The sequence below is a fragment of the Chlamydotis macqueenii genome, chromosome 4, assembly GCF_036417535.1.
Source record: "Chlamydotis macqueenii isolate bChlMac1 chromosome 4, bChlMac1.mat, whole genome shotgun sequence".
Classification (NCBI taxonomy): Eukaryota; Metazoa; Chordata; class Aves; order Otidiformes; family Otididae; genus Chlamydotis; species Chlamydotis macqueenii.
The window spans coordinates 59,443,188-59,731,545 of NC_141559.1; the positions used below are offsets into that span (position 1 = coordinate 59,443,188).

Consider the following 288,358-nt stretch of genomic DNA (forward strand, 5'->3'; position numbering starts at 1 on the left):
ATCTGCTCTTTTAAAGATATGTAACTATTTTGTCCTCTCTGAACTGCTGGGTCTTAAAAGCCAAGACCTCAAAACTACTCAACTGTAAAAAGAGATTCCGACTTCTGACTAAGAAAGTTTCTCAAGTTCCTTTTCCTTTCACACTACTTGCACAGATTTTCTATAATTTGGGTGTAAGACAGAACCCACAACTTTGTTTCACTGCTTGCTATCATGACTTTTTCCCTCCCACATCATCAGCTAAACACCAACATCTGGTGTCCACCAAACGCTCAGCAGGCTTACTCAAGTCTTTGCCAAAGGTCCTCCATCCCTTCTTTTGGGTGAACATGAGGCATTCTTCCCATTGAATTTGCATTTTACTGACAAAAAGTGTAAAATTACGAGCAACACATGCCACAACTACAAAGAACATCCAACAATTATGTTTGATTTTGAAAACAATTTAATACAATCTGTAATAAACCAACGATAAAGTAAATCATTATGGGAGTGCAGGCAGGCTCCAGCTCTTCACGCTCTCTCTGTACACTAGAAACTAGAACCCCCTGAGGGGTTTGAGCAGGAAACTTTCATTTTGGCCCAAGCATTTAACCATTGCCCGAGGAGGGTTGCCCGCACCCCTCTCTGCTGCCGGGGCCAGCACTAAGGCACGGCAACACGACCGCAGACCTCACAGAGGAGGCAGGAAACCCGACGGCAGCCGGGAACGGCTCCAAGGCGACGCGGCGGCCCTGGCAACTGCCGCGGGAAGAACCCGCCTGGCCGGAGCCCGAGCCTCCCGCGGCTGCGGCTCCCCTGTCCGCGGCTGCGGCTCCCGCTTCCTGGAGGCCGGCAGGAGCGGGTGGTTCCCGCCGCGCCTCCCTCCCCTCTCCAGGCCGCGAGCACCACCCGCGGCGGGCCCCGCTCGACGCCCCCGACCCGGATGGCGCAGCGCGGAGCGGGAACAACAACCACAGCCCCGCCCGCCACCGCCCCGCGGCCGCGGCTCCCCGGCGGTTGCCGCCTTCACCGCCCCCTCCCGCCCGCGCGTACGGCGGCCGACGGGACTCACCTTCATCGCGCCCACCACTCGCTGCGCAGCGCCCCACTGCGCGTGCGCCCCTCCTCCCCGGCCGATCAGCGAGCCAGACCCCGCCCGCCCACGGCGTCGCTGTCACCCCGGAGACGGAGGAAGGCCGGAGCCCGCGCCGCTGGAGAGCGAGGCCCCGCCCCGCGTCCAATGGGGAGGCGCCAAGCCCACAGGCCCCTCCCTCCGGCGGCGGGGCGGGCCGGAGCCTGCGCAGGGGGGGGTCCCCCAGCGGGACAGCTGCGTGGGGCCGCGGGGTCCAGTCCCGAAAGGACGGGGAGGCTTTTCTCAAACCCGAAGTCCGGCACGAGGAGCAGGTACAATCACATTTCTTGCCGAGACTCGTGAAGGCGCGGCTGCAGGCACGCAAAACGGAACGTAAGCAAGAGAAAAGAGGTGCTAACCAAACAAGGCTGCGTTTATGGTTAGCTGTATTCCATTGCAAACAGCGCAGGCTTCATCACAAAGTTTCACGGCTTAGTAATTTATTTTAAAACAATAAATAGTTCACTGAGAGCGTTAACACATTTAAAATTACAAAGTACAAAGACTTTGGGTATCGGACGCTTCAAACTTTTGAAAAACATTGACAGAGCTCACATCTTTCCGTTTTCCCGTACAAACACACAGTATTACCTACGGTCTTGAAGACATAAGGAACAAGGCACAGAAAAGCAAATTCAAAAGACTTTGAGAACATTCAGACCATTCAAAGCAATTCTGTGTAACAGCAAAGGGCTCAAAAAAGGCAAATTATAAAGTATCTCAAAAAAATTAGAGAACTGTTAAATAAGGTAACTAATTTGAAATAACCCTGTGAGGCACACACAGCTCTCCTGTAAGATGCTGAACATGCTCAAACGGTGGCAGTTCAGCATCTTGCAGGATCGGGCCCTTTACATTTGGAAGTAACCTTCCTGGAAAGACGGACAATTGTTTCCTTTCATCTTATAAAATTATACTTTTCAAATTAGTGCAAAGCCTCGTGTAAAATGTAATTAGTCTACATGTAATGGAATGCTTCAAAAATTCCAAAGTGCAAATATTAAACTTAAATTGGTTAACTTTTAATCACACTTTAGAATTCTTCCAATAACTCATGCTTACAGATGTTTCCTTAGAAACAGCAAGTAAATATAAGAACCAAAGTAGAGAAAAAAAGGTATGATGTTCTGCATCATACGTAAAAACTTTGAAAATCCAAAAAGTACACTGGATGTCAAAAATCTCCAGCAGAAATTATTAAATAGCAGACTTCCGTTAGCATAATAAGACAATATTTAAAATAAGGCTTTGGTTAAATAAAAAGTTTGCTAAACTAGGAATGATGATAAAAGTGCAAAAGATTCACCAAATACATCACTTCATTTCCAAGGCAGGCATTACACCTGCCATTTACAATGGTTTGCATTGGTTTGTCAACCTGCATTGTAATAGCTCACATACCTATAGCAAAACCAGTTTATTATAGGCAAATTAAACATAGGGGGTCCAATCCTGCAACTTGTTTCCCCCAGAGACAGACTCAGTTATATCAGTGGAAGTACATCTATTTATACTATCATTCCTCTGCATGTTTGGGGGGATCAAGGCCTTGGATCTGTAACATTTGAGTATTATAGTGAGATCACTAGTACGTTCACTCATTTCTTAGCACTTCCTAAACAAAAGTCCTCTGCTGGCAACTAGCTGGTTGCAGCTGATTTTCTTACAAACAGAGTTCTTGTAACATATGGGTAACAAAGATGATTTTTTAAAAAGTGCTTAATATTCGTCCGTAAGAACAACATGTAGATGCTAACTTGAGACCAAACACTTTGCCATTGTAGATCTCCTGCACCTCGTGTTTACTGGTGCACTGGTAGTTTGCTTGAGGAAAAAAGAAATCATCTGAGTCTATGGAGGAGAATGTCGCCTTCATAGCAAAAATCATTTACAGTTTCACAGTCACAACACATGCTCCAGCTCTTCCTAAGCACAATGGTGCGACCTGTAAACAAACAAACAAATAAAACAAAAAACCATCCATGAGATAAATGCGGTCAGCTTTAAGTATTTCTGGTTTTTATCTCCTACAACTGAGTGTTTAGTTAATGCTTGTAGTAATGGTTGTATTGCTGCAGCAGTGGCAGTATCACCCACACTTTGTTAACGTGACTCTAAAAAAAATAGCAAATTGGCCCAAACCTTTGACAAAAACCCACAGAAAAGGTGAAGATATTTTATGCGGTAGAGCAAAGTACCTTGAAAGCAATAGCAAACCCCAAGAATATGGAAAAAATCTTACTGATAATTTCAATTACTTGGTATTACAGGAAAAAGAATCCTTTGTTATGGTAGAAACTGGACACCTGAGGTAGACGGTCTGACAACTGAGTAACAGCTGGCAAAATGATGCATTTTTCTCTTAAACAAAAAATGCCAAACATGACAGAGCAACCTCTCCTTTTTACTTGAATATTTGATAAAATCCTCTTTAGAGTTTTTGAAATCAGAATAATTTCCCAGGCTTCATTCTTTTTTTCTGTAAACAGAGGTTACTTCTGGCAAGAGACTTTTCCGCTGAGATTCTGTTGGACTTGAAAAGAGGAAAGTAGTTTCTAACACTCATCTTACTTCCGCTTTTAAACTTCATAGTATTGGGAGAGTGTGTGAATAGCACACTAAGTGCTATAGACATTATTGTGAAGACAAAAAAGAGTGTTTATGACAAGATACCTATTTGTTTTTTTTTTCCTATGAACAACAGACTTTTGTTGTGGCTCTGACAAACTTCAGTTGAGAAAATTCCACTACACTCCTTTGAATTGTGTGTGGATGAAGTGCTGTCAGACTGCTGACATAACAAGAGAGAAGGTACACAGACACTTCCAAATCCTTCTAGGAAGGGTTCAGAACTATCCTGTATACTGGGATCACAGGATTCAGTGAGATATAGAGGGTCAAGCCTAAGGATATAACGGTACATACAGATGGTCACCACCTAGTCATCAAGCGAGATTCATTTAGATGCAACAGTGAGAAGCATTGTTTTTCTCCTCTGGTACACATTTTTTTTCTTTAGCAGGACAAGTAATGCCATGGATTATCATCACCAGTACTGCCACTGAAGGCCCCAAGCTCTGATGAGCCTCCTAGAGAACTTAATGTTTTAAGATCTTGCAGTAGTATCAAGTGGAGGGAAATGGACAGCTCAGTTTTCTGTGTTACAAAGATTCTGACAGAGAGTAGTTCAGTTCTCTCTGAATTAGCAATCTGAGGCTATTACTGGAACAGCATATTCAGGAGGTCAGAATTCAGCTGCCTAAATACTAATGCTATTCTAGATGACCTTGCACATTCATCCTGGCCTGCAACTGGACTCCAGAAGGGCCTTGGTCTCCCACAGATTCTGTGCTCTATCTGCCAGCCTTCTGTGGATGTAGATGGTTTATGGTATCTCAAATGGCAGTAGATACCAAAGGACAGCCTGCCCAGGATGTCCTTACGTGTGCACTTCCCACAGAGAGGCACATTCCTGGAACTATAAAAAAGTAAAAGTAACCAAGCTTTGAACTGACAGCAATGGTTTCTGACAATAAATTGAAGAGGGTTTTTTTGTTGTTGTTGTTGTTTTTTTTTCTTCCCAGCTGGGTGAAGACCAACAGGAAAAGGTTTCCTGAAAGTTGCACACATCAGGAAGGGATTATTTATGAATAAATAATAATGACCAAAAATGATGACCAAAAACCTTGAAGAAACTTATAAACTTGCTGAGAGACACATCAGAGCTAAAACTAATCTACCTTTATCATTTATCTTCAGAACAGGAAGTCATATAAACAGAACGGTTTATGACAGTTTGGGGAACATGTCAATACATTTTATTAACAGTAGTTGAAATTGTCAAAGAAAATAGCTATACTCTTGCCAGAGAAAGAAGGGCAGTTTAGCAGAAGTTAACAACTGTCTGTTCAAGATAAACGATCTTGAGATGGTAGACAAAGACAAAAAAAAAAAAAAAAAAAAAAAAAAGAGAGAGACTTCCAACAGATCAGTAAGAAAGTGCTTCATAGAGAAGGAGTATTTGAATTCTCCTTGTAAAATAGGCAGACGTGAAATTACAAGATAAATAGTAGTGTATGGTCTGATCAGAAATTATACCTGTGTCCATTCATTTGTCTGGGGATCATAAGACTCCACTGTATTAAGGTATGTTTGACCATCATATCCTCCAACAGCATACAACTTGTCACCAAGAAGACATACTCCCACTGCATCTCTGCTAATGCTCATAGAGGCCACAGCAGTCCACATATCTGTTTTTGGATCATACCTGGAAGATAATTTGTGTTATGCTCTAAAACTGTTGCCAAAATTCAACTGAAAAAACATATTGGAATTGATGCTCTCCAGGCAGTAGAAAACAGGTATTATTAGGACAGCACAGATTTGGGTGTCAATTTCAAAGGACTTTTTCCTCCAAATACTCTCTTTGAAAATGTTTCTTTACTCACCTGGTAACACAGTCAATACTGGCTACATATCTACTTTGTGCTTCTTTCCATATAGTAATACATACACATACATACAGCTGCTTTTACTACATCTTATTTATGTCTAAACATACATTCTGCTGCTACACTGTAGTAGAGCAAGTGCTTATTCTAAATGATAGCTACTACGTATCAAAGCATAGGCTGTTGAAGTTGAGTGTGGTACTAAATAGAGTTACTTGCCATGAAAGATTATCATTAAAAAAAAAAACCCCCACAAAAACCCAAAATAACAGTTTGAGAAAATTCTGGGGGAATGCAAAACTCTTAAGACATTAAGACTCTTCAGCATTTCTTTAATCATAGCTCCATATCATCAGAAGCATCAGCACAGTAAAAGACAGATGGTTTAATGAAAAATACTAACTGTGATTCTAGAATATCAACATTCTTCACAAGTCAAACTGAGAAATACATAGGAGAGTTCATGCTATGAATAATCAGTGTGAATGCTGGAGATAATAGGAAAGAAGAGAAGTTTTACAATTCAGAGGGGGGAAAAATATAATTAAAGCTTATTTCAGAAATACTTGAAATGCCAGCGAAGACTGTCAAGTATTTACATTATGAAGTACTTACTGTCATTTTTAATTATTTTATGGATCATGTGCTTCTGCCATTTGTAATACAGTTATTCATTAATAACTTTATGTGAAGACATACCAACTTTGGAATGACGGAATTACATGCTAGTTTCCCAGTGTCATCAGGGTATACAAAGAAAAACGGGATATTTAAGGATTCACAAACCCTGACTGTGACCTCCTTTAAAAGTTATAATACAAACTGATACAGACTTCTTATATAAAAGAAGTTCTGCTCCAGTTTAAAAAGCATTCAATTTCAATTTGTTGTTGGTAATCAATCATAATTAATTCAATGAAATTGTTAGGAAAAAAAAAATTCAAGATGAAATGCATTATGGAGAATTCAGTTTAAATAATGGGTCTTGGCAACATTTTGAATCATATTATGATGACACAGTATGTTTTTATACATAAGTCTCCTCTGATTATGCTAAAAATAATATGGCTATTTTATTTGGTTTCTACTTACAGCTCTTTCCACAAATCATTCTATAGACCAGCACTATGAGAATTACTAGCAGATACGCCTTCATCAAGACATTACCTTTCTACGCAGTCTGACAGCCTGGATGTTAAGTTCGATGCTGGGGCATCGTGGCCACCTATTGCATACAAGAACCCATTCCAGGTGGTTACACCTACACCACCTCTTCTTTTTGACATCTGAGCACAGAGGGTCCATTTGTTTGTATGAGGATCAAAACATTCTACTGATTTAAGACAGGAACTTCCATCTCGACCACCAACTGCATAAAGCCTACAAAGTAAAAAAAAAAAAAATTAAAAAAAGTAACTAACTATTGTCTGAACAAGACAAAGTTTCCAGTGATGTATGAAGAACTTTCAAGTTTGTTGAAAAGGGAAGTTTAGAAGGAGACTTTCAACTTTCAGTACAAAGTTTGGTTGCGAAAACTCACATCAGATTTTGCTCCAATCTTTTCCTATTGTCATGATCAACATATAGCAACAATAATTTTCAGAAAATTGATTATAACACAGCATTTATGTTCCAACATAACTAACATTTTCAAAATTACTTATGTGACTTGACAGACAAAGGCCCACTTCTAGCAGGGTCAGAGGGACAAATTCAGTAGTGGATCTGTGCATGCAACAACTGCCCTGCCTCATCTTAGGCATTCAAGTATTTTTCTGGACCTGGGCTTTAGTTTATGACTGACAGCGCTACGTTAATCCCTCACACCCACTAGGTGGCCTAGTTTGCTCAGTTCTAACACAAAGGTTTCTAGCATTTGGTATTAACAAAGAATTTCAACTTTTGGAAAATAAGGATAGAAGGAAAAGATTGGTTTTAGGAGCACTGCAGCACTGATGAATCTTTAAAACTAATCAAATAATCAAACTTGATAAAGAGTTTATGCACAGAGTTTATGAGCAATCTATGCTTAGAACCAGAAATGCCCAACACTATTATTTAGAAAAGTAGGAACTCAGAAGCCATTCTAAAAAGGAAACAATGCATCAGAAGTAAAGTCCAGTTTGAGAGACACCTGAAATATCATAAATGAAATATTTTCATAGCTTAAGGCACATTATAGTATAGTTAAATAATCAAATGAACATTAGATACTGTATATGATGATAGTGTGAACAATCTACAACAGTTACTATGAAGCACTATTCAAGATGTCCTCAGTTTTGGAAACATCATCGTTTGTTAGTTTAAATATACTGACCAACAAACTTAATACAAACATCTTGTAAATATGGTTGACCTAGTAGTTCTCAGTAATAATTTTAATACTCTTAAAAAAAAATACACTTCCATGGAAGTTCCCATGTTTAATAACACAACTTGTTTAAGGTAAGGAATGTACAGAAGGACACTGAAGAAATCAAGTTACAGTTCCAAAAAGTCCATGACTAAAAATCAATCCTATATGAAACACAGCATTTAAATGAAGCCTCCTACTTTACCTCCTCCAAAACATGACAGATTTTTGATCACTTATGTAGTGATTTCACATTTAGGACATGGAGAAAGATACTTTAATTTCTCTATATGAAGGTTTTGAGCAAATCATCTGAAATATATCAAGTTACGGATAGGTATTACTAGAAAGTGCAGAAGTTACTTCTCCCTCAGCTGAAATGCAATGAATTTGCATGTTCTTTTAAGCTTTTCAGCTATAGGTATCTAGTGTTACTGCCTACATAAAGTGTCTAGGCAATGTTCTATAATAATAGAGAAATGTGAGGCTCTCATTCTGGTGCCTTTCACCACACCCAGGACCCTCTGCTGAATATACAGGAAGCTTCAGACCTAACTTAAGCATCTGAGATCACAGTTCCAAGACAGCCCAAGGCACTCTGCTTGCTGGTTGGTCAAGTTCTTCCCTCCTTCCTGCACCCACTGAGTGTTTCCACTCATTCCTGGCCTTGTTCCAGATCTCACAAGATCTTTTTGCAGGTGCATTTCAGCTGTATTAATTTAGTAGGAGACTAACCTTCCAAAATAAAAAAAGAAAACTGAAAAGCTTTCTGCTACCTTACAAAAATAAAAAACAGCTCAAGGGAGATACATCAGATGGTACATAAGTAAGAAAGGGAAAATTTGTGTTCGAGAGAGTGTAAATATTCTGCCACAACCACAATACTGCTCAGCAAATCAGGTTAGCTTTGCCTACTACGGTACTCCTGCAGCTACCCTGGCAAAATGTGGTTTGGATAAGCTCACTACAAGGCTGGTGGAAAACTGGAAGGACTACTGGGCTCAAAGGGCTGTGATCAGCAATTTGAAGTCCAGCTGGCAGCTGGTTGCTAGTGCTGTTCCTCCAAGGCTGATACTGTGGCTGATACTACTCGATTTCTTTATTAATTATCTGAAAGATGTAACAGAAATAAGCTTTAGCAATTTTACCGATAATATCAAATTAAGGGGAGTTGCTGATATGCTGGAGGGCTTGGTTACTATTCAGAGAGATCTGGACAGGCTGGAAAAATGGGCTGACTGTAGTCTCACAGAGTTCAGCAAAGGCAAGTACAAGTCCTGTACCTGGGATGGCATATTCCCATGCAATAGTACAAGCTGGGAGCTGACACGAGAGGAGAACGCTTAGCAAAAATAGACTTGGAAGTCCTGGCAGACAAAGAGTCAGCAGTATGCCCTTAAAATAATGACAGCTGATCCCCTTTATTGAGTACATGTAAGACTGCTTCTGGATACCGTGTCCTGGTTTGGGCTCTCAGTAGAAGAAAGATCTTGCCATACTGGAGCAAGTCCAGCTGATGGTCACTACGATAATGAGGAAGTAGAACACATGACATAGGAGGAGAGGCTGAGAGCTGCCTTTGTACAGTCTTAAGAATTCTTGAGACAGCTAAGGAGGCATCTTCCTGCTGTCTTCAACCACCTAATGGGAGGTTATATAGAAGACAGATCATTCTCAGAGGTACAATGCAGTGAAAGGAGGAAGAACAAAAGACAAGTTGAAATATGGGAAATTTCAATTGGATAGTAGAAGAAAAATGTTCAGTACAACAGTGGTAAAACATCAGAACAGGTTGCTCAAAGAGGCTGTTGAATTTCTGTCCTTGGAGATATTAGACGTGACCTGACCTACCTCAGTTAACTCTGAAACTAGATCCAACTCTAAGGCTGTCCCTGCTCTGAGCTGGTGTTGGATCAGATGACTCCAGAGGTCTCTTCCAATCAAAATTATTCTATGATTCTGTGATTCCAACTGAATCTGATAACTTATCTTTATTTTTCTAATAGCGTGATTCAAGTACCACTTGTATTTTGGGGTGCTATAGAACAATGAAACTTCATCCAAAGAAAACAATGAAAATCAATCAAAGTCTAGGAATCACAGCCTACAAGTAACGACTAAAGAAGCTGGAGTTATTCAGTCCTCATGACAGAATACTGAGGGAATATGTGTTGTTAAATACAAAAGATTGTTGCAAATAGAAAAGAAAAGATGCATTTTCTGTGCTTACTTTGGATAAATAATATAAATCAGCAGAATGTATTTAAGACTTGACATGAGGAGAACTTCACAGATGTATTAATAGTTAAGCAGATTGCTTAGGGAAGTTATAGAAACTTTGCCACTGGAGGTTAAGAACAAGATCACGCTAGCTATGAGTGTTTCAGATATAATGGAGTCAGCTTTGGGATAGCAGAATGGATTAGGAACTCTTTGAGGTCCCTTTCAGCCATTTCCTGTGACTACAACATAAAACGACCTAGTTGTCTGAATATGCTTTGTATTAGAAATTAACACATTTTCACTGGAAAACAGCTGTAGAAATTTCAGATACCACTCCAGATGAGATTAATTCTGCCAGAATTTACTGTTCTGAGTTAATGCAATATATAACACGAGTACTCCTCCACGACTTTATGGTAATTTTGGAAGTTGATTGTTCAAGCTATCACAGTGATTTCACAGAGGAAATCACTGGAGTCTCAGTGAATGAGAACAACCATTTGCTCCTTTTTTTATTAAACAGATGGTAACTACTTAGTTGCCCATAGAAATAGTGTCTCATAAGCAATACTGAGGGGCATTGTGAGGCGTGCTTGACCCAATACATTATCTTTTCTGTGAACGAAGAAACTTGGCTCTTAATGCTATGAACAGGTAGCTATCAAGAGAAATAATAGTCATTTAGGATGGTCCTCTAAATTACATTAAAATTATGAGACAGAAAACGGAAGTTGCCTTCACATACTTTCCATTTAATATTGCTACACCAACAGTGCTCCTTGGAGTTGACATACTAGCTACAAAGTTCCACTGACGAGCCTGTGGATCCCATCTTTCTACTGTATTCAGGTAGCTCCAGCCATCATGTCCTCCTACAGCATACATGGGACCTTCCAATACAGCTACTCCTAAAAAAACAGATATGAAAAACAATCGCTTCTGGATAAGGGAAAAAAGATCACATTTTCCTAGTGACAGTCCACTGTGCACCAAAAAATATTTAAAAACAAATAAAAAGAAATTTCCTTTTGGTAGCCAATGCTGGATATAATCTGAAGGAGAAAAAATGTTCAATAAGCAGTTGGCATTAAAACAAAGCTTCCACCCTCCTGAACTTAATTTCTGAATGGTTTTTGACCAATCCTAAACCAGATAACCTTTTAAAAATATGCATTCAGTCTTTCCAGAACTCTACATACCAAGACCATGACGATGAGTGGACATAGGTGGCATTACACTCCAAGTTTTTGTTCTAGGGTTGTAGCACTCCACAGTATTCAATGTTTTCAGGCCATCTCTGCCACCAACAACATACAATTTATCATCTAAGACTGCAACTCCAAACTGTAATCTTCGTCCATTCATGTTTGCAACAGGAGTCCACATATTGGTACGAAGTTCATACTTTTCGATACTTGTAGCTCCTGAATGACAACATATGCAAGTTCTGAATTACTGGGATAGTTTTATTTCAGCAATATGCTGATCCTACAAGTCAGCATAACATCCTGCAGCATGTTCTTAATTCTCTGTATACAACTAAATCTTTTTTCACTTCCTCAGGAATTAACTGCACCATTATAAAGGAGGACTTTCTCAGTGCTTTTCAAGACAAAAAGCAGAATTTTAACTCCTTTGCAGAATCAAGCCTTTAGAAATACAAATATTAGGGATATAAAACAACCCTTGTGAAATGCAATTATATATTGAAATCAACTGTTTTGCAATATTATAAAAAATCAGAAGCTGTATGACATGAAGTACTAAAAGCGTTAACTTTAAAACAAGTGAAAGAAAACACTTTCTCTAACGTAACTTTTCTGACTTGCCACATTCCTTCTAACTACCATTAAATTGTATGAAGTGTCCATAAAAAAAGAAAATCCAAGCAGCTCTGACAGAACCATTTACCAGTTAGTCAAAAAGCTTTTTTTGTTGTTGTTTTTTTTTTATGCATGTACAGATCATCTGTGTGCCCTTTGTGTCATTTTCTTCCTTTTCCAAATTACTTCCCACTCAACCAAATAAAGATTACTTTTCACTCAATTCAACATTTTGCTACTCAGAAATCAGATATTCCCTTGATAATTTCAAATCAGTCGTAACTCTAGCTTCCAGAATGTTTTCAGTATTATCAAAGCTACTGTGGTGGGTTGACCCTGGCTGGATGCCAGGTGCCCACCCAAGCCGCTCTATCATTTGCCCTTCTCAAATGGACAGAGGAGAGAAAATGTAACAAAAGGCTCGCGGATCAAGAGAAGGACAGGGAGAGATAACTCACCATTTACTGTCATGGGCAAAACAGACTCCACTTCAGGAAACTAATTTAACTTATTACCAATCAGATCAGAGTAGGAAAATGTGAAATAAAATCAAATCTTAAAAATACCTTCCCCTCACCCATCCCTTCTTCCCAGGCTTAACTTTACTCCAGATTTTCTCTACCTCCTCGCTCTCAGCGGTGCAGGAGGACAGGAAATGGGAGTTGTGGTCAGTTAATCACATGTTGTTTCTGCTGCTCCTTCCTCCTCAGTGGTAGGACTCCTTGCTCTCTCGCCCTGCTCCAGTGTAGAGTCTCTCCCACAGGAGACAGTCCTCCATGAACTTCTCCAATGTGAGTCCTTCCCATGGGCTGCAGTTCTGCACAAACTGCTCCAGTATGGGTCCCTTCCACGGGGTGCAGTCCTTCAGGAACAGATTGCTCCAGAGCGGGTCTCCCACGGGCTCAAAAGTTTTGCCAGCAAACCTGCTCCAGTGTGGGTTCCTCCATCCATGGGTCCACAGGTTCTGCCAGGAGCCTGCTCCAGTGCAGGCCTCCCACGGGGTCAAAACCTCCTTTGGGCATCCACCTGCTCCAGTGTGGGGTCCTCCACCGGCTGCAGGTGTATCTCTCCTCCTTCATAGGCCTCCATGGGCTGCAGCGAGACAGCCTGCTTCACCATGGTCTGCACCACTGGCTGGAGGGGAATCTCTGCTCCAGTACCTGCGGCACCTCCTCTTCCTCCTCCTTCACGAACATTGGTGTCTGCAGAGTTGTTTCTTTCACATATTCTCACTCCTCTCTGTCTGCAGTTTCTCTTGTGCAGGTTTTTCCCCTCTTAAATATGTCATCGCAGAGGTGCTACCACTGTCGCTGATTGACTTGGCCTTGGACAACAGTGGGTCCATCTTGGAACCAGCTGGCATTGGCTCCATTGGACATGGAGGAAGCTTCCAGCAGCTTCTCACAGAAGCTGCCTCTGTACCCCTCTGCTACCAAAACCTTGCCACACAAACCCAATACAGCTAGGTTTTTTTTTAACCTAATAAACAGTGTATATTTAATATGTTTCATGTTCTACACTGCAGAATTTTTGAATTTTAGAATTAACATGTTGTAAAAGTATCTATCAAATATTTCTTTTAAAAAGAACAAAACCAGCTCATTGACTAATCATTATATAAGCCAGTACCTTTTGTTGCATCCATTCCTCCAACTGCAAACAACACACCTACTGTAGATTTTCTAGGTTTAGTGCGAGGACTTTGCAACATAGGTCGTCTCTCTGGCAACAGATGGTACTTCATTGCTTCCATAATCAGTTTTTGACATTCAATGTCATCCCTAAACAGTGCATTATTTTCCATATCTGCCAGAAACTGTGAAAAAGAAAGAAAATTAAAGAAGCTGTATTGCTATAAACCACAGGAAGAATAAAAACAAGATTACAAGAAAACATTTTATCCAAAGACTTCTACTGCTTGGTTTAAAATCTATGTATTTTCAAAATGGTCATATATAAAAAAAAAAGACTAGGGTAAAGATAAACTTGTAATAAACAGAACATTCACATTTTAAGATAAGCCATTAAGTCCAAAAAAAAAAGGAAGGCTATCCTAATGGATGATTTAAACTTAATAGTCCCAAGGAAGAAACAAAAATCTCCTCATGTTCCAGTGCCACTCCAGATATGTTCAAGGAAACAGAATCAGGCTCCGCATATGTAAGCCAGTTTAATGTCATGCTCTTACTCCCAAATCCACCCAATCCAGAGGTGTGGAAAAGCTGAGTATTTTAATTTATGTTCTATTCCTCAGTCTGACAGTGACCCAGATCACAGTATATCAATTAACACAAGCCTTTGTGAAAAATTTTAAGACCATGGATGCAAGGAATTTGACAAGTGCTAAATTTTAAATCTGACTTAAATAAAATTCAAGTTAAATAATGACTACTAATAAAAATTATTAAGTTTAAAGATCCTAGAGTCTTTTGTACTCCATGTTTGTCAGGCTGCAGGAAAAATATATTAGTAGGTTGAGTGTCCCAACTGTAATTAACAGAAGTCTAGACAACCAGCATTTTTTCTGAGCTGCAGGACATGGCCTGAGTAACAGAGAAAAGAAAGTGAAGTGCCCTGCTGGGACTTGGACAGTTGTCAGAACAATGAGAAAAAGGCAAATGCCTCTGAACTGCCATCACAAAATCCAAACACTTGGTGAATATTAGAAGTATAAGTCCACAAACCAGAACGAGATGTCATCATTGAGCTGTTGACAGTCAAGCAATAACAGGTACAAAACTGTTATGAAATTAGTAATCAGGAGTACTAAGGGGACTCGTTATGAAACAGTTGTGCATAATACGGTGTGTATATTCCTAGCTTAAAGCTGCCTTAGGACAGCAAAGTGGCAAATACGACATCTGCGGTTCCAGAAGAGATACAGATAAGTACAGACTCCTAAGCCTGAACATGTCTGTATCAGGCAAATAAACCAAAACTATGACAGAAAATATAATTAATATATGCAGAAAGTAAAAAAAAAAAAAAAAAAAACTTTCAAAGCCCTTCACGAGTAACTGAGCCTGACTTTTGCAGCATTTCTCTAATTGGCTCATGTTCTGATTCTATTTAAAATGGCAAATTAAAATGTTTTCATGTAAATTAGCAGAGGGAACTTAATTTTCATTCTTTACTTTCAGTACTTCCCATTGTTTCTTCTCTTGATCCAAAGCACTACTTACCACTTGTATCACTTCACAAGGACACTTTGTGATTATAAAATAGTAAACTAGAAGTGGTCTTTTAACTGCCAGCATGCAATGCTATAAAGTTACACGATTTAAAAAAAAAAAAACAAACAAAAAACAAACAATGAATTACTGTTGTCCTAAATCAGACATTGTCATGCATGCATGGAAACTAAGGCTTGTACACAACATGACCAATTCAGACTGCCAATACATGTTTCTGATAGATAAGCACCATTTAATATTTAAAATAACACCATGTGTGCATATATGAGTTTTGCCACAACAAGATGCAACCTACATTTTCTCCAGTTTCTCACCCCTCCAATCTATAAAGACGTTTTCTCATAGCACAGAGTCTCAATCTCTGAAAGCAACTTCATCTCAGTCAAAAAGAAATGCAAGCTAGGATTGTTTTGGTACTCAAAAAATTGGCATGCTCTTGAAACGAAACTTATTTTATTACCATTTTCTGTAAATATTCTTCACTCAAAGAACTTGGAATGGACCTACTTAAAAGAAAGTCACTGTTTTCCGAGTTTTAGTATTTACATAGTTCACTGTACTAAAAGCATTTATAACTAAGCAGTTACAAATTATATGTTAGCGTGAAATGACAGTCATTGGAAACCTCATTAAGAGAAAGGTAGTGCAGATACTTAAGTACTAAGAATTTTTGTCTAAAGGGAAGGTGAACTCATCTTGTAACTCAGAAATTGCTTCATCATATTTTTTATTAATTTATCAGAGATGGAATACTCGCCACCTTACAACTTAAGAAGTTGACATATATTTACCTTTAGCCTTTGTAAGAGCAAAAAGAGACTTACAAATATTTAGGACACTGCTTGCATTAACTGAAGAGATGACAGAATGCTATGTACAAAGAGATGCATAAATACACAACCAGTAAAACCAACAATCATTTCATTTTTTTTTGCTTCCAGTGCTACATTTTCACAGTATTTCCCCAAGTTGTTTTTTTTCTTAAGTGTATGAATCTAATATTCTTAGCATCTCTGCTTGCAATGTTATTGATTTCAGCAAGTTGTTCAATTTTCTAATTTAATTTCTTTCAAATAGCTTTAACCCTTCAACCGTAAAATTGGAAACCTTTTCATTACGTTATGTTTGCTGTCAGATTGCCTAATGTCATGTGATCATGAAGCAAAACATGATTGTGAAAACATTAAGACTGTTTTGGGCCATTCAAACCAATTTACTCCATGCACTAATTGTTGCCATATTAAAATAACAATTTGTTAAAGAAAGTAATAAATAAAAAAGTAACAGAAAAATACTCTATTAGAAATATAAGTTTATATTTGGCGAAGATACAAAAAACAAAAGATAACATAAGAAGTAAAATATTATACTGCTTTTGTGTTTCATTCTGCTATTTTCCTAATCAGTTACCGAGCTGACATAATTTGATTTCAGTACATATTTCTGGGATAAATTCTGTACTTTCAGTTTCTAAAGATGTTTCAATTACAGTGAATTAATTAAAAGGAATACAACAGCAGTTACTTTGTTATCAGTTAATTAAATGCTCAACAAAAGAATTATTTCCTCCAGGTCAACTGGCTTATGCTATGTTATGTTCCTAGAAAAAAAAGAATTACAAAGTCAAAGCCACAACTGAGAAAATCCTCTCATTGCATATGTAATAATCAGTATGGAAATATTAATACTAAAACACTTGCTAATGAGTCTCACTATCCAGCAAGAGAATACCAGATCAGAGGTAGTACACAGAATGTTGTGTATGCAATTTATCACTATGAATGAATCAAATTCAGTTTTTGTTGTGTTAATGAATTCTACTCATTATTCAGGTTCCGTTAAAATTTTATTTTCTTCATTTAATAGAGATAATTCTAAACAAACTAAACAAACTGAAACCTATAAATCAAAATCCTTTGACTGTAGAGTAACTCTTAAGTATTACTAATGAAGGTCCAGCAAGGAAGGCTAGCACAAGAGAAAAAAGGAAAAAAAAAAAACCCCAAACAACCAACTAGTTTACATGCATGCTATCAGATAACAAATTCAATGCTACGTGTGATACTAAGAAGAGCAGTCATTCCCACAGGACTAGGAAAATTGTAATTCACAACTATTTAAACAAATTGAGCTCAAGTCTTCCTCAACATTGTGTGTAAATGTCCAAGAAGGAGAAAAAGTATTGATTGGGAAGAACAAAAAGTACCTAAAGACAGTTTATCAAAAGTTAATGGAAGAAAAATCACGCCAAAGAATATATTCAGATTGTATTTCCTAAATCTCAAGGACAGCTATAATTATATGAAGGAAATGTAATGATCCAAATAAACTGTGCAAGTTCCATAAAGAAGAAAAAAGGACACACCGTCTAGTGAGAAACATATCCTTGATAAGTATTTTTCTGGGCAAAAGAAGCCATTTTTTCCTAGCAGTTTCACCCCTTCTTGTGTCCCGACTGATCTCAGACTGGGATCAGAATATACTGCAGTTCATAGACAGACACATGCCTACACAACATGCTAAGTCCTCATATGCAGCACTAAGAACCCAAATCATTAAGAATCCTGAAGCTTTTATGATTTGTCACTATCAATATATTGATGCTGTAGACATTATGCTCTATATAAGCATGGTATAAACTAGAGAGAAACTGAACAATTTACTTGTGGAGCAAGCAGAGGCAGTCTAATGTAAGCCAGGAGTTTACTAAGATCTTTCCTTCTTTGTTCCAAATCATGTCGGACCCATGTAAGCAGTGCATTCAGTATAGTTTCTTCATTAGGAATATTCATGTCATCACTTGCTAAAAGCTTTGCAATTTCAGTGGCTGGCAGTAATAGAAATTCCTGGTTTCTAATTACTTCCATGAAGTTTTCCTGAAAAAGAAAAATATTTTTAATACAAGTGGCATCATACTTTGAAAGCATTTTATGGAACTCCTACTATATCTTCCCCTCTTTTCCCTCCCTTCACGTCATCTCTCACTTCTGCCAGCAAACACCACTGGACAACTGACCTGGGAGAAAGAAAAAAAAAAAAAAAAAAAAAGTACTGAGTTATTTTGGCTCCTGATCATTTCCCCAACTGTATAATTCAGTCCCACAGACAGATGTGCTGAAACAACTGAAGGTGAAGTGTATGGACAGAAACGAGCAATGTTGTGGGAGTTACCATCTTGGCATTGCAAACTGAAGAAATATTTTCTGAAGTATAGTTATTTTGTTTTGTTTTTTTAAAGTGCAGTTTGTTCCTGTTGACAATGCAGAATACAATGTAAGATGCTTTGTCAAGCAAAGCACACAACATGCTACAACTACTGGGCACACCTGTAACTGTCCTCATTATTGCTAAATTAAATTACGATGTTAAGTTTTCAGAGGAAATAAACAACATTAAGAATTTTATTGTTGATTTTAAATGGATTGTTTTAAGTTTATTTTATTATTTTGTACATTTACACAGCTGATCTGATTGACTGGGGAGCAAAACATAAAAGGAACCCACAATATTGTACACACCTTGCTTTATTAACAATATTTACTTTGATAGTATTCAATTTTCTAATTTCCATTCTGTCATTTCCAGCAACAAATCCTTATTCCAAAATAGTAAAGACACAATAGGTAACATTTCTGACATTGATATACTATTACTTCAAAATACTAGGGACTTAGGCAGAAATAGCAGAAAAGTATGTAGAAATCCAATCAGCACTATGAACAGTGAGAAACCTGAATATAAAAGAAAAGAGTGAGATCGTGTCTATCCTCCTTCCCCACACACCTTTACAAGGCAGAAAAGCAAAGGAAAGTAAAAGCAGTCTATGAATCACAACATGTTATTGTATTTCGGTAGCTCAAAACCCAGTTAACCTCGTACTCTGAACTGAGAATAACTCACTGACAATAAAACAGTACTACAATCAATTTAGTAAATGCCCCATTGATTGCTAGATAGCTAGCCAACAGGATGCTGGTGTTGCTCTGCCATCACATGTACCTCCAAAACACCTGGAGGATAAAGCACATTAGATCCACAGACATGGAAGTTTAACAGGGCCTAAAATCAAAATTAGCTTTATTAGTATCTTGTTCAATGATTTAAAAAGAAAAAATTGCACACTAATGAAAAAACTCTGGATTAGAAGCACATGCACATTTGAAATTTTTAGGTCAAAAAAACGGGGAGAAACTTGGGAGCAGAAGCAGGATCTGCACTGCAAAACAGGTATGAGTTCAGCATATGAAATGGCAACAAAAACATACAGTACAGTTTGGCATTGCATATGCAAAGGACGTAATGACAACAAAGCGAAAAAGGTAACACTTCATTCTTTTTATTGCTTAGTCTAATAATTTCAAAGCTATTCCTCAGTACTCCAAAAATATTAACTAATTAAAGAATGCTGAGCAAAGAGGAAAAAAAACTAATACGGAGTAAACCAGTCTGCCTGACATGAAAGCCATACATAATAAGATGGCTACAAGATGTCTAAGGAGAAAGATCAAAGTAGCTCCCCTCCACAGGTAACTGGAGTTGAAATTAGGAAAAGAATTGAAAGTGTTATCTGTGCACATAACAACTGTATTCCTGGACAGAATTTGGAAAGGATAATTTTACATTTAATATCTAAAAAGCTTTCCTACTAGAGAGATCCAATTGGCTACACAAAAATAGTGCTTCCAAGTGAAAACTGTAATAGGTTAGAAGGGAGGTAGAACTGTCTTTTCGTCTTTAATTTGTTTAACTCTCTGTATTACAAAATTAAAGTTAAGAAAATTAGCAAGTACAGGAATTAAAAACACCGAAAGGAGCATACCAATATTCAGTACCACTACATTTGCACTTCTATTTATTTTACTCTCATATTGAATGTTTGGGAGTAAAATTGAAGCTGAAAACCGATCAAAATTACTTCCGGAGTTTAAACATGCAGTTTACAGAAATTCAGATTTCACTGAGTTCATTTTCTCCACTGTTGTTTTTTTGTTGTTTCTCTGTCCTAGAGAGTATGCAAGCTGCAGTTATGCTTTAGTTTTGCTGAATAAACAGGCAGTGAGCACTGACAAACACAAAAGCCAACACTTACTACCTTAAACTCTCCATAGTGTATCTGGAGCACAGGAAGAGGAAAGGGAAAGCACCTACATGGAAAGTTTCCTTTGTCTCTGAAGGCAGTGACAGGCTGATCTTGCATAAGTCAGTCAGGGATTCTCTTTGGAAAGCTTTTTTACAACCGCATTTCATCACTTCAACAGCTGTTGTGTGTAAAAAGCCTGATTTTCCTTCTTGTTGCTTGCAGACAACTGCTTTCTGATGGGAACAAGTTCAACTTCCTCTTGCTCCCATTCTATTTTTAAAGCAGAGACCTTTTAGAGCATAGTATGAAAGTATTCCAGTGGGAATACAGCCACTCCTTGGCCTACGTCTGGGTTTTTTTATAATCAGAATCTGACAATTCCTCTTCCTGTACAGACAGAGTTTCTGAAGACAAAAAGGAGGAGCCAGTGTATCTCCTAGCATTCTTAACCTCCTCATTAGCCTTTTCTTTCCTTCTTCTTATGGGAACTCTCTGTGGAAGAACAGGATATTTCAGAGAACACATGGTGTGCAGTTTCAGTGCCTTGCTTTTTGGTCCTGAAAGTTGAAAAAAAAAAAAAAAAGAGTTTCCCACTCCCAAAATTAGCTCCTCAAAGAGCTTGGAAACTTTATCAAATGAGTAGCCTGAGGTTTATGAACCAGCTACAGCAGGGACACATAGTCCCCATGCTCAGTGCTGTGCATTGCTCATTCACATAATAATATTAAATTCACCCTTCAGCAACTGCAGAGTGAGTAATACTGATATTCTTAACCACAGGTCTGCCTTGGACTTGATACAAAGCAAAAAAATATTAGCAGTACCTAAAAGATAAGACGTCAGGATGCTTATTTCTAAGTGGCACTCAATCCCCACCATGGGATCTAGTGAGATGGTTAGTCTCCCTGTACACTGTGTCAGAAGGGTTAGAACCTCAGAGAGCATGCATCAGAACATCTGCAGGCTGAGAAGGATGGTGCACTGAGGTGGCCCAACAGGCAGCTCTGACCACAAGGCTCTGCTTAAGCTCTGAACCTGGGCAGCTGAAAAGCAAGAGGTGCTTGACTCTCAGGATCTAAAAGAGAACAAAAAGGGAATGTAATTTTGTCTACTGGCTGCTTTGGTCAGCTGGTCAACTGAGGCATGAATTCGCTAAGAATTGATCTATCTGACCTCCTGGTAAACTAATAGTCAGATGGATGTCAGATAGCAGCTACTTTACTTTTAGTCAGCTGTGACTGCTGTGCTAAGTGATAAACCAACCTAACGTTTTTGTTGTGCCCAGGGTTTGTTTAGAGTACTATTGTAGTCTGACTCCTCTCTGCATAGTTTTTGGATTCCAGAACAGGCTGGTCAGCATGCAGAAACCTATTTAGTCTTCCCAAGGCAGTACGGATCTATTGTGCTAGGCAGAACTTATGGAGCTCGAAAGACAGAAATATCTCGGAATTTCACAGGTGAAAAGAAGCAAATGAGTGTTTTCAAAGTCAGGTGATCATGGACCAGGGTATTTTGGACTACAATTTCAGATATAAGAACATAAAATCCCTGTTTTAGGCACTAACAGAATCTTTGGGTCTGGCCCTTTGTGGACCAAAAAAAAAAAAAAAAATCCCCTTTTTATGCTCGCCCCTACCAAAAGAACAAGGCATCCTGGCTGTTGCAAGAAAAAAAGGCAAATTTTACCTCACTGCTTCCTCCTCCCAAATCATAAACTCCATACTGCAGTGATTTTTTGTTACCCAGCTCCTGCCTTACAAAAGAAAGCAAGTCTTAAGTGTCTCACACTTAAAGACAGTTCTGCAAAATTCCTGGCTTCTATACTTGGCCTCAATCTGTTACTCTGTCCTCTCTCCAAGTTTTTCTTCTTATACACAGCCACTGACTGCACTCAGAAATCATGCAAACTCCAAAATTAAATTTATCTGAATCTTGTAACGTTTGATTACAGCTCACATACTTTTGAAGACTGATGAAAATCCGCATGACTTTTCACTCTGCTTTCAGAGTGGAAAACTGAGCAACAAAGTTTACAAAGCTGTCTACATAGGGACTGACTCAGGCACTATCACACATAATGTTTAGAATGTATGCTTTTTTTTTGGTTGTAATTAATAAAGTTAAAATCTGGCTACTGAAGAAGCTACTGACACTTATCTAAGAACACCTCAGTACTCACCATATATATTTAATGTTCAGGAAATAACAAAGGCTAGCCTTTTCTCCATTTCCCTTTGGTTTACTTTTTTTTTGTGAAAGAGAAGCTATTTGTTTTAATTCAAGGTACACTATCAACTGCTTCAAACAAATATGATGACAAAAGGAGTGCTTCTTTTGACTTTGTGAAGACAGCAAGAAAAATACACAGAAGGTATTTTCTGCGAAAAGGCTTTATGGATTAAAGTAAACAGACACACTACTGGCCACCCTCATAAAATTCCTAAATTTATAACCATATGATCCCAATACTATATATATAACTACAGCAAAACAGGATAACCTTTGTAGAAAAGATACCTTTACCCTGATACATCTCATGATTCTGTCAACTGTATTTTAAATCCCTGATTACAAGATTAAATCCTGATTAAACTGATCACTTCAATTGATTTCATGTTTCACTTAATGCACTCTGAGGATTTTTCAAGCTTTGGTTTGCAGTGTGAAAAAATTGACCTGTTTTGATAATAACCTTAATTATTCTCCTCTGAAAAAACAACTTATCAACTGTCAACACAGTAAGCAATAAAGTAATGCAACACTTAAGTCCTTTTAGCATAACATACATCTACATCTTTAATATGAAGAAGTGCAGCATTCAAATCCTTCTTATTCATTTATTTTTTTAATTGCACTGTATTATGTGATTAAAATCATGCTATAAAATCACGCTAATGCTTTCCAGTGACACTAATGAACATTATTCAGACAGAGCAAGTCTATTAACAGAGGCAGGCCTACTGGGATAACTCACTGATTGGTCCTTCATTTTAACCAAATGCTCATTTCATTTGAATGAATGTAAAGAATTATTTTAATTAAGCAGGTAAGGTGTTTATCAAATTATAGCATGCGTCATAAAAACCTTTAAAACTGAGAAGTTGTTTTAATTGCAGAAAAACAGTTATATGGTAATCTGTTTTCGTCTGTCAAAGGAAAAGAAAAATTCATAAAAAATAATGTATATAAATTAAAATTTAAGTGGTTTATATTATTCATTACCTTCTCCTTCAAGTGCTTTAAAAGAACCAAAACTACATGGAAAAAACAGAAGTACATACTCTATGCAGTATAATCCCCCATTGTTCTATGCTGCCTACTGCAGCATAAAAATAATTTATTGTTTTAGCAAACAATTTATTGTTTAGGTACTACAGGTGTGCTTAACCCTTATGCTCTAATACTTCTTAATGGAAAGAGCATCAAGTTGCTAGCACTTACTACTGTTGAACATTTTCTTTCAAACAGCTTTTAAACAAATGAAATTACTTGGGGATTTATTTTAATCGAAGATTCAATTGGACTATACATTTCTATGCAGTTTCCATAGCAACATTCATTTCAGACGAAAGAAGCCACTTCTCTATTACTCATTATTACTAAAATTCAATTTCATGTCTCTGTTGGAACTAAACAACATTAAGAGAGGCCTTGGGAAGAATCCATCTAGCACAACTAATTAGTTTTGAAAACAGCTTTTTAAAATCCACCTCATTTAAATTTCATCCACGTCAAAGCCTTAAAAGCAACAATTTTGCTACTGAAGTAAACAACGGCCAAAAAACATACGACTATTTTCCTGTGGTCTGAATAAAAGAAAGAAAGGTGCTGTAAAAGAATGGCTTTTAGAAAGCGCACAGCCCCTTTCTGCCACAGTGAGGAATTGCCAGTCAAAACAGTAAGACTATAATCCCTAACATTCATCTTTAAAGATGCCTTAGTTTAACATTTATTACTGTTCTGATCTTAGCAGTCCACTTGTAAGGGACACGACAACAGCACAGACCAAAATATACACTTATTCTGAAAAAGAACAAATAGGTCAGAGGAGGGAGGTTCTCTTTTTGCATACTTTTTGTATTGCTGTCTCGTGCAACATTAATTCTAATATTCCTCAAAGGAATAAAACACATTTATCTTTACTGTTTCATCTGTCTACCTAATTGCGGTCTCCTTATTTTTGTATGTGCGATAATGAATACCAAGAATAGAAACAGGTAACTTCCAATCTGCACACTATTTACTGACCTGTTTTGGTAAATTTCAGTGTGTACAACGATTTAAATAATCAGAGATCCGCTCACTGAGGAAGAACATTAAGGCATATAAAAAAAAAGAACTATTTAAAACTGTTATACACACTAAACTAAGTTATTTCAAGCCAAGAAGAAATTATAATAATAAAGTTTTTAAACCAGCAAAAACTAGGGTGAAAAGAGGGAAAGCCATGGATTTCTAATAGTAATTACAAGACAGAAATTACAGCTCTTGGATCTAAGCCAACAGCTTAACAGCAACGCTATGCCATGCCACACAAGCACGTTAAGTACTATCTCCATTCCCACATCTCTAATGCAGTATCTACACGCCCTCATTCAGGTCCCAAGAGCTTACACAAGCGAAATTTCATCAAGAGAGAAAAATGCCTCACAAAACTGCAAAGAACAGATGAACTTGCCTCAGAGTTAATTCTCCTGCCTTCTTCTGCTGATAACATTACTAAAATATGCTTGAGAGAAGCAAAAGCTGAACATTTTAGATCAAAATAAAAGGATGACTATTAAGAAGATGAAGTTTAATGAAGTTGGCAAGTCTTTCTGTAAATTAACTCTCAAAATATCCTTAGCAAATTTGTAGCTAGCCACATATTGCCTAGCCTGAGATAAAATTGTTTGATGTCATCCTGATATCCCATTACTAAGAAATTAAAGAGCATGCAGAATGTATACTGACGAATGCCCACATTCATACTCTAGGTGTAACTTAGAACCTGATTTATCCAGCTCATTACAAAACAAGAATTCTACACTTTCATTTAGTAATGTGTTATTTTGGACTAGATGATGGCAGCTTGCCCACTGTTAAGTTTGTAGTTTTTGACTGATAGAAATAAGAACAAGCTTTTGAATTATTTTATTGAATGTGTATCACAAAATCCCATTACTGTTACGGGGAACCATTAAAGCTTGCCTATTTCCATCCAACTCTAAATCAGCAACTTTATAGTTATTTTGTCATTTCTCATCAGGGGAACATATGTGCATTCTTGCTTGGAAAATGATCAAGGCTTTCTGGGTGAAAAACATTAGTATTTTATTCGGGTAAACATTCTGTATTTTCCTTACTAAAAAAAGCAGATGAGACTTCAAATAACAACATACCATAGTGTAATTGTGAGCCACCTTGTGCAAGTCAGTGCAACCCTGTGCATCAGCAAAAGATCGGATTCCAAGGCAATTGGATGGATGAAGCTGCTTCATTAGGAATTTACAGCATGCTTCTACAACCTGAGACAGCTGAAGAAGGCAAGCTGTAGACAACAGGCACTCAATGTTATCTTCTTTTAACTCAAGGCGACCTAGTAACATTAAAAAGCAGATCACATAATTTTGCTCTTATGTGTTAAATTCCCTAAAACTCAGAGGGAACAGCATTATTTACAGATTACATGACAGAATATAAGGCTTAGCAAACATCACCTTCAGCATCAGATAATCAGCTTTTCAAAATTAGTACCTATAATGATGTAAGGAAAGGGAATCTTAATAAGATTCCTTTTTTGTCAATCATGATACATTTAAAATATTCATGTAATTTGTTAACTAATAGAACATAGTATTATCAGAGAAACTATATCCTACCAAGTTGCCTCAGGTAACAGCAATGATGATTTCTTTTTATTTATTTGTAAGGAATTAAATAATGTGAATAATTTCTAAAAAGCACTTGAAATCTAGTGATGGAATATATAATGCTCATAGGAGGACACTTCATTAGATGAAATTCCCATTTGCATTCTAATTACCTGTATATGCATATTGAACCAGAGCCCACAATGCATTTGGCTCCACACCTTCCATCTTGATTTCTTCCTGTCTTGCTTCCCTTACGTCATTAGTGAACATTGCCGCAAAGTAGTCCGAAACAGAGGACAGAACCAATCTGAGTTCATTGTGCAGGAGAAAAGGAGAGAGACAAAGAGAGGAAAAGAAAATTTAGTCAGCCTGATGTTTGTTAATTTATGATTCACTACTTTGCCCTTTGAAGAAACACTGGGAAAAACATTTTAAAATTGACAAACTGCTCCATGCTCTAGTTCCCCTCTATGAATAATGAAGTACTGGTACTGAATCTACATTTGCTGCTGAAGTAAATGAATTACCCTTTCAAAGCTCAATGACTTTTAATAGCCAATACAGAAACAACCCACAAAAACACATAAATTGGAAATGGAATATAAATACACATTATAGAAATAGAAAAAAATCAAATTTACTTCCATTTATATTATGTCAGTTACTTTTTTAAAAGTGGAAGAATGACTCACTATTTTTTCAAAGTGCTATAAAATGCTTTTACTCTTGGTGGATACATGCATTAATTTACTAATACTGATAACAGAACTAGGCACAGTAAACATGGAGATGGTACATACAGAGTAATCTCTTTTGTGGGTATGTATTTAGCCTTTTGTTAACAATTCTGATTATTTTAAGATACTGAGTAAGGAAAGATGTTACAGAGCAACAGACATTTCTTTGGAGAATTTTGATGTCTCAGTATGTGTTCACAGGACTAGGGTGAAAGAGAAAGGAAATAATGTGGAGTAGGAGTATTCAACCCATAGTTCTGTTGTATGAAACCTACCATAACTATTCACGAGGTCTGCTGGTATCTTCCCTAAGACACTTCCAGGAACAGCCTTATGGTTGTCATGCTCCGATTTTGGATGAGAGGAAGGCCCCCTTGCGTTCCAGCTGACCTCAGATGAGTCTGGGAGGCTAGGGGCGGTTAGACCAACCTCTCACACACCGGACCATGGTTTTGCTCGTATTCTTGGGAACGGAATTAAGACTCAAAATGGAGTCAAGCGCCAGGTAACTTTATTAACCCGACAAGAAGTTTGTAAATGCAAGAGAAAAGAGAGAAAGAAAGGAAAGAGGGAAAAGAATTTCAGTTGCAATAGCTACCACCACGGAGCTGCGGCGTCCCGACAGTGCAGTTCACTCTGTGGGGGAATGATCCGTCCAATGTTGATCGTTTTGATGTTGATTCTGTCGGTGTTGATTCCGTCGATGTGTATTCCCTTTTTATGTTCGTGTACTCATTGTATTCCAAGAGCTGGTTTTCCTAGCCACAGCCCTCACCTGGCGGTGATATGTATGCCCATTACTGTCCCTGGGTGCATGCCGGGGGCGGGGGGGGGAGGTTGGGGGCGGATAGGGCTAAATTTCTCAGAATCAACTCTGCATTCAGGTTCTTGCAAGATAACGGGAAGACTCTAGTCCTATGGTGTAACTGAAGTTCCATTGTTTGGGTGGCGGTTTGATGTTTCGACAATGCTGAGACAAATATTTGACACAGTCTTTTACAATGGTTTGGATCAATTTTTGTGCTGCAGCAGTTCACTGTTGCCTTGCTCACAGGGAATTAAAATATAAATACACTTGCATATGTACTGAGCTATACAAACAGCAAGCCCAAGAATCAACCCTACTGCAAAAACACTACACAGTCTATCCGCATACATTCAATGAATTTAATACTTCACAAAACATCAGCTTATTTTGTGCTGAATCATTGTATTGCCTTCTTAAGGTGACAGAGGTCAGGAACCACAAAACAGAGTAAAATTAATTGAAAATGTGAGCACTAGTGCTTAGGAGTAAGTCTAAACATGTATTAACGGGGAGGATTTGCAGGTACATACACAAGTCAAACTATAGAGAACTGTCTCTTAGTTAATTAACTGCAAAGGAATAAATTGTTGAGTAATTTCAACTACTTATTTCTTGCTGATTTTCTGACCACTGACCATTTGGTCAGGTCTACAGCAGGGTAATCCTTTTTTTTTTTGTAGTTGCTGAGGCAACAGAGATGTATAGAATTATAAAATCATAGAATGGTTAGAGTTGGAAGGTACCATCAAAGGTCAGCTAGTCCAACCCCCCTGCAAGGAGCAGGGACATCCCCAACTAGATCAGGTTGCTCAGAGCCTCATCCAGCCTGACCTTGAATGTTTCCAGGGATGGGGCTTCCACCACCTCTCTGGGCAACCTGTGCCAGTGTTCTACAACCCTCATTGTAAAAAATTTTTTCCTAATATCCAATCTAAATCTACCTCTCTCTATTTTAAAACCATTACCCCTCGTCCTATCACAACAGGCCCTACTGAACAGCCTCTCCCCATCTTTCCTGTAGGCCCCCTTGAGGTACTGGAAGACTGCTATAAGGTCTCCCCAGAGCCTCCTCTTCTCCAGGCTGAACAGCCCCAACTCTCTCAGCCTGTCCTCATAGGAAAGGTGCTCCAGCCCTCTGATCATCTTTGTGGCTCTCCTCTGGACCCTCTCCAACAGGTCCATGTCCTTCTTGTGTTGGGGACTCCAGAACTGGACGCAGTACTCCAGGTGGGGTCTCACCAGGGCAGAGTAGAGGGGGAGAATGACCTCCCTCGACCTGCTGGCCACACTCCTCTTGATGCAGTCCAGGATGTGTTTGGCCTTCTGGGCCGCAAGGGCACATTGCCAGCTCATGTTGAGCTTCTCGTCCACCAGCACTCCCAAGTCCTTCTCCTCACGGCTGCTCTCAATCCATTCTCTGCCCAGCCTGTATTTGTGCCTGGGATTGCCATGACCCAGGTGCAGGACCTTGCACTTGGCCTGGTTGGACTTCATGAGATTGGCACAGGCCCACCTCTCCAGCCTGTCAAGGTCCCTCTGGATGGCATCCCTCCCTTCCAGCGTGTCGACGGCACCACACAACTTGGTGTCATCAGTGAACTTGCTGAGGGTGCACTCTATCCCACTGTCCATGTCACCGACAAAGATGTTGAACAGGGCTGGGCCCAACACGGACCCCTGAGGAATGCCACTCGTGACTGGTCTCCACTTGGACATCGAGCCGTTGACCACCGCTCTCTGAGTGCGGCCATCCAGTCAACTCCTTATCCACCGAGTGGTCCGTCCATCAAACCCATGTCTCTCTAGTTTAGAGAGAAGGATGTCATGTGGGACAGTGTGAAAAGCTTTGCACAAGTCCAGGTAGATGATATCTGTTGCTCATCCCTTGTCCACCGATGCTGTCACCCCGTCATAGAAGGCCACCAAATTGGTCAGGCACGATCTGCCCTTGGTGAAGCCATGCTGGCTGTCACCAACCACCTCCTTGCTCTCCATGTGCCTTAGCGTGGTTTCCAGGAGAACCTGCTCCATGACCGTGCCAGGCACAGAGGTGAGGCTGACCGGCCTGTAGTTGCTCGGGTCCTCCTTGTTCCCCTTTTTAAAAATAGGGGTTATGTTCCCTCTCTTCCAGTCATCGGGGACCTCACCAGACTGCCACAACTTCTCAAATACAATGGTCAGTGGCTTGGCAACTTCATCCACCAGTTCCCTGAGGACCCGCAGATGGATCTCATGAGGTCCCATGGACTTGTGCACCTTCAAGTTCCTCAGATGTTCCCAAACCTGCTCTTTGAGTACAGTGGGCGGTTCTTCATCCTCACAGTCCCTGCTTGTGCCTTCCACAGCTTGGGTGGTGAGACAAGAGCCCTTATCGGTGAAGGCTGAGGCAAAAAAGTCATTGAGTACCTCAGCCTTCTCTGTGCCCCGGGTAACCAGGACACCGGTTTTCTTCCAGAGGGGGCCTACATTCTCCTTGGACTTTCTTTTGTCCCCTTCATACCTGTAGAAGCTTTTCTTGTTGCTTTTTATATCCCTGGCCAGATTCAATTCCGTCAGGGCTTTAGCCTTCCTCACCCGATCCCTGGCCACTTGCACAGCCTTTTTGTAGACCTCCCAGGCTACCTGTCTCCATTTCCACCCTCTATAGGTTTTCCTCTTCACTTTCAGTTGGTCCAGGAGCTCCTTGCTCATCCACGCGGGCCTCCTGGCCTTTTTGCCGGACTTGTTCTTCGTCATGATGCACCTCTGCTGAGCTTGGAGGAGGTGCTCCTTGAATGTGGACCAACTTTCCTGGGCCCCTCTTCCCTCCAGGGCTCCCTCCCATGGCACTTTGCCCATCAGGTCCCTGAAGAGGCTGAAGTCTGCCTTCTTGAAGTCTAGGGCTGAGAGCTTGCTGTGTAGTTTCCTTGCTGCCCCGTGGATCTTGAACTCCACTGTGTCGTGGTCGCTGCAGCCAAGGCTGTTTCACATCCTGTTGGTGAGCTCAAGGTCGAGCATGGCACCCCTCCTTGTCGGCTCCTCTATCGCCTGCAGGAGGAAGTTATTGTCCATGTGTTCCAGGAGCCTCCTGGAGTGCCTGTGCCCTGCCGTGTTGTCTCTCCAACAGACGTCAGGGTGGTTGAAGTCCCCCAAGAGGACCGGGGCTTGTGACCGTGAGGCTGCTCCTATCTGGCTACAGAGCGCCTGGTCTGCTCTGTCCTCTTGGCCAGGCGGTGTTAAGAGCATACAGGGAAAAGATTAATTTTATTTTAACATGTTATATGACTGAAGTGAAGTTTTGTAATGAGTTCTGTTCTTTTAATAACATACTGTTCTTGAAATATGAGATTAATTCTGTGGCTGACTTGCTGAGAAAAATTAGAACATTCTGCCAGGGTAGTGCCCAGGCATCACTTCTAGGCATTTTAATCTCAGGTTTAACAATACCTGCAGTTGAATGAAAATACTACCTTCTAGAGATCTGTAGAAGTTTAGTGAAATTAGAGGGTACATTCATATAAGTATCAAGGGAGAGTATCTGCAACTGCTTTTGATGCTAGAAGGAGATTACAAAATCAGATTTACATGTACAAAACAGGGGTTTCTCATTGGAAAGGAAAGTGTGTAGATTGACAGATTTGAATAACCCAAGTATCTCTGCAGGTCCAATTCAGAATTTAAAAAAAAAAAAAAGCAAAACAATCAACTTAAAATATTCACCTCTGTCAATACTGACTTGAATTTCTACACATAATAGAATTTGAAAAAGAAAGGTTTCTGCAATAGGAAACAGAACCTAAAACCTAATCTTAAGACAGTTTTGAGGTGGGGTTTTTTTTGCTGTTCTTTCTTTTTTCTTCCCCTTAACAGTGTAACTAGCTTAGTTAGCTGTACTATTATTTAGAAAATGGTCAGACTGTACATATCTTAGCAACAACTGTTGAAGAAATGCCAGATAACCACCCAAGGCTCCAGACAAACACTTTCTACCAGCTGTATGATACCAGCAAATGTCTCCCTGTAATTTCCAGTCTCAAAGTCCTCCAAAATAAATTATTAGAAATCAAAAATGCAATCCATTTACTATTTTTGCAAACTTGTGTTCAGATTCGTGAGAAGTGCTTCACAGTGTTAAGTGCTTTCCAGAGGGTGACTTACATGGGCTGAAACAGGATGTGCAGCCCAGGAGCAAATTAATACAAGTAATAACCCAACACATAAATTATACTTATAAGAATTTTATGATAATTGTAGCCAAGAAGTACATGCACAATGAAAAATCTTAGAGTGGGTATCCACACTTCTCTCAATTAAACTAGTTTAGGAAAAAAGTTCTTTCCAAGAAAGAAAGGAGATTAAAAGATAGAGTGACAATTCACCAAGGTGACACTGAGCTAGCATAAAAGAAAACAAAGGCAGACTTCCAGCCAGCTGGCCTTTTCTTGTCCTATGTTTTTCCCAGTAGTCAGTAAAAATCCACTACTTTACTCGTGCCATTTGACACCCACTTGTTCATTGATCTTTTGATCTCATAGCTACTAACCGATTTTTCTTTCAACCTTTTTTTTTGGATTGTCTGAATTTAAACTGCATTCCTACATACAGATTATACAACGTGAAGCAGCTAATATCTTCAGATAACTGAAAAATCCACAGAACACTTCCCCCATCTATATTCGACCTTCTTGCTAAAAAAAAAAAAGGCCTAAAAGAGCTAAGTAACAAGTATGATCTTTCAAAGGAAAATTTGTCCAATGACTACAAAAACTACACTTATATTCACAATCTCCTTGTTAAATAGGGCCATCATGCCTGTGTTCGTATTTAACATAAAGAAAATCTGTGTTATTTATTAATCATTAAAATTAACATATTAATCCATATCAAGAGTTCACTGGGAACTACTGATGCTACAAAATCCTGCCTTTGCTTGGTTTAGAAACCGAAGCAAGCTATGGTTTTTGTATTTTGGGTTTGTAGTCTTTTTTTTCCTAAAAGTGATACTTCTTTCATAATTGGGCCAACTAAAACGCCTACAAAATCAGTAAATATTGACATTAGAGAGGCCTCTTAAGAGTAAAAAAAAAAATTCCTTAATACAATTAGCATTGTATTTTTTTGACTGTGAATGTTGAACATATTTTACCTTTACTCTCCTTTTTCCTTAATTACCAGCTACTGCCAAATACTCAATTCAGCATAGATAAGATTACAAGAATTTGGCTACTGAATTATATGCAGTAGGTTGGCTGCTTTTTTCAGTGCACAGGAAAAACGTAAAGGAAAAAAGAACACACGAATACCAAAACTTCTCATCTGGGAGATCATAAGATGTCTGAAGAATTAATTTATCTGGAAAAACACTCAACAGCTATGGGCTAAATACTGACAAAATCCGTGTTTTTCAGTATGTCTCCCTGTTCTTACAGGAGCTTCCAATGCTATTGATGTCTTTAATTTCTGTGGTTTGCACTGAACCAAAAATAGCAGGATCCACCATGACAGCTTAACTTATTTTTGATGAGTTTTCTTAATGTCACTGTTATTTACTGAGAGTCAGTAAAATATGTGTAAGCAGGGTGGCATGCCGGAATTAAAATTGTACTTCTTGCTGGAACTGCCACAAGCTGCAACATCTAGACAGTTTTCAAGGTCTTCAAAGCAATTATTACGTTAAATGATGATAGCTGTCAAATGTGGCAATTTACAGATTTAGTATCTCCCAACCTGATTTACCTGACACAATGAAGTGAAGTTTCTTAAAGATAAAAAGGACATTTCCTAGGTAACTCCTTGACTGGGCTGTGTAACAGCTGAAAATAGTCCTAGGGAACTCAACAACACACTCAGAGCATTCACTGAAGTTGTAAGGTGACATTGAATAGTTCATGCATTCTGGTATGAAGCACCTCATACACTGGTGGCTTCAGCTAGTTTCTATTCTTGATAACAAAGTATGTCAGTAATACAAAGAATATATGAAAGTGGTACTATCCCACACTACTAATATATCTGTATTTATTTACATTAAATTTGTTTAAAAGCAAGCAATACCTAAAAATACATGCAGTACGTTTATGTTAAAATGATTCCCAATCATAGCTCTCTTTCAGGGAAATCAAACTTTTCAAAGTTTGTTTGCTGCTTCTTACACTGAAATGATGATTACAATAAACCCTTTAGTAATTTTTTTCTCAACAACCACACTGTTGGTAGCAATAGTACCTTTTTAATATAAAGCTATCACAGAAATAGTTTTTTATATACTTTGACTTTCCAGAAAGACACTCTGTGTTAAACTTTTATAAACCTGTAGCTAAAACAAAAAAAGCCTGCAGTGAAGAATTTACAATCTAAGGCAACACAGACTTTGAAAGGAAATATTATTGAGCCATATGAAAAGAAGTGCAAAGATAAATAAGCCTTAAGATAAAAAATGTCTGCAAAGCAGGATTTGTGCTCTTCCAAACAAACTTCCTAACCCCTAGAATACATAAGCTTCCATTTGCCTTCTTTCCTTCAGTCTCATGTCTTTTGTATTTCCATCCTTTAGTTTCAACATGAAGAAAGTAAATAGCCCTGCACAGATCTTCACACTGCTGGTTAGAGGATGCAGAGGAGGTTTTAAATCCCCTCTGGCCATGAATTTACACAGACCTCCCTTTTCTTAAATGAATGCTCTGACCAGCAGGTTATCACAAAACAAACCAAACTTTTATTATAGATACAGCAGTTCACTGAATGTAATAAATTACTTAGGCATCTGAAATTGCAGTGGACACATAAAAAGCACCTGATCTGAAAAAAATTAATTAAATTCATTACATTACATTTAATTAAAAGTCTGGCAAAATTTCTTCATGGAACTGCAGGCTAAAGGAGTGGGAATATAATGCATTTTTTTCTTGTGGAGAACTGTCCCCTCTCCTACTTGCTTTTTGATCTCCTAAATAAGTTCGTATCTATAATTTCAGCACAGAATGAGAAGATAAACAGTCTTAGAATAATAGAGGATGTGATATTCAGAAAAATGACTACATGTGATACCCTTATTTATAGTAGACTCATAGCCTGAATTCTTTTAATAGATACAAACCAAAACGATTCGGAATTTTACAGTAATGCATTTCCTGTGCTTATTACTATTGCAGACACCAAACTCACTGCTCTTGTCTCTAAAAGGATACATCATACACCTCAGAACATTCAAGTATAATCAAAAGTAGAAACTGAGAATTAAGAAAAAAATACAAGAATTATTAAAAATATCAAGTTCAAAACAGAAAATGTGAAAACTCCTCTCTACACGACAGTAATTAATAATTAATAATAATGAAAAATGTTCCTTCTTACCAATTCTATGTGATCAGGTATTAAGAAAAACCCCTTTCATCTTTGTTAAGGGGAAAAAAAAAGGCAAAAAAGCTGTTCAGTGTAAGAGAACTTTATTTTCTTACACATCTTAGAATGCCATGCTATTAAGCTAGTATCTTTTTAATACATCTTTTGTTGCTTATTAAGTCTTAAGATAAAATAATCACTAATGTTCTGAAATATACTGACTGCTCCAGCCTGCAGACAATACTAAAGTAGTCAGAACTTCGATGCAGGCAGTAAAAAACCTTACAGAATTTTTCTTATTACATAGGCTACTACAAGTATATAAAGCCAGTCTTCTTACTGAATTTCTATAAAATTCTGAACAAAACTTAAGATTTCCATCTTTGTCTTTCCCACTATGGAAAGGTTCAATTTTTAGTGAGGTACTTTGGATGTACTGAGATGAAGACTGTAGTTATTTCTGTGTTTCTCTGTGAAAACGAAACAGTAAGATAAAGAACTTACTGTGCAAAAGGCAAAGCTTCTTTCTAAGTTGCTCTAACACTATAAAGTGAACTAAGGATAATCATAAGCTTCCCATCTCCTGCTATAAGCACAAGGTGTGCTTCTTGGCCTTAACTTACATGCATATTTAAAACATAATATACCAATTTCAGCAAGATGTTTCTCCTCCTAAGAAGAGAAGACTAGAGCAAATAACAGGTGGTATTTCTGCACTACAGAAATAGATAAGAGTAGCAGAAACTGGAGGAGCAAAGTCAGTTCTCTAAATAAATGAGATACAGTTAGGAACCACACTAAAGAACTTTTTAGCATACAGAATGTTGTATTTCTGTTTATCTTGCTGAAAAAAAAAAATTCCAGTCTTTACAAGATATTTGCAGCTGTCGTACGCACCATTTCTACACTTTTTAACCTTTAAATAAACCGTATATATAACTGCAGAACTGTATACTGCGAAGGTGCTACCATGGCCACAAAAGGAAGTAAAATGATTTCCTTATTATAATCACTAGTTTTTTTTTGCTTACAGGACTCCAAAGCTCTTTAACTTCTAAATTACATCACAGTGTGCAAATCCACTAGGGCTGTGCGCATTCCCTGTTTTCATCTGGTTCACTATATCCACAGGGACAATGCAGTTTTGCAGTTAATTTGAACAAACTTAAGACTGCTCTTAAGCAACTCTGTAGCTACAGGGAAAGCCTAATCATCTTGCTTATCCCATTGTCTCTCCAAAAAGGATTCATTATCATCCACAACTACATGGCTATAAGTGTTTACAAAGGAATTCAGGTCAGGGGTTGGGTGGAGAGCAGGACCACCCATTTTGGCAGTAACCGCAATAAGATTTGCTCAAATCAGCTTGGAAAAAATCAAGGATAGTCTTGACTGTTTAAAAACAGTTCCATAAAATGAAGTCTCTGAGAGCAACTGCCTCCCTGCTCCTCAAGTCAGTTCACATCCCCAGGCTGTCATTCCCTCAGTTGTGTCAGCACAATAGTGTGGATGATATCAAAATAAAAACAGAGATCTGGCTTTTTAAGAAAAATAACAAATGCAAAAACCAGCAACCTCTCCCCATCTTTTTATTACTATTCCAGTATTAAGCTGCAGTTTCACTGTGAGGGTAAGAACGAGCAATGGAAAAACAGGAATGCTTTAGGTTGCTATTTCTGTTGTAGATCTAATCTTATGTAACCACAGCTTAATTATACCTAGGTTTCTATTTGAACTATTAATACTGTGCATTAAATACTGTAACATGCTTCAGTTATTCATACTTTTGTTTCACAATCTTAAGTATTTTCCTAGCTTGTTAGTGTCATGCTATATGATCTGTTAATTACACAGATGACAGATAGGGTAATGTTTGATCTAATTTAGCCCTGTAACACTTACTGTCACTTAGCAGACAGTAGTCTGCTATCAAAGGACTCTTCTTACTATGGGAGCAAAAAAACTTTATGTGGACAGAAGACTGCCCTTACTGCTATGACTCCAACAACTTAATTGTTAGTACAAAGAAAAAAATTAAATCTAATAAAAATTTTTACTTCATTCTACAGTACAGAAATCACTACTACTTATAATATTCTGAGGGTGCATTTGGGACTTTCGGGGTTTTTATTTTGTTATGCAAGTATCTGTATGCCTGAAGACAAAAAGCAGAACGTGAAAACATCACAATTATTTCTGATGCTATATCGTATACAGACAGAAATTAACTGTTAAACATAAGCGTGTTTAAAGTATTCTAGATTGTGTAGGATGTTCTGACCTTTTTTAACAAAACACAGGGCACATTCTGAAGGTGTATTTTTAACCGAATATGAAGTTAGAAATTATAATAAACTTACCTGTGAGCTGGAATTCTACGATCACCAGCAACTAACACCACATCACATAGCTGTTTGTGTCTCAGATAATTCTCCATCTTTTTAAAAGTTTGTTCAGCGTGGTTGAGAGCCTGAAAAAATTCATCTGAGGTACAGGTCTCCATAGTTTGACAAGATGATAAGGTATGACTGCTGTTGGAGGTTCTGCTGAAGACAATGACAGAAATCTTAGATTACACAACATTAAGGTGCAGCAATTTTATGTACAGATGGTAAAATAAAAATGTGATTTTAAAATTTATGTACATGGATTTGTTTTAATATATATTCCCTTGCTATTTCTCTTCATATTCATACCTTCTCTCTTCCTCCAAACCCAATCTAAACCCTTGTGAAAAAGGTATGATCATTTAGTGTTGTACTCTTCAACTAACAGACACACAAAGATCAGTTCAGTAATTATAGATATAGTGTTGTCAGATGGTTAAGGAAGAACAGACATCTACCAAGACCGTGCAAACCAGAAAAGTGATGGAAGGATGCGATAGGGAATCAAACCTCTTTCTGCCACATACGTTAAAGTCTTGCTTAACACTTAGCCTAAGGTGGCTAGAACAAAACTTAGCATATACAGAGCTAGTAAAAGAGTGTGGGCATGCAGGGGAAAAAAACATCAAGGAACACATCAATATATCACCACTCCCACTGGATGAAGCCTTATGTGTCTGAAATGAGATCTAGCACAGTAGAAGCCAATACAGAGGAAAAACACAGGTGGATAGAGAGAAAAATTATTCCTGTCTATACACATAGCAGCTTGGGAGAAAAGAGGAACAGAGAAAATGTAAAAGGAATGCACGGGCCTAAGACACAAAGGAGAGGAATGCTTATTATGTACACTGAGGGAAGCATCTTTTCTTGCTCACAGCTCTTTAATTGACTACTACTTACTTTTCCACAATGCAGGCAACTTATAAAATATTCTGGACCTACCATAATATCTGGAAGGACACAGATTCACACGATCTGCATCCAGACCCCTGCTTTCACAAAGATGTCGTGAACTCAGGCAGCATGTTCAGGACTAAATCCACTGAGAGACAGCTCAGTCCTTAGCCCAAGATATTCATTTCAAGACAGAGCTCCTCAAAAACAAAGTCTAAATTTGCAGTGGAAAATGTTCTGTAAAGGTTTTGTTTTGTTTTTTTTTTTTTTTTAAATGGATTTGGGGTTTTTTTGTTGTTGTTGGTTTTGGGTTGATTTTTTTTTTTTGCATATGCCCAGACAGCTAAAAAGGCCAAGCAATTCAGCACTTAATTCAAACCTGAATCTAATAATAGATCAGAAATGAGATACCTGCCTACCTACTTCCTTTGGAGGACTTTATTTTAAATGTACTTTCTGAAGCTGTGGTTAGCCATTTATTTAAGCTGTCTCAACTTCTTCTCACTGACTGTGAGTTACTTATTCTGCTCCACCCACTGACCCTCTGACAAGTTGGAACAAGTATTCTTTGTGGCAATGTGGACTGGATCAAGGAACTCATATATATGAAAAATATAACCATGTAATGATAAAAAACATTATGCTGGCAAAACTGTGTGCCATTCTCACAGTGAATGAGCAAGACCAACTCAGAGAAAGCAAATTTTAAACCAGCAACCCTGCAAAAGAAGCAGAATTGGAAAGAATAGGGTGCTGCTCAACAAGAAAATGCTTAGGAAATTCTTGTTCTCTATCACAATTTATCACCTCAATTTGGAGAGGGTCCAGAGGAGGGCCACGAAGATGATCAGAGGGCTGGAGCACCTCTCCTATGAGGACAGGCTGAGAGAGTTGGGGCTGTTCAGCCTGGAGAAGAGGAGGCTCTGGGGAAACCTTATAGCAGTCTTCCAGTACCTCAAGGGGGCCTACAGGAAAGACAGGGAGAGACTGTTCATTAGGGCCTGTTGTGACAGGACTAGGGGTAACGGTTTTAAAATAGAGGGAGATAGATTTAGATTAGATATTAGGAATAATTTTTTTTTACAATGAGGGTGGTGGAACACTGGAACAGGTTGCCCAGAGAGGTGGTAGATGCCCCATCCCTGGAAACATTCAAGGCCAGGTTGGATGGGGCTCTGAGCAACCTGATCTAGTTGGGGATGTCCCTGCTCCTTGCAGGGGGTTGGACTAGATGACCTTTGAAGGTCCCTTCCAACCCAAACCATTTTATGATTCTAAGTTGGTTTTTTTTTTGCATTAAACCATATTTTAACCCATATTTTAACCATATTTTAATTCATCAAATTAACTCAATTAATAATTATTTTTTAAATTACGTGATATCAGGAACTTGATTTATATTACAACCTCACAAGGAGTTGTGTAGCTATAACTGAAGAAGTAACAAACTAGTATGGAGAAGGAAAAAGCATTCTAAGCCAGCACTGTGCTGGACCACACCCTCACTAGATCTACTGCCAGGCCCAAGAGTGCACACATGTACATTCTGCACAGAACTCAGTGGCAGTCACCACTCTTGCTCAATAATTGCAGTAGTGTCTGTTTTCCACTAGCCACAATAAAGCACTTATTCAGGACACAACAGAGCCAAGCTTAGTTCTTCCCCTCACCTGAAGAAATTCAATCCTACATCCGTCCTCTTGCCAGTCGCTTAAAAAATATTTTCCATAAGGAAGGAAAAGGAGAAGGAAAGAAAGATTAAGCTTCAGTGGTCCATAAAGAGAACATGAAAGATACAGTCTTAATAGTTGAGGTACTTGCAAAAAAAGGGAAAGATATAGCTTCAAGGGCTATTTTTGCCTATTATTCAATGACTGATTATGAAAAATTCAAATCTCCCTCCTTCCCCAAACTGTTCTACGTATCTGCTTCCCAGTTCAGTTTGCCACAGCCACAACAGCTTGGGAGAATAAACAAGCAAGGAAAGAACAGAGGAAGGGAAGGACCTGCTTTTCTCTCTCCCAGCAGTAGTATTGAAATGCGTTCCAGACCTACATCCCTTCCACCTAGAGAGAGCAAACCTGGGTATCTTAACACTGATCTGTGAATCCCATGCTCAGAGCAAACACCCAGCCACGACGTCCTGCAGCTCTGAATATCAAGGTGTCTCTGCTCCTTTTGGATTTAGCTCTTGACTCAAATTTATCTTTAAGTATAGCATGGACTTCCCCTCCCACAGACCAGAGGTATTCGCCACTTCTGCACACCTCACACATGCTACTAAGAAAATCCCATTAAAGACTGAGGCTGTCAGTGTATGAGATAAGTGCATCAAAGAACTCTTCCTGCATTCTCCTTTAAGATTAAGACTCAAGATAGTATTTTTAACACATTAAGTGGAAATATTATTATGAGTATCTTAGAATGTTAAGTCAGTAGGGTTTTCTTTTTGTATTCTTAAACTTCAATCACACTTTACTTGGTCTTTCTTTTCCTTTCCTATTTATTTCAAAAAGATCCTATCTAGCACTGACCTGTTTTTATTAAATATGATAGAACTTCAGGATGATTGTAAAAACACAGGTTTCTTTAAGGACAAGGTCTTTCCCATGCTAGCTACACGTTGCTACCCCAGTGACAAACATTCATATACTAACACACCAGCTTTCTTCAACTTCTCTGTCTAATAAAGAATGTATATAAGAGTATGCCTTTTGAAATAAAAATTATGTACAAGCCATGCTATAAACCCATTCTTTTTTCACAGATTTTATATCTTGAAATAGGATGTTTAGAATAAGGAGCTCTGCCCAATGCAAAGCAATGAAGCAATTAACTGGGCTAGTAAAGTGGTGATGAGTTTCAAAATTAAAGCATATCCAATGATGATGACTGGAGAGCTGAATTCACACCTCTCCTTCTTCTGTTGCTTCAGGCTTCAGTGCTGTAGCTTAAACAAAGCGACAGCACAGTTTTCAATATAAAACCAAACTAAACCGTAACATATACAAGCCTTCTTTCCTCCCAGTTTTACTAAACTGTCTCTCAGAAGAGATGCACCAGTGTTTTTAAAATTTTACGGGGGAGAAGCACAATCTGTTCCTATTAACAGAATTTGTTATTTTAAAGTACTGAGATTTATTTTAAAGGAGGAGTTACAATGGTTATTTTACAGCAGTCACACATATTAGTTAATAACCTATGAATTTCAATAAGTATTAACCTTGGCTATAACAAAGGTTGCAAAACTGTTTTTTTCAAGCATTTTATTTTATGCATTTTAAATTATTTTAGGAAGGTATCTTTTAGGTCAAATGTCTCCATGTTTGTCTTTGAAATAAAAATGAAGCAAGAAGGACTTAATTATGACTAAGAAAAAAATCAAATACACATTTCAAACTATTCATTTTGGAACACAGACGAACAAAATCTGAAGTTAGTTTTAATTTTTTTTCTGAAAAATTGTGTAAAATTCTGTCTTGAAAAAATAATCTCTGAAAATTATGTGTAAATTCACTCATATTTAAGACTGTTCTGTTGTCACAATCAGTTCACCTAAATCAGCTGTAACCTCATCTGTACTTCTAAAGAAGGTCAACTTCTTCACAAGATAATATGAAATCCTAAGAATCTGCAAAAATGTAGTTTTACTGCAAGATAAGAGTGACACAGTTAGATCAACTGTATATAGCACAGATGCTGACCTTACCACCTTGTCTCTCCTAACCTTTTGCACCAAATAACAGCTTATTTCCTTGCATTAAGAAGTCACATTTCTCTTGACAGAAGCAACACGTTGAAACGCAGTTTGTTACTAGAGCCTTGACTGGACAAAGCAGTCAGGCAGCATTACAGTGGGATTTCTATCTACAAAATCTTGATGGAGAAAATATTCCAAATATACTGCTACTGTGTCTACTCAACTGGCTGGTTCACAGAATCAACAAATTATATCTTTTTCAAAAGATCTGCACGCTCTATCTCCTTTTCCCACTCCATCCACCACCACAAGTCTACTCTTCTCCCTTCCCCTCAATTCCTTAAGGTATTGCCTCACTAGGCAAGAGACAGCAAATAACATGACTAATGGGAAGCTGTGCTGTGCAGCCAGCTTTGCAGCAGATGAATTCTGCCCTTTTTCAGTGAAGGCATTAATCTGGGTTTCTCTCCATTAACTAGCTCCATTTGCGAGGAGGGACATTATCTTTGAGACTTCTGCCTACCCTCACATTAAGATGAAAACAGCCCACGGGTTTTAAAGCTACCAGGGAAACGGCAGAGGCGATGCAGAACACAGTTGCATAAACTTGGTCCCTTTAGGAAACCACACTAAAAGCAAATACTCTATGCTACTGAAATTTGCAGACAGCACTATACCCAAATGGCTTTCATAGATACAATGAAAACAGTGTAAAATGGGAATGGGAGCAAGAATTGGCTTACATTCTGTTTTACATATGTTTCTCTAACACAATTTGGGTGTAGATGAAATCATTAGAAGTAGTAAACACTAGCAAAACTGTAGTAATAGGAAAAAAATACATGCTTTTCTCCTCATTACTGTGTTTCCAGTGAACACTACTTTGTTTCTCAGAAAATGAAGTGACCACTATCAACATTTTAAATCTGAATTAATACATAAACAATATTACCTTTATAAAAGTGACATGTAAATAAACAGAAAATCAACAAACCAAAACGGACATCTCAACATAGACAGGTATTAAAAAAAAATTAAGTATCATGACATTTCAAAGAAGAAAAACAGTAAAAATACTACTTTTATTCGCACCTCAAGAAGGTTCAAAATAAGGTTCAAAATAATAAAATATGTTTAGAGATAAGTGATGAAAATGTAGTGTATGTGCAGGAAAATGAGTGTGACTGCCTTGTGTTTACAGAAGGCAAAAAAAAAAAGGAAGAAAAAGAATGAATAATACCTCTGAATATAAATCACTATAAAATACATTAACCCAAGAATAATGTCAATTAAATCAAAAGCCAATGTTTGACTGATCAAAGCAGAACTCCAGAATCATAGATGAAGTGTATGGAATTTACTTTAGTGATATTATAAGCTCTAAGTTTCACTACTATTCAAAACCAGTGAAGGTATTTATTCTGTTACTAGAACAGACAAACTTCCAGTAGCTAGATTTCCTAACTTAAAAAATCAATCCTATGCAGCCAAAAAGTAAGCGAATTGTCTACTTTGAGACACGACATCAGATTTGCTATACTGCATAACAGACCCATGATCTCAAGGTATTTTTGGGTAATAACATAACTAGAAGCTCTGTCGCAATTTCAAGTCATCTTTAGTCTGGAATAGTCAATTGTTTAGGTCATACACATTAGAAAAGATAGAGTATGTCTCCCCTTGGACAAATTAAGATACATATTAAGATACATCTTTTGCATTTTTAAACAAGTCTTAATTTTGCAACTTTCTTGCTGCATTAAGACGGCTTCCTACACTGCAGTTTTTGCATACAGTGTTTCAAAATAGTTTTTAAAACACTTTTTCAGCAATTTGGTTGCTTACACTGCTGTCTCCAAGCTAGCTGACATTTTTTTTTTGTATACAGTGACCAGAACACAACTTACTAAAACAATAATATGCCAGCTTTTATGCTAGCTTCCATGATTTTATATTATACTTTGTAAGGATTAAAGTATTTCCTTCTTCAAAGTCAGCAAGAAGAGAACCTCAGGTGCAGAGAATGGAGTTAGTTGAGCAGAAGGATGCTGAAACGACTCTTGGAAAAAGCAAGCAATGGTAAAAATCAGGACACTCTTCCAAAGGCTGGGAAGAGTATAAATAAAAGGAGGAAGCCATAGATGGTAACAATAAAGACTGCTAAAAAGTCATAGCGTATCATAATTTAAGACAAGACAACTGAAAGAGCACAAAAGTGACTCTGGAGAGACTAAAGAGGCCGTTAGGCTATACAGGAATGGGAACTTGAGGGACAGTGAATTACTCTATGTTAGAGAGGAATTGTAACAATATCCAGAAGTACAATCTTGCAGTCAAAAGGCACAGGTTCAAACACACACAAATATATCTGCATTAACCTTAATCTAAGTGGCATGAATAACAACAGACACGAGAAGTTGGAGCACAGACTCCCATGTTACCTATGCTAGCCCAACAAAGACATGTATACACGGCCTGCTAAGCCAATACTACTGCATCTTTATTTGTTTCTAATTTTGATAAGAAATAATGTAGTCATGCTTCACTGCACCTAGACCATTGATTATAGCACTGATGTGTCCCATCTTACTTTGAAGAGATGTCTTAGATTTAGTGCAATGAATGTGTATACCCACACAAATGTCACCAGAAACATGCCTTCTGTCTGGAAAACATAACTACTTTGACTACCTCATGATACACATACATTGCAGTGTGATTGAGAAGTGCAGTAGTACAAAAACGTACCTGATCAAGCTTTGACATAGTCAAAGCATGTGACAATCACTACAAAAATACGATAGTATTGTATGACAGTCCACTCCATACAAATAAATAGCTGGAATCCCCTCTGGCTTTGCGAAGTCCATGCTGAAGCCTCTTGTTACTTTACTGTCATCACAACATCTACCGTTCAAGCTTACTAGATTAAATCTGCCTCAATGCTACATAATTGTCCTGCACTAACTCTTTTCAAATATGCATAGACATAACCCAAGTGAAGATGTAATAAGCACAGAGGAAAATGAAAGAATTTCAACAGTAGCATAGAAGAAAAGAAATCCTTATTTGACAGTTTGCATTATTTTGTGATAGGAGACATACAGAAATACACAGCACAATTGGGGTCCTAAAGACCTTACAGCCTCAAAGGTCAGTATGACTGAAGTGAGAGAAAAGACATATCAAGGGTTTCTGTGGATTGAAAACTGTTGGGGGGGGGCAGACTTAGACTGGAATTTACAAGGTACTAACTCCAAGACTGCTCATACAGAGCAATACTGCAGAATAGCCATCACCTGATACATTCAGATCTTGTCTTAAAATCAACTACAGACATCTTCCTAAAAATTCAGATGAATTCTGAAATACTCCTTGTACTTAATGTTCAAATTTAAATATATAATTGTTAATATTATATTTGAATACATTTCCATACTTAAATCTACAGTAAAGTAATTCCAATATTTAAATATGTGCCTGGGTGAAATGAACCAGATACAACACTGCATACCAGGTACGCTCTAGGTACTTCCAGCCTGACATCCACTGTGCCACCAAGGTCCGTGGACTGCTCCTAAGGCATCCACAAAAAGTTAAGAAAAGCAGATCTATTGCTAACGGGCTTAAATCTGCTATACAAAAACCTGCACAGCTGTTGGAAAATTTTAAAAAGTGTACAAATCCAGAATTATGACCATCACCTCAGGAATGTTGGAGCATTAACAAACAGCAACAATAGAGGAAATCTAGGAGACAAAAAAAAATAAAAGAATTCAAACCTCACTGGCCAGTAGACAAGCGTTCAAGCTAATGCTGGTTGCAAACAGCACATAGGAGTATGATGTGAATGATGCTATAGCCAACTAGCTCTGATCCCTGAATCCAAATGATCGGTTTCCAACTCAGATGCAGCCTTTCTCAAAGACCTGGTACTAAACTTGGAATTTGCTTATCCCTTATGCCACCAAGCTGTATAGTAATAACAAATGAATTCTACAGTGGCTCTGAATTCTACATTCCTCTAAATGAATCACGTGATGATCTAAAGCTTTCATAATGACAAAGACCTGATCTAAATGCTTTTCTGCCCTGCGCTATATGACATGGCAATGAGGAAGGATGGTTGGTACACACAAAGCAGTAAAGCTGCTTCTGTCACTTCATACTTTTAGGGCTTGTAACTGGGCAATAAGCTGCAGAGGAGCAAAGAAGTAAGATAACTCCATAGCTTCTACAAAGTTTTTTAAAAGGTTTTTTTTTTTCATATATAGAATTTATTGCTAGTACAGATAACAGTTTTCATATGGGAAAAAGGTCTTTGAAAACTACATTGATGAAAGTGGCTTTATTTTTTTTTCTCAAGCCAATAGATAAGAAGCCATATTTTAGACTAATGAAAAAGACCATTTAAGTTCTTAACATCAGAAAAATTCCAGCTGTTACACAGACTTATGTAGTCTGTCCAACAGCTTATCCATTCTTAATAAAGGGAGTGAATAAAACATGGTTTAAGTACAGTCTCCTCATGAGAATATACAGATAACAATAGGAAGCAAGCTCTTACATTACCATTTGTTACATATTAAATTGTACCAACACTGAACTCAAAATCTAAAATATTTAAAGCATGAAAGCAAAACAGTAACAAGAATGACAAGACAATAAAGGCACTACAAATAATTCTAGATGCTGTAGATGATTAAGCATATAATTAAAAAGACACCTCAAATTTACTAAGTTGAAATCTTATGTACATGTCCTGTACTATACAATCCATCTGAAAAAAAAAACAAAAACCAAACCCAAAATACAACCTCCACAATGCTATACAGACTTCTCACATCCCCTAAATAAGTATCTGCAGTTCTCCAGTTCTACAAAGTAAAAAATTAGTTTTGTCATACATAAATACTTCCCCTACAATTAAGAACAAATTTGTAGCAATTTCAATCTACAAATTTATCTCTTAAAATTACATGTTTTTTCTACACTGATTGCCTTGCACTGGTGAGAACATTCTATTTGGGGTAGTGCTGTACATAAAAATTTCACATCACAAGTAGATGTTGCTGAAATGGAAGGTGATATTACACCTACATCACATACATTATCCAGTGACAGAGCTATTTAAAAATTCATACCTAAATATCACTTAAAATGGGACCTCTTCAGAGATACGTTATTTATAGCTATATAGTTGTTGCAGCATAAGACTGCTGTTGTGAAGCATCAGTATGCAGGATTTCCTTTCCCTGTAATTCTAGTACTTTTGCTATTCAGTGATAAAGCTAAATACACGGTGCTGACTCCTAAGCATTTCTATCCTCTCTCCTTTCCTTGAATCTTTAAAGGTTATATAAACCATAAATAGTGTTTATATTATGGACTATTTGCCCTTGCACTAAATGAATTATTTTCCTAGGGAATGCAAAACACTAACACTGCTATAACTAGATTCATCTCTCCTTAACAGGCTTTATTAATCGGTGTACCCTTTTAAATAGCCATACTTACTGAAATGCCACATCATCACAAAGTTATCTTAAAAGCAAGAAAACAAACATCATAAAACGTACTCGAAATGGTAAGCTATTATGCACCATGTGCACTATAAAACAGGAAAAATACTTTTAGTGAAGAATGGCTGACTTCCACAGTAACAGGAAATAAAATAATTAAACTGATCCTTAACAAGTAAGATTATTAACTTGCCTAATTTACAACAACTGTTAAACACATTTCATTTAAGAACAAATTTTCCAGTTTCATATTTAGTAGTAATAAGTATTTTTTACAGTTTCATCTCTGTCATCTATAGAAACATCATGTAAGAGTCACAAGAAGCTTACATTTTCATGGTTTTCTCTTAACCAGCATAAGGACTAATTCTCAGCATAACTAAACAAGCAGTGTCACTTCAAAATAATTCAGAAAGCATCCAGCAACATTACCATGTAATGGACAGTGCCTTGTTTATAGCAGCATGTACTTGGTATACTATTTAAAACACAAGTGAGTGCGTTCATGTCTGCACTTTATTTATCCACATTGACTAAAAGTTGCCTTTTAAAACGGCCCTAGTGAATACACAGCACCCTGATCATAAATCACTTTCTGTTTCTGATGCACAGCAGCTGCTAGGATTCTGAAGCATTTTAATCTAGAATAAAGGCTAGCCTGTACGTGCATGCTTTCTGTAAACACGAAGTGAAAACACATTTCTCACAATAGGAAAGTAATAATTAACCTGCATGAACTGCTGTCCGAGTCATTTTCTTCTTCACTTGCTCTATCATCTGTTTCTTGTCTGTCAAGCCAACGTGCACCTCCACAGTCTTCCGCTGAGAATTCAAATGTAGGGATGTCTGAGCTGGATGCCATTGGCCAAGGACAGGAGGAATTCTGGAAATCCTGTTGGCTGGACCTTCTGTAACCAACTGATGTTAAAGGTAGGTTACCTGAATCTAAAAACTTTGTGCCACCAGTTGTAACATTTTGTCCTCTATTCCAGAAGTCTCCCTGGTGGTTTTCAATTGCGGAATTAGGGGCTGACGCCTGATGACCAAACCACCTCCATCGGATTTTTAAAATCTGCTTCACGTCAAAGTCTTTACGAGAACCAGACATCCTTAGTGAAAGCCAGTGATCGTCTAGGCAACAGGGTAAGAAGCAGCACACATAAAAGAAGATTTGTGCACCCAACCAAGACAAGGGAAACACATGCTCTGCCTGTCTGAGGCAAGCAGATTTTCTACAGGAGGGGAGAAAGCATTGCATTCACATAAAAAGGGCTTCTTTAATGGTATGTCATTTGAATAGAAACAAAAGACAACAGACAATGAAAAAATCCTGAGATTAAAAAGAGGTGAAACAATCACCTAAACTAGGAAAAATGCTGATTGGTTTACCCTAAAATCTCCAAGGTTGTTTTCTGTTGCTCTCCTCTGACCATTAGCTTTCAAAAACCACCAAACAGCATTCATTAAAGCCCTTTCAAGAGCTGAATACCACCCCCTTTTCTTAAACCACAAATGACAAGGAACGTAATTCCTGCACTGCATCTTAGAATCTGCTTCTTATTCTGTTAACTCTTGCTATTACAGAGGGGAAAAAAACCTGCAAAAATCAAATTAAATTCTTCCTGCACTGCTAAAGAATAAATTTACAGAAAAGATTTAAAACCAATCCAAAGATAACTGATCATGCTGGGGAGAAACTGAACTGTAAATAATTCTTTTTCCCATTAGACGACATGCACTAACTTAAAAATGACAAGAACAGACTGGAAGGCTCAAGGGACTAGTACTGGGTTATAGAGCCTTTCATCTTGATATGCTTTGATTAAAATCTAGGTCTGCAGTAACTGAAAATTCTGAAATGAGCTAATGGTTTCCGTTCACTTACACATCACTAAAAGCAAAAGCAAGGAAAAGCTAACTAGTTGCTGCCCAAGACACCAGAAACACTCCCTGTAAAATAGACAACAGAAGACTTCTTCTCAAAATGCTTCTTTCTCATCATATACAATCAGCTGTTTTAGACCAGGTTAAAGCTACTGTGACGGAATAGTGAAAAAGATACACGTATACTTTTGAGACAGAATGCCCTCTACATAAGTAATTTATGTAATGTATTAAAATATCCAACAAAAGTTTTTACTTGAATGAGGAAAAGATAAAGTCAAAAGGACAAAATACAACAATGATCAATTTACACTTCCTATGAAAAACAGCCAATTTCCTCTAAGACATACAGAAATAGTCAGGTCTAAAATACCGAGACTCATTCCAATCACATGTAAATAGTAGTAACAATTTTAGAACAACAAGGAGATTTTATCAGTCCTTGATAAACATTTCTACATTTTCAATCTTTGCAGTTCAGTTAGTCTGTTCAACTCTCCAGGATACATACACAACAAATGTATAAGAAGTGCTTCTTTTTTACCTAAAATTTTCATCAAAAGGGAAAGTCACCATCTCTCAGATGAACATTATGAGCTACAGAACATGTGAACTTGTAATTAGGATACCTGCAGTGTTCTTTAGAATAGGTTATATGCAGAGTCCATATGAAAACTTAAACAGTGACCAATTTTACCATCCAAAAAACAAACACTCCATTTCATAATGCCAGGAGTAAATCATGCTATTTTCTTGGGAATCACAATGCTGAAAGGGATGGTTTTAACTGGAAAGCTCACTCATCATTGCTCAGAACAGAGTTATTTATGGAAGAACTTCTCACAAATGCTAGCAAAGCTTATTTCTATAGAAACAGCATTCCAGGTGTTCTCTACAAAAAGAAGCTGCATTTCAGAATGTGTACCTTGCCAGCATCCTGGCCTACCAGAAGCTATATACCAAGGCCTTTGCAGCATGTCCAAAAAACAAGGTACTTGGAAGGTGAGTTTATTAAGTAGGTAAACATACACAGTTGTTACCACCTTTGCTGGGGATTTCATTTAAACACAGACAAACAGTGAAACACTTAAGAAGGACAATGATTTAACAGATCAATATAAAAATTGTACGGATGTTTAACCAAAATGGTATGATAGGCAGACCCTACTCATCTTGTACACATACAGCTAGTTGTTAAAAGCTTAACTGCAGTGCTCAAACACCATCATTTGTGTAACTGCAAGTTGGGTGAAACTACAGTACAGCTTCAAAAGTAATAACAAAATGGCACCTTTTTCTTTATGCTCTCCTTACATCTTGTGTTGATGTCAGGTGTTCATCAAAGGTGGAGAAGCAGGATGAGCAATTGGTGTATTTGTTAACATTCATCAGAGCAGCAGTATTTTATTACCCATTTAACCATGAAAAAGAAGTTTCAAATACATTTATTTCTGCTGGTATAGTAAATACATTATACACAAGGACTGACCTGGATTCTCGTTCTTGTATAACAGACTCATTTAAAATTCAAACTGCCCCAGAACAAGCCTACTAAGACAACGGCAGATTTGCCAATTCTAGTGCTTTTTCAGCACTTTCTCATGGCTTACTGGGAAATACAGCCTAATTACTGCTTTTCTTTGACTGTGAAGCTCTGGTCTCAAACAGAGATTACAAAACAAAATGTGCTGTAGTTTTAAGAGACTAAAACACAAAATTGTTCTCTATTTTCTTTCATTCTTCTAGATTATACAAACTCACTCCTCTATACACTCTTCCAAATTACAGCTCTGAGGTCCATTTTTAAACAGACTGCATAAATATCTAAAATATTCTGTTTCATATAAATTAGATACAAGTTTGTATTACAACTGACAAGATGAGATAAGTACCACTTAACTCTTCAGTTTAAATTGACAACATTGCTTGGAAATAATTGAAGGCATCTTCTTGTTCTGGACTACTTTTGTTACTATGAATAACGTGACAGATTTTATGAAGTCCTCAGCTGGTAGTTTACAGACTTTTGAGGAGATCTTAGATGATGAGCTGTTAGGACCTTTCACTTACTAAGACCACTCAAACCTGATCTTTGACATCTTGTCTGGTGATTGGTGCTCACAAATCCAAATGCCCACACCTAGTCTATGGCCTCCAATCATATGTCTAACGTGCTAACACATTTCTGAGAAACCTGCTAAAAAGGTAAACTGGACAGTACCACCTTAGTCAAACACAGTATACACAGACTTTCCAAGGATTGTGAAATATGTTTTCATTTACTAAGACAAAAGTTTTTGTTTAATGAAAAAGCAAGAGTGCTTACATCCATTTTTTTCCTGACCTTTGTCACTGTTGCAGCTGAATAATAGTCTTCTATTTTGTGGTGAATCACAACAACATTTTAAATACAGGTACATGGTGCTCATTAGGAACATAATTCTGTTCACATTAATGAGGTTGTGTAAGCTTACTGTGAAGACAACTTTGAGAACTCTGATTATGACTGATCAGATTCATATTCCTAAGATTGGAGTACCCAAGCATTTACATACATAACTTCTCTCGTATGAGCAGCTCCACAGAATAATAAAATCCTGCAGTTAGTAGTGAGGGACAGTTTCCCAGATTCTGCCTTCTGAACAAAAGGAAAACATTTAAACACATACTGTATGATAAATCTTCAGTTGTGCAAATAGGTAACACCAAGAACATAGCAAGATAGCTTTATAAATTGCCCATTTCAAGATCTTCAGAACAGTTTATCTGCACAGATAGGATTTTTTTTTTTTACTAGCCAGAAATTTTACTACACTGACACTCTTTGATATTAGATATAATCTGTTTAATCATATAAGTGTTAAAGGAAGATTGCAATCCAGCATAACTAGCCAAAATTTGGACAACATTTTAAATCCTAAGATACTTCTACTGTATATTTTGAGGGAAGAAACACTCTAAATATTATTATGAAAATCACTGGAAAACATGGAAAAATTATTATTTAAATAATCAGGTATAAATGCTTTTATTCATTTGGACTTTTCCTGACCTTCCTGACTAGGAGGTCAGTTAAATTCTCAAATAAACAAATATGTTTATGGAATACTTTTTGGAGGCACTTTTTAAGATTTGAGTCTCAACACTACTTTTCATGGTCACGTTTTTCCTGCCACTACTACGTTTTGGCTTCAAAAAACTATCACCACCCAACTTCAGGGTAACTCAGATATAATATTTTCAAGGTATTTAGTCTGTCAAACAAATTTTTAAATTGAAGATCTAGGGGCATAAAGGCTCATCTACTCCTTAGAAGATATTAACGATCCCTTTAAGTGCCAGTTAGGAACAAAAATGTCAAAATAATTAGATAAAGTCTTTGTTTTGACTGCAAGAATTACTTCTCTCCTGAAAAAAATACTTTACTACCTAATAATAACATTATAAAAAGATGCATTTTAGACACAGACTCATTAAGATGTGATGAAGTAATAGATTATTGCCAATGTTTAGAGATCCTAGATATATATTCTAAAGCATTAGAAAGGCTCACTAACCATAAGATGTTCATCAAATGTATACTTACATCATTAAAAGGCATAAAAAAATTTAACGCTTTTTAAAAAGGGAGTTTTAAACTTTAAAATATTAATTTGAGGCATTAAAATAACTGTTCAAAGAAAACTGCTATAGACACCCCCCGAACTGCAATTCTGCTAATAACTGCGCTTATTTTAAAAGATATGTTAAATGTTTACCTTTTTTTCTTCCCTATTCCTGTGTTCCAGCCCAAAAATCACAGAAATAGCTCAACAAAGACTCCATGAAGACAGCTATGCTCATGCTCTGTGATTCTATAAAACAATAATCACTTCCTATTACAAAGTTTTTAATAAGTGCAAACATTTCTGGTTCATGGTTACGTAAAGAGTCCCTTCCAGCAGCAACAGTATAGTTCATCCAGGAGAAAAAGAGGAAAACACTCCACAGTTACTGGCTGCATGTACTTAAATTCATTGCTCTGACTGGCAGAAACAAGCTGCAGTCAAATTACTGGCACTACATCGCAACTTTCTGCCACTTTGCATTACACATTTCCCTTGAGAGGTGCAAGCCATATGTTCAGAAATACTGACTTCAAAGTACTCAGCTTAACAGTACCATGAAAAGACCTGTACAGAGCAACAGTGTGGTTTCTTGTTTATCGTACTTATATAAGAAGGGGGAGGAAATGAAGAAAGATTTCTACATATAACAGAAGACTACACTGTCAGATCCTAGATTTTTTTAGCTCAAGCATCATACTGGTTCACACAAAACAACAGTTGTGATCAAATACATTTACGCTTCCTCAACATTAAAACATTAACACTGATTTCTGTCTATCTGAGTAATACCCAAGCATTATCAGGAACTGCACCATCTACAAGCCAAACTGTAATTCCCAGCTATTACTGAGTAAACAGCACAGTAAGAGCCCTGAAGCTTACTCACCCTCAAGATAATATAAACAAGGCCAAGATCTCCACTGCAGACAAATTGGCAGGCAAACTGAAGAAGATATTTCTACATTTTTCCAAGACAGCAGCAGCTTTATTTCACCATGAGGCGTTCAGTTTTCCTCAAAGACCCACAGAAAAATGGGTAAAGAACAACACTACCAACATTGTCAACAGTAGAGTGGATGCTTGCTTGGTAAAAAATTACAAATACTCACAGTTCTACATTAGGCCTCATATAGAAAACTACCAGATTATGACACAGTAAAATAGTGAAGAAGTAAATTTGCAGGCGATTAGATAATACAAGATAATGCTCCACGCCAGATTACACAGACTTCTAAGAGAAATACATAAACGTTCATGGGCAAAAGTTTACACTGTATTTAAGTGTCAGGTTACGCAACACCACAGCTACTGAAGCGAAGTATTTCAAGATAGAGACATGAGCATTCTAAATGAGTGATTTAACACCAAAAGACACCTCAAGAGACTCATTATTTCTCTTTCAATGAGGACCTCTGTTTAATTAGCAGCTTCAGTTAACACCCCCTGCCCTCCACTTGTGACTTTCGGCTGTATAAGGCATAATATATGAGGATATCATATTTTATTAAAACAAATGGTGTGACCTCATCTGGAACTCCTTGTGTGGAACTGACCATTGCAACTCAAAAATACTATTGCAGAATACAGGGTTCACAGAAAGGCAACATAAATGATCAAAGTATAAAAACAATAATCACTGTAAAAGGCAGAATGCTTATAAAAATCATATCAGTAAGTATCAAATTAATGTTTATGAGAACCATATTAATGCGTCATTAAAATGAAACTCAGAACTTCTATTTAGTTTTAAGAATTAATGTTACATCTACACAAGACACACATTTATGACATTCTAGGAACCCAATCGTGTGTAACGTCACTGATGTCAAACAGAACTTCTTATAAAAATCCTTGCAATATAAGGAATCCTACCACTGTACGCCCACCTGGAGCGGAATCTCACAAGGGATGTCAAAAGCAAAAAGAAAGGCTTCTACAGGTACACAGGTGACAGAAGGAAGACTAAGGAAAATGTGGGCCTGCTGCTGAATAAGGCAGGGCCCTGGTGACACAGGGCACTGAAAAGGCTGAGGTACTGAATGCCCTCTGACTTAGTCTTTACTAGCCCTCAGAACTTAATGAAGTTCAACAAAGGGAAGTGCAAAATCTTATACCTGGGGAGGAATAAAGCCATGCAGCAGTACATGCTGGGGGCTACCCAGCTGGAAAGTAGCTTTGCAGAAAAGGACCTGGGAGTCATCAAGTTGAATATGAGCAACCAGTCTGCCCTTGCAGCAAAGAAGGCTAATGGTATCCTGGGCTGCATTAGCAGGAGTGTTGCTAGCAACAGGTGATCCTTCCCTTCTACACAGCACTGGTGAGGCCACACCTGGAGTGTTCTGTCCAGTTCTGGGCTCCTCAGTATAAAAGAGAGAAAGATGTGCTGGAGAGAGTCCAGCAAAGGGCCACTAAGATGACGAAGGGCCTGGAGCATCTCTCATATGAGGAAAGTCTGAGTGAACTGGGACTGTTTAGCCTAGAGAAGTCTCAGGGAGGTTTCATCAATGTGTACAAATATCTGAAGGGAAGGTGCAAAGCAGACAGAGCCAGGCTTTTTTTCAGGGGCATCCAGTGACAGGACAAGAGGCAAGAAGCAACAACTAGAACACAAGAGGTTCCACCTAAACATAAGAAAACCCTTTTCATTGTGAGGATGACTGAGTATACGTTGCCCAGGAAGGCTGTGGAGTCTATGCTGGTGGAGGTAATCAAAAGCTTCTTGGACGTGGTCCTGGGCAATCTGCTTTTGCTGATTCTGCTTGAACACGGAGGGTTAGACCAGATGACCTCCAGAGGTCCCTTCCAATCTCAACCATTCTGTAATTCTGTGAAATGTTCATCTGTTTGTAAAGTGGCAAAAGAGAAACCAAGTATCTAGTTGACCGCCATCTACTTCTTCCATGGACTTATGTCCCTTCCTTAAACTGACTTTACAGTAGTGGCTACTGTGACAAGTAAAAACTTATTTTTATCAATAACAATCTGCATTTATAATACAAGCAATATGAAAGCAACATAACTTATTAAATGAGCATCCTAATTCTACTTGTGCACTCTGATTGATTAAGTACCTTTATGCCATCAGAGCCTTAAAAGTAACAGCTAGAGAGAAATAAATCATTTTGGTAAACTCAAGGCGAGACAGAGACAAAAGAAAACATTTTGATCTACTGACAGTTTGTGGTTATGATCCTTACAAGTACAGAAGACGACTGCCAAGAAGGGTAACTAGATGTACAAGAGGAGGGGAGTTCAATGCATCAGTTCCATGCTACTGAATGGAAATGTTACTCTATAATAGGTTACTCTCATCCTCCTGCTAAATGACATATTTCTTTCATCTTTTATACATACAAACAAAAGTAATAAGTGCCTTAGTTTTTAAATAAATACTTTAGAAGTATTTTGTTAGAACTTTATCAAAAGGATACTGTACATGCACACGTTCTTCCCCCTCCAGTAAGGCGTTAAGATTTTCTATGCCAACTCTAAATATACATGATTTACTTAAATACAACAGTATGATACAGAATAGCATTTTTCCAATTCAGCTTGCCAGTGGTGATTGCTCCTTGTACAATTCATTGAACACAGATGAAGCAGTGACTATGTAAGAAATGCCACAAAAAGAAATTATATCAATTTCTTACAAAATACATGCATTACAGTAAAGATTTTTAAAAAGAGCATTTAAGTGTTCATATTCCGAACAAGGACTTGTAAGATGAATCATCACAAATCACTACTAAAAATCGTGTTTATAATTAGACACGCTAGTAGCTGACAGACATATGTTACTAGAAAGTATTATCTTGTAGAGTAGAAAATGGAACTTTTAAATCTTATTTCTCTGTAACAAGTGACATTTACAGCAGTAAGTGTAAATCTGAAATTAAGCACTGAAATGAGAGATCAATACCAGACCGGAGTATTCACAATTAAACAGTCCCAGAGATGTTTAAATTGGATAACAGATATATTTGTTTATAAATACACAATAAAATGCATTCTATTCTTGCTTTAATGACAAGCTTCGTATCTTGATGACAGGTTTTTCATTTTACGATAAGCTTCACAAAGTTGTAAAAGCAACATGATTAAATTAGAGATGTTAATTAAAGGTTTCAATTGATTTTACCAGTGACTGGATGCAAGGAAGTATTATTAGAAAGAAAACATGCAGAACAAATCACAGTACATTTAATTATCCCCTTTACTCTAAAACAAAACTAGTTCTCTGCTTTGCGTCAATGTTGCTTAAAATAATATGTAGCTAAGGCACATAAGGAAGAATTCCTTTAACTCCATATTTGGATGTTATTCATTTCAGATTAAACTATGTATGAAGCCACCATGCATTCCTAAATATAACCAGAAAACTGGTTTCTTAGGTTCTCCATTTTGTCTCTGCAGTTTCATGCAGAAGTAATCTTAGGTTCCCCACTATTATTTATTTTACAAGCATTTCTAACAATAACATCAGTTCTCGTGCACCCACACACACTCATATCCCTCCTTACTAAGTATCAGGACAGGCAGGACAAACAAATCCTTTGTCATTTTCAGACCCAGAAGCAGACAGGCTCATCAGCTGGCAGGTCAGTAGTATTATGTATTTGGCTTTCTGCATCTACCCATATATTTTCAAAACCTTTCAGGAATTTAAACACAAGAAGGGCTCCATTCTGTCAGAATTTGACTGAAATTGGCAAGTATCAGAAATGTTATTAGGGAGGAACTGATAAACCAAAAGACATAAATCCAACTTGTCTGGGGAACTTACAGACTCACAAGCTTCCTATCTTTTGCTTCTGAGTATGCACAACTGCCTTAGCTTGAGTGGCTAAGCCTAGGATTTAGAAACAAAGTAGAACCGAAATCATCACAATATCTGACTGACAGATTGTTCAAGCACAACTATGAGCTCCTACCCTTCCACAATTGTCTAAAACTGAAATGACCTTAAGAAAGATGGCAACAATGGTAGAAATCTTGACCACCTACTAAATGTTCAAATCATTAAAGTACTTGCAGAATAAACTCCTCAGCCATCCTAAGAAGCATACTGATGCCCATCTTAGCTGCCTCACTCCTGTTTTTACAGGAATCCTAAAATGTTTCCTGTTCTGCACAGAGAGTGAGGAGTAGACAACAGCAATATAAATAAACTGCCAGGAGGAACACAGGGTATTAATCCAAACTGTTGGCACTCCCAGGGACATGAGGTCCACTACCAAAGTAGCATGCTCACAGAAGAGGAAACTCTTGAACCCAAATGGCTTAACTGTCAGAAGGAGAAGGTGTAATTAAGAAAAAACTTTCATTATTCACTTACCAAGTATTTTTTTTCTTTTTCTCCTGTCAACCCTAGCTAAATCTCAAGGGAAATACAAAATTAACATATTGTACTACTGCAGGCAGATCTCATCAGGTTTAGATGATCTGTAATAATTTTCCCATCTATCCTCCCCATTAGCTCCAAGTTCTAAGAATTACGAATTCAGCTTTCAGTATTTGTAAAAAGTATTCTCATTCATTGAGCTTTTAAGTTTTTAAACAATTACATTGGAATATTTACTAAAACTACTACTTAATCTATTTTAAGTATAATTGCTCTTTGGTCAAAACATCAGTCAACTTCTTATGCAAAGGTGCAATTCAAATTTGTATTTGCAAATGAAAAAAACTATCTATCAAGAAGTGAGAGGAGGTACAAAAGAGTGAAGTTCTATTACTGATCACTTGATCTGCCTACATGTTTATAAACTCATAGATTAATTTTAGTTAATTACTTTTATTTCCTTGGAAAATACTTCCAAGTTTAAAATGCTGTGGTTCTTGGTGAAGAGCTTGCCAAGTCTTATCAAGTTATAACAACATCATTAAATGCTCTACTCTCTTAATGCTTTAATTATAGTTTGAATGCACAAGCTTGTGATTACATTTAAATCCAAAATACCATTTCTCTTACTGCATGTGAAAGATTTAAACTTTCATTTCACCTTTGGCATGGACCAAGTGACCATTCAATATTCAAAAGTACTTCTTTATCTAATACTAGAATATACTTTAGAATCTCTACCAGACAAAGGCATATAGATGTAATGAATAATTAATGTAGAATGTTTTACTTATCTGGAAGACAAATGTCAGGTTAATAGCTTATTTGTGCAAAAGTCAACATAAAATGTCTATGCTGGGAACAAATAAGAACTTGCCTGTAAACAGTCCAGTCACTAAAACCACTGACAAAAACCTCATCTTCCTGTAAGCGTCTCCTGTGTCTCCTCACCATGTACACACTACTTGTAAGCACTTAATTGATTTGGTAATTCATCCATATTACAATTTGTATTCTTTAAGGTTCAGGTTAGTAAACTTCTCTGGACTTGATTCTTGCCTGATTGTACACTATGAACAGGTACCACATTACATAGCCAGGTGCTGTGAGTATTTCATCTGTTCTATGGGTATACTTCAGCCTGATTTTGACGGTTCTGTTGGCTCTGAAGTTGAGTCTACAGTAAGGGTAAGAATGTTGTGGACTTGTTTTTTTTTATAATGAATGATACTATTTCCACCCAAGTCAACTCAAATCTGTACTAGACAGATTATATCACCATCATCATGCCTATATAGCCCGTAAAAAAATGTTATCAGTATTTCCTCTTACAGCTTCAAAAATACTGGAGCAAGGAGGGAAGGTGGAAGAGGTAGAAGACGCATCAGAAAAAAGAGCAGCATTTTTAAAAAACAACCTAAAATAAAATTTGAGATAATGTAGTTCTCTCCTTTTTTTTTTGATTCTGAATAGCTATGATTGCACAATAGCTTAGCATACTTGGAAAGAATTTTTTGAGAGCAGGATGGTTTAAAGACCTGACCACAGGTTTTTCTTTTCTTTCTTTCTCTTCTTTCATTGCTCTTTCCTTTTTATGAACAACACACACAGAAAACTGATTCAAAAGTGCCATTAAAAAAAAGAGTGCTTAGAAAGTGAAACTGCTTATAGTTCAATAGGCTGCAAGATCTTCCCATTCAAAGTCAATATTAAAAACGCTATGTGTAAAGAGTTCCTGCAGTTGAGAATATGGCCACCAATAAGCAACACTGAGCATGAAAGGGTTACAAAACCATAAGCAGATCATACTACCACACCCTCTCACTTACTCTGAAAAAAAAATGTGTGAAATACGGAAGGAAGACATATTGCCTATTAATTAAACTGATTAAAAAAGATGAAAAGAGAGAACTTCAGGGAAACTAGTAGGAAGTGGAGCAGAAATTGTTTAAAAATTGAAACATTTCACTCAACTGAAAACTTACAACTGCAAAATTGAACTACTTTTTATGTTTTGTGTTCAACTTTTTAAAAGATTGTCTTTTTTTCCTTTTTCTTTTCCTTTTTAGTAATTGCTATTAATATGGCATTTCAGAAGAAATTTGTACCTCAGATACCAGTTAGCAAACAAAGTGTTTCCTGCAGAGCCTCTCTTCTTACAGCTTTAAGTTCTAATCAGAACTGAGATTGGAGGGGAGGGATTTCTTTTAACCAAATACAGATACTCTATCTATACCACAAAACAAAGAGTGATTAAAGAAACAATCACAGTTCTGGCCTCATAATATCCAGCGTTTCACAAAATTAATTAATTTTTCATTCACTGTTGTCCTTTCCAATGTTACTGGTGTAATGCTTTGCCAAGGTAAGAATTGCTTTCTTGTTGGAGACAGAACTAGCTGAACAAGAGGTCTCCAATCGCAACCCATGTGAAATAATTAAGGAAAGACTATCAGAAACAGGTCTGAAAACATGAAGTTGTCCACAGCAATCTTGTTAGTTACTGAGGCTTTCATGCGTTTTAGGTAAGGCACATTCTGCTCTCCCTCTCCTCCATATAAAATCCAGTAAGTGTAGGCACAAGAAACACCTTACGTTTTAAAGATGTTTTTGAGGCTTAAAAGGCTGTAATTATGCAAAACACTTGGGCAAGCTGTGGCTTTTTGGAACTGTAAGGGGTGACGTTTCTCAAAATTAAAAAAGGTATTTATCCCTTATGTAGGAAAGCACTTAGAATATATCTAAAAAGATGCCTGGAACAATTAATAAACTCTTTCAAGAAATTGCTCCCCCCACCACAACTGACTCTATAATACAGAGCCATAGGCGTTTTCACAAAATAAAAGTAGAACGTTCATTTAAAGTGGCAATTTATTGAATTGGAAAGCATTGCAAAGTTTAAGTTGACTAAATTCTTATTAAGTTTTAAATTAAGTAAAATTATTTTCAACAGAGTCAAAACAATGTGCATTGACGGTTTTGACAGAAGTATCAGCTAAGGCAGTGGGATAAGTCTACCCAGACACATTTTCAAAGAGATGAAGCCAGTGCTCTACCTTAAATTTCACAGTTTTACAAAAATACAAAAATATTCTATGCAATTTTATACACAGTTTTCCATTAATTCTGAAAATCTGATGGATGCCCCAGGAATAATCTAAGTTACTGATCAAAAATTCTTCCTGTTGTTATGGAAGACATCAGGATTTTTAACATCAGTTGCACTTAGAATTGCCAGAAGAGGTAAATAACTGGCAAAGTATTCCGCTGAACAGATTGAAATCAATACCTCTCTCAACTTTACCGAAATTTGTCCTCTGGAAAAATGCCACCATAGTCCATAAGACGTAATTATTAATCAGCAGCCCTGCTTGATAATTAGTCATTCTACCCTGCCACAAGATGAGAATAAGGATTTTTTTATCAACATAGTGATCCACCTTTTCAGTTCCTTCTCTTTGGAGCATATTTTGGCATTTGTTTCAAATTCTTTTTAACTTCCAGGACCACTGGAGAAAAAGATGCAGGCCAAGTCCAAAACTTCTGACAATCTGGAGGAGGTCGGCTATTTTGGTAAGTGTAGCTACCTTTTTATGAACTACTGGAAAACAGTGAAAACAAAAAGTCTGTTCTCAAAGTGATTTCTGGGAAACCTTAGCAGTTCTAATAATTTTTAAAGCTTGGAAAAGTGTTGATGTCATCTATGGTGGAAGATGCCTAGAAGGATACAGACTGACTGAGTAGAGAAAGAAATGGAAGAAGGGGAAAAAAAGAAAAAGGGAAAAAAGCCTGACTGGAGGCCAATCCTTTATGACCAGAAACTAAAAAAAAGTCTATGATTTCCCAGAAAATACAGCAATCTAGAAGGACTAGTTTGCCCAGTTGCTTCATGGCATACAGATGTGACTCTATGATAATCATTTTCTGATTATCACTGCTGCTGGGCTAACAGGTTGGCTGGGAAATTCTTCTAAATAGATACGGGAGAGGATAAAGAAAATGGTGTCAGTATCTTCGTAGACAGAGGTGAATCTCAAGGCACCTGAAGGAAGACCGACTGACACTGTTTGAGTTTCATTCTCATGTTCCTTATAACCCTATGCCTTTAATTTATCAGACCTGAGTAAAGACAGAGGAAGACATTAAACTTAAGCAGGTGTCTCCTAGCCTCCACCTGGGCACTAAGTTTGCAGCATCAGGTACCAAAAGCATCATTCTGCTTTGAAATACTAAAATATTTGGTATTGATGAGAGCAATGCAGAGTGAGAAACAGGTTCCTGCTTTGGTGTCACAGAAGACTGGATTGAAGGCAAACGGACAGTAGACTAATATAACATCAAATACTCTCCTGTTGTTGGTACGGACGATTCCCATAGCTACAGCCAGTGGTTTGAATGCCAATTAGTTGCCAAAGTTTCACTATAATACTCACTAATACTCACTATGCTAAACAAAAACACCTTAGCTTTTTTTGATGCGCCAATGGGGAGAGAAGTGAATATTTGAAATATGAAATAAATTTATAATTAATCTATATAAAAAAGAGTAGTGAAACTTCTCCCAACAGTTTAATAAGGAGCAATATAAAGAAATGAGAGAATGGCAATGGACTCAAACTCTAAACTTCCAAAACTTATGATTCTCAACTCATGAGTGTGATGGCCATGCAGAGAAAATGCCCAAAGAAAAGCAAGACCTTGTAATAACTACACCCAGAATTCTCAAGTACTTTGTCACCACCCTTAATGAAAATTACGTTTTGAGTTGTGTACTTCTAGGCTTGAAACGTCTCAGCAGACAGCCACGAAGGATACTGCATCTGGTGCTCAGCTCTCACTCTGGGCTAAATATATTTGAAACAGACTTCCTGTTATTCCAGCATGTAGAACTGCTCTAGACTTCCTCTAGACTTCTTGCTTCTGGAAAGCTAGTCAAAGGCTACAGCACCCCAAAATTCAATTAATAATACAACATACTGTGCTAAAAAGTTTATTAAAAAAATCAGAAAGGTAGAAAAATACACAACAGAACAAACTAAAGCATCTACTGTTAAAAATGTTATGTACATGGTAAAACGCCAGCTATGTGACAGATGATGACATGAATAGTGAGAAAGACCATCACTCTTCTGTATTTGTATCATGACATGAATAAAATGACAATAAAAGAGTATGTTTCTTTATTAACTTTTCCCAAGCAGAGAGCTCTCACAGTCAAGAAAGCAGATTTTTTCATTTTAGTAAAACCTACTACTCCTAAATTAATTGGACTGCTTTTCTCACCCTCACCACTATTTTTTCAGCATTATTTTACTTTACAGAGAGTTCCCATAAAAGATAGATTCTTGCACATATTCATGTTTTCAGCACTCTTTTACTTTGTGTAAACGTCAAAGCTATTCCCTTTGAAAATTACTTTAGCTTAGAAAAGTCTTACTACTTTCCTGCTAAAAAAATGAAAGAAAGCGAAAGCCAGTCAGTATGACTGTAGTAATGAGATTTGACTGTGCAGTTGGTGGGCCTCTGTTCACAAGCATTTCTCTAAAGCAGTGTTTTCTCTTACAGATTTAGTATCAACTTCTCCTGTTTTTCCTATAATGATTAAAAGATTCAAAGTTAGAGGTTTCTCATGCATTTTGAAAATATTAAAATTGAACTTTATAGTAATACTGACAGTGTCCTATAAAGCATGCTTTGATAAAAGAGCAGAAGTGATGAAATCACATAAAAATGTTCCAAACACCAGGATGTGAAGTCCACAAAAGTAAAGTAAATTCCTGCTTGTGTATGCTCACCAGAAGGAACCCCTCACAAGATGCATAACACAAAAAAAGATGAAATTTCAGGTGTAAGGAAGACCCAGTACTTTTGTGGGCTACATCCACATTCCTTGTAGCATAACTTATTGTTAGAATTGCATAAATACAATAATTACCTATAACGCTGGAATGATCTCTAGGTGTTCAAAGAATCGTGTAGTTCCATTTGTCTTCCTCTTTCCAAAAATGTGAGGTAGCAGAAAAAAATCTAGAGGCAGGAGAATAACAGTGCAAACAAGTAAGAATCAGTCATTGAGGGGGGGAAAAAAAAAATAAATCTTGAAAGCAGATTGCCTACTCTATTCAGATAGAACTTCCTTCCATTTATCCTGTGATTCCTAAACTTTCTGAGAGGAAGGTGATAAAAGTATGCCACTGCACAACTGTCACCTTAGTTCCTTCCATAACTTCAACTTACACACACATCAACAAAGACCCCAAAGAAAGAGAAGAAATTAGTAAGAAATTTGTACACATAAACTCTCAAGAAACACTAGGTTACAAGACACTTTTTTTTAAAAAAAAATTTCAGTGCATTTTCACTCCTATCTTTGTGAGCCGCAATTCCACGAAGGAAAGAGCAGTGAAGAATTGCTCTGCCATACGAAGCACTTAAACTGAATACTGTTGCCAAAGAGTATTGGTGAATAAAGCCAAGTATCACCACTAAACACGTTTCAAAAAATGGAGTAGCTCTGTAAAAATTCACACTTACTGTTATGGTGGTTCTCAACCCTTTCCAATTTACAGGCCACTAAAAATTTTCCAGCCAAAGACCTCTACTCAGAAAACCTAGCCTGCTGAAACAGTATGTGTCTACTTTCAGCTTGGCACTTGACCTTAGGCACTTTAAAATTAAAGAAAATGTAGCTCCATAGGACACTTGCATGCATAATGTGATACCTAATATTTGACCTCTCACAGTCTGATCTTTCCTACCAGCTGCAAGGACCTTCTAGCTGAATAGTACTATCACCTTATTCCTGCATCTGGAGCACGTAACATGTCTCCTATATGATTGGTTTTTTTTAAGGCCATACAGGCAATTAATACATGTATTTATAGTCAGCAGTTGCTTTGTTGGTAATTTTGAATGAAAGATTTGGGGTTTTGTAGAGAAAAAAAAAAAGGAAATGGAAGATAGGTAGGTTTGTAATTAATGCATTCTTCTACTTGGTAAAATTGCTATAATAAAAAAGAATTTAATTGATAGGGGAGGAAGCAAACTTTCCCCTTGCAACAGTTTTGCAAGGGAAATGTAAAATCACACTAATTTCTTAAGAGCTGTAGAAACTTTCCTTAATTGGGTCATGTTATATCTAATTAGGCAATCTTTACCACATCACGCAACACCGAAGTACATCAACAAAAACACAAAACGCCAACACAATGAAGGAACAATCTTTTTAACAGCAGTGGTGATACAGAAGTCCAGAGAGTTGGAACAAGTTCTTCAGTATGAATTGTCATTGTTAGTGACAGTTTGCAATTACTGTTTGACCATAATGGTCTAATGGAAGACTGTTTAATCTTTGCTCAAATTCTTTTCTATTTTAAATTTGCAGTCATTGCATTTCTCTGAAATACTATGTTAAAATCTACTGCCATGGAGTAAACATGCTGGCTTTGGTGGTGGACCTGCCCATCCAGAGGACATACTTGAGGGACGGTTCAATGAAGCTGACGCATGGCAGAGGAAAACACTATCAGACTCAGATCAGAATTGTTATTATAATTATTTTGGTTCTATCCTGCTTTATGCTTCTTAGCATTGTTCAGCAAGTGGAAAACAGGAAAAACATAAAACGGATAACAATCTCCTCTATCAGGAATGCACCTATGAAGATCAAGAACAAGGCATGTTTTTTTTTTTAATATTCATCCACATGTGCCTCTGGAAATTCTCACACAAAAATATCTTCACAAGAAATGATCAGAGATCATTCCTGGCAAAATTAATGAACTGCTCTTGACAACACATCTTGTGGTCTCTTTTTAAAAACGATCCATCCCTACAATACATAGAGTTTGTCTAGACACAAAAGCTACACTGACATAACCACGAGTCCAAATTTTTATTCCTATTCATGCTAGTAAGACTTGAGTGATATTTTTACTCGAGAATAAGACTGCATTTGGAGTTCAGCTTATGTCATTTCATAATTAACTTACAAGTAAAAGAAACCAACAGACTCAAGCCTCCTCTTTGTACTGTTCTGACATTACCAGCTAAAAACTGACATGACTCCTAAACCACCCTGATGATGAGCCATAGATGGCTTGACTTCAGCTAGACTGCTAAGCTACATCAGCGTTCACACAGCTAAACGGGTGCGAGTTCAAAGCCCAAAGCCACAAAAAGGCTTTAAGGGAAAACACGCACCAATAACATATATAAACAGCAGTTGTTTGATGTTCAGCAGTTATACTTTGGGGTTTTTTCCCCCGTATAATAACAACACTCAACTGTGGTGATTCGGTAGTCACCGCTTTGCTCTGTCCGACCAGTCTCAAAAAAAACCCAACCAACCCAAACTGTTTTTCACTATTTCATACTACGATCCTGAAGGTTAAGAGGCAAACAAATGGGCAAATACTGAAAGCCCAGCGTGTTAAGTGCACTTTTACCGGGTCTTCCCTCTGAACGCTTTGAATGGAGTCAGCCACGGGGGCTGCTACCCCTCTTGGCGGGACACAGACCCCGCAGCTCCCTCCTGCCCGCTACAAAAGCCCCTCCCCGCCCCCGCCCCAGGCCGCCACCGCCCAGCCTGGGTGCCACCGCTGTCCCCGGGCCCCCGACCGGCGGAGCGCGGGCTTCCGCCCCGGCCCGCGCTCAGCCCCAGGACCGTTACCCCTTCCCCCGCCCCCCGGGGGACGGCAGCCCGCCAGCCGCTCTCTCCACAGCCGGCAGGCAAGCCAAAGCCCGGCGGAGGGGAGGGCGGGAGCCCGCCTCTCGCCAACCCTCGCCCTCCTCCCCCTCGCTCTCTCCTCCCCCTCCCGGCAGCCCCAAACCCCCTCCTCTGGCTGCCGAGCCCCGGCCGCCCTTCTCACCTCTCACGGTCCGGGAAAGGGGCGAGGTTGGGAGGGGGCGGGGAAAGAAAGAATCGCAAGGGAAGCCCCGGCACCCCCTTCCCCTCCCCTTCCCTCCCGCTCCGCCCTGGCAGCAGCCAGCGCTCCCGCTCTGCCGGGGCAGGCCGCGGGCACTGGGCGATCCCTCCCCACCGCTAACGGCTCCCCACGGGCCCCGCTCCCGGCCCCTCCCCTGCGCGCTCGGGCGGCTCCGGCCTCAGGGCCGGCCGCTCACGCGGGGGGAGGGGCGGGGCGGGTAGGGATAGAGGACCCAGGGGAGGGGCACAGCGCCGCGCCACGCCCTCACCCCGCTGGGCCTCTGGCTCCGCCTACCGCCCCAGGGCGGGAGGCGCGCGCCGCCGCCGCCGCCGCCGCCAGCCAACCGGCGGTTTCCGCGTGCCCGAGGGTAAGGGCAGCGCGGGGCAGCGTGTGGCGGGGCGGGGCTATGCCGCCGCTGCTCCCCTGGGCTTATCGGTGCGGTCGCGCTCCGCTTCACGCTCCCAACGGGGCAGTTGAGGCGGCGGGGGCGGCGGTTTGTCCTCTTTGTGGGGTTTATCTCGATTAAGCCCGTGAAAGGCCTCATCCTGTCCCTGAGTAGCCTGTCTGCTAAAGCCACAAAGATACGCATTTCTGTAACTTCCTGCTCCTCCATTTAAGTGAAATAAATCTGCGGTGACACACAACCGTTAACCTCCTCTCAGAACCCCGGCACCGTCTGGGGCTGAGGCAGACCGTACTCGCCCTCTAACGGATAACACACTTCAGCCTTTGCTGGCCTTGTTATGCCTCGCCAGTGACCTCTGCCATCCGAAAGTAGAATAATTTTCCAAGTTAATAGGCTGTGTGACAGTCAGATGTGTCTCTGACTGATTAAATTGATGTAGGGGTGTGCAAGACCATTGCTGAGGCGTGGCAGAACCAGTTTGATGCTGTAATGAGGTATACAGCGCTTTCTAATTCTTTAAGGAAATGTGGCCTACAGGGCTGTGTGCGTCATCTGTCTGCCAGTTCTCATCCCGACTGACTTTTAAACCATTTATCCAATTTTAACAATGTGACTGAAGTTTAGGATTTTCAAAGGTATTACATGTTCCAGTTGTGTAAAAACTACTAGCTAGGTGGAAGGAAGCGTGTCCCCAAGAAGGAAAACTAGTTTTTCACATCAGTTGGTCAGGCCACACAAGCACAAGTGCCTAAATTCAGGAGTGTCTAAAGAGCTTAGGGTGTCCCTGGGATGTGTGATGTGGGTCTCCTGAACTCAGAAACGAAACTAAAATGTGCCCTAAAATAGATATTCACCATCGGCTTACTGCAGAGTTCTTGGACTTTCTTCTGTAGAAGGAGAAAAAAAGAAAGAAAGGAAGAAAGTTTTCTATGCTGACCTTGGGCACTAACATCAACAACAACGAACGTCTGAATATATCAGAAAGGGATAGATACACATATTACTTGACAAAATCCTCCTGTTATTTCCCAGTATTCTCTCCATTCCTTCTGGGCAGAAAGGATGGGTGAACACCACGCAACCTTGAAAACAGGAAAATATAAATAACTGATATGGAAGATACTTAAGGGGCAATGTGGTATCTCACAAAGTAGAGCTAATTTGCTAGCGGATGACAAATATAAATTGTGCAGTGGGTATATTTTACTTTTTAAATTCATACCTATGATTTTTTGTATCCTTATTACTTCTGCTGTACCACACTGTCCAAAAAATAAGTTAATTTTGCTTTGGTTTCTTTGCTTTCATTGCATAAAAGTGCTACCTTTAATGTATCATATTAACAAATTTATATTCACTACAGCTCCATTAAGAGTCTGTCTATAGAATGAATACTGTATTTGCTTCCACCTGGCTTACTCATCTTCTGAGATAACTGGATGTCAAGAAGAGCATTTCAGGTTTCTAGGACATTTCTTATTTTACCTTCTACAGCATTGCCTCATTTTGGTAGTACTCAACATTTAACGGGTTGTGGGAAAAATACTATACCAGAAGAGAACTTTCTCAATCCATTAAATACTTCATACTGTATATACTCTATATTTGAGTAAAATTGTTTAATTTTGCATATGTGTTAGTCAGAGTACTTTTATTGTGAACTTTTCAGAGATGTTTTTTGCAGTCTTATCTGTAAGAAGAATTTACGGAATGTTACGGTGGCTGTCAGAATTAAAGACTTCACTTTTTTAACTGGAAAGTTTAGCTGAAAAATTGTGACTACAATATATAAGAATAGTAATGGCATAGTAATAGTAATAGCATACACACTGAAGACACTGTACAGATTGGCAACACATCTGTTGCCTTTTAAGAGTACAGCAGCAATGATAATATGGATATCTCACACTCTGTTCATTGTACTTAGCATAGCATTTATTTGCCAGATCAAAAACTTTTAGGATGTAATGATCAAATTCATAGTCTATTAAAGTCTTAAAGATTCTGTGTTACATAAAATTATCTTCCCCCTAGTTCCAATGCATATGTATACAAATAAAACAATAAAATCTCCATATCTGACTCAATTAATTCTGACTAATTTTTATAATCAGGGTCTGACTCCTTTTAAAAATTCTTCTTGGTGAAATGAGAACAAAATTCCTTTACAAAGATGATTCATTTACTGTTTGGAACATATATGAAAGTGACCATTAGGAGGTGATGTTCCTAAAACAAAACTACTCCAAATGAATAAAATATTTTCTGTGTATAATTTTTCTTTTATTTTCATTGTGGTACATGAGTTTTATGTTCAGCATGTTCATTTGAATCATCCTTATCTACACCAATGTAAGAACAGCACTTGGCTCTTTACAACTTAATGTAATGAGAAGTAAAAAGAAAAGTCATATTAGAAAAAGGAAATGAATAGACGTTGTTTTGCAGAAAGTCTGCACCAAGTTAAAAGCTCAACCAGGAAGGAAGTTACCACCACTATGCTGGATGGGAGTGCTTCAGTGACATGTGCTTGCTTTTGAGAAAATCAGAACTCTTCAGATTAGTACTTGGAATAATTGTGATGTTTATTTTATGTTTACCTGAATTTTTCAAAATCCATGAAGGTGAGTGATCAGCTTTTAAAATAGCCTTATTTTTATTCTAAAGTCTGATTGCAATTGAAAAGTTGGCACATGCTTTCCTAAAAGCGATAGTTAAGATGCAGTACTCATATCGACTTTGCAAAGCATATAGATTTTTTTTTGTTAGATTTTTAACCAACCAACCAATTAATAGAGTTAATTATATGTGCGAGTTTGGAAGGAGTTTGTCATTCATTTATGTACACTGCAAAATTTTTGGTAACTATTTCTATGCAACTGTACTTTTACTATCTTAATCATGAAGAGAGTAGTTAAATATGCATGTTCTTTTACAGCAGGTACTCATGTCTTAAAAAATAACATTTATTACATTTCTACTTAAATTCTTCCAAAACTGTATACAATTACTATCTGGTATGAGATACTGTCTGTGAAAAAGATATGCAGTGGTAACCTGACAAAAAGTAGAGCAGAATAGGTCTAACTCAGTGAAGCAAATCTTGTAACATAAACCTCAAATGCATCTTGGTGATCCTGGAGGCTGATACTGGATTTAGGATGAATGCAAAATATATGTGTGGAAATTATGCATTAAGTGCTTTCTTAAAAATCCATAAATAAATTAATATTTAAATAGTTTTGTCTCATCCATTCCTAAGTAAGCTTTTGAATAGAGAGATGTTATAATAAAAAACATCCCTTTGACAAATGGTGTGTATTCCCAGGTATCATGAAATAAATTATTTATGAAGTGTAATTTTCTGAAAAAAAAAAAAAATCCAGATTAGGTAACTTATATTTCCATTTCTATTTTCATTAACCGCAAAGAATAAACATGAGAGTAACTAGAATAAGACTTACAGTTTTTTACAGTTTACAAACAAACAAACTTGGTCAGCTGTCATAACAGAATCATAGATAGAATCATAGAATAGTTGGGTTGGAAGGGACCTTTAAAGGTCATCTAGTCCAACTCCCTTGCAAGGAGCAGGGACATCTCCAACCAGATCGGGTTGCTCAGAGCCCCGTCCAACCTGGCCTTGAATGTTTCCAGAGGTCTGGAAGGCATCTACCACCTCTCTGGGCAACCTGGTCCAGTGTTCCACCACCCTCATTGTAAACATTATTTTCCTTGTATCCAAGCTGAATCTACCCTCTTTTAGTCTAAAACCATTACCCCTCGTCCTATCACAACAGGCCCTGCTAAAAAGTTTGTCCCCATCTTTCCTATAAGCCCCCTTAAGTACTGGAAGGCCGCTATAAGGTCTCCCCGGAACCTTCTCTTCTCCAGGCTGAACAGACTATGCAAATAAACAATGACATGACTATTGCCAGAAGAAAACATTGACCTTATTGTCAAACATCAGAGTGGATAATTTCATTTTAATGGAACTGGATTTTCTATGGAAAAATACCATTGAGCATTCAAACTTCTTCCACTCAGATAACATGCCTTTTACATACCTGCAACATGGCTCCCAGGCAGCTCTGGAGCCTGTTTAGCTGTGTGTGCACTCCCAAATGGACTGCTGAAGTCTCAGAGACTGCTGTCACAGCACAGTCAGCGGATCCCCAAGTCCATGTACAAATTTTTTGGTGAAAGGGGTATGGTAAGGAATTACCCTTAGGTGACCCTGAGAGCTGTAGCAGTGGTTTTGGATTGGTTGCCCAGGTGCACACACTCCTTGCCATGAGAGCAGAATAAGCATTCAATTTCTGCTCCTGGCTCAACTCCACAGAGAAGCTCTGTGCAAAACGCCTTCTTCAGCTGGAAGAATTTGACCTCAGGAGCCTGCTCCGCTCCAGTTTGTGTGGGTCAGATAGTAAGCGTTGCAAGGAAAATGTTTTGACTTGCCTTGGGGAAAGATCAAGCCCTAATTTTTGTTTGACATTTTTCTTTAAAGTGAATTATTTTCTTACTATTTTCATAGGATGTGTATTTTAAATTCAATTTTATTATGTTTTATAAGAAGTTTATGACCCTCTGATGTAGCGTTAGTAAAGTGAAGATAATTGACTTTGGTGCTGGATTTTGGATTTTATTTCCGTATCCTGTCTGAAATCTTTCACTGAAGTCTTTCTGAGGTTAGCCTGCTGGGATGTGAGCACAGGTGGTCTGTTGAGGCTGTCAGATTGCGGCTGAGCACTGGCTGTGTTTTTGTCTCTATACGTAAGGATTTATGAACATGTTACTCCAATGACTCATAATGTGAGTTAGATGAAAATTTTCCTCTTCATAGAAATGTAAGGGTAGTACTGGAATTGGAAGCTCAGCTACAGAACTATAGGTTAGTGCTGCATCAGCTCCAGGAAGTGGTTATTTGTATTCATAAATACGTATTTCATGGTTGGGTTCCAGAAGTTTTTAATTCTTCATTTTTTTTTTTTCATGTTGAAAAAATAATTCAAAGTTAATTCAAATAAAAATGCATGATTTGTAAAATAAAGCCATACTTTAAGGTGGAAGACAGCTAAAATAACATTCATTAATAATTAATTCTATGTGTTTTTGCTACTTGCTGGCATTACAGTAATGTACTCTAGCTATAGTCATTTGATACTGACATTTTACTATGAATACCAAAACCAATGGTCATAATTAAGATTCGTGTTTATTGATTGAATATTAGAGAGCATGAAGAGTGTGGTCAGAGGGTTCAGCAGTGTTTCTGTGTATTTTCACTGTGTGTTTTTAATGTCATTGGAAATCAAGTTTTTGTTCTGATTATAGCTATTTTACAATATCATTGTGCTGGTGCATTGCAGCTGTGTGGTTCCAGGGCTAAGTTCCCCCTCCAAATGTGAGTTCTTTCATCTTCTTTTCAAGTACAATCATATTGGAGCAGCTTTGAAACAGGAATGTGACTAGACACCACCACAAATTCAAGTCAGTATTACAAGAGATTTCATAAAATCCAGCATTGAGGTTGTGGGAAGACTCTGTGCTTGCTTTCTCTCCCTTGTTGATGCATTCAATATGCTGCCATAACCCTCAAGAAAGAGAGTGCGTTTCATCATAAGATGGTTAAAGTCTCTGTTACATGAAGCTTCCATGCACCTATTTGTCCATGTATCCTACATGACTGCCTTGCTAATACAGTACTTTTTTTTTTTTTTTTTTTTACAGCTAACACTGTAGTTGTGTCATGCGTGGATACCTGTTCATCAAATAACACCACTTTTCCACTTTGTACTTTTAACAATTCTTGCAAAAGATCACCACAACAAAGAACAGAAAACCAGACTATTTTACTGAAGGCCATTGTAGACTATTCCAGTTTCCAAAATATTCCCTGTATTTGCCAGTCCTCCACAAGGGAGCAACAATCCCATACTAAAGACATAGAGTATGAATCCAAGAGAGATGTGGATGTTGATCATCAAGGATCAGGGTCAGTAGCTAAAAAAAGTAAGTAGGGGAAGAGAAATACTTAATTTTTAAGTAGTTAATTACAACATAAAATACATGTTTTCATTTGGTAGTTAAAAGAAAATTATAATACACTGCTGGTCCTCTATGGTCTTTGAAAATCCATGAACAATGGGGGTTTTTAGCTTGTCTTTGCATGGCTAGAAAGTGCAGGTTTTATGCCGTATTCTCAGTGGCATTCATTCCTGGCTGTCAGTGAAACATGTTGGTAGGAAAATGCTGATTTCTTTTCTTTGAGGATCTATAAAATTGTAGATGGGTGGGTGTCATTATCTTCAAGGGGCTTTGTATTGGTCTGGAAGGAGGGTGCTGGGAGAAAAGAGTGCCTTATCCAGCAGCCACCTGCAATATTTCTGTTGCAAATTTGACCTGTGCCACCTGGCTTTTATGAACACTACTATATCCCCATCTTTATTATTTTACTCTTTTTAAATTTTCTAAAATATTTCAATTGTTTTTATGGAGTTGTAGTTTCTGATCAGTTTTCACGTCAATTTTGCTTTTAAATGTCATTGCGAAACTTTACATGCTGATTGCTGATGGAAGATAGGTTGTGAGCAAGTATCTGAAGAACTGATTCAAAGGTGGTCACTGTTCAGGTGGCAGCTATACAAGAAATATCCATTTTTGTGCTTGTAGTCTATGATACCCACAACCATGTAGTGTCAGAAGTGGCCTTACGTGTTTCATAGAAGGCAGCACTGGATAAGGACTGGCACAGCAGTACAGACAAGAGTTCAGCAACATCACATATTTTCAGAGCAGTAGCAGTGTGTTCCTTCTGTGCCATATACACTTGCAAAGTATCTGGCAACTTCTGGGGAAGAGAACGCCTCTGAATTTTGCTTTCCTAACATTGTCAGCAACAAGAGGAGCAGGCCAAGTCCTGAATATAAGAAATGCAGTTGTTTTTCCAAATGCATAATTTTCTCATTACAAAATAGCTGTCTTAACAAGTATGGAAAATAACAAAACAAAAAATATATGGACAAACTCTGTTTCACTTCAAACCAGACAAGCTGTAAGACTTGCACAATGTTAACAAGAAACATAGGTAGGTGAGACGTAGTTAAAAGTGCTACAGTTGTACAACTGAGAGCAAAGACCTTCTCCAACTGATAGCAGATAGACTAGGTGTACACTTCAAATCTCTATCATCATATGGCTTTTACTTGTTTTTTATTTTTTTCATAGCCTGATTTTTGTCTCTGTTACCTTTGATAACAGATGATAAAAACCCCCAAAACCAAAAAACTCTGAAGCTGGTAGTAAAGCAAGAAAGGGGCTATAATTCGCAGGGGAAACATATTTTGTATGGATAATCAATACTCTTCAGATCTGTTCAGAATAACTTTACATGATATCTTTTTGTCCATTTTATCATAGTCAATAATGTAAAAGCCTACTGTATGTTTTTGCAAATGAGATGGAGAACTTATTTTATTGTTCTTTCTGAGAGTTGTCTCTTTGTCTACCATGTTATGTAAATTTTGTTTTAATTTTTATCTCCAAAATCTAAAGGCTCACTTGAAGTGAAAATGAAAGATGTTATTTATTTTTATAAATATTTTAATTTCACTACAATTTCTGAGAAAGAAGAAGTAGACCATAATACTTTCTACCTGCTGGAAATCCACATCAACAATTCTATAGTCAAAGGAAGAAATGCAGCTGAAGAATACCTAAATCATTCCTGTCTGGTGGCAATGATGGAAGACCAAAATGACTGTATAAATATTTCACTGCAACTGAAGTCTTACGTGGAATGTAAGTTACAAAGGAGAATCAGAATGGAAATAAAACAAAAACCAATATAAATCTTGAAAAAAATCTCCAGTAGGTAGTTCTCTGTTTTCAGCAACCATTTAAAAGTATTTAAGTATTTCACAAGAAAATAATACAATTTTTATTATCCCTTAGTAAAGGACTATCTTTAGTAGGCAACTGACAGTTTTTGTAGTGATTTAAAACAGGTTTAGCCATGTTTGTTTTTTTTTTTCCTAGAAGCAACACACCAAAGTAAATGTCTGTACATTTTTTTTTTGCTTAGCACTGACAGACTCACAAATTGTATGTATGACAGAACCTGGAATTACTTTTTTGCTCTCCCCTCCCTGATAATGGCATAACCCTGTTGTCTTGGAAGTAAATAAAAAAATTCTGTTAACTTCAGTGGCAGAAGAATCAAGAAACAATTTGACTTTTCTTGATGTTGTACTGCAATATCCTACGATACAGCCTTAGTACAGTACACTTAAAAGAGAAATCTTCAGCTGAACTAGGCTCAGTTTTCCCAAAGGACAGCCTGTCAGCTTTTTAAATCTCTCTTTGTGCTGCAGGAGATTTTTGGCTGATTGCCTGACCATGGTCAGGGCTTCCAGCCCATCTATATGCAATGCTTGCCATCTTGGAATTGCTGAATTATTACATTCATTTAGTTTTGTATAGCAAATGCATTTTATGCTGTACCTTTGCTGGAAAATTCCCCATGTTTCGGAGCTGGCTAAACCTGTGTTAAATAAGTCCAGGTAAAACCCTAGAGAAGAGAGGGCAGATTTTTTTTTTTATTTTTTAATAAGTAGGTCTAGCTATGAGAAGAGTATAGTTTGTAACTTGCCCTGCTAACGTGTGTCAAAACAGTGAGCTAACCACCCTTTGCTAATGGTGATTTATCTGGGAAGTAGTTATCTCAAATTAGCATAAAAAATTAACATCACATCTTTTTTCTATTTACTTAAAAACAAAGCTAGAGAGGTGCTCAGGGATTTAACTAGGCAAGGGTGATATACAAGTCATTACAAGTCACTGCAAGATGGGGGAGAGTACTGTTTGAAAGGAGCCTAAATGACTGTGTAAACAATATTTTTAGTTCTGAATTAGGAAAGATGAGCTATGTGGTTATTGACCTATGTGTTATATTAACCCCAAAGAGCCATGGGGTTATTGGCCGTTACCTCATGACTTCTCAGTGGAGAAGATACACACAAGGGACGTTGCTGTAGGTCTAATTATTCTAAGTCAAGGAAAGGAAAACAGTGGTTTGGCTGTAGTCTGTAATTTGATTTTATATGAGTCATAGTAACATAGTTGGTTTTTAAAATAGTTCTTTAACAATGCTAAGGTATGCATTAACATGCAGCTGCCAAAGAGGTTTGAAAGGTCTTTCAAACAACCAGGGAGAAAAGTTCCCCATGTCCTTTCTTTGTGGTATATAGTCCTGGCTTGTACTCCTTGCTGAACTAATTCCCTGCGGAATGCATTTTCCCTGTGGGTGCATTTCTGCAGCAGCTGTTGTCCGAAGGAGCAGCCTACCTCCTACACTCAGTCCCACTCTGATTGTCCCTCAAGGCAGCTTTGATTAAAAGAAATCCCCAGAGGGGTCCTGCTGGTGGCATTTCCTCACTTTTTGATCAGAAAATTTCTATATGTAGAATCTTACCTTCTCCCATATATGAAGATAGACCAGCAGGTTAAGAATACCAGTACAGGCCAGTATTGGACAGTGGACCAATTCCTTCTGTACTCCATCCAAAGAGGGGATATATATTACCCTTGCTCTACCTTAAATATAAATGTTAATGTTTGAAGCATTTTCTTTCTGGCTGAGTTGCATGTACCAGTTTATACAAATAGGAAAAGTTTTCATTCACTTAGCTACGTGTAACTATTTCAGACATGGGGAGATAGATACAAGTGAAAATGAAGCTAAATTCTAGGTAGGAAACTTAATTTCAAACAACAAAGAAGGCTGAAAGAAAAAGGCTTAATCTTCTCTTTTGCTTTACATTTTCATCTGTGGGGGTAGGCATGTTCCAAAAACTTAGCAAGGTAGATTGCTTTACTTTTTTCTGCCAGTGATTTCCTGCCTCATTTTCTCTCTTCTACATTTTATGGACAGATCCAATGTGTATGACGAAGATCATTTGGCTCACTATGATACTAGTAGTTTTTGTGTTTACTATTTCAATTGTCATCTACAAAATAGTCCAAGAAAATGAGCAAAACTGTAAGTAACAAAAAGTTAATCTACATGAATTTAAATTTCTATGCAATGAAAGATGTATGAATTTACAATAACAAAGCTGTTGATTATTAATACAGTTCAGACACCAATATTTTAATTGTAGTATGGTAAAAGCTTCTTAAAGATGGACTGAAATACTCCGATGATTGATACTATCACTTCTCACCTCTGAATTGTGGCTGCAAATCCAAGCTTGTTGGTGGTGAATGAAATATGGGGGTTTTTTTTGACAGATATCTGGTGGCCTGTGATCCTTAGAGATATGAACTTCTGGTTTCAAACTGATTCCAGTAGATAAAATTATTACAGTTGAACCTTATTGAAGGTCTTAAGCAGAAATGCCAATTACCAATATAAGCAGACTGAAATACTCTTTCCTTCCTGAAGATGATTCATCTGGGTCATGATCAAGAAAAAGTACAGGGTACATGTGAGGAGATATGCACTCAACTATCTGTCCTCAAAACTGTTTCTCTGAATTCAGTGGTGGTGTAACCCCATACAGGTCAACTACGCTGTGCCTTCTTAACCCTAGAGTTGAATTAAGCCCGGATAACATTTCTTCTCTTTGCTGTTATTTCAGCAAAGAAAATGGTGCTGTGATTTCTGAATCAGCACTGCTGACTATTCCAAGGGATTAAAACTTTGCAATGAAAGAACTTGCCCTTAGCTCAGAGACTGAAAGAATAGTTTCTACAGAATGCCCTCACCAGCCAAGACAGACTCTTCCTATGCGATTTACTTGGGATACAGGCTGAAATCAGGATTCATAGTATTTCTTCTAGCAATATACAGTAAAGAAAGCAAGAGTAAAAGTGTAGGTGTACCCTGAGCAGGAAACTTTTGAGCAATCAAAATAAAGTCCTCTGCACAAAAAACAATGCAGAAAATTGACCTCTTGTCAGCTGCTCGTCCCAGGTCAGAGGTAGGTGGTACAGGGAGCTGAGTGTGAAAAGAGTGTTACTCAACCTGTTCCCTGAGAGAATAGCTCTTAGATGCTTTTCACAGCAATTTCCTGAGACTTCCTGCCTGTGTCAGCCCCGAGTGGGCAGAATGCCTCCAGGCAACCAGCATTTAGCTGCTGTTACCAGGCAGATGTCCATTCCCCTTGTAGTCCAAAGCTCCCAAATGGAGACTTTGGTCACAGGGGTAATAAATAAATAATGAGCTGTATCCATTCCCCTGATCATCCTTACTGTATCCGCAGGCGGTTTTGTAGCGAAAGAGCAATAGGAGTCTAGCTTTAATCATAACGGAACAGAAGGAAGAAGGGTGCCTCCACATAAAATGTTTCTGCGATTTTTTTTTGCATAATGTAAATATTTTATGCGTATATTTTTAATGAATAAGCAAAATAGTGGCTTTAAAATGGCAAATCTGTGCCTCCTCTGCTAATGATTAGAGAAACTCCCTATGAGATTATTTTGGTGAAAATACATGATCTTTTACTCATTGCTAGACCCAAATTCTGAGACCTATTTTATATATATATAAATCCTACAAAGTGTAAATTAGGTCTTTGTAAGTGGGCTATTAAATGTTCTAATTTAAAGGACTTTTATTTGTAATTTCAAGCTACCTGTAAATGTCATATGATTTTCTGTGCTTTTAGTCATAACATCCCATTTTTAATGCAGAACTGTTAGCAGTGACTATTAATGATTTAGTGGCTTTGTTCTTAAACACCAGTTTTCTATTAAATGCAGGTTTTTCAGAATTGTCATGAACACAAGCAGGGAGGAAGAGATGCCCTTTTGAGGCTTCTAATTACTGATTTGCTTCTAGAATACAATTTCTGTTAATAGATTAATAGTAGTTTTATTAGTTAAATTTACAATATATAATATTATAAAAAACATCAAGATGTTACTGACAAAGAGACAAGCACGTAAAAATCAGATTTAAGAGTTGTATTCCTTATGTGGATATATTGCGATGCCACCTTTAATTGCAAGTCTACGTTCTTACTGCTTTTTTCAGTGCTGGCCAAAGAACACAGCAGAATATTACTATGTGCCTGAAACAGCTGCTGAGAATTTTTATGGTCATAATTCAGTTAGTAGTTTTTCTGTTAATTTCTGAGCACTACTGAAAGCTGTTAAGAAATATAGAATTATTCATTTTCTCTTGAGATCTTCCAAGACATTCTGCTAGGCAGACTCCGAGACTCTCTGAAACATTAATGAAGTTATTTCCATGAGTGCATAAAATAAAATATCCAAATAAACTTGGTGGAGGTTACAACCTATCCATGATAAAGAAGTAAATTAGAAATTAGTCCTTTTGCCTTTTCCTTTCCGTTCTTGTCTTACAACCAGTTCCAGAGCTTCAACATTAACTGTTACAGTGCATGCTTAGGGCTTCAACGCATTAGATACCTGCTGGCTAGTCATTAAAAAATCATGACCTAAATAATGCTAGTTTAATTAATTTCTTAAAGATGAAATTTTCTAGTTCTCAAAAAAAAAAAAAAAAAGACCAGAAACCAAAAAAACAACAACCCACAAAAATCAGTTCTGTTATGTAGAAGTGGAGTGAGCCTGTAATCAGAAGCTGGCTGAGCCCTGAACTGCTGTTGTAGAACAGGGCTAACCATAACATTTGCATGATCAACTGCAATAATGCCACCAAGAGCACAGTATTAAGAGAGCAGTAGAAGGATGGAAAGACTGAGGAGTTTATGAACTGGGTGTGGAGGACAGTCAGAAGTGGTCAATCCAGCTCTTTCCCTCTCTGGGTGGTGTAGAGCTTGCTCTCAAACTGTGCTTTCAAAGATGAGCACCCCACACTTGCAAAGAATCTGTCACCTTCCTAGGATGTCAGTACACTCCATCCTTGCTATTCCATCATCAGCAGTGTGAGTCTGAAGCTGTAGTGCAGGATGTGCTGCTTTGATAACCTTCCAAAATTTGTTCAAGGTACACAGTATAGCAGAGAGAAGGAATAATTTGAAAGGAGCAAACCTTTATGGAATTTCCAGAAAATTTAATTCAGGAAAATATAAACCATCTGGCCCTAGGTTTTTCTCATCACCTTATTTCAAAACCTTCCTGTTTTTTCATGGAAGGTGTTTAACAGTTTAAGAATAGGGAGTTTTCCAGCCCTCCATCTAATCAGTGCCATATGTAAATCTATAGTTGAGAATAATGCATTTTGTTTAAAACAGATTATAAACATAGAACAGCAGCGGTTTCTGCTATTCTAAGAAGGAAGACTTCTAGACATGCAAGAAGAACCATGTCTGCTGCTAAAATTCATGTTTGTCCTGGTAAGTAACATAAAAGTAAAATAAAAACCTAACAAATCTTGAGGCATGAGGGGGTCAACAAAGATGTTCTAAGTCTTTCCTGTCAGAGGATGCTTCAGGTTTGTTTCAGAGTTACCTTGATCCTATACAAATTTGATCTGGCTTATGTTATTGGAAGCATTTTTATATCATAAATAAATAATTCTGACGGTGAAACTAGAAGACTTACATATATCATGTGCGAATGCTTCTCCCAGTCTTCCAAATGTGTTGCATTAATGACTTTGAGTTTTTTACCTCCTTTTAATTTTTGATCATGTTGTATGCCAGATTTGAGGTTGTACATCTGAGTGCTTTGTGTGTATATGACAAGTATACAGACATGTACACCCATGTATGTATGCTCTGTGTGTTTATAACTCTTGACAAAATCTGTTACCAAAGGATGGAAAGGATGGCTGTAGCAGGACTCAGAGAATGACTCTGGTGGCACTTCATAGCCTATATCTAGGGAAAAATTACCACAAAGTACAATTTTCTAGTCTCAGATAGGAATTAAAATGTGATCTTCTGAGAGTATAGTATATTTAGCACAGATAAATTCAATGGCATGGCTAAACTAAAAGTTCTGGTGCCAGAAATTATGATTTGATAACAAAATTCCCTCTTGTGTGAGGGGAAATTAGTAGCTGTAGCTCTGAGCATTACTGATATTGCTGGAAAAGTTATATGCTTTAATAAATTCCATGGATTCTGGTTTCATGAAGGGAGCTCTATCTTTAAAAAGATCAACACGGACATATAGAATAATAGCTCTGAATGGCAAACCAACCTCCCTCCAAAACAAGAACAACTACAAAGTCAGCAAATTAATAAAATGGTTTTAAATTTGGCGAAGCTTTCTTACCTCCCTGTTTGTTTTATCGGTTCTTCAGGAATAAGGGGAGACTCAATAATTTCTCTCTACAACTCAGTAACTCATGACATTTCAGTTTTACCTAGGAAAGAGTGAATAGCTCCCCATCTGTCTGAACTCTCCTGGGAGTACAATTTATGCTCCTCACTTTTAAAGCACTGGCTACATCCGAGATGTATTTATGAGCTCATTATTTTCATCCCGCAGGAAAGGAATTATCTTTCTGACATCTTTTGTCTTGAGTAGCTTCACTAGTACCATACCTGTTTTATCAGCGTGTTCACAATGGCATTTTTAGTGTTGTATATCCAAAGGCATTTTTGATGATGGAGTTTTATGGAAATCCAAATCTAATTTTACTAGATTTTACTGAAGAGAATAGGTCTTCAGAGTAGGACCCATATTGATCTGTCATTCTTACTTCTATGTTCCTCCTACTTCAGTCTATCCATTTAACCCAGAAAGATGCTTAGTTGTTTGAACTGCTATAATGGGTTTTATTTTAATATTAAATTCCTTAATTTCACACATCATAATTCCAGTCAATGCAGTCAACTTCTGGATTTATACCAATATAATTTAAAGTGGAATCAAGACCATATGAAAAGAGTTGATTTTTTCCATAGAATCGTAGAATCATAGAATCACATGGTTGGATGGGACCTATAAGATCATCTAGTCCAACCGTCTTCCCACTACCATTGCTGCCACACCTACTAAACCATATCTTGTAGCTTCTCATCAAGCCGCCTCTTGAACACTGCCAGGGACGGCGACTCCACCACCTCCCTGGGCAGGCCATTCCAGAGCCTGACCACTCTTTGGGAGAAAAAGTTTTTCCTCACGTCCAATCTAAACCTCCTCTGGTACAACTTGTGGCCATTTCCTTGGGTCCTGCTTGTTGCCTGGGAGAAGAGGCCAAACCCCTGCTCATCACAACCTGCCTTCAGGAAGCTATAGAGTGCAATGAGATCTCCCCTGAGCCTCCTCTTCTGCAGACTAAACAATCCCAACTCTCTCAGCCGCTCCTCATAAGACTTGTGCTCCAGACCCCTCACCAGCTTTGTTGCCCTTCTCTGGACACGTTCCAGGGCTTCAATGTCTTTCTTGTAGTGAGGGGCCCAAAACTGAACACAGTACTCGAGGTGCGGCCTCACCAGCGCCGAATACAGGGGGATGATTACCTCCCTGCTCCTGCTGGCCACACTATTTCTAATGCAGGCCAGGATGCCATTGGCCCTCTTGGCCACCTGGGCACACTGTCGGCTCATGTTCAGCTGAGCATCAACCAACACCCCCAGGTCCCTTTCCTCTTCACAGTCCTAAAGTTACCAAGTTTAAGATTTGCTACTGTGATAATGGATTATAAATAGCTATAGATTACTTCTTTGAGAGTCCTTCATAATATTTTCACTATCATTAGTGCATAACTTGGAATCTCAAAACAAAACACTGAGATCCATGGAAGACAATACAACTACCCTGGAAACAATGTAATGAGACTGAATAACAATATATCAGAGAGGATGTGACGGTGTCTCATATAGATGAAAAGATGATCTATAGGTACTACTGAAAGGTTGTTCAAAGTTCAGAAAGGATAAGGGAAGAAAGAGAAGGAAACCTATACTTCCAGAATGAGAATGATTTCCTAGGCAGGCTCAGGAAATTACTGTCTTAATATCACTGTGTCCTACAGAAAGATAATTTACAGCATGGATGCAACTTTTGTGAAACTGTTAGTGGCTCTATGTCCATGAATCATTACCACTAAGTCCAAAGGCCAGAGGAAAGGAGGAAAAATGTATACTATGTTCTCTAGGGTAGTAGTAAAGTTACAGCCTTCCAAATTCATGGTACTACAAAGGATTAAGCACATATAGTGAGGATAGGGGAGCTTTAAAGCATTCTGGTCATAAATGTTGACTAAACATTGCCTGTGTTGTTATGCCAAAAAAGTATGTGCTAGAGCATGGGCTGTGCAGACCGTGTTTTGTAGACTTTGGGTCTGTTCCTGCCATTGCATTTGTGTAAAACAGTCCCTTGAATGGTATGCTTTGACAAAACACAGTTGCCCTTAAATGCAGCCACGAGAGAAGGGAAAGAGTACCGGCTGCTTTTTCTTCAGTGCAAGAAGTAAGTATTCTTTAAGTGGCTGAACTATATGTCCAGAGACAGAGCATTTTTGTATCAAATAGGACTTGACAGTACTAGCACGTGGAAAATAATCCATAGAAGAAAAGTAAACTCCTTGCTTTGTATTCATGACAGAGAGTCTATGGGAGATTCTCACATAAGAGACTTCTATTGCAAGAATTTCTTTGAGGAGCTTTCTGAAATTGATAAAGCAGTAGAAGAGGTTTTGGAACAACTTAGTAAATTAATAATAACAATTAGAAGGACTAGACAGTATTCACCACAGTGTTTTAAAAGAACTCAGAGAGAAACTGCTTAACTGTCATGCACAGCTTACTGCTTAAATCAGCCTCAGTTCCAGAGAAAGGGAAGGCAGCTGTATTTACCTGTTTTTATACCTGTCCCTTAGCCCACTTTCCCTAAACCACTTTAGTACCTTTTCCACTACTAGTAGCTGGTTAAGTATAGCTATTCTCATATAGCTGTATCCTAGAAAAAAAGAAGCCTGGGGACATGGCACAGAATTACTTGTTGGGAGCAGGCCAGTGTGTGAGTGAACTGTAAACTACATAATGCCTTGTTCTACATTGCTCAGTGAGTATACGTCTCTCATTGTCAATGGTACTCCATCGGCTCACGGACTCACAGTTTGGTTCACTACATCTTAGGATACAAATACATGATTCCCTGACTCACTTGTCTGGCTCACAGTAATGCAAAGTTAATTCTGATGGATGGTAATTTTATAACTCACCCTGAAAGAAGGACATTGTAGGATCATGGTGACAACCAGGACTCGGAGAATAAAACCTGAGGGTTTCTGGCCTGCAGTTGTTTTCTGGACTGTTAAGATTTTATGACATCCAGAGCATTTGATATAAGCGTGCTTGACAGCTGTAATTTGCACGTAAGAAACAACAAGACATTTTTTCCCTCTCAGTCATTTGAATTCCTGTATTGTTTTCTGTGTTATCCTATTAAAATAATTGATCCCTTCCTACAAGATCAGAGGAAATAGGTGAAATTCTGCAATCTCTCTGATGTATTGCTACAGCTTCAGGTTAGTTGGCAGGTTGGAAATAGAAGCAAACACTAGCTCAGTAGTGTCAGGGCTGGCATCCCAGTAAATTCAGACTCACTCCTTCTTGTATTCTGCAATATATTTTCTTTTTAGCAGAGAGGACAGGCAAGAGACATCTTCCACAGCAGCAAATAGTTGCAAAGCCAAGAAAGGAGAAACTTTTTTAATCTTGGCCAAGTGAAGCATCATCTATTTGATCGTGATCCTTCTCAGCTCCTGCCATAGCTGAATAGTTGTCTTTTCCTCTGCAACTTAGATGAGTAATGCTGGGAGAAGCAAAGCTTGTCACAGTATTCAATATTTAATACAGATGTACATGTTTCTGAGATGCAGCATTTCCAGAGAAAAATGGGAAGCGTTATTACCGCTTTGGGTCTTTTTTTATGTTTCAGAAAGGAGGATAAAATCTATAGGATGCAGGTAATTTTAGGGAGCTTTTCATAGCCCCCGTATGCTTTCAGTAGAACACTGATGCACAAGGGGCCCTTTCTCTGCTCAGTTTGCGTGCATGCAGAGCAGTGTCACACGCAGGCTCTGAGGGATAATCAGCCTACATCCCCGTTCTCTCGAGGTTCACTCCGAGTGTGAAACAAGATCCATTGCTATTTTTAAAACTACCCCAGTTTTATTTTAACTTTGCTTTTCATATTGAGTTGCTTAATTACCAAGATCAAAACTCCATTTTTTAATTGCATTTGTAAAGAGAGAAGCCCAAATGATACAGTAAGTGGAGGAGGGATGTAGCTACATGTAAGTGACACAGTTCATCCTCTTGTTATTAACTCAGTAGAAAACCCATGTGTACAGAAGTTACGGTTGGAGACAGGATGCACCTGGAGTTAAGAGGTTATTTGTGAGGAGTTAAGATATTATTTGTGATATTTAATTATTTGAAAAATGCATTAAATCAACAACTCTGACTTCATTAGCCTGACAGTGCTGTTTCTGCATTCCTTTATCTGCATGCCAGTAAGATATTGTATCGGTATCTGTGTTGCCAGTGTGCTAAAGGCATCATGGCACCCTTCCCTGCTTCTGAGGTGCATGCTATCATCTTTGGTAACAGCTGGATGATACGCAGTAGCTCTCCCCGTGTGTGTGACAAGTCAGCTGAGGCCACCTCATGTGTTCCTGAGTGGCAGTCTGGGCTGCCTTTATGTGAGAATGAATCAGGAAGTTCACACTCAAAATTTCAGTTGTTTCCACTTAACTGGCCAACTAGGTAGGTTTTTGAATTTTAGGAGACTCTTAGTTAATCCCAAATTTGCATACTTTTGTATTTTCACTACTAGTAAAATTTCCAAGAGCAATTTCGTTGCCTACCTTCAAACTGCTTCTCAGGGAGACTTTGGGTCAGCACCTTGTAGCCCCACTAGTGTCAAGAGGAAGTTAAATACAAAACACGGTTCACACTTTCAGGAGTTCCTGACGTGTAGCTGCATCTCTGGGCACTGAAATGCCACTGAAAAACTGGCTGTCCACCTCTGCCTTCTGTTCAGACAGGTGTCAATTATTCTCAAACTTGTAGATTCAATGCTTAGCACTCTGCAAATATATATGCTGTTTAATAATATGGATAAAAATGATTTTGACTTTCAGAAGTGAAAACCAGCAAACAACAGATTCCACTTACTGCACAGACCACAAAAATACTGCCTGTAATTCCTGAACAAGAGCATTGTCATGTGGGTGCATCAATCATAGAAGGTAAGTAAATGTCTTACAACTCCAATTATTCTGTTTTGCCTCATATTTTTAGAATTAATAGTGTGCAATATCTGCTCAAAATAGATTACTACTTCTTCTAGCCAAGTATACGAGATGACAAACTGGAAAATGTGTTTGGCGAGAGCTAGGTGGCAGGGAAACAAAATCAATTTTCCTTCTGCTACCAAGAGTCACCTATAAACTGATGTGTTAGCCTTTTAAACCCTGTGTGTCCCTCAAGGTCCCAGTGCAAATTCTGACACTATTTTTCTGGTGTAGAATATTGTGTCCTGGACTTCAGCATTATGTTGACATTGGTTTCTGACAAGGGCAGAAGCAAGAAGCTATTTGCAAATGATCTCTGAAGAGAATCACAAATTTGAAATAAATAGTTTGCTGATCAAATTCCCCAAACAAAAGACATCAATTGCTCTGTTGTTATTACATCAGTCAGAAGGAGTGACAAGAGGTTGGTTTCAGCTTGAACTAGAATGAGTTTCTCACTTCTAACTTTGTCCAGCCCTTGTACACCAATTTTTTCAGGAAGTCCAGATGTAAGGAAACAAGTTTGAAAATAAATGTGCAGTACGAGATACCTCTTCCTGGAAATACTTGTAATGCCTAGAAATGGAATAGATGCTACTTGAATAAGTAACACAGACTAATATATCAATTGCATAGACAAGGTCATGGCCACTTCCACAGATTATGTCACTGTTTATTGTGAATTTTTTAGATTAAAAGCTTAAGAAGGTCCTTCTTTACATCACCTTAAATTGAATGGAGTTTTATTGAAAACTCAATATCATGTCGCGCTATCTTTTTAATGTGTTAAAAAAATTGATGTACTGAAGAGCAGTTTGATTTTTGTGCTTCATGTGGAACCACAAACAATAAAGTTGTATGCTGAGAGCAAAGCTAAAGAAGAAATTTTAAGTTAAATTAATAATTGAGCTAGATTATTATTTGGCTTGTGAGAGAGACTAGCTGGGTTACAGAACAGTGTATTACAGTAATTAAAAATACTGACCACTTTTAAAGTTATTCCCATCCATAGATCTTATGAGGACTTAAAAAGGTGGAAAGTTGTTGTTACTACTATTCTAAAATGAGGATAACATGAGGCAGAAAAAGATAACGTGACTTGGGAGGTCCATGACATAGATGAGAGCAGTTGTGAGATCATCTGAGCTCAGCTGTTTGCCATGTGGACATCACGAGCTTTAGCTGAGTGAGCAGGCCCTTTCCCGGAGGCCCCATCAGCCTTTCTGTAGAGCAGCTTCTTCCTTTCTCCCAACCACTTCAGCGGTAGACCATTTCTTTTTCTGATACCTGTCAGCTGTCTCTTAGGTAAAGCTTTATCTTCCCATATCCCTGTCTGCCACATACCTGCCCACCTTAATTGTTTCCTGTGAGAGCATTTACTCTCAGGTTAAAAATAAGATATTTCTAAGGTTTTAACGGGATGTGTTGCTAAGGAGCAGCTCACCAGTATTCAGTGCCTTCATTTATACAGTATTACAGCTGATCAGTCGCATACTTTGTTCTTCCACGATTTTGGGTTCACCGAAACTCCTCTTTTAAGCAGCAGGAAAAAAACTTGTGGCCCATTCCCATGCAAATTTAACTTTTGTGCTCCTAGAGGTGGTAGTAACCGTTGGGATTGACCTGCTAGCACTTTTGCTTTCGTTATCTTGTGTGTTATGTATTAAAGGGTAGAAAGAAGAGATGGAACAAATTTGCAGATCTTTGCTCACTCTATGAGACAATGTATGAGATCCAGGACACTTTGGGATTAAAGTATCCCTTTCCTTAATCTCTGGGTCAGTGACTGGAAGAAAAAGACTGGCTATACTGAGAAACCCCAAATACCTTGTTCTGGTGTTGCAGTGTTTAGAAGCAGACTCCCTTTCCAGGTCACAATGTAGTCTTCCCGTCAGAAGGACTGCTGGCAGGTGAAAGCGGGATGTGATACATGGGATTAATGCTGAACACATGAAATTGTAATGTTACATGACATTGTGTGGAAAGATGATTAAAGAGTGTAGCTGGAGAAGCAAGAACTTAGATCTAGAGCTTGCCTTTCATCACATCAGGTTTTGAATAATATTTCTCAAAGGAATACTGTCTCAAAGCTAAATACTCTGTGAAAATAATAAAAACACTTTCTGCTGTAGTTTTGCTTCATTTCCGGCAAAGAAACACTTCCCCCTTCATCTGATAAGGTCAGGTTCAACTATTTACGACTTGTGTTTGTGGGTGGCTCAGTAGCTAACAACTCTGCTGTTACAGGAAAGCTTGCTAGCCAGAAGTCCTTACTTAGGCTGTGGAAGAAGATTGTGGTTACTTTTCTTGTAAGTGCCAGGCTTTTCTCTGCAAAGTCTCTAGAGTGTTCCTAAAGACTAGTTTGCTCAACAGGGAGGAGCTGGCTGCATTAGAAGTGCTGCACATGAATAGCTGAGTACTGAGACTGGAAAATACCAACATGGTTAAATTCCCAGAATTGTCAAAGACAGACAATTATCATCAACTTGATAAAACCTGGTTGTTGTTTTTTTTTTTTTACAAGAAGGAGGTGGGGTGGAGATAAGAAGTGTATACCAGGAGCTTCTTGATCAAAAACCATCATCTTTGTATCACACTACCAGCTGCTACCCTGAAGCCCACGCATTTCAGACCAGCAATACAAGAGCCTCAAGCAAGGAAGGGTTCTACCTGAGCTAAAAACCTGAGAGAGCTCCACAGGGGACAGTGGAGCTTACATCTGCTTACATCTGCCCTTCTCTGCTTCAAATCTGGCTTCAGTCCCGTTGGTACGAGTTACCTCAGTGCCTGCCCTGGATCAAACACGCAAGAGGACAGGCAAGCCACTTCTCAGTTAGGCTTTTCCTCATCTCCTGCTCGCTGAAGCTGTGCTCAGAGAAGGCAGTAACCACAGCACAGAGTGTTTGTTTGATTTTTGTGTAAGGAGGCTACCTACACAGTAGCTGTGGTAGGTATAACAGCAGCTGTAAGGAGGAGGAAATGGAAAAGCAAGGCTCGCTCTTACCACCATCGTGATTGCTACTGAGCTGGAGAACCTGTTGATGGTCTCAGCAATGGCCCCTGACTCAACACATTGAAAGCTGAAAGGCTCAATGTTGTTTTTAGCCACAGGGATTTAGTAAGATAAAATCTAGATCGGACAGGAGAGCAAAGGATAAGGTGTATTACTTGCTTGTTGTTCCAATCTGCAATAGGGAAGTATTTGTCTTGTTAACAGATGGAGAGAGATAATAATCAATGACATGTTGCTGCTTTTTGCTGAATTTTTCTTTTTATGTCAGAAAAAAAAAGGACACTTTTATGTTTTTTTTATAAATGTCCTTTTAATGTCTTTATATTTAAGACAATACTATTGATCATATGACATATGACCACACACATGGCCACATACATGTGCGTGGTCGTGTTTATCAATATACTTACATCCTATGTGTTCCTACATGTGTGTATCATATCTGTATGCGCGTGTATTTGTGTGTGCACACAGAGGTGCATGCACACGCTCCATTACTGTTCATTGGTTACCACCACACTGACAGCCAATTCAGCTACTAAAAAAAATGTACCAACTCCTGCACTCATACCTTTGCCAAAGGGGAATCTTTTCAGCATAGGTCACTTAATGTCTTTGTGTATTTTCATGGTAACTATTTTTATTACATTTGAGTGCTGAAGTTAAGACTCCTCTGTTTCTGCCATCTTTGATTAAACCACCATGTTAGCAACTGTCCTGGAAAAAAGAAATGAGCCAAGTCTCTCAACTGCTTTAAGACAATCCCCTCTTTACATATGACAGCTGTGACATTAATTGCTGTAAATTTCAAGGCAGCTGTTTATTTAGATAGGAAGCATGAACATTTTATTCAGGGTAAATATTTGCATTCAGCAGCAGTGCTGTTGAGAGGACAGCACACTAACAAAAGGCTCTGGAGACCCAACTTTTTCTGCCTCTGCCAACGACACCTCATTACTGATTTGCACCATGGTAATAACTGTTTATCCTCAGCTAAAACAGATTGTGTAGTGCTTTTAACTTACAAAGCACAACTTGCATCAATTGGTACATTTAATTTTAAAAGCACTACTTGCACCACCTTTTATTTTTAGAAGCTCTAAAATGCTGTGGAATATATATCTGGGTCTGCCTTTTTTTTTTAAGTGAATATTCTCTTCTGTGACAGATGAGAAGACAGAAACAAGGAGCTGGACTGATAGCAAGAAATCTGGAAGAGCAGACCAGAAGGATAAATACAGAATTTACGTATTGAAGCGAGGCTCTCTACTTAAAAAAATGCAGCTTGTTAAACCATAAGAGGACTAACATTTCTGAACATATTTGATTCAATTGCTGTTCTTTAAAAACGGTGGGGGCAAAGAATTATTAGAATGAGAAATAAAAGTGGGCAAATAAGAGTCAAATCACCATGTCCATTAAAACACCCACATATATGGTGAGCAGCCTATCTGAAGGTTTAGAGCATTCAGCAAGATGGTTTTGCTGATGGTTAGCCCTGAAGTCATTGTTGCGTGGGGAAAGTTTCAGCTCAACTTGCCCTTGGAGCCTTAAGAAAGCCTGTCCCGAGGAGCGACTTCTCTCTGCGTCTGCGGCCTGCCCTTGTGGCAGTCTGTCCTTCCTCAGCGGCAAGGCCACATGGAGCCCAGGCAGACTGGCTGTGCGGGTCTCGCTGGCCCCTTCCACACCAAAGGTGCACTTCAGTCTCACAGTGATCGGAGCAGAGTGAAAATCCCATGTGTAAAGCATGAAGGGTAACTGTGAGCCCTCTCCTGCAGCACTCCTGTCCTCTGCCTGTTTAGCAGGAAGCAGCGTTGCATTCTCTGAATCAAAAGGAGCATTAATGGATTTCATGAATGACTAGGGACAGAACAGTGTTCTCTCTTATTTGGGGAAATTAGAGACAGATACAGTCCTGACAGTTCCTTGATGAAGTGCTGCCATTTTATGAGGAAAGGAAGAAGGAAAACTCACTGTCTTAAAGCCAACTGTTGTGGACTTTTTTTTTTTTTAAGTGTCCAGTATCATGCTCTGAGCTGTTGTTAGATCAAATTAACACAAATTGGTCAATATTACCCCAAACACTTTATTTGCTGCATCAATCTCTTTGACAGTCGATGCTCCAAGGACAATATGAAACAATCTTTGTGTCTGGCCTGCCATGAATTCTCTTAATAAAACTGGTGGACATGTCAAAGGCTGCATAAAAGCTAATGAAAGTTCCACATCAGCAACTGCCAACGATTTTTAGTACACCGCCCTTCACCATCAGCACTTCCATCTGTCTTTGTAAAGAGCTTTGAGATCCTTGAACACATAAGGTGCTTCACGTCTCTGTTTCTTTCTGAGTGATGCTATGCCTGTACAGTTAGATAAAACAAGTTGGTTTCCCAGTGAATACAGAATTTAAGGCACAATCTTCTCTTCAGGTGAAATGGATTATAAAACTGGGTCATAAGCTTTGATGACAGGTAACTGACAAGTAGATGACAGGTAATTGACAGGGAGGACGTACAGGGGAAGCATGTACATGGCTAAGAAGGTGAAAACCTCTTTACAGAAATTGTAAAACAAAATAAATTGATGGGTGCCTTTCCTCTGTTACAATCTAAAAGCACGTGGACATGAAACCTCCCATATGGGGCGGTTGGCATAAGAGGTCAGTAAGTAATCAAGTGTATGAGAGGCTGATTCCTGTCCAGCTACATTCAGAGTATGATCACTGCTGCCATTTTCTAAGGATACCTTCCCCTAGCAATTTAGAAATATAATTGTGCAGAGCCCAGCCTAATACCACGAAAATTCAACACAGGTCCACCTAGGGTGTTTCCTGGGCTTTGGCGCAGGCCCCTGCTGCCCTCCTGGAGAGGTCTTTAAATGCCATCATTGCAGAACTTAGTGGCTCAAACAGAAAGGGCAACTAAAAATATTCTTTGCTTGCTTTTCCTTGTGTGATTGTGGCTTTACAAAAACATTTTCATATTTAAAAGAATCCCTCTCTCATCTGTCTTTGAGCAAGACACCCACACAAACAACAGAAGATACAAATTATTGCAGGGGAAACAGTGAAACTTGCAGTTCAAAACATCCTAGCGAAGGCATGTACCAAGCCTACTCAGGAGCCAGAGGAAGATGACAGTTAAGCTGGTTTTGTAAATCATGCCTGTATTTGTAAAGAACAGGAACCGTCGTTTTAAATTGCAGGGATGCTTCCGATTATCCTGTTCACACTTTTTCTGAAATCAGCATCACTTCAGTGCTCAGAAGTGACAGTACTGTTTGAAGTCATCATAAAATTGGGTGTGATGCTGCTGAAAGTAGACATTCCTGGTGGTACTGACATACTGGGTTTGCCAGTTGGCCATTTTTGTAAGACACCATTTTTTATGCATTCATGAATTCCTGTAGATAACTATAAAAAGGATTTATGCCTGAATGCAGCTTTAAATTGTTTTCAGGACTGCATGCAGTCACTCAACTGCATATTTATTTTTTTTACATGTAATGGAAGATAATTCATCCTCTGTTTCTGCTTCCATAGGAGATTCAAATCTTAATCACATATTAAAATGACAACTCCTCTCAGTATGAAAGAGCTCACAGAATCAGACTGCTGAGCACATTCCAGGGTACTTGGCACCATTATTGGACTCTGCATAAAATGCCTGCCATGATCTGTTTCTCTCCAAACCAAATACTTGGAGGTCTTTGAAGGGATGCACTCCTACTTGCTTGCAGAACTGGACAGTAATGGGAACTCTGCAGGCTGTTTAAGCCCCCTGTTCCATTAGTTGGCATCAATTTTTGATGCATTGTATCCTGCCTACACTTGTAATTTTCTAGCTCACTTCAGCAGCTGCTGCCTCCAGTACAATTTTACAGCCAAAGAAACGCTTCTTATCCCAGTCCTTATGATGTAAAGGAAAAGAGAGACAGATGTTGTTATTGGGCCTGCAGCTCCATAAACTACCAGAATGGGCGACAGGCTACATTTTCCTTTTCACGCAGTGTGAGAACAAGAAGTACAGAAATCCTATGCTTTTACCCCGGCATTGTGTAGTTCCCTAAAAACTAAAAATGAGCTTGATTGAGATCTGGGCATTTTTATATTTCAAGGTTCCTCATAGAATCATAGAATGGTTAGGGTTGGAAGGGACCCTCATCATGTGCTACTTTGGGAGCTGCAGTCCAAATTTTAAAAGTCTCACTGATGATTACTGAGGAGTATTTTTTTCATTTGGCAGTGTAGAAAAAGCTGCTCTCATTTCATTATTTCAAAACTTGTCCTAGTGTGTACAAGTAGAGTATGGGAAATGCAGTTGGGCACAGGTTTGCAAATTCTTCCAACCAGCTGGCGGTTTGGATTGGTCTGTTTTCATTTTTTCCCACTAGGATAATTCAGTTTATTTTGGCTCAGCTGCAGTAAGACCTTGTAAATACCCCAAATTTACTTCTGAACAAACTACTGCGGGTGGAGTAGTTCATGAAGAGATGTCCAGGAGCTAGCATGGAGCAAGAGATTCTGGAGTGGAGCCAGATGCCACACAAAACTCTTTTCCCTCATGTAGCTGCCAGGAGGAAAGAAGACCGTGAAGCCCACTCAGTTATTTGAAGCAAAGAGATCAATCACCACCTACCTTTAAAAGAGAGTTCCAGACTAAACCCTGTGTAGATGGAGACACTGCAGAAACCCAGTTTGAGACACTTCAAGGACATCCTTATTGGAGCTCTTCAGCCTGGCAGATGTGGTGAACACTCTCTAGGGCACCTTCTGGCTCTGCCTGCTCCTAGGCTGCCAAGCTTCCCTGCAAGTGAATAAGGTCCAGTGGTTCTCACTCGGGTTCCTGTATTGGGAGGAGGTGCCTCAACCACTGTCCTGTTGGCAGGTACCATTCTTAGGTGTTTTGCTCCAATCTGACATCTTCTATTTTGTCTGCCTCTTAGTTACACTGTTGCTTTCTTTTGCAATGAAGAGGAGAATTCATTATTGTGAAAGTCAAAAGAATGACATTTAAGATAAATTGGGAAAGTCTGCATCTTTTTTTTTCTGATATTGTTTTCTTTAGTTTCAGATGTTGCCATATGAAATATGATTACTATTGGATGAAAGAAGACACATCACACATCACAGAAGAAAGCATCTCCATTTCGGGTTTGTGGAGCTATTTATCCGTCTTTTCATGAGAAGGCCAACTATGCACTTTAGTGGAGAAGCTCTGTTTTATCTATCATCAGAATTATTTGGTATTAATAAAATATGAATGATGGACAAACATGTTTTGGTGTAGAATCAAGTTCAGTAGAAGAGTATAGATTTCACATCTATTTTCAGACCATTCAGGATTTATACTTTATCATATGGATATGAGCTAATCCTTGCAATAATTTAATTTTCATTTGCAAAGAAATTTATTTTGTATTCTCCATAGGATAAGAAAGACTGTTTAAAGATAGAAATAATCCTCTGCTTTCATGAAACAAGCAGAGTTTTCAGCCTGTTTAGTGCTCTAGGTGACCAAGATGCTTAAAAGATGCAATTTCTGACTGTTGAGGAAGGTGGCCGAAGGACCATAGAAGAAGAAAATATTGCAGTACATTTTAATTTCTGCAATAAACCTGGAAGACCTTAATAAATTCTGCAACATCTCAGTGGATAACGAAAAAAATGTGGAAAAAAGAGTAATTTGGCTTCAAACTACAAAATCGTTATTATTGTTTTTTAATAACTCATTATGACACCAAATGGGTTTTGTACTTTTTGATAAATTGCATTTCTATAATTTCTACCAGCTGGGGTCATTAGTATTCAGGTTCATTATCTCCTGGAACTTTTCCTTACTTTCCGTTTATTACTGCTCCTCTGAGTGTACTGGAGCTGTTTGCGCTAAGCAGGGTCCCAAGCTCATTCGGTGATGACACGTTATTTGTGGGTACAATTTAACCACCAATTACCAGGCAGAGACAGAAATTGCAGAGCCAGGATTTCAGACTCCCTTGCGCTAAATCCATCAGGATGAACAGATTGTAAACTGCCCATCGCAAATGTGATATGCGGCAATTTAGCATCATGTTAATACTTCATAACCTCCATCCTTTACATTTATATAGCTTTTCCCTCCTGAAGCTTTCTGAAATTGCTTCTGCAGTCATTATACTGCACCAAGCAGTTCAGATTTAATAGGAATAGTTGTGAACATTAGCTTCTGAATGATTTGAGGCCATATGGAATTTTTTATAAATATATATATTGGATAAGTCTGAAGCATTTGTTTCTATTGTTTGTTACCAGCTTATAAAAAAAAAAATCAGTGAAAAATACTGACTTTCTTGATCTGGGGGCTTTTGAGGCTTTATTGCCTATCTGTGATGATAACTTAAAGCTTTTCAGAAATGGATTTTTTTTTTAATACAGTCTATAAAATAAACCTCTCAATTTGTTTCTGATTGTTTTTATTTTTTTCTTCTTACTATTGAACAGCAATTTACAGATGAAGATAGGTACCTGTCTTAAACCACTGCAGAATTGCTAAGGCCGTTTTAGTCAGTGTCTAAATGCTTCAAATGATGGCACTATCTATCATTCTTCCCCTTCAGTAATCCAGAGATCTTGTTGACAGGGACAGCCCTGCTCCTTGTGACCCCAATTTACTTTCCTTTCTCCTGTAATTTAATTCTATTATTCTTGTTGTCTATAACCTCCTTTTTTTCTCTTCCTTGGATGGCTAACCTGTGACTTACTATTTTATTACCCACAGTTATCCCACAGCTCTCTAAAAGTGTTTTGTTTTACTACACCGGAAGGTTCCATCTTTCAAGTCACCTTTACAAAACACCAAGAACAAGTAAATCTAAGAGGCTCTTCTAAGATTTTAATCTTTGTTGAGTAGAGCTTACCTTTTCTTGCATCTCTGATCCAAACTATAGGGAGCAGCAGGAGAATGGGGAGACTGGTAAGAAAAAAATGTCATAATATGAGCTGTGATACAGTGTCTGACACAAACAAGGGCAGGAGGGGTAGGACTGCATTTTAATAAGTCTAGTAAATGGGCTGAGAGGCTTCTGAAGGTGTTTAAAAGTTGTTTGAATTACCCGGTGTTCTGGCTTTCATTTAGGTGATGCTGTCTGACTCCAGAACCGGCACCTTTTGCTGATTGCCTTTCAGCCTCAAGCCTGTAGCGCAGAAGAGAAACAGCACACATCTGTTTGAGTAATGTCCTCACGCCTTCCTCTTTACAGCAGCACCAAATTCAGTTCATTAAGAATTATTAGTCCTTATTCCAGTTTTTTTTTAGACATTTTTTTTTGCACATTTTTGTAGTGCTGCATAAGAAATATCCTTTCACTCCTTCGGTAAAATGTTTGAAAGGCAGAATGAATATAGTGCTCTGCTTTGAGCCTATTAGAGCATCTCCTTGAAAGACTGTAAAAGGAAGCTGTGAAAAGGAGATCAAAGTGGGGAGACTAATAAGAGGTTCTTATCACATGTGTGCTTCTGGACTTTGGGGTGCAGGCAATAAAGTGAGAACGAGCACTGCAGATCTGGAGTGACCAAATTAGCTGTCTTCTTTCCTTTGAGCATTTCCTCTTTAAATGTTCTTAGCTTTGACTTAATTCCTTCAAGTTGATGCAGATGAAATTTCATTTTACTTCAGAAGTGTCGTTATCCCAGTTCTGCTGGAACTAATCAGATGTCACCTCTTGTTTATTCTGAACAATGCTGAAAAATTCTTTTAGAGCCTCTTTGCTAATTCAACCTTGAAAATTGTTGCAATTTCCAGAGAGCATGTCCTTTTTTTTTTCCTTTAAAAGAATTTTCCCTCTCCCATCTTTTTAATGCAGCTCAATTTTTGACATTTTATTTTCATTTTTCAAATTCTAAAGCTGCCCACTATCATCACTATTAGGAATGCTGAAGCAGGAGTCAGAGTATGGAAGCTGTACAGGTCGCACACTAAAAGCAGCTGGTTATGTGCTCATATTCTCAGCAACAAAGGTTGATCTGAGACAGAAAAAAAGTGTTTAAAGTCCAGAGGGCTTTCCAGTCACACTAAGAATTTCAAAGTAGGTCAGACCAGCTGATGGTGTCATGTTAAGCCTTGCTTCGAGATGGTTTTAAAAAGAACTCAGGTAAGTCCTTTTCCACTCTTTACATTCTTTTGAGACAAACAGAAAGGACAGGGCTGTCATTTGAAATAGAAGTGGAATGTCTCAAAGATAATCCTTTGAGCTGGGTGACTGCTTGTATGATAAAAAACACTTATGAATTAGAAAAAAGCTGAAAATCTGTATTTGTCACTCAAAATACTGTGGCGTTTCAGACTCATTAAAGTTGTTACGAGTCCTGACTGGTGGGTGACACTGGAAATATAATTAAAAAGCATCTCAAATTGTAATGATTGTGGTTTTGTATTATACGATTGAGGCACATTTTAGAGGAAGACATTAATGGCTTCAGTGGATGATCTAAGCAGCAAGAAAAAAGTGGAAGAGACAGTTCTTTTGTTTAGCTGTCTCAAGCAATGGATGCTGGAGTGTAGGAGCAAATCATGAGGAAGAGATGTTTACACATGAATACACTATACCCTAAAAAGCAGCAAACAACTTACAGCTTGCTTTGTTTTGTTTGCCAAAAAAAAAAAAAAAAAGGCAAATGCCTTTAACACACAAATATAGCAAATGACTTGTCTAATAGTTTACTTCTAGCTCATCCTTCAGTGATGACCTATAATAGTGGATCATCTGCAAGGCTGTAGGTATGCAGACGTTGTTTTAAGTTTCTTTATAAATTTCTCAGCTTAGTGAGTGCAAAAGCCTGCCTCTCTTGTCTCTGCATAAAAGTGTGCGCTCAAAAGTGAATGGAATGCCATGTAAACCAGATCTGCTTAGGAGAACAGGTGATTTTCACAATCTAGGTTAATTTTTAAATAAGTACTTAAAACCTAGCAGTTTGACAAGAGCCAAGGCATACTCAGTGCTCTGACCTGGAAAAAGGTGGTGATGAAAGAAGACCAGTCTCCCTTAAAAGTTTAAGGCAACATCTGTTTCTGTCAGTCTCTCCATAAAATCACACTTATCTTTCCAAAGGTAAATCACAAAATCAGAAAGTGAAAGACTTCACTGAGTACATCCTCCCATCACATTATTCTTCAAAACATTCTTTTTTAGTATAATGTCTCAGTTCAGTATCTCAAATTATTTATTTGTCTGATGGAAAAATACAAACCAGTGTAAACAAAATATTTTGGTTACATCCACATAATACTTTTCTACTGAAATATTATTTACCTAAAATTGATTTAAAGATATAACATTCAGCTTTCCTAGGACAAGATGATTGCATCTGACATGAGATGGAGCATCCCTGTGCTCATATTCTGCCTTTTTTCCCTTCCTACACTGCACAGATGTAAATACTTTATGTTTACACGCTATTTTTTTATAGCTTCTTTTGCTTTAAGGTAAGGTACTTTATTCAATACATAATTTAAGCAAGGCAGTGAAACATCTAGTAAGGAATATCTCAGACAAGCAATCTTTGTCTTAAGAATGCCCCTCAACGATTTCAAACATTATCCCCTGAGGCTTCTAATATTGTACTGTTCAGCCCCTGCTAAAAGGCACCACTTTAATCAACACATTTTTCTGACAGGTTTCACACTATATATTCTGCACTGCATTTCAGAGAAAAAAAAAATCCATATGAAAAAGTAATTAAAATAATTTATGTCTGAAAACACTAACTCAGTATAGGAAGAATATGAAACAGCGATTGCTATGTTCTATGACTCATTTGGCAGTAACAACACATTTCCAGACACCTGATGCAGAGCTCTACTCCAACGTGAAAGGCTTCTTGATAAGAAGTAGTGATCAAATTAAAATAAAAATAAATCTAAGATGTAATGACTGATAGGTGAAAACATTAGACTTTTTTGGGCACTCTTCATTTGAAAAATAAACAAGCTTTAAAACAGATATTATATTCTGCTTGCCAGCATAGAACAACAGAAAAAAAAAGCTTTAAAAAATAGGCCTTTGCACAAGCTACTGAATGCTTTCACTGGTGTCCAGATCTTTAAAACTGAAAACTGCTCACAATCAAGTATATGCAGCAAGTACACGGTCCTCAGTAATCTGCACTGAGGAGCTTTCTCTGGGTCAAAGTGTGTATACAAAATTACCCCTGCTCAAGTCAGCACAAGTGTGTGTTTCTAGCAGCCAGAGAAGACTACTAGAGAACAGGACATTTATTCCCTCCAAAGTGTGGAAGCCAGAGAAGCACTGGGTATGATGCAGTGTTTTGCACCAACCAAACATTATTTTGTAATACATTTTTGAAAAGATGCTTTTAGAAATAAAGCAATGCCAGACAGAAGTGTCGTGGATATAATAGCTGGTGGGAGCTGTATCCTACCTTTGGGCTAGTGAGTCTGCTTACCAGCTGCATTTTCCCCACGTCCCTCTTTTTCTCATATTGCAGCAATGTTAGCTGTTCAGTATGGCATAAATACCAATGAATGTCAAGCTTTGTTTGCCTTTTCAGTTCCCAAGGGGTTTTCTTATTTTTATTCACATTGCTGTAAGTTTTTCTTACATTCTGTGCAAGTGGATTTGAAGACTGTACGCCTTCTACTTACCCAGAAAGAGGTTTCAAATCTGTTTAATTACAGGGTGGCAGAAAATAGATTTTGTGTACTAAACCTTATTTCAGGTAGTGAAAATTTCATCTCTAAAAAACAAAAGATGGAAAAGTCACAATGCATGTGACAGCAGAACAGGAACCACAATAGTGTAAGACACAAACAGACCTTTCTGTCCTCTCTTATTTGGACTCATAAAAGTTACCATGTGCAAAGCAGATAGGTGGTTTCTCATTTCTGACAAAGAGGATAGTATTTCCTCATGCTCCGTTTCATTAATGTTAGGATGTTTGAACTATGCTTCTATGATTAAACATATTCAGATGTTAACTACAGTTAAAAAGCATTTAAATACAATTCAGGAGTGTATCAAGAGGAAAAAAATACAAAATAGCTGAAGGAAATTGAATAAACAATGAAAATCCAGGAGAACAGTCTAGATAAAATAGTGGAAGGTTCTCTGTCTATGAGGTAAACTAGCCAAAACAAATTCTGAGGTTCACAGCTCAGGATTTTAAGCTAAGGATATAGACAAATTATCATGGTTGCTAATGTAATTATGAAACGTCATTCCTGCTGCTCAGTTATGCTCTCTCTAGCTACTGCCTCAGAGAAAAGACCATTACTCTGACATATGACCTCCTCACCCAAAGCAATTCTCTCAGAACTTCTTTTCACAACTTCCCTTCTATGCCCAAAAACTGTATTTCTGAATTGTCTGTATCAGTAACTCCGTTTGATAAAAAGGTTCAGAAAGTTTAAAAGCCCAAGCTAAACCCCAGAGTGCTAACCTGGTAACACACCTGAGAGGAGACTATTTTGGAGGTATTTCAATTGCCAAACAAAAGGGAAATTTTCTATTCCTTGCATATTAGAAAGATTACTTTGGCCTGCAATGTTGTTCAGACATTGGAATTAAGAAATAGACATAAATGAACATAAAATTATGGGCCAGAGAATACAGGGCTTTACCCATACTCTTAACTGGCTCAGAAAATTTCTTTTCAGTATAATTCTGTATGTATATCCTCCATAATTTTAATTTAGTAAAGTTAATGCCTATTACTGTACAGCTCTTTCAACACAAAGTGTTATGTAAGTGGTACAGATGATGATGATGATGTTATTTGCTACTGTAAAAAGTATTTAACAAGTAGAAAACGACAGTAATTTGTTCATGTTTGCTAAAATTAAATACTGAAACCAACTTGTGAAATATACATTTATAACTCACAGGATGAAACCAATGGAAATGGTCATTTGGGCTGAAATGTTTTAAAAAACTTTATCTTCTAATTTGCTTCATATGTCGTCTACAAGTGAAAGGGTCAACATTTAGAATCCGTATTTAAGTCAACACTAATATCAATAAACTTCAGTTTAAATTAATGCAAAGGATATACGCTAACGGAAAAGAAATTGCTCACTTTACTAACTACTTCTAAAGTCTAAATGTCTGAAAGAGCTTCAAAATGTTGTTCAATATTGTATGTGCAAAACTGCGTTTAGTGTCTTCAAAGGACTCCAAGCGGCCAGACATCTCACTCTCATACCATTTCTTCTGCCTGCATACATTAAAGACTGTAGGTCTGTGGTTTCTGTTAAGCCCCGTGGTGACAACTGCTGGGAACTGTCACTCTTGTGCTTTCAAACAACTCGTCTGGATATGTGAAATCTGCAGAACTGGAAGCAATAGCTGGAAAGCATCCTGAATGTAAGTAGTACTGTTGCAACCCTAATGGGGAGAGAAAACGTGTGGTTCATCAGTACAGCTGCCATGTGTTTCAGGAACTGCGTCGTGCTTTTAAAATAAACTTTTTTTTTTAACATCTGCATCATGCTATATTAGCATATGTATTCACATAAGATTTTAGAATCTGTAGGTAACAAAAATGATAAATTACAACAATTTACAGCTAACAAAGATACCCTGAATCACTATATAAAAATCTGATTTCCTCTCCGTTTGAAATCTTGGATAGTTTTGTTTGTAATGTGAGTAGAATGAAATGCCAGTGTTCAGAAGTAGATCTGACTTTTTAAATACAAACCAGCTAGTCTGTCCATCAATGGAACTAATTTTGAATTTGCTGTAGGTGGAAGAAGTGCCACTGAAATTAACAGTTTGAATTATTATAATGGTTTTAACAGATAGTACTATTTCTGGAATTTCTAATACTGAACGGTATAGCAGCTTGTAATTCTCCTTGAACCTAGACTGTACCAATACATATTTGTATACAAATATGGGATTTAAGAAGTACAAAACATTGTATTCCACAATTCTGGACATGCCCAGATTTTGCCATTGCTGGCAGAAAGATATCTCAATGCAACATCAAATTTACCCAATAACAAAAGGAACCGCATAGTAACCTTGACTACAGCTCTATTCAACTTCCCAGGATTTTCCTGAAAGGTATTGTTAATTCAGCGCAAAATTGCTTATTGTAAAACAATCTTTTCCTCATTTTTAAGGGAATGTAACTATTAGATACAGAATGACAATTTGTAATCACTGCAATATGTTTATTTATGTTTAAAGAGAAGTGGGATCAAATTACTGGAGTTAAAATTTGTGCTGCAGACAGTACACATTTTAGTACTTCATGAGCATATTACTGCCTCTTAACCTCTGCTTCTCAGTAAAACTGAGACACATTTTACTCACTGTGCTTTTCTGAAGAAGGTAGCTCATGGTATCTATAGGAGAGGTGACTCATAGATTACAGTGTCTAATAAAAGAAATCACTCATGAACATTTTGGTGATGTCTGACATGTAGTTTTGTAGAAATCTAAATGCCTGCGGATGGGAAGCACTGCAACATACCTGCAACTCAAATTTTAAAGAACAGAATAGTCTGAAACTATCTGTTTATCAGAAATACTTTGCAATATTTGAAGTAGGTAACAGAACAGTAAGAATAGACATCCCAGGCAACTTGTGAATAGACTAGAAAAGGGCTAAACAGCACACTGTGAATTGTCTCCTGTGCTCTGACCAATGCAGCGGCAGAACTTAAGAGCTGGCCTGTCTCATGTCAGTCATACAGTTCTTCAGAATCCTTGCTAAATGTGATATTACTATTGTAGTATTTGTGGGAGAGGCTGAACACAAAAATGAGAGGTTTATGAGCTAGCACTGAACAGCCAGAATGATATTATCATTACTTTTTATATAGTTCTTTCTTCAGACATAAATGTGACTGTTTAATTTCAAAATCATATTACTAGAACATTTCCTAATGTAAAAAAAGTGAAGGCTTACCTCTAGTAGCACACTGTTGATGATGGGGTTAAGAACCTCTGCCTTCATACTGCTCTATAAACCAGAAAACAGAATGAAATGCCAGGACAAGAAATACATTTAACAGAAATATATTGATATCTGAGAGGTGGTTTTATGAATTCTGTAAAGGTCTTGCTTCACCTTGATTCTTATTCAGACTGTTTATCACAGTATTCCTGATAACTGTGCCTACCCTTCATACACAGTTCAGTAGACCCCACATATTTCTGTCACTGAGTACAAGGAACTAAGATGGGTTCAGGGATTTACTTTTTCATCAATTTATGTTATACAGAGTTTCAAATTGTCTGGTTTCCTATGGATGTGACATTTATATGATGACATTGTCTGTCCATCTGTCTGTCAGTGCCCTTTTCATCTCCTCCAAAATTTTTTAACCCCTTGGCCATTTTCAAGGAAACAAGAGGGAAAAAATACAGGTCGAAAGGAAAATGAAGTTCTTAGAAATTTCTCAAATATCTGTGGTTAGGATAAAATGAAAGGCCCAGATTAGCTCTCCTACAGAAGGAAAACCAGGTGAAACTCAGATCCCTAAACTGGAGGCAGTACATGTTGACCAGGCAGGCTGGACAGTAAATAGAGCTCAGCATGCAGAGCATTTCTCAACCACCAGACAGGAATAAAGATGGGTACAACGAGTAGTGACTCTACTAGAAGCTAGAAAACCAAGATTCACCAGCTCTTCTGCTTTTTAAAATGGTAAAAGTTCTTTCATTTTTTTATTCTCACTGTTCTTTGCATTGTGTTTTTTTTTTTAGAATGACAGCACCCTCCAGCAAGAGTTGCTTTCTTTAAATACCTTTATTAGAACAAAGGATAACTGAAGAATTTCCACTTATGACATGGTAGCTTTCATTTTACAGATTTAGTGAAACGTGAAACACCTTCATTTTAGTTTGGAGAAAGATGGCAGAACAAAGGGAAGATGGTTAGAGAAAAGAAGAGCAATTTTACTGTCAGTTACTAGAAAATCCATTACAAAGTGCACTGTTTAGCTGATTGTCAATAAACTGAAATAGAGAGGAGTATCAATTGAAAACTATTGATTGTATAAATCAATAAGTTAAAAGTTTGAAAGAAATTTTGCATAGCAAGCAAAGCTGTTATTCTTCTGCATTATTGCTTACTCAGAAACATCAGCAACATCAGCAAGATTACGATGTGTACAGCCAGCACTACAACTAATGTCTGAATTACACAGATGTAACTATAGGGATGACATTATGTTTGCAAAAAACAGTACCTTCTGCTCTAAGCCATTTCTCAGTTTCCCAGAAATTAATGCACTTTCCAGGATACTGGAATGTGTTTGTGAACCCAGGTGCTGTTGACAGGTTAAGGAGAAAGTTGAACCACTGGGACATGCAGGAGGAGGTAGGTTTTCTACAGTCCTGTGTGACACGTGCTCCTTACTTCCCTACTGGTTATGGTAAGCAAAAGGCCCATATCCTCCTCCAAAAGCTTACAGGAATGGGACATCACATAAAGCTCACCAGACTGCCCTACTAAAACTCTCTTCTAGAGTATTTTGGCAGTGGGAAGTGTCTTTGTGCTCAATTTCTTATGTGTCCACACAAATGTACACAAAAGCAACCTGGTCCTAAAAACTGAGAGTAAAAACAGAGTTCATAAGAACAAAACCTAGTGCAGTGCTTATGAAAGCTTTAGTTTCCAATTTTCTGCGCTGGGCCAGCTGAATATTTCATGTGCAATTTATTTTTATGTATCTGCGAATGTATTTATTGCAAGTGTCACACAAAGATATGCAATCCCCAAATGCAAAATAAGCACTTTCTTCCATAGTAATGGGAAGGAATGTAAATTATTCAGAATCAAAGCAACCCAATAAATCATGTTGTCTACAAATAACTCTAAAAAAACTGGCTCAGAGATGTGCTGGAAGAGCTCATGAGAGAACTGCGAAAGTTTTCTTTGATGTATATTCATGCTTTCATGGAGTAATCAGGAGAGCCAAAGTTTGTTCTTCTCTGACTTTTACATAATAATTTCAGCAACAGCACAATTTTTGCCTCTGGATCCTGCTAGAATACTCAGATGTCAATCATCTTTGAAACATCTTGAAAGGCAGGATACTATTTCTAGCAAAGATGTTCACAGATAAATGGATGTTCCTAAATGGACTATGTTAAGATATAGGACAGAGTTATTGTTTTTTTTTAAGATGACTGACCAAAGAGATTTTCTAATCTCTTAAACCTTTTGAAAACACAGTGGCCCTAGGCCAGGGGATTTAGCAAAGGCTAAGAAGACAGCGTGCGAAACGATCTTAAGGTACCGGAAGTGTTATCTGTTAATGACTTTTACACAAATGCATTCAAAAAGGATAGAGTGAGGAAAAGAAAATATCACCAAGTTGTGAGACTTGAAATGTGAGGCGCTTTCAGTACAACAAGATAAAAAGTGCTGAGTGGTGATCAGGAAAAACGGGAAATGGTGTCTAGAAAGAGAGATTTTAGAAGGCAGGGGACATGCTGCAGTTTATTAAGCTTATAAACTTTCTCTGCAACAGGGAATGTGCTGTAAAAATGCTTTGTGTTCTTGATCTGAGGAAAGAAGTGTCCTCTTTGCTAGTACTTCATGTAAAGCTACTGGACTTGCGCAATAATTTCTGTTTTAAGAAGTGAACTATGTTAAAAAAAGCCCAAATGCTATAGAAAACGCTGTTATCTTACCCCAGCTGCTGTTAAAGAATCGGAAAACTTCTTTGATAAACATGAAACTTCATTGCACATGGCGCTTGTTAAACTGGTTTAAAAAAAAAGAGAGACAAATATAAAAACACATCCTTGTCCTGTCAGTGGATAGAAACCCAATGAGTGTCCCAGGTGCAAACTTTATCTTAGAAGCCAAGAAAGTTCTTCAGGCAATTTTGCTTCTAGCAATGTTTTAGATATTTTGGGTTAGACTTTATTAATCATACAGTTTTTATATTCCTCCACTGAAAAATCCATTGCTGACAACAGCAGCAAAATGATGTCATGTTGGGTCAAACACTAGCCTTTTTTGATAGGGCAATGTTTCAGTGTTTCAAATTCTAAACTTTTAGTTTAACTATTGTTTTTCTGATGATTGCAGCAAGACAACTCCTAGAAATAAACCAAACATGAATGAGAACAGTGAGAGGTTTCCTACCTAAGAAATAAAACATCTACTCTACTGAAAGAGGAAGTACCCTTGTGGTTAAAGTAAGACAGAACAAGGAGATCTAGTTCTATTCCTAGATCTTTCACTGTTTTGCTAAGCTTTCACAAGTGCACCAAGTAGAACCTCGCCCTGCAAGATGCACCATACCCTAGCTCTAATTCTGAAAATACTCATTCAAGTACATTGTTTTAGACTGAAGTGTTCCTATGGACTTCACTATTGTTACTAGCATTCTTAAAGATAAACACTTGCTTAAATACTTTACTTACTTAGTACTCAAGCGCTTACAACATTTTAACATCAAAGCCCGCGGAAATCAGTAGAATCAATTACTACAGAGAGCTTGAAATCTGAATTTTGAGTTCCACTAGATAAACTGGCTTCTTGAATTTATGTATGTCTTGTCATGGTTTACTACAAAGTTGCTGACAAATGTGGTCTTATTGTTTGGAACTACAGATGACTTTTGTATATTTTTGGCAGATAAACACTAGATAAAGAAACTGTAGTGGCAGATAATAAGACTGCATTATGCACTCTAAAAACAAGTTCTGTATATGCTAATACAGTATCTTTTGCAGAGGGAACAGGAAATGCAACCCAAAATTAGCATGTACATTCATTTGCTGGAGCAGAAACAACTTTCCGTAGGTGAACAGATCATGTTTTTGTAAACATACATATGTTACCCATGTCAAAAAATGACAGGTCGCCTATGTAACCTGATTACATAAGAAAATATAGCACCAGGACCCCTAAAGCCAATGCTGTTTGTTGATCCATGAACTTACTGTGTCTTCAAGCACCAAAAGCTGAACAGACTTCATGACTTTTAAGCAAATGTCAAATGTTCATATATGAAATACGCATCACTCACTTTGTCAGTACTTTTGCTTGATCTCGAGCTGTTTTTTCTACTTCCTGCCCATGCAGAATTAATTCTGCTACTTTATGAAGCTGTTCAATACAACGAGCAGTTACCTCAGCCAGACTTTCAATGGATAGCATGTAGATTTCCTGAAATTAAAACCAGGGAATAATATAATAAACAATAACAACACTGATCAAGATACATATAGATATATAGATATAAAACAATTTGAAACATAAGGGCCATCCTTGCCCCAACTGTAAATATCACCACATACACAGTGAACTAATATCAGCCATAATGTCATCCTCACAAACAATACTGGAAAATGAAATATCCACAGATTATAAAAGACAGACCTTATATTCATCCTGAAAAATTAGCAAGAACAAGTCTAATCTTATTTGGATGGGAACTAGGTTAGGCTCTTGGATTTTCTAACATAGCACTTTTAAACCTAGTCCTAAGAAATACAAAGATCCCTTAACTGTGGAATAAGCCATAATTACTTTCATATGGAGCCAAAAGTATTGAGTCATCCCTCAGATGAATCCCTAGAGTAGAAATGGATAATATTCCCAATAAAAAAGTGGCTTTTATCAGGAATGATAAAAAATTTTACCTAGAACTATGGCATTACAGCTTTCACATGCTGATGCCAGCTGGAAATTTGCAATTGCATAAAAATCTGTAAGACATACAAAGTAACTCTGTTTCCTTCTTTGGACCTTTTTTGAAAGGAAACATGACAGATGATTTATTAGAATTCATTCAAAAAATCTTGACAAAGATACCAGCCACATTTAATATTACTATAACTTGGTATAAAATATTCAAACACGATTAACCTTATCTACAAGAGGAGCTGTCTAAACAGACACAATACCTTTAGCCTTAAGTGCTATCTTTCATAAAAAGAATGAGCCCTTTGAGCTGCCTAAAAAAAATGTCGGTTTTGCCTGTTTGTGATTTAAACTGTTTAAGAGTTTACGTAAAGTTTGAGAATTTTTTCCATGTATTGTCACCGGGAGAAAGACATACGGCTTTCCATGTGCTATTGACAATACACCACAGAATTTCTCAGCTCATTGCATACACACAAAAACATAGATATAAAAAAATAAAAACAATGCGATAGGCAGAGGATCTGCTACTTTGATATTTACTTATCAGAACAGACTAACAGGATAAAATATTTACGTGTTAGTTTCCTACTGGGTCTACAGTGAACAGTTACATATTAATATTTCTTAATACTTCCATGAATTTAAAAAATATGGACAACATCTAAAACCAACACACAAAGATAAAGAAGTAATCTTATAAAACAAAGTAATGACAATTTGCTTAATGAAACTTATCTTGCAGAAGCTATTTTACCTCCACTGTTTTGTTTTTATCTGCTTCTATTTTATCACTGTCAATTTTATCTTCTTTTTCAGTCTTTTCTTCACCAGGTTCTCCAGGTTTTTCTTTTAGCTTCTCTCCTATGTCTACTGGGGTGGAAAAACTGGCTTCTTCCAGCCATTCATGAGCTTTTTTCCTAGCCTGCCAAACAAAGAACCCAACCCCAAAGTTCAGTTCAAACAGGGAATATCGAATGAAGTTCCTGAACATTAATTAACAGTACATTTACTTACTTCCTTTTTAAATTCAGAAGTTTAAACGTATCAAGCCTCTGCGTAGCATTTAGTTAAGTGTATATTTAAGAAACTGTAGGGAGAAGCATTTCTGATTGCATAAAAGTGGATCAGCCAGGGATAATTCCTGTACAGGTATGATATTCCTAACCAGCATATAGAGCTGATCTTAATACCAAAGTTACTAATATTTCAGCTTTATGAGTTATCTTTCAAAGGAATTTACATGGGAACAATTTTCCCAAATTAAAAAAGAAGATGGTATAAAAAAAAGAAAAAAAATTTGGAGAGGCGAGAGAGATGCCCTAAATTCTTAAAGGAAAAATAAATAGAAAATCACTATATCTTCAGCTGCCTTCCCAGGTATGAAAGCAGATCAAAGTGGAAAAGCCTTAAAGTTTTATATGGTTTCAGACTACTGTTACGGTTAGTAGAAAGTTTATTATCTCTCTTTTATAATATGAAGTAAAATTAAAATATGTTAACACCTAAGCCTAAGCTAATCTATCTATGTAGCTAGAAGGATAAACATTAATCTGAGCCTAAGATTAGCAGGTGAATCACCAGTAAAGGAGCTTGAGAGTAAAAATGTGACTAGCAATGTGACTAGCTTCTAGTCATCTTTTAGATGATTGAAGCTAGAGGAGATAAATTCAAGACTTTGCTTCTAGCTAAGAAGGTGTGGAGAAGTCCCTCAGAAGAATAAACATGATGAGCAAGAAAAATAACTCTGAACCTGAACTTCATTCCCAGTATGAAGAACAAATCTGCTGGGTTCATGAACTCTGTCCTGCTGAGACATCCCTGGTTCAAGGCTTTCTAATGATGACCCCTCATGCTAGCTAGTCATTGCAATAGTACTGCCTTACCAATCTCACTTCTTCTACAAAAGCTTTTCTATAGCCATCATCTTAGTTCCACCCTCCTCTATTTTGCTTTCTGAACTGCCTGAACAGAGATAGGCACTGCTCTGTGTCAGATTTCAGAACAAAGCCCTCCCTCTCTGTCTTTATCCAAGACAGAGAAGGCAGCTCCCTAACAAGTGCTAACCTTATTAAGTTTGTCAGGAGTAGCAGCAACGTGCAATTCAAACAGCAGTTCAGTGAGCATGCTGACAAACTCTTCTCCCATATCTGCTGCAAGAAAAAAGACAATTTTTGTTACGGTGCTATCACTATAATATTTCACATGATCAAATACATCCAGTAAAATAGTTTCCCCAAACACTCTAGCGCTTGAAACCAGTAACAATGATAAAACAAAGGTAGTTTGTGTGTTGGGGAAGGGGGGGTGTGGGTGTGGTGTGTGTGTGTACACTCAAAGAAAGAAGAGAAAAAGCAACAGAGATATCTGTACAGCCAGATATGCTAGTGTGACACTTTGACTGCTCTTTACATCCCATTCTAAATTCCACTACGTTTCACAAAAACAGGCAAGAGGAGAAGCAGCTGCATGATCCCTAGTTATCTGACAAAAATACACAGAATCATAGAATCATTTAGGTTGGAAAAGACCTTCAAGATCATTGAGTCCAACCGCTAACCTAACACTGCCAAGTCCACCACTAAACCACGTCCTCAAGTGCCACATCTGCATGTCTTTTGAACACCTCCAGGGATGGTTACTCCACCACTTCCCTGGGCAGCCTGTCCCAGTGCTTGATAACCCTTCCAGTGAAGAATTTTTTTCCTAATATCCAATCTAAGCCTCCTTTGGCACAACTTGAATCTATTTCCTCTTGTCCTATCACTTGTTACTTGGGAAAAGAGACCAACACTCATCTAGTGACTCATAAAAATAACTCATGACCCACAAAATAACCGAAGAAGAAGAGATACTAACCTCTTCTTTCAAGTCAAGGAATAAAAACTGCAGCAGGGCTAGATACAAATACATTTCAGAGGAAACATACTGGAGAACATGTTCTCTATTGCTCTATCTGCAAACCACAGCTAAGAGGTGTGTTTTCTTTCTATTTTAAGATTGAGCTTTGATTAAATGAAGAATGTTTTCTGTTCTGCTTTGGAGTAATAAACCTTAAAGAATCTGCACTAGTATTTCAAAAGATTCACGAGCAAAGATGAATACCACTAATATTCAAACTTTACCTTTATTATACATACTCCTTTGACTACTTGCAGTTGCCATATTCTAACACGCTCTAAGCTCTTAAAAGTTGGTATTTTGCTTGGTTCTGTTCATCTGCACTTACTGAGTTTGGAATCTTCATTAACATTTTCTAGGGGAATATACCAAATCCAATTTTTTTAACCTAATGACACTAAAAGGTTGAAGTCCCCATACTTAGTCTGGTAAAAGTCCAGCTACTTCAAAAATTAATTTTAGATCTTCCTGTATTGCCACTGATTTGTTCATTTATTAGGGAGGGCCAGTTTTTCCAATTTTATGCAAATATTCAGTACTGGGCTTAAAAGTGGAGAGCCATTACTCTCCAATGAGTTTGGGAATTTTGGTGGAACTGTTTACAGTCCACAGTACTTTGCAACATGTGGAAACATGGTGGAATCTGATACTCATATTATAATCATAGAATCATAGAATCATAGAATGGTTAGGGTTGGAAGGGACCTTTAAAGGTCATCTAGTCCAACCCCCCTGCAAGGAGCAGGGATATCCCTGACTAGATCAGGTTGCTCAGAGCCTCATCCAGTCTGGCCTTGAACGCTTCCAGAGATGGGGCCTCCACCTTTCTGGGGAACCTGTTCCAGTGTTCTATAACTCGCATCGTAAAAAATTTTTTCCTAATATCCAATCTAAATCTACCCCCCTCTATTTTAAAACCATTACCTCTCGTCCTATCGCAACAGGCCCTACTAAACAGCCTATCCCCATCTTTCCTGTAGGCCCCCTTGAGGTACTGGAAGACCGCTATCAGGTCTCCCTGGAGCCTCCTCTTCTGCAGGCTGAACAGCCCCAACTCTCTCAGCCTGTCCTCATAAGAGAGGTGCTCCAGCCCTCTGATCATCTTCGTGGCCCTCCCTTGCTTGTAAAGAGAGTGCCCATCTTTGGCGCTATAAATCAGTATTTAGCATGAAAAACTCTTCACCTGCAATGACGAAGAGACTGAGGTTTCCTCTTTACAGCTGGCGAACAAGAAGAATGTATTCTGGCAGGCCAAAGAAAGGCACAGCGTTCATTTCATTGCTGCCCTCATCAGTAAATTTCGGCAATAGGATTTTCAGGTTTTGCAATACAGCACCTCTTGGATACACTGAATTCACTTGATCTTAAAACAATGCCAAATAATAGTATTATAAACTGCAGTATGCTGAAAACTGACAAGAAGTTCACTGGATCAATGTAATATTACCAAATTTGTTGGTAACTGGCATATTCAATTCAATACTCACTTTGGTTACCGTCTCCCTTAACCTTATATATGAAATTTTTGGTGTTAATGGCTTTCAAAATGTAGGTAAAACTACTTTTTCAGATATTCTCCTCTCAATATTTCATAAAGAACTGAAAGGAAAATAAGCTGCAGTGAAAAATACATCAGAGAGTTACATAATAAAAGTGAGAGGAAACATGAGAGAGACAGGTATGCATTTCGCTTTCTCCTACTTGTGTCAGAAAAAAATCTTTTCCCTTTCTTTCTTTTCATATTGATTTTGCATCTATCTGACTGTTAAGCAAAGACACAAAAACCCTACAATTCCCGTTTCAAACTTGCCAAGAACAAAGCCTAGCCCCAATCCTTTCCCAAAACAGTCCTCCAAAGATCACTGCAGTAATTTCTCCCTGTACAGGACTGAAAGTGTTTACGATAGAGACTAAAAGCAGCACTAACATCTCTGAATGAGATCCTGAGAGTCTAGAATAAGAAGGAATCCTTAGAGTTTACATAAAACAAGCAGCCACCCTTTTTGAACACTAGAATGCAAAGTACTGGCTTTCCTCTCAGTTCGTCTTTTTTTTTTGCTGAATATACAGAACACTGACAAATGACACCATATAAATAACATCACTTTGATGATGAGAAAGTGGTAACAAATTAACAAAAAGTGGTAATTAACTTGTTTTCAAATACTGCTTAGTGGCATGATAAGATTTAACATTTTCAAACACCATCTATATTTTGTAGAGGAGTGAATTCCTTACATAAAGGAAAAAAACCACAAGTATTATTGAGCTAGGAAGCACAAATTAAAACCTACTGAAGGTAAGTTAGCTGTAGTTTTAAACTGTTTAGCAAATAGGATTAAAACTCAAACTTCCTCCACTGAATTTAACATAGCCTACCACCTCTTGCTAGATTAGCTATCTTAAGTAAAAGTATATAATTCTGTAATAAAAGATACACTATTAAAAAAGCATATGGCTTACTGACTTGATTTTATAAGTGTAAAACCTATTAATGTGCTTAATTGACCTTGAGCTAATAATACAAACCAGAATGAAGCCTTCTCTTCACAGCAAGACATAAGCTCCCGGTCAGTCAACCTCTTGTTAAACTTTACTGTCTTTTATCCATTCTGGATGCCAAATCATGTTTAACATTTTTGCTAACATTAAACAAAGACAATTTTCTTAGTGTAAATAAAAAAATAAAACAAAAAAATTCAAACCTAGACCCTGAAAGATCAGGTGTGCTCCCTGGAAAGCTAAACTCGTTTGTAAAATATGACCAGAATACTAAGTGTAGTTGACAGAAAGTCACTGGAATTCAATTTAAATTATGTAAAGATTGGCAAACAAAAGTCTGAACGAAGCATTAAACTGTTCAATAAAACTGTGCTCCATCACGGGAAACAGACACATACAACATTACGTGAGAAGGTGCCGGATATTGTTTTTATTTAAAAATGGCAGACAAGTCACGTAAGGGCCTATTAATGGAATTCTTCAAGTTTCACAAGGTTTTATGCATTTGCTACACTTAATAAAAACACTTAAGATCCTGTGCATTAACAAATCCAGGAAAAAGGTTGGTTTTCCCTGACTCAGGAGGATGCTAAGCAGCCTTCACTCACTCCGGTAAGATTTTAACAAAGATAGCATATTTTTGTGAAGGGTACCCAGACTGGGACACTGTCTAGAGGGGACGTGTCAGAGCACTACAGAGCACTACACAGTGTTAAGAGCACTCTCAATGCAGTGTCGCATGTACAGATCATGGGTGAGAGGCTCAAGAAAGAAGTAAAGGCCACACATCGCACACCAGACTCGTCAGCTCAGCCCTAGCAGAAAACTACTGTGAGAAGCGATTAACCTTTCTATTCTTTTGGTGTCCTGCAGTGGAAGTAAAATTTATCCAACTTAATACTAATATACAAAATGTATCTGTAGTTCAAATACTAATAAATTTTGAGCCTGACTGCACTAAAGGATGTGAGTAATTTTGAACTGCAGCCTGAAATAACACCCATTCAGCTTTCAGGTGGAGAGAATATGTGTGTGGTTATTATTTCCGCTGTCACAGAGAGGAAGATATGTTTCACTGCTGACTGAATTGCTTTTGCAGGGGAAAACCTGCAGCACACTCTGATTTTATCTTTTTTTTTTTCTTTTAAAGTCCACATCGCCTTGGTCCCAGCCTATTTAGAAGGCCAGTTAATGTTTCAAGGAGTGTGACCAGCAGCTGTGCTTCACTGAAAAAACAGAACTTCTGACCTACAGTGAAAATATCACTTTGTGCAAGAAACAGAGCTTTTTCTGCGGGCTGGTTTCAAAGCAAGAAACTATTTCCCACTGAAATTAAGGAAGAACAGACATCTCATGAATCCTTACTTTTAAGTAGGTAATACACTTTGTTGACTTCTATTTCTCACAAACCCACTTTTTAAAAAAGTAACAAGGGAAAAAAAACCCAGCACAAAACTCTACCATACTAAGACTACACTGGACACTCGCTGTCCACCCCAAGAAGAAACAATAAGTTCTCTGTGACAGACATCAGGCATATGGAGTAAGCACTGCTAGCAAGAGCAGTCTGAGCAGAAAAGACTTTCCAGTTAGAATACGTGGATATTAACGTAATTTTTCTAACTTTCATGAAGGCTAGAGAAATCATCTCTCATCATCTTGCAAAATGTCAGTTTTGTCGACAAAGCACCCCTGAGAAGATCAAGAGAATGTAGAAGAAATATCTTTTTATGTTATTGTGTTTCTGAAACACAATACGGTGTTTAATGGCATGAGCCAGTCTTCAGTCAGGTCAAAGGTATTATTTCTATCAGCTAGAAGAGGTTTCGTATGGATCTCACAGGCCTGGAGACATGAACTATGGTGGCTTTAAGCTAACCTCTTCTGTTCCCGGCCTGTTCTGGGGAATGCCTCTTCTGACTTCTTTAAGACATCTATTTTGCCCCTAATCAAAGGGCCCACCCATTTTATTTTAACTTTTGTGAGCTGATCTATGGACTGTCATGCTGGTCCCATTCTCTTCGATGCTGTGCACTACATCATAGTTAAAGGCATGCTTCTGCTACTTTTCTCACACTCCACATGCCACCTCCTGCTATGCAATACCTAGAAAGCAGATTTGCCACTGTGTTTCAAAGTGACTTCCCTTCAAAAAGTTCAGGGTTCTCAAGTTCCTTTATTACGCTCTGATCTGTTCCCTATTTAGCAAAGGAGGGTGCAAAGTAAGGACAAAGTTGCTGAACAGAAAAGTATTGCTAAACACTCCTGAACTTTCAGATTACACAATTTCATAAACAGATTCTGTAAGAAAACCTTAGTAATCCAAAAGGTGCTTATTTTTGTTTTGCTTCCAGTGACGATACAGTAAAGTAATACAATACTTCCTTACCTTCTATTTTCTCTATCTCACACTTCAATTACAATATAAATTAAAAATTAAGCATTGATCAGCTTCCAGAACTTCCAGAGAATTAATTTTAGTGACTTCTGCATTTGTATATGCAGAAGTAACAATTGTTCATATGGTTAAGTCTCTGTATTTCTAATTACCTTTCTGTGCCTGCACCGCTTCATCATCTGATTCCTTTGGAAGAAAAATCTCCTTTATAGCAATTAAATCATTTTTCACAGTGTCCAACTGCTCTCCATCAAGTGTTGCTAAATATGACTGAATCTGTAAAAAAAAAGAACAGAAGGAGTTCCTAAACAAAACAGAGCCTTTTTCTTAAATTGCTAATTTTGAGCCTGACACCAAAATAGGCTGAGAAACGGAAACTTCCTTATGCTTAAACGTTCCAACTTATGTAGACACATTTTTAGTTCTCATCAGCAAAATTTGTTGAGTATCACAAAAATTACACCAGCCTTGCAAGATCATCAGGTCTCTACTTTCTCCCAGAACATTTGTTCTGAATTATAAAACTGTGGTTTAATTGCAAACTGTAATAAGCATTTTGGGATTGCTTGGATAAAGACAGCAGGAAAGCAGAGCCCAGGCAGAATTCATGCCTAGTCTAAGCACTCACAGGAGGAGTTAGAAATGAAGCCTATTTTCCCTCCTTCAAAATGCAACCAAAACTATTGCCAGTCTACCAGTCTATCTGTTCTGAAGAACATATTGACAGATCTTTGGGTGTCTCAGGTATCTGCAAGCCCCTGCATATCTCACAGGGTGACAAGCCTAAGAGGGATGAAAATAGATTCTTTGAATCAATGTTTGCTTGCTCTACAGTTATGTGGTGTTAATCCCATGATCGCACTCTGCCTGTGGAAGCTGAGAGAAATGCCTTCTCTCCATTTGATAAAAAATTTTACTTTTAGGCTTGTTTCCAGGTTAGGTTTTTTTAAAGCTCGTTTGACAGATATGCAGACTGGCTCAGTGAGAGACGAGAGAAAGGAATTATTTTCCTATTTCCCTCCTTGATGCATCAGGCTCATACGCTCAGGGTTAAACGCAAGATAAAGTTGGGAGACCCAACTCAGGCTGTGAAAGACTATGTAGGGCTTTTTGGCCCTCACAATATCATTGTCTATTTCATAGGATTAACTGGGATCTTTTTTTTAATGGAAACTTTCAAAATAAAAGCTTTAAAATTTTTTTTAATCCCTGCTATTAGAAGGACATAGGACATTAACAATGCCTTCAGTCTGTCTTGTGCTCCTCCTATGCTCCATCAGTGTGGCTTTTGGGCTATTAGTATAGGTCTCAAGCTTACAATACTGTAAGTGAGTATTTTGTGCACGTGTGTGTGTATGGTAATTGGAAGATGTTCTGTGAATCTTTTGGAATATATATCAGGGAATTGGACATGTTGACCCAGACAGTTGCATCCAATCCCATTGGAGAGAGTAGGACTACGAACTAGGGGTCACCTAGGACATAACATGAAGCACATCAGAAATCTCATGGTAAGAATCTGCACGTCTTCCTTACCCTGTGGCATTTAACAGTAAAAGAAAAATATTGTTGACACATGCAATTAATCTGAGCTTGTTTTCTATTTATCTCTTTTCTATTTTGTGTTGTTGGTTTTTTTTCTTCAAAAGTAGGCCCTTGAACCTTACATACAGGTTTTTAATTTATAATTTTGTATTTAGACATAAATGCAAATAAAATATTTTTTTAAAAAGAGTTAGTTATTTTTATTAAAAATATCATAGAGAGCAAGGAGTACTGATTTCTAAAACAAAAAAGAAGAAAATATGTATTAGAATAAATGTATTCAGAAAACTGTTTCAGTACAAAATACCACTGCTGGGAATCTAAAAAAGTTCTATCTACTGTTCGAGATCTACTGACAGCTGAAATTCAAAATATATTTATCACATAGGCCTTAGGAACTTTAGCGTGTTCTTTAGAGAGACATTTGCATACTTCCAGTGATGATATCTTGGGGTAGTTTCATGTAAGTTTAAAACCTAACACAATAAAGAAGACGTAGGAATTGAATAAGCAATCTGAAATTCATTTAAATTCACTAGCCTCTAGGTGTAGTAGGTCTGGAATTCCTGAATCTAAGTATCAGTGCCTGATAGAAAACCAAAAGACATCAACCTCCTTGCAAACTCTGAAAAGATATCTGCACAGTGTCACAAGCTGATATACGGTTCTAACAAAACTTTCAGTTGTGAAGTTGTTTGTTTTGAGTTAATCTTGGAGATAAATTTTATGTGTATTGAGATTGATTTTCTGAAGCCTAGGACTGGCCCATGGGACCAGTCCAGCTTTCTCTGAAGTTGATGAAAAACTTACTGCTCATTTCACATGCATTTGCAGAGTGAAATTTATGTAAAGAACAATTTTTTACCAACCATTTTGATTTATGCTGTCTGCATACTGTACCTGGGCTTCACTTTCATTTGACAGGATTTCCAGAGCTTCAAGATGAGACAAACCTTGGAACTCGTCAAAAAGTAGTCCATAATGTGCTGTTCTTTCAACTGTAACTTGCTGGGCCCGCCTTTGTTTCTCTTTTTCTTTAGCTTCTCGTAACAGCTGCAAAAATACACATCATTCCTGTTGTTTTATTGGTAGTGCTGTAGGTATGACAGATTTTGTTACTTTCTGCTTCTGCTTGTCTAGGAAGTAGTAATAAAATTTGGGACTATAATACACCTGCAGAGCTGAAATTTTAGAGCGGAAATATCTGACTTAATTTTTATAAACTTCTCTAATAAAATATTTAAGTAGTATTCTAAGTGTAGTTTCCCCCATGGTAATTGCTAACCATCTTTTTTAAAAAAACAACAAACAAACAAATAATCTGGTTATGTTCTCAAAAGCAACGTCAGCTGTGGATATCATATAACAAATTTAGCCACCAAGTACAATGAAAGAAAAATAAAAATTATTATTTCATATACACCATTAAAGATTAATGGTGTATATGAATGGTGTATATATCCATTCCACAGACCCCCAGATGGGAAGAATATTATTTTCAGGACCTGCCTACCTAATTGCATAAATAATGCAGCTACAGAAATATTTCCTATAAGATATTTTTAGCAGATACTAAAGTCAGTTTTATGGGACAGCAGGACTGACAAAAGAGATTGGCCGAATGAGGTATGACTTCTACCAAAGATGGGGCTCCATATACTTGGGGATATTTTGGAGTGATCTTCTTATACACTTCTATTAGTGTATAAGAAGAATAGAAGAGTGTACAGAATAGGATCTCTTATTCCTCCCTTGTGTTCCCAGGAAGGAATGGCCTGGCCTCTTGTATGAATTTGCTACACTAAAGCTGGTAAATACATCTGAACTGCATGTTAAGTCACATACAAGCCTCTGAATGCAGGTAAGCTCTTGCCACTTACACTATCACATCATTCAAAATTTCTACAAAATTGTCTTCAGTTACTCATTTGTTACAAAAGACTTATGGTGGCAGTTTTTTCAGTCTACACCTTCAAAAGATCACTCACAAAGTTTTATGTACAATCACTGAAAAGGACGCACTGTGTTATGCGACCCATGAGAACAGATTTATGTCACTTTCTGCCTCACATTTTTTGTGTGAATTCATGCATATTGTTTAGGAACGTATTCTCAAAAGCTCATTTTAACCCTGCGGGCATCAACAAGAGTTACTTGCTTTTGACCTACTACAACCGTATCAGTCTGTTTACAGTTACAATGACCAATACTAGGGATGAAAAATCTCATTAAAAGAAAAATGCCTTACTCCTCTCTACAAGAAAGTAAACGTAGTAAAATTAAAGGTTTTTTCAATGTCTGTTGATTTCCACAGCCTCCCTTCTCTCACTGTCTAGAGAGCTAAAATAATTTTGTACTGACAGCACTTACACTTCTGTTCTGTTTTTATCATGTCTCTGAACTTTTAAACATAGGAGTCATGGCTGTGTAAGAATACCATTAGTTTAGATAGACATTAAGATATAGCTTTTCACAGCTTTAATTCCTAATGAAATATATATCACATTCCGGTATTATTCATTTCCCAGGAAAGTAGTATAGTCATGTTTATGCTGGAAGAGATCTATCTACAGCTGTTACAAAAACACCAACAATTTGATTCTGTCTCCAGAGTGTAATGATTTATCATCACCTATACTATCTTACTAAAACCAGCTATTGTACACATGATTATGCAGAAAAGATGATTTTACATTATCTTTTGTGATTCTGTGAAGGAAAAGAAAGTGGAGCAAATATAATGCACAATATTTATTTCCATAAGCCTAGCCAATATCTACTGCAATAAATAAAGCTTCTCCCTGAGGCATCTGAAATTCCAGAAAAATAATCTGAAACTGCACTGACAGAGCTGTATTTAAATAAATCCAACCTGAGACAGAGAAACTGTTCTTGCCATCAGTGTTTTGGTTCTCTTAAATCCAGGATCGCTTTCCGCAAGCACATTCATGGTTGTCTTCCCAATAAATTCCAAAGCATCTAAGCCTCCAGATAATACACTCTTTCCCTGTATAAAATAATGCAATGTGGTTATTTTCTTTCCACTTTATGCTAATATGAACTGTAAAGAGTATTGCTTTTGCTGAAAAAATCTTTGAACATTCAGGTCCCTAGATTATCTATGCTTTAAGTAACAATATGATTGATAGATTATAAAATTATGTTACTTTGTTCTGAACACATTTTCAAGAAGAAAAAAATGAACTATACAAATATTTCTAGTTAATTAAAAGACTCACACTGGAGGAAATGTAACACCAGTTGCCAATAAAAAGTTATGAATAATACCACTTTAATTTCATCTGAAGCAGCATCTAGTAAATGGGAACATATTTTAGATATGAATAATATGGAGCCAAAGTCCATCATGAACAGGATGACCCTGCCTTACCTAACTGATTTCTAAAATTTTGGCACTGACTGCCATTGACTGACTCTGGAACCGTCTATCAAAATACAGTTGTTTTTCCTGTGCCTTTGCATTAGCATTAACCCCCATAATTTTTCATGTACACTGAAGAAACATTTTCACTGACTAAAGATTTCCATTTCAATCTGGATTATGCACCTGTCAGATACTCACATGCTGATGCAACCTGATATATAAGGGAAAACCCTACCAGAGTCTCAAATGGCACTACAGGTAACTTAATGAGACCTTAAGTTATTATTTTTGTTTAATGACATTCATCACTGTGGTATAGTAGCCTCTCTAGTTTTGCATAAGAACACACTTCTCTCATTTGAAAATCTTACACAATGCTCAGGTAATCTTACTGGTGTCCAGCTCTCACAAACCCTAAGATGCTCCAGATTCTATAGCAGCTCTTAGGAATAGTCTATAGGAATCTCCCTCTGATCCCAGAACCTTTGATATTAGAGGGATGAGGCACTCAGAGTGCACTGGATATGCACTAAAAAAGAATTGCCACTCCATAAAACTTGCTCAATGGGGAGTTAGTCTCCTAATACTTTTTTAGTCAATGCCTAAAGTTTCTTATAATTTCAAGGGAAACACCAAATTGAAAAGTCCAGAGGAAAACATTTGTTATGGTAATAGTCTGCAAAAAATGTTGGGGAAGAAGATGACACAAAAATTAATTTGGAAACACTATGGTACAGGATTTTGCAAAAGCCAAAACACAGAAAAACAGAAGAGGATGAAGCACAACACAGAGAAAATATATGGGGAGCGTAATAGGAAAGAACCATGGACAAAATATTCTGCCTCACCGAGTCTGCAATCAGATCACCTCCTTGGGAAGGCTGATATGAAATGAGAGACTAGATATAGAGGTGAACGTAAGGGCCAGGGACTAACAACACAGAGTTTAGTAAAAGCCTGAAAATAATAAAATTGAGTATTTTCTTATTTTATCTGCCTTCAAAAATGATAACACATCTTATCATACTTTCTCTAGAAAGACTTAACTGTAAAGAAAAATTAGATGATAGTACAACTATAAAAAAGACTTTCCAAGAACTTGCAAAATTCTAGATAGTTTAGGAGACCATATTTTTCACTGAAACTAGTGCCAAAGTAGTAACTGACTTAGTTGTGTTTTACTTTTTAAAAAAAATTTATACTGTTATTTTGCCATGGAAGAGACCCTGAATACTTACATCAGAACTATTTTTACAAAGACCTATAACTTAACAAACTCTACCCGTTATATGTGACCTACAGTGAAGTTGCACCTAAAAATGATGAAGAAAACTACAGTAGAGAGGCCACCTAAAATGACTCACTGTGTTCTGTACAGCGTTAGTGATAGCTGACAACATGCCACGAGACCCAGATGAAGGAGAAGAAGGAATATTCTCAGAAGAGCCTTGGTCCAGAGAATCTTCTGCTTCTAACAAAAGAAAAAAACAAGCTATAGCACACTTCCACATCACAAATTACAGTAAACTGGATTCTGTGATAAAAATCTTAAAATTTTGTAAATTGGACTAATTTGGCAGTGTCAAAGAGTTTTGTCCAATTTCAGTGAACTTGCACTTACGTATAACTGGTGTCCCAGCTGCCAGAGGCTCTGCTGTTTCCAAAGATGCTGAACTGGTGTTATGAATTCCTAGGGTAGTTCCTGCTTTTTCCTTTACTGCTGTTATCCCATGACCTGCAGCAGAAGCATATTTTAGATTATATGATTTGAAAGCTTATTACTAACAGTGCATAGTATTCTTATACTCCACAAACGACGACAATCAGAATAACTACTAAACTTACTTCAATTGCTTAATTTTTTTCTAGGTTAATAATGCACTTGTTCTACTACATCCAGTATATTAACTGACTAGAAATGATAAAGCTGAAATATAATACAAATCTGAAATTTAAAACTTGTTTCAGTGGCACATGTAAGTTTAGTTGCTTGCTTTTCAAAATGCTAAATAGTCTTTTATGATCAGTTTAAATAGAAATTTATGGTCCTCTTAATGCCGTAGGGTTTGGCCTCATCTAGTTTTCAGAAGTCTAGAACAATTAACCCACAATTAATGAACTGTGAGTGACTGCAGGGCTGAGGTAAGGAATCTGTTCTTCAGTCTGCTGCATAGGTGCTATGTTAGGTAAGTATTTTAGGAATCCTGACCCAGGTCCTCAAAGTTATTTCAGGATTTAAGCTCCTCAGCTGCTCATTTGAAGTAAAATTCAGAAGTGTCTCTCCTCAAAGCTGCTGTTAAAATACACTTTGTGAAGTCTGTTGGTGTCAGATGACACAGACAGAATTCTTGTTCCAGTGGCAGCTGATCTCCTACAGAGATTTTATCACTTTTACCTGACGCATATATAGTGACTCCCAAACTCTCTGTTCTATTAAAATGGTCTAGTTTAATGTAATGTATCTGAATAATTTTGACAGAATGGGATTGCTTTGCTGCTCTTCTACACAGAGTTCTATTTACACTAGTAGATCATGTGAACTGGCAATATCCCACTATAGGATAGGGTGGGATTGCTTGGTAGTCAGCAAAAGGAAGCAGTAGCTTCCTAATTTGCATCAGCTGCAGTTGAAAAACGCTGCTCTTAAAAAATTGCGTGTCTATTCTGCTTCTCGATGTATCATAGAATCATAGAATCTTAGGTTAGGGTTGGAAGGGACCTTCAAAGGTCATCTAGTCCAACCCCCCTGCAAGGAACAGGGACATCCCCAACCAGATCAGGTTGCTCAGAGCCCCGTCCAACCTGGCCTTGAATGTTTCCACGGATGGGGCATCCACCACCTCTCTGGGCAACCTGTTCCAGTGTTCTACCACCCTCAGTGTAAAAAAATTTATATATTTATATATAAAGTTATATATATTTATACTTATACCCATAAGTATGTTCATGATATGCTTCTCTCATTACAAATGATCCAGGTAGCACATCTTCCTTAGCTAGAACTTTCTGCACATTATCTGAGACATAAGTAAATAACCAACCAGGTGAGCAATATTTCTTCCCAACACAAAAAAACTGGCTCCAGTAGCCCTGTTTTATTTTTCCTTGCCCAGTACATAGTTACTGCATCTCATGTAAAGCTAATCACTTCTAGCAGTAGGACAATACAGAGTGCTTTAACTATCTGCCCAACTACTTACGAGAAGTATTAATGACAATTTCATACTTGTTTGCTTTGCTACATTAAATTGAACTGCAAATAGGTGAATGATTTCAGAAAAAGCCATTAATACAGACACTCAGGCAGATACCTAGACATCTAAGGCAGGAAGCCAAGCACAACAATTCATTAAATGTTGTCTATACTTTCCCACAATTATGTTCACTTTCTATTAGAAAAGTTCAAAGCATCTTTTCTGAGTTATATTAACTACAGCAAAACAGCTTATCATTTGCCAATGCTCTGCAGTGTTCTAAATACACATATACATCCACATATTTGTGTGCGCAGTCATACAAATATGCTTTTGAACATCTGATTAAAGAAAGATGCAGCAAAACTATTTGAAATGGAGTAGGAAAAAGGACAGCTTAGATTTCTGATTCTATGATTTCCAGTTGGATTACACATTGGGTGCTCCATGAATTCAGTAATAAATATACCTTAGAAAACATATATGAAGCAGCACTACTGAAAGATCACATGCAAGAGAACTGGAGTATCTGAATGTAAACACAAAGAACAGATGTCCCCTAAGGAACAGATGAGCAGAAACAAGTAATTTTCCATATGACAACATAAGCTGCATGGGGTCCTGATGTTTTACACAGAAATAGACTAGGCAGGTAAATGCTTTTACCTGTCTAAAGAAAATATGACTTTTGTCTATTTTATCTCATGTCTTACAAAATGTAGCAGGACCTCCAGCTGTACAGGGCACACCAGGTGATGTACCCCAGTGACTTAAGCCATTGCTGGATAACGTCTGTAAAATCTGTTCCAGTGCAGATACCAGAGAGCAGTGTACTACTTTGTCTAACCCCAAACTCCTGCACATTTTAATTGGTTCAATGAAAATATCAGCATGAATAGATTCTGGAGTAATTTATATACTCTTCAAATTCCTGAGCCTCACTTAAATAACTATTAATTGTGTTTTTATATTAATGTAATAAGACAGGCCATGTCACATTCCTTTCCATTTCTCCTGCTCACAACTTTTTAAACAAGCAAAAGACATAATTATTTCCCTTGACACAATTTTTCTTAAGGACTTGACTTTATAACAAAATATTATGGTCCTGTAATTATACAAAAATTTAACTGTGAACATTAAGCAAAAATTTCCTTTTAACAGTTTGTGAAAGAGTTATGGATTTACAGGTTAATTTTCCAGAGTCTTTTTTCTGTATCTAAGCATGTTTATTTTTTTTTACATTCTGCAATTTGGTTCTCATAGTTTTGCAGACAAGCTTATACCTCTAAGAAAAGGAGGTACACAGTAGCTGTACTGATATTTACAGAATTATTTGAGGCAGCATTTTCAGGGCTGTGCTTACATGCAATAGAATGATAAGAAAACATTTCAGGTCAGCTAGGAGTGGTTTTGCTGAACTCAGCTGAGTAGCACGCATGTTTGGCTACAACAAAAAAATCAGATGAGATCAGAAGACCACAACTGAAGCAAGTCAGCACTGTTAGATACACATACATGCACAAATATGGCAGAAAAGTACGCTGCTTTGGAAATGAAAACGATTACTTGTAATTTCAAAAGGCACAGAAATAAAAGAGATTATGGGAGATGAGCCTACATTTTAGAGATAAAAGTATGCTGGTTTTGTTACAGTGGGTGTGGTAAAGCAACTGAGCTGATACTGTAAACTTGGGAACATCTCTGATGCCTCCCTTTACTCATCTGTAACAGCAGAGACAGAAAAGCTATGCAATTAGTATTGTTAACTGCTCACTTTTTTAAGAAAGCATGCTTTTTTTCCCTGTATGGTTGCTTCTGTTTTTCTTGCCTACATTATTTATTTTATTTCTATTGGCTGTCAATTTCAGCAGAATATTATCATTCATCTTGCTAGCTGGAATCCTTCATTTGAAAAGGAAGGTTTTGCAAGCAGTTCCTAAAGATGTGGCCACCTTTGAGTCTGCCTTATCTGTCTAAGGCCAGATCTCAACACTCACAAATACTTTAGTCAGATACATCCCACCCGCTTTCAGGCACTCTTATCTTCCACCTCCCAGCTTAGTAGTTTTGGAGTCCCTGCAGAGTTGAAAGAGGCCAAGAGATACCTCTGGAGGGCAGTTCAGCATGTTTGAAATCAAAACCATTCTCTGTAGGAATCGCTGTCCCGTGTCAATCTTGTACTTCTAGGCAACTGGATTCCCTGCTTCAGTGGTACAGACAGGGAGGGTGAGTTTGAGATTTTGTGCCTGGCTGCCTCACAGTCTTTGTCACCAGCGCTGCACTGTGGGGACATTGCTGATGAACAATCAAAATTCAGTCTAGTAAGGTGAATGAAGCTTTATCTGATTCAGGCTAAAGACGAAGATCGAGGCCTTAGATCAGCATCTGACACTGCCTGAGAAAATCAGGAATCTGAAGACGGCTGGGGCTGGGGCGGGGATCACTCCACTATATGAAGTGTAAGCATGTTGGAAAAGCCAGCTGTGCTCTGGTTTCGTACACCAAAAAAGTAGGACCCTATTGTGCTCACTTTGAGGCTATCCTATTGGCACTCCATTCCCTTAAAGGCTTTAGAAAAATTCTCTTCCTTGTAGCTAAAACAAAAACAGAGGTTAGATTCTGATAATACCTATGTTATCCAGTCTGTAAACCAGGAATAACTCCAATTAAGCTAGTAAATTAGACTATTTTGCAATGGAAAAAGGTTTTTCCTTATTGCAATGGAAAAAGGTTTTAACAATAGCAATAGGCATAATGTCTGCTACAAGAGATTACTGGTTCTCAACCTCTTCTAGACCATAAGCCCATGGTAAAACATATAAAGACAGAGAATGCGACTGCCATGCCCAAAACTATGTCCACAATTCCTCCTGTCTGTTACTTGCATTCACTACTCTTAAAAAGGAGGAACTGTGAAAAAGGGGGTTACTGCTACAGCAGCTATAGTTATTTACAGAACAGTTGAGTGACCAGCATTTGATTTCAGGCACAAAACAGTTTTCCCTTCATCAGCTGAATTTATGCAGTGAAAAAAAAAGGTCTTCTGAAGAGATTAACTCTTTTTTTTTTTTTTTATGACTACATAAAGTACAAGTATAACATCCAGTCTTTGGGTTTCTTTAATGTCATTCTTTATTTCATCATAGAGGAATAATGTCTGTGGAGAATGGAAAAGATATTCACATCATTTTGATAATTCAGCTGCACATTATCTGAAGTATTTGCATTTCCGTTCCACACAGACTTCAATTTAAGCTATGCAATGTAGATTATTACACATAAAAATGTGTAATAATATCCAAGCTCGTTAATATAGTGACATCACACGTGACATTCATTCTGTCATACTGAGTGACAAGAAAAGGTTTTCAGCATACCAGGGAGAACTATGGATGTCTGGTACTTCCATGTGCCCTTCTCCTAGGTGAAGAATTAGATGAGGAATATACACAAGCGCAAAACAATAAAGATAGCAGAATATTAATTAAGAGCAATGCATGAGAGAGATGCGTTAAAGCAGCCTTACGGTATGAATTTCATATAAATTAAATAACTGGGTTCTATTTTTTATTACTTTTATTGTGTAAGAGATATTGAAAGATGTTGATGTTATCAAGAGCACTAGAGGTAAAAAAAACCCCAGACTTACATGGAGGGAAGCACATGCATACAGCATGATAGAGAACAGAGTTTGCTTGGAAACGCAGCTTGTTCAGCACTGTAACTTCAGCACCTTATGAACACCGTAATTCATCCATACAAAACAACGCAGTATATGAAAGGCAAAGCTTGTAGGACAAGGGAGTAACTTTCATTAAGTTAGCTGATAGTTTAGCTGGAAAAAAAAACAACAAACAGGCAAGCTTTCAAGCACACAAGCTGTTTTTAAAAATGGAAGTCACAAGCTTCAAGTACAGACTGAGAATACATTTTGCCTCACTTAAGGCCTTCGGATAAAAAGTACGCTGTTACAGCTAAGCTGACCTAATGGCTTCTTGGTGCTGGTATGGGAGGTTCTGCTCCTTTCTTGTTCCATACTTTTCCCTTCTGCTTCCCCTGGCACTTTTCTCAGTGAGTTGGTTCAAGGAATTAAAGGCAGAAAATAGATTTTTCTTTCCTCTAGAGTTATTCTTATGTCAGTTTAGCTTCCTGAACTGAATTACCAGGAGCTCAGAGGAGCATGAGTGCTGGCACAGGGAGAAGGAAGAAACATGCAAGGAGAGAGGAGCAGGACTGCACATTTCAGTGGCTGCTAGCCACTAGACTGGCTTACCTGCAATGGTAACCCACTGTTAGAGCTGAGTTTTATCAACACTGTTACTAAAACTCTGGATGGTGTAATTGCTGACTGACTAAAAAACACAATTTAAGAGAAAGAGGGTAAAATGATGACAATAAGTACAACAAATTGTGTCTCCAGATCACAATAACCCTACTTCTCCCTTGTCACCCCAGCAACTATTTCAGTGGATCTACTCCACTGTGGTTCCACAAGGTGGGAAACCAAACTTCTTGCACCTTCTAAAAACAAAAGAAAACTCTTCACCTCATTAATGAGGCAGATTCAATAACTTTCTTAGTGTGACATCTAGTGTCAGACACTAAGCATGGTTCAGGCAGTGACTACTACTAATCCAAAGGCATTACAGATTCTGTTGTGCAGATGAGTATTGCACCTGCCTTGTGGAGGGGACCTTGATCAGTTCAAAGACAACAGACATTTTCATTTGAATAAAAAACCATCGCCAAAACAATCACGCATGTGCAGAGTTTGTTAAAGAGAGATAAGATACAAGTTACATGGAAACTACCTTATTATTAGAAAGTAAAATCAGCTATGCTAAATAAATTATAGCCGTGAAGTAAAAATACTGATCTGTTTGGGAGCTGCAAATCAGGGTTTGGAGGATAATGAAACTGAGATCCTTGGAACAACCATTTCACCTCAGTCTTAAAGTGAAAGGAATGTAAGAAAGAAATTTTTTACAGTAAAAACGATCATTCACTGGAACAACCTTCCCAGGAACGTGGTAGAGTTCCCATTGCTGGAGGTTTTCCAGCTATGACTGGACAAAGTGCTACATAACCTCATCTACGCTCCTTTCGCTACAGAAGTCTGGACTAGATGATTTTCTGAGGTCCCTTCAAACCTAGGCTGTTCTATGATACTATTTGTTAAAAGCTGAATGTATTTGGTTAGGCCTTTAGGATGTTATCTAGCCCACCTCAAACTGTTTCTGCTATTTTTACAGAGTACAATTTTGAAGAAAAACATAAGGAATAGTAAATATTTGTCATACTTAGCCAGACAAGTAGCTGTGTTGTACAAAGATAACAAAACAGCAACAGAAAAAAAATCACATACTGAAGGTGTTGCTGATAAGTCTAATTCCAAGAAAGCAGCTTTACTTACACCGTTTGCTACACTGAAGGAATAAGCATCATTAAAATGGACTGGATCATGACAAACCTATTTTCTGATGTAGAATAGGAGATTAAGTGTTTAGTTGAACTGCTCAGATATTAAATGGACTAACTTGAAGGGGAATAATAAATGTTTACTGAAAAGAAGAAAGCTTATAGAAATTCCCAATAGCTTTGATTTTTTTTCCTCTCTCTGTCTCTTGCTAGGAATTATCATACTGAAGCAGATACATGGTATATGCAGTCCCACATCCTGTCTATGACAGTAACAGACAGTAAATACTTCACAGGATCAAGCATGAATTTCCATAGGAAATAACTAGGAAATAAGCCCTCTCTATCAGGAATATAAACTATTACCTGCTGCACTGATTTCCTGGAACAAATCTAAAATTATCTATGTCATCTTCCAAGTTATCTTGCATTCAGTGAAATATATTATAGTGTTTGATTTAGCATCCCAAGTTATAACATCACAGAAAATAAATTTAAATGTTGTCCATCCAATATCAGACTCAGGATACCACATAAGTTAAAAAAAAACCAAAAAACAGAGGAAATATCTGACTATGGGATGGAAGAATGTACATTTGATTTCTGCATAATTCAAAGTCTATTTTATTTAATAAATTCATAGAGAAAAGTTAGATCCAAAATTATGAGACAGTAACACGGAATGGAACCCTACCCTGATCCCAGAGTCAGGAAGTCTAAGTTGTAGATTCCAGGAAATAGGAAGAGAAAACATGGGAAGTGCTGCTTCACATACATCTGGTTTTAGGCTCTTTCCCAGTTGCTCTTGGTCACTGCCAGAAACTAGATAGCAGATGGACCTTCAGTGTGACATAGTGCAACTATTCTCATGTAAAATTAAAATTATTTTAACATTTTTCTTTTCTGCATCTGGATGCTCCTTTGCCTAGGCAAGTTGACCTGTTCCAACTGTGCTCATTTTTAAATAACAATAATTCTAGAAGTATATATACATGGTGATGATATGCCTATTCCAAATAGACAACATCATACAACCTTACAAAGTCAGGCTGCCTAGACAACAAACTTGTTTGCCTATTTACACTCTGAAGATAGCCATGCTGCTGATACAGTCAGACATAAGAAGCCAATTATCAATTAAGCATGAATTTTTAATATATATGAACCAAGATGTTATATGGCCTATATAAAAATGACACAACATCATTAAAAAGGAAATCCACAGGAATACAATGCTGGCAGCAGGTTTTACAAACAAAGGCAAGAAACAGCTGTAAAAAGGTACGTCTCTTTTACTAAGAAGGGACATAACACACATTCTTGTTTGCTTCCCAAACTTATTCCGACAGCATTCATCATTTTCAGGCAAGCTCACATCAGTTGGGCAAGAAAATATCTATGGTCCTTCTGCCCCACAGAAAGTGCATACACTTTGTGACACTAAACTGATTGCTCAGTGAGGCCAAGACACTGCAGCAACAGAAGACTGTGAGTGAGATTGCCACTGCAAGCCTGCAAGAACAGTAACTGTTTGGTAACAAATAATCTTATTACTCACAAACAACATTAGCATGTCCATTTGATAGATACTACTTATTGCAGGAGCTAAACAGAAAATAAATATGGCTATGTCACAGGGAAAAACTGAATGACTTGAAAGAGCTCTGTTCCAAGAAACCCACTGCTGCAACTATAAAAATGAACTGAAGAATTCATCAGCATTACAATTTCAACTGATCAACAGTAAAATTACTTTTAGGCACATCAATTTTCTTCTTTAGTTATTTATGCTAAGCCAAATTCTTTTCAGAATGCTGTTGTTATGATGGTCTGAGAATGTAAGAGAGGCAAGGTTCGTAGAAGTCTGTGAAAGTAGAACTCTTTATTAGACCTACTAATAGTGTTGGGAAAAAAATGGGCAACATTTTTGACACAGAGGCTCGCCTTTGAGTCTGAAAGAGAAGTGCTAAACTCAAAGGTTAAATACAAGTTGAGAACACTTATGCAGTACCATTGGCATGTTCTGTGTGTTCCCATCATCTCCCATTCAGTAGCATTTGCGTGATCAAATGGTGAGCCAGATTAGGGAATTTACAAACTGATCCAGCTGAATATCCAGCTCTTATTCCATTTTTACGTGTCAAAATCAGTCCCACAAACGAGCTCCCCACATCACTACATGAAGGCTGTTAGCATTAAGAGAAGCAAGAAATATATCTCTGGGACAGGGCAGACCTGCTCCTTTCAGCAGCAACCTTCACTTATGTCAATTTAAAGCCATCTTAGAAACCCGTTCGGAGTTTAATTAGATATGTTAATTGGCTGGGCTGTCTGAAAGAAAAGGTAGTTATGAACTCTTGAGTGTGAGTGTAACTGAAAAACAGAGAGGCTAGGGGAAGTTCCCTCCTTGGAGAAACAGACAGAAATAAGTCATTGTCCATGGAACAGAGTAGGATAAGGACGAGAATTATTTAGCCTTATATGGGATCATAAAACCAGTACCTTTGTTGAATCCATTATTTTTAGTAACTAGCAATTAATTTTAATTTGTAGGTTCATCTTCTGAAGGTGTTTTGTGGATCCTTTACGAGAACTGATTAGTTAAGAACTTAGCAGCTGTTTTGTGAGAAATAATTTCCCACTGGTAACTAGGTATTTGTATGCTTCATTTTTTGTCTGTGAGTTTTTGACATGTAATGGTTAAGTTTTACCTAAAGTCTTCACAAGGACATTTTGTACTCCACTATTGGAAATGAGAGTATCAGGATAGAGATTATAGGGTCCATGTTTCAATGCTGTTCTACTCTGTCAAGTCTGGTGTGATAGCTTAACAGCTTCGCTGGGTGTCAACGAAAGCTGGAATGATTTATGAGAAGTGAATTCATATTGTATAGATAGAAGTCAGGTGTCTAAACCACAAACATGCAGCCCCGCAAAGCTGCACTGGAGTGCTTTGACTTCAAAAACCATAAGCCTCTGGCTGATAGTAATTGTATCGGATTATGTATCCTTTCTGTGAAGAAGCCACAATGAGGTAATTCACTAACTTTAGAAACAAGCCTGGTATCTTGTCCACAATCTGACCCGAAGAAATATTTATGTGCTTTGACAGTTTAGGAAGGTCCTTCTTCCTATTAAAAAAAAATAATGCTTGCCAAGCATATCAGGACAAAGCTGACCATGAATCTTTAAGATACAACATTAATGTGTCTAACGACACATTAAAATTATTATTTATTTCCATGTACTTTATTGATTGAACACTTACCCACTGTGGCAGAAGCCGATGACAGGAGAGACTTTCCCCAGGTACCCCAAGCTCCCCATCTGCTTGCTTTAGATGAGGAGTCTGTGGCCTATAAGAACAAAAATATTACTCCATTGTCTAAAATTCATGTTATCCTAAGGCAACACACAAAGAACCTGTCAGACAACAAAGTCTAGTGTGTAATAAATGATGATACCAGTGCTTACAAGGGTATACAGTCTGAAAACAGGCACTTTGTAATATAATATTTGGCTTCCCTAATCATAACGATGCCTTGTGAGGAAGGATTCTGAAGAGAGAACATATAGAGACGTAGCCCAGAATGACTACTGACAAAATCTTTGCCACCAGCTCCTCTGGCAGATGCTTAAGCTTTTGTACAAAGAATCCTTGCATGAAAGGTGACACTCCTATGGCATTGCAGGGTTATTACTGTTCTCGCCTTACCTTTTCTTTCCTCAGGAGGAAACCAAGGTCATCAACTTCATTTTGATGTCTGTGAAACCGACCATTTGGCTGTTTCAATATGAAGTCAGATAGGCTAATTCAAACTGCCTTCTGTAGTGGGCTAAACTAGCTTTGTGGGCTTTCACTGAAAGGGCCCATAATGGGTTCTATAGGCTCTACTGCAGTCCGTAACCTCCAGCTAAAGAACTGTAACATCTATTTGGGAAGATGCTAATATCAGTGCAGGTATCTGCGCAGTGAACACATGTCTGTAACTTCAATGCTAAATGAGCATCCATGTAGAGAATTAGTTAAGAATTTGGTGTCATACTAAACTAAAGCTTATTTCACTATACTAACCCTGGGCAGACATGACCTTCTCTAGCTTTATCATAATGACTGATTTATTTTGCTTTCATGTTCACAGTTCGGTTACTAAGACCAGATTTTTACAGGTCTTTTCATTCCTAAAAGCGCAACAAACTCTTAATGGGATCCTGAACACTTATAGCCAGTGCTAGATTGAGTATTATGTGGAGCTCAAGCTTCTATGCAGCAGAAAGCAGAATGGGAAGCTTATTTCAGATCACCTACTCCTGAAAGCATCTTGAACTCCAGAGACATCTTTACAGATGTCCTAATATTTCTTCACGCATCCAATCTTATAAAGCCATACAAGTTTATCAGGGCTATTATTAGGGAGAGGCAGGAACCCATCTCCTTTCTAAGTTCTACCAGGAGCCAGAGTTAGAGGCTTCTCTATCTGAGTCACCTCAGAGGTGTAACCCAGTAGATGTGCACAGGCAACTCCTAGCAACTGAGTTCAATAAAAACACAGCCAGAGGAGGTACTGTCCAGTATTCCATATTTAAATCATATTAGGAAACCGTTGTCTCAAGAAATTCTCCAGTAACATATCATCCCTACACAATCAACTCAAAACCAAAAGCTGAAGACAGCTCTGCATTGTACATTGTACACATCCCCTGTCACTTCTTCAAGGTAGATCACTCACTAGTAAAGGGATTAAAACAATGTGTTTTAACCTTTCCCAATTTGTGGATGCCTGAAAATTTTCCAGTGGAGGTGAGAAGATCTTCAGCTACATCACCTGTATTAGATTTGGATGCTCTACAGGCTATAAAATAAACCCTTTGTTTATCTTGGTTTTATTTTATTAACTTCTTGCAATTACTCACAAGACTCCCAAAGGTCTGTGGATCACAATCAAAAGCTACTGGCCTAGAACAAACCAAAAACCACTGACCATTTCACCGAGCCTTGTGAAACATACACTGTTTTTGTAAAATCAATGACTTGAAAATTAGCAAGTACAGGATTCAGTGGTGCATATGCAGCTTAAATTCTGTCCTCTTCTAGGTTCATTCTGTGAACTGAATTAAGCAGATTTGTACAGAAAGCCAGATAACAAAATCACAGCAGTATTATATCTATCCAAAAGGGACTAGCTTCTCAATAAGATTTAGGCTCTGGTACAGTTTTACTGCAACCAGGCTAGAAAGACCAAATTAATATCATATTGGCAAAGAGAAATTCAACTATTCCTAGTTTCCAAAAGCTTGGTGTTGCAATTTAACTTATTTTATTCCCATGCAGGTTTTCCTGTATATCATTCCCTAGGTTTTTGTGAAAAACAGTATGTACATTGTACAAAATTCTGTCCTTACAAAGCAGGGAGGGGAGAGCTTTTAAGGAAAAGAAAGTATGACTTACTGGACTGCTTTGTTCATGCAGCGTTTCTTCAGATTCAGGCTCTGCATCAAGGCTTACGGTCTCATTGCACTCAGTGGGCATGTCTTCAGTCGCCTCTTCATTGGAAGGTAGACTTTCAATTATTTTTTCAGTCAAAGGGTTTTCATTAACAAATATGCCCCCTTCCTGTCCCTTACTGGCATTCTGAATGGCCTGTGCATGTTCACCTTGTGAGGACTCATGCAAGATCTCAGCTTCCACGAGGTGTGGTACTGACTCGTGAGGCAATACCTCATTGCTAGGCATTTCCATTACTTCAGGTTTTTCTTCAGATGGGATCCCATCACATATGTCTTCAGACATTTTCAATTCTGAATACAGAAAATAAATTAAGCCTTTTAGGTTCCATAAACATTTGAACGACTATAAAATACGCAACTTTTATCATAAGCTACTGTTGAAAAACAACAGAGCCTTGATGTAAGATCTCCTGAAGCATGGAGCCGTGTGGCACATGCATCACGCTGCCACTGATATCACAATGATACTCTGAATACTCTACTCACCTTGCAGGATAGTACTCAAATACAAAGAACAGCATTACTGTTTTACAAAATACGGTTTGGTTAGGGGGAAAGGATGTTCACTTATCTGCAGAAGCCAAATATAAGAGCTGCCGCATGGTTAATTCCCACGTTCCCTACGTGATGTGTATGGAAGACCACTGGAGAGCAGGATAATCTGAGCTGCAATAACCTAGCAGCTCTTGCTCTCCTTCTCATAATTTCCACATACACAGGTGCCTAGAGCCTGCTGACTGATGGAGAGGAGGATGACAAACACAGTGTGACTAAAACTGTGTTGATATTTATGTGTTGGAGAAGGAGCACAATTTGAGAACGTGACAGGCTGCGGTCCCTGCAGCCATTTCACAGACAGGATGCATTTACTGCTCACATGGTTTCTGCATCACTTGTCCTCAAATTCTTAATGTTTGGGGAGTGCAACACTTCTCACCTGTTCCTGACAGTCCAGACATCAGTTCTGGAATTAAGCTGTGTGATTAAATTCTGAAACAAAGATAAGCTTGCATGAGGTACAGTTATTGATTTTTGGGGGTTTTTGGTAAGTTATGAATGCGTTGTCTCTTATTTACTCCTTACCTTCCAATGCAACTTTGTTTTTCTAAGTATTTTCCACCACTGTGCAATCATCAGGCTGAGGACCCAGGAAAGAAAATAAATGTCCACTGAGCAAGCTCCACAGCTGATTAAGGAGCGGCACTGGCAGAGTCCAAAAGGACTACAGTACAGTGATTACTACCACTTGTTGGCAAACAACAGTATGCCTGGCACTCTACTCAGAAGACAACTCTTTGACAGAGAGCTATGACTGCAAGCTCTTGACTATATGCAGAGTTGCATGGCATAAAATAAACTCACAGAGTCCTCTCCGCAGATGCTCTTCTCATTTACTCCCATATTAATTAAATATGGTTCAAAGCCTTGTACCTGTTAGGAAAGGTAGAGTTTCTAAAGAGACTGAAGAACGAAAAAAAATAAAAAAGAAGGCAAAAAGCAAAAGGTAACTGGGATTTAGAAGCAGCCTGTCTATGAAACATGTACTTAAATTACTGTATTTTATTAAAGTCTACAGAATCATGTACATTTGTGGCTTTAACAGCCTGTTTATCTCACTTGAATGTAGATCAGCTGTTTGAACAGTTCCAAGAATAGCATTTGGGATTAGTGAACAAGAAAAATAAACAAATAAACACTTGGTGCACTTATATTACTTTACCTGACACTATAACTTAATTATCTTTAGAAAACATGCACCGACCAGCCAGAATCTTTACATCTGCCACAAGTACTTGCAGTTTCCCATCACAAATATATATTAAATGCTACTGCATACTATTAAATGCTTTAGTGTAGGTAAATATTGCCATTATTTATACAGTACTCACTGTGTGATGGGCAATATCACCTAAAGAAAATGTTTGTATTTGTAAACCAAATTCCAGATACAAGATATGAGGATCCTCTACTAAAAACCTGTAAAATCTTTACACAGGTGCATCGGAATTTTGCACGGGGCATAGGTCCGAGTAAGAAAACGCCCCACACCAATGCGATTTGTAACGGATCACGCAGAGACCCCCTGCCCCGCTGCCACCTGCCCCCGCGCCCAGGGCAGAGCGGGAGCCGCCGCAGCGCCGCTCCCTCAAACCCGCAGCGGCCGCAGCGGCCACTGCTTCCCCCTTCCTTTTTTCTCTTTTTTTTAATTTTTCTTTTCGAAATGCCCTCTGGGGCAGAGTTACTGAGGAGCCCGCAGCCAGTTTCAAAAGCGGCACAAAAAGAAGAAATCGCTGTGCTGCTTACCGCTCAGCAGTTCCCTTGCCGGCGCGCCCCCCGGCTCCTTCCCCTTCCCCGCCCCGCCACGTCGACAGCAGCGGAGGGAGGAGGCAGGGCACGCCGGGCAGCCGGGGCCGCAGGGAGGAGGGCGGGCTGGTTGGTGTTCCACTGCTCTCCCTCCGTCTCCCTGAGGCGGGCGCCTGTTGCGAAGGGGTTGCTCCGTGCCGCTGCCGAGCCGCCCCCGGGCTGCAGGCTGCAGGCTGCGGACCAGGGTGGCAGGGCTGACCCGCCGCGGCCGCCATTACCGCCCCTGATGGCCCCCGGCTCTCCGCGGCCCGGCGCCTGTGGGACACGGGGGAGCCCCTCGTATCCTCGCTGAGGAGGCGAAAGGGGTAAATTTGACAACGCCGATGTGATAACGTCCATATTAGGCATTTTAAGTTTAAATGCATCTAGTCACTCAGCTGGCATGAGTTTTTTAGAAAGTTTAATCCTTCCTGATAGCGAGCTGCAGCTAACTGCCTACCGAAGTGCGAGGTTGAAGAATTAAACAACTGAGATTTAGCTTTTCAGATGTCACTTTGCACCTTCGTTATATCTATGTGTACAGGAAATACCGCTGAAAGAGACTGGGACGTGTGTGTACACATTTCCAGAAAGTTTGTGTCAGTGCTGGGTGCTGGCAGCAGTGCAAGAAACACTTGGTTGCACAAGGGGATTGCAGGCTCTTGCCCAACCACCTGTGGTTCTCGTCTCTGCCTAATTCCTCATGCCATTTCCTCTTTTTGCTGCTTCATTTTAAGGCAAAGCGTGCCCTTTTAGTGTGATAAAAGGCAGTTCCACAATTCCTGATAGCGTCCTTGCTATCACTAATCTTCCTTTGCCGAAGAAAGAAATACTGTTGCCACAGGAAGCAAAATAATCCATGTTGTGAGTCACTGAGGAGAGCTGCTGTCGGAGATCACAAAATACAGGCCCAGTTCTCTAAAGCGTGCTTCACGAATAAGGATCATGCTACGTGACTTACATGCTTACCAGGCAAAAGTCTCTGAAATTTCTTGTTAAGGTAGGTGCTAGCAGAACAAACGTTTGTATTGCTAAATAATAATGTTTTTTTGAAAGTGGTTCAATGAAAAGTTAAGTATCAGGGCATGCTGATAGTTCTAGCCTCTTCTAGGTTAATTTATTAATGTTTAGGTGTATTTATTGAAAATGAAATCTAGAGTTGCCCTAAGGATTTTCCTTTGCTTTTCAGTGGAGCTTGTGGAAGAGGAAGGGCAGTGTCTTAAGAGGAGACATGATAGATGAAGCTCAGTAGCTGGAGATTGATTTTTCCCGTGATGGATGGTAATTTTGACTGTAAAGTGGATCTTACACTGTCAGTTTTGCATATTCTGTACAAGGCCACGCATGTTTTAGAACTACAAGACAGTATTAATCACTATTGTGATATAAAGTTATTACTTCAGGATGAAATTTACACTGTAAATGCATAAATGTGTATGTCTGTCTATTGGGATAGAAGGATGTATTTGTTTCCTAAGTTCATAAATTACTTTATTGAATTTAGCACTTATATTTTCTAATTTTCTTTCTCTTTCACTTTTCAGTAATTAATTTCACTTGTGTTTTCTCACTATGGTAATATTGCAAATGGTTTTGGAATGAATGAGCAATAGAGATTGAACACTTCTACTCATCTCAGATTTCACTTAAGTTTGCCACTACTCTAAGTTGAATGTCTTCATCTTCCTCATGGGTTTCAGAGAAGATACTTGCCTTTTAATAAATAGGTAAATGTAAAGAAAAGATTGAAGGTAACAACTATATTTGGCTGCTTTTAACAAAACACAGAAGTATGCCTAACACTTGAGGAATATATTAATCTTCTTCCAGTGATTGCACTGGTAAATCTGAGTGGTAAATCTAAGGACTAATGGCATGTAATTAAGGGCAATGTGTTTATTTTGCTCTTTAATGTAGGCTTTATCTATCTTTATAGTATGTAGGCAGAACTGGAGAACTCAAACTATGCCAGTAGCCAGCTCATATTGTTGCTTAATTGAAGAGATACACTTGAATAAGTGTATTTAATTTATGGCAGTTATTGCATGTTAACCAAATGTATGTCTGGTTCTGTATTCATGAGAGTAATAGGTAGGTTATATTCCAGCAGTTAAACTGTTACATTCCAAAACAAGAATGAATGATTGGTAGAAGCAAGGTCTTACCTTAGGGTTTTATCTCATCCTAAGCATGGATAGAAAAATCTTTCCAGCTAAGAGCACACAATGGTGAGGTTTGTGTGTAACAACATTATAAAGTGTCATTTGGAAACCAGCTGTGAATACTCTTGTCTGTATTAACAGAAATGGAGAAAGAATTTTAGAATCATAGAGTTGCACCATAAGGCTCGTCGGCATAACAGCAGAGAATATAAATTGTTGCTGACTACCTAACCTATCTTTCCCTTCCTTTTTTGGTTGTCCTCTTTTCACTTGAAGCTGAGAAATGAAATATGATATACAGAATAAGCTTTACAGTGAAAATGTAATTTTAAAGATTATTTCCTGTGCATCCTGAATCATTGAAATGTTAAATCGTGAATGAGTTGTGGTACACTGAGCCAGATAGGTAGGTTGTAGTGTGGCAGTTCTGTATTTAGATCTCAGCTAAGATGGAATTTATGACCAACATTATACAGAAATAAAGACTAGTTTATGTCTTGGCCAGGACAATAACCCAAGTGTTTTGACATTCAGTACCAAAGTGGCTGCTCTGATTTAATTACACACACACACACACACAAGATCCCACCCACTGTTTCCATGTCCACTGTTTAACCCAATCACAACACTGCTGGAGCAGGAGAGAGATTATTTTTCCATTCCCATTAAATAGAAATTAAAATAAGACAAGCTGTACTTTTATAAACAAGCCTTAAGAAGAATTTGATGACTAAACTGGTATAGCTAAATGGAAAAAAGTTATCAGAATAATGCATATAAACTTAGATTATTATTAAGTTCAGAGAGGAAGATGTTTGAATTTCAGTGCAAATCTTGGTCAAAATATTTCCCCTCCCCCCCCCTTAATCTATTGCAAAGAATGAAAACACATAGTTCACTATTAAATAATGGGGACATTACAGTATTGTTGTAGGTGGAAAACACATCTGGAGGAAAGTAAATGCCATTCCATAAGCTGTCAGTAGATGGCACAAACATTTATATAAAAAGTTTGGGCGTTCCTAAGTGGTGTTACACTGCAGGATAGAGTTACAGGAAGTTTTCTTTTTGTCTTCTCCTGAATACGTTTTCTGCTTTTGCGGAGAGCAGGTGAGAAACTTTTCATTTTATTAATTCTATGTGGTTGCTAGTTAACTAAAAGTGGTTTATGTTCTGCATCTTTTTTTTTTTTTTGAAAATGAGACATGTTTTCCATAGAGAGTTATTAGCAAGTGTATGATGTACTTTCAAGCGTAGGGATAAGAAATGAGAGTAAAGTTGCTTATGTTCAATAAATTTATCCAAAGAAGCTGGCCAAATAGCAGTCTCTTTGTGTTAGCACTACACTCATAGTTAAGGGAGTCACAATGATTTAATGGAAATAGTTTTTGTACAGTTCAGGAATGGGTCTGCCTTGATGATGTTTCATCCATGTGAAAGGTATTTTTAACACAGAAGTTTTGCATTGTGCTGATAACTGGCAAAGTGCATGCCTTAATACTGAACCGTCATAGCTCAATGCGTTCTGTACATTTCTTATATGAAAGTTTAGTCAGTTTATACCGTTTATATTGGGAAAACTCTTAAAACTTCAATTTTGATCTTTTGGTTTTTAAACAACAGGACAATTTCTGACTATGATATTGGTTTGCTTACCCTACTAGATTGCTTGTTTGCTTATATCTTGATAATACTCTTTTTGTCAAGTTTGAAAATTTGAGGATGCTTCTGAATTAAAAGGCATATGACCCCAAAATCACGGGTCATGTGTTATAACAGTTGTTAATTTTGTTCCTTTGTAGGATATTCTAAAGAAAGTTTGAAGGTACTCATAAATAATTTGACTGAATGCCAGGATATAGGAATGAGAAAAAAAATTAAGCACATGTAGAAAAACCATATCCTTCTTTCACCTAGTGCCTGGATATTGCTGAAATTTTAACCTAAGAAGAAATAATGATTTGAAGGTAGATTTTTTTTTTCAGATTTCTCTTAAAGCTACGTATTTAGTTTGATTATATACAGATTAATAGTGTTGTCCAAACAATTGGAAGAACAGGATAGAGGATGCTGATTATCTTTTGGGCACATGCCCAAATGCCTTTTGAGGGCTATGATCATAAACCTGCATATAATTTTTCCAAATGAAAATCTGGAGAAAGGCTGCAAAAGTTTTGCCATATTGCTCCACTATTTCTAGATGATCTCCAAGCCCAGTTCCATGCATTCTTTACAAAAGAAGAAATCAATGGACTGCTTTTTGTTGTACTCTTGAGATTTTGTAATATAGGCTGTGTTAGACCAAGGAGAATGTACATTTTAGACCCAGTAAAGTAATTCTAAGAAAACTTGTGGAATGGTTAATGGTACAGAGGATGTAGTCCTTGAGGTTGTAGCTTTAGTTCAACAAATGAGAGCTATTACTGTCTCATTGTAGCGTCACTAGAAATCATTGTAGAGTCACTAGAAATATAAACTCGCAATTTAGCCATTTCAATGTCAAGGGAAAGTTGAAAGCCAATGCAGTCATGAGTAAGGACTATGGAAAGCTTCAGACAACAACTATGATTTAAAAATAATGGGAGGAAGAGGAGAAGAATGTTCTGAGGAACCAAAAAGATTTCAGAAATCTAGAAAAAAATGTAATTCAAGATTTACACGTAGAAAAATGTTAGCTAAGTTTTTACCAGTTCATCTTTCAGAAAGGTGATCTAATAGATTTATTGCAATATCTAAAAGGATATTTAAGGCAATATTCACAATGGCTGACTTAAACAAAGGGAGGCTGGAGCTCCTGAACTCCTATATTATGAAAGGAAAAGTGTCCTCTGTTAGGGAAAATCAAAGCAAAGCCACGGTTATAATTTTTCTCTAAATCATGTTAAATAGCCTCTCTTTCATAAAAGACATTTGAGGTCAGTGTCCTTAGATCAGGGCTAGATTTTGTGTACAGAGGTTCTACAACTGCTATTTTTTTTGTGTAGTATGCAGATATTTTCAGTGTGTGTTTGGTGTCCTCTGTGTACACCTGACAAATCAGACATGGGGACACCCCGCTTTCAGAATCTAAATTGAGGAGATGCTGAAGCCCAGACAAGAAGCGAACTCTTATGTGGACTTCCCCATAGCATAAATATAGAAAATCCTACTCCCCAGGCTGGTTTCCCCGGTTAAAATAAGCACTAATGACCGATCTCAACTATGTAAAGATGTTCAGATTTTGACTCACTCTCTTGAACCTACATCCTGTGTTCCAGTCCAGGTTTTATAGTCACAAGTCCATTTAAAAAATATATATCTCTGAGTCTAGTTCATATCCTTCAAGAGGGAATCTGAGGAGAGGAAGATCACACTGACCTCAAATATTGTACTTTCTGATCAAAGTGTATTATACAATTGTGGGAAGCCTTCATAATACATTGAATCACAGCAGTAGTTCTGTAAGCAAGCAGCAAATTTTAGTCACCTATGAAATCAGACATGCTTTGTAAGAAACAGACTCATTATGTATTAAATACAGCATATTTACCAAATAGAAATTCCAATAGTGTTCTCTTAATAAAGAATGCCTTTCCTGAATATTATATGCCTTCATTGCTTTTTGAGTCAAAGGAAAAGATAAGAAATTGGAACCTTAAAAAAATCAGTCTCTATGAGGGCTCCTGCATAGCCACTTAATGATACAATCTGGGTTTTATTTTTGTTTGTTTTGCTACAGGATTAGAACAAAGATGAACAGATAAGAAAAGTATTGAGCATCCCCAAGGAACCAGAAACCAGTACAACAGAAAATATGAGGTCTCTCAGAAACTTTTTTATTTACAAGTGTCTGTTTGCATTAACTTTTTGGAACTGTGTCAGCCTGTCTGTGGAAAATGAACTCTTTACATCTGTTTCTAATGCTTTTCCCGAAGATGGTTCTGAGGAAAGAATCAAGAGCCTGCCACTCCTGCATAGAAATAGTCATCAGTCCAAAGCTAATTTTCACTGGGTTGTGATACAAAATACTGCAGAAAGCCTGTCATTGTCAGAAATCGCAACTGACGATGTAAAAAATTTAGTAGATTTATTATTGAATTTCAGACAAGGCTCCAGGTTACAAAATCTGACACTGACAAACGTGTCAGTGGCCTGGAATGCTCTAATGGAAATTTTTCAGACTGTATGGCACTCATCCATTGAATACTTCAGTATTAACAGTATAACACAATTGTTGGATATTGTAAGCTATAACTTTGACTATTCAGGTACCTCTATGACAGCATTGACAGCGAGGAAGGTTTTAGTCACAGATCTGTACTTCTTACAGGATGACCTGTACAAAATATTTGCAGACATGAATATTGCAGCCTTGACAATAGCTGAATCAGAGCTGATACTTATGCTGTGTCCTTCATCTGACAGTCCCTTTAGATATCTAAATTTTTTTAAGAATGATTTAACAGATCTTCTTTTTCAAAACTGTGACAAATTAATTCAACTGGAGACATTAATCTTGCAGAAGAATAAATTTGAGAGTAATACAGTTAACGTACCCTGTTGTGTGTGAAGCTGTAAGAACTTGTATGGCTTCCTCTGGTGGCCAGAGGACAGAGAAACCCTCTGAAAGTCAGAGCACGCACCAGGAATCCTTCCTGTTACTCAGGTGAAAGCACATACTTGTTGTCAGGAATTAATTATTTCACAGTTTGCTTGTGACTTTGGAAAGAAATTGGGAAGTACGTGACCTCCGGCAATTTAGCTGAAGCAGTCATAAGCAGAAATACATAACTGTAGGTTTCTGGAATATGTGCAAAATCCTTGAGTGCATAATGTTGGAAAGGGAGGTTTGTAATGAGCATGGGGAGCAGTTAAAACTTGAACTTTAGAACAAGAAGCCCACATACTATTAGATTTTTGTCCATGATGTGTGCCAGATAATTGACAAAACAGCTACACATGCAATGAATTACTACATCTAGTTTCTCGGATTCCACAGCAGAGTATGGGTTTCTCAAGTGATAAATATCAGAATATTTCAAGCAATTATTTTAGCCTTTGTCATACTCTGAACACTGTCTAGAAAACTAATTTTAGTCCATGAGGAATTTTTTTCTGTACGTGGAGCCATATGTACTCTCACAGCCCATGTCAGCCACTTTATCTGCACATTTTGGAAAGTAGCTGCCCTTGTCTGTGCTGCCTGGTGATGTGAGTCTGCAACTGGTTCTGCACTGAAATCTGTAACTGCTATTGCACTCCAGCTATCAGGAAAAGGGAGTGTGTAAATGTATTCTGATGTCAGATACCATATCAGAGCAGATTCCTGGCATTTGACTAGTCATCTTGGTGACTAGCAGGAATGCTATTTTTACATGCATAATAATATCAGCATACAAAACTGATAACATGGGGTTTAAACACCGTCCAAACCTAAAAAATGTGCAGAATGAAGTGAAAGTGTAAATACTTTTAGGTATAAAAAGTCTTGTCAGCGACAGGGACAGTGGAATAGAGTGCACCCTCAGCAAGTTTACTGACAACACCAAGCTGTGTGGTGCCATCAACACACTGGAGGGAAGGGATGCCATCCAGAGGGACCTTGACAGGCTGGAGAGGTGGGCCCGTGAGAACCTCATGAAGTCCAACCAGGCCAAGTGCAAGGTCCTGCACACAGGTCGTGGCAATCCCAGGCACAAATACAGGCTGAGCAGAAAATGGATTGAGAGCAGCCCTGAGGAGAAGGACTTGGGAGTGCTGGTGGACGAGAAGCTCAACATGAGCTGGCAATGTGCCCTTGCGGTCCACAAAGCCAACTGCAGCCTGGGCTGCATCAAGAGAAGCATGGCCAGCAGTTCGAAGAAGATGATCCTCCCCCTCTACTCCGCCCTGGTGAGACCCCACCTGGAGTACTGTGTTCAGTTCTGGAGCCCCCAACATAAGAAGGACATGGACCTGTTGGAGAGGGTTCAGAGGAGGGCCATGAAGATGATAATAGGGCTGGAGCACCTCTCTGATGAGGACAGGCTGAGAGAGTTGGGGCTGTTCAGCCTGGAGAAGAGGAGGCTCTGGGGAGACCTGATAGCGGTCTTCCAGTACCTCAAGGGGGCCTACAGGAAAGATGGGGAGAGGCTGTTCAGTAGGGCCTGTTGTGACAGGACTAGGGGTAATGGTTTTAAAATAGAGGGGGGTAGATTTAGATTAGATATTAGGAAAAAATTTTTTACACTGAGGGTGGTGGAACACTGGCACAGGTTGCCCAGAGAGGTGGTGGATGCCCCATCCCTGGAAACGTTCAAGGCTAGGTTGGATGAGGCTCTGAGCAACCTGATCTAGTTAAAGATGTCCCTGCTCCTTGCAGGGGTGTTAGACTAGATGACCTTTAAAGGTCCTTCCCTAACCCATTTTATGATTCTATGATTCAATATTTAAGTAGTGTGTAATATAAAGGAAACTGCAGCAGACTGGGAGTCCTGATGCACTGTGGGTTGCCCTGCTGAGAGCTCGGCTCTTTTTAGCTTCAGAAATGTTACAAAGCATCATCACTGAAGTTCACTTGCAGAGGGTTAGAGCTGGGAAAGGTGCTCAAGGGAAAAGAATGGGACTCCCTGGGAGGTGACGCATTCTGTGGAGGGTAAGGTTCAAAACCTTTGTGAAACCGGTGTTTTTACTCAGGGCTTCAGTTTGGCTGTTTTTTCTTTCAGAAACATTTACTGAGGTTGACTGTAATACTCATTTGTAGTCACTGTTTGGTCAAGAGGAAGCAGTACTGATAAACCAATACATGAGGAAGTTCTGTATTGTGCAAGGTGGCTCTGTGGTACCAGTTTGATTTCCACAGCTTTGATTCTTTTATCTATTTATGACCAAGCAAAATAGGCTTTGGCATAAATGTGATACAATCTCTGCTCAATCTCTGCTCACTTTGACTGGCGGTGGCATTTAGCCCTTTTTTCACTTACTTGACACACAGGGTTAAGTTGTGACAATGAGAATTGCAGTTGAAGGTAAGAGCCTCGATATGACCAAACGCTGGCTTTGCAACCTTCAATAATTATATTAACTTTTCATGAGTGTTTGGATGAATCCATCTGCTCTGGCTATGTTTTAACTCGGTGTTTCGCACATGTAAATGCCCTTCTGCAGATCCAGTTGGAGAGATTCTTCACACCTTTGGGCACAGCGCTGGTCCTCAATAGCTTCTGATACCCAGCCAAGCATAGCTGTGGTTCCTTTCTGGGTAAGTAATCACAACACACAGGCAGAAGTGTGAAGTGTACCTTGAGGAAAGGTTGGTTGTGAAGGTAGGGCCTCGTTGATAGAATCGGCTGCAGAAAAAACCCTGTGGTATAAACTTCAGGTGTCTACATGAGTGTACATAGGCTGACTATGGAGAGGATGGTATTTAGCTGGTACATTTCAGGACGCATGAACAGAAATACACTGCTTTTTAGTTTTTGCCGCTTGTGCAAAATGACTTAATCGGTAAACTGAAACCAGCCCCAAACAAAGCCTTGCTGAATTGGTTAGTAGAAATAACACTGTGCAATGTTCCTAATGATTTAACAGTGGTATTCAGGAGTATCAGTTTTATTTTAACTAGTTGCAAATTTTTCTTTATGGCAAACTGTTTATTTGAATGTATTTTAAAGTTTCATAAAGAAGGGTGGTAAGGAAATTATTGAAAAGACAATTGCAAAAGAAAAGTTTCAAAGGAATCTAGTGCAAACTTGAAATATAACTTGCGCTGATATCTAGCATAAATTTTCATACTTCTCAGCTTAGAATCATAGAATCAGTAAGGTTGGAAAAGACCTCTAAGATCATCAGGTCCAACTGTCAACCCAACACCACCATGCCTACTAAACCATGTCCTCTAGTGCCATATCTACACATTTTTTTAACACCTCCAGGGATGGTGACTCCACCACTTCCCTGGGCAGCCTGTTCTAATGATTGACCACTCCTTCAGTAAAGAAATTTTTCCTAATATTCAATCTAAACCTCCCCTGACACAACCTGAGGCCATTTCCTCTCATCCTATCACTAGTTACTTGAGAGCAGAGTCCAACACCCACCTCACTACAACCTCCTTTCAGGCATTGCTGTAGAGAGCAATAAGGTCTCCCCTCAGCCTCCTCTTCTCCAGACTAAACAATCCCAGTTCCTTCAGCTGCTCCTCATAAGACTTGTTCTCCAGACCCCTCACCAGCTTCGTTGCCCTTCTCTGGACACTCTCCAGCAACTCAACCTCCTTCTTGTAGTGAGGAGCCCAAAACTGAACACAGTATTCGAGGTGCAGCCTCACCAGTGCCGAGTACAAGGGCACAATCACTTCCCTACTCCTGCTGGCCACACTGTTCCTGATACAAGCCAGGATGCTGTTGACCTTCTTGGCCACCTGGGCACACTGTGGGCTCATGTTCAGCTGGCTGTCAACTCGCATCCCCAGGTCCCTTTCCACTGGGCAGCTTTCCAGCCACGGTTCCCCAAGCCTGTAGTGTTGCATTGGGTTGTTGTGACCAAAATGCAGGACCCAGCTCTTGGCCTTGTTGAACCTCAAACAATTGACCTTGGCCCATCGATCCAGCCTGTCCAAAGCCCTCTGCAGAGCCTTCCTACCCTTGCACAGATCAACACTTCCACCCAGTTTAGTGTCATCTGCAAACTTACTGAGGGAGCACTCAATCCCTTTGTCCAGATCATTGATAAAGATATTAAACAGAACTGGCCCCAAAACTGAGCCCTGGGGAGCACTGCTTGTGACCAGCCGCCAACTGGATTTAACTCTGTTCACCACAACTCTCTGGGCTTGGCGATCCAGCCAGTTTTTAACCCATTGCAGGGTACACTTGTCCAAGCCATGAGCCCCCGGTTTCTCTAGGAGAATGCTGTGGGAGACAGTATCAAAGGCTTTGCTAACGTCCAGGCTGATAACATCCCCAGCCTTCCCCTCATCCACTAGGCGGATCATCTGGTCATAGAAGGAGATCAGGCTGGTCAAGCAGGACCTGCCTTTCATGAACCCATGCTGGGCCTGATCTCCTGGTTGTCCTGCACACGCCTGGTGAGTGCACTCAAGATGAACCACTCCATAATCTTCCCCGCACTGAGGTCAGGCTGACAGGCCTGTAGTTCCCTGGATCCTCCTTCCTACCCTTCTTGTGGATAGGCATCACATTGGCAAGCCTCCAGTCATCTGGGACCTCCCCTGTTAAGCAGAACTGCTGATAAATGATGGAGAGTGGCTTGGCAAGCTCTTCCACCAGCTCCCTCAGTAGTCTTGGGGGGATCCCATCCAGACTCTAGACTTGTGCATGTCCAGGTGGCATAGCAGGTCGTTAACTGCTTCCTCCTGGATTATGGGGGGTTTATTTTGCTCTCCGTCCTTGTTTTCCGGCTCAGGGGGCTGAATACCCTGGGGATAACTGGTCTTACTGTTAAAGATGGAGGCAAAGAAGGCATTAAGCACCTCAGTCTTTTCCTCATCCTTGGTGGAAGTGTTCCCCCCTGCATTCAATAAAGGGTGGACATTCTCTGGCTCAAGAATTCATCTTTAGCTGAATCCCTTCTTGCCCTCAGCTCCTCCAAGGTGCTGTTTAATGGGGTGGAGTAAGCTCCAGACTGAGTCCAGAATGGGCCCAGGTGCTCCCTCTCCCCATAGTTTGCTCATATCTGAAGAATTCATTACACACTTAATGAATTTAATCTCAAAATTCATTAAGATTAATCTTCATTCATTTATTAATCTCTTCTTTCTTCCTTGCTAATTAATCTTACTGAAGCATGTTGCATTAGTTTGGAGGCTTTTGGAAGTGAGGTGTTGGTTTTGGTTATTTGCATCTGCATTTGCAATGCACTCACTCTCTGCTCTGTTGGTTTGCTCGCTGGGCTCATGCCCCTGTTCAAAACGCTAATGGAACGGCTGCTTTATTGGATTCCTCCATCCCCAGATTGCCCTGCATTGCTGTACTCTTCATGGCTTCTTTACAGCTTTCACATCATAGAGAATATTCTCTATAATTAATTTTTTATAATTCTTTTGAAGGGAGCTACAGTGTGGGGCATCCCTGATAACCGTCTGAGGCGTCTCGAGTGTAAAGATGACTGAGCTGTCAAGGTTTTGAACAGTGCCAGTTTGCCCCCATTACTAGCTTTTGAGATCTAAGCTTTCACCATCTGTCTGTGTGCTACATGAATTAGTCTGCTTGCTAGGGAAAATAACTCAGCGGGGCAGAGCTCTGCAAGATATTTTGATAGGAAGAGAAATTGGTGGTGAGGGCTCCGCTTCCTTTTTTCTGTGCGTGCAAAAGAGGAGATGCAGTTGACGAATTTCTAGAACATCTGTGTAACCATCAGAAGCAGACATGAAGTAGACATGAAATTAGAAATGCAGAATTATTTAAACAGTCTTGCCTTGGTGAATATTCTGTACCACAGATAGGTTTATTTCCTCCTAAACTGTGCAGTTATGTAAATATTACAGAAGTAAATGTATTTCAAGTCTGGACGGCTAGAAGTTTCCTTTCATTTGTGCTCTTAATACCTGCATTGTAAGGAAATGTCATTAATTCTTAGAATTAAATAGCCTATATAAGAAAACCCTGTTCCTTCTACTTCCTGAGGTGGTAATTATTAAGGAGTTAGTATATCATGTGCGATTCCCCAGCCTGAAGATTACGTATGTTTGAAATTCTGTTTTAAGGATGTTAATCAAGTATGCAGAGGGCTTTTGCCAGTTCTTCACTCAGAGATGAATTCCACGCACAAAAGGTGGGTTGTATTTACTCCATTATTTACTTTTTTTTTTTTGTTACATGTATTTTGGACTCCATCAAATCTTAGCTGCTGATGTTTCTTCACTGTTGGAACACATTCTTGCATTTTGAAATTTCAGTGAAAATGCTCCTCTATATGTTGAATTTCAACAAAGAAGAAAGGGAAAAATTGGCAATTTTCATTCTCAGACAACTCTAATTTAATAGCATTATAAAATAATGTTGGAGGGCTAACTGTTGATCCTTAATATTGCTTTGCTAGACATATCTGCTTTATTCTTTGACTGTGGTACTCTTCAGTGCTGTACAGTGTGGATTGTCCCTTGTTGCAGTGCTTAGCATAGCTTGCACAGTAAATTAAAACCCATCTGGCAATGGAGCATGGACAGAGAATAGCTTTCTGTTTTTTTATTCCTTCAGAACATTTCTTGCTTTGTTACTGACATCCCTTTTGGCCAGGGGGAAGTTCCTCTAGGTAGTTCCAGATCAAGTTTTATTTGATTCCAGAGGTTCTTTACCAGCTTGGACTCTGAAGAACAGAGTCAGCTGCTCTTTGAAGGAAGCTGGGTCAAATTTCATCTTCTTGGTTCTTCTTGTGAGTGAGCTTCATTTCTGTTCTGTGCTCATATACGCTAGCACAACTTTCTGAAGACAGAATTTGACCTGTCAATTGGATTATATCAAGGTAGAAATTTATATTTACTGATTTATTGTTTCATTGCCGTTGGTGATGTTTATTACACATATTTTTGCTTTACTTAATTAAAAGAAAACTCGATTAAGCTTTGTAGGAGACTTGAAGGGGAAGGGACGAGTTTTGGTATCAGTCAATCAAATTATTAGGGACTAACACATTAGAACTGAAAAAATAGACTTTTGATTTTTATTTAACAAAAGATTACACAGGGGCAGAATTTTAAAACTTTGGATTTTTTACAGACAAATCAGCACAGGAAAAAAAATACTAGGGATGTTTGTCTCCTGAAACAGTTTACAAGTTGCTCATACTTCAGGTTGTCTGTTGTGTTGTGTTAAATGCTTGACAAAATGAGAGTAATGCTCAGGTCATGGTTTTTCATGATGGGATTGATGCCTCTCCAAATCTGTGTAGGCTATTGATAGATATAACCAGATATTAACCCTGCTGGACTATTTTGCCTATCAACAAAATCTTTCTTTCCCCGGGTTTTTTTTTATTCTTTGAACTAGACTCATTGTCCCCCGCCATTTCTAGAGGGGTTCTTTGTCAAGTTGCAACTGTGGGGTAGTTTGGAAAATGTAGTGTCCTAGGACATCTAGGAAATCCTGGAGTCTTTGGAAGGGTCAAGTGTTTTCTTTCAGATTTTGGGTAGCATTGCTTCATACATAGTGTCCGGTTATACTGTGATTTTCCTGATAGTATGCTTTTGGACAGACTGGCATGAGACAGTATAATTCCTCCTCAAGATTCTTGGCTTTCTGGAAAAATGGACCCCTATGTCTCTGTGCTGTAGCAAAGACAAAGCTGATCAGCTTCTCTGGCCGGCTGACCCTGAGAGGGTGCATGGCTGTGTCCTGGCTCTTTGCAGTGTGAAGAGGAATATCCTTTGGCTCTTCTGAGTGAAGAGGCTGCTTTTGCACTGGTTCCTGTGAGGGTCCATGGGGCTTTTAGAATTCTGTCCCCAAATACGTGTGGACATGGGGTGTACAGAAAGAGCAGATGGGAGGCTTGTCGTGTTCTCATTTACTCCTAAATGCATGGATATCTGTATGTACCAGTTTTGTATTTTTCAAGATTGTTGAGAAATTTGCATTTCTTAACACATCTGTGTTTTTTTAACATACCATTGGTTATATTCCTCCCATTGTAAAGGAATTAATTTCTACTTAACTGAGAAAATAAATAATTGGAATTGAAGATGAGGAGGACTGATAAGAACTTAGAACAAGAGTATGTTAAAATAACATTTTTATTACATAAATTTTGTATTGAATTTTACCTTAGCAAAAAAAAAGGCGAATTCAACAGTTCAACAATTTCAGCAAATTCCATGTGTTTTCTCTTCATAGGGCTGGACTCGTCACTGAGACATATTGAACAGCAAAGATATGCTTCTGTGTTTCTGCAAAAAAACCCAAGATAATCCTAGAAAGCATAATGAGACCCCTTACAAATATCTATGTCTTTGCTTGTGTCTTTACAATCGTGCTGTGGAATAATATCCGGTCAACTGTGGCAAATGAACTTATTGCAAATTATTCAAGGAGTTTGCTAACCGATGTTCCAAAAAACATTCCAGTTCATACTCTTGTATTAGATTTATCATATAATAGGATCTCTGCACTTAGTATCTCAGAATTTATTTATCTTTCTGACCTTCAAGTATTAAATCTTTCTCAGAATCTAATTAGGGAGCTTGACTTTAGTGTCTTCATTTTTAATGAGGATTTAGAATACTTAGATTTATCTCATAATAACATTTTGAAAGTTTACTGTCCAGCTCTCACATATCTTAGACATTTAGATCTTTCCTTCAATAAATTTACTGCCCTACCCATCTGTCAGGAATTTGGGAACATGTTTCGTTTGGAGTACCTAGGATTAAGTGCCACTGTGATACGAAGGTCAGACTTGAGGTACATCGAACATTTGCAGCTGCACACTGTCTTCCTAACCTTAGAAGACTTTTCTCTGTATGAGCCGCAGAGTCTGACAGCCTTGAAGACCAGGAGCCTCCACATTGTTTTTGCAGCAAACCAAAACTTCAATTTTTCCCTGTTGTATGATGGAATGAGCACTTCAGAAAACTTAAAAATAGTTAACTTAAGATATACCTTGAACTACAAAGATTTCCCCTCTCCTTCTTTAACACTTCTAAAAAAAATCAAGACAACGGCTCTGATGCTTGACACTGTGGACTTACAATGGGCTATCATTTTGCAAATTTTCCTGCTTATTTGGTATTCACCTGTGGAGCATTTGACTGTGAGAAATTTGACTTTTCGGGGACCACTAAGCGAGCAGACTGAATATCAATTTCTACCCTTATTAAGCTCTGTGGAACAATTAATCTCTTTGGACGGCTCCATGAAAACTCTAACCTTGGAGCACGTTCGTAACAAGCTTTATTATTTCAACCAGGAGATTCTATACAGACAGATTTCAGAGATGAATATTGCCAATTTGACAATATATGATGCATATATGCCACACATGCTTTGCCCCAATAGAACAAGCTCATTTCAGTATTTAAATTTTTCTCACAATGCCCTGACGGATGAATTGTTCCAGAATTGTGGCACTCTGACAGAACTGACATTACTTATTTTGCAGAGGAATAAATTTGAGAGCCTTTCCAAGGTGAGCTTCATGACCAGCCATATGAAATTGCTGAAATATTTGGACATGAGCAACAATTTGCTGAGTCACGATGCAACTGACGTGCAATGCCAATGGGCTGAGTCTCTGACAGAGTTGGACTTGTCCTCTAATCAGTTGACGGATACTGCATTTGAGTGCCTGCCAGTCAACATCAAAAAACTCGACCTCCAAAACAATCAGATCACCAGTGTCCCCAAGAGGATGGCTGAGCTGAAATCTTTGAAAGAGCTGAACCTGGCATCAAACAGGCTAGCTGACTTGCCAGGGTGCAGTGGCTTTACGTCCCTGGAGTTCCTGAACATAGAGATGAATTTGGTCCTCACCCCATCTGCCGACTTCTTCCAGAGCTGCCTGAGGGTGAGGGAGCTGCAAGCTGGGCACAATCCGTTCAAGTGTTCCTGTGAACTGCAAGACTTTATCCGCCTGGAGAGGCAGTCTAGGGGGAAGCTGTTTGGCTGGCCGGCGGCGTATGTGTGCGAGTACCCGGAAGACTTGCGAGGAACGCAGCTGAAGGACTTCCACCTGAGTGAACTGGCTTGCAACACAGTACTGTTGCTTGTGACAGCTCTGCTGCTGACGCTGGTGCTGGTGGCTGTCATGGCCTTTCTGTGCATCTACCTGGATGTGCCCTGGTACGTGCGGATGACGTGGCAGTGGACGCAGACGAAGCGGAGAGCTTGGCACAACCACCCCGAAGAGCAGGGGGCCGTTCTGCAGTTTCACGCGTTCATTTCATACAGCGAGCGCGATTCGTTGTGGGTGAAGAACGAGCTGATCCCAAACCTGGAGAAGGGGGAGGGCTGTGTACAACTGTGCCAGCATGAGAGAAACTTCATCCCTGGCAAGAGCATTGTGGAGAACATCATTAACTGCATTGAGAAGAGCTACAAGTCGATCTTTGTGTTGTCTCCCAATTTTGTGCAGAGCGAGTGGTGTCACTATGAGCTGTACTTTGCCCATCACAAATTATTCAGTGAGAATTCCAACAGCTTGATCCTCATTTTGCTGGACCCGATCCCTCCGTACATTATCCCTGCCAGGTATCACAAGCTGAAGGCTCTCATGGCAAAGCGAACCTACCTGGAGTGGCCGAAGGAGAGGAGCAAGCGTGCCCTTTTCTGGGCTAACCTGAGGGCAGCTATTAGCATTGACCTGCCAAAATCCGTTGATGCAAATGAGGAGGAGAATGTTGTTGGTTCTGCTAGTAGTTTAAGTCACTATATGAATAACTGACCTGACTGTCTTGCATTAAATGGTGTTAATAATTTTTTTTCAGTATCCCTTTTTTTTTTTTTGTAGCAAAATGCAATTGTGATACATGCAGAAATTGCTATTGCTTATTCTAGTTGTGAAAGTAGTCAGAAGTCTTCTGTAGTTGCCCATCATCAACAAAGAGAAGAGAGAAATTTTCATTGTGATTGCACTTATTTTTGTAGTCTTGGATTGCATCTATTTTTGGCTTTTCCGATTTAAAGTCATATTTGAAAGTAACAAAAATAGTGGTTGGTTCAATGTCATGAGGACTGTCAAGGCATGCATTTAATCTTTGTTCTGACATGGATACTGTGGGATTAAGGTGGTTGGGATCTGCTTCGTTGAGTTTAATTAAATCATACAAAGAAGGAGAAAACTCTTTAAATCCCTCCTGTACGTTGGTAGAGTCGATGCCAAGGGTACAGTATCTCTACACCTTCAGCCTATTTTCCCTTTCTAGAAGTGTTTCCCTTCATCGCAGAGAGAGACTTTCCTAGGTAAGAGCTTAAAATTGGAGGCATTAATCCCTATTTAATATTCTTCTTCCTTTGGTGTACTAAACATTCCCACTTGCTTAGATTTACCTACCAAGTCATGATTTCATAGAATTCACTATTATTTGTCTTCAAAATCATAGTGAATATCTGAACGTAGGAATTTTTTATAGTAGTTTAATACTGCTGCTTTCTGCTATGATCATATCAAGCTATATTAGGTTGCTTGTTTTTCCTGTTTTCTAAAATGTAGAAACTTGATTTTGGAGATTAATCCCCTTTTATCACCAGACTTGCACTGAACTCTGTTACCTTGCACTTTTAATCAGCAGTTGCTGAGGATCATCATTCAGGTGAAAAAGAAGTAATTTTCATTGGGAAATAACTTCTCTGGTAAAATCAAAGTGATTAAACTAATGGTATTTCTTGATAGCAGACATCTAATCACTTGCTGTGCTTGGACTTAATTTGACAATCTAATAAACCTCTCATTTTTTATCTGTTATTAAATTTCCTGTTGTCATTTCAGTGGTGATGAGGAGTTGTGTAATTATACTTACAGCTTAATGGAAACGCAAAGCCCTCTGATCACAACCATGAAGTGAGCAAGCCAGTAAGAGGATGTAATCCTTTACACTCACCAAGGTGGCTGACTGTGCACCTGCCCGGCATGAGTGGTGGTAGCTAGATGAAGCAGTGGATGGAGAGCTATGGGAGAGCCACTGTGGACTTACTTACCACCTCAGGTTACCTAGGTATCGCAGGAGGATGCTAAGTGCGTGGCTCTCAAGGTAGAGGTTTGGAGACAAGGGCTAAAAACCTCTGTTAAGTCTTAATTTCAAGCTAAGGGAAGTTGGCTACTGACTTCTGTGATAGCACATAACTGAGATGTCCCCCTTCCCAAAGCCAGGACCAAGCTTTCTTTGGGTACCTTAAAAAGGGCTGCTTCATGGGAGCTGGTAGATGTGGCATGCTTGAAAAGCAGGTTATTTATGATGAGGGGAGATGTTCAAAGACACAGAGGAGCTTAGTGCTCTGCTTGTGCTTCATGGCAACCCAGCATGGTGGCCAAGGGAATTGGGCTCCATGGGGCGCTGCCGAAAGTGCATGGCAAACCTCACGTGCCGGCCTGACAGACAGAGCAAGTCGCGAGGCGCTTTCCACAGAAGCAGTGATGTTAAACCTGGGGCTGCAGCCTGAATGTGCCACTGGAGCTGCAATGTTTCCTTCTTAACAGCTTTTCCCCAACTGTACAGCATCCCTCTGGGTGCAGGTTCTTTGCTTCCTCTGTAACATTGCTGTCTCCTCTTGCCTGGCTAAGCTTCAGTGGCTTCTTTATTTCAGCTACAACCAGAGTTATCTCTGTCTATAATTTAAAGCTTGTGTGCTATACAGCTCTCAGGTGCTCAAGGAGCTGCTCAGTCAGAGAGGTCGGTGCACGTTAAGCCGGTTGGGAGTTCTGTAGCCTTGACCTCTCCGGGGCTCCTCTGCACTCTACAGCGGAGAATGCGACCAGAAAACCAGAGCCCCTCCTTCCTGAAAGACTTCTCCTTCTCCCAAGTGTTACAGTTTAAGCACATGATGAGTGTTCACACTTAGTGGTAATGTTTTAGTGGGCACTTATTCTGTCCTGTTTACTAGATGGGAAAAGAGGAAGTAAAATTGCTCAAATCAGGCTTTCTGGTCTCTGTAAGTGTAATGCATCAGCAAACTGGGTTTTATGTCCTAAATAACATACCGAGTCTGGGCTGTGGAAGAGTCCCTTTAAGACTATTCTGAAACTTAAGTTGTAAGTAGGCATGAAAGGCACAGTTTCTCAGGTCCACCATGCATATTGTTTTAGGATATTAACCCTGTAACATGCATTCATACTCTGTCCTTCCTGCCTCACAAATCTTTCATGCACATGCCTTTTTAAGTTAACATTTGACATTTTCTCATCACTTCTCTGTTGGAACTTCCATTTTCTTCTTCCCTGAAACTCTGTTTCTGTTCAGAGGGTACATAAAGTGTTGATTATTTTTTTTTTCCAAATATAGCAAATGCTTTTCTTTACTGTTTTTTTTAATGAGGCAATACGCTGTTGAAGATTTTTTTTTTTTAATGTGTTCCTAGAGCTGCTTCTTGGGAAGAAGTTTGCAAGACTTACAGGACACAAGTATCTGGCTGAACTCTTGAAATACTAATGTCCATGTTTATAAAAATGATCTCAGCTCTGGCCTCACAGGCCTGAAACCACACAAGACAGCAACACCGTGTATCGACTTTGTTGGTGTTCGGCCAGGCTGGATTTTTAACTGTAGGGAACATGTTAAAAGTGTTTTTATGGCTAAAAGTTGTGGTAAAGACACAAAGATCAGTTTTGAATCCTTGAGCAGATTTCTGTGCATGACAGGATCTGCCTCAGCGATAGAAGGTAAGACAGAGGGAACAGCTTCATTTCTTCACTGCGAGAAGGGAAAGAGTTTAAGTCACAGTTGCGTAAGCTTAATTTTTGCCTTTTTCTCAGAATAAGGGTGACACCCAGTGGCCGATTAAATTATCGCTGTCTAATTTGACAGAACATGATGGCTCGTGCTAGAGCCATCTAGCATACATCATCGTGTATGCTAGAATGCCTACAACACATTTTTGCCTCTTTGGAAAACCGAAATAGTGAATTATGTCAGCCCAGCGAATGCAGCAGAAGCCTCTTGCAGGGGTGTGTGGGCTAGAGAGGACAGGTCTGGATAAGCCACTGCTCCTGGCTACGAGTGCCCCACGCCGTCCGACCCTTCTGCCAAGCAGGCTGTAGAGAAGATCCTGACTGGTTCGCTAACAAACGGCCCTTCTACATCAACAACATGATGTGAGCACTGACTCCTGCTTTGCAATGAGCAATCCTTACTTTCAAGCAGTACGCCAAGAAATACAAGCCGGTCATTTTCTCACATTCTGTTTGCAGGGTTTTATTTTAGTGTCTCATCTCTGCGTCACCGTGGCATAGCGTTGGGGCTCACTGGGCTGATCTGCTGGGTCCCAGGCAGCAACAGACCAGCAGCCCAATGCCATTGGCTCAGTGGAAATGGGAAACGTTGAGAGGTGCACAGTGAACTCAACTGGGCCCACATCTGAAAAGGTTTGAAGAAATAAAAAAAAAGTTCTTTGTCAGCTCTGCACATCATGCTCTCTCAGCGAAGCCAGCGGGTGTGCCGACGCGAGCAGACTCCCTGCACATCGACGCGTTGGCCGTCTGCTTCTGCGCTGCCCGCTCTGGCACCTCGGCCTGGGAAAGGGCTGTGGGGAAGGGCAGGGCTAAAGGAGCAGGCCCAGCTAGCCGTTTTGTGAGCGATAAAAAATGCAAGCTCCCACGTTTGGGGCTCCAGACTTGCCAATGGACTAAGTAGAATGCCCTGATCAGAAGCGAGTGAGTTTGCGAGTTACTTTTGTGAGTTGGCCTCTGAGCGCACAGCTCCCCCTGAGCACAGGAGCGAGGAGTGGTGCAGGGGCCTACAGGCAGCGCAGGCAGTGCCTCGTGCTCCTGCCCTGCCTGCTCCTGCCCCGGTCGTGTGCGGGACGGGCACACACGGGAGGCGTCCATGGGCACTGAAGAAGGGGCATCCAAAACCCCAGCAGCGCAAGGGAGCCCCCAAGGGATCCCTGGGCATACCCCAGCCCTTCTACCGTGTCATTGCTCTTTGTCGTACGGTGCGTGAGGGCATGACCACAAACAATACTCCGAGAGTTTTATTCACAATTCTGATACATACGCATTGGATACTAAACATAGTCTGAGGACTGTACAGTACAAACTCGTGTTCACAGCTTGACATGACAAAATGTCATTACTGAATTCCCGTTGGACTACCAAAGTAGAAACAGTGAAAGTACATTAAACATTCACATCTTTAGTAAGAAAAGATTACCAAAATGTTTCTGTATTTGCAAGTTATAGTAATGCACGCTAGAAACCTTTAATTATAATAAGACCCATTCAGTCTTACTAGCTTATGAAATATATTACATTTTATTAAAAAAATTCTGCATAGTTTATAAAGTATTAAAGTAAATATAACATCTCTGCTATATTTGCAGGTGAGAGATGCTAAGCAGAAAGAGTATTTTGACCCTCTAATATTTGAAGTACATTTTCAAAAGTGCTAATATCTGTAAAATACAATGAAAACTGGTTTAGCCCTCTCAAGATACGCAAAATGTTTTGTAATTTTTTATAGAAAGGATTTGTATTATCTACATGTTGCTAACCTTGACAGAGACAACGATGTATTTGGACAAGACATGGCATTAGAAATACCACTGCAGAATGGCGGTGTGTATTCAAATAAACCCACACACAGAAACACCTGCTTAGCTTTTGCGATTGTCTTAGAAACTGGTAATTTATTATAACCAAATGGCTTAAACAGGCACATTTTGGTATAACAGTATTACCTGTTACACACTGCACAGCGCAATACTGCCAGGGGGAAAAAAGTGGGGTTTTAAAATATACATGTTCTGCAAGATTAGGGTTTTCTATCTTTATGTCTAAACTGGCTTCTCTTTAGGGCAAAGATGGAAGGACTGGCTTTAAAAAGTATCTAGTTGTGTATATTCAAAAATTACAAGATACCCCTCAAATCAAAGTTTGCTAAAATTAATCAATGAGCCACTTAAGATGTAAATTCACATTTTCATCTGAAAGTGTATTTGTCACTTTTCTTGACATCCCATGAAGACACCTCAGACACAAGTGAAAAATCCTATAAGCAAGGCATTTACATGAAATAATCTCAAATATTTATATTTAATAAATTTCTATTGTCCTAAATCACAAGGCACATGGATAAAGACATTTTAAAGGTCTATTGAATCTCCGCTGTATTTGTCCCTACCATTAGCATAAATATTTTCAGGAAAAAGGTACATAGGCTAATAAATGAACACAGTAAGTAACCGAGATTAAATTCTCCAAAGTAACTCTTAGTTACAAAGAAGTTCTGCTTTTAGAGTACTTGATTTTAGATTTCTGATTTTTTAAAAAAGGAAAATATTAAAGAAAACAATTTGTGAAAGCCTTCAAAGGGAAACAGAGCACTGGAAATAAATGTTCCTTAAACATCCCAAATATTACGCATTTGTATTTGTGAAGCTAAAAATTCAACCAGTTGCCATTAAGTTGCTTATTTTTACAGGAACTAATCTGCTTTTTCCCCCCCCTGTAATATAATGGACAATTGTTTTCATCCCAGGATACTAAATGTCTGTAGATTTGTGACTGATGCTATAGGGGTTCCACACAGCCTGCTCAGTGACATATTGGCATTTATAGAACTGCCATTAAAACCATTAAAAAGGAAAGAGGCCAATCCTGACTTCACACAATATTGCTACCACTGAAAATTTGAAAAAAAAACCCCAACAAAAATCCCCACTCTAGAACAGCTGCTCATTAATATCATTCTTTTCCCTGCAAGTTCCTCAATGTTAGTAAGAAACTGGCCTACTGAAACAAGACTGATTCATCTCCCAGGTTTTTCAGCTCCACAGACAAGCAAAGGGCCACTTACAAGAAGACAGATGGGGCATCACTTCCCTCAGTCCTGGCTAAGTGGTGAGGCTGTTAACACAGCATATGGATCTTCCTCACAAAAGCTCTGCAGCAATGCTCCCAGCCCCGCTTTGCAGGTCTTTGTTCCCCCCTTTGTAAAGCACACTTTCAGGGCTCTATTCCTTAAATAAAATTGCCAGTTCCATACACCCCCATCTAAGATTTATTACACAACTGGAACAACATTTTGTACTTCACAGCACTGCTGTAGGAGCGTTTTTCTCCACGTACAGGGCCTCCACTTCTCTAATTCTATGAGTACGTGGATATCAGCAGAACGTGGTAAACTCTTGTCACCAAGGGAAGGCTCCTTGCACTCAGACTCTTGGATCTGCAAGATTATTTCAGTTTGCCATCAGACTCCACAGGATGTAGAAGCATACCCTACCTGCTCCATAAGCTCAACCATACCCACCTGCAGATGGACACCACCTGCCTCCTCCTGGAGAGTTTTATGAAATCCTCTTCCCCTCACCCCTCCATTTTCCACGGGGTTTTTCCAAGAGAAACAAAAATCTGACTTGAGTATGTTTAAATTGCAGGGAATGGTGTTCACCTTACATTGAGGAAAAAAGAAAAACGCAACGGTGCACGAGAGCCGAGAGAAACACATCCTGTTTCCTTGCAGTGCCACAAAATTTGCCAGTTAGTAAGACACAAATCTTCCTTCAGCAGGCTTCCAGAGACAGGAAAATTTCTAGGGTCAGCTGCAAGTTGCTTGCATCCAGTTTATTTCACCTATTGAGCTGTGTTTGCTAACTGACACGGGAGCTAAGACTTGCTGATGTGATATTGTAATGCAGTAGACAAATCCATGGGAAAGCTCAGTCTACCTGGCGTTGAGAGACTACCAGAGCTGCAAACGAGAGTTATCAAATGGATGATCTGGTATATGTTTTTATCCAAAACAGATACATGACTCAGTTTCTCATCAGAAATGCTTCATAGCTGATGCAGTCTTCTAATTAAAATATTGTGGATTAGTAATTTTAAATACTGTAGTGTATTAAAGTGGCACTCACTCTCAACAATACAGTTCAGAGCATTTTGAACGTAACGATTGCTATCTTCAGAGGTACAGCAATTTAGAGCAGAGGAAATGTACGGGAGTGATTGTAGAGGGACACTTTATATCCCTGAAATGAGGTGTGGTAGGTTTCTATGAATATCATTTAATGCCACGTCATAGGAGAGTACCGTGTGTTCCATCCATACACTTGCACAGAAACCAGACATACAGTGTCACACAAGGTCTTCATTTAACAAATCCACCAGGGCATTATGCAATAAAAACAAGGATATATACTACACTATAATACAGAGGACAGAGGACATATGTTTAGACGCACAACATATAGACCAATTCTTGCCAATTTGTCTTCCTATCTGGGGTAAATGATACTGTGACTCAATCTTTCTGTAAAGTAATTATATTGCTTAGATTTATTTCTACACTGTTATTCGCTGTGGGGGCAGAGGGGTATCTGAATCAGGTGCCTTTCTACAACTGTTGTATTAACCATATTGCAGGAATCATCATGGCTGGGAGAGTCCATTCATTGCATTGTTGAGCATAAAGTGAGAGTGTATCCCTTACAGGGCACATAAATAGAAGTCTCTGGCAAGGACTAGCATTTTGGATATTTGGTAACATTTACTACTTTATCAGTATATGCTGGCTTGATTATATAAAGAAACCAACAAAAGCTGTTAGTTTACAAACTCCCTTACTCACAACAGAATACATTAAACATACTGCCCGCAGAAAGGGTTTGCTTAGCATCCCCCAGAGGAGAAAAAAAAAAAAAGTGTTCACATTCTTTAGGTCTGACCCGTGGCAAGGACATAGAAGGGTTAGATAACATCTGTTACTGACCATATGTAAGCTTTTAATGGTATAAACTCAGAGATTCAGACCAGCTGAATCCAAATTAAAATGCATGTGTGGAAAAAAAAAAAAAAAAAAAGAAGTATGACAGGAGTCAGGGACAGAAGACATTCAGACTAGCATGTGGCGTTTTCTGTGAAGAGCAAGATGGTCCGAACGTGAAAAGCTACGATCACAGTCTGGGCACTGAAAAGGTTTGATTCCTGTATGCTTGCGGAAATGCCGCGTTAGTTCATCAGAACGAGCAAACTTCCACGTGCATCCCTCCCAAGTGCATTTGTACGGTTTTTCACCTGGAAGAAGAAACACAGAAGCGGGGATTTAAGACACAAACACATCAGTTAAATATCTGACAGATTTATCCTCTTGCCTTGTCAAATTTCAGCAAGTACTCTAATGCTTACTCAAAAAGCCTCCGAACAGCACTGGGCTGCAGAGTATTCTGCGCTAGAAACTGTGCAGTTGAAGTTAACAGATCAAAAAATTGTTTCCTGCCACAACTTATGTTTTTATTGTCTCGCTGTTCCTCCCGCTGCCCTATTAGCACTTGCTTTGTCTCATCAAGCCCAGAAGTGTGAAGGTTTAAGCACCTGTTCAAGTATTTTCAAAACCAGGACCTCATATTCTATATTAGCTGAGGGAAAGGACTGGCGCTACCGTTCACCACAGCAGGTAGAAATCTTGCTGCGACCTCTTAAAAGTTACCGTAGCATAAGTAACTGGTACCACTGTCGCAACTAGCTCAACTTAAAATCTCTCTTAATCATTACTTTCTAATATGTGATCCTCCCTTCTCCTTAACACCATTGTGCTGTTCAACAGGGAAAGGGCTGGCTTGTGTAGAGATGCAAGACAGACATGAACTGGGCTCCATTTTACATAGAAGTGTCCCGTATCTTTGTAAAAACCTTGGATGTACATATATTTGTTCAGCATGCCAAGATGAACATTTCTGTGAAGAACGGAGATGGGGATGTCTACTGGAACACTCACTCAGAAAAGAGCACTATCGGACCAGTGGTTAGCATGTCCACTTGAAGCAGATGTGCTTGTACTTGGCACACAGTCCAGACTTTTGCAAGTGGGCTACTCCCATAGCAGCCTCAGTCAAATTTAACAGTGATGTAAGAGGTGAGGTAGTGCAATTTCAACTGCTTTGGTGTTTACAGGGTGTGCAGAATGAGTAATCTGCAAGCAACTGGACAGAAAATGAGTGAAGAGTCAGTGAATGTAAAGTATACCAGCATATATCATGGTCCTGCTTTGGCTTACAGTCTCTTCTTGTGGGTTTTTCCTGCCACATCCTCTGGTTCAGCCTGTAACTGTATTCAGAACAATGCCCAATCGAATTTTTTTTTTTTTTAATATTTTGTAATTTTGTTATTTACATCTGTGGTTACCTGGCCATTAGCACAAACTAAAGCTTAGTCTACTATTTTACCACAGACTTAATGAAAGAAAAGCATAGCAATGCTCAAACCTGTATGGGTTCTTCTGTGAGCTTTAAGATGGGAGCTTTTAGTGTAGACCTTGTTGCAGCCTTCATAATCACATCGATGTATCCTGCGTTTTCTTTGTGTGTCTGGAGATTCCACAGGTAAAGGTCTCTTTCCTGGCTGAACTATAACTGACGGGTGATTCCTGTGAAGTCAAACTGAATGTTAAAAATGAAAAAAATTTAGCAGAGCAAACCTCAACTAATATGATTTATGACAGAGCCCTTTATTCACTACCACTTTGTCTCTTGGCAGAAAGAACAGCATTACATGCATGTCGAAAAATTCAAGAGGGTTTAGCAAATTTCATGTATGGTAGCAGTAATATTTTTAAATGTTTACTCATTCTGTGGTGTGATGTAGCCATTTTTACTACTCCCTAGCTTTTTTTAAAACTTACGAAGGAACCCCCCCCTTCAAATTCCTGTTTTTCAGTCAAACTCAGGTTTCTCAGACTCTGAGTTCATAGTGAACTCATCTTGCATTTGTTCACAATTTTTCTTCTTCCTTCAAATGTAACTAATTTGCTTGTAATTGGAAACAGCTATTCCATATTACAAAAGAAATTGTATCTTTAGGGTTTCAAAGCAGAACTCAAATCTTTATTGTTCCAGCCACTCCTTTAGAGAGTAATTAAGAATTTCCTGTTTGGTGCTGGCAGGAGGGTGCGGCCTCCCTACACTGCTGACGTCATCTCCTAAAAGTAGAGTTTAGCCTGTGTGGCACACCCACAGGATGTTTGAAGTTGTCCCTCCACCTTCATAAACACCACTTTTTGCTTTTGAAGCCCACAGGTACAGTGCAGGTAAGACACGCACTAACTACATAAGGACTTTTATGACAAATAAAAATCTAAACATTCACACATATGAAAACACATTGAGCTTCCTTGAAGGTGTCATTGACTGTGGATATTTAGGTTTGAACAACACCTCTACTGTAGAACTGGGGAAAACCTTGATTATTTCTCCGAAGTCAATATTAGAAAAGGAAAGAAATATGTTCTTCAAACAGCTCGGCAGTATTACAAATCTTGCAATCTCACAAAGTTGCATTTTTCAACCCGTCAGCAGATCTGTATCGGTGCTTTTAATATATTTTTTAGTGTTTAACTGAAACTTTATATATAATGTGCAGATATTAGCATTCCTTGTTTGTAAAACTAGCTCCTCCATGTGACAGAAACAAGGTTTCTAGTACCCTTTTCTCTGTTACCGTATTTCACATTTCTTTACTGATCAAATGACGTTTTATAACACCAGGTCATATGAGTTACTTAAACCAAGTTAGTTTAGGTCCCAGCTTTCAGAAATGCTGAATACCTACTTCTCAGCAAAATAAAGGGAATATGCTAAAGGTCCTTTGGTTAAAACAAACAAACAAACAGACTTATCAGGCACAGCAAAGAACATCTTTTGTGTGGATTAACAAGAAAAAAAAATTATTACTCTCCACAGCAGAAGGATGGAAATTACCAAGTTTCATTCTGTTATTCATTCTGTTACTAGAGTCACAAGCTTGAAATTGGGAGCCAAATTCTCTTTCTTGGGTGTTTCTGTGACTGTGGAGTGGTGTACTCTTTAAGTATACATTAAATCTAGCTAAAAATATTGTAATGGCAGGAAACCCCAGATGGTGATGTCAGACACAGATGTACATACTCTTAAATAAGAAAGGCAGGCTTTTAGCTTCGAATGAAATGCTGGAAATGCTGCTCTGAAGCAATGCTCAGTTTTAACGCTGTTGCATACTACTCTTTTTGGAGAAGTTCTGGCTTAGGACAGCAAATGAACTTGGTTTAAATCTCCGTATACAGAGGCTAGTCCTGAACATGGTAACATCTAGAAAAAGGGAGAAAAAAGATATTGGTTGTACACCATTTGCGGTGGTTTTCAGCCTAAGATCGTGTAAATAAAACACTGAGGATTTGTCTCTGTCTCCTTTTCCCTTTAGAAGAAAGGAGGCTGTCAAGACTACAGAATGTTATCAATAATCAGATAGGGTGTGTCAGTTTTGAAAAATGGCTAAGGTGGTGTCAAAAATCAGAGGTAAATATTAAGTCAGTGCCAATAATGAAAGCACAGCCCTGATTTTTTCATTCTGTCTTACACAATCAGATACAAATTCACGTAAGTCCAACCATCTGAGTGTCACACTTTAAGATAAGAGCATCTTCCAAAAATCATGTTACAGTATCGACAACTTTTTCTCCTTCTTTATGAACAGACCACACTATGTTGGCAGTATGAGTTAGACTTGGATGACTGCACTTGCAAGAATACAATGTTAATGAGGCTTCTTGTATTTGGTCAAAGATTATTACCTCTAGTTTGATTTCAGAAGTAACTGCATAGTTATGTGAATTATGAGACATGCTAGAAAGTCCAGCAATCCCTATGGAAATGCCACCAGCATTATATCTGTAATGCGTATGCCAAAAACTAACGCTAAAGCAAAATCAATCACAAGTGAGACAGAGTTCTCTATGCCCCACTACTGTAGCTTATGTGTCTGAACAGCACACTCTGGGCAGTTGGAAATCTATGAAAAATGACTACAAAATCACTGCATAGCTGTAGCTCATAATACAGAGAGAGGCTGATGAAGCTGTGAGACAATGGGCAATTTTATAAAGGTCTAGGTGTCTCATCTTGTAACTTGTGTGATTTGTCTATGTATTTTTTTAAACGATAGAAAGATAAAACCTAGATTTTTCAAACTTCTTGTTGCAGATACAGCAGAATGTGAACTCAAAAGGGCTGGCTTTAGGAACAAACAAGAACTGAAGCTCTACAGGACAGCTAAGAAGTGATAAAGCCATTGCGATGTGAGGACAGGAACCCCATAAACACAATACTCTGCATGGGCAAGCAGAGGAGATGCTTTGGAAACACGGACTATTAAAATGTTTTTTAACAACGCTACCTACGTGTTATATTGAATTTCATATTCTTTGCTCAGCGGATGGGTTTCCTGTGGAAACTGGTCTCATTGGGAAATAATTAATGCAAATCACTAATGCAGGTGACAAGTCTGCAGAAGTCTCAGCCCTGGAGGAAGGGTGTGGTATCAGCCAGGAACAGCACTTACTGGTTTGCTCTTGTTAAAGAGGCCTAACAAAAAAAACAAAAGTAAACTGCACCATTTGATAGCCCTGACCTAGCAGAAGTTGGTTCCAAGTTCATACAGACCTGACTCCTGTGTGTGGTAGGTCCATTATGGAGATAAGTAACCACCTAGTAAACACTGATGCTTACTATTTTATTATACGTTTATTGTAATAAAACATATATGGTTATTTTTAAATAAAAAGGACACTGTTTATTTATGAAACTATATTATGAAAGCTAGCTGGCAACTAGTCAACTCTTGTCATTGTGCCCAAGAAGGCAGAAATGGTGGAAGTACTGATTTAAATGTCAGTTACACTTAATTGCAAAGAGCCTGCAGTGTGGAACCTGCATCTATGCTGGTCAGAGATTTGAAAATGGGGAGGGGTGCCCAGAGGCTGCCTGCTGAAGGAAATACAGAAGACTGCCAGTCCCATGCTTTCCTCTCTCTTTCTGAATCACTCTGGACATAAACATTGGTTTGGGAGTCTGGCTTGGAGCCCTTTTTCCCCCCTCTAGGACTTGAGGTCTCATACAGCCACTTGGAGCGTGACAGAAAGCAGGAAGAAAAGGCAGAAATGGATTCTGAGGTCATGTACCGTGAGCCCAGCTCAGTTCCCACCTTCAGCTCCTGCAAAGCCACGCCTGCAGCCTGCATACCTGCCTAGAGCACTGCCTGCTGAAGGATGAGCCAGCTCCGGGCCATTCCGTGATTTTGGTAAGTTGACAGAATTTTCCTTAGGAAAACGGGAAATGGAACGGGTTTTGCCTCAGACCTCACTTGTTCTTTCTAACCCTTGCTCTGCCTTCTGCAAACATGACTGTTTTAAACCCAATTAGATCTGTGATCCAGTGGCCCCAGTAACAGTTGTACCAATGAGTTGGTACTGGAGTGGAAACAAGTGGCTGGGGAGGAGAGCCAGCTTCAGGAACTAGTTGAGCTGTCAAAAAAACCACCCACAGAACAATGGCCTCAGGTAAACATGGAATTTCATTGGATATATACAAAACTTGTAAACCCAAGGAGTTTTCCTCCACTGAGTAGCCAAAACTTCTTAAGAGACAAAAAGGTTGTCCAAGAAAAGAAAGTCTCAAGAGTATCTTTAAAGAAAGATATTTTTGGTAATAATATAAATACAGAAATCAGGATGAAAGACCTTTACGGTGTTTTTCCAGTTCGCCACTAGTTTTACATAAAGAGGCATCAATGGCTTATTGGGAGTCTTACTTTCAATTAGCTGTAGGACTGGGATGAGCATTACTTTAGAAATGCATTATATAAATAGCAGATCTGTGTGGTTGTGATGTATAAATACCTATCAACTCCTGCTAAAGGAGTGTGCTGCTAAAGTGTGAAAAAAAAAAGTTGAAATCACATCTCACAGTGGCAGTGGAGGGGAAGGATGCGATGCTCCCTCCCTCAAAAGCAGTAAGTGCTGCAATGAACGGCATTTTATTCTTCTGCTGATCTTAGGGCTACTGTTAGCTACTTACTCTTGCAACATTACTTGCTGGGGAGACAATGAGGTCATCATTGGAGGTGACATTTGTTCAGGATAGAAGTCGGTCTTCGATGGTTCACTTCCTGGCTCTACTTTGATTGTTTTCTTCAGCGTAGGCTTCTCATAAGACTCAATGACAGGCACTGTATGGGGGAGGGTAGGAGAGGGACGGCAATAAATCAACAATGTGGAGGAGTTATGGAAACAAAAAATATATGTAAAAATCTATAGTTAAAACAAAATAAATCCCCTAGTGCTATATTTAGTGCAACAATTTATGCTAAAACACAAAATATTGCAGTTTTAGTCTATCTCTTGATGAACTATGACTCAAAACAACTCTATTCATTTTCATCAGTCCAACGTTTTTATCAGTCCAAATCTCAGTTGATGAACAGCTCTATGCAGGTATAAATCAGAACAGAATATGACCTTGGTAAGTCTGGTAAAGTATTTATAGTAAATTCTATGCCCGCATATTTTAGAAGAACAGGAATTATGCTCCATTTCCTAAAACACCAAAAACACTCAAAGAGGTGGCTGGAGTTATTTTCCCAGGATGAGAGGGCATAAAAAAGAAACTCTGACAACACCAACCTTGCATGCTACTTGGAGTTTCCATCTCATCTGCAAGAACTGTGGACACCATGATGGGCTGCTGAAGATGGGGAGCATACATAAAAGGAACTGGCTGGACCACAACAGGCTGTATAACCGGGAGTATTCCAGGGCTTCTCAGTCCGTGGCGTGAAAGAGCAGCCATTACCGGTGGGATTGTTATTGGCATGGAGATAGGCTGTACTCCTGGGGGTGATGGTGTGAATTTACTGAGAGGTGAGCTAGGTGAGGACAGAGTCAATCCCGGTGAAGTTCTCCTATGTGCAGTTTGAAATTTTAGGGGAGAAGGAGAACTTCCAGTTGAAGGTGGTGAGCTCCGTTTGTTCACCGTAAGGTCTACTGGCTCCATCTGGATTCCATTTGATAGTCCTTCAGGATTTGAGTAGAATTTGTTGTGCAACATACTTGGTGTAGAATAAATTACACTGTATTTGTTTGGCTTCATTTGGTCCATGTAATTGGACGGGTATGACTGTCAGAAGGAATGGAAAAAAAACAAAGAAAATTAAATAATAAATCATAACACAAACAATTACTGCTGAAAAAGAAAGGTGGCTAATGGAACTGAGGCAAAATGAAAAAGTTTCAAAAAAGCACTTTAATGTACTTTCTAAATAAAAGTGAATTAAATAAAGCCTAAGGTTTCACACAAAGGAAGTTATTCAAGTACTGATTCACTGTTTCAGAAGCAATGTAAAACAGATGATGAAAACAAATCCTCAAGGCTTATTCAACTCTTTTTTTCCCTTAAAAATAGCTTTTTGTATAGTAAGCTGCACATTAATTAACTGACCGGGACCCATGGTGCTATGCCCAGCATATAACTGTATACCGAAGAACATGAAGTCAAGCAAGAGGGGAGCCAAAATGGCCTTAGAAAAGTAAGTATGGGTCTCAATCAACTGCTTAAGTAATTGGGAAACAATCATCACTAAAGCAAGGAACTATGTATCTGAATTCTACAAGCAATAAAAAAAAAAATACAGCTGAACTATATAAGCAATGGGTGAGAAACTCAAGAGTGCAAAAGGTAAATTCTAAACTTTGTTTTTCTTTGAGAAACAGAGCAGCTAACTAGCCAGTCTGATTTTGGAAAACTAGTACAAGGATAAACATTTAGTGTGTTGGAAGAATATTCCTGTTAGTGGTAGCTAGCAGCTCTCATTACAAGACGATATAAACCTCGAAGCAATCTTGACCTACGTGATGATCTCCACATTTCAGTGGAAATAATTTTTACAAATAAAGTGGTATTAACATTAATTGCAGAGTATAGAAGCATTAAACAACTATCCAGATCAATTTTGCATTTAAAAAGTGCTGAAAATTGAGGTTGTTTACTAACAGATGACTCAAAATGGAAACAGATGTGATGCTCTAACATAGCAGACAGACATATAAAATGCAATCCTCACAGTTGTTTAGCCCTTAGATGTTGTAAATTTTTTGAAATAAAAAATGAAGATAAAATCTTTCAATTCTAGGTAATTAAAGTTTCACATTAAGGCTAAACAGTTTCACACTAATTTTAAAAAACTGCTGAATTATTTGGCATCAAAAATACTTTGATGACAGGGATGAAAAAAATGTTCAGAATGGTAGAAAATAAAACAGATTAAATGTATAAAACTACTGTATTTTTATACATTCATTTCCATGACATTTCAATTATTTTTTCTTGGAGTGAAAACTTCTAGTAATATATATTCCTGGTTTCTTACCTGTCTTCCCTATGAGGGACCGTTACTTGATTTTAAATGCCTATGTTAACTAAAAGTATTTTTGCAAAATGATAAAAATGTATTTTTCTTCTTCTCAGTTATTGTTTGAAACAGTAAGTTTAGACACTATTACATTTTCCTGCTGCATTCATTGCACTGTGATGAGAAACAACAAAGCTGAGTCACCTATTCCATAATATACTTGAATAAGGCAGCATACAAAAATGGTGATTAATCTTCAAACAGTAAATATTGTATTAAACCTCTGAAACTTTATTTATTCTCTTTATGACTATTCTTACAAATTCAACCTATTAAAGTGTTCATCTTCGATAGTAATTGGTTTCTCAGAATTCTATTAAAATGCCATTATTGCAACCACTGCTGGCTAAAACAAGTTCTACAGATTTGCCACCACTGCTGAGCCAAATGACGAAATGACTTGCATTCTAAGTTATTAAAGCCACTGAATATTGATAAGAGTTGAATATTTAACAGTATTTAGTATCTACTAAATCTGACCAAGTTATGGGCATAGGCAAAAATACAACATTTAAACGTGTAAGAGATATTAAGTACTTCTGTTAAAACTGCTGTTACTGGTTTACCACACAAAGTCTACTCAGCTGCAACACACTGTAAAGGTTCCCCCACTACGCATCGCAGCATTTACAGGTTTGTCAGACGTGATCACGTCGTCACTACCTACAAACACTCCTTTCACTGCAAGCGTACTAGAAAGGAAAAAAACTATGCAATTTAAATCTTAGGAGATGTTTTCGGTCAACAAGTCTGTTAAAGAATGAAGCACCTCCAAGCTGTAATCTTACTAGATAAACAGTTATCCTCTTTGAACTCTACAAGTTATACCAGGTGTGTGTGCTGAAAAAATATCCAACTATTCAAAAGTTGCGCAGAGAACTGCAAACAGGAAAAGTTAAGTAAAATACATTTAGATATGCAAGAAATACTTTCCAAGAATTAGGAAAAAAATAATTATTTTTTTTAAAGTTATTATTTTTAGGGACTTGGCATTTTACCCCATATGCCTTGCATTATTTTGCATAGAAGGTTTTCACTGTTGTAATTAAGCTGGCACAGATTTACATCAGCTACTTTTCTGGCAGTTTGGGGAAGCAGAACCATTTTTTGAAACTTTTCTTCTTTCTGAGATTTTAGTTGCTACATTTCTATCTGAACTGCAGATAAAGTTGTGATAGAAAAATGTGGTGTGACAAATTATCTGCGTTAGGAACAAAAAGGGTGAAAAAGATGAGAAGGATGCTAGGACACTCAAAAGTAGCATGTCTACTGTCAATCAGACACTATTTGGTGGAAAACACTATCAATGAAGTGTGGCTGAAACCCTGTCAGTTTGGAGTAAGTTACGCTCGGATCTATCTCCTGGTCCTAAAGTTAAACTTCCTGTATCTTTCAGCATAGCAAAGTTTCTTGCTCTCTGGGACACAGCAATTGCCATTAGGTTGGTATGAACCACTGCTTTCAAATTTGGTACGTTGCTTTCCCCTTCTTTGCCAGTGAAGCGGACAGTACGCCTTGGTGGATATGGGATGGGAGAGTAAGGAAGACTTCACGGTCTCTCTCTGCAAACAAGGAGCATTAACAATAGCAAACAACAACAAAAAAAAGCCCAACTACCACTGCCTGACTTTCTAAATGCCACCAACTGCAGAAAGCAGGAGTGTACCTCATAGCCTCCAAGAGCAGTTTCTTCCCACCTGTCCTAGAACTTACACAAAGTATTCTGGTAGAACAACAGAAAATTAGGTATCATTGCTCTGTTTGCCTAAAATGTTTAATCTGATATATTTTCTTTGTATTTCTACTGTGGGAATTAACAATGTGCATAGGAGTTTGGTCTGACTTGGATTAAAATAAAAACCCTGTATTCCCACTTTCCTGTAAATTCTCCTTTCCCAAACTTCCCTGTGCAGAATAGTGTACCACTACAGTAGATCACTACAAAGATGCAGGATTGTATTTAAACATATATTCCTCTACAGTCTCCATCTAGCTCTTTTTTTATGTTCGATATCATCACTTTCCCTCTTTGGGCCTTAAAAAGCAATTTGTTTACCTTTCCTTGCTGTTTGTCCATAATAAAACCCAGAGCACTGAAGCCACAAAGAAACTAGAAAATAAATCAAAGGAACTTCTAATATTTTTCAGTCATATCCATGTAGCTCAGACAATTAAATCGGTAAATCCAAAAGGAGAAAGAATCACCATGCTATTCCTCTTGACTATCTATAAAGAATAAAGACTGGCCTAATGTGTCAAAAGCACACCTGTCACCACTCAGAAGACTGCTGCTCCCACAAGGGGACATTATGAAGCACTAATCTGACACAATCTGCTAAATTTTGTGATACTGCCACAGTGAAACATCATCTTTGTTGTACAAGCAAACAGATTTTGAAGCAACTCACCAAGTATTTTATAAACTACATAATCCTATGAATTTTAACTTTAAAAGCTTAGTCAGCTTCTCAGAAAAACAGAAACAGGTGAAGAACCTGCTTGCTTAGACTATTTGTCAAATCAGTATCAGGTACAAGGATGAACAGGATTTAATCCAAACAGTAGCTAATACACGAAAAAGCATTCTCACCACGTGGAATTTGGATTGGATTCCAATACACTACTTAAGACCTCAATCCGTTATGTAGCACACAGCTATCTTTAAAAACGGGTGAGACAAGTGGCTTTGGGACTGATGGAAGGGCAGAGAAAAACCGACTATTTCAATTCAAAGACAGATGGTAACACACAAAAAAGCAACTTCTTTCACTACAGGGTAACTGGTATTTGTCCGAATGTTTAAAAAGTCCTTGCAGCAAATATTTAGGTAGGATTCAGATGACTTTGTTCATTAAGCACTATCATAAAATGTGTTCAATAATTCAATTCAGTAAATAGCATGAGCTGTCGGTAGAGTGATGAAATACTGTGGGTGCGAGCTTCAGTCATCTGAGAAGTATAGTTAATCCTTTCAGCCACACACCCTGAAATATAGTGGTGCCAGAACCATAATTTGTTTCCTTCTCCCACCCCAACTAATGGCATTTTTTAAAGACAGACTTTATACCTATGGACAGTGCATGTTCAGGTAAAAAAATGAATAATTCCTAAGGGGCTTCACTTAGGTTGGCCTCCCGTGATACCATCAGGATGACAGATACAATACAAATAAATCCTGTATTACGAATTCTGAGCTATGTCAGCCTACAGTGAACTGCGGCTGCAGCAGTGAACTCAATGCTATGGTCAGCACCTCCAGATCACCACACTACCAGTTTTTCTTTCCTTCTACCTTCTCAAAAGAAGGTCAAGAAAACGTAACAGACTCAGTGGCTGCTATCTGTTCCTATGTTCTCCCTGTACCACGGTTTCTCCCTTTAGAGGTGTTTCCAGAGCAGTTTCTGCTGGACAGCCGTGGTGGCATGGCTCCAAGGAAGCTGCAAGGCCAAGAAGTGGTGGGGAAGCCAGGACCTCCAGGGCTTGGGGCTAAACAGCCTTTGCGTGTACAGAAACTGAAACCTGCACGCTTCTCAGCCCGAGAGAAACCAGAGTAATCTCCATGAGGGGAATCTCACTCAAAAAATGTCCTTTCCTCTGGACTTTCTGCTTTTCTTTTCCTGTTTGTTTTTTTTTTATTTTCTTTTTTCTGCATTACACAATACAAAAAGGAAAGATTTGGTAAAATGCTCTGTGTAGTCTAATGGCTGGTCAGAGTGATGACACTGAGTTATAAGAACACCCAAGATGACTCTGGAGGTCCAACACATGGAAGGTACCACACCTCTGCAAGGAGCACATGGTATAGAAAAAACAACATTTGGAACTACTGTCTTGAAATGCACTTGGCTCAGAAATGCTCCCTTGTTCTTTCCACTGAAGTTTTTCCTTCATCTGCTGGTCTGGGAAGACTGCTTACTCCTCTTCTGGTCAGCCTGCTGAGGGACTGACCCTGTCCATTTCGCAGAAGCACACAGCTGTCTGGGGCAGGATCTTGTGTCTCTCATGCGCATCATCCCAAGCCACTGCAGGACTTTCCTTGGGAGATGAAGGCAGATGCATACAAAAGACAGCCTGCAGTGTCTCTGCAGTGATCTTCTGTTACTCATGTACTGACACTTTCATTGTAAAAGTGGCTCATTTTCTGCCTTTGACGGACACCATTAGATATCCTCAAATAATCGCAGCTAATCACCACAAATCTTAATAAGGTTATTCAATAATTGTAATTGAAATGACAAACAGACTGGCCAATACTAAGGTTCTTTCTTGACCCAAATATTAGAATTTGTCATACTTACATCCTCAGTGATAGATCAGTTATTTTCCTATCATTGCTCTCAAGAAAATAAACTCCGTGAAAGTCAAACTGTAATTTTAAAATGCATATAAACTTAACTCTCAAAAAGTGTTATTAATAGCACTGAAGAAATCAGACTGCTTACAGACACATTTAAATTGATGACAATTATTCTACATTTTAAATAAAACAGGAAGGAAACTTTTCACTGAAAGATGCTCTTCAGAGCACGAGTTTAACGCACTCTAGTTTATGCACACTGACTTCACCCTTTTAATTGATCATCCTTTCTAAGGGTGTGGGTTCATGTTACACTCAACCTGATTTTATTGCAGGCTACCGCTGAAAGGGGAGGTCCCATTCCCTCCTCATTCTCCTCCCTCCTCTTGCTCTAGCATGGAGCAGCTGCAGAATGAAATCATATCAGCTTGCTGATCTGACGAAAAAATAAGGGTGTTTTTGGTTGGTTAGCAAGTCTGACCATTCAATGAGCTGATCCAAAGGATCCAAATAATTCCGTGGCCACACAATTACTTCATGTCATACAAAGGAGACATAAAGCTGGAAAGAAGGGAGAAAAGCCTGAACCTTCCCTTTCAGCAGCAGCCTGCAGTTGAACAGCAGTATACATGAAACTGCTTTCTAAGGCTGTATTTCCCTGGCAGCCTAAATCATCACCATTACCAGTGTCCCCCTCCCAGCTACACCTTCCTGCTTATCAGACTCTTCTCTGAGCTGATCCTATAAAGCAAGCTGACAGAAAATTAACCCAATGGAAAGGTCTCCCTTTCCCCCTTTTTCCTCGTTCCTCCTCCACTGCCCTGGTTCCCGTCTCTTCACACAGTAAGGTAATGCACCCAGCCAGCTCAGCAAAAAGCCATTACTTTTTTTGCCAGTACTAATCTTCTGCTGTTCAGAGCACAGAGTTAGCCCCAGGCACATGTTTTCACAACCAGAGAGGAACAGAAAAGGGGATGGTAAGCAGCTGTTCATTTATTTCAAAGGTGTTGCATCAAAACCACAGCCTCTTGCCACTTCACTGTGAAGTCTGGGAATGTAATTTCAACCCATCTCCATCAGCGGCATGAGCTGCAGAGATCACATTTGCACTGCAGTGGCAGAGGAGTACTTGGATGGTCTCTCCTCTGCTCTGTGGATGGGAACACCAGCAGAAGTAATGGGACAGGTCACTTAGGGGCACTGAATCCATAAACTACAGAAAAAGTTTTTCTAGAACGTAAATTTGATTGCCCTAAAAACAAAATATAACTTCACAGCCTTTCCTAGGCTAGTCCAAAGCTTAGAGAAAATCTAGCATGAATTTAAAGATAGAAAAAGTATAGAGTCATAACAAAGGCTAAAATATTTTTAAAATCTTACCACTGAAACAGGCTCCATGGCTTCTTGCTTGATAGGGACTGGATCAAACATTAGCATCTTTTTTATTCACCTGTTCTGATACCTCTGATGTCCTGGCCTGCAGGGGAAAGACAAGAGGTTAGAAAAGCCCCTAATCAACTTTCTGAACCGTAAAGAACTTACTAGCTTGTCAGATTAATGTGAATATTTATCCACCTCTAACATAGCCTCTTAAATATTTGACTGGGCTTCATTTAAGTATTTCAGTTACTTTAAGTTTACTCTTTCCCAGTTGCTACTGAAACAAAGGGACATCTGCTGATGTTAATGAAAGTTAATTTAAATTTTTATTGTGCATGCCAGCATACCAAGATCACAGAATTGTCACTTTCATTAGCTGTCATTAGTGTGTAATTACATCACAGTTTAGAATATGTATTTCTCATCAGCATTATAACTTCAGAATAATCTCGTTTAGCTGACATTACAATGAACTGCCTCTGGACAGGATATCTCTTGTTCTGATAGAAAAGTTGAAACTTTCATGTACAGTGACATTGAAATCAATGCAAAAGAAAGATTAAAATCCAGGACTAATTTGGAAAGGTACATTCAACATGCTGCAATGACTTAACACACACAAAAAAAATCAGTTATTTTCCTGGCATAATAGATTTAGTGACAATTCAACAACAATTTATGCTAACTGTGCAAAAGAAAAGCACTTAAAAAAAATCTGGTTGCATTCTGTGCAGCTTCAGTTGTTTTTTTCTACAGTGTTCAACCTTACTTGTCCAATTCTATCTCATTCAAACTGCCTGACAAAAATATTTAGCATATAAAGCATGACATTATTTAGCTATCTACTACACATTTGCCATGGTCAACCTGGAAAGGTGCTGTGACGGAAAGACGATATCTCCTCTAGGGTAAGCCTTAAGGGTACAGAATAAAAACCAAGAGAAGCAAAGGAAAGTTGTTCTCTAATGGCATTTAGCAGCTGGCAAGCTTTTATAAATCACTTGAAGTTACTCATTATATAACTGATGTTAAAGAAGCAAGTTCTGACCATATACTGTTCAGAGCACAGCCCTGCTCGAAGTGGCATGACCTCTATTAAGATGTGAGGACAAAAAAAAAACTAAACAAATTCCATTTTGACCAGTAGATGGCACTGGAAAGAAACAAATACAGCCAGACCACACCACCCAGAAAATTTCAACCTGTGGAAGCAGACTAAAGGCTCAACAACACATTTGTAGTTGGGGCTGGAAAATTCTCCCAGAAATTTAGATGAAAATTTTAAGATGTACCTGCTCAAATTAAAACAATTCTAATAAGCCTACACTAATGAACAATCTTGCAATTAAGTATCATGTGTGTTTACAGATAAAAATTTGTTAAGAGCTTCCGGAGAAAGACGGCATGAGTTGTTAGAAGTCTATTATTAGTGATTCAGGTACATTAATAAAGTTTAAAGACTCATGGAAATATATTACAACAGTGCACTTTTTAATAATGGAATCAAACAAGCAGCAAAAGTAAATTAAAGTATCTTCATAATTCTTCTTACAAAGGTCAAAGGCCTGACAAAACCATATTAGAAAATAAATGTGAAACAAATAAGAGCAGCTCAATGCAATTTCCAGTTTAAACTTAACATGACATTTTATTTTACAAGCAGTTGTGTAAGATGGCACTATTTACTACAAGTCGTAATAATTTTGTCGATACTTGAAGTGTATCAGTGAGAAGGTTTTTAACTATACTATTTTTCTTTGAATGGTTATCTTGTTCACGTTTTTAACAGTTCACATAGCTAGAATTAATGTTTCAGAAGACTCTCTTCCCAAAAATACATCCACATATCTACGCATTAAATATATATATATGTATCTATGCATCACACACATATTCCCACACATATGTATGCATTGTGAAAACAGAAAAAAAGTTACACATTTGGACACGCTACAGTAAAATGTAGCATTTCAGACCTCATATGTAAGAATTTGGAACTACTTGCTTTTAGGTTTCCAGAAACTTTCAATTTACAGTTTATATATGCATAGATAAAGTGACACATCAATTTGTTCTTTAGTGAAGGAAGGAGAAGGAAGAAGGAAGGAGAAGGAAGGAGAAGGAAGGAGAAGGAAGGAGAAGGAAGAAGGAAGGAGAAGGAAGGAGAAGGAAGGAGAAGGAAGGAGAAGGAAGAAAGAGAAGAACCAAAGAAAGAAAAAGAAAGAAAGAGAAGAAAGAAATTAAGATAGAAAGAGAGAAAGAAAGAGAGAGAAGGAAAGAGTGAATTTGTTTTAAGTAAGCAGTCACGCTCCCTGACTACTCTTTTTGTCATTTTTGTTGTTTTAAAATTGGATTTTCTTCAGTTTGAGAGTTACTGCTTTTCACCTTTTACTTCAAGGAAGTGTGTGAAAGACATTTGATACACATTTTACATGTCATGCTACACATCTGAGTGCTTCCTGAGAGGGCTCTAAATTACTGTGCAGGAATTAGACTGACATAGACAACAGAAAGCGTAACGCCCTGAATAAAAGTGAAAAGCAATTCTCAGTCTTTCTCAGATGCAGTCATCTAAGAACAGCAGGGGAAAATGTTACTTTTATTGCTGCATTATAGTACAGAAATTGAGCACTTCTTCATCACGTTACTCTGAAGCGGTAGGTTTCTTTTCCCCATTTGATAGTGACTGGAAACCAATTTTCAAGAAAGGAAAATTAATTAATATATAACGCTTGATCCTAGTGGTCCAGATCAGAGATTCTTACTTGGTGGGAACTGATAGAGCTGTTATACAGTCAATGTAAACCAACTTTGGGTTTGGCATTTCAAATTTAGCTCTGCAGGGCACTTTCCTAAGGCTGCAAATAATCTCACAAAACAATTATCTTTGTATTTAAAAATAATGCTACAAATTGATTGCTTGGATCACATTCACAAACAAAATACATGCATGCACACTCACACACAAATAAAGTAAGCTACTTCTAGTAAGAAGCCAGTAGCTTTTCCTAGCCAATTTGTAAAATCATGCCTACTAACTCAAAAACTCCCAAGCTCTCTCTCCTAAACATTTGAGAAGGGGGCAGTAGGGAAGGTAAACAGCCTTATCTGTTGCTATTACAGAGGAATGAAAAAACAGTTGGGTTCTACTTTACACACTGATTTCATAATGTACTTGTTTGAAAGCCCACAAATTGTTTAGTAAATACAGCTAATTTCTGGAAAATCAAAATACTGCTTCTCATTCCTGAGGTAACTTGGATAAAACAGTGAGAAGACAACAATATATTTGCATTAAGCGTATTAAAAAATAAGGGCTTTTGTCTTTGACGTTATTAGATAAAACTATTTTGTATTAAAGGTTTTTTTTCATGTGGGTTAAAAGAATTTAAAATGCATGTAATCTGAAACTAAATAATTAACTACAATCCGGTAGGCAAACATTCCACCCTCTTTTTTTTTTGCTCTCTTTTTCTGCTAACAAGCCACCCAGTTTTACTTTCTTGCCTCCTCCCATTCACTCCACCCTGTGGATCTCTGCCAAGTCAGTCCAACTTGTCCAAACAGGACATGGCTTTTGATAAGATTTCGCTCACACCCTGTACTTCAGAAAGACAAATGAAGCAATTGGTTTTTGTATGCAAATAAGGACAGGTGCAAGGTAAAGTCCAGGCAAAGTCCCTCAGTATTTTCCTGTCTGAAGTCCAGTGAAGACAGCAAGCCAGAAAAAACACGAACTCTGCCCTTATGATCCAACATGTAGTGAAGTATCCCTTCCAGAAGGGAAGCTCATCATCAGTAGAGCTCATCACCTTGTCAGGATTCAAGACTTCTTGAAATTAACCTCCTGACAGGTATGGTTTACTGTTTCAGAGCCATAATTAAGAGTAAATGAAAGCTTAAAGGTACTTAACACGTATTCTGACAATAAGGACTTGTACAGATTATTTACCCTGGATGAAACAAGCTAAGTGGTTAAAGAACGCACCCAAACTACACATCTGCACCGCAGAGCAGCTGGAGAAGAGCAACCACATTGCAGCTACTCCCAGCAGCTCTGAACATCTAACTTCAAGGTCCACCAACTCTGCAGACCTGTTATGAAAGGAAAGGGTGGGGTGGAGGGCCAGTTTTGACTGTGCAAACTACAAAGTGTCCCCCTACTAAACAGCCTTTGCTCTCATTAAATACCTGGAAGAGCAGTGACCTGACTCTTGTTGCAGACAGCAGGGTGGTGACCACAAACTCAGCCTCTCTTCACCCTGCATGAAAGCATGCACAGGGTTTGCTTTCTCAGTCTTTGTCCCCGGGAGAAGCAAGGAATGCAGCCCCGTGGTACAATGAGCCTTTGTCTAGAAGCTTCAAGGTATGATTGTTATTGTTGGGATAATTACAGAATAATCTAATGATATCTGCTAAATTAGCACTGCATGGGTGCCCTCCACAAAGACACTGCAGCTCGTGCAACATGGCTGGTATCTGGTGTAGCAGCCAACATAAGTCATGTGCCCAAAGCTCTTCAATCCAAGCCCTTTGCGACTTAAGCTGTTGCTCTGAAACTACTACTTCTTCTGTGAGCCTTGAGTCTAACTTCCCCTGACACTAAGGAGAAGTCATAATATCAGAAGACTCATGAAATCCAAAGGGTGGGGAGGTTTTCTGAACCAGGATGAGAAGTCATCTTCAGTGGAACCTTGAAAGAGAGCCTGACAGAGAAAACACCGTTTCTGAGAGCAGAACTCCCCAGAAAGGGTAGAAAAAGAGTTTTCCAGGACTAGTAACAAGATGCGTTTGCACTTACTGTACCAGTTGCTCATCAAGATCTGAGTCAGCAAAAAAGTGTTTCTAAAGTTCCATTAACTTCAATGGGAAGTAAGCAAGTGCTTAACTGCACTGGGCCCCAAAATAGCAGCAGGCAAAGAAACTCTGCAGCTCAGCACAGCAGCCAGGCTCAGTCAAAGCAAGCAAGAGCAGGGCAAGGAGCAACGGCCCAGACACGGTGCTGGGGGAAGGGACCGGAGCAGCCACCCCATGCAGAACAGCAAGGGGAAAATTGTGAAGAACTAGTACACCAAGAAAACATTTCACTGATTGGCAGCCTTCTGTATTTATTCACTGAGTTTCCACTGGGAAACAGTAATAACTGTTGAAAAAGTTAGAAGAGCATGTAAAAAGAAAATGGTACCTGGGCAAAAATTTTCTGCTGCAAGTTTTACCTGACAGGCATGAAGAAAAAAAATATTTCTACAGGATTCTGTTATTTAATATTTCAGACTATTTTTGCTTTTTATTGACTTGAAAATCTTTTACCTTCCTTCTCTCAGAACTGCAAGCAGCCTGAAAAATCCGGGGTTTTGCACAACTTGTGCATCCCAGCTTTGCTGACATCACTTTGTTTGACTTAGAACTGCTTTGACATAATCATTTATCAGCTGTGTAGCAGACTAACCAGTATTTCCATTAAATTTACAGTAATACTGTTGCAGGCTCTTTGAAGTCACATGGCTGGAAATGGCTTTCCTGTATGTAAAAATCTGGGGAAAACAAAGTTTTTGCAGTGCTTATTAACAAAATATCTTGTCCCAAGGAAAAATGGAGCCCATGTAAACCCTGTTCAACCTTCAGTTCTACATTTACTGAACGCAAGGGAGAGAGAAAGAAAAGCTCTTGAGGCACCTCCATTAGACAATATTCTCCCTTATCAGCGCAGACTGCTGTCTGGTTTCCTGTCTCAAGCTACTTCTTAGAAGGAGAAACAGTCTAGTAAGGATAAAAGATCTGACTTTTGAAAACAAGTGAAGTATGTGGAATGGTATGATAATCTTTCCCTTCCAAACTGAACTTTGTTTTTTTGTTATGTTTTCCTTAAGAGGTTAATTTTGAAGATAATTTAAAAGGAGAAATATAAATCCTGGGGTTTTTATTACAGGTGAAGAATGACAGAAAATACTGTTCTTTTACGTAAAGGGTTCTGTTATTTCATGAAACTTATTAACCAGAGATTCAATATTTTTCACAGTATGAGGAAGAAGAAACAAAACCTAACCCTAAAGAAAGGAAGTGTACATTTATGAACAACAGCCTAAACAATTAATTTCAATGAGGATTTGAATATCGGGCAAACGTTGATGAACTTCTATGTACCTATGGAAGTGGAAAAAAAATAAACACGGAGAAGAGCTGGATAGTACAGTGGGTATAAATGAAACACTGATCAAAGCAGCTTAAGACTCTTTAGAAGCGGAAAGTCTGTCATGCCTTCATGGATCAAGTTAGTTTGTTGGTAACAGACACTGACTGCATGATAGGCAGACCACACGTTTGTTGTTTTTTTTTTTCCATTCTGACTTAGTTTACTATTAAAAACCTGTTAGAGCTTTATCTTTCCATGTGGCTGATCTACACTTACACTTCCTTCCCCTGGGAGCTATCAACTGTGGCTACAAAACCCTCAAAGGAAGCCTCGGCATCAAGGGAATGCTTAACAGGGAAGGGTTAAATCTCTCCTAAAACCAGCTCTGCCAAACTTCATATTCTGGATTGGAAGCAACTAGGCTCGGAATGAAAGCTTCAATGCTGACAGCATAAAAGAACTCTGAAAGACCTCCTGTTAGCAGTGTTAATTAATATTAAAAAGTTGGTTTACAGAACTATTGTAATTTTGATCTCAGTCCCTGACTTTGTAGAAACTTCTGGCTACAAAAAGGTGCAAACCACAAAATTTACTGCATTTATTACATGCCAGTTTCCAGTATTAAATGTAGTTACATGCAACACTTTTCCTCTGTCATGGGAAAAAAGATTAACTATCTTGGAAATCCTGTGCAAATTAACAGTACCAGAATTAAGATATTTAATTTGGGTCTAATGGTTAAACTCATCCATGGTATTCTAAAATTAACAGAAAAACAACTAAGTAAAAACAATTGAGAGTAACAAATGAAAATTAACAACAAACAACTTACCAAAACTGTACGGCCAAATACTTCTCGTTATGTGGATTTCTGAACAGACAAAAAAAAAGTTCATGTAAGGATGTGCGCATAATTCAATAAAAATTATTTTTCACATACAACAGAACCCTGAAAGAGGAAGTTTAAAGCATGTATTTTGGATACTTCTTAAAAGATACGTGCAATGATCACAAACAACTAGCTTTAAGCATCCCAAAGAACAACAGCAGGAATGAAAAATTTACTTGAAAAACACGCAATTTTTTTAAAAAGGGGTTAAATGAAAGGGTGGCAGCATTTCTGTGCATACAGAAAACATGCATGTTCCAGCCCTTAAGTGACAGAGAAGAATACACACTCCATCTTGCATTTCCATCCAGGGCCTGATTCAAGGCCCACTGAAGTTAATGCAAGTCTTTCTCTTGATTTCACTGAGCTTTGGCTTGGATCCTTTAGCTCTTCCTCTGTCAGATCCAAAGATTTATGTTCTCTTTCTGAATTTCCTCTCAATGTTTATCTACCTCTGCCCGCAGGGTGGGGGGATGGGGGGGGAGACAAATACAAAAACAGGAGCAACATTTTTTTCTATCTTTTATGTCTTTAAAAATGCAAAATGTGGGACAGCCACACCTATTTATTCCAAAGAAAAGTTAGCCAGCAGTGCCTCATTTTCTACATTACATCTGGGAGATAATGAATCTTCTAGTCTGTGTAAGGAGAAAATATCTATCCTTTTTGAAATCTGGAAATAGAAAGTGCTTACAGTGAGCCATTCGGGTTGGGTAAGGGCAGAAGCCAAAACCCTCTTACAGGTATGAGCCTACAGATGTGGATTTTCTTCTCACTTACCCTCTTTTTACATCAGTGTAACTCTGTGACTTTAATGGAGCTATTCCAGATTGGCTGATGAGCAAGCAAGAGCAGAAAACTGGCTCACAACTTTCTGGAGACTCGAGTACAAGTTTTCAGCAAAGGGAGCGAAGCTCTCTGGTTCACCCCCATAACTACTGCAGTCGAGGGCGTGTGTTAAAGGTTAACTTGGAAACCTCATTATGACATAACACAGGCATCTTAAGCAATCGTGAGTGTGTAGAGACATGATAACTCACTGGGTGGGGATTGGGAGTTGAGGGGCAGTGACAAGGGGCCTGGACGAGGCTACCGATCTGCCAGAAAACAGCCTGAAACAGGAAAGAGCACCACATATGCCACTTGGAATGTGTGACGCAAACCCCAGCCTTGAAACAAAGAACAGGAAACAGCTCTGCTGGCTGTGCTGGGGAGAAAGCACAGAGAAACATTTAGGCGGCCCTCCCTGACCCTATATTCATGAGCAGCTGGAGTCTTTTAAAACAACAACAGTGGGTGGAGGTGTTTGTTCATTGGGTGTGAATAAAAACACTGTCCTTATGCAGGGGACCTGCCCTATTTACAAACACGCTCCCTTCACATAAGGGAACAGAAGATTTTTAGACACCACAGGTCATGATGATTAGCTGAAACCTTCCCTAGGACCAGTTGGTTTATTACTGTATTTACAGAATGCCAGTAGCTAAACACAGCTTCAGCTTCAAGACACCCTGCAGGTAGCGCCCAGCCCGACGGTAAGCACCTCCTTCACAGACGGAGCCAGAGGGATCAGACCATTGCAGGAGAGATTTGTAAAGCTAGGGTTTGCTCCTGGACAGTGTCTCACTTTTGTCTCACTACTGCTCAATAGCTGAGGACCAACATCACTCAGTGCACCCAAGAATATTTTTCAAAGCTGTCACGTGCTTAGCCTTCTGCATCCCTTTTTCACATGCACTCAGGCTTCATCTCAGGACCTGATTTTCCGTGGATATAATACTTTTGGTTTTGAAGCACCCAAATATACAGCTGAATAAACTAAAATAAGCTGCAACATGAGGCAGAGGAAAGGCACATCTTGTCTAGATGTAACAGAGTAACTTCATTCGTTTTCCTTCAAAGTTGTGGTTTCAAATTCTCTCTTCTCTTACCTACTTTGCATCAGTTATTTAAATACCACGGGTGGGACATCTAATATTATCCAACATGAGGATGTGTTGCAGCAAATTATGTGGACGAGTACCACAGTAACACTAAAAACTGCTGTGGGGTCTCATGGCTGGAGTTTAACAACACGCATGAGGTGACAACCAGCTCGTACAGCATCTACACAGCAACATGTGGGTGTAGGTTTTATGCCGATAGTATCAGTTCCTTACTTTCTTCGTACGGAATATCTGGAAATACAAGTAATCTGGTGGTTGTATAACTCCCATCTCTGTTATCTCTGAGCCTTCAACTCACCTCGCTCACATCTGACTTTTGCTTTTGGCTAAACAGGTGTTGCCCAGGTCAAATCCTCACAGTACCTAAGGGCTCCCTCGCAGCTCTGCTACTTAGAGGAAATTTTGCTCGGTTTCTCATGGAAGGGAGAGACCATTTAGTACATATATTCCCCCCCCCCCCCCGGCTCTTACGCCCAGTCTCCCTTGTGGTCTATAACATAGCTATAACAGGGTGTGCAGGGGGAAAAAAAGCATTTGCCTTCTTGGGAAAAAATAAAAGAGGCCACTCAAGTCAGCTTCAGGATTTTTGTATTTTGATACTAGACAAAATATTCTTAAAAATACAAGAGGAAAGTTAGCTTGAAATAAGTATCTTCTGGGCCAGGCGGGATTATCAAATCCAGATGTAATTGCTCTCACAAGAAGCAGCTCCTCATGTGATTATCAAGACAGTGTATCTTAAATATATTCCATGGAAAGCTCACTAGTGAGCAGCCATGTAATCCTTCGTTTTCAATACAGGTAATGAACGTTCATGGTATTAGTTTAAATAAAGTCAAAACTTCAGAGCTCTCCCATCAGCCACTCAAATTCAGCTTTTCCCAACAATAAAACCTTCAGAGTTCAGCTCCACAAATAGTGACACCTCCTGAATTTTCAAAGGTGAGGAAGCAAATAAAACACAGGAGACAGTGCAGGTACAGTACCTGAATCACCAGGGGAGCATACAAAGCAACTTTAACATATTTTTTTTCATATAACTCTTGAACGACTGCTTGAGATATTCTGAAATGGGTCATTCTCGCAAGGTTAGGTGCTGTGATTGCCCAGCATGGGCTCCTGTTGCTGAATCTTCCTTTTCCAGGTCTCCCCTGGCTGTGCCAGGCACTCACCTGACACAAGTCCAAAGAAAATAACTCCTACTCTCATTTCAGCTTTAAAAAAAAAAAAAAAGGAAAAAAAAAAAAAGAAAAGAAAAAACCCAAACGGCATCCAGAAAAGCGAAGCCAAATACGGTCGTTATTCCTGAACTGCGGTGCCGTCCTAGGCGCGAGGCGTTTTAACTTCGCCCACGTCCCGGCTAAGCGCAGCGAAGGTTCGGGGACAACAGGAGGGAGAAAATGTTGAAAGCCCGTCTCGTCCCTGACTTCACCGGGAGTTAAAGCGGGGACACGGCGCTACCGGTGGGACACCACCAAGAAGCGAGCTCCAGCCCCGGCCCTTCCCGCACCGCCCCCAGAACCGAGGGAACCCGCTATACTTTCCACCTCGGTTCCCTCCCGCACGACATCCCCTGCGGGGTCTCACCGAGAAGGAGCCCGTCCCTCCGCGGCGAGAGGCGGGGGATAGCGGCCCCGCTCGGCGGGAGGGCGGCCCTGAGGGGCGGGCGGCCCGCTGCCCCCCCCCCCCCCCCCCCCACGCCGCCGGCGGCGGGCGGGAGGCCCCAGCCCCCCCCGCCAGGGAGCGCGGCCGGCGGGGAGCGCGCCGCGGGGGAAGCGGCGGCCCCGGCGGCCACACAGGTGCGCCCGGGCGCGCGCGACGGACAGCGGCGACAGCCCCCGCTTTGCTCCCGCCGTCTCACCGCGCCGGCGGCCACGCAGGAAGTGTCACAGGCGCCGCGGAGGGACCCCTGCCGTGAGCCCCTCGCAACGAGTCCTGCTCCCGCACCGGCGGCCAAACAGACGCCCCCCGGCCCGGCCCCAGCTCCCGCTCCCCGGGCTGCCGGCGGGGTCCCATTCCCTGCCGTGCCGCGCTCCGCGCCGCTCCAAAACTTTCCTCCTCCGGCACCTCCATCCCGCAACCGGCACAGCCCCCCGCGCCGCCTCACTCCCCCACACTTACGCTCGGCGGGCGGTGTGGCCGGTGCCGGGCCTCCGTCGGCTCCCGCAGCGCCGGGGGTCGCGCGAGGTGGCGGTGGCTGGGGCTGCAGCGAGGCGCGAGGTCGGCGTGTCCCGCGTCCCCGCGGCTGAGGCGCCTCCGCGGCGGCTGCGGGTCTCTGTGCGAGGAGGAGCTGCCCGCCCGCCGCCCTGCCTCCCGCCCTCCGCCCGCCCGCCTTCCCCCCGGGCTGCTGGCACCGGGCCGCGCTGTCACATGACGCCGGCGCCGCTCGCCCTGCCAGGCTCCCCGGGCCGGCGGGGTGAGTGGCGGTGGGAGGGTCACGGCGGGGAGCGCGGCCGGGCGGTTCCCCCACCCTCCCCGCCCGCCCGCGGGGTGGAGGCTCCGCCGAGGGGGCCGGGGCGAGTCACCGCGCATAAACAGCCGGGCGCGCACCAACTGCGCGCCGCCCGCCCTGCCTCCCGGGGGCAGACGGACTCGCACAGACACTGATTATCCCCAGCAGCCCGGGGAGGGGAGCGGGGCCGCTGCCGCCCCGCTGCCAAACCTGCCCGTCCGGCTCCTCCTCCCTGCCCGTGGGTCAGGCAGAGGCGTGCGCCTGGCACCCGGCCCCGCAGCGCTGCCCTTCCCCTCCCTCCGTCCGCGCCCACCCCGGTCGACCCGCGGCGGCAAAACAACAGCAACACCCAGCGCCCCGGGGGGGAAGGAAGGGAGGTGCTCGCTTTGGGGCGCTGCCGCCGAGCTGCCTTCGCCGGCAGGGGCTGTGAAAAGGAGCGGGGCGGTGCGGAGCCGGGCGGCGACTCCCCCGGTCCTGCCGCCGCGGGGCTGCCCGCGACGCGCTCCGTCGCGCCGGGGAGGTGGCGAGGCGAGGTCAAGCGAGCCGGGGCGAGGCCGGAGCGCGGCGGGCGTGGGGCGGAGGTGCGGGCCCGCCTCCGCCCCGGCTTGGCGGCTCGCCCGCCCCGGCCGCCGGGCCCGCCGGCTGCTTGGGGCCCGTGCCGGGGTGGGTTTTTTTTTATGGCTGGCGATCGGCCCGTCGTGCCCGGGTGCGTTCCTACCCAGGAAAGGCTCGGGGCCCCTGCTCCCCCGCCTGCCCAGCCCCGCGGCTGGCACCGGCCCGGGGCAAAGTGTGGTGCGTGTGTCGTCGTCCCCCCGCCCCCCCCCGCCCTGACCCCAGTCCTCCCCCTCTCCAGGCAGCTGGAGGGGCAGGAGCGGGGGACCGCCGACAGCTGCCGCCCTGCCCGGGGGTGCCTGGGCGGAGGAGGCGCGGCCCGGCCCGGCCCCGCGGCGCCGTGCGGCTCCCCGCCCTCCCGAGGCGCAGGGGCTGCGCGCCAGGCCGTGGCGGCGGGGTGGCTGGGCTCGTCCCAAGGCTGCGTTTGCAGCTGGAGGCAGAGTTTTCGGCGGGCTGCGCTGCTCATACCGCCCGTCGACCGGGAGCCGCTTATCTCCCTACCCACGGACAGAGCGAGGGACTCCACTCGGAGCAATGCTTCCTAAAAAAAACACGTCCTAGTCCTCCATCTCAACTCCGTTGGTTAGAGAAAGGTGCTGCCGCTAATTCACTCTGTTGTGTTACAGTTGTTACAGTGTGCCATAGGAAATCACGTCCCCCCCGATCGACCTCTGGTACCTAAAAATGACGCCAAGGAAGAGGCAAATGGCCTGCTTGGCAAGGCCCTGTCCTGCAGTGCAAGTTGCGTGGACAAATGAAAAGCCAGCGATGCTTCTTGCGGATGGAGAGGTCACCCTGCAAGATGCTGATTGCTTGCTTCGTGTCGTGGGTAACGTCAGTGGTAGGTGCTGAGCATCTCCAGCTCCCTAGGATCAGTCCCTGCCTGAATAGGACCCTAATGTAACACGCCTGGTTTTTTTACCATGTTTGCATTGAAATTTCTGTTCTTTTTGATTATTATTAACCCAGTCACTAATGCTGTAAAAGCAAAACAAAGAGGGAAGGGGTAAGGATAGGGGAAGTGTTTTCAAACACGCTGCTGTGTGCAGGCACATGTTCTGTCTATGTCTTTATTTCCAGGATGTTTTACTGCCTCCCTTGACTTAGCTTGCTAATCTGTATGGCTTTAAAAAGCAAACTAAGACACCAATCTGAAGCCCCGAGCGATATGACTCAATGACATAACAATAAATTGTAGTATCTCCTGCTAAGTAGTTACACCATATCATGTCCCAACAAGGTATTGTTGAAATACTATCATGTAGCTCATAAAGTGTCATTTTTTTATTATAAGCCTATAAAATAAACAGAATTGCTGTGTTAGAGCATACACATGGACACAAAACATTTCATTAGGGCTGTGAAAAGGAGCCGGTGTAGTTTTCTTGCATGAACATGCTCAAGATAAAGTAGTTATGTCCCAGTTTTGCATTCTTTTATTCTGGGAGCTAGCAGGGGTTACACAGCTAACGAGAACCCTTAGGTCAGAGGCAATGCTCTTTTGATGTCAAATCATGAGAAATGCCAAGATAGTAGGTAGCTCGCTGCTCCTGGTAAAGTCGCCGGGTTTTCCTGCTAACTATTATCTAGGTCTGGCCTCAGATGAACCCCTTTTAATCCAGTGTAATTTTACTATTTTCTTCTGAAGTGACTTTGAATTTATATTGGCAAATGAGAGGAGAGGGAGGATTGTGAATGATGCTTTTGCAGTGTCAAGCAAGATTGTACACCTGTCAGCATTTCTTTGCCTTCCTGTGTTTGGTTTTCATACTTGAACAATTCAAAAATTTGAAGAGATGTTCAAGTTCTGAAGGGAGCAGACTCTCACTGATTTTAGTGGGAATTGAAAAACCAGAAGGGAGAAGCTGGGAACAGAGTCTTTGCCATCTGGTTAGCAGACCCAGCAGTTTTAACCAGGTCTGGAAGTGTTTCTAGATCAAAGGATTGGCTGATGGCAGCCCTTAACATCTTCCAGCACAACACCTCCTCCGTCCCTGCTTTGCCCATCATCCCCACAGCATTTCAAATGTTGACATGCTGAATGACTTCTCTCTCAAAACAGAAGTAAGAGAAGTGGTGTGCAAGTCCTTGGTATTGAAAGAAAAAAGAATATTGCTTGGGTGTCCTTTGCTTTGTAGCACATGACATGAGCCCTTGCTATGAGGTGGAGCATTTGACATGACAGGGCCTTGAGAATCCATACTCCCAAGAGTTAGGGAGAGATAATACACACATACAGATTTCTGATATAAGCAGGCAGGAGGTGGTACATAGCATCGGTGGAGGGGAACATATGGATCTCTGGCATGAACAAGTCAGCATTAAAATGTTAAATGAAAAGGTATAATGCATTCAGATGCCTGTTAAAGGACCAAATCCAGCCACGGTGAAATGAACCCTTGCTACAGTTAGCTAAATTAACCACTATGATGAATGTGACTTAAATTGTACACAAATTTATGGCTTCTAAAGGTAAAACTCATATTCTGTTTCCCAAAAATCAGTTAAAAATAAAGGAAGTAGTTAAGAATGTTGTGTTCTTTTTCAGTCCCTAATTCACCTTCAGGTTATGGGGTGAAGTTGCATTGCTGGTCCCAAGCAATGCAAGTGTTAAGCTGGCATTTCTTCCAAGTTGCTGTGTTACAAAATGTACTATATAGTCAGTGAGTGATATTTTTGCAGGGAAAATGTCCACTGCAATCAGTGGACTTTTCTCTTATACCACAGATACAGGGTAAGACATGTTTGAGGTTGGATATCTGTGTATGAACTTACTGCATTGTGCAGAATTTCAGGTCAGATAGTCACCTCGTACATCTGGTACTCACTGAACTGCTTCTGGAATTCATGAGAGGTCATCACATAACCAGCAATAGTCATTATTTTTATTAAACACAGCTCACGTCTTGGAAAAACCATAAATTTCACGCTTAAAATGATGCTTATTTATTGCACCCCAAATGTTTAATGCACCGTAGCAGTACGGTGATGATACAGGCCAGTGTTGTAATTCCAAGTTTTTGGAAGTGTTGAAGTTGAGACAGTAGGAGTTTAAATAGGAATTTAAATGCTTTAGAAGCTTAGGCATATCTACGCTGGAGTCACAGACATACCTGAGCTGGTTTTCAACTATTCATCTGGGGAACTGGTAGCACTCCAGCTGTGGTAGCGTGGAACTCGGAGCCGGCTGGAAAACATGCCCAAAAAGCTGCGTAAATACTTGAGTGGTTAGGCTGGCCTGAACGCAATGGCTAGACTACTACTGGTGCCCAAGCTAGCTAATTTAAAGCTTGCCTGGCTGTGTTTACACTGTATTGCAGTCACATCGGTTGTGACTGTAGTGTAGACATACCCTCGTCTGAATTCTGTGACTCAGCCCCGTCTTTTGGCAGACAATTCCCGTGCCATTCTGGGAGCTGTGTGGGTAGCTGGTCCCCAGGAAAGGCTTTTGCAGGTATTGAAAACCTCTCCGTACAATGTAAGGTCTGCTTTTATTGTGTTGAAACTTCCCGTATTGAAACGGTGGGCTCTCATCTTGTAGCCACTTGGGCACGTGAGCAACTCGTGAGTCAACCCGCGTGATGGCATAATTGGGACCTTACTGATTGCTCAGAGGAAGGCCAAGGCGGCGGCAAGCAGCCAGGCTCACCAGCTCTGTTGCGCAGGTGCAGGCATGAGGAAACCACCGGTGGAGCTTGGGCTGACCTGGTGTTGAGGTGCATGGGGCCTAGGGCAAATGTGTGAACCCCTCCCTGCCTCCCTCCTCCTGCCCACACGCTGGATGACGAGTCCTGCTGCCCAACCTGGCCCAGGTTCTTCCTCCCCGCCTGCCCCTTCCCGTGGCCCGAGGACCGAGACAATTGCCGTAGTTGCTCACCCCTGAAATGAATTCTCATTTTGTGCAGAAACAAATTTCAGACACCACAACACAGGGCTCTCTTGTGTTCACTGCCTCACTCAAGGAAAGGATGGATGGCTGCTCTTGCTGGTTAAAACCACCAAGTCGCACATGACTGCTTTTAATAAAAAAACAGCCCTCCGAGAGTCAGTCCTCAAGTCCGCTGCAGCAGTCCAAATTACAGAGATGAGGTTTGGAGACTGGGGGGCGTGTGTGTTGAACTTCTTGTTACATGTTGATATTTTTGAGAACAAGCATTTTTTTGTTGTTGTTGCAGGTAACTGCTACTGAAGTAACTGCTGGGCTTGAATTTCATTATTTGAAGTGTAGAAAGATTGTTGTATTAAGTATTGATGTTCAAGATGTAGTTAAGGGACACTTGAGATTTCCAGAGCAGAAAGAATAGCAGCAATTTTGGATGTAGTAGCAGATATGTATCTGTAAAGATTGCTGGGTCTGGAGGCCAAATTCACATCAAATTTATGCTGATGTGAACTCAATTACAATGTTGATGTAATTGAGAACACAAGTCTTGCCATCTGTTTAGATGCTCTGTCTCTTAGGACTGTTCTTGAGCTTTATTACGATAATGACATTTTCCTTGGTACTGCGGCTGGAATTTCTCCTCAGAGTGTAGAAAAGGAAAGAGAAAGATTATGTGATTTGGTCATACAAAAAAAAAAACGTGCAGTCAGTGGTTTGGTTATAAAACTTCTGTTGCTGTTAGTCTCTGTCCACCATTCCTTCCCAACAGAAAGCATTGGAGAACACGTAGATAAGATGTGAGTTACTCTTCAGTTCACTGGGTGTAAAATGTAAACCAGTCTGCTTACGTAGCTGCTGACTTTCACTGTATAAAGATTTGCTCTGCCTTCCAAAATACGCTGTGAAACTCTTGAAGCAGTAGGAAGTCCAGAGAAGTAATTCTGCTCTTTGCTGTTCTCAGAAAATCTTATTGTGCTCCAGTTAGACAGAAAGCTGAATCGTTAGCAGATGAAAGTTGGTTTTCCTGTGCAAAAAGTAATTTGGATATATCTGCTTATGTCTATTTGGGGTCTGTATCCTGTAAAAGTCACTTTGACTTTGCTCAGTCAGGCATCTCAATGAATGTGATCACAGATTCCTCCCAGGAGAAAAATAGATCTTGGATCTTCTAGGAGATAGTTAAGGCTATCTAACTATAGTAGCCTATACTTAAGGATGCTATACCTCCAGTTATTATTCATTTACCTGACTGATGGGAAAATAGATAAATTTTAAGATCTTCTGTTAACTTTTTTTTTTTGTTTAATTAAAGCATTTCTTTCTTAATTTTGTTATGTTTTATTATGTATGGCTTCAGCTTTATATAACTTGAGTGGAACACAGATTGACCTTTGGAGGTCTCATATATCCAGAGATCACAGGTTTTTAGGTGTCCTGCTAGAATGGAGGAGCAACTTTGGGTCTCATTGGGGTGACTGAGAGGTGTCTTAAAATATGTAAGACGCTAACATCCATTTTTGCATTTCTTTTCCTCCTTTCACATTTGGGGAGTTTGTTTGCTTGTGTGGTTTAGGATCGACTGTCAGAAATTAGAGTCCAGTTCAGGTCTGACATAACTCCATTGACTTGCTGGAATTTCCACAGTCACAAATGAGTCATAACACTCAATATTCAAGAACAGCCTCCAAAAGCATGCAATTTTGGGAAACAATGTTGTGTTTGTTTTTTTTTTTTTTTCTTGCAAAGCTGGTATTGCATGAACAATTTTTACTAGCAGAATTTGAAAAGTTAATGTAAGACTGAAAAATATTGTATCTCTTTTACTCTAATGTTGTTAAATACTTACTGAAAAGTTAGCACATTTCTTTGCTGATTTGTGAGGTCCTGAAATTACTTACTAGACAAAGTGTAGAATTTAATTTCTTTGTCTGAAGAGGTGTACTGAAGTTGGCATGATATTGGTTCATTCCCTTGCTGTTTGAATCTGACACAGAATCTGACCAGTTTGGACTAGCTGCCATCTTTAGCTAATTTTTTTTGTATATTAAAAATATGTATCAGTACATTAAACATTTCAGTATATTAAAAAAAAATATTTCAGTAAAGGCTGTGACAGCCTGTAGAAGAAATGGCTTCAGGGGGACCTAATAGCGGCCCCCTAGCACCTATACGGAGGTCAGAGAGAAGTTGAAGCTGAAGCTGCAGAGCGCAGTGTGAGAATGGAAGACAGTCATCATAAAAATGAGGGAATGGAAGCGGGGGCGGGGGGGGTTCTAGCCAAAACAAGAAAAACCAAACTTTTGCCATGAAGTTTCGGAACAGGTTGCCCAGAGAGGCTCTTGAATATTTTCCAAAGGTTTTCAGGATCTGACTGGACAAAGCCTAGACAAGTCTGTTCTGAATTCAGAGCTGAACCTACTCTGAAGAGGTGATTGGGCTAAATGACTTCCTGAGGTCCCTTCCGACCTGCCCAACACTGTGATTCTGCATTAAGTGCCACTTTTAGGGGAAGATAAGGATCATTACGTGCTTTAAAATCAGGCTGTTCATGGCAGCTGCTACCTATAAAATGTTGTACTTGTTAAATAGAAAACCTGAACGGAAACAAATTGCAAGTTAAAATTACCATAATGCAGACATTAACAACCAAGTAAAGGAATAGCCAGTGGCTACCATCTTCCATACCTGTATGTAGTACTAAATACTCCTAAGTACTACTAAGTACTAAATGGTATCTGCTGGTTAAAAACAGAGAACAAGTGCTGTTCTCTATTTTTACTGGCAATAGCATCAATTTTTATTATTTTTTCCTTTACTGCATATTCTAAATATTAAAAGCAGAAAAGTGTTTGGGAATATACACCTGCACATCCTTTCAAAAATATTTTTTTTTCTCTTATATCACCATGTCTAATATTTTTAACATAACTGCTGTTTCATGATACTTCCACATTACTTTTGTAAAGCAATATTATTTAGAATTTCAGTGTATAAACAAAAAGATTAATGCTTTCAGTGATATCAGCTACAGTGGTAATTATAGCCCCCTTATAGGAAATGTAATTCTTTGCCTTCTACACAAGGTAATATCATTATTGATCCACCTATTCTAATGAAAAGTGATTTGACAGAAAGTTTTAATTACATACAGTAATAGCAATACAGTTTCAGTAGTCAGGAAAATATATCTTTCTATCTGCAGAACAAGATTCTAAGATCATAAATTAATAAGAGAAATCACCTGTTAGATGACTACTCCTTTGACTAGTCGTGCCTCACACTTCGAACTACAGTATGGAGCATAGGTGAAATTTAACTAATACAATATGGCCAAATACTTTGAGACAGTACAGCCAGCAGAAACTTGAGATGAGGATTATCTTGTAGGTCTGGTTTTTCATCCTAGCTAGGGTGTGTTACCTTAATAAGTAAGCCAAATAATTACTTATTTACAGATTCAGCACATGGTAAGGTCACACTGGCATTTCTTAGCAAAGAACCACACGGAACTGATCGGTTAAAGTGGCCTGAATTTCTTTGAAATATTCTGGTAGTAGTTAGAATTCAAGCAAAGTGTATGGGATTGTGAAAGACAAGGTACTGGGATAGAAGGGGATGTGACATTCAGACCATCCGAAGGCACGGTGGGGTACTACATAGGTATCCTGCCTACAGCTCAGTTTATTGTTCAGGATTTCATTAAGAAATACTGAGTGACATTAAAATGACATGAAAGCAAAAAAAAACTATTTCACAATACGTGCAAGTCTTCCAGTTGTGCTCATAGTTTAATACAATAGGAAAAGCATTTGTACAGTGTGTTTCGCCAAACACCTTCGTAATTTTTCATGAATCACATAAAACTAGCACCAGAAAAACATTTTCCAGTCTCAGCTTTAAGGGAAGACGCACCATTTCTGTTCATTAATCTACAACACTTCATGTTAGTATTATATTTTCAAAAATGACCAGGTCTTTTTTAAGTCCTCAGCTTTTCTATGTGCATCTTAAGATGCTTTTGAAGGAATCAGATTGTCAAAAAGTGGAGGAGTCAGTACATCCTAGAATTCATTCTCTGTTGGCATTTCTGAAGGCAAAATGGGCTTTTGTTTGTTTTTAAATTTTGTTGCTGGTGACTGAAGGCGGAAATAAAATTGAAATGTCTGTATATATATGTATGTATGCCCTACAAGCACTGGAGTCATGACCACCTACTTGCTTTCTCAGTGCTGGATCATTTACTATTCCTCTTTGTATTTACATAAACCTTGTCTTTTAAATGTGCAAATCCAGTGAACCCATGTCTGCCCTATTTTACATGATTTGGGAAGATACTAACTTAAGTGGACTAACTGTACGCTTATTTAGAGCGATGTCAGAGACTATTTCAAGTACAGTTCCGCACATGTAGCTTGTGAATATTTGGATCATTGAAGAATATCTAAATGGCCTTTGGTTAATTAAAAACTACATATGGGTTAAAAGCTCCAGTATCAGTATAACTGAGGAGCATTTGAGGGGCTGTGAAATCTAAAACTGGGGTGACAGTTATATGCAAAAAGACAGGGAAGATGAAACAGGGTTTTTGTTCACAAAATCTGCCTACCTATATTGCTGTCTGATGTTAATTAATTTTTATTAACTTCTGGTCCTAAACGATTGTGCCTTATGTCTCTATATTGTGGAGCTTCTCCTTGTTTCACTGAAGAATCAGGAGCAGCATCTGTACTGATTGTACAAAAAGGATTTGTAGTAGTTGTCAAGAAAGGCAAGATTACAGCTGACGCTTGTTTAAATAAAAACTACTTCGGCATTTTATATGCCTGTGATGCAGGAAATCTCCATTTCAGCTGTCTTTTTCTTCAAACTTTGATGATAAGTGTTGCATACCCGCTAAGGGAATTTCTCTTCGCTGCACTTCTGTGAAACAGAGAAGCGTGGTTGCAATTTCACTCATGGAAAATGGAGGTAGCGTTACCAGGGAAGGGTGAAAATTAGTGTCTGAATCAGTAGATAGTCTGTGAAATGTTCAAATGCCTGTCTCAATTTGGAAATATGGACCTAGACTTCGATGTTTCAAAGGGTCAAGAGTGGAATCTGGCTTTCTTGAAAATATTGGGAAACTGGGGAACATTGGGAAATCAGGGAACCATCCTTCCTCTTCTTACATGCAAGTGTCCACTTGGAATTGGGTTGTATTTGCTGGACCGATAGAGAATTGATAGGCTTTGAGGACAGTGGACTTTTTCTAAGTTATTTCCAAAATGACGAACACGAGGGTGAAAAAGCTGAATGGCTTTAAGCATTTACAAGTTAATTTAGAAACTTCTTTTTCCTTACCACATGATAAAGAAATATTCACGAGTAATAGAAAAATGCCCGAGGCCGTGAGCATACCACCGTGGTGAGGTAACTTTGCTCAGAGTTTGCTCTGAGTGAGCTGGTGACTTTTGAACTGTGCTTAGCCAGCCACCGCTGTGGGCCTTGGGCACGGAGACAGTGCTGACAGGACAGCTGACTGGCTCTGCTTTTTGGGCTAGTTAGCCAGGGTGTGTGGCCACGCTGGTGCTCTGGGCCTGCAGTTAGCTTCTTCCAAGGTGGGTTGGTTTCTGTACACATCCCTGTCCCGAAGAGTCCAAACAAATGTGACATACCTTCATTCGTGTTTCCAGGCTGTGGAATGTCTGCCTGTACGTGTTGCCATCTCATGACGTCTGAACAAAATCTGTTGTCACCCTTTCAATATTTTTAATAACTGTCCTATGACTCGTTTCACCCAGTCATTCCCAGATGCTTCATCCGCATTCGGTCCCTTATGATCCACAGACTCCCAGATCTGGGGAGAGGTGTGAAGGGTACCTTTCCCTCCCAGCACTCTCGCACTGAACACTCTCTTCTGCCTAGGGTTTGCACAGGACGATGTTGTGTCCCTCCTGACATCCTTGCCCTCGCCTCAGCAAAGGCTGGTTATGTAACTTTGCGAGGCTGAATTCCAGTATCTATAGTAACATTTAAACAGAAATAAAACAGTTCCCAAAACAGGAAAAAGTTACTGAAAACGATCCAGAAATGAGATCTTACCTCTCCTGGGTCACACAGGCAGCAAAATGTGGGTTGCTGGATCTATATAAGCCATAAATGAGATCCTTATCCCTATTGTCTCCTGTCACAGTAAGCAAGAGAGACAGAAGAGAGGAAAAGGTCTTCAGAGAGGAGTTAATTGACCTGGAATTGGAACAAGGGAAGACAACCACATGCCTGCTTCCCAAAGGTGCCTTCAGAAACTTGGTAAGAGGGTTTTACTAAGAATGGGAGTGGGAAGAGCCATGGGGATGTTAATAAGGGCTGTAATTTAAGTGTGTTGATGCTGGGAGCACCGCAGCTCATGTGGCAGCTGAAGAATCTGCTTGAGATGTTTGAATTACGTAGGACTGAGAAGACCAAGATTAGGAGAACATGAAGATGACTTTTCAGTCAAGTTTACTCTCCTCTGTCTACACTGAAGGCACGCTCTCTTCAGGCTCCTTTGGATCCCTTAGGAACAGCAAAGCTACTTCTGTGGTGATCACCTCTCCAAAAAAGTTCCTCAGCAAAACCTTCTGGTGAGACTTGGCCAAAGCAGGTTCACGTCAGTGGAGAAATTCCACCTTTGGTGAACAGTTATTTGGAGATACCATCATAAAAATCTGCCGTAGCAATTCTGAAGCTTGATTTAAAGTACTTGTAAATGCTCAGTATCCATTCTTGAGCACAAAAAGGTGTACATTCACATTTCTTCATGCTTACTCAGTGCATATACTTTTGAGAGGCGCGTGTGTTGTATTTAGTTCTACAGCCATCTTATCTTCTCTGTCAGCTGTTTGGAGCATACAGTATCCAAAATCTTCCTTTGACCTGTTCCTGTTGTGCCTGTTGCCATCTCTCCTCTTTATGAAGCCTTTGCAGAGAGCATCAGGAGAGGACAATACATTGTCTAATAAAAGGTCTGGACAAATTGCTACTAGTCAGCCACATATTCCAGGAATAGTTGGAAATGTAGCGTTTGGGGCTTGTGGAACCTCCAGTATTTTACAGAAAATACATATTTTTCTTGGATAACTCTAATTGCTCTTGCTTCTAATGCAATTTACAGCTTTTTTTTTTTTTAAATATATCGTTTAAATGCTTGACTTCTGAAAAGCAAATGTGATATAATTATAGGATTATAATCAGGTGAACAATGACATCTCTTTGGAGTATGCTTATGGCAGGTAACAAGTATAAATTCAGAATACAGAAGTCTCAAATCAGATTTTTTACTTACTGGGTTTCAGAGATAATAATAAAATGTGTCATTTATTTAAGATGTAAAATTAAACTAGAAAAGATGCTTAAACTTAAGGATGAAGCTTTAAGGAAATATTTTAAAAATTATGGCAGGTAAAATAACATTCTTATTCAAAAGCAGTTGAATTTTATTGCTTTGGGGAAAATAATTATAAAATTAAAAATGCAAATGAATGTTTCTCTCAAAAAGGGTTATGTACTTCCTGCAGAATTTGCCACTAAGCCTGAAGACTTTAAACTCTCAAATCTCCCCAGAGAAAATTGTTGTGAAGATAAACATCAGTCCTTTGGGGCTGGAAGTTCTCAGAAATAAGCATTTGAGAAAGTTAGAGCTTCTTATACAGGCACCATCGACGTAGAGAAGTCCTCAGTGACACGCTTTTTCCACAGTATTCCAGAAACCAAGACTTACCCTGTTAACAAACTAGCTTTTACTTACAGGAGTAATTAATAAAAAGGCCACTGATCCCTTGAAACTTTTTAAAGCAGTTATGATCAGGACTGGGGAAGAGTAAAAGGTGACTGGAAGAACGATCAAATGTGGAATATTTTGACCACAAAGGTCATAAATCTAACTTCAAGTGTACAAAACCCCAAAACTAACAACAGTGCTTTTGGCAAGTAGCAATGAAGAACTGGGAGGATCAGAAGTTCTAGAGTGGAAAATCAACATATACACCCACTGGACAAAAATCACCCATGTGTAAACAGCCAGGAACAGCCTGCTTCCCGCATAAATCCCATTTACATCCTTAAGTTGGAGTAAATGTTTAGGGGTAATTTCAAAGGCATACTCAAGAAGGGAGAATTTCAGTCTTTGTGAATTTGTAAGTAATTTGTAAGTATCCTGGATTCTGCAAAGACTTATGTATGTGCCTAACCTAATATACTGCAAATGCTTCTGATATGATAACTTAGACTGTGTAAATTTAAAATGCTTGCTGTAGAGGTTAGGTAGGATTCGGACCTACACAAAGAAACGTAAGGCACGAAGAATAAATTGTAAGATCTATCTTTTAAGTATGTGTCAACAGTAACAAAGTAGTTAGAATATGCATAGGGCTTTGTATGTAAGAAGCACTGTATGGTCCAGATCCAAAATGCCGATATTCGTGTCAATAATTCTAAGGAAATGGAAGGGGCTGCTTTGGTAGAGCTGCCGAATACGGCCCGTTTATAAGCTTTACATGCAACAGGGTCACCTATGTTATTATCAGCTGTAATTTATAGATGAAATAGCATGATGGCGTAAGAACCGGATATTTGCTTTTTTTTTTTAAAGCTAAGAGAAAACACCTTAAGGAACCAGACAAGTTATTGTTACGTAGCCATGTAGCCAGGCATTAGTAAGGCAAGCTGGTGTTACAGCTTTCTCTCTTCAAAATTCGTGTTCAATAGAGATACACCATGCAGCTGGGGAGGAAGAAAATGTCCAGATTTTTTTTTTCTTTAAAGATCTCATTCAAGGAAACTCTGAGACAGTAGGTTCACCAAAAGGCTATTGAGCCTTCAGCGGAATGTGTTATGCAAGGTGGATTTCTCTTGGGTGGTTGCCACTGTTTTAAGACTTGCAGTAGGCATTGCTTGAACGTTGCTGTGTAGCCAAACAAGGATCTTTTGCTTTAACAAGATGCAACATCAGCTTTGTATTTTCTTTGTGACATCTTCTTCCCCTCAAATAGTGGACTGTTAATTGGTCTGTTTTGCAGAAATGGGGAGAATTCAAGATTTGAAAGCATAAAAGTTTTTCTTCACATCAGCGCCCGGTCTTTTCAGGCTAGGCTGATTTCTTTCCAAATACCCTCCTCCCAACATTTCTTTGTTTGTTTTGTTTTTATTTCTTTATAATTTCATTTATTGCTTGGACTTTTGTCAGTTTTACAGACTAGAGCTCCTGTTTCTGTAAAAAGAACACACCAAATCAGGATTTCTTTCAATTTTAAAAATGGATCACATATCCCAGAGTATAGGGAAACACAAAGTGCACAAAAGATGAGTGGAAGAAGTAAGGTGGAAATAATTCAGATATGGATGGTTTGCCTCCTTGCTTTCAGCAGAATTTTCAGTTCTTAATTCTAAAATAATTAGACAGAAATCTTGAAAAAGACATTTGTTCAGTGAATACAGACTAAATTCCCTGCTAACTTCAGCTGAGTTGCACCAAGAAGTTATTTGCCTCCGCATATTTGACAGAAGGTATACTTGGGTGTGCCTGGTGATAACTGTACTTGTGAGAAAGCAAAGGAAAGCAGGTCCCATTTTATACCAGTGATTCGCATACTGAGGAACCTTGAAAACTCTTGTTTCTCAGAGTATCTGTGGAATTCCTGCCATCTATGTGCAACGAATTCAGACTGAGATCTTAAAATTGGCTTCCTTCAATCGAGTTTTGTTATGCACTTGGCATGCTTTCACACCCAAACCTCCCATCTGCAGCCTGCACCTGCGTTGCTCAATATTTAACTCAAAGATCTGTGAACTTCCTGGACCACTATGGTGTCTTTTGGTTTGCGGCTTGCTGGCTGGGGCTGTTGCTTACCATAAGAAAGAGGTTTAGATGCAGTAAATAATGTAGATTCTCAGTTTCCTCAGTTTTGTTTCTGCTCATTGAAAAGAGCTCCTTTCTGGCATGCTGCAGCTTTTCCTCGGCATGAAGCACAGGGCGTGAAGAGGAGGGTATAGCATTTGCAACCTGAAATTAAAATGCTATTGCTTTGCATTCTTACCTTTTCTCTTTCTGCACAGTACCAAAGTGAGTGCAGGATATACTGCTACCTTTACCACAAACAAATCCACTATTTTCTGCTCTCAGTTACTGAGCTGTTTGAAAAAGAGCAAATCCTTCTCTTTGTCTTACAACTGTTTGTGATAAGCTGACAGTGAGAATTCCAGACTCCCAGGCAGCCTCTTGTACGACACAGCTGAGCTACTCCATGGCATCCCCTCCCCAGCCCACGGGGAGTTCAGCCGCTTGATGGACTGGAGACACAACAGGTATTTGCCCGGTGATTTTACAACTACATTGCCCCAGTAATTATTCACCTTGGTTTTATAGCTGTACCTCTCCCTTTCTGGTCTTGTGGGTCTCTTCAGTGCTCTGAAGGCTGAATCTGGCTGGATAAAGTGAAAAAAATCCCTCTAGGGTTCCCCTCTACGTGCATACACATTTCTGGTGAACTGTATACATTACCAGTAAGACCAAATATTTAAATATCAAGAAATTGTTAAAAAAAATATAAAATTGTGTGTGTGCACATGCAAATACTCCTGAGTACACCCAAATGTGCATATGTACATATATTAATACAGATGCACACATAGATGTACATTTATAGTAGCATGGATAACCTATGAACTTGAAGGTTCATTGGCCTGACTTTTATGGATGGGAGATGATATGGTATCTGTAAAGGCTGGAGGTCTGCTCTACACTAGAAAATATGTTTGGAGCTGGCAAGCCTTCCACGGTTATGATTGGAGGAAAGATTACTTTTGTTCATATCCTGTCTTTCCTGGGAAAGAAACCCTTTTCTGGTACAACTGTGCCTCCGCTGGAATTTTACTGAATCCAGAGCAGTGAAGGATCACTTGGAATCGCTCTGGATGCCACACTTGGCTCCTTTCTTCAAGCCAGCTTGAACGGGTTAAGGGACATGAACCAGCCACTCAGTTCCAGAGAATCCTTTGTGTGCGACCGCTTTTTATTGCTATTCAAAGCAAAGCACTACAAGCAATTAATAACCCGTGTGAAACTGCTATTGAGATGTTTGCTGGCAACAAGTAGAAAGATGTTTGTTGAAAGAGGCATGGTTCAATGGTCTTAGCACAGGATTGTGATTGAAGATCTCCTGTGTTATTCCTGTGACTTTGACAGTGATTGCCAGTGTGTCTTTTGACAGGTCATATATTTTCTATGTGCCTCTATTTACCTACTCTAAAATGGACTAGAAAGTTTTACTTGGCTTTTAAGAGCCAGAAATAATTAGTTTCTCTTTACAAAATACTGTCAAGATGTAAAACATCAGTCATCGGTCTCAAATATCTTTAGTTTTTTGAGTATTAGTTGTCCTAAACGTGGTCTGCATTTGTTAGAGAGAGACCTCTCCAGAGGGTGAGGCCTCCTCATGTATCAGCTTAAGAGAAGCTTTCCTTCCGAAAGACATTTCCCCTTTCCAGTCATTAAACAGGGAATCTAAATGATTGAGTGAGGCTGACTTTTAGATGGCTGAGGTGAAGTGAAGTGAACCCCATCCAGGATGCAACACTTAGGGTTGTTTATATACTGTGCAAAGAAGACAGAGTTCACATCTCTGATCTCTGTAATTAAAAGATCTGGATGAATGAGAGAGACGAGCGTTTCACAAGGGAATGCCTGGAAAAAAAAAGATTCTAACCCAGTTTAGAAGTGGTTTAAGTAAAATCTTCCAGCAAAGTGGAGTCATTGCTGTGAGTGAAGGTGAATGGGCTACAGGGCTGCTTGGGGCTTTAGGAACAGAACAGAGATACAGACTCACCAAGTATTTCAACACCTCAAGTGGCTGGCTAGGGAAGAGAAGATACAAGGCGAGAAAAATAGTAATTATAGATCTTATCACTGCTATGGAGCAAGGCCAGTGCAATAGCCCAATGGCAAGCACAGTGTATCATTGGGAAGCTGAATAGAGGGAGAGAGTTTTAGGCCGCCCGTCCGAGTGGACCAGTAGAGAGTCACTGCTCAGAAGTGATCTCAACTGCAGGAGGCAAAATGCCAGCCACGTTGCTCATGCAGTCTCCTTTGCCAGCTGATCTCTTTGGCATCGTTGGTGTCGGCAAAGGAAAGCAAGGCTTAATGAGATTGCAGGAGGAATGGCAGGCAACGGCTGTAGGTGGGCAAGGCTCCTTTTCAGTACGAAATAGCCTTGGTTTTGCAGATTGTGTGCGGTCACAAGGTTGCAGATGGACCAGAAAGCAACCCCTGGGTGGGACCACCACAACCGTCCAAAAAGATGGTCTTTGATGAAAACAGACTGAAGTCAAAGGGCCAGGCTTGGAAAGCTCCACGATCCACAGCTCATGTTAACAAACTGTCCTCTTGCTGAGAGCCAGAATTTCCAAATCCTGACTGCTTGCATGCTGCTAGTCCCTCATGCTGTTCCCTGGGTTTACTGCATGTTTTGTGCTGTGTTTCTGGCTCTCATCAGTGCTCGTGCTCGATGCATGGCAGTTTGCAACAGGGCTGTGTCACCAGGCTGTGCTTGGCAGAGGAGCCCGGGCAGGGATGAGAGTAAGACCCTGCAGAGCATGGGCTTGGATACCATAGGAATTTGGAGGTGCTTTTGGCAGTGACTACCACTGGCTGTGCATCTGTAGCTGTAGCAACTCAGAATGTTTTCAGGAAAAAAAGTAAACATGAGCAGGCATTGCCCGAGAGCTCTCGATTTAAACTGAGAAGTGATTTTTGAGGTGGTATTTCCTGTCATCTGTTGCAATCCTTGAAATACTGGTGATGCCCGATCTTCTATGGATGGCTGAACTCCAAAAACCTGTGGGGTATACCATCCTTATAGGATTAATACCTATCAGGTGGGATGGTACAATTCAGAAAGACAAAAGATGTTTTGGATCACTAAGTCTCTGTCTCTCCTGTTGCAGACAATTGTGTTATACAATCCCTTTTACAAGTTAATTGAGTTTCTGTGTAAAATCAGTCAGGTTTCTGTTTCCAGTTTTCTTATTGCCTGTTTCAGAACCCAATTTATTTGCTGGTTAAAAAATCTAAATTGTTGTGAAAATTTCATAATTCCAATTTCCATCAAGTGTCAGCATATTCCAGTAGCTGAAGAAGTTATTTTGGCTTTCTGGTTTTTATGCTATATCGCTATCTGACCTTCATTTCACTAGGTTAAACAAATTAGGCTTTTGTATTGTTACGTGTGGTAGCCAATCCATTCTTTGGCTCATGCCAGTTATCTGCACTGTCTTTGCGTCCTGAATTCGTCCCTCCTAAACAATGCGATTAGTGATTAGAATTGTATACAGAATATTTCAGATGAAGGTGCGGCAGTGCTTTGCACATTGTCATTAATATTATTTCATTTCTAATGGAAACATTTTGTCTGAAATATCCCAGGACCACATTACTTAATTCATAATTACATTTGAGTCTAGTGGGCATCCTGTGATCCTGGTATCCTCAGTCTTCTCTTCTGTTTCCAGTTGATAACCTCCAGTGCACTGCAGAAATTCTTGTTTCTAATCCCTCAATGCAAGAATTAATATTACATTTAATTTAATTTTAACCTACAGTAACACTTTGTTCAATGGTGAATTTGTAAAGCATTTCATTAAATATCAGTGTTTTATATAAATGCAGAGATTTATTTAATGAATTATTGTTGTTTTTATTTCACATAAACCAAAGAAAAATTGGATGTACTCAGAGTGTGTGTTGCCTAATTTATGAGAGCGTTAGCATTTGAGTGGGCTAAAAAAGAAAATAATAATAATATCGGGTACTAAAGGGAGATCTTTAGTTTAGATTTCTAAATCCTTGTCGCAACTGTACACAGTTTTACCAAATTTAATTGGATTTCATAGTTTGTCTCATTGCAGCAAGGAGAATACATTTACTGCATTTTTCATTCCAAATGCATTAAACAACTTTTTCCCAGATAAAAGCACACTTTTTTGTGTGTGTGTGTGTGTGAGGATAGCTGAGCAATAAAACAGTTTAACCAAAGTTAGCTTAATTAATAGATTTTTGCAATTCAAGTATGACAAGGTTGCAGAAAACTAGCTGAGCAGAAGTTCTCCAGCCTATAGATCTGGAAGGACCAAACATTACTTTTGGTGGAGGTATCATGCTGAGTTGTACAAAAAGTGGTTTTTTTTTTGTTGTTTGTGCTGTTGTAATAACCAATATTTCTCCTGTTCATTTCTATAATGAATCACATATCTCAGAATAAATACAGGAGGGTGAAGTTCAGGCAGAGTGTTTTATTTTAAGACTGCATTTTCCTGCCTTTGAAATGTTGGCTTTCTCAACTCTGTGGTTGCATTAATGACTTTCTTTTTCTTGACATCTCTGTGTATTTTGTGTACGTGTGTACTTTGTATACATAACATTCATGAAGATGCAGAACTATTATATACAGTGCAAGAAAGGCCTATTCATTGTCTTTTTGTTACTGGCAGTTCTTGAGAAATGGAACACAACGCTTACATTTTTTTCTTTTGCTTGCTCTATTTCAGGCCTACAGAGATGGGGCCTTTGGGAACTACGACATTGTTTTTCCTACTTTGAGGAAAATGTAACTGTCATCCAGAAGTGCCTTATCTGCCATATTTTCTTTGCTTGAAGCAATGTTTTGTAGAAGTACTTGGTTTTAAGTGTGGAGGATCTTTGGCTACAACATGCCCTATGGCTTTAATAGTTACTCCTAGGAATCTGACCAGTCATACTTCTTTAAAAATAAAAGGTGGCAGGTCATTTTGGTGCTAATGCTGTTTGAAAAGCATGATAAAAAGCTTTATAAAAAGAAATATTAACCAGACCAAAACAATGCCACAGTCTCCAGAAATATTTCATGCTCCAAGTGAGTTTGATTTTCACAAGGGAAGGACAGGCCTGCGGGTAAATAGGGAACTTTCTTTTTTTTGTCAGCTCTCAGCACAGCGGCTGACTGAAGCCATAATCCTGATGTTCCTGGTGTCAGCCCATGTCTTTCCTCTGGCTCCAGTGAGCTTTGGGTTTTGTTTTTATCTTCTTGGGGTCCTTGGGATCTGTTGTATGCAAATAACGCTTGTCCTCATGGGTATTAGAAGGCTCGATTAATTACTCTGTTTAAAGAACATTAAAAGCCTAGTTTAAGTGTTGCTATAAAAACTGTTAAAAATGAATATTGGTTTGGATTTTCAAAAGCAGGGAAAGGAGGTGGGTCCCCAAAGAGTGTGAGGTCCGCTAAAAGCCATAGGAAATTTAACTGTTAAAAATTGCTTTTTCCTCTGACAATCCTTGCCTCTGTGCAGAGTGCATATGTGAATTAAGATATATCACTTATAGCATGCTAACAGCTAAAGCCATAAATGTCAGCTGGTTCAGCTCGCAGGCGAATAAGGAAATTGTGGGTAAAATATGGCTATGTCATTTGATCAAAATTGAAATCCTATCAGTTTAAAAAGAAAGACTTAGGAGTACGTATTGCTAAAGCATATCTCCCTTCCAGAAAATCTCACCTTCTCCTCCTCAAAGATAACATGTAAAATAGATAGTTATTAGTAAATAGAAACTACATCTTTCGCCTCTGAGTCTCTTTGGTTGGTGAATGTTTGATATGCCATGCAGAAGAGGATAACAAAGTGTCTTTTAAAAGAGGAATTGGGATGAGAGGCAGAGAAAACCAGGGACTGACTTGCCAGCTAACTCCCTGCTGCTCTAAAAACATGCTATTTTAAGTAAAAAAAAAATCAAAAGTAGGCTCCTTATAGTTGAAATTTATACGGCAGTTTGAACAGAAATAATGAAGAATGTGATTTTTTTTTTTCCTACACTAGTAACACATTCAGTTTTTCCAACTTTGAGCTAACCTGTACTGCTTAAAAAGCAGGAAAAGCTTTGGTGATCTGAAGAACATCACTCCACACCCTATGATATGCTATAAGCTACCCCCGATCCTGGAAGCTAATCTGTGGAGATGAACTCTGGTGTCTGTGTGGAGCCTCAAGGCCAGAGCCCAAGGAAAAGAGTAACGACAGAAGTGCATCCAGGATAAGGACAAGAGTAGCAAAAGAAAATATAATGTTTAAACCAAAAATAAAATTTGAGTAGCAGACATTTTTATTGAGGAATTGTACAGAGTTCAAAACAAAGTCATCCCTGCATTTACCCTCCCCTTTTTATGATTTTCTTTGAAGTTTATTTTCTGTTTAAACAAACTTGCTTACTTCCCAGAAATTCATTCCTCTTTCTATAAGTAGATTCATGAAGCAGAAATTATGTCTTCATGTTGCACAAACTCCACACCCTTTGTGTTTTATTGCGCTGCCGGTAGTTTGGTCTCATTCAGATGTTTGCTTACAAGGAGATATGGGGCTCTGGTTGTGATAGTAATTTATTACTTGTTTTGTTGTTGCCATTTGCCCTATAATTTTACAGGTAACCTGAAATGTTTTCCTAAGAAAATTCTATCCTTGGACTTCTGTCCCCAGTCCTCCGGGATGCTCAACATCCTCAAACTCTTGTATACCCAAGTGAGCACCGAGTACATTTAACATAATGTTGGGTCTGAGCCAAGGGATGAATGTCTCGCAAAAACGGAAAAAAAAAAAAAAAAGAAAACTTCACTTTAATGTAACTTCTTCCAGGCCTGTCAAATAAATTGGTTAATGTTTTAACTCAGAAGATACCTCCCAGCATTTGCTGTGTGGGTAACGTTAAGTTGCCGTGCAGTTCACTATGGAGCAGTCATGCATGGATCCACAAATCACCATGTCTGGGGCACGGAAGAAGAAATGCATTGTAGGTGCCAGTGTAATGCCCTGGAGGCCAGCTTTCATTTCCTGGGCTACACTATCAATTTTGGAAAAAAATACTTAAAATAATGTAGCACAGGCCTGGGTCTGCTGTCATGCCCAAAGTCCTTCTGTGTCCATACTCATAGATGCAAGAGCCCAGCTCAAGTTTGTCATTGTAGCTCCTTGGCCCACTGCAGCGATGTCATGTGGGTAGATCTGGCTGGCCAAAAGGTCCTAAAAGCACATCCCGAAATGAGGAATGTGATCAGGCAGTGGTCAAGCTGCTGTCAAGCAGATATGGTGGTGCTGTGCAAGCTACAGGCACCCTATGGCTGGTAATAATAATGTGTGAGGTGAGAGGCAGGGAATACACCCCTGCGGGATGCTGATCTTCCACTGAACCCTCCTATCCCCACTCTTCTCTGAGTTCCACTTTCATTTCTTTTTGCTCTGCTGTTTTTTGCCCCATAATACAAGAAAGCTTTAGTCTCTCCCACCTTAAAAAAAATCTCCACCTTTGATCTCAGCTCTTCTGTAGCTACTGCTCCTGCTTTCTTCTCCTTTTCATGAAGTTTTTAAACACTGCTAGGATTTCCTCTGTATTTTGTGAGGGACTCCATTCAGTCCAGTTTTCTGTTCACTACAGCCCCACGCAAGTCTTAGCTGAATTTCAGATCCAGCCTGCCATTTCCATCCTCTTTACTCGATCGGGCATCACTGGCATGGGGTCTGGGCTCCCTTTACTCGCGCTGTACCCTGCACTTACCCCTGAGTGTTTCTGCGGCACAGCCGTCAGCTCTGTCCGCGTCTCACTAGATTCTGTCCTTGGCCCCTGTGTGTCGAAGCTTGGCAGGAGCTGTGTGCACAGTACAGCAACAACTGCACCTGCAGCTCTATGTGCAGTTTTCACACGTTTGCATGGCAAGTAGGTAAATAAAAATGTGGGTAATAGGAAAGGACAAACCCCACAAAATCGCACTGAGTTTGGTACGGGAATGTCGCAGAATTTCTGCAATGTCACTGCCTTTGTAAAGACAGTGGCAAGGTGCTTTTTGCACGTGTCTTCCAGTGTACCTCTCTTGTTTGAATAGCGACCTTTACGGTTCTGTGCGGCACCTAGGGGAGTTACTTTCAATGGTAAGTCCGTGAGAGATGAGAGAGAGAGCAGTAACACTGAGCCGTTTCTGTTGAGTGCAACAGCCCATGTGGATCTTGCTTATCAAGGAGACACCGTGTGTGAAGAGGTTTGTACCTTTGGTCTCGCTGAGAATGAAACAGGGTTGTTTCAGGTTTATTCCTGACCAGCTTTGACATTCGTCTCTGGCTGTGCTTACACAGCAAGTGGTCACTCAGCATTGCCGCTTGTTTTTCCTTCTGTCTTTCTGTAGCACAGAGCAAGCAAGAATTTGTGGTTTCCTTCTTTATCAAGAATATCAAAGCTCAAATGGCAATATTCCACATGTGGCTCCATTTATGGAAATGACCTTCTCAGGGCTGGAGTAAGAATTTTACCATTTCAGTTTAGAAGTGCCATGTTTAAACAAAGAGCCTGGTTTAGGTATGAGGATCTTTAACAGCTGAAAGGATGTCACTGGTACTGATTTAAGTTCCTTCTGCTTGAGTCTGTTACCCCAGACTCATATCATGCCATCTGAACATAATTTTGAAAAACCTACGGAGGTGGAAAGATTAGATCCAGGCCCAAAGCCCTAATCTTGGATTTAGGTGCAGTTGTATCCGAGATTCTAGTTTCCCATAGCAGAGAAACAGGAAACTCGGATCTATAGTTTTGGCTGTGACCTATCTTGCAGTTTTATTCCGTTAAGGAATGTTTCATAGCTTGAATTTACATCCCTTTCTAATACATATTAATAGTCCTTTACCTCTCTGTCCTTCTGCAAAGGTATCAGATCAGGTTTCAGCTCTTTAAACATTGATACTGGGTGTGCCACCTTGTTCCGTAAGTGGTTGTGCTTGTCACGCTTGCTGCATACTGCACGAGTCGTTGAATCATGTACTGGGTGTTGAACTCCCTGGTACAGAAGCTGCAGGTCTAATTTTTCATATGCCACACTCCTGAACAGTAAATACAGACTTGCTTGTACGCATTTATCAGGTGGGTTTGGGTCTGATTTGATTCCCACCAAAGCCATGGCAAAAAGCTCCTCTGATTTCTGTAAGATCAGAATCAGACCCTAACTATAAATATGTGAGTCTCCTTAAAATTATTATCTCTCACTAAATGTTTATCCAATTATAATAAGGAGCAAAATGCTCCATTATTTATTGTATAAATGAACAAGTCAGACTTTTGGGAAAATACAGTGCCTAGAAAGGGAAACCATAGAAAAAATGTGAGTAAGGCTTTTTCATGTCACAGAACTCTTTGGACACGATGTTTAACAGGCACATTCCTCCCGCGCAGCACAGCCGTGGGTCTGCAGTAGGAAGAAATGCCAGGTTGGGGGTCATGGCCTGTCTCTGGCGTGGGACCGACAGCGGAGATCTCTGAAGGGAAAAGAGAAGAGGTCAGATGCTGGAGAGATGGGAAAGAGGGGAGAAATGAGGAGCTGAAGCTAGAAGGATGCCCTGATGTCCTGGTAAGCTTAGCTCAGCCATTCAGCCTAAGCCTCATTATGTGATTAAACTAAAACCCTAAATTTGGGGTCTTATATAGAAAAATCTCTGGGGAGTGCCAGACACTAATGAAGAACATTGTAGCCTTGCTGTGTGCATAGCAGCCTCTGCTGAAACCTAAATTCTGGAGCTCCTTAAAAATTTTTATTTGTTCACGATTGAAACTGTGGTGAGGATTAATTAACCTTTCTGCTTTCCAGAAATCTACCTGGAATTTCGCCACATTGTTCTCATTTAACATTTAGCTACAGAAATGCGAGAATCATGAGGCTACATTTTGTTTACAAGTGCCAATTTGTCATGGCATAGTTTTATTTAACAACCAAGAAACTCCTTGGAATTACTAGAGGCGTATTTTGTAAGGATGTATTGTTTTCTGATGTAAAAACTGATTGACTTCATTTGAGTGTGAGGGAAACAAATTGCTCCTTAGCTGGGACTTAGCAAGCTAGATTTCGCCCTTGATTGAGCTGGGACAGCCCAGGTATGGGCAGCTCTTGATAGTATTCATAGGGAAAGAACTTTAAGGAAAACATAAGGAATATAAGGAAAATTCACGGCTACTACTATGAAAACGGGCATAAGATAAACGATGGTGGATCCCATTTGCATAATTGAAATTGTGATTAGCAAAACGAGAGGCCGCTTTGCAGTCCTTTTGCCCATGAAGCCCTCTGTCATCAGGAGTAATCAGCAGAGTTATCTGTGAATCAGCTGAGGCATGGTGCACAGGGCACTTTGGGTGGTCGGGTGCTGGTGGAGATCACTGGTTTTGGGAGGTGCTGATTAGGGAGAGTTAGAATTAGAGGGGAGTGCAAGCAGAGTTAAAAGCATAGAGAGACAGTAGGAAAAGGTGATGAAGTAATAACTTTCATGTGCCATATACTTAGAAAATATGTTACAATATTTCATCACTAAAGGATTTCACAATTTTCCTATGAAAAGTGTTTATCTTTTCCTGCATATAGGTGTCTTGTGTAGGATCTTCTTACAGAAGTGGAACTTTCTGTTACAAGTGCCTTAGGTGCTCTAGAACCAAGACTGGCCCTATGCACCCCCTTGCTACTGTAAGCTCAACTTTTTGGAGAAACCTTCCTGTTCGATGCACCTCTGAAGCACACATAGCCTCTCTACATGTCCTCCTCCAAGCTACTCATCAGCTGAACAAGTACAACATAGAGCTAAAACGAACAATAAGCATTTGTGCGCATACCCATTGCATAGTTCATATGGTATAGTTGCCTTGACTCTTGTTATTTGGCTGCACAAAGCTGGAGAGAGACTAGAAAAGGAGCCTCTCTGAGTGTTGTGCATGGGAATTACAGGCAGAATAAATGCTTAAAGGGGGCATATCCAATGGGTTAGCACAGCACTGAAATTAGGTGGCTTGAAAGGCTGCGTAGGTGGCTGCCTGCTATGTCTCCTTTGCGGGAGCTGGAGGGATCCAGCTGCACAAATAGTTTGGCTGTTCAGAAGCTGGACATTTTCTTCCTCAGCATTGCTGCAGTTTTTGTATGTGTTCAAAATGAAGCAATTGTATGAGGTTGTGTTGCTTGAAAATGATGAAAATGCTAGAGACAGCCATGCCACTAGCAATCCCTTCTTGCCATACCAGTGGGCAGCTCCAGTTTTGCCACCGGATCTGCATACGTAGATATGAACTAAATCCCCATCTGCATGTACATGCAGCCAAGACCTACAGAAAAGTCTGAGATTCAGGAATTTAATGGAAATTCCTAGAAAATCTGGCCTTCTTATAGGAATATCTTATTACACAATAAGTTACAAAAAGCAAAATTTTGTTGGCTTATTCACCTAATAAAGGTTACTTATATTTTTAGGCAGATTTTTATATAATTAAGGAGAAAATTAAAAAACTCGTTCAATAATGGTGTGAAAGTAGTGATGTGTAAAGTAGTAGTGTGACTGGAAGTGTGATTGGAAGCGCAGTAATGTATAAGTTATTGACCATCTTGATGACCCAGAGCCAGAGTGAACAGAGTTAGAATACCTGCTGGAGCAATAGGCCTGCTACTGAGAAACTTTCAAGTACATAGAAATGGCAAATTTGTACATCCACATTCTCATGGACAAGTGTTCAGGCATTTGGAGAAGGCTACAGGGGTTAGTTAAGGCATTTAACTCTGATGGTTGAGCTTCTACTAGTTGTGAGTACAGTTAATTCTTCTTACATGATACGGAAGAAAAAAAAAGAATAGGAGGAATGCAAGCGAAGCCTTTCAGCCTTGGAGGAAGGCTGAAGGCCAAAAAAAAGCCTACCACCTGCAGTTCCTGAAATCTGTTGAGATTAAAGAAGATCCCAGTGAAGCAAATTAAGATGATCACAGAAAAACAAGAGAAGATCTGAAAGAGCAGCTGGTAATACATAGATCTGAAACTGAATCATCAAGAGAACGGGCTTAGCTTGATGCTGTCAGAGGTAAAAAACCCCTGAGGCAATAACTTTGTGAGTTCAGAGGTGTGAATGAGTCAGGTTTTATAGGGAGAGGTGGTGTCTTCTGCATGATACTGCAAACCGGGGATGGAACTGGGAAGGCAACAGGGAAAAGTAGGAATGAGAGCAGGGGAAAGGGGGATGTAATGTCCACGGCACAAGTAGGGTAACCGGGGCTGGGAAACAACATCAAGCAGCAAACACCATTTTTTCTGAGAACCACGGGAAGCTGAGGGCTGAGGATGCAGTGACCTGGCAGTGAACCAACAGCTGAGGAAACGGTGGAAGAAGAAAGGGTTGAATTCGTGGAAAATTAGTTTTCTTTCTCTGGGAAAGAGGTTGTTTTGGTTTTGACAGTCTCATTTGAACAGAAAGAGGAATTTGCCATCTGTGGAGACACCACTTCCAGAAATTCTTAACCTTTTCCTGACCGAGCCTGGAGCAGCAGCTGCTGCCCACAGTAACTGTTTGGCAGCCCGGAGCAGTCTCATTTCTCACTGCCAGCAGTTTGAAACATCAGGGTTCTTTATAAGTTTGTAATATAGAGTTATTAGGTTCTTCTAACATGACCTTTAGTGGTGTTATACCACTAAAAGTGCCAACATCCCTTCTTGGCTGTAACTTACCTCCATAAATGTTTCACACATACACCCAGGAACATAACGCACAGCTTTTAATACAGTGAGGACTGATGGCTAGGGTCGCTGGGAAGCTCATCTTACTACCTGCACTTTGAAGTAAGAATGTTGTACTACTTATGTTCTTTCTGTTTGTCAATATTTGGGTTACTGAAATAGCCAAAGTGATGAGGGACGTGAAGTACCTTGAGAGAGAGAGAGAAACAGGTAGGTATTTTTGTGCCATAGCATCAGGTGTACAGTGCAGCAAACTCATAGTTAAATTTGAATTACAGTAAATCATGCTAGGGCTGCACAGGAAAATAAAAGCCAGCAAGAAGGGCTAATTCTAAAAATAAAGCAGAAGTTGTTTGTTAGGGTGGTCCAGAAAGAAACAGGGCAGTAAAATTTGTAGATGTCTTTTATTAAACACTACATGAATGTGTAACAAACATGAAGAATTCACTGCTTTATTGTAAGGAAAGGAAAATCCTGGCTCAGGAAAAATGGAGCTGTGTCAATGAAGAAAGCCCATGTTCCTCAAAGGAACTGGCTCTTGGAAGAATAGCTGAACTGATACAAAGTTTTGAAATGGAAATTTCCCTTTGGAAAATGCTGCTGCACCGGGTCCAAAATGTACTTCACGAAGCAGAATGTTGCAAACAACTGGCTTTTTGAATGGGAAAATTTCAAAGAAGTTCAAAATTGAAATGGGAGATCCCATTTGGATAGTCTCTTCTTATTTTATATTCATTCTCCTGTATCACTTTTCCTGAATTTTCAGTGTTGGTATTCTTGTTTCATGTATTTTTTTTTAAATTGTGTGCTTGCATTTATGTGTGTGTGAGTATTACATGATAATCTTTTACCAGTATTCATATTTTTTTTATTAATTGAAATAATTTGGATTTTTTTCTGCAAAATATATAATCTGTATTTTTAATCTCCAATCCTGTTGAAAACAGACTCTGGCGTGCTGGAAATTCCCCTGGTTTAAATGAACTCCATTTCCTGAGGAGCTGTGCTGACAGTTGGTAATGTGGTCGGGGAGCACCTCACCAACCTCCACACTTCTGGCTTGTTTTTCTGTAAATAGTAGTTATTTTCTTGTCATTAAATTTTCTTTACTTCTTTAATACTATTTCCCCATAATAGTTAAGTGATATGAAAATCCTCATAACCTGTTAACTAGCATTCCCTTGACAGAAATACGGTAAATGGCCAAAAGCACATGGCATCACAGAATAATTGAGGTTGGATCTCTGGAGATCGTCTGGTCCATCCCCCCTGCTCAAAGCATGTCCGCTGCAGCAGGTTGCGCACTCAGGCCGTGTCCTGTCAGGTGTTAAATCTCTCCAAGGATGGAAACTCCACAGCCTCTCTGGGAAACCTGTGCCAGTGCTTGGTCCCTCTCATAGTGGAAATATTTTCCTTATATCTAATTGGAATTTCCCACATTCCAGCATGTCTCTCTGGTACTGTCCCCCTGCACCTCCAAGGGGAGCCTGGCTCTGTCCTCTCTGCACCCGCCCATCACTCAGTTGCAGTGAGCACTCACCAAATGGTTTAGAGGCATCTGTTTTTACTGGGCATCCCAGCACCCGGACAGTACATAACTACTGCCTTGCAGCCCGCACAGTAGCTACAGTTCAGGGATGTGCTAACAGGTGTGGAGTGGCAGCTTCTGAAATACAATAATATGATCACAAACACTTGTGGGATTGTATCATCAGCTCTGCTGTTCTCTCTTACAAAATAATCAAAGATAAACCTTGATCTGTGGTTCAAATCCATTGATTTTTACCCAGTGTGGATGAAGGATTTCAGGTGGTGCTGTGTGTTTTGCAAACAGAGGATGTCTGTCCCCATCCAGATCCTACAGTGGTTTACTATTTGGAGTCAGTGGGCTTTTGCAAGAGCCTACAAATTTAAGCAAAAAATGTTTTAAAACAGCCAGTAGTTATTACTAGGATTCTTAATATTTTTAATCTAGGGGTTCTGAATTGGAAATTCAAGAACGGTGCACTTGACCTGAAAGAAAATGTGTGCAGGGTAAGGATTCTCATTGGTTATTCCTGCCCTGGTGAAAACGAGCATTGTCACAGCTGGCTAATCTTCTAATTTGTTCGTTATGAAATACTGGGATTAGAGAAGGAGCATGACAATTTAGTGCTGAGTGGCAAAAGGCTTTGCTAGGCTCCCGGGGGCTCGCGCAGAGCCCTGAAGAAGAGAGATGGTGCGATGGCAGCACAGAGAGGCACGGGCCAAACGCCGCCCGCCATGGCTGGCAGGAAGCGTGGCCCCTGGAGCGCTGATTCAGCAGCCAGCAGCTAATTGTGCAAGAGGAATGGCACTTTTAAGGTGTTTACATTCCCTTATCAGACCAGTCAATGTAAATAATGCCTTTGTCAGCAGTGTGGCTGTGACCAAAAAGCTTTGCAAAGGCCGCATAAAGATTGCCTGGACCTCCCATAGCAAGGTAAATAATGCTGTTTGAGCCCTTGGAAGTTCTTTGGAAAGGGACAGGAGAGTTATGATTCTGCCATGGTCAGAGTTTGCTTCATCCTGTTTCAACTAATTTAAACCAGCACGTCTCCATTAGCTGCAGATAGCCTATGCTGATTTAGGCATAGTTCAAAGTACCTGAATGCTCTGTGATAAGAAGTGCTGTAGCTATGCACTTGTATATAGGCTATATATGTTATAACCAGTTACATAAAGTGAAAAGCTTTCCTTTCTGTGTAACCATTAAAATTATTTTTATTTTATATATATATATATATTTGCTTAATATCTGTTTCTGGCCATTAATGGCAACAGATGGTCTCTTTAGTTTCTAGGAGCAAATGGAGAAATACCAATAGGAAAAAAGAGGTGAGGAGGAGATTTATTATTTGTAGGTGGGGAGGAGATTTTTTCTTTGTAGTGTTTTAACTTGTAAGATAAGGAGTTTTCATTCCCACTCCATTCTCATGTAGCAACCTGGAGAAGAAAGAGATAACATTTTTTTTCAACCAGAGTTGGGTTATCAAACAAAATTTAGACATCTAAATATCTCTTTACAGCCACAAAAATATTTAGAATTATATGCCCTAGTAAGGCAATTAGATTCCCCAAATCAGTAATTAGACTTGACAAACTTAAGCTTGAATATCAAGTCCCAGAATCAGTGTGAGGTCACTGAAGTTACAAACAGATTTGCATTTACTTTTTTGTGTCATCATTTTGCAGCTTTCCAAAATGTAATTGAATTAGCAATGGAAGATACTAAATTGCCCATAAAGGTAAAACTACCTCACTGTATATATCCGTGATACGCCCCCGCTCTGAATACTATGTGCTGTTCTCAAAAAGGGTACAGTAATATTACACAAGGTACAGAGAAGCTCAGCAAGTATCACTGAAGGTGTGGAATAGCTTGCATATCAGGAATACTTAAGTAGACCAAGATCCCTGAGCCTGAGGAGAGATAGCTGAGGGAAGATAAACTGGCAATCGATGAACAGAGCAGAAGGGAGAAGCTGTGTGGGGATGAACTGCTGACCGTTTCTTGCGGTACAAGAATTAGGGAGCATCAAATGAAATAATCAGGTGGAAAGTTCAAACAAATAAAGAAGATGATACTTCACACAACATGTTGTTAAAGCAAAATTCATTTGCACCAAGTGTTGTGGATACTAGGGGCTTCTATGGTTTCAAAATGTAATTAAATGTAAGAAGGTTAAGCATCAAGCACATTGAGAGCTTTGAAAGGATGGAGTAAGCCAAAGCAATACTTAAGCAATTAGATTTATTCAGTAGAGAATATCTTAACATCCTTTTCAATAGCATGTTTTTTTCTGTTTTCTCTTTTTTTTATTGTTAATTGTATCACCTTGTGTTTTTAAATTGAGTTGCTTAGAGCAGGGACTATTCTGCAAGTTTGTTTAACACATCTGAATTTATATTCTGTATAGTGACAAGTATTTTTGTGGTGCTTTCTAAACTATAAGCAATACTGATTAGTGTCCCCAATTGTGCCTGACTGGTGTGTACCTAGCTGCTTTTCAGAAGGAAAATACTTTACGTAAAAATGTCTTAGGTAGAGTCAACAGCGTCTGAAGGACCAGTCGTGTCACTGCTATGCTCGTCATGTTTGCGTGTCCTGCCGACACCTTGGTGTGCAGGGAGCCAACTTAAATAAGAGATGTTACTGTGGCTTGTACAAACAGATGAACCATTATGCTGAATGCCAATAAATATCTTTGCACATTTTACTCTAACGAAAGCAAGAGGGTGGAGCTACAAACCTTGCCATGCAAATGTAACTTTCAATTTAAAAGTATCAGTTCTACACAAATTAAACTTCCACCTATGCCACAGAAACTTTTTCAAGGCTAGATGCAGATTATTGCTGCTGAGGTGCCCGTGGCAGTTTGAGTGGAAGACACAGAGCATCTCTTGGATGACACTGACACAAATAAGTGGCCTGAGAAGCTGCACAAGACCTTGGCTGTGGCAGCTGCAGGCCTGCAGCAGCCATCTTCAGGCCTCATGCTTTAAAACACTGTCAATGTGTGGTGAGTGAGCTACACCTCCTCAGAAAGGCTTATTGAAACAATCACAAAGAAATAAAATACATATAAACCATACTTGCACACTGCCATGTAGCCAAGCCTGGGGAAACAAGCTAGGCAAAAGAAAACACTCTAAATGAACACTGAGAGCTTAAGCTCATTTTTGTAGTAGTTATATCTAGAAGATCTTGTAGCTGTACTGTTGAAGATGATTCAAGAATATATATATTTTTTTTTACCTTGAAATTAGGTGGTTCTTTCATCAAAAGCGTAGGGAAATACTGTTTTGGTGTTAAGGACCTTTAGTTCCCATAATTGCTGTGAGCAAGCTGTGGCGCAGGGGTCTAGCTGCCTCTTCTGTGGCAGACAAGGTGTTTAGAGGGTGCCTGCCATGGCAACCAAAATAATAGAGTTCAGGAATTAAAACCTGCTTATGCTAGCATTACCTGAACGTACTGATGCTGTACCTGGTTCCTGCAGGGGCCTGTTCATTCTTAAAAAGCCAACAGAAATTCCCCTGAGCAGACACATCCCCTCAACCCCCTCATGTTTGATTTTTAAGTGGCAGCAAATAACTTGTGGTTGTCAATAAACAGAAATCACTGAGAAACAGTGTATTGCTTCCTTGAAGGTAAATAATTTTCTGAAGTCTTGGCTTTAGGCTGATAAGTTTATAAACTGCTGTTGTTATTTCTTCAGTACAGTATATGCAGATCCACTGTGGTTCACAATCTGTGATGGTGTTATTGTTTGCGTTACCCACATAGATCTTCCAGCATCTATGTGTTTCGTAAGGGAACAAACATTTCTGTCTACTACACGAATACAACTATTGTAATAAACTCATGTTATGACAGACTGTAATTACTGCAAGCAGCCTCCCCAAAGCCTACAGCCAGGGTGTTGCACTCAGACAAGAGTATTTCCAGCAGCCTGGAGAGGATTAGCAGATCAGGCTGCACAATAATGCATATTTTCTGTCTGTTCTGCCTGGCAGTGGGGATAGGAGACTGTGAGGACTGTGAGGACTGGAGGGCCCAGTACCCCAAGGCGAAGCTTGCTGCCTTTCCTCACTGCCTGTGGAGAAGGTCAGGGAGGTGTTATCTCGCCCCAGGGCTCTTGCAGAGGGAGGAGAAGGATGTGCAACGCCCTTGGGTGGCTGTGGCACCCACACCCAGCTGTGCCGGCTGGGCCTGCTGTGGGCAGAAACAAGCTCCTACCAGCCAGGGAGGACACGAAACAGTAACAGTTGAAGTTAGACATTTTTAAAATCGCTCCCCAGAGCATTAGCAAGTTGGAAGAGTGACGCCCTGAACAACCCGGTGTTAAAGCTCAGCAGACAGAGACATCTTGCAGGGATCTGCAAAGATCTGTGCTAGTGCTTAAAACTTGTAGCAAATTGAACAGGGAAACAGCTTTGATGTCAGGTAAAATCTTAGAGGGGCCATTGTAGCATGCATATAGTGAGCAGAAAGGATAGGCACATAATTAATGCTTGGCCATGAAGTTTTATGGTAGCTAGATTTCAATTCGATAGCAATTTCTCCTCTCGCTTCCAAATTAGAAATTGGGCTAAAAATGCTCCTCCCGCTACCCGTTAGACTTCTGAACAGCATTTGTCCCCATACCATTGACTGAAATAGTGCCTGACAAGAAAGTGGTACAATCCCACTGCATTAAGTGAATTAAAAAATTCTTAATTGAATTTCAAAGAACAAGGTTTTACAGGCTTTGTTACGCAAAGCAGCAATTTGCAGTAATGGTTTATTTTGCCTGCAATTTCCATGAATCCCTGACTGTTTCCTGGCCCTGTAGTTTTCTCTCTGGAGACTTCTCAGGCTGTAAATCCATGACCGTTAATGCTGGATCCCTGTATGACTGGATCTCCCAGAAGTATGTGTTTGATTCAGATCAGGTGTGGCGCGTGATCGCATTTCAGAGTAATTGTCCAAAGCACATTTCTGTTGCCTCTGCGTGCTGGCCTGGCTGGTGAAAATCTCGAGGGGGTCAGGCAGGATGGTAATGGGTCAGGCATAAAGCCTGCAGGTACCAGTCAAAGTGAACCCATCAGGGATTTTTTTTGTACAATCTCAATTTTCAGAAGATGTTTACACTAGATCGGTGCTTTGCACATGGGGTTCTGATATTTTTGATCCTGACTGGGAACCTTCAAATCCAGATTTACAGAGCATTGCTTGGTCCTGCCATGGCAATGTTGTACAAGAACAAGCCACCCGCCAACCCAGCCCTGTGTGGAAAATATGCCAGCAGCAATGCAATTGCCGTATGCTGTGAGTGAAATATCACAAAGAATTTAAAAAGAAGAAATTTTCCTCTTTGCTCATTTTTATTGTTTTTATTCAATTTTTATTCAGTGAGACTACATCTTCAAAATATCATTTTCTCAGCTCTTTCCCCTGTACCACTCCCAGCACAAGAAAGAAGGAAAATAAAACAACCTCCTCCCTAAGGCTGTTGATTCTTCAACAGACGAAAAGTGGCCCTATGTCTTATATCTGTTTCATGTGAATTATATTCTGCTGGTGTTCAGCCAAGTGACACAAAAAAGCCATGCCACTGACACAGGAATGGGGATGGGCCAAGCAGGAAAGGGGGAACCGGAAAGGAGAGGAGTGATGGATGAAAGTTAGCCTGTCCCTGGTGAAAGCTGAGGACCGGGTTTTGTGCAATGGTTTGAGCAGAAGCTGTTTTCGCCTCCTGGAACTTCATTTCAAGTTCAGCTTCTCTGTGGTGAAGTGGTATCTGTGACCCCAAACTGGTTCTCGAGGGTGGCTGGAGAGGTTGAGAGAGGACCAGGAATCCCAAGGTGTGCTGGGTCAGAAGCGGGTGCCAAACGGCCCCGCACAGAGCGGCTGGGAGCATGCAGCCGCCTGCACTCCTCCACACTCGCCATAGGTGAGGCATCGCTGCACCAGGGAGCTGGTCTGATTCAGATCCACCCTCTTTTTCTAATAGCTACATGTCCCTCTTCATTATCCTAATGCTTATTCCATTGCTATGCACAATACCAGCTCCTCCTTGCTTCTCGTGCTCCAAGGTGATTTTTAAGGTCTTTCTCCAAATTGTGACAAAAAAAATCAATCCCGTCAGATGAGGAAACTTTATCAAAGCAGTGAGGGGTGCTGGTTTTGAACTAAGAGAATAAAACATCTCTAATACTTTTCTAGGGAGCCAAAGCAGAGGAACTATCTAAGCCAAGATGACAGTGATATTGCACAGATATGAATCCTTAAGCAGTAATTTAAAGGAAATATGGATGAGTTATAATGAACGTTATTAAATATGTAACAAAATGAAGACTACCACAAGTTGTTTTTTTCTGAGAGGCATTTGACAGGAGGGTTCAGCCTTTACAAACGTATTTTCTTTCTTTTGAGGTTGTTGTGGTTGTGCTAAGGATTACTGGGAAGTTTTACTGTTGGTGTACATGTATGAAAGACATTTTGAATATTGACATATATTTATGTGCCAAGACATTAATTATGCAGTTTCATTATGAAATTCAAATATTAATTACACAATTCATTATGCAATTATACAATTACATTTATTCAATAGACATATATACACACACATATAGATATATATTTAAGAGACATTTTTTTATATTGCCAAAATGAGCAATACAGACAAAAAGGACTAATTTGTTTTATGAGGACCTAAGTCAGACCTAGCCGCAATCAGTGATATTAAAGAATGCTCTGTCTGTTTAAAGCTGGCTTTTTGAGGTCAGCGGAGACATAAAAAACATAACAGAGATTCTCTTGCAGCTGAAATATAATTAAATCCACAACTGCTACTGGCGTCACATCTTCTAAACAAAGCGAAAGACAGATCTGTGTTCTGTCATAGCACACAAAAGTGGAACTTGTGAAGAGCACCAAATTTTGTCTGTTTCAAAGGAAAAGCTGAGTCATGTTTGTGTTCACTCAGGAAGGGCACTATCTGGGAAAAAGCTGAGGCAAATGCAAGCCAGAGGGGTTCCCTACAGCTGAAAGACTTCTCACAGGCAGAGGGGAGACATGGGTGTTGAGAAGTGAACTTGAGCTGGTGTGAATATAGATGAGCTTTTAGATATTTGCTTTGCTGGCCTGACTGATGGCACCAGCAGCGTGTCACCTCCTAGCAGAGACTGTCCCTCAGGTGGGGATGCTGAAAGAAACATGCACTTCAGATGCACAGCCATTTCAGATGTTGAAGTCCCTCATGGGTAAAACAGCTGTGGAGGAGGAGAAGGGGCACTAGATGCATTGGTGGATTCTTGGGTGAGTGGCTATTGGAATCAGCTATGTGTTCCTCTGCCTGAGCTCTACCTTGGCCCAAGCCCAGCTGAGCTGAGGGAGCTGCTTGTAGGGTGACATGGGCACGAAGACGATAGCGATCCCTGATGTGAGGGAGGCTGGGGTCAGCAGCACCTCAGGCTCGCTGTCCTGCTGCACGGCTGCTCACCGGCTCCCCAGGCACTTCCCTGCAAACATGCATGGGCACACTAAGCCATGCTGCCAACAGCACGCCCTCAGCTTTACTGCAGTGCATGAAGTGCATAGAAGTTTTATGCACTTTATCCATAAAGCCCCTTTGTTAGCACTCTCTCTCTGTCTCCAGTCTCTGTAGGGGAAGACTCCTCGGCAGTCATGCTGGAGAAGACTTGTAGCAACCCCTTAAAAGTAAAATTTCTGCCTTTCTGAGAGGATGGCTATTTCAATATGTTTAAGGGAACCAAGACATTCCCCTGCACTGTCCTCTAATTTAGAAAGTCACAAAGATTTTACCTGTAGATACAAAAGAGACTTTTATGTTTCCTTGGGACGACTGTAGTATGCTGTAGTATGTCAGTAGAAAGGAAGTCGTGGATCTAAATGCAGGATCTTTGTTGAAATGATAGGGAATTGAGCTGACACTTCAGTATTTCATTATTAAATACCTATGCTTTTAACGTTAAAACTTTTAAACTGGATTAAAATTCTGATGCTTTTGTATTGCTGTGGAACTTGATCGGCAAATTGATAAAGCAAGTCATTGAGAAATATGAAGTTTCATAACGGGAACAAAGACTCCATGTAAAAGAAGAATGAATTAGAAAAAAGACTGTTCAAAGGACAATGAGACTTTGATTTATATTGATGTGATTTATTACCTGGATATATTTAACGCCTGATATTAAACTCACCTGTTCGCTACACTGTAAACACAGATACAAAACCCTCTTTATTTCCCTTCCTGTAACCTGTCAAGTACATCTGGATTGCCCACATTCATAAAAATTCTCACATCTGTACTTCAGCTATGTGATCTGTGGGGCCTTCTCCCAGACAGGAGTGGGGAACTTTAACGTGCAGGGACAGGAAAACAGCACGGATGTGGCAGATGTTGCTGGGAAGACAAGATGAATGTCCAAGTGCATTTTCCCACAACATCCTCATCTGTGTGCATCGTGCATTAACAAAAAACTCAGTCAACTCATTCAAATACATTTCTCTTAATAGCACATTGATTGTTAAAACAAGTAATGCAATGTTTGCAAATATTCAAATGTTTCTTTTTCCATTCCTTTTCAGACTTGCAGTCTACACAAATATGAAACATCTGATGTTTCACAGTAGGAGAACAGATTGTGAAAGTCACCGATTAGCCATGTCACTAATTATCCATACTATACATCTGAGTTTTAAGTTTCTTAGCTAAAATTCAGCATTTATGTTTCTTAGCTAAACTCAGTATTTACTGCTGTCTCTTTGGGGTAGAAGGCAAACTTAATTTTCTCCCAAGAGTTATGACTGTTATGACCCTCCCTAACTTATCTCCTCACGTCCAATCTCTTAAAGCCTTAAGGAAAGCCTTGAAAAGGTGCATGTAGCCTTCTTCTCTTACACATCCAGGTTTCTGGTGCTTGTTTCTTCTGATCTTCCTTCGGTCTCCAACCCTCTGATTAACAGGAGGCTTGTCAGCTCTGGAGGTTTCATTGGGAGTGTTCTTCTGTTTGGTATGTTTGTTACAACCACATTTTCTGGAGATAAGTGATTAGGGCAAAATCTCTTCTTTATTTTTCTGATGGAGGAAAAGTTTGCATATGAACCCTAGGGACTCAAAAATCAGATGGTGAATAGAAAGAACAAAAATGTCATTTTGCTTTGAAGTCTTGTGATTCTTTGGGGCCTGACTCATGACTCTGGTGTGCTAGGATTTGGCAATGATATGATGGTTCATTTCTTCTTGCCTATCCTCTGTGCTATGCTCCTCAGGAGTGTTTCTAGGAAAGAGCTTCTACCTTTCCACTTTTTCTTTGTCAGATCAGCTTTCCCACCTCCTCTGAAATACCCTGTCTTTGCTGGTCAGAGTGGTCCCTGCTGTGTGAGAGAGCATGTGTTACTGTGTTCATCCTCACAGCACTGCTGGCAGGGGGATGATCACAGCTACTAGAAGTGGAGCGGGGGCAGAGGGGCTGTGAATTACTCCACCCCTGCAACGTGGGCTCCCACAGAGTCTGGAGCAAGGGTCCTCTGGCAGCAAAGCATCCCACGTTCACTCTCACACTCTCACTTGTAGTTTGCCTGAGCTCAGGTTGCCCACAAATCACATCCACACCTCTAGCAAGAGACATTTCTTTCTCACTCCCAGTGTTCTTGTATGCCTGATAAAGGTCATAGGATATGTCTGCAAGGACAAATGGGTGAGGCAGAGGCTTCACAATGAGGCCTGTTTGCACTGCACGGAAATAAGCATGCCCTTGGGTGCACTTCAATATGTTGTGTGCACATAGAGTTCATCCCAATGAGTACCAACTGGGCTGCCCCAGACCTGCCCTGAAGGTGCTTCTGCAAGCAAGAAAGATGGATAGGAGGTGAGTCTGGCCTGGAGCCTTGTCTTTGTGACACTGCCACACCACAGTGGAGATGCACTTCAGAGATTAAGGACTAGATTAACATTTAGGCTGGCATCTGGCTAACCTGGTGCTTGCATGTTCCTGAGATCATCAGAACCCCCTGTGCAAGATCTACTTAGCCTGAGAGGCACTTGATGTCCCTTGGTGTTGATGATGACAAAAGTTAAGGCCGTAATGCACCTACATTTTTGCTCTGGGCATGCACACAATCCTCCCTCCCCTCCCCAGTGTCTCTGAGCTGCTAATATCTGCTTACTGCGGGCATTCACAGCCCCAAGTGTCCCTGCCTCGCCTCAAAAGTGCAATCTGAGAGAGCACGCCTTCTGCATTGCATGTGTCCTGAAGCGTGAGAAGCAAGAATCCCTGCTTCTGCATGCCCCAAAACCTGAAAAGAAAAAAGCCCAAACCCAAAAATCTTGCACAGAGATGGTAGAAATTCAAGTCCTGATCTCTCTGGGTCTAAACTCAGTTCTCCTGTAAGAAGTGCCCAATTCAACAGACTAGTGGATATTCTGCAATGGATCTCAGCTCTTCCAGTTTGTATTAAGTACTTAAATGTTCGCTGGAGAAGGGCTGGAGTGTTCATCCCAGATCACTGCTAACACCAGGGCATGAGAGCATGTTTTATTCTCTGGGCAAAGGAGTATTAAAAAATGCTGTGCAAAGCAGTGCAGTTGACACTGAGAAGCCCAGGTGGCAGAAGGCTTGCATTCAGAGCACTTGTTAAGGAGATGGAAGAGCTTAGATTAAATCCCTGCTCCAAGTCAGTCAGAAAAGAAGCCATCCAAACCTGAATCTTCCACCTCCGGGGTGAGTTCCCTTGCCCCTGGGCTACTGGGCGTCATCTCTGCCACCACATCCTCCTTCTCCTCTTTCCATGTACAATTGCTGACCTGGTTTAGCTTGCCCCTGATTGGAAGAAAGCATCTCCTTGCAACCTGGACTCAGGCGTCAGTCCTTTAGGAGAAGCCTAGCTTAGTACTCATCCTTCTTCTGGCATTTCCTAGGTCATGTTCAGCACCTTTGCATCTGTGCTGCATGAGCATCTCATTCTCCTCACAGGGCGAATGAAGAGCTCATGCCAAGGCATGAGAATTAAACCTACATATTACATATTTATCCTTTAGCGATTTGTCTAAGCCCCACAGGATGTCTCTGAAAGTGGAGGGAACTGCCAGAAGTTCTCACAGGTCCCATGCTCATGACTGAGCTGGGACCATCTGTCTCTCTTCTCTCTCTGGAGATCCATTTCTATCTTTGATGCCTTCCTGTGCTCATATAAGCAGATTCCCATGCCTAGATTGTGGCTCTGTTTTAATTTGTCTTTGTAAGCCTTCAGGCAGGGTTTGCATCTTCCTTTTTGTTTCACATTTATGGTGCTATCAATATAACCTAATTTCAACAGGACCTGATGGACTTTTCTGGGCTATGTTGAAGTTCTTGCTGGATAAAGCCTTGGATAATAAGTCTATGTGGCCACTTACTCACTTGAAGCTGGCTGATTACCAGACCTATCCTGTCATCTCTTGATTGTCCCACATACATTTATTTGGCAGAAGTAGAGCTATTGTTAACCTATCAATATTGCAATGCACAATGTCATAAATATGAGATTTTTTCATGAAACTTTGTCATTTCTGCTCGCGAAGACAATCGTTCACAAATGAAAGAGCTACATTTCAGTCTGAAAGTGGCAGAGAAACCTAGTGAGATGGCAGATAAGGTGTATAGGGTAGGGCGTCTCACTGTCTCTTACAGAGGGGAGGATTAACATCCCAGTGCCAAAAGCAATGATTTATTAAGTGAGCCATGGCTGCAGGGTCTGCAAATGGTGCACATCCTCATCATATTCATCATATGTTTTTAAGTACTGTTTGTGAAAGACATCTCAGGCGAAAGGAACTTAGTATTAAAGACACCTAACTTCTGGCGGTATGTAGAGCAGGGAAGAGAGAAAACTCCCTGTGGCTTCCTCCTTAACATCTACTGTGAGCTCCACCAGTTCAGGAGAGACTAAGAGCTGTGTTTCGGAGGGTGGCCTTGTACTCCGAATGCTAACTAAAATCAGAGTGGAAAGATCGGCGTGGGTAGATTTTCTTTCTCAGGAAGTGACAGATGATGAGTGCTGATACACAAAATCACTTCATTTTTTTTTGTATGCGATAACTGGGATTCAAAACACACTGGCTGGCTGGAGACCAAAAGGCAGAACAGTTTGCCACAGGAAATCCCATAGGGCTGATGGTGAAAAAAATCAAGCAGATTTTGCAACTAGTAGTGAGACATAGTTAAAAGTTTTCTCACAAGCTTGAAATGGGTATGATGAATGTAATTTTTAAGGTCAGTTACCAAAATGCAATGCTGGCTACTAAACTTTCTTTCAAAACTAACCAGCATTTTAGCAGGAAAATAAAAGGACAAAAAGGATTTATCTTCTCTTTACTGCAATGCTGAATACAGAAATATCAGTTGTCCTTCTTCAGTAGTCAGTGTGTCAGTTTGTGATATTTTGGGAATGTTAGTCCACTGCCTATACTGGCAGATGATGCAAGTGGAAATAGGGGTGTTGGCATTTGGCTTGGGATGTGCCACAGGTACTGACAAATATAAAGTGTGTGAAAGTGTATGGAGACAGTGAACAAATGCCAATGTCTTGTTGACTGAAAAACAGAGTAGGCAGGCAAAAAAAAAAAAAAAGTTATAATCTCCTGAAATTTGTTGGTATTGGATTGGCCAGCAAAATAGATAAGATTTGGGCTAGGTGTGACAAATGGGACTTTTTGATATGCATCTTAACACCAAGTAGTGGCCATTCTGAAGTGCATGCAATTAAGTAACGAGGTTTTTTTAGTTACATGAAGAGCAACGAGTATCCCAGTTATGCTGTTTTCCCCCCGAAGCTCTTCAGAAGAGGAAGCTAAAATGCATTTGCTGCCCTCGGTGGAGGAGCCAGTGCTGAGCAGGGCCAAGGCCTGGCTGCTGCAGCCCTGAGGGAGGCAGAGGCCGGAGAAAGGGTGGAGCAGGGACAGAAACTCCCGAGGGATGACTGTCGAGCAGGGCCAGGGCTGTTCCCCCAGGAGGAGGAGGGCGGGAAGGGAAGGGCGCGGGCGGTGACTCCTGCAGTGGGGTGGGGTGGAGTGGGGTGGGGTCCCCACCAGCCCGAGCCAGCGACCTCAAAGCTGGGCCCCACCCTGGCCCTGCCCTGCCCGCAGTGGCGGCGGAAGGCAGTGTTTCGGCTGGCTCGCCAGGCCTCCGCCGCAGCAAAGCAGGCAGGAGGACTAGGGCTGCTGTGCCTGCTGCCTCGGGAGCTGCCAGCTGGCCATGCCTGGGGTCGACCCCGAAGGCTGCTGGTGGCACAGTGGGTTCCATGAACATTTCATTTGGGAGGATGTCAAGAGTGGCAATCCTGTCTGTGCACTGGGATGAAACAATTTCTGTTCTGTCAGGAACTGGAGGAGAAGTTAAACATTAAAAACAAACCATCCAGATAACTTGCACCCAAATATTTTAGTAGAGTTGTTCTGAAGAGTGTCTAATTACTCATGGCTGATGTTCAGTGACTCCTGAAACTCTGGAAGAGCTAGAAATCTAAAATAACTTATGGTAGGTAGAGTAAGGCCTATTATGAATCATGGGCAGAAGAACGAATAGATTATTAGATCTAGATTAAAAAAAAATCAAAGGCGAAAAATAAAATTAATGCCAGTCAACATTACTGTATGTGAAATCAATACTGTAAATCTTGTTTGCCACCTTTTTTGATGAGATGGCAAGTTAGTTTGATAAGGATGATGGAAATGACCATCACATGAGACAGCAATTAAGAAAGGCAAACGATATAAAATTAACATGGAACATGTTACTTTGATTGAAAGCTGGTCAGATGGCAGGTCTTGGAATACAAATGGAGAGTCATCATAGAATCATTTAGGTTGGAAGGCACCTTTGCAGATCATGTAATCCAGCACCTTGCTCAAAGCAGTACCAGCTTCAAAGGCAGATCAAGTTGCTCAGGGTCTTGTCCAGCTGAGTCTGGGATGTCTCCACAGCTGGAAATTGCACAGTCTCTTATCTAGTGTGAAAGTTCCCCTTCCTTAAACAGATTTGTTTTAGTAAAGTTCTTTGAGAAATGGTTCTTCTATCTATGATGATCAGTACTTTTTCCAAATATATGGGAATAAGCACAGAATTAGCGCAAATGAAGTTTGCAGAGCACATTAATGCTGAATAAACCAGCAAATGTCAAAGGGGTAGTGTCAGTATAATAATTCAAGTGACTTTGGATTGCTTGTTTTAACATGGTTGAATATAAAGTCATTGAAGAGAGAACAAAAATCTTAGGTCATACAGATGGAATGGACAAATCCATGCTGGGTAAGAGTGATGTTCAGAGGGACATGATAAACAGGGTGAATAACTGTCTGAGCATGAGTTGCTGGTGTGGGTCAGCAAAAAACAAACTTCTGTGATCCTTGAAGTTGAAAATATGAGGAAATTGGTTACAAAAGCTTATAGAGTCTATGTCTATACCAATCAGTAAAGTGGGCTAGGTTCAGTTCTCCGTCTCTGAGGGCTAGCGGGATAGCACAGCTTGGCTCTGTACTCCTGGACTCCCCTAAAACACAGTGGCCACATCCATACTGCTTGCTTGAGCAACTTGTCACATGCTATCCGTCCAACCCTGCTCAGGCATTGTCTGGCAGAGGGCTGTTTCACACATTCCCCAAATGTGCTATGGAACTAACCATGACATAGGGAGCAAATGTGTGCCCACACTTACACCTGTGGTTAGTTTCCCCATGCAGACACTGCTGTTAGTTTTCTGTTTAGCACCGATTTAACAATTACTGGCGTTCAGTGTCCAGTCTGGGTATTCACAGGACAAGAAGAATGCTATCACATTAGCAAGGATGCAAAATGTATCTCGTAACATTCATATTTTACTGGGGAGAATGTAAAGCAGGGACCTGGTTGTAGTCCGTCAACAGTGCTTTAAGAGTATTGTAAAGAATTCCTCAGTGTAGCAGATAGGTAGGAGGCTCCGATGGCCAGAAGTTGAATCAAAACAAGCTTTGACAAGGAGGAAGCTCTCAGTTTCATAATTCTGTTTTTACAAGTAGGTGTTTTCCTAGTAGCTTCTGTAGTTTAAGTGGGATTCGTGCAAGTCCAATGGCCTGTGCTATGTAGGAGGGCAGGTTCGATGATCACAACAGATTCATAATCTTTGAATCTTTGAATTAATTAATGAGACTTTGAGATATGAATGAAAGTTTGGCATTTGGATTCTGTTGTTCTGCCAAACAGGGGGACTGATAGAGCTTCAAGGCTTCATCTTTCATCACTACCTTATATGACTATATACCAACTGGGATGATTCCCAGCACAGAATAGAAAGATTTAGTTAACACTTCTGCCTTTTGTACACTGCTACTGATCATTTTGTCATTCTCATCTCATTGTATGTTATAGGGACACTGTAGAATCTATTCATTATAGAAGATTTTTCTTCTTCATAACATACTATTTTTTTGGTCATTGTGCTTTTATTTCTCTATTGGTCCCTATCTTCTGGCTGATAATAATTATTATCAGCTTCCTTTCTCCTTCATAGCAGTTAATGTAATATCTGCCCTCACATTCCCTTCCTAAGGCAAGGGATGGTTGTCCTTGGCATTTTGGGACTGTTGCTTATTGATCATCTAGTACAGTTTCTCAAGAATTTCCAGTTATCATTTGTGTTTAAATTCTTTATCTCATTTGATTTAACTCATAACTATTTTCTGCTTTGTGACATTTGTCCTTTTAAATCACAAGCTGAATATATGACTGGTTTGCATTTCACTGAATCGACATGTAATTTACGGCATATAATCCCTTGTGCCAAAAATACAGTTCTGTGATGAAACCATCTTCAATCAAGTGCTGGTATAGATTTACCTTATATCAGATGCAATTAATTTTCAAATTAGGAAATTATTACTTGTACTTTTGCATTTGTTTAGTGGCAACAGAAGACATCCAGCATGCTTTGTTCAGATTGAAGATCTGGGTGATAATGCAGTTTTCTACTCTGGCACCACAGATAGCTGATTATGGATCTAGTCATCCAGTAATTGATTTGATTTGATAGCCTGCAAAATAGACCACCTGCTCACTCATCTTGAACTTCATAAGTGACAATATTAATTCATAACCTTTCAAGATAATTTTCTTTCTTAGTGCCAGCAACTCAGAGATTAGTTTAGGGGATATACCTTTAACACCTTTAAAGGTGCACAAGTCCATGGGACCTCATGAGATCCATCCGCGGGTCCTGAGGGAACTGGTGGATGAAGTTGCCAAGCCACTGGCTATCGTATTTGAGAAGTTGTGGCGGTCTGGTGAGGTCCCCGATGACTGGAAGAGAGGGATCATAACCCCAATGTTTAAAAAGGGGAATAAGGAAGACCCGGGCCACTACAGGCCGGTCAGCCTCACCTCTGTGCCTGGCAAGGTCATGGAGCAGATTCTCCTGGAAACCATGCTAAGGCACATGGAGAGCAAGGAGGTGGTTGGTGACAGCCAACATGGCTTCACCAAGGGCAGATCGTGCTTGACCAATTTGGTGGCCTTCTATGACGGGGTGACAGCATCGGTGGACAAGGGACGAGCAACTGACATCATCTACCTGGACTTGCGCAAAGCTTTTGACACTGTCCCGCACAACATCCTTCTCTCTAAACTAGAGAGACATGGGTTTGATGGACGGACCACTCGGTGGATAAGGAGTTGGCTGGATGGCCGCACTCAGAGAGTGGTGGTCAACGGCTCAATGTCCATGTGGAGACCGGTCACGAGTGGCGTCCCTCAGGGGTCCGTGCTGGGCCTGGCCCTGTTCAACATCTTTGTCGGCAACATGGACAGTGGGATAGAGTGCACCCTCAGCAAGTTTGCCGATGACACCATGGTGCCGTTGACACGCTGGAAGGGAGGGGATGCCATCCAGAGGGACCTTGACAGGCTGGAGAGGTGGGCCCGTGCCAACCTCATGAAGTTCAACCAGGCCAAGTGCAAGGTCCTGCACCTGGGTCATGGCAATCCCAGGCACAAATACAGGCTGGGCGGGGAATGGATTGAGAGCAGCCCTGAGGAGAAGGACTTGGGAGTGCTGGTGGATGAGAAGCTTAACATGAGCAGGCAATGTGCTCTCGCGGCCCAGAAGGCCAACCGCATCCTGGGCTGCATCAAGAGAAGCGTGGCCAGCAGGTTGAGGGAGGTGATTCTCCCCCTCTACTCTGCCCTGGTGAGACCCCACCTGGAGTATTGTGTCCAGTTCTGGAGCCCCCAACACAAGGACATGGACCAGTTGGAGAAGGTCCAGAGGAGGGCCATGAAGATGATAAAAGGGCTGGAGCACCTCTCTTATGAGGACAGGCTGAGAGAGTTGGGGCTGTTCAGCCTGGAGAAGAGGAGGCTCCAGGGAGACCTGATAGCGGTCTTCCAGTACCTCAAGGGGGCCTACAAGAAAGATGGGGAGAGGCTGTTCAGTAGGGCCTGTTGCAAAAGGATGAGGGGTAATGGTTTTAAAATAGAGGGGGGTAGATTTAGATTGGAAGTTAGGAAAAAATTTTTTACGATGTGAGTTATAGAACACTGGCACAGGTTGCCTGTAGAGGTGGTGGATGCCCCATCCCTGGAAACGTTCAAGGCCAGGCTGGATGAGGCTCTGAGCAACCTGATCTGGTTGGGGATGTCCCTGCTCCTTGCAGGGGGATTGGACTAGATGACCTTTGAAGGTCCCTTCCAACTCTAACTATTCTATGATTCTATGATTCTAACAGGTCTTCAAAAAGAGCAGCTTAGTTGGGTGGCTGGGATGAGCACACAGACCGAATGGAGAGATCTTTGCAAGCTTTTTAGCTATGAGCGATACCTGAGCTGCACATGTGTAATGATGTACCTCACATGACATGCAAGGCCATCTTCCCTGTGCCTACGCAGATCCTAGCAATTCACTTTAACATACTCATTGTGCCAGGTTCTGTAACACTGTCACGTTGCTCGCAGTTGTGTAACTCCAGTCTCTATCATCTATTAACCAGCTCTTGGTGCTGATGATCTAGTCAGGGATGTCCCTGCTCCTTGCAGGGGGGTTGGACTAGATGACCTTTGAAGGTCCCTTCCAACCCTAACCATTCTATGATTCTATGATTCTATGATTAGGCAATTATATTTTTCTTCGTTTTGTGTCCTTTGGCTTCATGACTAGTTTTGTTCTCAACATCTTGATTTTGATGAGTGTTCTTTGAGTCTCTCTTTTCACTTGCTCCTTTTCACATTAGTTTGCCACCTTCCTCACTCATACAGTGAACATGTCTCCTAAAAACTAAGTTTTTATGTGGATGTGGAGGCCAGCTGAATGGCCAGCCGCTTCTCCCTCTGTTCCACAGTTTCAAGACTACATATTTACCTCTAAAAAAATTAGGGAACTGTTTGTTGTCTGTTCTCCTTTGGGCATGAGATATCAAGGATTTCTCCTCTGGTTTATCCATCTTTTGTACAACCTCCTGAATTGACAGCAGGTCAGTCCCTTTAGGATGGGATAATGAGAATTGCTGGTAATTACTGCTCGCAAGTATAAACAATCATGACCATGTGCTGAAGGGACCGAACTAATGCCAGCCAATTAAAAGCAATGAGAGGAAGATCATCGTTCCTGGGCTGGTGCAAACACTGGTAGCCAGTAAACATAACTCTTTGCCTAGAAGAACTGAGCTGACTAACTCTATCTTTACTAATGTTACATGACCTCCTTTGAATGCTTTCAGGTCTTCAGAGGAGTCACAGTCCACACTTTGATAAACATTACTGGAGAATGATGAACTTCATGGGAGATTTGTCATTAATAGTAGAAAACAAATCAAAGAGGAGAAAACAAATCCATTCTTGTTAATGAAATTACATTTCTGAAATCCATCTGGATCAGAAATCATCAAAGGACTCTGCAACAGACCCACTTGTCTCTTCACGCACAGAAATTACAATAATGTCCCATATATGCTGATAGAGCTCTCTCCTTTCCTGGAAAGGTATTAAAAATCATTTGCACTGTCTGATTCCTATTAAAGACAATGGCATCTCTTCTGTTAGGTTTAGGTATGTGGCAGCTTATAATTTTGAAGCATTAGGATCCCACAGAGGAAGGGACTCTTTATAAGCTAAACTTTATGCATGGAAAGCACATGAAACAGTGCAGAAGGATTTCCTTAGTCTTGCTGGAGAAAAAGAAACTTGGGGCAAACCCTAGGCCAGTGTACGCTGCTGCAATATTTGAGGATGGCACACTTAAAAGAGGACTCCTAGAGTGGAACTGCATGTGACAATTTTCAGCAAAGCTTTTCAGATGGGTCCCGCACCACTGAAATCAATGGGACATTCACAGGACAGGATGGAGCTTTAGTGGTTTGTTGGCTGCAATTCTCCGTTGACATTTTCCGGGGCTGCCTGAGGTCAGTGCTGTAACTAAGGATAAAGAGCAGCAAACTTCAACTACTTAAACAGCAAACTTAACTAAATTTTACTTCGAAACTTTTTCATCTTGAAAATGTAGAGAAATTGTGCACTTACTGAAGTGAAGTTTTTGCTCAACAAATTCATTCCTTGAACTGTTGCTAGGTGTGGTTTCAAAACAGTTCTAATTCTACCAATATATCCTCTTAAATAACAATAAAACATGACTCTTCAAGGAATTAGAAATGTGTTTCAACAATGTCCCTTCTACTGGCATAGCTTTGTTGCTTTGTTATGTTTTGTATTAGTACCGTACATAGATACAAGGCAAATACTCTACTTATATAAAAATACTGTCTCCTATCAAGAAAGCCATTTCAAATCATATCAAAACTCCATCACATACTGTCAATCCTTAGTGATTTAATAAAACTTCCATCATGTACTATGTGCAAGTTTACAAGTCGCAGTCTGTATGCATGTGCTTAATAATGAGTTATTGCACTGAATTGGTGAGGCTAATTACAATTTAGAATTGCAAATAATCTCTGGACCGTCAGAGACCTAAATTATACATTCTCATTAATTTAGCTGTGAAATTTTACAGGACTAAAACAGAGAAAACACTGTAATATATGGGCCTATATAGTGAGTCCATAAAAGAACATCTAGAAATTAATAGTTTGGGTTTTTTTTAATCAACAGAAACAAGGTGAATAAAATAGCATAGCATATTTTATAGAAAAATTGATAGGCAAATAATTCTGTATTTAGTACTACATGTAGACTTTTAAAACATTAGCAAAATGCAAAGGTTATAACTATATTTTCAGTAGTTTATTTTTATTCAATTAACAGCAAATATTTGCTATGAGAAAGTTTCAATTTGGTTTAATTAATTAATTCAATAATTAGTCTTAGTGATGTGTGTGAATGTAGGTCTGAGAGCATTTTGGCACATTTTATTCTATACGGTGATACCAACCACTACGCTCTTTTTGGATCACAGCTTCATAATTTGAGGTTGTTAAGGAAAACAGTGCAAGATAAGATCAGATCAAGGCCTTTCCTAAACCCAGAATACCAAAAATCAAGACAGTACTATTTAAAAATAAACTCAGATTTGGCTTGCAGCACGGCAGGCAGCTCCCACATTTCCCCGGAGCAGGAAGGGATTAATATTCTCTCCCTGCAGGCGGGAAGGCAAGTTGCCACCCTCCCCTCTCTACCGGCCAAGGCAACCCAGGGAGGATGTTTGGATGGATGAAATGAAGAAGAGAGGAGTCAGGGCTGGAACTGCATGGAGGGATAATGGAAGTTGTCTAGGACAGAAATGACCTAAGGGGATGGCCCCAGGTTGTGATCAGAGACATTAAAAAGAAACATGAAGAGTGGGCTGAGTCTGTTTATTTTTCTGGCAGCAACTGGAGGAGTTTTAACATGATCTTCATTTACTTTTGGGGTTGCTGATTTTGACCATATCTGAATAATTTAGCAGGTGTGCCCACTACTCCTGTGAATAATTTATATTTTTTTTTTTTCATATACAATCAATTTATTTCAAAAGAGTTTAAAAAAATCTGGCTCCTTTTACTTGTGATTTCCCCAGGGATGATGGGGCATGTATGTCTTGTGTCCTGCTTTGGGTTCTTTGCCTACATTTTACGAATGCAAACTGAAATACATTTTGTCTTTATTATTCCTTGCACAGCTTAGCTGTAAAAAATGATGTCATGCTTAGGACATCTTAGGGACATTTTTGGTCATTTTGGATGTCATGCTGATTTCTTGAAGGATGAAAGGTACCTCACTGAAGGGACTTGCCTCACAGTTGTTTTCTGTGGCAATCTCCAGAGACAAGCTCTTCCCCTGTTATCTAGTTTTTCCTGTCTTGAGAGGGTTTCACAATGAATGCTTAATGTGAACAAAAGCGATGTAATCAGGTAAATTGGGCTGTACCAGGTCTAGGATTACAAGGCTGTGATGGTGTGGTTACATGTCTCAGTTACTCCTGTTTCTTGTGGTGGCTGGGGCTGTAGAGCTGGTGGAGGTTGAGGAGAAGCATATGTGTGCAAATAGGTGCAGCAAAACAGCCAGCCATCTAAGTGATGTTTTCAGCTCAGTGCCCCAAAAGCCTTCTGAAAGTTTCTTTATTCTGGACTTTTTTTTTTCTGGATTCCACAACATTTCCCCTTCTCCCCTTCAGAGCTGCAGCCCCGGCACTTTATTCCTCCCCAGGGCTGCGGGAGGAGGAGAGCATGGCTCCACCCGTGACAACTGATCTGGAGCCAGCTGGTCAGGAGGATAGATTTTGGGCAGCATTTCAGCTCAGCTGTGTTACTCCCACAGTTAGCATGGTATTTATAGAATCATAGAATCATAGAATGGTTAGGGTTGGAAGGGACCTTCAAAGGTCATCTAGTCCAACCCCCCTGCAAGGAGCAGGGACATCCCCGACTAGGTCAGGTTGCTCAGAGCCTCATCCAGCCTGGCCTTGAACGCTTCCAGAGATGGGGTCTCCACCACCTTTCTGGGCAACCTGTTCCAGTGTTCTATAACCCGCATCGTGAAAAATTTTTTCCTAATTTCCAATCTAAATCTACCCCCTCTATTTTAAAACCATTACCTCTCGTCCTATCGCAACAGGCCCTACTAAACAGCCTTTCCCCATCTTTCTTGTAGACCCCCTTGAGGTACTGGAAGACCGCTATCAGGTCTCCCCGGAGCCTCCTCTTCTGCAGGCTGAACAGCCCCAACTCATTTCTACGACTCAAAGTTGCTTTCCACCAGCCCCGTGCTCCTGCATGTGGTTTCCCCAACATTTGACTGTGGCCATTAATTTTGTCTTGGTAATGAAAAGTGTGAGTAGGATCTTTTAAAATAGATCCCTTTTTTTTTTTTTTTTTTTGACGTGAAAATGTTTAAAACAGGTTTAGAGCATGTTTTTATACCTTGTCAATTGCTTGTAGTCTGTTACATTCCTCTGGTTGGCTTCATATTTTGCTGTCTGTCTGGAGTTCCTTGTGTTTTTTACTGCTCTCTGGGGACAGCGGCATCCTAGCTCTGCAGGGAGATGCTTTGAACAAAGCCAGGGTGACAGCCTGCACGCCCCAAGTTAGGTAGCTGAATAACTATTCTGTATGGTCATGGCCTTTGAAGTCCCTTTGGTGTAATGGCTATTATGGGTGCTTAGAATATCTCCTCTGGAGATGTGCCCCTTGTGTGGGACTCTTCAACTTTTAATTTTTTACTTTTTAGAGGTAAACACTGAACACATACTGCATCCAGCAGAGCAACATGAATACAACTGAAAGGAGCATTCAGTAACAAAACACATTCTGCAGTAAATCCAGTGAGAAATCGTATTAGCCAACTTGCTGTGAGTAGATTTGGCCCACTGGAAAGGGTGCTTCAACTCAGACACTGCTTTTTCTACTTATTGAACTTCTTTTTCAGATTTTCGTTCTGTGCACATTCACAGCCATGCCATGAAGTGTTTGCACAAATGATGTTTTAGACATGTAAATCTGACTAATAACACACCCACCCATGGCTGTCAACCCAGTGCTGCCTGACACCGAGGGATGATCTAATCCTGGGAGGCATCTCTGGCCTGAAGGAAAGCAGGGAGGGAAGGGTAGCTTCTCCAGTGGGTAAGCCACGCTCTGTGGCCCTTAACTTAGGACTTGCTCATCCAGAGAAGCACTGGGAGAAGAGTGGGCCTTTCAATAGTTGTCCTGGGTGGTGAAATGCCTCCTGCACCATGCCTGCCTGCAGTGGTAACACACAATGAATACAACTCCTCAACCTGACAGTGCTCTTTCTGGATTTCCAGAGATCTCTTCCTTATACATAAATTCATTCAGGTTCATGGATGGACTGGCTTAGAAGCTGAAATTTTATCTTTCCCAAAGACGGTTTTTTCCTGGTGTTCTGTTAATTTTTTCTCTGCTGATCCAGCAGGCACCTACGCCATTGTAGGGATTGTCCTCAGCATCACCAGTTACTGCCAGCTGTGGCAAGGTGGTGTTTCTGGTAGGAAAACTATGCCAAGAGGTGACCGAGCACATTGTATGTGCAAATCAAATGCCTCTGTTGAGTCCTGTTACCCCCTCCACCCCCTCCAGATCAGCATCTGAACTAATAGAGAAGAAACATGATTTCTGGTTCAGTTTCTTGTTTTCAGATATGACTGATATAAATGTAGAAAGCTGTGAGATTTGGAAGAGAGGACTCACGAAGAAGCCAGCCTCTTGGAAAAAGTCCGTACTCGTCTCCATCAGCGATGGTTTGTCTTGCAGTATAAGCTGTGTATACAACCTTCCAGTCTCTTAAGAAGGCTCTTATCTAATGCAAATCTGGATCCCTTACTGTTCAAGATAGGTTCAATCCTTTTAAAAATCCTGCCATGCTTTTGCCTTCATTGAACATCATAACTGAAGTTTCACTGCAGTAGGTTTCCCTCCTTTTCTTAGTTTTTCTCTTCATGTGTATTTCTTATTGGGTTTATCCTCTGAGCATCAGGCACTGGTGCTGGGCAGGAAGCTGGCCCCAGGGATTTGGGAGGGGAAGGCTTTGGTGCAGCCTTTCCCTCCCTCCAGGACTGCTGCGGGCGCTCCCTCCGCTGCCGATCCGAACCTGCCGGCTGGGGTTTGGCAGGGAGAGGCCTCTGCTACACCCCGTTCCTGGTGGGTATGCTCTCCCTTGGGGCGTGCGGTGCCTCTGGCTGTGCTAATAACCCACCGCTTCCCTGTCAGCAGGCAATGCTGGCCTCGATGCTTTGCCTGCCTCCTTTGCAGCAACGCAGAGAAGAAAAGGGCTCCCTGGTTTATTTGCCTCTCTTGTGTCCTTTGTAGATGCTGTGACACTAAGCCAGACCTCATTTACATGGAACTCACTGCGCTTGTCCCTTTAAATTATAAAGGCACACAACTGTCTATAAAATGGTTTAACAGGTTCCTATAGTACATAATTAACAGTGCATGGAGTCCTCATCTGTTTGTTGATGGGCTAGTATAAACAAGCACAACCTTCCAAATAATGGCACCAGGCACAGGCTCTGTCTGAAAAAGAGAGCGTTTGTCTGTCAGAGGCGAAGTGGTGGACAGAAGCAAGCCCTCGTCACCATCACAGTTAACACAGAGCCCCAACGCATCTGAGTGCTCCTGGGGATGCCTGGTTTTCCTTACAGACGTGCTGCCTACGCAGAGCCTCAGGGTTTTTACACTGGCCCAGGGTTTCTAGCCAGTGGGCAGCCCTGCTGAGCAACTGTGTGATAGATCCTTGCCTGAGCCATCATCAGTCTGGAAATCTGCAGTGTTCCTACAGTGCATGCACAGATTAGCTGCCTGACATGTGCACCGCCAGCCTGAATGACCTGGGGATTTCAGACAGTGTTGTTCTGCTTGTGTGAATCAATAGTATGGTAAGACTGAAGCATCCAGGATTGTGGATTTGCCATGCTCACGTTATTCAACTGGGTCAAGCATGCACACAAGCTCTCAGATTTACTGAGCATCCACAAAATTCTTTTGTGCAGAGTATGTGCAGTCAGTCTGGACGCTTCCTGAAATGTTGGTTTTGTAACACATGGTCTATAGAGCTCATTCACACATATTTCCATCTGGGAAATCCCAGAGAAAGTTATGGTAGCCTGACTATTAAGTTAATTTACTTTTCTATCCTTAAGGGCATCTCAACTTGCCAGCAATCACGGTGTTATCCTCTGAAAAGAAATTCTGAAGTTATGCTTGACTAACCCAAATTATTTGGCAATTTAATGTCTGCATCCTTTTGTGACCTGTCTTCAGAGCAACTGATATCGACTTACTCTCAGGATGCAGGAGTACCACCAAGCACCCAGAGGTAAATGCTTTACTGGTTCTGTTCCTCATTCACTCCATATCTACCACTACACTTTCTTTTTTCTTGAATTTACTGGACTCATTTACAGGCTGTCTGCCAAGTCTAGCAGTGGTCAGAGTTAGGTGGGATACTGCTAGAAGGGAACACATGGTCCTGCCCTGAAAGAGGAGTCACTTGTGAGGTCAAGCATGGGTGGTGACCTCAAGTTGTGTGGTGCCACCATGAACAACTACATAGGGAATCTCACTGCCTCATCACACACATGGGCCTGAGGAAACTGGACTGTTTCCAGTGGTAAATATAACATGGGTGAATTCAAGGGTGTGTGTCATGTCATGCAACACAGAGCGTGAATCAGATCATGTAGCAAGTGGGAGGAAAAGCCCCTGTGGGTGCCCTTGAGAAGCAGCTCCTGGGGGACCTGGGTGCGGGTGCAGTTCCAGGCTGGGGTGCAGCGTGAAAGGAAATTAGGTTGCCCAAGGGCAAAGTGGGCAGTCCTGGATCTTCCTAGGTGTGCTGGGCCAGGCAGAGCACCGTGCCTGCGTGTCTGTGCGTGTGTACATGGGTACGTAGGTGTACATGGGCTGCAATGATTTGGCAGGGGCTGTGTGTGTGTGATGTGGGCAGGGGTCAGCCCTCAGTGAGTACAGGAACTGTGCAGTGGAAAATTCCCAGGTGTATCGTGGGAGATGCCTGAGGAAAGTGGGTTTTCTCCTTGCCAGAGGAGATGGGGGTTCCTACTGGAGAGACCCATGGAGCAGCACCTCACCATCGGTGGGGGAAGGAACGGGAGGTGGTGGTCAAAGGGGAGGTGGCACCTCCTCCCACCTGTTAAATGGAAATGGAAGCTCGGCCTTCGTTTGCGCTGTGTGTTTAGATTTCAGGCTTTGCAGGCAGGCTCTGTCCCTTACTGTTTGTACAGTCCTTGGCCCAGTAAGCCCTGATCTTCGCCAGGGCACCCAGGCACCTCTGCAGCACTAATGAGCAATAACAGACCCTGTGATATTAACTCTTTCCATGCTCTCTACAGCAACCCCTGGCTGCATGGGCAGGCAGGCTCACAGAAGAAGAACAGGAGGAGCCACCTGATCTAGTTGAAGGTGTCCAAGCTCACTGCAGGGGGATTGGACCCTTTAAAGGTCTCTTCCAACCCAAACCATTCAAAAGAGAAAATAAAGAAAAGAAAGAGAGCAGGAGGGTAATTCTGTTTGTATATGAAGGACGGGATGCGAGTGCCCACTGCTCAGCCACTGCATGCAGGATCGGTGGCAGAAATTAGTTTCCTGGGGGTAGCTGAATGAGATTTGACCAGTGACTAAAACACAGTATGGAGATGTTTGTAGGACAAGGGGGGCATCTGCAAATTGGTTTCTGAGGGTCTGTGTAATAGGAAAAGTTTTTAAAACACTAGAGAGATTATATCTGGGAGGATAAGAGGGGGTGGAAATTTGGCTGAGGAATGAAAGTGGAAGAACAGAGTTTTAGGAGCCCCATCACCCTGACACAACGAGGGTATCATCTCCTCCTCTGAGCCATGGTTCTGTGAAAACTGATTAGTTTTGTTCCTCTGAGATACCAGGTCAATTAGATTCATGATATACTTGAAGGGAGTGTGAACTCCCAGCAGGAGGAGGAACTCCACGCCCTTACTTGCAATGGCCTTCGAGGGCAAGTAATTACACTTCGCTCAGTTTATGTGTCGATATTTCACAGAATTAATGAGATACCTCTCTACTGAGTGTATAGGTACTCTGCCCTTTAAGATTAGCTCAGGGGAGGACTGATTGCCTCTCCTCCCAAAAGTTCAAATTCCCCAATACTATCAGAGGGTCTTTATTTCTCTTCCAGCTAAGCCAAAGTGGTATGAATTCAGTGAATTACAATAAGCGAGACACTCCCTCGTGCTATTTTCAGTCGCTTTTCAGATTAGATCAAGTTGCCCTTTCCTTTGAGATGAAAGTAATCCATTTTTATGTGTTTATTGCACTCTCTGTGTTGCTAACATGAGAAAATCAATATCAGGGCAGTCAGTCATTTCAGTGTTGTCCTTATTACGGCTAATACACTATATTCTCTCATTGAGAGAGTTCGGAGATGTGGATTCTTGAGATGCTGATGATAGAGGGCTCTTGAGACAAAGGGTGAAAAGCAAAGGAGAAGAAAGGAGGGAAAATAAGCCGGTTAAAGTCAGATGCTGGCATTATTTGACATATTTTCTAAAAGTAATTTTTTGATCAAGCAGAGCATTTGGGTACTGCTGATTGCATTCATTCTGTTCTGTTCTTCACAAATACACATATCCATCCATCCGTCTTAAATTTTATTTTGGATCTATGTGCACATCCTTTTTGATCTGTTGTGGAGTTGAAGATGCGCTCATAAAAAACCCTAAAACCCCACTTAGCACTCCATGAAGGATAACTGATATCTTCGATCCACTGGAACCATCTGGAATGCCATTCCCCATTCTGGCATCTCAGAGTAAGCTTTTGGGATGCTTTGTTGTCCTAGTCTTTAGAAATTTATTAGTCAACAAGTCACGGCTTATGGGCTTTTAATCTAGATACCAAATGTTCCCTATCTGGGCCCTTTTCCTTTTGATCTTACGCCCTGGGAGTGGGACCTTGTTACTCTCTTGCTACTTGTGATTTCCCCAGGGGTGGTGGGGCATGTGTGTTGTGTGTCCTGCTTTGGATTCCTTGTGTACATTTTAGGACTGAAATAAAGTTGTTGTTTTTTTTTTTCATAGGAGCCAGAGAGTGCCTGTAATGTCACCCTAGACATGGAATGAGTCCCAGCTTGACCCAGGGGGCTGCCCACTTGTCTCCTTTTTTTGAAAAAAATAAAGTTGTTCACATTTCCCTACATTATTTGGTCCCCAACAGTGATAATATTTTGGGGTGCCACAGAATGACATACAACATTGACTATCCCAGTTATCTTTGCTGCATAATTGTAAGAGAAAAAACCCCAACCAAACAAAAAATCTACGCCTGAATGCAGAGTTCCTTGGGTGGAGAAGCAGCCGGGAATTCAAGATTCTCGTAAAAGCAATAAAGGCATCACCATGCATTGCAGTGGTCCTTCTTTACATCCCTCCTATCAATCAACTCTGTCTTTTCCTTATTCCTTTTCATACACCCATTGGGCAATCTGGTAGTTTGCTCTTGTTATCTGGTGCTCTTTGAATGGAAGGTACAGTTCAGCTTTCATCTGAAGAGACCAGGTCTTATTTCTGTCTCTTTTTCCTCTTCACATCCTTTAATACTCCCTGGTGGTTGCCATTACTTAATCTTTTTTCTTCCTTTTTTGCTTGTCTCCTGGGATATTTTGTTCCTTTTGATGAAGCTAAGAATATACACCAAAGTACTTGGATTTAGATGCTTAAGGTAAATCACTTAATATAGACACATGAAGAAGTAATGTTTGTCAGAGGTACATTTGTTTTCAATCGAGAGAAGAAACTTCTGAAAATCAATTTTTAAAATTTTAACAGATCATTCCTACTTTCGGGAAAACATGATTAGGTCTCTTCGTCATGGGCTTGCAACAAGGAAGGAGATGTGTGTGAGACAGAAAGAAAGAAGAGGGAGCTAAAATAAAGCTTCTCTTCTCTTCTCTTCTCTTCTCTTCTCTTCTCTTCTCTTCTCTTCTCTTCTCTTCTCTTCTCTTCTCTTCTCTTCTCTTCGCTTCGCTTCGCTTCGCTTCGCTTCGCTTCGCTTCGCTTCTCTTCATGTGAAAAGTTCAATTAAGGTTTCAAAAGCATATATAGCTATATATAGGCTGCAGGTCCTGGCTTTTATTGGAACTTATCTCAAATGAAGAGACTTCTAGCACCTGGAAGTTGAATCATATATCATATCTTGAATCATATATTGAGAAGAGGCAGATGAGGAGACTTTTCCAGCTGGATACTTGGATGATTTTTCTTATCACTGGTCAGAAGTATGTCAGGTCTTACTGTAAAAAACAGCACTGACTTCTGGCGCTTGGACCAGGGGATGAACTGCAGTCTGGTCCCTTGCTGGTTCAGCTCTACTCTTCAGTGTTACCACCTCTGGGACAATGGTGGCTTGGACCACAAGGTCCATACTCTAAAATGAATGCCCAACCTAAATGCCTCCAGCCTCTCACCTTTGGGGTGGAGGGTTTTGGGGGGCCACCAGGGAGCACTACTGGAAGAGCAGGTGGAAGACATGGAGGTGGCCATGGCAAGCCAGTGGTGCCTTGCACCCTTCTGTAAGCACTCTGCTGCAGAAATTGTGGTAAGGAGGTCAGCAGGGTCCTTTATTCTCACGTGCTTGTTCCCTACTGCTATAGGAGCCATGAGATGAGATAGGGTCAAGAGAAGGTTAGGTCGGGAGAAGGCTAGCATCACAGATGGTACAGGAATTAGTTGTCACCTACCATTAGGTATGAAGTGATGGGACATGATGAGTGCAATTAGTAGCCCACCATGACCAAGTCGAGAAAGTAAGGAAAGGGATTACAATAAGACCAGGAAGTCTTGCAGTTTGGGTGAGTATACTTGTTCTTGGCTCAGTTAAAAGTTCTTTTTGAAGCTGTAGTTACTGGTGATGTACTTCTCTGGTGGAAGAGAAGTAAACCCTCCTGAAGGGTTTTGGAAAAAAAACCCCAGTAATTGCCATGACCTACCCGTAGCAGGAGATTCTTCCAGGAGTAACAGGTGAAATGAAAAGATAAAGGCTGCCTCACTTCAACCTGTGACATATTCACAGGCCAAAACTATTGATGTACAAGGTGCTCTCTAAAAATCAAATTAGTACAGTGGTAACTTCCTTCTGTTTCGTGCAGAAAAAAAACCAAACACGGTATGATTCAGTTCCTGTCTTGGATTAAAGCAGATGGTCCAGGTTTGAACTGATATATCACTTTTTAAAAAAACCCCACAGTCACTCCCGTAAGTTTATTTTTTTCTTTTGTGAGGCTGGAAACTGGATGTGAATTCCAGAGAAAGGGTTAAGTGCATCAGGAGATTGTCAGCCATTGGTCTGACTTTAAAACAAGGTGCTGGAGGGCATATCTTAACTTGACATGTTGCATTGTTAATTTACAGTTTGGGTGTGGAGGGACCTGCCTTCCCTCCTTTGTAATCTATGCAGGTGTGCACAGGACTTCAAAGACAGCTGCAGTGGAGCTTATGTCGGCGAGAAAGCCTCTGCTGAGCAAAAATGCACTGGGAGATGTGAACCCCAGCTCCCTTGTGCTTGTAAGCCTGCAGATCAGCTTGTCAATGTGGATTTCTGCTGGATGTTGTTTGTGCAGGGGGGGTTTATCCTTTCTCTGTAGGCCACAAGTACCCCACCGCAGATTTTAGGTCTTATGCTACAGTGAGATTTTTAAAATAATTTTTAAAAATGTGTTTGGAATTACATAAGCACACTAGTGCTTAGGACTAGATGATCTTTAAAGGTCCCTTCCAACCCTAACTATTCTATGATTCTAGTCACTTGCTCTAATTTTTTTTCTCTGCTTCCAGATCACTCATGAAATACTCTGTATTTCTAACAATGTTTTAATTAGCAGCATTTTCAGGCATCTGAGAGGAGAGAGTTTTAAACCAAAAACCATTCACAGACTTTTCACACTGAGAATTCACTATTGATTATTTGTCACACCAAACTGGGCAGCTAAAAAGCTATTCTACTGGTCTAGACTGGTTGGCTAAAGCTCTTTAAACCTAGAATAACGCAATGCACAGAAACAGCCCATAGTGGTGGGTGGTGAAATTCTTATGCTCTTCCAGACTCTGTGTGCCGTTGTTATTTGTAGGGAGTGGAGCTCTCTGTATGTTTGGCAGGGCAGGGGCTGTGGTTTTGCCCACACAGGCATTTACACTCAGGTACCAAACCATTAACATTTCGCAGTTGAGAAGAGCACAGATCAGTCTATCCCATTTTTTTCTCCTGCAAGCTGAAGAGAAGAGACTTCAGCTCTGTATTCAGAATTACTAAGCTTTTTTTTTTTCTTAATCTTTGACATTAGTATAGAAAAGTTACAAGGAAATTAAGTGTGTCAGTAAAATTGGACCTCACAAATTTTGCTGATTTATTTAATTGCCCCAGTACTTCATTGTGGCTTATTATTGTGATCACAATTATGGAAATAATAATAGAGATTGATTCCTTATGGCTCTGCTTTGTTTGGTGGTTTCTTCTATAGCTTTCTCTGTCCATTTTATATTTTCACTTGCCAACTTTTTTTTACCTCCCTGAATTAAATTCAGCATTGCTATATAGGAGAGGGGACTGCAGCCACAGTCATGCAGCAGAGAACATTACTCTTTGTTGGCATTTTTTAGGTTTTTGATGTTTGGCTTTGGTCTGATGCAGAATGAGGCTTGCACCTGCCAAATGCTTTCTTTTCAGTCTCTGATGACCAGGTAGGCTGGAACAGTTTCATCCTCTGTGGATGACCAGTGAGGCACAGGGCATCCCAAACTGGCCTGTGAAATGCTTACTGGCTCCAGGTGTGGCCAATGCCTGACTGCAGACATAGCTGGGAGCTGGCAGGAATTGCCAGTATTTTTAATTAAAATGTTTGTAGCTATAACAGTAAAATTATGAGTTTGTAAAACAATTGTTTTATATAACTTTATATTTATATCCTCTTTCTGCAATTCCCCTCATCTTCTAACCACCAAAGACTAATGGAATACAGAATGGCCTGGGGATTTTTGCTTTGCTTGTTTTGCAGAGGTCATGAAGCCCTTGTAAAAAAACTATGCTAATATTCACAGTCCTCTTTTGGTAGAGAAGAGGTCCAGGCTGAACTTCTGGCTTTACCACATTCAAATACACGGGCTTTTTCTTGTCTGGGGAAAGAACTAAAGCCCGTTATGTATGTGTCTTAGGTGAAAGTCTCTCCCATAGAAGCAGTTCCATTCTGAATTAAATATTCATTAGGCCAGAAAGAGAGAGGAGTTATTTTTTCACCAGCATTCAACCATAAAATGTCCATGAAGCCTCTGCTGTTAATATTCACCCCATTACACGTGAATGGGACTGACGAACAGATTCCTTGATCTACCCAGTACACCTTATTCTTGTAAAAATGCTATTCTTGCTGTCTTTCAATCTTTGGAGAGTTTACAGGCATTGCATCACGCTAAATAGATTTAAGAATGTAATTTCTGTGAGTGGGAACGTAAATCACTGACCATCTTCTTGTGGAATTTTATGGAAGCCTTGAAGGTGGTCAGGAGCAGAGTTTTAAGAGGAAACTCGGCATGGAAAACAGAGCCCCTGCAGCTGAAATGACAGCCTTCGAGGATGCAGATGGCACCACTGAACTGGTCTGGGACAAAAGACTGCCTAGAAAGATGGGTGAAATAAAAATAAAATGTGGATTAGGCTCCAGAGCTTGGTCTTTTGGGGGACTTCAGTTTATCACAAAACCCTACCTTAAATGGTGCAGATGTCCCAGGTGGGAGAGATCACAGCTCATGGCCAAGGACAGGAGTGTGCAGCCCAGCTGGGAGGGTGCCCAGGCGCCAGTTGTGCATGTTCTTATCTGTAATTTCTGCTGCGGGCCTCAGATGAACACAAGTTGTCTCTTTCTAAAGGAGCAGTCTGATGTGAACGACTGTGTGACTTTTACAAAGGAAAATACTTGCAAGTCCCTGATTTTTGTTTTAAGCTTTAGAAAAACTAATCTAGAACAAAAACCAAAAAGAAGAGAAGGGAAGTTAAGAGGAAGATATAGAAGGAAATAAATATGGACAGAGAAACTAAGAGAGAAAAGAACAAAATTAAATTAATTTTAGTAACTACAGCAGGTCATTTACTCCCAAAATACTACCAATTTATGCCAGAGCTGTAAGGCTAATAGCTTTTTTTTTGTTAAAATAGGTTGCATATTCTCCTGTCCAATTGTTGCTAACTGCCTTCTAAATATGAGGACTAGGCAGAATATCAAGATACAATTAAGAATGAGAATAAATTTAAGCTTGCAAATTACAACACGGAATATCCCCATGGCAAGTAGACACATTAATGTTTTTTCTTGTGTCCGCAGTTGAGATGAAGGAAAGGTATGTGTCTTTTTCTGTTATCCTGCACTCAGAGATGGCCAGGAGAGAAAGGGTCCCTGCTGAGGCAGCAGAGAGCAGGCAGAGAGCAGGAGGACAAATAGTGAAGCCTGCAAGGAACAGTAGCAAGGAAACTTGTGGAGTGAGACAAACAAGAAGCCCATTTTGAATGGGATCTTGGACTGGAGAGAGTGGCAGTATGCTGCGACATAAACATGGCAGCAGAACTCTTCTGTGCCTGTGAAGAGGGATATTCATACATGTACTGGGGAACACAGATTTTTTTTTTTTTATTTAGGAAGGGACTTTTGGTAGGAAAGTTGAGTGGAGATAAAGATGCAGATGAAGAGCATTGGCACAGGTAAAGTCAACGTAACAGGGTACAGGGGATGGACTACAGGGGTGGGTGGATCGGTCCTGTGGGATCTGCTGTTTAGCTCACTTCTGCTCTATTTCAAGGCATGCCCAGCAGCATGACAGGCCCCACTGGTCTCGGCAGCTCCGAGGACACCGAGCACATGTGGCCATGGCTGATTAGGGTGCCTCAGAAGATGAGCATCTTCCACAGGGTGTGTTATTTATTCCTTTGCTCACCAGCAGTCGCACACAGATGAAAGGGAATGGAAGTTCATCTCCCTGTGAACAAGCCCCCATCTTTCTTTGCAGTTTCTCAGGGTGAACTGCACTTCAGGGTTACCTGCCTGCCTGCTGCCCTCTCCCAGCAGCCCCTCCTGGCTCTGCCTGTCTAGGCCACTGCTGAGAAACCCCTCAGCTAGGATCAACCCAGGCACATCTTGTATTTAAAAATAAATTGCACATGTTCATGCCCCACGAGATTTTGGAAAGGTTTTGTAGTCAAAAAAGGGTTAAGAAAAAGTAAGAGAAGGAAAGGCACTTTCAGAGGGCACACAGCTGTCTCAACCACCATCATCTCACCACACCATCCGATTGAGCTCAGGCTAATTCTAAGTCTTGTTTAACAATAACCTCTGATTTATTGTATTTGATTCCCATGGGCCTGATATATCCACTGGCTTGTACGCTGCAAGGTCCTCCCAGTGTGCTGATGGTTTTCACCCAGCAGTAGCTGGTGGCACACTGACAGAGCTGGGAGAATTAATCTGATGCTTAGTTATTGGCTCTGCCTTCTAATTCTCTTCTGTGAACTGGTCCCTGACTTGGATTCCGGCCACATCCCAGTTCAAATGGGAATGAAAAATAATAGATTTCTCTTAAGAAAATGCTTCCTTCCAACATAACAGACAGGCTTCTTAGCGCCCTCTGCATCCAATACCGCATAATTTAAGTGGAAATTGGGACTTGCCATCTAGTCCCAGCTCTTGGGAGATTTTAAAAAAGTTTTTAAAATTATTAATATTATAGAATCATAGAACAGTTCAGGTTGGAAGTGACCTTCAAAGGCCTTGAATGTTTCCAGGGATGGGGCATCCACCACCTCTCTGGGCAACCTGTTCCAGTGTTCCACCACCCTCAGTGTAAAAAATTTTTTCCTAATATCTAGTCTAAATCTACCTCCCTCTATTTTGAAATCATTACCCCTAGTCCTGTCACAACAGGCCCTACTGAAGAGTCTCTCCCTGTTTTTCCTGGAGGCTCCCTTGAGGTACTGGAAGATGGCTATAAGGTCTCTATCTTTCCTTCCATGCCTTCTCTGGTTATTTCAGAGCTCTGTGTTGTTAGTAACTGTGAATACATGGTTACTCCAAAATGTGACTTTTTTTTGGCTTCCATTTGTACCATGTTGGAAAACTGGGTGAAAACTGCCTTTTCTCACAGCAAGGGACCGAACAGGCTCTTTGGGAATGTCTGCAAGGTGCCCCCTTCGCTGAGGCATATGCAGGTGTACACCCACCTCCTGAGGACACTGGGCTCCACCTTCCTCCAGGCAGGGCCACGCAGCCAAAGACCTCCAAGTACCTGTCAGAACTCAGCCATCCAAAACCCACTTTCAAATGAGCTTTTTCTTATAGAATTCTGCACCCTGAAGACAATAATGTATGCAATATCAACAATAAAAAATTCACACCACAGCAGCAACTCATAAAACCCATTCAAATTAAATGAAAAATAAAAGCAATGCTGAATGATTATTAAAAAATGCAGCAAATAGAGAGTCATACATATTTTTATTAGCCCAATGCTTCATTAAGCATGATACTTCTTTGCATGATACTACTGCCTGCTTTTATTCTTCTGCTACCAGGTCAAGACCTGATGTTCTTTGCAAGACTTTGATTAATATTTTATGCTTTCCAGGTGAAGATGTTGCATACCGTGCAGTGGTCCAGTCTCCAGGAAAGTGGAATTCCCAGACATACACATGTGCCATAGAAAAGTACTGAGTATTTGCTTGTCTGGGGAATCTTCTGAATGGTAAACTCTGAGTGTCAGGGATTTTTTTTTTTGCTTAAATTCCACCAAAGTAAAAAAAAAAAAAAAATTCCACTTTTTCTTTTTTTTTTTTAAATGTGGAAACAAAACTTTAGTCAAAAAAAGCATTAAGCAAAAGCAAGAGGAGGAGAAAATGCAGCTAGGATATACATAACAGTCTGTAATGCATCATTACACTAGAAATACATCCCCTGACAGCAGAGCCACAACTCTGTTACCTGCAAGTGACAAACCCTATCAGCCATGTTCCAGAAATAAGAGGCAGGGAGAAAGGAAACAGGCTGAAGATATTTTACTGTGATGTCTGGTGCTGGTGCTACTGCAGTAACCACTGAGAGAGGATGATGAATTGCACCTTGTGCTAGCAGCTCATACAGGCGGCTGCAAGGCTTTGGCAGTCTCAAGGGCAGCCTCCCAGAGTCCCAAAAAGCTATTCACAGGGAAAAAAAAATGACTTTGCCCTTTTGCGCTGGGAATCCGGATGTCTGGCAGAGGGGGCAGGGGCGGAAGGGAGTTGCAGCTCTGCATTGTCCTTCACTCCTCGCGTTGCTGACACACCCCATATCCTTCTGCTGTGCAGATCCCTTTCAGCTGCCTGGTCTTAGCACCTTTGGCTGGAGGAAGGGCTGAATGCTTTCCCACGAAGTGCCCTGGCAGTCCCCTCCCTGCTGCTGCAACTGAAGAAAATTCATGTCTGCAGCACTTTCTAAAACATGTCGGCGTGCTATTAATCTTGATTTTGAGGGTCTCCCTGGTTTAGACTTTTTCCTAACTCACTTTCCATGGGCGCTCTCACCTTTGCACATCTGCGGTGCATACTGCCACAGCCTCCTGAGCGGTTTTGCTGTTGCAGGTGCTGGAGAGCTGTTCACCCATCACCCACTCGTGCTTTCTCTCTCCCGCCATCCCCAGGAGCCATGCCATGCCCTGCACAATCCTTACCAACCACAGCATCTACTCTCCTTCACCGTCCTCCCTCCTCTACCAGGAATCTTGCTGGCATCACTCCAGCCCTGCTCCAACTTCTGATGTTCACCAAGATGTTATGGTCTAAATTATTTCTGAGCACTCAGGGTCTTCTGGGCAAGGGTTGCAAGTTGGGGAGGCCCTGAAGAACATTTTAGTTTTGTGTACAGCTCAAGGCAAGGAGAGGGGTGAGTTATGCATGAGAAGACAGCCAGGGTCAGGGCTCCGCAGCTCCAGCGGCAGTGTCTCACTGCTGATCAACTTGAAACACATTTTTATATACAAGTCATGGAAGCCTATGGCAACACTGATGAAAACGGGCTGATGTAGATTTAGTTTTAAGCCATATTTTGTTCAGGGTTTCTAAGGAGTGGTTGCAAATATAATTCTTTGCCCTTGGCTGTGGAAGGGCTTATGAATTGCACTAACCATTGCTTACAATCGCAATTTTCCCTCACTGAGTGAGGGTGTGGGGGGAGTTTCCTAAAGAGATGCCATCAAAGTGAAAACATCATCACTCATTTTCAGTCAGAAGAAAAGCACTGCTGCCCCTGGCCCCTCAAAGGCGGGCTGTGGTTTTGCAGCCAGCTGTGGCTGCTGGAGGTGGGTATCCCACCAGCAGCCGATTCCAGCTTCCCGCTGCCACGCACTCCAGGCAGGCACACTGAATCCCCCATGCTGAGCATGAGATGTGCATTTTTTTATTCCATGTCATGCCTTCTCCCTTTGTTTTCTTGGGTCACCATTTGGGTTATGGTGACACCACCACCCTCCTGCCTGGTGATCTGCTGGGGACATTTGGGATCTTGAATCTGTTTAAGGTGGAAGTAGCTCTGCACAGTGATGGAGACACAGGCAAACATACTGTAACACTTGCTCCTGAATTAATCCAATCATTTAAACGAGTCTCTGTGCTCCTCTGTTTTCTAGGTTGCTGGTTTTCTTTTTGATTCTCTCTCTGTTATAGCATTACTCTGCAAAATTTCACATCTCTCTTCACATCCTCACTTTTTTTTTTGGCTATTCATAACAGCAGTAAGCAGTGTTAGCCTGTGGTTTTAAAGTCTCTGTGTGGTAACAGTAGTCAGCCAATGTAATTTTTTTTTCAGTCTGTGATCTGTAGTGCCATGAGGATACTTCTGTACGGAGTACTTTTAACAGCCAACTCCCTTTAATAGTCATTATTTATAGAAGTCCTGCCATGAGAGACAGTCTTACCCTTACTTTTTACATTTCCTTCCATATTTTTTTAAATATATTTTCAGGACACTCTTTTTCAGCAAAGCAAACAGATATGGTACATAAATGAAAGGTGACCTTTATGCACAAGGAAGGAGTTCTCATGAATTGCTGGAAGTAATAGACTATATGGGAAAAGCACCTCCTGCTTTTTTTTTTTTCTTATGTACAGCATTTTCCCCAAACTCCATGACTGTAAAACAGAGCCTTAAGTACCAGCCAGAAGCAGGCTCCTGAGTATTTAATATTATTCAGCTTTACACAGCTCCCTGCCTTTGTTCTTAGACAAAAGACTGCAGTCTATTAAATTCTTCTGCTCAATTTGCAATGAAGGCCATGTTAAATAGACTTCATTGTGCATGTCTATAGATAGAAAATGCTTTGGGGGCTATTGGAATGCCTGCTGCAGCCATATATTGCTATTTGGTATAAGTAAATGCTTATTTAACTAGGTTTTGAAATGGAATACAAGTGACAGAGTAGCATTACTCTTTCCATATCCCCATTCCCATTATTTTACCTATTCACTGTGTTTTTCTAATAACTCTAAAATCCAGACTACAGCTTCCAAGATATATCTCCCAGGCCTGCCCTTCTCCTTCACCATCTCCAATGACTTCCTAATTTCCTTTGCTCACACTTTCCTACCTCCCAATAATCTTGCTCTTGCCTTAGCGACTGCTCTGCATTACAGACATTCATTTACTTCCAGTCGTGCCGTTTTTCTTCATCCTGTGATTGTTGCCTTGGTGTCTGGCCAGACCAGCCCAGCTCCACCTGCCAAAACATTATGCCAAGCACATCCTCTCCTTTCAGATAAAATGGCAGAAGTGCTCCCCTCTTCCTGGGCTGATAGGAAGGGACTCTCATCCATTCCTCCCTGCCAGCACTGGCTACCAAGAATTGGCTGCTTAGTGCCTTTCCCTCCCTGCTGCTGCTAAAATGTGTTTCATCTCCTTTTCCACTCTCCTAAGAGCCAAATAATGTTTGAGGAAACCCTTGTCTTTCCCTTTTCCCCATATCTGTGTTGTTATAGGCAGAGCTTGTTGAAGTACTACTTCTGGGAAACTAGTATTTTGGGGTAGGTTAACCTTGTTTTCTGACCCAGTCCTCCCATTTATTATTCATGACGTGAGCAGAGAGAGAGACATAAGGATAGGCTTCACAGTAGGGGATGTTCCCCATGTAGTCACTCATGCTGCCTTTTTATCAGAAGCATGTATTGTTTATCTAAGGGTTAGGATATTTGATCCTTGATAAGATGCTGTGCTTTCTACTGAGAATGAAATTTTCAGATGAGAATCACATTCACAAAAACCCTCCAAGCCTAAAAATGGTGTAGTGAAAAATGAGAAATAAATAATGTACTTCTAGGATGAAATTTGAAGTCATGCTTTTACTATCCAGCCAACACAGACAGTAAGCAACAGCAAGGACAAAAGCAGTGAGGCATTGTCGTAGTTCAGCCCTGATCAGGACCAGACTACGCAGTCTCTCTCTCACTGCCTCCACCCTCTGAGAGAATAGGAGGAGATGATATAATGAAAAACGGCACCAGGTTTGAGATAAGGACAGGGAGAAATCCTTAAAGTTACCATCACGGGCAAAACAGACTCAACTTGGGGAAAAATATTCATTTATTTCTAAAACCAGCAGGAGAATGAGACAGGGAACAAGATAACCTCCCCCCACCCCTCCCTCTTCCCAAGCTTAACATTATCTCTACTACCTTCCCCTCCCGAGCAGCACAGGGGGGAAGAGGGAATGGGGGTCACGGTCAGTTCATCACACGTTGTTTCATGCCGCTGCTTCATGGTCGGAGGAAGAACTCCTCACATTCCTCCCCTGCTCCTTCGTGGGGTCCCTCCCACGGGCCACAGTCCTCTGTGAAACTGCTCTGGCGTGGGTCATCTCTTCCACGGGGTGCAGTCCCTCCAGAACGGCTGCCCCAGTGGGCCCTCCACGGGCCACAGCCTCCTTCAGGCCTCCACCTGCTCTGGCGTGGGGTCCTCCACGGGCTGCAGGTGGATGTCTGCTCCTCCATGGACCTCCATGGGCTGCAGGGGGACAACCTGCTCTACCATGGTCGTCACCACAGGCTGCAGGGGAATCTTGGCCAGGAGCCGCATTACTCCTCCCCCTCCTTCTTCACTGACCTTGGCGTCTGCAGCCATTCCTCACAACAGGCTGGCAGACGCCTCTCAGGATCCTTTTTACATCTTATTCACTTCTCATCTCCTCTCCACTTCTTGCATCCAGGCTGGACCGAATCGGGCCCAGTCGGCTGCCCGGCGAGAGGCCAGAGGGTGAGGCCTGCAAGGCCCACAAGGCTTGTGCCTCCCCCTCTCTGCCTCCACTCAGCTGCTTCACATCTTCTCTTCTCTTTTTTTTTTTTTTTCTGTTTTCCCCTTCTTAAATATGTTATTGCAGAGGCATCATCACGGGACATTCTGCTACTAATTGGCTCGGCCTTGGCCAGCACCGGGTCCGGCCTGGGCCCAGCCGAGTCCACTAAACAAAGGGGAGCAACTTCTAGCAGTTTCCTACAGAAAATAGGCCCCCCCTCACTAAACAAAACCAGAACAGGCATATTTGTGAAAATATCACAAGCAGCAACTCTGACACCTTCTAGAGGCACTCCACCATGTGCTATAACATTTCCAAAATTTTTCCTGCTTGACTCTTACCAAGGGGCATCCTCACCCATCTACACCTGTACATGGGTCTGGTCTGAGAGAACATCATGCACCACTGGTCACTGATTTAAGTAAGTTTTCTGCGCTCTTAGTGCCTGCTTTCCTGATGTACTAATGTGAGGCAACTGAGAGAAAGTGGTACTTGGTCTTTGCATGAAGCCCAGTGGATAGAATATTTTTGCATACTTTCTGCAAAAGTACGCACATTTAGGATGGTACCCTTGAAGCTGTAATTTCTTTGTTCAGGTTTTTTTTTCCTCCATATGAAGGGTAAAGTCTCCAGAGATTCTTTACGGAGGCAACATCATATTTCAGAATGGCTCTTTCCTTCTTGATGTTGTGTGAACACATTAATATGCTTTTTTCCCTCCTGTTCAGCTTTAGCAAATTTGAACTTTATTTTTATTTAACTCCTGAATCATTACGATGTATTTAATTACTTTTTGCTATTTGCTTTTATCTTTCTTCTGCATTTATGGTCAAGGCAATTAGATACCAAACAGAATCTGCTTGAAAGAAAGATGGCAGAAGGTACAAGAATAACTGTAATGTTCTGTCTCCTGTACTTATTCTGTATTAAATCTTACTGTGTTTGAAGGAAACTGAGTACTTCCAGTATAATACTCCTAGCTGAATACAATTCTTAATGTGCAGATTTCTTTATCTGAAAATGTAGGGATTAGTCTTGCTTTTACTTACAGTAGTTTAACATTAACATCTCCAAGGATTTCCCTGCATCTGATTTACATTGTTATCTGTGAAGTCAGACTCAGTTTCACAGGGACTGAGTTGTCCTTTCAAGATACTGCTTATTTGCACTATGGCTGTGATAGGCAGCTTCAGTTTAAGAAAAGATTGACACTACTATGGGTCACATAAATTCAGCCCCAAATTCAGTGTTACGAAAATCACCTTGAGTTGTTAAATTCATTTCAGGCTAGAATAATAAGACAGGAGTTGTAATGCTCAGCAAACTGAAAACAAAAAAAAAGATGACTGAACTCCCCCGAAACAGAACATTTAAGAGTTGGTCTCACAAAAATCTTTTCCCATGGAGCAAAATGGAAGGAGAGAGAGAAAACACAAGGTCATCCAAAACTAATTTTTTTCATCTTTCAATGATTATGCTCTCAAACTTTCCTGTTTCACTCTGTGTAGTTTCAACTCTATGTGGCTGAATGAGATAAGGCAGGGCTTCGTGAAACCAAAGAAACAAACTGTTTAAATGGAGAAAGCTGCTGTAACAACATTGAGACCGTTCACAAATCCAAGAAATTTTGAAGAATTGTTGGTGCAATATAGAAGTGATTATAAAGTAGTTTCTAAAATATTAAATTGTAACTTTGATTTTTTTTCAGTACTTTTAGCTCATCATTATTTTATTTCAGAATTACCTTTAATGGTATTTAAAACATTTGTCATGTTTGAGGTAGTTGGGCTCAAGCTGAAATATTTTTATTAGCCAAAAGCATTTTGTCATAACAAAGCGTCCTGACTCACTTTTGGTGGTTGATTGTATTCTTAATTTGCCACATCTTAAAACAGCTTTTTCAAACTTACATGATCTTTTAGAAGTCACAAATGAGAGAAAAAAAAAGTTATGTGCTTGATTCAGTTCTACAGAGAGTTGTTTATATTAAAAGTTATGTGAACTGATGGGCCCCTGGGAATAGCTTTGGTAGTGAGATACCCATGGCTTCGGGACTTTGGAAATTTAGTGTTCAAGCTGATGCCTGGCCTCACTGAAGTTCCTGAAACTTGGTGAGGTGCTCATTTGGACCTAGCTGCTGGAGGGGTACCAGTGTCGGTGGAAGGACGGGGGTGCACTCCTGTACGCAACAGCGAGATCAGGTGAAGGCATCCCAGATGACAGGGACCAGAACCACAACTCTGGCAATGCTCCTGCCTCCTGCCCAGCCTGTGCCCCCCCGCCACCCTGTAGCTCATTTCTGCAGGTCATACATACCCATACCGAACCTTGGAATAAGGGAACCATCACCCCTGCACACTGCTATGCCTAGAGACAGAACTAAACAGGATTTTAACATTTTATTCCCATTCCATAACTGGTGGCTGCGTTTCCCACATCTGTATCACTTGGTCAAGATGCTTCTCGTGCACCTGTTTGTCCTGAACCCTCAGTCCCCACTCAAGATGTCAGTCAGCACTGCAGCCATCAGGACACATACAGTGCAGGGCATATTAGTTTTATAACCGCAGATACTGAGTGAGACAAAATCAACAGGAAAGGTACAGTGGCTTACCGTGCCATTCATGCCCTTGGGTTATAGTACAGCTGATTTTTCATATGGTAAATGATCCAGATCAGGCCACAGAGACATTTCAAAATGCTTACAGTTTATGGCACTCGGGGGTACTTATCCTTGGAAGAGGGAACTGTGGGTCTGAATGCATTTTGCCGTGTACCTCAGAGCAATCTATAGATGTAAGGGAGAACTGCAGGCAGACGTAGGGCTCAACTTCAGGCTGCACGTTGCAAGGCAAAGCAGCTCTTTTTTGGGGGTGACTGCCCAGACATCTAGTATTTCATTTCTGCACCAGTGAAGAGGCACCACCCAACTAAACAGCAGGGCTGTGTACCTTTGTGGTTCAAAGCCTTTAAGAGTTTCCCGAGGATTTGCTGGAAAACATCTAAAATTGGTGTAACATGTGCAGCTCTTATTCTGTTCATATCTATCACACTGTCTTCAGTGTGGATCTTGCTCTTCTACCTAAAATCTCCACTTCCCAAACAACCTGACAGCCTTTGATTTAATGGGACTAGGACTGGGGCTGGAAGCGTTTCTACTCATCTACATTTCCTCCAGCATCTGTAAAGTTACAGAAAGCACCAAGTCTCCAAAGAGGCACGGCCACTCTTCATACTTCCTCCTTTCCCTGGAGAAGAATGGAATGCAGCTCTCACCTTGGGTTTTTTGACTACTTGGGACTACTTTGTGGACATCCTATCTCTTGTTTCCTTCTCTTTGTCTGGGCTTTCTCCTTTTCTGTCACAACTGTGGTGCAAACCAATGAATATAATAATAAGAATTATCCACCCTTTTGGAAAGCGCAACCAGGTAACCCCCAGACTTTCATAAGCACTCTCATGCTGGCGTCCTGCACGCCTTCCTCCTGTCTCAACATCCCATGAAAGGCTTGTATGCTCAGGGAGCGAAGGGTGCATGAGGACGTAGCTGTCCAGAACCATTCATTTGACCAAGTGCAGAGCCATGTGCATGCAGTGATTAATGAGGAAGGTATCTTAGCATGAAAAAGTTGTGTGGAAGCTCCTCTGATAGCTGCAATATGTCAGAGAAAACTGTTTTAATTTATTGGAGGTTTTACTCTGATAAATTGTGGTTCCTTTGCACAGGTTCCTCCCACTTTAATTCCTATTTATTTTTTCTGCTGAAAAATGTGACTGGAGTTTGACTTGGTAAAGACAGGAAATTTTTCAATCGAGTAAAATGTCCGGCATCACTTGGTACCAGATGATAGGAAAGATGATGATTCTACTGAAGATAATTAAATAGCATTTTAACCAGCTGTTAATTTATATTGTATGCAGAATATTTTTTATACATTGACTTGGAATAAAAAAGAGTTGAAATAAATCCCTGTGTGTTCCAAAAGCTAAAACTGGACTAAATGCATGACAGTTTTTTGGGGAAAAAAGGTATATCCTTACACTTCTGGCAGACCATTAAATCCACAGAATAGGAAGAGATATAGCCTTAAACTTTGCTTAGAAAGCTGGAAACATACTGTTCTGTAGTACTTCTTTTTTTTTTCAAGAAAGCACCATGTACTCCTCAGATGGCCAAATTCTGAGCTCTACAAATAAAACTCACAATACAAAAGTCGTAAGAAGGTTCAGAAGTCTAATCTTCCTTTTCTTTTTCTCCATAACTTTTTGGGTGGTCTCAGAAATTATGTGCTTGAGTTTTTCCACCCATAGCAGATGGAACAGGGTGTTGAATCTTTAAGAAACAATTGTTTCCCTTAAAAATGTTTGCTGACTATTTGAGTTGAACAAGCAGTCTAAGAAACAAACAACGCATTAAAAGGCAAAACATATTCAGTTGCATTGATTAAAAATTACCAGTAATTTAACTGTCACATCTTTAAGAAATAATCTGAAATCACTCATAGATGACTGGGGGTTCAATTTGTAAAGCGCAAAGTAAATTAGGACACAGAAGGTCTACAAAAAGGGAAATTAAATCTTTTGATCCTTCAATCTAAAACTAATAAAGAAGTATAAAACTTAAGGATATTTACAGAAGTAAAACACTTCTGCCCAAATAAAAAGTGAGGGTTTTTAGATTAATTGTTTATGTAGTAAGACAAAAATGCAGTCCTGATTTGACTGAAAATATTGGGAAAGTTGTACCAAACTCAGTGAACAACCTTAAGAAATATTTTTCAAATTGTTAAAATAGCTCTTATTTTATGTAAGATATAAAATTATATATCTTGAGCCTTTTTAAAGAAAGCTATTGAAGGCTACATTTTCATTGAAGGTTGCATTTATTTACAATTATTTTTCAAATTATTAATGAAATAAAATATCGTATTTGACTCTCCCCTGCAATGAGTTTTTACTTTTTAGCCCCTCTCCTGATTTCCTTCTCACGGTATTGCACATCAGCTACTGATTAATCACGTAACTGCAGTCACATCTGGGATTCTCTGCTCCTTACTTAAAGAAGAGAAAATAATTTTCTTCTAGGAGTGGGAAGATGCAGGAATGTAAGGTCCTCTCTTGAAACCAACAGTGTCATCTCAGATTTATTTGAGTATAAAGAAAAGCAGGATTTCTCCTGTGCTATTGTTTTATTCTTATGAGAGTGGTATAAAAAAAGAGGCTTTCTTGTGTACGCCAGCTGGAAAGGCAGTTTCAGTGTGACCCACAAGCATGTCACCGCAGTATTTCCTAGCGCTCTGTAGGTGGTGGGACAAGAGAGCTCACTAGAGTCCCCAAGGGATCTGCTGTGCCCCCTCCCTGCCTCGTGGCATCCCTCTGGCCCCTGCATCCACTCCAGCCAGCTCTCACCCCATGCACATCCTTCCTGTGGTGGATATGTACCCCCATGTCCTCTGCTGCTTGCTGGGGAACAAGCAAGGACGGAGGATCATTAAAAATGCCTCTGCATGACTCCAAAAGCTTTGGACCTTTTAACCCTTTTAACATTTATAGGATTAAACCCAGAGATAGGGTAAAACGGCAAACATCACCTCAAAGATTTTAAGGTAAGGTGACTTTAGCCAGCTGAAAATCCAGACTGTAGCTACTTAATGAATATTAAACAGTAGAAAAAACCAGATAGTTAAACTTTTAGCCATTACTTTACGGGTTGAGCTCTGTCTGAGATTTAGGACCTCAGCCAAATCAGTCCTCCTTCTGTGAAGCGAAGGCAGGAGCTTTTCCCATGTGTCTGCTGGCAGGAGGTGGTGAAGAGGCATGCCTTACAGATCACAAAGCACTGGCATACCTGAGTGGTGGCAGCTGTATGTGCATCACAGGCAGAAGGAATATGGATGCTCAATGAAATAGAGGGTTCAGCTGCACTTGGGCGGGGAGGGGGGGAGTAATTTTCATTCCTTACTCCAAACATATCCACAAATTACATGGGAAAAAATGTGAAGCTTTCTTCTCAGGGTATAAGCCAGTCTCTAGGCATTGCTTTTTCCTGATGGCCTACCTGTTCTGTACCTGCCTGCCGATGGGACAGATGTGAGTTCCTCAACTTTTTTCACCTTTTCTAATGCTGATGACTGCTGCACTGAGTGCACCTGGTTGGGCATGGCCAGTCCAATGCTCAGAGCTCATTCCGTTTTAATTTTGCTTATGCAGAGTGGTTGTATGAGAACAATGTTGACCATGTTCAAAAGTCTATGTTGACTAGCCTATAAAACAAACTTAACATATCATCAATAGACAGACTGAGAGAGAGACTTACGTATGGATATTTTTGCTACAAGAAGTACCTGTGACTAAACAAAGAGAGACAGCTTAAACAAGACACCATCTACAGCAATGCCATGCACTTTCTCTGGCACTCACAAGTTTTTATTGAGAAGAAGAATTTTTAAAAAATTGTAGTTCTACAGTGTTTGTGAGATTGGCTCAAGCTTGCACAATGCTAATGCAACCTCTGACCTATGTTAAGGCCAGGAAGTTCCTGACATGATACAGGTGCTCAAGCAGGGAAGAGAGCACAGGAATATGTTTCCAGTCCTTGCTGGTTGAACACGAAGTGAGTCCTATGGCTGATGGAGCACAAAGACTAGAGACCTCATAAGGAGCGCAAAGCGGGTGATTGAAAAGGGTTGAATCACTATGCCTCCAAAGGTAATCCAGCTTTGGTACTCTCTAGGAGCTGTTTTTCCTTATATCATCTCCCCCTATTCTCTCGGAGGGTGGGGGAAGCGGGAGAGAGACTGCGTAGTCTGGTCCCGATCGGGGCTGAACTACGACAGTTATTTTTGGCGCCCAACACGGGGCATGAGGAATTTGAGATAAGGACGGGAGAAATCCTTAAAGTTACTGTCACGGGCAAAACAGACTTGACCTGGGGAAAAATACTCATTTATTTATTAAACCAGCAGGAGAATGAGACAGGGAACAAGATAACCTCCCCCCACCCCTCCCTCTTCCCAAGCTTAACATTATCTCTACTACCTTCCCCTCCCGAGCAGCACAGGGGGGAAGAGGGAATGGGGGTCACGGTCAGTTCATCACACGTTGTTTCATGCCGCTGCTTCATCGCTGGGAGAAGAACTCGCATTCCTCCCCTGCTCCTTCGTGGGGTCCCTCCCACGGGCCACAGTCCTTTGTGAAACTGCTCTGGCGTGGGTCGTCTCTTCCATGGGGTGCAGTCCCTCCAGAACGGCTGCCCCAGTGGGCCCTCCATGGGCCACAGCCTCCTTCAGGCCTCCACCTGCTCTTGCATGGGGTCCTCCACGGGCTGCAGGTGGATCTCTGCTCCTCCATGGACCTCCATGGGCTACAGGGGGACAACCTGCTCCACCATGGTCATCACTACAGGCTGCAGGGGAATCTTGGCCAGGAGCCGCATTACTCCTCCCCCTCCTTCTTCACTGACCTTGGCGTCTGCAGCCATTCCTCACAACAGGCTGGCAGACGCCTCTCAGGATCCTTTTTACATCTTATTCACTTCTCATCTCCTCTCCACTTCTTGCAGCCAGGCCGGGCCGAGTTGGGCCCAGTCAGCTACCTGGTGGGAGGCCAGAGGGTGAGGCCTGCAAGGCCCACAAGGTTCGTGCCTCCTCCTCTCTGCCCCCGCTCAGCTGCTTCACATCTTCTGTCCTTTTTTTTTCCTGTTTTCCCCTTCTTAAATACATTATCGCAGAGGCGTTATCACGGGACATTCTGCTACCAATTGGCTCGGCCTTGGCCAGCACCGGGTCCGGCCTGGGCCCAGCTGAGTCCACTGAACAAAGGGGAGCGACTTCTAGCAGTTTCCTACAGAAGCTGCTACCTTAGGCCCCCCCTCACTAAACAAAACCAGAACATCATGACATCTTCCTGTGTCTAATCTAGGTCTGTATGCAGTTACACAACCCCAAGAAAGAATCTGAATGTCATGCTATACCATCAGTCCACAGAACTCGTCAGAGTTTGGGTAGGAAAGCTCTCACACGCTTTCCAGTCCTTCCTGCCTATTGTTGGTTTTCCATTACTCTGCTTCTGGATGGCCCTGAAAAACCACAAGAACTTCCTTTCTTGTAGTGTTTCATCACTTTGGCCTCAGAACGAAACTAACCAAAATGAAAAACAGCTGGATCAAAAATAAATCTAATAAACAAATAAACAAACAAAACCAAACCTTCAGAAACTCAGTTGATTTTAATTCTATATCTGGTTTTGGCCAAACTGTGCATTCATTTTTAGTTCGTTTCTTCCCTGTCAGTTCATATGTTTTTCACAAGAAGAATCACATTTGCTTTCAGTCCCCTACCAGTCTCTGATCTGTACTTCTGTTTTGCTGCCGTTCAGCAGTTGCTTTGCCACTATGCTATTGCTTATGTCTTGAGACTGTATCTCTAGTGATTTATGACTTAAACCCCGAGTGTTTGGTCAGCACATAGTAAAAAATTCTGACTTGTTTCTTTTAATTTAGAATCTGGAATACTTTTGTCACTTACGTCGATGCTAGCATGCAGAGGTTTTTTTTTCTAAATCCACTGAAAACTTTTGTGTGTCTACCACCCCATCAACCACAATTTATGTTTTAAGGCAGATAGAAGGTCAGTCCTAAAAACTTCACTTGAACTGAGGCAAATATGATCAATCAATAATTAACACTGTTCACTTCTGAGAAGTCCAAATTCCTATATACAGAATGCTTCTCTTGGCATGTCAGGATTGTCAGTTTCTTTTTCAATCACTGCCAGCAAGTGATAGAAACAAAATGATAGCAGACATCCTGCATTTTTTTTTGTACTGTTTGTTCATGGTACTAATTCTATAAAGTAAGGAGACAATGGGAAGTAACTCAGAGAATGCAGGAGTTTCAGAGCAGGACTGCTGGGGACTCTGGATAATTGCTTTTAATAGAGATTATTGGAAAATAAGCTGTTCTTTGCCAAAGGAAAGGGGGCATGAAAGAGGAGGTAAATGACTGTGTGCATGTAAAAGACAAGTGACTGGAGGCTGAGGAGTCAAAGTGGATTTATTCAAAGGAAAGGTACAGCCTGACAAGCTTTTCCCACACCGCTCCCCCCGTTAACGCCAGCCTGATGTGAAAGAGCTGCCATTTCAGGTCTCCTCCGTGCCAGGCCTCTCCCGAGGGGAGAAGTGAGAGGCAGGCGAGCCACGCCTGTGCGCGGGCGGCTCTGCGGGTGGGTGCCCGCCAGGAGAGTCCAGGCTGGGCCTTCCAGGCCCCGCTCACGCAGGACTTCAACCCTGGCCCCACCGCGAAGGGAGAGCATGCCATCCTCCCGGCCACGCCGTTCCTAATCTCTCGGCGCTTTATGTTTTTTAGTTTCTTTGTTTTCCTTGTCCTGCTGCCAGCGGGGCAGACAGTGCAGGCAGTCAAGAAGCAGCTGCCCGCCGGGGCCCTGGGGTTCGCATCACGCAGGCAGGCCTGCCGGGGGAGAGCCAGCCAGGGGGTGAGATCAGGTGAAACATTAGCCACGTCCTCTTGGCACCCCTCCAGAGCCTTTCAATTATTTCTTTATGTGCTGTCGGTGCTGTGCTTGTTTGGCATTTAAAAGGTATGCTCTGAGAGGATTTCACAACGAGCTGCCATTTTAGAGTTCAAAACAGATGCGGGCTTATCACCCGTGGAAATTTATGTCTCCGCGAACCCCTTCCTCTCCCCTCCCTCGGGGCTTACAGCGAAGCCGATTCAGGCAGATCAATCGTGAGGGCTGTGTAACAGGCTAAAAATAATACCAGTTATAAAAGTCTGGAAGCTGTTGCTCATTTTGGGATTTGGAGATTCAAATGTCAGTCTATATCAATGACTCCAGTAGCTGGACAATAGCAGATAAGGGCCAAATAGTCTTCTAAGATGATTAATGTGGCTTGCGATTCACTTACCTCAATGCCAGTTGTCAAACTGCGCCTCCTCAGTTTCGCAGGATGCAGGGAACAGGCAGATATTCATGACAATTCATCAGGACCAGAATTTCACCTTAGATCCAGAAAAATAGGGTCGGAAGGCAGAATGAACAGTACCTATATCACTCCTGACAGATGCCTGTCTAACCAGTTCTTAAAGACTTCACCAGTGCCCCAGGCAATCTGTTCCAGTGCTTCCTTATCCTTCCCATTGGAAAGCTTCTCTTTATCCAGTGGGCTAGGTTCCTTATCTCCCTGTCCAGCCACATAAAGGTGGAGCAACATGTTGCATCACTGCTGGTGACTTGCAGAGTGTCCTAAAGACAATACTGCCTTCGGGTCGGGGTGGGGATGGCGAGAGGAATACTCCGACAAAGGCTGGAGTGCAAATGCAGATGGCTGAAATACGTCTTCTGCCCAGGATGAAAATCAGAAAGGTCAGAGAAGTAAGTAAATGCAAGCATGAGCTGTCAGAGCTTGTGTAAGCATCATAGGATTGTACCTTAATTTTGTGCTGGGATTTGTAAGATTGTTGTCAAGGGAGGCTAATGCACTGAAGATGACTCTAACGAAGTGCTATTCTTTAAAGAAACAAGAGATTTGAGTGCTCAGGGATCAAATTTTTTTATGCTTAATCTGGACTGGCTCTTTGTCAAATTTTGTTGGCTGAGCTGTTATGTTAGTGCTGTGTTAACACTATAAAAATGGGCAGAGGATTTTTTTGGATTTGTAATGAATAGGTAATATTCTGACTAACTTCCAGGCAATTAGTGCTGCTTTTGAGCTGATTTCGCTTTTGTGTCTTCTGGCAGACATCATGCAAAGAGTAGCTTGAGAAGAAAGACATGCCTGCAATTTGACACACGCATAGCTTGCCAAGAGAGGTCACTGCGGCATCCTCAGTGGATGCGTTCACAAAGGCACGAGACAACACACTCAGAAGGGTAGTCCAAGGGGGCCACTGCCTTGTGGGGTTTGAATCTCACACAGGACTCTGAACCCCAGGGCTGAAGAAAACTCAGCACTCTCCTAATCACAGAAATGGCTTTAATATCATGAAGTATTTTTAAAAAAGGTTATGTTTCTTTTCTTTTTTTTTTCTTGTGTGTGTAAGAGAGAAAGACAGACAGTGACTGTTGCCAGTTCTTTTAGATGGACAGAGAGTGATACCCTCTTCCATAAAAGCTCTCCCTGGCCTCCTGAGAGTAGGAAGTTTTCAGTTGGCCACCAGACTCTTAATTTCTAATGAATTTATTCTAGATCCTACCAGCCCACATCTGCTCTCTTCTCTTGCTCAACAATTAGTTACGCAACCCAAGGAAAAAGATGCTATTAATTCCTGAATTTCCAAGCTAAATTCTTGCACTTAAGACTTCTTCCCCATCTCCCTCTCCTCCTGCTCTTCCTGGGTTCTCCATCCCAGGCTGGAGGAAGGCAACGCTGGAGATGCTTCACTTTACTGCCACTGCTCACAGATCTGGTGCTGAGGGATGGAGGGGAGGATGAAGGGCGAACATAGCACAGGATGAGCCACTTTTCATTGACCAGTATCCAGGACGAATCATCTCACATGGCCTTCTGTATAACATGGGCCGAAGGGCTTCCCTGCATTTCTTCGTATTTGAACTATTGCTTTTCTTAGTAAACTAGACAAGTTTAATTAAACTCTGCCTAGTGACAAAGAATATACCCGCTGCTCTGTGTAAATTGTTCCAGCAATTAATTTGTCCTCTCTGCTGAAACCACATGCCTTATTTCTCAGGCAGATTGTCTAGACAGATGTGTATGAGAAACCACTTCCAAAGTTTTGCTCCAAATACAGGTACTTCTAAATTACATCTGTATGAGCCCTCTCCTTTGCTCTAGTGAAAAGCTTCAGCTTTTGGAAACTCTTGCTGTAAGACACATTTTCCAGTCCTCAGTCTTTCAGTGAACTCCTTTCTGAAACCTCTTAATCTATTCACATTTTTCTTGAGTTGTAGACTTGAGGCCAGGACACTTTTAAACTGAGACCAGTTGCAGACTTTGTCCATAGCATTCAGAGTTCCCAGGTTCATACACACAAGGATTCCTGTAGCCCTTTCGTTGAAGCAAACATTTCATCCTGTTGGGTTATCTGCCTTGCCCCCCCTGCAGACTCACTGCTTCTAAGGGCTCCATTAACCTGTGAGGATGCCCTGCAAGATTCATCCTCTGATGAATTACTTTACTTTTGCCTGTGCTGAAGTTCATATCAAAAATTGGCCACTTGTGTGCAGTTTGCCAAGCATATCACATTGCTCCTTCTCAGGGACCTGATTTTTTCATTACTGACCACTCTGTCATTTCATGTGACTTTGGATCTGCCCCTGCTCACAGGGCTATCCATGCGTTTCACGTCAGATAAAATATGTAAGAGGAATAGGCACAAAGACCCTCTGTCCCACCTGTGCTCCTGAACCACAAAGCTGAATTACATTTCTTAGACTTACTGTAATTTTGGCTGCCTAGTAGGGATAATAGAGCTGTGGAGAAGGACCTGTAGCTCATCTCTCGTAGTTAATGAGCAAGTGCCAAATTTGCCAGGCCTGCTCAGTCACACTAGTGGCCTGTAGGCTAACGTCAGCCCAGGTGACATTGTCATCTGTCTCATTGTCCTGGAGGAGATGGGGAGTATCACTAGAGCTGTTCCTATAGGGAGCCTTTCTAAATAACCACATGAAACCTCCACATCCTGCCATAATCCAGGCTATAGAGCAGCCTCCACCCCCATCTCCCGAGCTCCTCACTGCAGCAGTGCAGAAACCTTGTTGGTGGCTGATGATGGATGAAGGTGGAGATAGCTGTTTGCTTCAGGGGATGCTGCCTGCTCCTGTGGGTTGTGCCACCAGTATTAGGTCCCAAAGCTGATAAAAGTCAACTGCTGGTTATTTTAGAAAATTTTGGGCTCCCCCACAAGGCACAGGACCCTGTCTGTGGTGTTCTACATGAAACTCAATGCTGAGGTTTATTCAGATTGCACCCACTAGACTGAGCACTTCAGGAGACTTTGGTGCTGGGATGCCACACAACTGTGGGCATGAAGTAGGTACTGAGAGCTCAGCATGTGGGAGATGGTGGTGAGTCCGGGCTGCACAGAAGCCCAGGAACACTGAGGTCTGAGGTACCACGTGAGTTTGGAAAACAATGAGCCAGGTTCTGATCTCATTTACTTCTGTTACCTTAATAGAGTTCCTCTGGACTTGTACTGATGCACACGAGAACAGATCCTCTCCCATTTAATTTGCCCTACTGCATATTTGTTAAGTGCTAACTGCATAGTTGGCTCAGTACAGAATGCAGAGGACAATAAGAGCAATGTATAATAGAGAGCTGTTACCTCCCAGATGCTGCTGCCTGCACCATTTGCACAGAGCACTGTAGTCACGGTAATGGCTCCTCCCACAGCGCTCCCACACCAGCTCCAACATCACCGAGATAATTTTTTCTTTAAACACCCTGCTAATCTCTAAGTGTCTTGCTGACTTGTATGCAATCAGATTTAAATGTCAACACGATGTTAGTATTTAACAGTGATCACCAGGAGCTTCTCCTTAGAAGATATAAAGAAGCCCAATGCTTGCCTGTTCCTTAAGCCCTATCATCAGTTTGAAGCAGATTCAGGTGATATGTTGGGCCTTTGTCAGTTACTATCACCTGCAGTAGCCCCTGACACAGGATTGCCCTAAAATATGCTTTCCCTGGGTGCCTTCCAGATTTCTCCAATTGCAATCTCCTCATGAGCCAGTGAGAGCTTGTATTGTGCAAAAGAAGAAATAGAAAAACAAAAACCAAGAGGACAAAAAATAGCCCGAATGATTTAATTTCTGTTTTAATTCCGAAAATACATGAGGCCCCTGACATTTCCCACACAGAACTCCTTTCTCTGCAGCACAAAGAGGATATATTTTAAATGGTGCTGTTAATGAAATTATATGTTGTTGCTGGATAATGGTCTGCTGTGGAGAGATAATTGTTGAGGCAAAGCTGAGGTATTTATTGAAGATAAACACTGAGGCAAAGCCAACATGTTTATTTTCTAAGCACCAGACCGTAATGCAGGCAAAACATATAATGTCATTAGCGTTATTACTAATGCATTGGAAGACTGAACATGTCCCATCACAAACTGTTGTTAACTCAGCAGCAGCAGAACTGGGCCTGGAATGAGAAATGCACCCAGGTTGATCCAAATGCCGATGCCAGAGGGCAGCTCTGTTGACTGTATCGTGGGCAATATCCAAGTGTTGCCCCTCTTGGCTGGTGTCTTCCTTCTGCAGCCCAGGGAGATGGCAGAAGTGCTGCCTGGAGTCCTGACTGCTCACAGGTGAAGCATCAGGAAGAACAGATTTCTTCTTCATTGGTTCAATGAAAAACTAAACCAAAACATTTACCGATTCGGCTTTGCTTAAGGTAATGAAACCATGCGAGATATGACCAGCCTGATGTCAGACCATTATTTTACAGTTTTCAAGACTAATTTTACACATACCTATGAATAATTCATGCACATGTTTGTCTCTGAGCATTGGTGAAGTACAGGTCCATACAAGCACCTGGGCAGCTTCAGGCAGAAGCAGAGCCTGGTATCACATGGTACTGGAGAAGGATGGGCTCTATGCTACACCTGGGTGGTGTGTCCACGTGCTCCTGCATGTTTGAGTGCGGCGGGGCTCCTCTGAGCACATGCTGGTGCAGGTTTTCTTTTGTGCATGTCCTGTGGAGGTGGAGAGCCATGGCTGTGTTGGCTTGTAGAAGGGAATCCCAGCAGGTGTTGGGTGCCCTTTTGTCCTAGTTGGATCAACCCTGTGCCTCCTAGCAGTGTTAGGCAGGGTCCCAGCCTTGCTATTCACAGCATTCACTGGTTTTGGCATTGGCCTTGATAGATGTAAAAGGCCGAACTGGGTCTTTCCACCATTCTGCCCAGGGATGGGTGCAGGTCCCAGGTGTGTGAAGATATTTAAACACCTAGCTCCTATTGATTGCATTGGTCATCAGGCATCTAAATACACCCATGGGCCTGGGCATAACTCCCTAAACCCGTTCAAAGAGGGCAGCGACATCCCTGAGTGTTCTATAATCGGAACATATTAATTTCAGATTGGCTGTAAAGTGAGTGTGTGCACCTAAAGGAAATACCACATGCCACTCTATTATATACAGCAGAAAGACAACACAAACTTCTTACAATTATTCTACTTCTCAAGACTGTAACCCAGCTCCTTTTCTAAAAAAGATAGCTGAAAATTAGGCACTAACGTACTTATGTGTGTGACCGGATTTTCAAAGGTACTAGACGTCCAAGGTTGTGTATCAGCATCAGCTGAAGGTGTAAGAACTTCTAGGGTCTCCATCCCTTTAGAGAAATTAGACCATTTCCAAACAATCCAGCCTTTCCATATACATACTGATGTATTAAAAAAAAAAAAAAAGAAAGAAAGAAAAAGAAAGCAAAGAAAGCATGTAGTTCTCCTTTATTTGGATTATGATGGATGTCTCTATTACATCTCTGTCACGAGCACTTTTCTTCCTCAACCCAGAACGTAGCATTGTCCTGAGAACCTCTGATTTGATTCATCCTGCTCCTGTGGGATTAACTGCTGAGAAGCTGTGTGTAGTTCACTACAGGCTGGCTGTGCTCTGCAGTGACCTGCTACGTTTCTGATTGTTTTGTGGGTTTCCAGTGGTAAACCAGGCACTGAGGGAGATGGTGACCCCCAGGGCTTGCTCCTTCAGGACGCAGCCGGGTGTCCTGGCAGGACTGACACAGAGGGGTCTGCCACAGCGCAGAACTGCCCTGTGGGGTATAGCCAATCTTACTGGGAGCTATGAATTCATCCTCATTGTTTGCAAGGCTCTTGACAACGTTTGTGTATAAAAAGTTGGAAACCACAGAAATGCCAAGGAAACATAATGTGATTCATACTTTTACAACCAGTGCTATAAGGTAAGTTGACCTGATTACAGAATAGTGTATTTCTAGCTTTTGGTTCAGTTTTGGCAAACTTCCAGAAGAGCTACAATTTTGATTTTAGTTCTTCACTGAAGAAGCCATATCTGACATACAGATATTAATTATATTAATGTCAGATATTAATTATCATTACTTGTATTTCGATAATGTTAAAAGTCTCCAACAAGATCAACAACAGTCACCACATACTGATATACATGCAATCATGTTTGTCCCAGACCAGCTACAATTGTCAGAGAAAACTTAGTGGAAGGATATGATTTACAAGCAGAAAAAACATTGAGAGTTTACAAGTGTCAGGTTATTCTTGTGATTTTGTTATTTAACTACTTCTGTAACTACTTGTATATTGGAAGAACAAAGTCACAAGAAATATAGTATAAAAATAAAAGTTGTGTGGGAATTTCTGGTGGTTACCTGAGTTTCAGACCTGATAACTGCTTGTACTGCGTTATCTCCCAAATCATCTGTGCCTGTCATGTATGTGACAATATATGTTTTGTCAAGTCAAGCAGGCTTCCTTAGAAAGAAAGAGCTGATATTATTATTGCCCAAGCTGAATTCTGTGTGTTTAATGCCAAGGTAGTCAAAGTTCTTTCAGGATCTTACAAAATACAATTCACACGATGCTTTTCAGAAATGAGCTTTAACTTGTTTATATGAGTAAATACCTTTACAAATAAAGACATAAAGGCAAGTTGGTTTGCTTTTGAGAAATCTCAGGATTGTTTTAATGCCAGCTGCATCAATGAACTCCAGTAGATTTGAAAAGGGAAACTGTAATTACCGGATTACTTGGTGCTATAATATTCAATATTATGGTAATGAGGGATGAATTAAACATACTATTGGATTGAGGAACCTCTGCCTTCTAGACTCAACTTCTCAGAGGCTTTAATTGAGTATTTAGCAGAAGGCAGTTGGATATGTAAGTGCTCTGACAACATTTTGTCTAATCCTTTTTGCTTCCATACCCCAAAAAGTTGATGTGAGTCTTCCCTGCTACTCCCAAACTGCATAGATGGAAATAATAAGGGTAAAATAAGTTGTGGTTTTGGTGTGGCCAATGCACTCTAACATGAATTGTTTTGGTCTCTCAGTGTTATAAAAATGGTGCTTCAAGCAGGACGAATGTGGAGATAACTTTTTTGGTCATTCCTCAGGTGACATTGATTTCTCTCATGGATGGCTGAAGGTGGTGAACAGCAGAAGTAGCACGCTAGCTGGAAGTCTCTAGCAGGGGCAGTACTGCACTTTTCTTTCAAAGCTTTATCATTTTAAAGGATATTTGCATACTCATTGGCTGGTCAGAGTATTTGCCATTTGCACATGCACCTTGATCTTCCTGTAGCTGATACGGGCGGTGTATCCTGTTCTACACAGCCTCCACAGTCACAGGTATGATAACTGTGCCTTGCAGCAGTGGTGGGCATGCATGCTCTGATGTGTGCCCTGCCAGCCGCCCCTCGGGAGTGGGCCTTCTGCAGCCGTCTCTTTTGGTGGGATACCAGCCAGCATGTTTCTTTGTATTATTGTTAGAAAGACATGGTCAAATACAGTTGGAGCAGGAAGTTCTGTGGTTTTTGGTGGTCTTTAGCTCCTTGGAAAGTTCATTCTGCAGATTCAAAGCTCTAAAAAAAAGTTCTGACTTCTGCCCAAAGTAGTTTTTTCTTACTTTTCTTTTCTGACTTCTGTACCTCAGAGCATTGTGGCTGAGTGCTGAATCTGATCATAGTCTTCACTCTGCCTTTTGTAGTGTCCATGAAAGGTCTCAAAGATAAAGACCCTCAACTATGCTCGAAATGCCATGGATAGCCAGGGCAGAGAGTAGGGGACAGGTCACATTCATTCACAGTAACCTGTGTTATGCTACAATCTTCTGTAATACCTGAAGTTTGATATGATGATGTGGAGGGTGAAGATCACCTCCTCAAACCCCAGTCATGGAGGGTGTCGGAGTTTTCTCACCAGGGAGGAAGTCTGACAAATGTTCCCTGCATAAGCTGCTTTGTGTGATTATTGTCAGTCAGGAGTTCAGAGCTACTGCCAGATTCTAGACTGACTTAGCCAATAGTGGTCTCACACAATTAGCTGCACGGTGGCTACAAACTCTTAAAAAAAATGTTTTGCTCCATTTATCAGAAACTTCTCTTTTACTGCAAGTCAACTTCAGACGCCTGTTCTCATGCACACAGAGGCTGCTGATCACAGCTAAGGTCAATAGGCATGTTGATGTTGATTTTTAGTAAGTGTATGTTTGGGTACCCTTTGCATACGCTATTGTGCTTTTTCTTCATCAAGGCATGAATATAATGCTTCTGGTTTTTTAAAAAGTGTATTAATTATGTGAAACACTGAGCCCAGCCCAGACATCAAAGGACCTGTAAGTGCTCACCTTCCCACTGGAGGTTTGCTTGATGAACCCAAAAATCTGGCCTATACTATGCATCACCATATTCTTTGTCCTTAACATCTGCTGGTTTGCATATATGAAATAGATCTGAAATCATTACAATTCCCATAATTCTTCAACACATTCCTAATTGAAAAATTCATGCATCGGTTAAAAAAAAAAACTGAATTCATCCTAGAGATGTTTTCATGACTTGTATGTTTTACCCTGGTGATCATAGGATGAGGCAGATGTTGAACCTTCAAGGATAGGGAACAGAAAGAAGGATGGATTGGAGATGGCAAGAGGTGAAGGGAAAGAAAATACTTTTGTGTTTGTCTTCAAGCAGAAGGTAATTCACTGATATCTACTAGACAAATTCATAACAGATTTTAAATGAACTTTCACAATCTTGACAACAGCAGTATTTACCAAGTGGAGAGGCAGTCCCCATTTCTAAAAAAATTAAGTCTACTGACAGTAGTGACTGCATTTCTCACCTGTTGTGAAAATTTTGGGCACAAAACATTTTGCTCTATGTCTTCTAGGGGTTTCAAAAATCACTGAATTAATGAAGCAATTAACAAAAGTTAAATTAGCAAAGTAACTCTGAGGTGTGGAAAAGGACCACCTCCACTCCACCTCATGTTTAAGCCTATTCTCCTGAGTTGCTGCTCAAGCTCAGAAGGGAAAAGGAGACTGAAGTGGAGTATCTCTCTTTAGAAAATGCAGCTTGTTGAAAATATTACTCTGTGTTGTTGACACTCTTTTAAGCACCAGCAGGGGACAATGATTTGGACCTATTTGTCTCTCTTCAAATGAAATTATTGGTAGGATTGTGCTAGCATTAGCTGGTGAATTTTTCTAAGCAACATCAATTGGTGGCAACAACAACATTCCAGAAGGCTTATTTAAAATATAGAGTGTATTGTGTAATTCTTTTTATTTGTCTGTTGCACAATCTATTTGCTGATACTTGCTTCTTTCCCTCCCTCTCTCTCCCCTAGGCTATCAAACAAAGCTGCCCAACCTTACACCCATCCATCAACCTTGAGTTATTAAGAGAATAGCTGCAGAACATTTACAAGTGGATGGGATGGAGTGCTGGCTGCTTTTCAAGAACACAGAGTCAGTGCTACAAAAACTTTGCAAGATGGCAAATTTTCTCATGCTGCCTGTTCCTTGATTTGCTAGGACTTGCTAGAAGGAATGGTTTCTTGAATTTAGGGTAACTAATCTAGGTTGGTGCCAAAACAGTTAATCATATCATATCTAGTACCAGATCATAGAATCTGTTCGGGTTAGAAGGTTATCTAGTCCAACCCCCCTGCAAGGAGCAGGGACATCTTCAACTAGATCAGGTTGCTCAGAGCCCTGTCCAACCGGGCCTTTAATGTTTCCAGGGATGGGGCATCTACCACCTCTCTGGGCAACCTGTGCCAGTGTTTCACCACCCTCATTGGAAAATATTTCTTCCTTATATCAAGTCTGAATCATCTCTCTTTTAGTTTAAAGCCATTACCCCTCCTATCACAACAGGCCCTGCTAAAATGTTTCTCCCCATCTTTCCTATAAACCCCCTTTAGGTACTGGAAGGCTGCTATCAGGTCTCCCCAGAGCCTTCTCTTCTCCAGGCTGAACAGCCCCAACTCTCTCAGCTTGTCTTCACAGGAGAGGTGCTGCAGCCCTCTGATAATTTTTGTGGCCCTCCTCTGCACCCACTCCAACAGGTCCATGTCCTTCTTGTGCTAAGGGCTCCAGAGCTGGACGCAGTACTCCAGGTGGGGTCTCACCAGAGCAGAATAGAGGGGCAGAATCACCTCCCTCGCCCTGCTGGCCATGCTCCTTTTGATGCAGCCCAGGATGTAGCTGGCTTTCTGGGCTGCACACGTACATTGTTGGCTCATGTCCAGCTTTTCATCCACCAGTATTCCCAAGTCTTTCTTGCAGGGATACTCTCAATCCTTTCCTTCCCCAGCCTGTACTTGGCCTTGTTGAACTTCATGAGGTTTGCATGGGCCCACCTCTCAAGCCTGTCAAGGTCCATCTGGGTGTCATCCCTTCCCTCCAGTGTGTCAACTGCACCGCACAGCTTGGTGTCATTGGCAAACTTGCTGAAGGTGCGCTCTATCCCATTTAAAATTATAATTTTGTCAGAGTAATTTTTTGTTTAATAACTGTTTCTCACAAAGGCTTTGGGATATATTGGAGGGAAGGAAGGGATCAGGATAAGTGCAGACATCTCAGGGCTTATGTTACATGACTTTCTCAAGGATAAGCTTATGAAAAATCAATACATGAAACTAGAGGTTAAGTGTCTCACACCAGAAGTGTAACAAAATGAGTGTAAAATGGCTCATACTAAAGGACCTTTTCTCACTGACAGAAGTTGTGGTGGAGTGGAGTTGCCACGTAAGAATCTCAGAATCTGATCAGCAACTTAGGGTGTGCACAAAGACATCTAAGCTAGTGTGGTACAATTTACTCCCACAGCTTGATGAGCTCGGAAATGGAGTGCAGAGGCTCCATGCAAGCCAGCGCTGAACCAGAAGCAATACAGCCCTGAGTGCTGTGCCAGGCGAAGATGGTTATTCTGCCTCTCAGTCCCACTTGGCGTATCTGCACAGTACTTTGCTGTGCCGCGTGGACTTGCCAAATCAGCTCAGTGCTAGCTTGGGGATCTCTGCATCGTGTTCTCTGCAATGTAAATGTACCCTTGGAAATAAAGCTATTCTATTTGACTTCTAGAGGGGTAGGAGGATGCTTCCTGGCTAGCCAGCATTGCTCTAATTAAGTGGGACTGTGAAAAGAACAAATCATGTCAGTCTGTACGGTGACTTTCCAGACAACACTATCCTGGCAGGCACTGGAAAGCTGATCCCTTTGAGCATCCTATATTCTTTTCAGTAAAAAGCTTCAGGCTCTGCTGGTTTAGATACTTGCAGACCCAGAGATTAGCAAACAGTTAAGAAATTGTTCCCAAGAGGGAGCAGTCAGCTGTTAGTAGCTGCCACTGGGCATAGGATGATGCAGGGAGAGGCTCTGGAGTCCAGAGAAGCAGCCAGCACGATCAGCCTCAGTGGGAGGCACACAGCAAACTCTATGTACGTAGATAGCACTTTTGTTGTGGGTCCATTTTCTCTGCCTTGCCTTTGTTCCAAGTAAATCAGGTGCTCCTTTAGCAAGGCTGTTGGGTGAGGGACAGTGCTCTGCTCCTGGAGGCAGAAGAACTGTAGATGAGTCAGGACCATGAGGTCATCTTGGCTGACCACAGGACACCAGAGTCTGGGATAGTCATGGGGCTCTGTGGTGGGAGACGTGGAAGTCAGGGTCCTGGCACTGGGAGAGGGGGAGGGGGCATCTGATGAGATCAGGAATTTAATTTTGGCAATTATAATGACAAAAGTTTTGAAGTTGCATTTGAAAAGTCTTATTTTCTGTGTCAGTTTACAAATTAGCCACAACTTTTTGTTTATAGTCCCTGGTAAATTTGGCATGTCATAGGTCGTTTAATATCAGGAAAAGTAGCATAGTTACACTACTAAAATATGACTAATTTTCAGCAGCTTCCACACAGTCTGTGCTTTGTCCATTCAGTAACAACACTGCTTGGTGACTCCACCCTGCATGCACGGCCATTAGATGGCTTTTACCAGTCTACTTCATGTTGTGAAGGTCCTCAGCAACAGCAGCACAGCGAGTAACGTTAGGGAGCGTTTACCAGAGTTGTTGTTAGTGAAGAATATCACCAATTGAGCCACAAAGACATGAAACATGGAGGCCTTTCCATGTGATAGCCTCTACACAGGAGGGAAGCTGAATGAAAACCCATGGTTCCTCTCTCCCTAGCTGCCCTCTTCTCCCTCCTTTTCTCAGTTCATTTCATATCCTCCCTCTGACTTTTCTTCCAACTGCACGTTGCTGTGATGTACATCACACCTGATGCCACCCCCTTGCCTTGCCTTCTGGCTCTCGTCTTCTCCCACTCTCAGTGACTTGGATTTTCATTCTGAGCCCCTATCTATCTCATTAATTAGGCTTTCCTCTGCCTCCCCTCCCTCTTGATGTGGCTCCCTCTTCAACTCGAGCTCAACACTTTTAACAAAATCTTTCATTATCAACCTGATACTCATCAAGCACATTTCCCTTCCTCTTGTTTAACTTTCCTTCAGCACTGTCCTTATCCTTTGCTTTATTATTTGGTTCTTCCATTAATCCCAGGCCATGAATTGCCTCAAAGCCTTCTTTGTTCCTGATCTACCACTTTAACGGTTCTCTTTGAGCTTCTGTATTGCACTGACACCCTGAGTGCTTGCTATAACCCCGATCATGGTCTGAGGAGCAGTGTTGCCACAAGAAGAAGCACTGAATGTTCATAGAAGTTAACGCTAATTTTAGGGACAATTCCTAGTCCCTTGCTGGCACATCTGGTTCAGAGAAAAATCAAGTACCAGTTGTCTACTGCCAAATCTTTCTTCTACATGTTATTTCAGGTCCATCTCTAAGCAAAACATTCCTGCCTTTTTCCTTACAATACTTAGCAAGTACATCTATTATATTGATTCTTCTGCTCACTCTTTGATTCCTAGGGCAAACGATCTGCCCAGGCAGCCCAAGAGAAATCTCCTCCATTTAGCCCTCCTAGGTTAGCACCAACCCAGCGACCAGCTTCTTCAACATCACTTCTTTGCTCTCTTCCCTTGCTAGCTGCTTTGTCAACCAGTTTCAGGCTGTCATCTCCCACACCACAACCAGTGGCAAGCTCCCTCTTAAAGTTTATAAAACTGCTCCATTACTCACTGTGCTTCTCCCTTTGTTGCCATTGCCTCAAAAGCAGTCCCATGTACCAATGCAGTCCCACAGGACAGGCTGTGACAGGCCAGAAGCGAGCAGTTTGTTTCATCCTTTGAAATTCTTAGTATATCAAAAGGATCTTATACTGATGTTATTTTCTGTTTATTTGTATTTCTGCTCTCCCCGTAGTTTTTCCCATCTTCCCTTTCCCTATGAGGTCCAGAAACATTATCATTGCATCCCATGTGGGCCAAATCATGCCAGTAGCCAAGAGGTGTGGTGGAGTCTAATCTGGGTCGCACAACTTTCACTCATGTATCTAGGCCATCCAGCGCTGAGTTATTTCAGGTAGTGAGTTCAAGATAAATCTCCAAGCCATTAAGAAGATGGTATCAGTTCCTGCTGTGTTGTTTTCTGTGTGAAGGGAATTCCTAGGAGCATTGATTTCCAAGCTGATACAAGTGGTTTGGTTATTTCTTTTTCATTGTCTCATAGACTAGAGCCGTCACTTTCTGTGCCAAGCCAGGAACAGTTGCAAGAATTTTCTACAGCAGGACCACTGACATAAAATAAATGCATCAGGCATCTCTAAGAAACAGAGCAGACCATTCTCAAAAGCAAAAGCTCTCAGCTGACATCTTGGCTGGAATTAAAAATCCTGTTGTGTGATGCTGAAAAACTTGAATAACCCTGTGCTGAAAGTTGTTCAGGAGAAAACTAACTTCTAGATCTTTTGCTCCCTCTCTCATTTTTAAGGTGGGTTTAACTGTGCTAGAGGGAGAAAAACTGAGAACAGGATGATAGAATGACCCAGTGCTTTTTCTGAGAGTGCAAAACCCACATTGCCGTCTATCGTTGGCAGGCACAGTCCATCCTCAAACAGCTGGTTTTTACAGGTCACCGTCGGAGCTGTAAACTCACAATGACTTACCATTACTATCAAACTAAGTGCATTAGAATCATGAAACACTTGAACATAAAACCATAAATCTTGATTTGCCATCATCAGTTGCCTGAAGTGGCTGGCAGTGGCAGAACAGGTCTCTCAAAACTGTAGACCAGCTGCTCAGCTAGCGTAGATCAGCATAGGGTGTTGTGAAGTGGAAAAACATTGGTACTGCTTAAATATTGCTTTAAAGAGAACAGTGAGTAACTAAATGTTTAATGTGCCCACTGGGAAGGATGTAAAAGAAGAGTCTAATTTGCAGAAAAGAAGATTTAAATTGTATGTGAAAAAAAAAAATCTAGTGGCTTAACACCAAGCAGGCTGTGTTACAAGTCTCCTTCACTGGAGGTTTGTAAGAACTGATTAGACCAACATCTGTCACACATGGAAGGATTCTCCTCCAGTGGAGGGACTGAACTGGATGTGCTCTGGAGATCTCTTCAGTGCTTGCACAGCATGAAGAAATGGACCTCAGCGTTAAAACAGTTACGGGATTAGCAAAACACCTTTGGCTCCTGGATTCCTGCTCAAGACAGCCAGAAGATCTGCAAATCGGTTTAGTCCCGTGTGTTAACCTCGGTGTTACACAGCCAAACTTTCTCAGCCTGCACTTGATTTCTGAGCACAGCTAGGAGAGGAGACAGGCAGTGTACTTAAATCATTCTAGCAAATGCACTGGCAAATTTTAAACCATTCCAGTAAAATTTTAATATTCCTTTTCCTGCTAAATTGAGCTATAACAGCTATTTAACTATGTTGTAGTTAACTATACTATATAACTACCTAGTTATTACTGTATATATGAAACATAAAACTGTATACTGTAGTTACCTATTAAGTAGCCATAAAAGCTACATGTGGGTTTTTTTTCTTTTTTTTTTTTAATAGAGTTAAAGCAATGGAAAGGCTTCCATTTGCTTCAATGGAAAATGCATCAGAATTAAAGGGAGAATATTAGTGTATTTTGATGTAAATTAGTTTCAAGAGTAAGTGATAGGCACAGCAGAGAATGGTATCAGATAACTGGAATTCACAGTGTACGCTCTTCAAATGGATTTTGGTAAGCATCTTACAGCAAGAAAGATATTTTTCCATCTTAGTCTGTCCTTTGACATTTGTTTTAAGAAGTTTTGAGTATTTTAGTAGTGCATGAGGCAGATTTTAGTGGCTCTTCTGTCAGATAGCTGCTCTTCTGTCAGATAGGCTCTCTTCTGTGGGATTCTCCGTGCTGCCTTGCCCAGTCTACTGCTTTGTGTGCGGTTTAGGGATCAATATGAGAAGAGGCACAGGACAAGCATACTTTGAGAAGAGCACTGTAGTTCCTCAAGATCCTTGTGTTGTTCAGGTCACTTGAGTGGAATTGTTTTGAGGTAGGAAAATGCTTTACCACGTAGCAAAGTGAAGACTGAGACCAAGCTTGCACAAGGGTGTTTCTCAAATTATTCCCATGGGATGTGTTGTGCAGGCACCTGCAGTCTCAGGTGCACTTTTCAAGGCTAAACCCCATGGCCTGACACTGGAGGGATGGGGAGACCACACTGTGCAGAAGGAAAAGAGCAGTAGTTTCCTTGTGAAGCTTAGAGGGAAGCCTCCCACCAGTGATCAAGGCCAGGTATGAGTACCAACACACACATTACACCATTCTATCTGTGCTGTATGACAGCCAAAGGAAGTCCAATGAGTGGAGTGCCCAGAAAACATAATGCAGGTTCCTGGTTTTATAGGGAGGCACTTGACTTTGTGGTTTTTTAGGTTTTAAAAAGGATCCCATTGATAGCTGATCCTGACATTTTTCTGCTAGATGGCTATAACACCAACCGTGCAATACAAAGTGCCAGGCCAGTTGACATTCAGCTACCTGTTGGTGTTTTGGGGGACTGTTCTACTGAACGGCAGAGCCAGCTGGGGACCAGCTGTACCTACCAGTTTGGGAGGAATGTCACCCAGGTGCAGCTCCGCTGCTTGCAGAGCCAGCTCCTCTCTGGCAGCAGTTTCGCTGCAGTTAGATTGCAGAGTCTGAGGACAAAATTAAGCAGCACAACTAAACCGAGCTTCCTGGCTTTAAAGGGGGCAGTCCTGCTCCTCCCTCCTTCCTCCCCCTGCACCTCCCCAGTCCCCCACTGTCTTCGTTTTTGCCCTGCTAATAATAAAGACTTTACCTTAAGGAGCATAATGGGCTGTAGCTGACTACGTGCAGAGCCACATCAGGTCCCCTCTTGTTGCTTTCCCAGTACTGCGACGGTAGAGTAGGCACACTCACGTCTGGCATTGCTGGCATTAAGCCCAAGATGGTAAATCCAGCCAGATCGCTGAGTGCTGAAGAGAAGAGCGTGCTTCAGAAAAACTTGACTTGCTCAGTAGTGGGATAGTAGGTTTGTTATCTCTGGCCAAGTGCCAGTGTTGTTAGGGCTGTGTTACCTCTGGGTAACACTATCTGGATGTCCCTGTGTCACCCCCTCCGGTGTCTGTATCATACGGTTCCTGCCATTGTCTGGGGTGTTCTAGCTCTTCTGTTTCTTTCCACAATTTCTTTAAACTGTGCAGTTCTCCTTAGTGCGTATTGTGTCATTTCAAACGAGGAAAACCAGTTTTTACTCTGTCCTTGTAACTTCTAGATGGAGTCTCACAGTGTAGATAGAGGACAGTAGATTGTTGTCTCCTGGCCTTCAATAATAAAAGGTACTTTTTATACCATGAAGTGTGCATCACTGAGAAAGAACAGGAGAGCACATGGAGATTCAGGATATTTTTAAGAGTGGGACACTGAAAGAGAAAACTGTGAAGTAGGAGTTTGGGTGTCAGAAAAGACTGCAGTTGATATTCATTTAAATGAAATTTTTCTGAAATTTTATTTGTTTTAAGTCAAAATATTTCCAAAGCCATATCAGTTTTATCAGAAAGACTGGCAGACAAAGTAATTGAAGAAGTAGGCACACATCATGCTCTGTGACAAGGTGATTAGGCTCCTAGACTAAGATCCTGACTCATTCTCTACTTTGCTGTAATCCTGATGTTCAAGGATTGTGAGCGAGCAGCACAAAAGAAAATTGTATGTGGGATATTGGAAGACCAGTGCTCCCAACCCACATGTGCCTTCCAAAGTGGAAAAGCAAGAGGCTTAGTCTGCAAATAGATGTCTTAGCACACTTTTGACAGAGGAATTATTTGAAAGACATTATTTTAATCTCTGAAGAAAAAAAGCAAAATCAGATTTCAGTACTTGAACATGGCCACAGACAACTTAAGTGACACTTTTAGTCCATGCTAATCTTGTCATGGGATTGCAGTAATGCTCTGATGGAACATGTTTGGAGATAGTAAAACAGAAGTGATAGCACATGGTGTGTATGGCAGAAGGCAAAGGCAAAGCTGGTAGGAAAGTCTGGGGTCAAAAGCTAGAGGAGGCCGAGGAGGTTGGGTTTTTGCTCAGCCTAGATCTGAGATTATTTCTGTCTGTTTGAGGGATTCATCAACTCCTTGGGCTTGGGCTGCTCTACCAATTGGGGTGCCAGGACTGCCTCTGGTCGCACAACCAGAGTGTATGTGGGAGGTACCAATCCCGCCACACACGCACATCAGCTCTGCTGGGGGGAACGTCCGGAGAGAAAATGCCCACTGAAAAAAGTGCATGGGCAGCCTGGGCAGAAGGTGCTATGGCAGGACAGAAAGGATGGTAGGAGAGAGAGTTTAACAGGAGAGAGAAGACACGGGGTATAGAGACTTTGAGATGGCAGCACGATGCCCAAACTGTGTTTCAAGCAGAGCACTGGATGTGAACATGAAAGCCCAAAGAAGCTGTAGGTGTGTAACTGGCTGCATGACAGAGCTTGAGGCTCAGAAAGGAACCTGTCTCCGAAGCAGCAATACAAGAAGACTGTGCTGCTGCTCCCAAAGCTCGTGGCTGCCTGCGCTCACAAGGAAGGTCCTGGCATGCCCTGGGCACCTCCTTTTTCTGCTTCACTGCTCGGCCAGAAGTGCTGCAGCCCACATGGCTCCACGCCCGGGTGCCGGGAAGGGCGGGATGCGGGAAGCTAGCAGCTCCCGGCCCCAGTCCCTCGGGGCCCATCCCACCGCCTGTTCCCAGAGCACACCTAACACCCACGGACAGCGTTCAGCTGCCTGCGGAGCTCAGCATGGGCCAAGCTCCTTGAAAACATGCCTCAGTTATGATGAGGAAGGTAATGGTGATGGCACTACTATGTGGGGATTTTTCCTAGTTAATGGCGCAGTGGTTAGGGTGCCTGCCCAGGGAAACCTCAATTAGGTCTTCCTCAGCCTGGGGAAGCTCAAGCATGCATTTCCCAAGAGAGCAGCCTAATAAGCAGGCCAGCTGTGGGAGGGGAAGAAACTTGGAGCTTGTTGTTGAAGCTGGGTCTTGGCAGAATAAATTAATCATGACTCAAAGGGCCAGGAAGAGAGCAACCAGGGGCAGCATGACTGCAGCCCAGTGGCTACAGCAGAGCTGGGAGGGGAATAAAGCTTGGCATATCCCCAGTTCCATGGTTGTTTCTCCATCTGAGCCCATGCAAAAGACAGTCCAGGACCAGATGTGAAGATTATCCTTCTTAGAAGAAGACATTAACCACAGGGCTGGTCTCCTTTATGCCTATCAGCCTTTCTTCAGAATCCTTATTTTTCACTGGCTGCAATACACGTTTGAACCTGCTCGGGTGAAGGATGGCACTAAGGATAGCTATTTCTTGGGCAAGTGCTTTAGCCAGCAGGATACGATATAGGACTTCAGCAGTGGCATCACCATTGCCCTGAGTTTTAAATAAACTGCAATCCTTGCATTTTCATTTTTGAGGAAAGACGAAATGATTACAGGACTTTTCTTCAGGAGAGACTTGTTGGAGATAGATTCCAAATAAATGAATATTCCTAACTGCATTTCTCTGTGAGCACCTCAGACTTTGGAGAGGGGTTCACAGAAACATAGAATAATGCAGGTTGGAAAAGACTGCTGGGTATCATCCAATCCAACCTCTTCCTCAAAGTATGGCCAAGGACAGTGGGTTGCTCAGGGTCATGTCAAGCTGAGCTTTGAATATCTGCAAGAATCAAGACTCCACAACCTTTCTGGGCAGTGTCTTCCAGTGTTTGATTAGCCTCACTGTGAACATTTTTGTGCTTGTGTCTAATCAGAATTTCCTTTGCTGCAACTTGTGACAATTGCCATTGTCCTTTCACTGTGCCCCTCTGAGGAAGGCCTGGCACTGTTCTGCCTTAGGTAGTTGATGGCAGGCATTAGGTGCCCTGTTGCCAGGATTTTGCGCTGGCGCAGCTCCCTACTCAGCATTGCCATTCAGAGATGCCTAACCCTCCTCACACACTGCGCTTCGGCAGCTAGCACAGCATCCTGCTGTTGGTCTAGGGGAAAACCCTGTCAGTCTGTGTCAGCACTTTGGTAGGCTAATAATATCATATCTCACTGCATTTTGATCTATGGTCTATGTTCCCATGCAGTTTCCCCAATTCCTGTTTAAATTTGCAACATTGAGTAAAGAATCATACTGAGAGTGGCCCGGCTACTATTTTTTATTGAAAGAAGCAGATGCTTTAAAGCAGGTAGTGTTGAAAAATTATAAATCATCCTCAACACCATAAATGTTTCCAAATATAACTACATACTCAGGAATGAATGCACAGGAAAAGAGAATCTGTTTATTATGTTGTCATTTTATACAGCTAAACCATTTACTGCTTTGTTTGCACTGAGATACGGGTGCTTTGTAGGTAGCAGCTGTATACCAGCTGTGTGTTGTTCCCTCTGTAAAGGTTACAGAGGGAACATATGGGCTGCAATGTGGAAAAGGAGTTTCTGCTGCTGAGTAAAGATGCAAGAGATTTGCTGGACATGGTCTCTTTATGATCTATGCAGATATTCCTCATGAAATGTGGTGTAAATGGGACCAGTCAGCTCCATTGCCTCTGAATGGGTTGCCTGTTTATCTGGTAAATGGCCCATGGCTTCAGGAGTGCCTGAGCCTGTGCCTGAGCCTGTGGGGCTGGAGCAAGTCCAGAAAGGTCTTGACTGAGCCTGAGCTAATGAGCTCCGATAAACCCATGTCTGCTCTTTGTGGACACAAAAGTGGTGCTGTGCAAGGGCAGCTTTGGTCTGTGGAGGGCTGACCGTACCACTCAGAACCAGTCACGTCAAGGTGCCTTGGCCCTGTGCTCCTGGGCTGGGGAGACCTACAGTACTTTGGCTGCCTCAAAACCTGTCGTTTGAGCTAAAAATCCCTTTCTATTAAACTAATATAGTCCTGCTTCATTAAACTTCCCATTTAAAGTAAATTATCATTATCCATCCCCTTGACCAGAATAGTGGAAAGTTGACTGCATGGGCTTTTCCTTGTTGTCTCCTAAGATTTATCCCTTAAAAGAAGCTGAAAGCCTGAAGAAAATCTCAAGGAACATGCCTCTGTTAAATGAGGGGCTAGGCCTTGGAGAAAGTAGCAGCAAATCTTTCCCTTAAAGATGGCGGAGCTGCTCATGAGAAGAAGAGTTTGAAAGTGGGAGCCTAACAAGAGAGTGGACTTCATCACTCCTATCAAACACACACTGTGGCGCCCTAAACAGAATCTGAATCGTCTCACATCTCTGCTACCCTGGAGTTTTCCAGCTGTCCCATGTCTCGGCAGCGCCTCGCCTACTGCAGAGCGCTCAACCGGATCCTCTCCTCCCTTTCACCGCAAGGTTA

At 40.3% G+C, this 288,358-nt stretch overlaps 5 protein-coding genes across 13 annotated transcripts; 2 read left to right on the plus strand and 3 right to left on the minus strand.

Annotated features, from left to right (window-relative positions):
- Positions 1 to 1,537: 1,537 nt before the first annotated feature.
- Positions 1,538 to 67,247, minus strand: KLHL5 (kelch like family member 5). 7 transcript variants are annotated; one of them, XM_086746627.1, is made up of 12 exons: positions 64,239 to 64,329; positions 45,653 to 45,697; positions 37,325 to 37,507; positions 26,270 to 26,406; positions 25,626 to 25,822; positions 17,828 to 18,040; positions 13,600 to 13,786; positions 11,347 to 11,571; positions 10,893 to 11,055; positions 6,736 to 6,948; positions 5,213 to 5,384; positions 1,538 to 3,059 (listed from the first exon to the last, which is right to left on the minus strand). In XM_086746627.1, exons 3-12 carry the CDS (start codon positions 37,465 to 37,467, stop codon positions 3,003 to 3,005), a joined length of 1,707 nt encoding a protein of 568 aa, XP_086602753.1. In that variant the 5' UTR covers positions 37,468 to 37,507; positions 45,653 to 45,697; positions 64,239 to 64,329; the 3' UTR covers positions 1,538 to 3,002. The 7 variants fall into 7 exon arrangements, with proteins under 7 accessions (XP_086602753.1, XP_086602751.1, XP_086602752.1 ...); XM_086746625.1 differs by lacking the exons at positions 45,653 to 45,697; positions 64,239 to 64,329 and adding an exon at positions 67,174 to 67,247; XM_086746626.1 differs by lacking the exons at positions 45,653 to 45,697; positions 64,239 to 64,329 and adding an exon at positions 67,174 to 67,239 and having other exon boundaries at positions 37,325 to 37,510.
- A 2,913-nt stretch (positions 67,248 to 70,160) lies between these two features.
- TMEM156 (transmembrane protein 156) lies at positions 70,161 to 96,233 on the plus strand. Its single transcript, XM_086747170.1, has 7 exons — positions 70,161 to 70,260; positions 73,367 to 73,648; positions 75,176 to 75,436; positions 77,568 to 77,675; positions 80,860 to 80,961; positions 86,673 to 86,780; positions 94,905 to 96,233. The coding sequence occupies exons 1-7, from the start codon at positions 70,161 to 70,163 to the stop codon at positions 94,922 to 94,924; spliced, it is 981 nt and encodes a 326-aa protein (XP_086603296.1). The 3' UTR covers positions 94,925 to 96,233.
- Positions 96,234 to 99,016: 2,783 nt separating this feature from the next.
- On the minus strand, positions 99,017 to 135,585 carry FAM114A1 (family with sequence similarity 114 member A1). The gene is made up of 13 exons (XM_086746757.1): positions 135,244 to 135,585; positions 133,063 to 133,150; positions 122,801 to 122,914; positions 122,544 to 122,650; positions 120,667 to 120,801; positions 118,695 to 118,847; positions 116,402 to 116,525; positions 110,516 to 110,601; positions 109,206 to 109,373; positions 107,832 to 107,971; positions 106,483 to 106,555; positions 103,748 to 103,801; positions 99,017 to 102,213 (listed from the first exon to the last, which is right to left on the minus strand). The coding sequence occupies exons 1-13, from the start codon at positions 135,583 to 135,585 to the stop codon at positions 102,112 to 102,114; spliced, it is 1,686 nt and encodes a 561-aa protein (XP_086602883.1). The 3' UTR covers positions 99,017 to 102,111.
- A 2,923-nt stretch (positions 135,586 to 138,508) lies between these two features.
- On the plus strand, positions 138,509 to 156,183 carry LOC104484944 (toll-like receptor 1). The gene is made up of 5 exons (XM_086746173.1): positions 138,509 to 138,645; positions 143,526 to 143,605; positions 146,933 to 147,026; positions 150,492 to 150,559; positions 152,614 to 156,183. The coding sequence occupies exon 5, from the start codon at positions 152,702 to 152,704 to the stop codon at positions 155,156 to 155,158; it is 2,457 nt and encodes an 818-aa protein (XP_086602299.1). The 5' UTR covers positions 138,509 to 138,645; positions 143,526 to 143,605; positions 146,933 to 147,026; positions 150,492 to 150,559; positions 152,614 to 152,701; the 3' UTR covers positions 155,159 to 156,183.
- Positions 156,184 to 159,381: 3,198 nt separating this feature from the next.
- On the minus strand, positions 159,382 to 188,576 carry KLF3 (KLF transcription factor 3). Of its 3 annotated transcripts, XR_015258371.1 has the most exons (7): positions 188,407 to 188,576; positions 177,318 to 177,414; positions 169,857 to 170,349; positions 169,252 to 169,402; positions 164,632 to 164,792; positions 161,679 to 163,444; positions 159,382 to 161,594 (listed from the first exon to the last, which is right to left on the minus strand). XR_015258371.1 is itself a non-coding variant. In XM_086746174.1 (6 exons), exons 2-6 carry the CDS (start codon positions 177,372 to 177,374, stop codon positions 163,263 to 163,265), a joined length of 1,044 nt encoding a protein of 347 aa, XP_086602300.1. In that variant the 5' UTR covers positions 177,375 to 177,414; positions 188,407 to 188,576; the 3' UTR covers positions 159,382 to 163,262. The 3 variants fall into 3 exon arrangements, 2 of the variants coding, with proteins under 2 accessions (XP_086602300.1, XP_086602301.1); XM_086746174.1 differs by having other exon boundaries at positions 159,382 to 163,444; XM_086746175.1 differs by lacking the exon at positions 188,407 to 188,576 and adding an exon at positions 172,429 to 172,519 and having other exon boundaries at positions 159,382 to 163,444; positions 177,318 to 177,415.
- Positions 188,577 to 288,358: the final 99,782 nt, after the last annotated feature.

What these genes read in the sequence shown, in the direction of transcription:
- TMEM156 (XM_086747170.1), top strand. Translation starts at nt 70,161, where the DNA reads ATGTGCTTGCTTTTGAGAAAATCAGAACTCTTCAGATTAGTACTTGGA. An exon ending in ATTTTTCAAAATCCATGAAG is followed by an intron (nt 70,261 to 73,366) that starts GTGAGTGATCAG and finishes TTTTTTTTACAG; the next exon opens with CTAACACTGTAGTTGTGTCA. An exon ending in CCAAGAAAATGAGCAAAACT is followed by an intron (nt 77,676 to 80,859) that starts GTAAGTAACAAA and finishes TGTTTAAAACAG; the next exon opens with ATTATAAACATAGAACAGCA.
- LOC104484944 (XM_086746173.1), top strand. Translation starts at nt 152,702, where the DNA reads ATGAGACCCCTTACAAATATCTATGTCTTTGCTTGTGTCTTTACAATC.
- KLHL5 (XM_086746629.1), bottom strand. Translation starts at nt 48,578, where the DNA reads ATGTCTGGTTCTCGTAAAGACTTTGACGTGAAGCAGATTTTAAAAATC. An exon ending in GGTTCAATATGCATATACAG is followed by an intron (nt 25,823 to 26,269) that starts GTAATTAGAATG and finishes TAATGTTACTAG; the next exon opens with GTCGCCTTGAGTTAAAAGAA. An exon ending in AGACAAATGAATGGACACAG is followed by an intron (nt 3,060 to 5,212) that starts GTATAATTTCTG and finishes GTTTGTTTACAG; the next exon opens with GTCGCACCATTGTGCTTAGG.
- KLF3 (XM_086746174.1), bottom strand. Translation starts at nt 177,374, where the DNA reads ATGCTAATGTTTGATCCAGTCCCTATCAAGCAAGAAGCCATGGAGCCT. An exon ending in CCATGGAGCCTGTTTCAGTG is followed by an intron (nt 170,350 to 177,317) that starts GTAAGATTTTAA and finishes TCCTTCTGACAG; the next exon opens with TCATACCCGTCCAATTACAT. An exon ending in AACTCCAAGTAGCATGCAAG is followed by an intron (nt 169,403 to 169,856) that starts GTTGGTGTTGTC and finishes TCCCCCATACAG; the next exon opens with TGCCTGTCATTGAGTCTTAT.
- FAM114A1 (XM_086746757.1), bottom strand. Translation starts at nt 135,585, where the DNA reads ATGTCTGAAGACATATGTGATGGGATCCCATCTGAAGAAAAACCTGAA. An exon ending in CAAATGAAAGTGAAGCCCAG is followed by an intron (nt 116,526 to 118,694) that starts GTACAGTATGCA and finishes TTTTTTTTACAG; the next exon opens with ATTCAGTCATATTTAGCAAC. An exon ending in AGCGGTGCAGGCACAGAAAG is followed by an intron (nt 110,602 to 116,401) that starts GTAATTAGAAAT and finishes TTTTTCTTGCAG; the next exon opens with CAGATATGGGAGAAGAGTTT.